Source organism: Vulpes lagopus, chromosome 21, assembly GCF_018345385.1.
Source record: "Vulpes lagopus strain Blue_001 chromosome 21, ASM1834538v1, whole genome shotgun sequence".
In the NCBI taxonomy this organism is placed as follows: domain Eukaryota; kingdom Metazoa; phylum Chordata; class Mammalia; order Carnivora; family Canidae; genus Vulpes; species Vulpes lagopus.
The window spans coordinates 20,864,548-21,152,905 of record NC_054844.1 but is presented as its reverse complement, the minus strand read 5'-3'; the positions used below and the strand labels follow the sequence as shown (position 1 = coordinate 21,152,905).

Genomic DNA, 288,358 nt, shown 5'->3' with positions numbered 1-288,358 from the left:
AAGATAGCTGATTAATTAATATTAATCAATATTAAAAACCCAATTGCACTTTTATATACCAGGAACAGATATTTAGAATATATAACTTTTTAAAATATCATTTAAAAGCCAACAATTAGGAACACCTGGGTGGCTCAGTGGTTGAGCATCTGCCTTTGGCTCAGGTCATGGCTCCAGGTTATGATCCTGGAGACCCGAGATCGAGTCCCACATCAGGATCCCTGTGTGGAGCCTGCTTCTCCCTCTGCCTGTGTCTCTGCCTCTCTCTGCGTGTCTCTCATGAATAAATAAATGAAATCTTAAAAAAAAAATTGTGCCAACAATTAGGGGCACCTAGGTGGCTCAGTCGGTTAGGCATCTGCCTTCAGCTCGGGTCATGATCTTGGGGTCCTTAGCTCGAGCCCCACATCAGGCTCCCTGCTCAGCGGGGAGTCTGCTTCTCCCTCTCTCCTCCTTGTGCCCTCTCTCTCACTCTCTCTCTCTCAAGTAAATAATTAAAAAAAAAAACTTTAAAAGCCAACAATTTTTAAAAAGTGTGTGAATAGTTTTAACAAAAGCTTTGCAAGATCATTAAGAATAAAAATATAGGGGCAGGGGATCCCTGGGTGGCGCAGCGGTTCGGCGCCTGCCTTTGGCCCAGGGCGCGATCTTGGAGACCCGGGATCGAATCCCACATCGGGCTCCCGGTGCATGGAGCCTGCTTCTCCCTCTGCCTGTGTCTCTGCCTCTCTCTCTCTCTCTGTGACTATCATAAATAAATAATAATAAAAAAAATTAAAAAAAAAAAAATATATATATATAGGGGCAGTCCGGGTGGCTCAGCGGTTTAGCACCACCTTCAGCCCAGGGCCTGATCCTGAAGACCCGGGATAGAGTCCCATGTCAGGCTCTCCGCATGGAGCCTGCTTCTCCCTCCACCTGTGTCTTTGTCTCTCTCTCTCTCTCTGTCTCTCATAAATAAATAAAATCTTTAAAAATATATAATACTTTACAGGAAAGCATAAATGAGAAATATGCCACTTTCACAGGTTATATAAATATGTATGTATTGAAACCATGTCAATTATCACTAACATGTTCTATATATTCAATGTAGTTCCATTCACAGTTCAATAAGATTTTATGAGACATTGAAAGTTATTGTAAAAATCACATGTAGATCAGTAGAAGGATAAAGAGATGGGTAGTTATGCGACAACACAATATAGTAAAATGTTCATTGCAGCATCCAAGTAATGGGTTCAGAGGTGTTAGCTTACTATACAATTCTTTGACTTCTTTTCATTTTTGAAACTTTTCATGATGAAATGTGGAGGGGAAATCATATGGAAAGGTTAAAGGCTAGAATAGGCCAGACACTCTCAAAAAGGAAAAACCAAGTGCTTTACCATATAGTAAAACTTTGAATAAAAGCTGTAATTATTAAGAGAAGGTAGTATTGGTTTGAGAACAGAAAAATGAAAAAATGGAATATAGCAGAGGGTAGACATTTATGAAAACCTGATTTATGGCAGATCTGACATTATAGATCTTGGAGAAAGGATGGATCATTCAATAAATGGTGATGGAAAATTAGCTATGTGTATTAAAATAATAAAAATATTAGGGACAAAATTTTAAAACTTAGAAAAAAAGTAAATACATCTTCTAAATATCTTTGTAAATGGGGAAAGCTTTTTTAAATGACAAAAAAAAATCCTTTCCTAATAAAGGAAAAGATAAATGTAATGTAAGATAAATTTTATTATATTAATGAAAAACTACTGTTCAACAAAAGATGGCACTAATAGAGTAAAAGTTTGAAGTACCTGGCTGCCTCTGTCAGAAAAGCATGCAACTCTTGATCTCAGGGTCATGAGTTCAAGCCTCATGAGTTCAAGCCTCAATAGAGATTATGTAAATAAGTAAAATGTTTTTTAAAAGAGAGAGTAAAAGATTATTACACAATCTGGAAACAATTACTTTTCAACTCCTATAATTCAGTAAAGATTAATATCTACATTTTATAAAGAAATTGTATAAATCTTTGAGGAAAATGACAACCTTATAGAAAAAATGGACAAAATACACAGGCATCTCACAGAAGATAAAGCACAAATATGCCATCCATATATTAAAACATGTTCAAGTGATAGTTATAGAGGAAATACAAATTAAAACCAAATGAAATGCTGGGCAATATGTATGTGAATGTTTATTTTATTAATGATTTTAAACGGTATACATATGTACTATTTTCTATATATTATGATTTACCATATATGTCTCTTAAATATATCAAACATATATGTCTTTTAAAAAATTTTGTGCAGGACACCTGGGTGGCTCAGCAGTTGAACATCTGCCTTTGATTCAGGGCATGATCCTGGGGACTGGGATCACTCTGCCTATGTCTCTGCCTCTCTCTCTGTCTTTCACAAATAAATAAATAAAATCTTAAAAAAAAAATTTAAGTGCAAAAGGACGTTGAAAAGCCTAATAGGAAGTAAAAATATAAAAATCTCATTAAGGTGGGAAGAGATAAGCAAACCCTTGGAAATCCTAACATTTTAGTACCCTTCGACTTTAACAGAAATAAGCCAAAACAAAGGTGGCACTGCCTTATAACGGACTTCAATAAATTTCCTAAACTTTCCATAAAGTATAATCTAGAAGCTTAAAACCTACATAGGAGTTGATTAAACCCTATTTATTCAAAAAAAATTTAAGATTTTATTTATTTATTTATTTTTGAGAAATATAGAAAGAGACATAGGCAGAGAGAGAAACAGGCTCCCTGCAGTGAGCCTGATTGGGACTCCATCCCAGGACCCCAGGATCATGACCTGAGCCAAAGGCAGATGCTCAACCACTGAGCCATCCAGGCATCCCTTACTGTCCTGAAATTTTCTGAGTTGTGGTTAAGTACATCTTTCTGTCCTAGGAAAGAGAGCAAAGAATGGGAACTATGACCAAATATCCTTTTTTCTTCCTTTCCTCCTTCCTTCCTCCCTTCCTCTCTCCCTTCTTCCCTCTCTTCCTTCCTTCCTTTTCTTTCTCTCCTGCCTTCCATCCTTTCTGTCTCCTTCTGTATTTGTTTACTATTACTGCAGAACAAATTACAAAAAAAGAAAAGTGGCTTAAAACAAAACAAAACAAATTAATTATTTCACAGTTTCCGCAGGTCAGGTATTTGGTCACAGATTAACTACATACTCTGCTCAGGGTCTTGCCAGGTTGAAAACAAGGTGTGGCTGGGGCTGGGATCTCATGGGTGATTTAGGAGCTTCTTCCAAGTTCACTCAGATTGTGGGCCAAATAAAGTTCCTTGTGGTTGTAGGACTGAGGTCCTAGTATTCTTGCTGAGTATTGGCTGGGGGTCACTCTCAGTTCCTAGAGGCTGCCCTCAGGTTCTAACTACAAGGTCATCCTACAACATGCAGCTTACTTCTTTAAAGTGAGCAGGAGAATCTCTTTCATGCTTCAAATCTCTCTTAACTTCTTTTATGGATTCACCTGATTAAGTCAGGCCCTCCTAGAGTAATCTCTGTTTTGATTAACAAGAATTCAACTGACTAGAGATTTTAATTACAGCTGGAAACCACAAATTATTTAAGATGTCTGAAACATAGAGTGACAGGTGGCAAGTGGGAGAAAGCTAAAGATATAGAGGCTAAGTCACACAGGACTTTGTAAGCCATATATGGAATGTGGCCGTTGTCCTAGCAACAGTTAGAAACCACTGAAGGAGTGAAGGTTTTTAAGAACAAAAATGTTAGAATAGAAGGGTCAGATCTGCATTTTAGAAGGATGGCTCTGGGAGGAGTAAGAAAAATTAGGAGGGCAATTTACAGAGCCTCTGGATGGCACAGTCGGCCAGGTGCCAACTCTTGGTTTCAGCTCAGGTCAAGATATCAGGGTCTTGGGATCAAGCACCCCTTAGGCTCCAAGCTCAGTAAGGAGTCTGCTAAAGTTTTGCCCCTCCCCATGCTTGCTCTCTCTCTCCCTGTCTCTCTCTCTCTCCCTAAAGTAAATAAATAAATCCTAAAAAAAAAAAAAAAAAAAAAGAGGACAATTTACTTGAACAAGTATTTATGAGATGAAGGGGAAATATGTGGCAAAAAATAACTCTAGCAGCTATTCCAAAATACTGTGGCATGCTTTCAGAAATTCTTTAATCTGAAAAAATTATGTAGCTCTATTCTATGTCCAGGAGCAAAGCTTATAACCAGAAAACAAAAAACACATAACCCTCTTCCTTTAGCCTACCATACATATGCACACATGACTTTTGATTAAATAGTTGAGAGAGAGTAAAAAGCAAAAAGCAAAAGAGAGCAAAATTTAAAGGAGAAGATTAGCACATTCCAGTTCATACCACATCTTCATCTATTGTTGCCAGGTAGGGTAAAATTTCATTCCTAAATGTCCCTGAAGTCAAAGGGATACAGGAAATGTGGTCAGTTACAAACGTCATTGTATCCACAGGATAAACCATTCAGGAGAAGAACAAACATGCTTGATGGCAAGATTAAGCAAAACTTTTCCCAAGGAACCTCTGTTATTTTAAGTAATACACCAAGTGTTGAAAGAGGTAAAAATAGAGAAGTGACCAACCAGGGTATAGCTGGGTTTGCCAAAAAAGGTCTCCTGATGAAGGAAAGACAGACTATGTCTCTACAGAGAGAAGGGGCAAATTCTAGTAATAAATTTATCTCCCTATGCAGCATTTGATTACTTCTCATCCAATTTGTCAACGTGCTTATTTTGTGATTGGAGCATCCCATGTATATAATAAATTGCTAACTTCATCTCTTGACTGATTTGTAAATCTTGGTCCTTTTCAGGGATTAACTACTTGCTAAATTCATTTATCAAAATTAAAACAAGGTTTTCAGGATGCTGCCCTCTAAATCCCAAGAAACTATGAAAGATTAACCTTTTGCAGATCCTTCCAGACTGAACACCAGTGGGCAGCGTCAATGCAAGTGATTAATAGGAGCTATCTAAGGGCTGGGGGAGATGCTGATAGACATTTCCCCCAAGTGACAGCATGAGTCATCTCCTGATCAACCTAAGAAAATACACACCCTGATACTCTCCACACTAATGGCATATCTCCAATTCATAGTAGAATATCCATAGGAATTCTGGTTTGCACTGTACCAGAGGCTTTTACAAGTGTGTCGGTCCTCCTTGATACTGTAAAGCAGAATTCATTAACTCACCTTTTTTTTAATCATTCTAGAAGAATCAGTAGCAGCAGCAGAATGCAACCTCAAATCCAGAATGAATTAGTCATAGCTTTTCTGTGCTGCCATTCTGAAAAAAAGGACATTGGGCTAACACTTTTTTTATCCCACTGACCCCTGAGCCATCTGAGTTGTATACAGTCCATGTATTCATCACAGAGAAGCACACTCCTCTTCTGGCTTCTTTCTCCCTTGTCTATTTACAGCCGGCAGTGCTATCTTGGGGCCTTAGAAGCATTTCATCCAAATATCCACATTCACGCAAAATGTTCCAGCACCTTCCCAGTACAATCCTTGACATTTCTCTTCCCTCTCCAAGAGGCACGTGCTGCAAACCTGCTTCTTCTTGCATGTGAAATGGCAGCTGGGCTCATTAATGGTTACCTCAGATCCTCTATCCCCTTTATTCCTCAGAACAACTCTGCCTCAGTTCATAACAAGTCTGATAATGCCCTAAATAAAGTGCCACCAAGGCTTTGTTTCCACTAAAGGGTACATGTTAGACCCAGGTAGAGACAGAAAATGGCATATGCCCTTAGCAAAGGATTCCCCGATTCCATTAGTTACACTTTATGAAACTGTTCCCTTTATATCCTCTTAAACCAGTGGTGAGTGATCTTTTCTTCTTCCCTTGGATGCTACTAACTTACAGTATAATCATTTAGGTAGGAATCATACAGGTGATGCTAATTCCATCATTCTACAAGCATCTGTTAAAGCTAGCTCTACTGAGCAAGTATGGTTACCGTGCACTATGTGAAGTGATATATAGGCATTATCTCTACCCATCTTTACAATTCCATGAGATATATTCAATTACCAACATCCATTTAAACATGAGGAGACTGAGGCACTGGAAGTATACATAACTTGCCCGAAGTTACCCAGCTTTGGAGTGGCCAGCCTAGGAGTCAGACCCTGACCTGCCTGGCTCCAGAACCTGGGTCTTATTTTTCACTCCAGAAGGTGAGGGTTCTAGAATCACACAGACAGATGAGTCACATGGAAGGAGGAGACAATATTTCTGCCCTACCTCTACCTGGGGGTTTTAATTCCAAGGAAAATATGTTAAAAGCTATTAAGAAACTAAAAACAGTGTGGTGGTCCAGCATGGAGGATAGAAAAGCTAACTCAACTTGGAAGATTGAAGAAAGTCTCTCAAGATGGGTGAGATTCAAGCTGTACACATGATAAGGAATATTCGTGGCAGAAGAATGGCAATGATCTAAAATACAGTGTTAGAAAAGGACATGTACCAAGAAAGTCAAGAAGCTTGACGGGATGGCAATAGAGTAGGCAGTAACAGGAAACTAGAAAGGTTAATTGGAAAATAATAATAATAATAATAATAATAATAATAATAATAATAATTAAAATAAAATAAAAAGATTAGTTTCAGCCTTAATTGCCACACCAAAAAGTTGGATATTATTATATCCTTATTTCAGGATGGGAGCTCATTGCTTTTAAGCAAAAAAAAAAAAAAAAAAAAAAAAAGGCATTATTAATGCTGACTTTATTTTAAGGACTATTAGCCAACTGGAAGTACAGACAATGGAGTGCTTTAGAGAGAAACCAAAAGCAAATGCACCTGTTTAGAGGTTAGGACAAAAGGGAGAAGGAGATGTAGAGGAAGCCTGAGCCAGACCAGTTGGCAGTACCAGTGGAAGGAAAGTCTGGAACAGATACACTTTAAGATTCCTCCACATTGGGATCCCTGGGTGGCGCAGCGGTTTGGCGCCTGCCTTTGGCCCAGGGCGCGATCCTGGAGATCCGGGATCGAATCCCACATCGGGCTCTCGGTGCATGGAGCCTGCTTCTCCTTCTGCCTGTGTCTCTGCCTCTCTCTCTATCTCTCTGTGACTATCATAAATAAATAAAAATTTAAAAAAAAAAAAAAAAAGATTCCTCCACATTATGTACCATCATCTTTTAAATCATATATTTATGGATGGAACTGGAGGGTATTATGCTGAGTGAAATAAGTCAATCGGAGAAGGACAGACATTATATGGTCTCATTCATTTGTGGAATATAAAAAATGGTGAAAGGGAATAAAGGGGAAAGGAGAAAAATGAGTGGGAAATATCAGAAAGGGAGACAAAACATGAGAGACTCCTAACTCTGGGAAACGAACTAGGGGTGGTGGAAGGGGAGGTGGGCAGGGGTGACTGGGTGATGGGCACTGAGGGGGTCACTTGATGGGATGAGCACTGAGTGTTATTCTATATGTTGGCAAGTTGAACACCAATAAAAATAAATTTATAAAAAATAATAATAATAAATCATATATTTATTTAATGACCTGTGTATTTTCTGCCTCCCACTGAACTGTTAATTCTCCGAGAGCCAAGATTTTTGCTGATCCTCAATGCCTAGGACACTGTCCCACAGAGCCTCCATGAATATATTTAGAATAAGTGAAGTAAATTTAAAAGACCTTAGGGATTGATTGGATTTAATAGAGGAGAATGTTAAATGACCCCAAATGTCTAGCTTGGAAAACTGAATGGTGATGGGGATCCAGAATTCACAAGGCGGAACAGCTTTGAAATGTCCGCAGAATTCCAGATTGATGTATAGGGCAGGCCACTTAAAGTCGGGGACTGGAGCACAAGAGAAAAGCTGAGACTCGTTTTGGAGAGTCTAGAGGCATCAGCACAGAGTCAAAAATGGTGCTGAAGCTATAGGGATGGATAAAACCAGGCAGAGCCTATGAGGGATGGGAGAGGGGAGCAGGGAAGCCAGGGTCAACCATGAAACTTAAGAGCCAGGAGAAGCCAGCCAAAGAAACAAAAGAAAAAAACCAAGAGGAGAATCGGAAGAAGAGATTCCTGGAAATGCCAGAAGAGAGAGTCCAGAAAAGCAGAGCCTGGCATAGTTGGGGATGCTCAGTTGTGCCCTTAGCTATAAAAAGGACGTGGAAGATGGGCCACTCGTTTCTGACCATTTAGGATCCCTAGAGAGAATAGTTTGAGGCATAGAGGTGAGGGCTGAGAGTAAACTGATGAGACTTATAGAGGAGGTAGTAGTAGGGCTACAGTGAGCTCCTGGACCCCTTTGTGCACATTAGTGGGAAACCCCAATCCTAGAGAGAGCACCAACCTTGCACCCAGACACATGGACCAGCTGGCAAGGCACTCCCACCACCATGTGCCCAACACCACGAATTATTTTAGGCTAGTGAGACCAGAATACAAGGACCAATAGAAAAGTCAGTCTAAGACAAAGGAGAAAAGATCACCAGTGAGGTACATGCAGGATGCAGAAAGAACATGCCTTAGAGTTTAGGAAGCACAGTAAAGGTTTGAAACAGGACAAGAAAACATATTAAGGACAAGAAAAACAGTGATCTGATCTGTATTGGTACTGGTGCCACCAATTGTGCAGGTATGTAATTTTTTTCCATCGGCACTCAGAAGCTCAGCAAAAGAAAGCAAGCACGTGGCTCGCTTCATCTTAACATGTTTTAGAAAATTACAAAATGCTTCACTACCCATTTTAAAATTGACATCAATCACAGAAATCTGAACGCTAGGAAACTACAGGAAAAAGAAATTGCGAAAAAAAAAAAAGAAAAGAAAGAAATTGCAAGTTGAAAAAAAGAGAGAAACCTGGGAATGTGGATAATAAAAAATATAAGGGGAAAAAAATCAACCAATTACAGTGTAGGTATTTTATCCGAATACAGATTCCAAAAGACCAATTTAAGATAATATTTAAAAATTTGCATGGGGGAGGCATTGGAAATTTGGACATTAACTGCATTTTTGTAATATGAAGGAATTGTTAGCATGTTTGGAGTCATACTGGCACTGTTTTGTTTAAGAGTCTCATGTATGAGAGATATATACAGCCGTATTTACAGATGAACGTGATACAGAACTGGAGCTTGCTTCAATAAAATTCGAAAAGCAGGGAAATAGGTGAGGATACGGGTAAAATAAGATTGGCCATGAACTGATAACTTCGTAGCTCGAAAATAGGTACACAGGGCAAACACATTATATTATTCTCTGCCCTTTCATATAGGTTTGCATTTTTCTACAGTATGTTTTGTTGAATTCCATGACAAAGCTCTATTCAGTGACTAACAAAAAAAAATCGCATTACTTCGAATGATGGCCAGTTAAGGAGCATACGGATAAGGAAGGACATAGAAGGCAGAAAAGGGCAGAGAAATTAAAAGCACGAACACACAGAAAAATAAAGGCATAAATAGAAAACGAGGAAGCGACCAGAGTTGTGTAATGGACAGACTTGTGTAATGACATTACCACCTTGTGGTCTTTTAGGATATTGCCCTCCAATATGCAAACCATGATGTTTTTTCACACCTGTAGGCATTTGTGGGGTTATCGTGCCTACACCTGCACCAGATATAACTGAGCTAAAGGCCATCCCCAAGCTTCAATCTGGAGGTTTCCTGTCTGTAAATTAAACTTTCTTGAATCTCCTAATATTTTCAGATTGTACCTCCACTCATTGTCACAAGATCCCCACATTTACTCAGGTTTATTGTCGGAAAGTTTATTGTTTTACATATTGTTTTACATATTGTTTTACATATTCATGGTTAGCTCCTAATTTGGTATTTCAGGACTTTATGAACACACAGATCCTTGTTCACTTTATCCAAATCCCTAATGGCTTCATTAAAAAAAACACAGCTTTACTGAGGTACAACTGATAAACAAAAATGGACATATTTAATATATACCATTTGACGAACTTGGAGATATGCACGCACCTATAAGACCATCACCACAATCAAGGTAATAAACATTCATCACCTCCATTTATATCATCTTTTCATCCTTTTCTCTCCAACCTGACTAATCTTAATTTCTAAGTCCTCTTTGAGCTTCCTTTTCACTTTTCTCTAACCTTTTCCAACCCCACAGAAGTCATTTTTCTTGCAGTGTATGACAAAGCAGTAGAATGTATTCATAGAGCAGGGCAGGGAGGTGGACCATAAAACAAAGGAAAGGGTTAGGAATGTAGAGCCAAAGGGATTCTAAAGCTAAAATGGCCCCACTACCCAGCCAGCTGACCCACCCCAGAACACTCCACTTCCCTCACACTCAGCCCAAATCGCCCAAATGCTTTACCACCTGTGTTCTTTTGAAGCAACCCTCCTCTCTGTCCACATTCTTTCTCTGGGAGCACTTGCTGTCCTGGCTGCGTGGACTAATGCACTAGACTCCTCGCTGGCCTCCCCGCTTCCAGACCTCAGCCTCTTCACTTGACCTTCCATGTTGCATCCAATTACTTCTCCAAAACGCAGGCCTAACCACGCAACTCGGTTTAGTACCTTCTGGCACTCCTCAACACCCACAAGCAAAGAATCCTAAGTGCTGACAGCCAACCTCTGGCAGCCTTCACAACTCAGTTTCTGTTGCTTTCTACTCTCATTCACTGTCGTTCCCCCAACTTACACACTCCTCTGCAGCGGTGCCAGGCTACTTGCTGCTCCCAATCCGTGCTCCGTGCTTCTGACCTTGCCTTAGCACACATTGTTATCTCTTTCCCAAAACCCAATTTTATGCCTGGCTAACACCTGCAATCTTGGTTTGTCTTGACTCTGAGACTGAGTTAACTAACACTCAGGCCTAACACTCACCCCTGAACTCACTTCCCAATTGAGAGTTCCCATAGCTCATTCATTCTTTGCTTTTTTAAGATTTTATTTATTTCTCTGACACAGAGAGAGAAGGCACCACTGGGGGGGGGGGGGGGAGGGAGAAGCAGGCTCCCTGCAGAGCAAGGGAGCTTGACATGGGCCTCAACCCCAGGACCCTGGAATCATAACCTGAGCCAAAGGCAGACACTACTCAGGCACCTCCCCACTACTGCCATTACTCTTAACTCACAGTATTGTAAGAATGTGTTTCCTGGTCTCTCTAAACCCTTGTCTTCAGTCCCCTTAAACTTAAATGCAAGGTAACCTGAACAATGCTAGGCAGTAGTTCCTCCTTACCCACATGGGATATGTTCCAAGACCCCATGGATGCCAGAAACTACAGAGAATACCGAAGTGCAGTAAGAAGTTAACAATAGCTAATAATAAAAGAGCAATTATACTAATATAGTGTGATCAAAGTTATGTGAATGTGATCTCTGTCTCTCTCAAAATATCTTATTGTATTTTGCTCACCCATCTTCCTACGGCAATGTGAGACGATTAAAACGCCTCGGTGATGAGATGCAGTGAGTGAGCAGCCATTATGACATAGTATTAGGTACTATTGACCTTCTACCCATTAATTAGTAAAAGGGAGATCATCAGTTACTGGACTGCAGTTGACCAGAAGTAACTAAAACCACAGAAAGAGAAACTGTGGATAAGGGGGGATTACTACATTTACTTAAGCATTCCCAGAATTTAGCCCAGTGCCCGGAAAGGCATGGGTATGCAATAAAGATTGGCTGCCTTCTATCTTACAGCTATTTGTGGGAATCTAATCTCCAAAATATAGGGGGGTGAGAAAGCATGGGTGACCAATGCTTAATGAAGGAAAGAAGATAGCATTTGGGACATTTGAAACTTATTAGGTTGGGTTGTTTGTTTTTTGTTTTTTTTTTTTAATCATTAGTCAGAACTGCAAGGATCTTCAAATTTCAGGTAGGAGTAGAAATTTGTTCACGTCTTCTGGAAGTAAATACAAAATAATATTGGGGAGCCTGGGTGGCTCAGTCGGTTAAGTGTTCCACTCGGTTTCAGCTCAGGTCATGATCTCAGAGTTGCGAGACTGAGCCCCAGCTCAGGTTCCTGCTCAGCATAGTCTGCATGAAATTCTTTCCCTTTCGTTCTCCCTCCCACCTGCTCCTCCCACTGCTTGCATGTGCGCACATGCACTCGCTCTCTCTCACACATACATAAAAGTTAATTAATTAGTTAATTAAAATAATTTTTTTAAATATGCACATCATCAGACCCAGAATTCTACTTGTAGGGATTGCAAGTGATAATGTACACAAAGATTTAGACATAAGGATATTCGTCACAGCAGTATTGTTTTTTCTAAAATCTAGGAACTCAAAATATCCAGAATGAGCTTAGCAAAGCACATTGTGGTATAACTATAGAATGGAATCCTAGACAGCCATTAAAAATGATATAGTATGAAACTAAAAATGATTCTCCTAAAAAGCAAAAAACAGATGCTGGTTATAAAACAACTGTGGGGGGATCCCTGGGTGGCTCAGCGGTTTGGCGCCTGCCTTTGGCCCAGGGCGCGATCCTGGAGTCCCAGGATCCAGTCCCACGTCCGGCTCCCGGCATGGAGTCTGCTTCTGTCTCTGCCTCTCTCTCTCTCTCTCTCTCTGTGTCTCTCATGAATAAATACAAAAAAAAAAAAAGGGTAAAGTTTTAAAAATAAATAAATATATATATATAAATAAATAAAACAACTGTGATCAGTTGTAGTGTGTGTGTGCGTGTGTGTATTTCTACGATGGGTTAATGCAATAGATTTATGTACATACATGTACCTATAATTACCATGCATAATGGAAGTTTGGAAAATATATATACCAAAATGAAAATAGGTTCTTAAACAATTTGTTGACTTCCCTATTTTCTGATTTTTCTCCAGTGGACAGGTTTTTATCTTTATAATAAAGTGGTGGATTTTCTTTAAAAGAAGAGGAAGAAGAAAGAGAAGAAGGCCGAGTCCCTGAGTGCCATCAAGAAAGAATATAGGAAGCTGGCCTGAATTCAAAGGAGCATCTGAATCTTAATAACAGGGAAACCTATGGAATTTTACAGAAGGTTAAGCCAAATGGTCATACGTGTTATAGTGTCAAATACCCAGATCAATATGTACTTGAGGTCAGTGTCAGTGAATGGAAATGATCTGGAGAGGAGGGAGCTAGGAAGAAAAGGTGATGTGTGTCAATATTAGGGGTCAGACTATTCACATAAGCCTTCCTTCCTTGGTTGGCTGGCCATACCCCCGTATCCCCCAACTCTGACTTCATCCTTACTATAGGGACTTGGAGAATACTAGAAACTTACCTTTGTTCATGGAGAACAGGAAGGGTATCCATGGAATTAGTGCAAAAAGAATATCTAGGTCATGTGCCTGTCTGGTGTATCTGGATCGGATTCACTAGACTTGTGCTTCCCTCTCGTAACCAGAGGTGAGTGGACAGATAGATTCTTTCCAAGTGCTTGGAAACTATTAGGTTTAGGTGTCACCAAAAATTTTACACTAGTCAGATTTACAAAGACAACCAATAAAGAAACACTCAGCTCTCATTAGAATGGATATCACACACTCAGATTTAAAACCCTTTTGTTCTGACAAAAAAATAAAAATAGAAAACTAAAACCGTATTAGACGAAAGAGGAAGTTGAGGGTTATAATGGTTCATTTTATGTGTTAACTTGCCTGGGCCAAGAGATGCCCAGATAGCTGGCTTAACATTATTTCTGGGTGTGCCTGAGAGAGTGTTTCCAGAAGAGATTAGCATTTGAATTGGTAGACTGAGTAAAGCAGATGGCCCTCCCCAGTGTGGGTGGGCATCATTCAATCTGTTGAGGGCCTGAATAGAACAAAAAAGGCAGAAGAAGGGAAGATGTGCTCTCTATCTCACTGTTTGAGCTGGGCCATCAATCTTTTGCTGTCCTCGATGCTCTTGGTTCTCAGGCCTTCAGATCCAGAGTGGCACCTACACCATTGGCTCTTGGGCTCGCGGGCCTTTGAAGTACACCACTAGCTCTCCTGGGTCTCCAGCTTGCGGATGGCAGATCACAGGACTTCTCAGCCTCCATAGTCATGTGAACCAATACATCATTATATATGTATATAATAGATTTCATATTGGTTCTGTTTCTCCAGAGAATTCTAATACAAAAGTGAAGAAGTGGAGATGGCAAGAGTAAACTCTTTCAAGAACTTTGGCTATGAAGTTAAATATAGAAGTGTGCAGGTAAAGGGAGGTGGTTACTTATTGTTATTTTGTTTCTCTGTTTTAAGGTAAGAAACTTCAGTATTCTCATGTCCTGGGAGGAAAGCTATTAAAGGGGAAATACTGAACATAAAGGAGAGGACACAGAGGGAGGCACTGGTATTGAACGAGATAAAGAGCATTAAAGCATCCCTACTTCTAAAGCTGCAGAAAAGCAGATGATGAGGATACATAATACTTGTAGTTTTGAAGATGTGATGTGGTGGGACTTTTTGATTCTTTGTTAAATTGGAGGCAAGATCAACTGCTACAGAAAGAGGGAGGTACAGGGGTGAAATAGTGGTTTTTAGGAGCATGATATATTTTTGGAAGAGCCACCACAAATAATGCCTTCTTGGAAAAGACGTGTCCCAGGAGGTGTTCTCTAGGAAGCAGATACAGAAACCGAGTTGGGAGTACAAAGGATCACTGGAAAGTAACACCTATGAAAGAGGACTTAGGCCATTCCAGAAGTTCAGTGTTGTTCTCTTTTGTTGGTTGGACATTCAAAGCCTGCAGGTCCAACTTGGTAGGTAGGAATCCGTGCTATTAAGCCCATGCATAGCCTCCATCACTGCTAATATGGCCACTTCATGTGCCTATCATGCTGGATCCAGGGTGGCCACCGCTGAAGGCTAGCTAATGTCAATAGCCAAAACCATTCTGTCTACCTGGTTGTTTAGTGCATCTTCGATGATGGATTCTATCTGGGGTATGTTAACGTATAATAAAAAGATCTATATTCTTTTGTCACTCCCATATATTCATCTATACGTCTCTATCTCAGATCTTTTCACAATCTCTCAATCTTTTTTCCCCTTTGACCAGCTTTCACTACTTACTAATCCTTATATAGTGTAACTTCCTTCCACCCAAAGTGGATAGCTTATTGTTCCATATGGTACTTTGTCCACTGGGAATGTTTTCACCACTATTTCTCAAGACCCCCCTAAGTGGTCACCCTGGGTAGAGCAGTGATTCAGATGCTGTCCACATCTAGCTTACATGGATGTGGCACACATAGCAAGCCAACCAGTCTATAAACTAAGCTGAGGCTCTTTGTCCTTCCTTTAATTGGTCATACAAGACCTCCCATATGGCCATAGGTGTGAGTTGGAAGAGGGACAATGGTGCAAATACGATGACATAGAAGATAGGTTCTCTGCTCAATCTCCTTATATCTTTTTTTTTAAGTTTTTTTATTTATTCATTATAATACACAGACAGGAGAGAGAGAGAGGCAGAGACACAGGCAGAGGGAGAAGCAGGCTCCATGCAGGGAGCCCGACGTGGGACTTGATCCCAGGTCCCCAGGATCACGCCCTGGGCTGAAGGCAGCGCTAAACCGCTGAGCCATCCGGGCTGCCCTCCTTATATCTTTTGGTACTGTTCATATTTTGTTCCAGATGTAATATTGCTATCAAAAGTGAACCTCCATGCTTTGGAACCAAAATACAACACAAAGACAGAGTTTGGGATAAAGAGGAACAATAACTTTATTGCTTTGCCAGGCAAAGGAGGCTGCAGAAGTCTTCAAAAACTGTGAACTCTGCAGAAAGCCATCCACTTTCTGCAAGAGCCAAACTGCCAAATTAGAGATGTGACAGGGTCTACCATTTCTGCATTCTTTAGATCTTTAAGAGTGGGACTAGTCTCCATCATCTTCCTCAGGATACAATAATATTTCTCACTATTTTATTGGCTTGGGTGGGGGCAGTGCCAAAAGCTTCCACATGGCCTTTCCCACTATGATTTTTTAAAGATTTTACTTATTTATTCATGAGAGACACACAGAGAGAGGCAGAGACATTGGCAGAGGGAGAAGCAGGCTCCCTGTGAGGAGGGAGCGTGATATGGGACTTGATCCCGGACCCTGGGATCAAGCCCTGAGCCGAAGGCAGATACTCAACTACTGAGTCATCTAGGTGTTCCTCCCACTATGACTGATACTGCCTCATAGGCTGAGGATCCAACATGGAAATTACCGCAACTTCCAAATGCCTCAATTCCAAGTTTTCAGTGGGTACTGGAAAATTATCAATGAATCCAATACAGTCAGACTTTAACAAGGACTCCCCTTGGAGCATGATTTCCATATGTCCCCGTTCCAATGGGGGAACCATCATGATCCTTCTGTCTCCAGTTATTACTTTATGTTCAACAGACCTCAGATTTTCCAGGCAAATCCTCTTTCTCCAATGTACAGTCTCAATGCAGTTCCCTTCAAATAAGGACTAGTGAGTCATTACAGTTTTATTTAACTATGGTGTTGCACTTACCATCCCCCTGAATATCAGGCCAACTCTTTTTTGTAAATGGATTTCAGATTTGAAAACTGTTCCTTACAATTGGGCAGGAAATTTTTATTAGCAAAACTGTCCTCAGGCTTCTGCTCATCCAGTTTTGCTCTTATTTACATATAGAATACGCACCTCTTTTGCCCTAGGGGATGCTACTTTCTCTTAACCATCTTCACCAGAGCCAATTCTTAGGTTTGTAGGGTTCTGAGCAAATATTTTGTGGAGCGCAGTCTGTATTTAAATTAGATTTAAAGTGTATTACAAAATTCATGGGCCCATGTGAAGTACAGTGACTTATCTATGAAGATTTAGAATAATGGATAGAGAAGAGGTAATTACATATTGTTTTGCTGCCCAGTTAGTGCATATAAGAATTCTTCGTAGTGTCCAGAAACCACCTCTTTGTGTTTAGGTCTACGAACTATTTCTTAATGTTCTTTATTCTCAAATGAACCATTACTGGCTGATTTCAGATCCTCTACTGTTTAAAAAAAAAGTAACAACACTTATTAATCACAATGTGACGGCTCTTCTGAGTGTTTGCTTTGAAACAATAAAGATCTTCTTGCCTCTTTCTACAGTTCCTTTATACCATTTTTTTAATGCTGGTTACATCATTACTTATGATCCTGCATCATCCTTTGTAGTTTCCATGAATACTGGCTTCCACTGCCTCTCTCAAATTTATCCCTGTGCTTTATTGACAACTTCAAATATGAATCTTACCCAGAGTATGCAAAAATATGTGAACAATAATGTGTTAAAGTTAAACTTGGGTTTTATAGCAAAAATGTAGACTAATGTATCTTCCAATCATGTCTTCTCTTGAACTCTTTAGTCCATATCAGCACATTCCAAGAAAGTAGTCCCTTTTAATTTGATATCACTGTCTTCGATGTACTACCACCAGCAGAAAGAATAAATGAGAAACCCATGGGAGTAAGGTGAATGGTCTTATTCGCAAAAGGATTGTCTTTCATCTGACATGGGTCAGTTGTGATCCAAGTTAATCAGAGGCAAAAGAAGACATCAGTCAGAAGGACCCTTTGTTATAACATAGAAATAGTTTTGAAAACCCTCAAAGGAGATAAATGCAATCACCTCAGGAGAACTACCTGAGCCAAAACAGGGAGTAGAGTGACCACTCTGGGTATTAGCAGGAGGAAGGCTAGCAGAGTAAGGATGCCTAAAACCATGACAACTGCCCTTGGGTGCTGTGGAATAGAGCTGGTACTATGGTCAAAACATACACAAGTGAGAGTCAACACATGGCCCTACATGTGGTTCAAACCCAAGAATCAGCAGTAAACCATTTGTAGGCCAGAATCCTACACTCATTCTGGTCCTACAGGAATCAGTCATGCCACAACCAGTGTGTCAGAACTATTTAGGCAGTGGTCTTAAATGATCTATTGATATGCTAGAGGTGGTCGGTACTAGCTCATGAGAGCCAACTGTTAACAACCCTTCCCAGCTCTGCATTCAGTGACATCATGGTAGTAGCCTCAAATTGACCATCGTGAGAATATTTACACCTTGGGAATCAGTAAACTTCAGGGCTTTTTTTGCGAGAGAGCTAGTTGTTAAACATTTATCAGCACACAGCTGACATGATCCCATGAGAAAATACCATAATGAACAAGAGTGATCTGTTCACCTGGCTGGCCTCCTAGAAATGAGGCCTGGTCAAAGGGCTCCAGGACAACCTCAGAAGCATGAGTCTCCATGCTTGTCGGGACATCTGGTTGATCCCAGAGGTAGGGTAGAGGGCCAAAGAGCTCTAAAAGGGGAAAAATGAGAACTGGAGCCAGTGGGACGTGGTCTAGTCTTCCAGTATCTTGCCTGGATGGCAGTCCCAGCCCTAGCTGGGACTAGGCACCAGAGGAAGACTTAAGGTACTCCAAAGCACAGGGCTCATGGCAGGGGCCCTACTTGCTCACATCTACTGGTGATAATAATCTCCATAACTTTCAACTGGTCAGGCTCCCTTGTCTGCTACCTCAGGCTTGTTTGCTTTGATAATCATGACCACCTAGTTAACCATCACCATCTGGCCTATACACTCAGGAGCACTATCATCCTTGCTATCACTGAGACAGGTTCTGTGATAGCTTCTCCTACTATCAACCCTAGCTTCCAGAGGAAAGCCATTAACTGAACTTGGTGATGCTGGTGACCCTTTCACCTGCCCATTCCTGATGGCCTTGGTGAATGCTGTGTCCTCCAAGCCTCCTTGTGAAACATACTGTTGAGGCTTCTGGCCTCATATACCTAATTTCAGGATGTACAACTTGCCAACCCTTTTTCTAATCTTGGCAATTCAACATGCCAATTCAGGCATTTCAATCTCACTCATTGGGCCACTGCTTTCTGCAGCTTCTAGGAACTGCCCTAGCAGTAAGTTTGCATCAACCCCTGGAGCCCTTACTAGGAAATTGTATGTCCCAAGATACAGATAATGTCCCCCCACCCCACCAAAATCAGTCAATTCATTGCAAGCCGTCAAAGTGATAAACTCTATTACTTGGTTTGCAATCCCCTGTTAATTGACCTCAGCTTTTCATTATCCAACTGCAGGGTGTCCATGCAATTTACTAACAACAATCCAATTCTATTATATTCAGATTTATCATTCTTCCTGTTATTTCAAACTCCTGAACGATCATACTGACCGATGCATTTCCATCTACCATTTCCATCCTATTTCATTATCAGTGAAGCATTATGAGTTAGTTTGCCACTTAGTACCAGGATCTGCCTGTGTACCACCTACTAGGATAGTGAGTGAACGAGCTCCAAACTCCTATCATATTGCTTTCTTGGACAACTCATCACCAACTGTTTCAGGTTGGGTTTTCTGGAAAACAAATGCCAAGACAAGAGTTTGAAATGTAACAGGCTTACTATTGGGGAATATCACCTATGAAAGAAAAGAGGAAGAAGCAGGATTTGTCACACAAAAATCACAGACCATGAGGCAGGCCTGACAGTCTCTGCTACATCAGTGGGGAGCTCCAACACAAAGACTCCCCACTGAAAGAGTCGCACACAGTGCAGAAGTCCTTAGGTCTTTCTACCATTGGCTGAGAGCTGCCCTAAAAGCAATGTGATGTCAGTTTGAGGCAGAACCTAAAGAAACTAACAGCTGGAGACTATGAGCTAATCACACTCCATACAGTTTTTTCTTGGAGATCTGAGCAGCACATTTCCAAATCTGCCATAAATATACAAATATTGGTAGTCCAAATACTTACCTAGTTAGGATAAATATATATGAGCATGTTTGTAAGTAAGGTTAACCATCTTAAGAATAAAAATAGAATATATAACTTTTAACCCCACCATAGGAAATTTTATACATATAATAGGGAATAAAACAAAACAGAAAGTGCAATACATAAATAATATGAAATACTGAGATAGAACTAAGTTTTAATAATTGTACCAAAAGTAAGTGTCTTATCTCACCAATTAAAAGCGACTCACAACTGGGTGACGGGCACTGAGGGGGGCACTTGACGGGATGAGCACTGGGTGTTATACTAATATGTCGGCAAATCGAACTCCAATAAGAAAAATAATTAAAAATAAATAAATAAAAGAAACTCTCAATGAATTTGATGATAACAATATGTTGTCTTCAAAAGCCATGCAGAGCAGGAAAGACACAGAAAGGTTAAACATGAACAAGGGAAAAAGATATACCAGGCAAATATGAACCAAAATAAAGGTAGGTAACTTATAATAGCAGGTTTAACATCTGACTCTACACACACCACACACACACACACACACACACACACACACACACACATATGTATATGTATTCTTTTGAAATAGATGATGATGGATAGGAAGATATAGATGCAATAGAAATGTTATTCACGAATAAAAGGAGCATTAGAACAGTCCAGAGAGCTATCCAGCTCTTCTTGATCAAAATAAATATATGCATTCTCTATGACCCAGCAATTCTTCTCCTTGCATATATCCCAGTGAAATTATCACTTATGTTCCACTAGTGCAAGGAAGTTCATTATCATATCACTGTTGGTGGTGGCAGAGTTGGAAGCCACCTGGCTATCCATCACTGGGAGAAAGGAAAGTGAAATGTGTTGCATGAGCACTATGAGGTATTATGTAGCTTTAAGATATAGTACTTTAGAGGTACATATTCACAGCTACACAGATTAATCTTTAAAATATAGTACTTGGTGGGGTGCTTCTGTGGCTCAGTCAGTTGAGCATCTGATTCTTGATTTCAGTTCAGGTCATGATCTTGGGATTATGAGATTGAGCCCCATGTCGTGCTCCACACTAAGTGTGGAATCTGGATTCTCTCTCCACCCCTCTCCCTGCTTGTGCTCTCATTCTCTCCCTCTAAATAGAATACATACATACATACATACATACATACATACATACATAAATTATAGTATTTGGTGAAAAAGAACAGAATGAAATCAATAACATTAGTTATGTGAATTTAAAAAATGGTCACAAAATTACACATATATTGTAAAACTACATTCAAATAAAAATTTATAAAAAAAAAAATATATACAATAAAAATGGTTGCTTATGAGGAGTAGGGAAATAGGAGTAAAGGATATGGATAAAAATGGAATAAATGTAAAAATTAAAGAGTGAACTAACTAAGAGGGCTTCATTAGGACCAACAGTGATAACACAGATTTAACAGATGAATACATGGGATGCCCGGGTGGCTCAGTGGTTGAGCGTCTGCCTGCAGCTCAGGGCATGATCCCGGAGTTCCGGGATTGAGTCCCACATCGGGCTCTCTGCATAGAGCCTGCTTCTCCCTCTGCCTATGTTTCTGCCTTCTCTCTGTGTCTCTCATGAATAAATAAATAAAATCTTAAAAATTTAAAAAAAAAATAACAGATGAATACAATTAACTCAGCCCTCTGCTCTGGAAGCCAAGTAGTCTTAATGGCCCAGGCTACATTAGAGATTTTGGAACTAACTAGAAGCATCAACTAGCAGAATTGTGTTACCATGCAGGACCAGCCCCAAAGGTAGGAGTGGATGAAGCACATGGTTGGACGTAGCCAAGTCTAAAGATTGGCTGGACAGTGGTAGGAGAAAAATGGAGGTGGTCAATAGTTGAGGATGCCTGGCAGGCAGGTGATTTACCAGTGTCTAGTGTAGGCAACAGTGATAGGCCAGAAGAGGGATATTTGAACACAAAAGGAAGAGGCCCCAGTTCTGGAGGTTTTAATGAGCTAAAAGAAAAGGTAAGGTGGAACAAAAAAAAGAAGGACAGAAAGATGGAAGGAAGGGAGGAACGGAGGAAGGAACGGAGGAAGGCAGGTCTAGATAAATAGGAAAATGTAACCAAAGACCGGTATAATAAAGTTTCATATTTCTGTGGCACATTTTCTTTTTTTTTTTTTTTCCCCGTGGCACATTTTTCAGATGATGAATGAGGCCCAGACTTTGATCATGCAGATCGGCTGTTGATATGAAATGAAAATGAAGAACACTAAAATTTGAAGAAGCCAAAGAACTTTCAGCTTGAGTTAACTGGAAGGGATATTCACAGTACAGCAAAGTTTTCTGTGGTGATGGCAGCAGTGAGATAAAGAGAGGACTGTGGCTCAGATACTGAAGCCCTTTATAAGTAAGAAGGTGTACCAGTAAGGACAACTGGAGTATCATATAACCATGTTTCATTAACTTCACATAGGGTAGGCGTTTGTTGAGGAGAAATAGCAGTGAGAGGCTAAGAAAATATCCAGTGTTCTGAGCCCTAGACACAGGCCATAATAAAAGATTACACAGCCTTGGGATGCCTGGGTCCCTCAGCCGTTGAGCTTTTCCCTTCAGCTCAAGGCGTAAACCTGGGGTCGGGGAGCAAGATCTGCATCAGGCTCCTTGTGGGGAGCCTGCATCTCCCTCTGCCTATCTCTCTGCCTCTCTATCTCTCATGAATAAATAAGATCTTAAAAAAAAAAAAAAAAAAGAATACACAGTCTTTGCTTTGGGGACTGCGACTAAGTGGTATCCTCAGGAGAAAGGTTATTCTCAGTTAAGGCAAGAAAGAAAGGACCCTGTAAAACAGGTAATATTTATATACTCTCATCCTTTAAACACACACACACACACACACACCTTCCCTTATATACTTAAAATAGAAAAATCCTAAGACAATCCAGGTTCCTACCATCTGTATTTGGCTCAGGCTAAACAAAATGCCATAGACTGGGGGGCTTAAACAACACTTATTTTCCCAGTCTAGAGGCTGGAAGTCCATAATCAAGGTGCCATTTGATTTGGTTTCCAAGAACTCTCTTCCTGGATTGTAAATGCTATGTGCTCACATGGCCTTTTCTCAATAAGTGTGTCCTTGGAGAGTAAGGGAGCAAGCTCTCTAATGTCTCTTCTTATAAGGATACTAATCCTATCAAATCAAGGCTCCACCCTTCTGAGTTCATTTAACCTTAATTTTTTCTTTAGACGCTCCATCTCCAAATATAGCTACACTGGAAGTTAGAACTACAACATATAAATTTGGGGGCAATACATTCAATTCGTAACAATCCAGAAACTAGATAAAAATGGCCCCTATTCAAAAAAAGAACCTAATACTTCACAGCTCTCTGACTGAGAGCTCCAAAGGTACCTCCCTGTGTTAGCCAGTGTTCTGATACAGTGGGATTGTCAGTTCATGTACCTTCTGAAGGAACTGGAATTTTAAGTAGGGAATGCAACAAAGAAGAAAAAAAGTGATATGCCAAAGTGACAAAATTATATGAAAGTGTCCCAAATTTTTTATGACACCTTTTCAAAGGTATTTTGGTTATACAATGAGAACACGAAGCCCATAAAACTCATAGTCATTGGGAGTTCTTGTCATCTATTCAGGATCCTTCCATTACCCAAAATTTATTTCTAGTTTCTGGGTATTTCCAATGGGATACTCTGAGTTGACAAGGAAAAAGAAAAGCAGAAACTAAATTCTACTCAACCATTACAAAGTCTGGTGCTGTTAGCAAGACTAATAATAGATATTATTTATTTGTTTGACAGAGAGCGAGTGAGAGTGCACATACAATTAGGGGGAGCAGGAGAGGGAGAAGCAGGTTCCCCGCTTAGCAGGGAGCCCAGTGAGGTGCTGGATCTGTGGACCCTGGGATCATGACTTGACCCAAAGGCCGATGCTCAACCAACTGAGCCACCCAGGTGCCCCCAAGTGGTTATATTTTCTTCTTTGTTTATTTTTCTTTTTAGAATATTTCAAAGTTGGAACTCAGAAATCTTTTTTAACAGGATTGCTTTGGGTTCTTGTTAGGGATGTCACTGAGACAGCCTTTTACAAGGCACCTACACAGCCTTCTGCTTCCATGTGAAAAAAAACTGCTAGAAGCACAATAAAATTTTAAATTCTTTCCAAGTGTTACAAAACTGGGAAAAAAGGGAACAGTTTGAGTTAGATTCTTAAAATGTGGTGAGAAGATTAAAATGGCAATCTTTTATCAACTAATTACTAATATATGTTTTTATAAGAGACTAAATAAATTTTCAACTATTAAGATTCACAATATAAATAGTTGAGAAAACCAACTAGAGAAATTGCAGTAGAAACTAGGATGTCTGTTTCATGATCTTATGTTTAATTAAAAGAATACAGTAAAAAAAAAAAAAAAAAAAAAAAAAACCTGGTATATCAAAGAGTAATTTTAGGCTGATTCCTCTTTTGTTATATCCCAGCTAAGGAATAGAGGATATAATACAATGCAACTGCCAAATCTTTAGAGAAAAGTAAGTTGTTCCCTGAATAATGAATTATTAATGATGGCCACTTTAAATAATAAAGTTCCAGTATAAGTCAGTGATGCTTGTCTTGGGTTTTATTGACATTTACACAGTATTATGAGAATAACAATTACATTTTTTGACTGAAATTCATGTAAAGGAAAGAAGTCTTATATTACTTGTCTCAATGTTATAGACATACATTTTTAAAATTATAGTCTGGGTGGGGCTTGAAAAGCCTCTGGCATACTAGGTTCTAAGAATACTATGTTCTGGACACTTCTAGGAAATCAGTGACAGTTAAGAAAATATCTACATACTTCTGTAAATTTTGGCTCAACTAAATAAATTAAAGCCAAATCGTGCAGAAGTATATAGTAAAAAAATAAAGTAAAAGAAAAAAAAAAAAAAAAGAAGGATCTCTTAACTTCCAAAATAGTTAAGTACGGTTTCCCCAGTGAAGTAGCTTTTCGGGTACCATGTCAACTCAGGAAGTTATTCTAGCTATTTCTAGTTATTTCCAGCATTTATCTCTCTCCAAGACCTAATACTGTCTTATTTTTTGCTTAATTGGAAATATTTCCTAATTTGATTCATTCATTTAACAAACTAAGTGAGGTCCCATTATGTAACCTAGCACCATGTTCTAAAGAAAGCTCACGTTGTTAAGGAACATAAAATCTACTCAGGGACGGGCGCCTGGGTTAGGCATCTGACTTCATTCAGCTCTGGTCATGATCTCAGGGTCCTGGGATCGAGTCCCACTCCGGACCTACCAGGGATCGGCTTCGCCCTCCTCCACCCCACCCCTGTGTTCATGGGCACACACGCTCTCTCTCTCTCTCTGTCTCAAATAAATAAAATCTTTTTAAAAAATTTACTCAGGGAGGCAAACTCATAAACAGCAATGAGTTAAGTTCTCTAATACGAGGTGTTCTTGGGCACTGCGGTGAGGTGAGGGAAGAGGGCCAGAATTGATGACTAACCAAGCAGAGATGGCTTTCTGGAAGTGACACTTCCCGAGAAGTTTGAGTATCTTTTAAAAGCTTTAGCAGGTAAGAATTAACCTGGTCAAGAGGATTAGAAGCATGAAAATAAGCACAAGTATGTGAATGTTCAAGACTGGTATGGTATGTGCCAGAACTACAAGCAGACAGGTGTTGCTCTATCGCAAAGTATAAGGCAAGGGGTAAGAAGATCCGAAGCTGAAGAGAACTGACAGTAAACCAAGCAAGTCTTCAGTACTATGTTTGAAGGTCATTTTAAGCAGTGACAATGCCAACAAAAGCACAAAAATGTAAAATATGTGGCACTAAATATATGGTGAAAAGGACATTTTGTTTAAGTGTCAGTTTGTTCAACCTCAGCTGGGAATGTGCATGTTAGGCACTCAGATCTTTCATCCCTCTGCACATGTACATGTCTGCAAATGATTACAAAAGAGCCCCAAGAACTGACCTTGGGGTTACAAATAAATTCCATCAAAAAGCAAATTCATAAATATGGAATCCATGAATAGTGAGGACAGACCGTATTTGTGTGTCTAACACCACACCCTGACAACAGAGAATATACCTTCTCAAAAATACATTGAACATTCCCAAAATTGGATTATATATTAAGTCAAAACATCAATACTTTCCATCAAGTAGAAATATTACAAAGACTTGAAATAAATCAAGAGGGATGCCTGGGAGGCTCAGCGGTTGAGTGCCTGCCTTCGGCCCAGGGCATGATCCTGGAGTCCCCAGATCGAATCCCCCATCGGGCTCTCTGCATGGAGCCTGCTTCTCTCTCTGCCTGTGTCTCTGCCTCTCTCTCTCTGTTTCTCATGAATAAATAAATAAAACCTTAAAAAAAAAAAGAACCCAAGATATTAAGAACAAAAATCAAAAAGGTCTTTCCACCTAGAAATTAAACAACTTTCTATTAAACAACTCTTGAGTAAAAAGAAACAAATTACACAACTCCTGAAAAATAGTAATTAAAACACTGCAAGTTAGAATATATAGTATTTGGTTGAAAGTATATTTAGAGAAAATTTCAGAGCATTTAACATCCATACCAATTTAAAGTATCAATTATATTCCCAAATAAAAAAGCTAAGATAAAAAGACTCTACATCAAATGATAGAGAAGTAACTCCTATTGGATCAGGGTTCCCAGAGATAATCATAAACTTGAGATATAACACATAAAACTATCTAAAAGCAGTAGAGAGCAACCAATAGCAAAAAGAAACTAGAGCAGAATTTACACTTAAAAAAGAGAGAGAGAAAGACAGACACGGGGTTTCCCATCTTACTAACATTATGTCTGAGGGCAAGCCACAAGTCAGAGATTTGTGGTGTCACTAAAACTCAGAAACCCTGTAGTCTTACTTGAAGAAAGAGAGGACAGAGTACAAGGCAACCTCAACAGCTGGAAAGTATGAAAAGAAGTTCCAAAAAGACCCAGAAAGAGATGGCACTAAAATCTGCATATATATCTACTCTGCCCAAATCTCTGACCTCTGAACTATGCGTGTGGGGGGCATACTCCAAGCAGCCAAGCTAAAGCTAAAAAAACTGAAAATTTTAACTGCTGCTTACCAAAGAGGAAGCCAAGCTATACTGCAAAGAAAACCAATACTTTCCAGAGGATCACAATAGTATCAACAGTCTCTACAACATTATCAATCGCAGTGTCCAGGATACAAATCATAACTACCAGACATACAGAGAAACAAGAAAATATGAGCCATACTCTAAAGAAACCAAAACAACAGTTCCCAAGATGACTTAGTTGTTGAAACTAGTGGATGAGGATTTTAAAACTATTACAGCTATGCTCAAAGATGTAAAGATGACTCTGTGCATGATAAATAGGAAATCTCAGGAAAGAAATGGAAACTTTAAGAATAATCAAATGGAGATTCTAGAACTGAAAATAATAATACCCAAAATGAAAAAAGCCACTGGACAGGCGTAACAGCAGTTTGGAAATGAGATGGGAGAAAACATGGGTGAAATATGAAAACAGACCAATAAATATTCCAGCCCGAAAAAAAGAAAATGGATATTGGGGGTAAAGTGAACAGAGCATTAGTATGACCTGTAAAACAATATCAAGCAATCTTTGGAGAATCACAGAGAAAAGAGAATGGGTCAGAATATATACCTGAATAAAAGGTGGAAATTCCCCCCCAAATTTGGTAAAAGATAAACCTACAGATTCAAAAAGGCTAAAACCTAAGCAGGATAATACAAAGGATGCACATTTAAATACATCATAAATTGTTGAAAACCTACTAAAAAGAAATCTTGAGAGCTAGAAAAAAATAAAACACTACATACACAAGGAAAAATGGAGGTGAAAAGACAATGTTCTTAGGAAATACAAGTATTGAGGGGTAAATGAGATTTATGTGTGCAAACTGCTCTCAAATAATTCGCCAAAAGAAATAAAAAGAATATGATAAAGAAAAGGAAGTGAAATATTGAGGGTCTTTTGAATAAGGATGTATGGCAGTGCACTGAACTATTCTTGTGACTTTTCTATAAGTTTTAAATGATTTCAAAATAGGGCAGCCAGGTGACTCAGCGGTTTGGCGCTGCCGTTAGCCCAGGGCGTGATCCTGGGGACCTGGGATCCCCAGGTCGGGCTCCCTGCATGGAGCCTGCTTCTCCCTCTGCCTGTGTCTCTGCCTCTCTCTCTCTCTCTCCTCTCGGTGTGTCTCTCATAAATAAATAAAAATATTTTTAAAAATAAAAAAATAAATGATTTCAAAGTAAAGTCATAAAAGCAGATGGATATAGATGCATGTGTTATTTTATGTCATATGTATATATACTTAAAATAACACACATGTATCTACACACACACACAGACACACACACACACAATTTCCTGATAAGGTCATGACAGAATACAGTAGTAGTAAGTAGTAACACCCCAGTAACAACGAGCACACCTGGCACCCCGGATCTTAGTTTCTAAGTCTCATTCCCTGTAAAATCAGGGCTCCTTTAAGAAATAATTGAATTGAGGGTTTGGGCAGGGAAAGTATAAGCCTCACCTGAATTCAAAGCCTTCTGTTGCCAGAATAGGAAGTGCTCAAGAAATGGTATGAGCATATTGAAACGATACAGCAGACAACCTAGAAGAGCTCTCACTCAATCACCAAACTGGAACAAATTGAGCAACAAAATGATTGTAATGGATTACAACCTATAGAATTAAATATTCTTGTGTTCTTACTGATACAGTTGAATAAGTAAGTTAACTTTTGGAATATAGCTCTTCCCTACAGTAAAATCCCAATTTTATAATTAAAATTGAGATAAAGTAGAAGGAAAGAGGGAAATAGAAAATTAGCAACAAACAACACAGTAACTGCTGCTGGCAAAAACTGATAGATGCTAAAATAGCACAAAAATCAGTTTCAGAGTATCTCCTCCCATTGGACACCTACTAATTAAAAGTAGAAAATCAGAGGGGCACCTGGGTGACTCAGTGGATTAAGCATCTACCTTTGGCTCAGGTCATGATCCCAGGGTCCTGGAATCAAGCCCATCAGGCTCCCTGCTCAGTGAGGAGTCTGCTTCTCTCTCTCCCTCTCCCCTTCCTGAGGGCCTGTGCTTGAGCTCACGTGCATGCTTTCTGTAGTAAAGTCTTTAAAAAATAAAAGTAGGGGCACCTGGGGGGCTCAGTTGGTTAAGTGTGTGCCTTCAGCTCAGGTCATGATCCAGGGTCCTAGGATCGAGCCCCACATCAGACTCCTGGCTCAGCAGGGAGCCTGCTTCTCCCTCTCCCCCTTGCTCATGCTCTAATAAATAAAATCGATTTAAAAAAAAATTTTTTCAAAGTAGAAAATAGGGAGAAATTTGGTAGGCACCATTTTAATCAAAGGTCTAAGATTAAAATCACTAGTAATACATCTATTAACGTTTCATATAAAACAATGAAAAGGGCACATTAATTCTATAGTATTCTTAAAATGTCTATATTATCAGAATAAAGAAAAGGGAGAAACAAATATGAAATGGGAGAGGCGAAAGGGAACTCTGTGAAGTTGGATTAAAAATTGAAGTGTAAAAAAAAAAAAAAAAAAATTGAAGTGTAGGGCAGCCCGGGTGGCTCAGCGGTTTAGTGCCGCCTTCGGCCCGGGGTGTGATCCTGGAGACCCGGGATCGAGTCCCATGTCAGGCTCCCTACATGGAACCTGCTTCTCCCTCTGCCTGTGTCCCTGCCTCTATCTCTGTCTCTGTGTCTCTCATGAATAAATAAATAAAATCTTTAAAAAAAAAAAAAATTTGAAGTGTAGGGGATCCCTGGGTGGCACAGCAGTTTGGCGCCTGCCTTTGGCTCAGGGCGCGATCCTGGAGACCCGGGATCGAATCCCACATCGGGCTCCCAGCGCATGGAGCCTGCTTCTCCCTCTGCCTGTGTCTCTGCCTCTCTCTCTCTGTGTGACTATCATAAATAAAAATTTAAAAAAAAAATTGAAGTGTACTACTAACAATTCATAAAATATATATTTACATACAAATGTGTGTTTGTTTCCTTGCTCTGTGATATCCCAGAATTCATGAGCATAATTAGTTCTCAGATTTAAGTTTCTAAGTATTATTCTCAAAACACACACACACACACACACACACACACACACACACACACACATCAGTTCCTTGGAAAAATGGCTGATTCCAAGGCTCTGAAAGGTTCCAAAATTAGTATGGAACATCTTATTTTACTATAAAGTAAGGAAGTGCTCAAAACATGTCTGGTACATCAAAAGGAGCCAGATCTGATGGGGCTCCCCCAAGCCAAATCTCAGACATTTTAACATCAATGTAAATAAGTATAGTAACAGATTATAATCCACTAAACAAAATAGAAACCTAAGAGTCTATACTTTAAAAAAAGTCACACAAATGGTAGATGATATATAGATACACATGGAGGATTCCTTACAATAAAATGATATATGTGTACCATGTAGCAGAACTGAAAAATGTGTATCTTACAGCTATCATGATAAACATTAGTTTAGACAATTATCGAGTGTTGCTAAGTCAGAGAAGAGAAATGGGACCTTTGACAACAAGCAAAATACTAAACATAATCTTAAAGTTTCTCTCCACAGATTGCTTATTTCCCCACGAGGGGAAAAATAAACACTACAGAGTGAAGACACAGAATACTACTCTGACCAAGTGTTGAAAATCAACATCAATAATGAGTTCCTCAGATGTGTTACAGTCATAAAAAGACACCTCACTTTTGTAGTATTTTGGCTGGTGATACATAACCTCATTCTAATAGAAATTTATCTAGAATTTTATCTAGAATAGAAATTTATCTACCTAGATATTTATCTAGGAAACACTAGACAAGCCCAACTTGGAAAATATTTTATAACGCACACAAATACACACACAGAGCTGACTATTTTTGTTATGGAGAACTGATCTTCATTACTATCTGACAGTAGAGATAGTATCTTTGTATCTCCACCATCTATCACATTACCTGATAATTAAAGCTTAATAAACATTAAGTGGATACTCTCTGCCTAGACTAAGATGCTAATAAGTCCCAGACAGTGTCTTTTTTTTCCCAGACAGTGTCTTTATCTGTTTCTCACCCTAATTGCAGTGAAGATACAAAGTATAGTGGTCAAAAGAATAATAAATTTTTAAACTAAACAGAATTTGTTTACTGAGTTACATAATATTCTACACTCTCACCTCAACTAAGTTTCTGAAAGCAAACTTTTTTCAAAACTTGTTAATACTATATAAAATCAGAGAATTAGAAATTTTAAGAATCAGGACGACTAGGTGGCTCAGCAGCATCTGCCTCTGGGCTCAGAGTATGATCTCAGGGTCCTGGGATCAAGTCCCACATCAAGCTCCCTGCGAGGAGCCTGCTTCTCCCTCTGCCTGTGTCTGTCTCTGCCTCTCTGTGGGTGTCTCATGAATAAATAAAAATGAAAAAATAAAAAAATATATTAAGAATCACATCAAATACATAGTTATACACTAACTTTAAAAAGTCTTGTTTTCTCTCCCCTTGAAAAAGAAAAACCACGAAAATAAGTTGATATAACAAGATTTATGGTACACTGCAGTTAGAACCCAACTTTATTGTTACAACCAATTTTTATTTACAGAATATAAATCTCTTCAAAAAGATACATTCCTTCATTTAATCAATGGTAAAAGGCCTTATTAAACAGAAATAAAGCCAAAATGTCACTTATATTCAAACAGAAATACAAACAACTTCATTAAAAGTTTATGAACATACGGCAAAAATGTATCTTTACTTAAGCAGTTACATGAATGAGGCTGTTTTTCATTTTCTTCACTGGCAACCCCATTTTTATCCACAGAACAAGTTTTACACTTAAATTAACAGTAGTAAAAATGTAAAAATTAAATTTTAAACATGAAAATATGCAACAAAAAACAGGAAGTATCTCCATTACCAAACAGATTAACAAGTTTTCAGACACTCAGATACTTTCTGAGGCATATCAAAACACCTACATCAAAATTTGCATTCATTTGAGAGGTATCAATACATTTTCAGTGCTGAGACTATTTGTAGCACTTACAGTATATACAAAGCAGCATTATACTACTATGGTTCACATTTGATAAACACAAATTTAAGCTTTATGCCACAATTTTCCAATTCAACATACAGCTAACGCAGTGACAATTATTCATTTTGTTTTTTTCTTCTGAAACTCAATAAGGAAATTATCACTTGAGAACATGGAATAATGCCATGTCTTATTTCTTATGATAACAGTATATTTTAAAATTCAAATACTTCAAATCATGGAAATTTCACCCAGCTGTAAAAAGGTTCCTAAATACAGTACAGTTAAAATTAAGTTTCCCCTTAGCAGATTCCACCAATTTATAGTTCATTTAGTACACATAAATAACAGGAAACTTCTTCAGATTACTGGACAATAAAAACTTCAGTGTGTTACTACCAAAACTGAAGTAGCAGCACACCACAACCATGGCAAGTAAATCCTCTTGCCTCTTCCACTGCTTTTGGGGGTTTTCTCCAGATCATAAAAGCTAATTTACATGGATACTACCAGGTCTCAACCTATCTCTGGAAACTCCTTTATTAAAAAGTCTTGGAACTTAACTAATGAAACAATTCAAATCAGCCAGCTTCTTCTTACCCTTCACTAACTAGTTCCAATATAACATATAATGTTTTCAATTTTTATGAACATTTTGTTAAAATGATTAATGGTATTTATACCATTAATGGATAGGATGTAAACAAAAATATGCCTATATTTAGGAACTAAGAGTATTTTACAGAGCAATTTTTCATAACTAGAAAAGCTGAAAGATTCATAATGAACACAGATTTTATTTAACCTGCTATTTGATACCATCTATAGCATAGTAAGTGCATTAGGTACAGGAAAAAAGAGAAAGCAGATTCTAGGACAGAAATCTACTATAAAAAGTTGAATTTGGGATGCCTGAAAAACAAAACAGTATTTGTCTATAAGCCTATCATTTTTTGTCCAAAGAGTTGAAATCTTCTATTTCAAATTATGATGCAGAAATTAAAGTTGTTTGTATAAAAACTGTGTTCAGAAAAATCGAATTATGTAAGATACCTTACTAATTTCAGTTTTCAAGTATTCAAGTAATCCAAACCCAAGTATTTTCTTTTATAGCAACACACAGACTAAGCTTCAAAAATGGGTAAAAAATCATTTAAAATAATTGCTATGCTTTTCTATCCAAAAAGTATCAAACCCAAAACATAACACTGTAATCACACAAGTGATATGTAACTTGAAAAAAAAGTTGATTCAATGTAACTAACATCTTTAAAAAAAAAAAAACAGATTATCTTAATATATAACTGAAGTTTCCAAAGGACATTCTAAAATCTAATAAACTAAGGAAGAAAAATCAGAGCTAATCAATTTTGAAATAAAGAGAAAGCTGCTTTACTACACACTTATAATTTATTTCCTTCGTGCACAATAATTGTGTTTGCCTTTTGAGGAAAGTAGTAAAGTTTACTGCCAATAACAAAACTCTCCTCCTAGCATAAAGCATTAGTGATTTTTGTCTATCAACTGAATGACTGATTAATATTAGAAGCTTAAATCTGTATCACTTTGGAATGCATCTGAAATGCTTATTATAAGCAATTTAAAGCAGAAAATCAAACTGATAGTATTCTCATTCTTTTATGAAGGAATTTAAAAATGACACAAAAAGCTTTGTGTAATGTAAAAAAGAAAAATGTATATATATTTTTTTGTATATAATTTTTAAAGTGAAAGTTTTTAACTTTTAATTGAGAGTGCTTGGGGAACTTTTCTGCTTCAAATCTGGAAGCTTTAGTAACATTTATAAACTGAAATAAATATTTGTAGTTTAGCAAAAATGAAAATAGCAGTCATTAAAAGATTACTCATGACTTATGTCTTTTCTTTTATAATCCATAATGAACAATTTTATATTTAGAGAAGCCAACTGAGATACGCTTAAGTTGCACTAAGATCTATTATCATATCTCATATATATGGGATTTAGATTCACACAGAAATATGTAAAATTTCAAGGTTTTTTTTTTGTAGAAAACAACCTTGAAAATAGGAAAAGATAATACTTCAGACTGCAATCATCACATTATATTTTTAATTTGCTTTAGCTTAGAATCATGAGTCAAAGAAAGGAGCTCGCAGTGTATTTATTTACTGCTTATAGGAGTCTAATCTCATACAAACTAATGGCCAACTAAAGAATGAAGAAAAGTCATATTAGGCACTGAGAGGCTAAATAAATAAGTACTGACATTAACAAGAACTGATAAACCTTATTTCCAGTTCCTCTTGTTATCCCACTGTGCAGCCAGAATTTTTGGCTATTTCCAGTCTAAAACCAAAGAGCTGTATCATTTCCTTACCAAAAACAAAACAAAACAAAAAACAAAAAAAACACCTACAAAAGAGAATGCAAAACAATACACAATCTCATATGCAAGATACAATTCACACTAATTTACAAATTTTTATTTACACTGTTTTATATACATTCCAGGCAGACCTAGTTGAGTTTTGTGCTCATGTTGATCTCAAATGACCATGTGAACAGTATGATTTACTACCACATCTCTTTGATTTCCAGAAAATCACGTGGTAGCATAGGGTCAACAGGGGGGAAAAAACAAGTATTACTGGTCAGGTAAGATCATACAAGTATGTAAGGAACAAAAGGGAAAAAAATGTGGAATTTTGCTTATTAAAGCATCCAGGCCACTATGGTCTATTGACTAACAATAATGAGTATACATGAATGCCACTTCTCTAACAACCATTTTCATATTTACAAAATGAGCTTACTACCAGCTGAGTTATTAGGTAAGGCATTCAAGTTCCTTAGCGTAACATAAAAGGCAACAGACATCTCAGCAAGCCATATGACAAATTTTAGAGGGATGTTTCTCCTTCAGAAAGAATCCTTTAAATGGCCAATAAAAAGGGAAGCAATTTTGAACCCTCTTACTAGCCTGCAGCATGATCCCAAAAACCTGTACAGGTAGTGGGAGCATCACAACATCCAAAATCTAGCCATAAAGTGGGGAAAATATCTTCAATGTCTCATTTTGTTTCCAACTTCCACTGCATACTCCTAGGGCTAAAGTAAGAGCCTCTACTCCCCTTTACATTGAGTTCTATATGAATCTCTCTAAAACACAAGAGTATCACAGCCAGCAGCTATGTGCACTCTACCAGCAAAGGCTCAGTGAATCTCTACTCAAAATAATTTGAAAAATATGGAGTAAGATAGAAAACTGATCTTCTCTTCTCCCATAGTACTCCAAGATATATACTGTTGCACTTTAAAAAGTCAGAAGTCCAAAAAAAACAAAAAAACAAAAAACAAAAACAAAAACATTCAAGGGTATTACATATTATTCATTGTCCTAAGAAAATGTTCCAAAAAAAAAAAAAAGATAATGTTCCAACCACAGATGAAAATTCTACCAAAAACAATTCCTCAAACTCACTCTAACATTATGTAAAAAGCTATTAATTGTTTAATTGGTTCCATTCGTTTAGTCAATTAAGTAAAATTCTATTGATCCTACAGTAATATGATTTATAAAAACAGAAGTGAATATTTGTAACATTGGGGAGGTAGAAAACAAATCTTAGCCTAACACTGTTATAGACACAAGCAGATTTTAAGAGTCTATTTATGTAACTAGAATTTACCATTTAAAATGGCCTTTAAGTGTTTCTGCTTATTAGCTTTAAACATCTTGAGATAATCCAAGTATTTTAAAGCATTTATCTGAGAATATAAGTCATTTGGAATAATACATCAAACTCCCCAGAAGATTTCTCAGAGGATATGTTTGTAGTTGCATATTCTGAATATGCAGATTCATTAAGTCAACTTTGTACATGGGCACTTATGTGACCAAAGTGCAAAGCTTGTCAGACTAATTTTCTAAGTAAAGGTAACTATGACTGCTCAACTCCACACAGCAGCAGTCTTCAAAATGTGAACCCTACTTATCGCAAAGATCTAACTTCCTTCCATATAATAATTGCCACCTTCTCACTCCCAAACAAAATTAAAAATACACAAACAAAATCAAGAGAAACTAAAACAGAAGCCCTCCTACCATGAATATTTAATTCACATTTTGTTAGATTGTAAGTGTAGTAGATCAATGTCCTAAATGCTCCTTATTTAACTGCTTTTAATTTATTTCTCTGAACCTACATGTATCACGTAATCATTTGCTATCATTCTAAAGACATGGAGCCAAATGAACACATGAAACCAACTGTTAAGGAATGAATCTGGGAAGGTAAAAAAGAATCTATCTAAATGACATTTTCTTGTTCCCAAGTATGATAAACATTCTTTGTTTCAAAAATTAGCATTTGTTCTACCAGCTAAACAGACAAAAACACCGAATACCTCACTAAGTAAAACAAAATTTTTGGTAAAAAGTAAAGTGATATTATCAAATTTTAAGAACAAACTAGCAACCTAAATGACCATATTTAGTATGTGAAAACATTATTTAATGCAGATTTTGGTAACTGTATCTATTCCAGGATTATACAATAAATGTTAATATTTATACTGCCAGATATGTAGGAAAAGGAGAATTTAATTTTAAAATATATTCCCAAGAAAAACACTTTCCAATATTCTATTCAAAAAGATGTACCACTAAACATAGACAGTAAATACAGTTTACCCTCATATACAGATATTTTTTTATGAATACCCTAAGTAATCTATACCAGTATCTGGCATTTCAAGAGTGATGATTCATATTTCTTATAGTGTATCAAGATAAAAAGGTTATACTGAACATCTAGACTGTTTGCTAAAGTTAATATTATTAAAGCAAAACTTTAAAAAAAATTTCTCTGGAACATTTTCATTGCTTACACTCAACCAACAGATGAAACAGATGAAAGCAGTCACAGAATTATGTTAAATTTATAATAAATAATTCACATATAACATAGATTAAATTATCAAAGGATTACTGACATATTTATACCTTTTTGCAGATTTAACAAACTTCTAATCCACCACAAACTGATAGCAGTAGGTATACTTCTTGACATCATTCAGTCTATTTAAAAAATAGATTGGTTGTTTAGAGGCATAATTTGTAAAGCAAGATAACCAAATTAAACAACAGAATTTTAACAAATATTGGCTCTTCAAAATTTCTTAAGAAAAGATACACAAGCACTGTTCAGCTACTTGAAAATAATCAAATCTCTTCTTTACTCAGGCACTTTTAATGCAGTAACTTCAGGCTTCATTTTAAAGTATTGGTTAAAACGAACAATTGCATACCTAGTGAGAAATGAATAACGAGAATTAATAAAAAATGAAAAACTTAATCCTTCCCCTTCTTTTTCCACTCACCCTTCTAAGCTGATTTTAAGTTTTAAGATTTTTCAAAGGACTTATTTTTAGTTTATTGCACCATCTACTGGACAGTTTTCTAATACAGTATTTAACAGATTATACCAGATTTCCTTGCAGACCAATTATTAAATATATGCAACCCTTATAAACATTTGACTGAAAATAAGAACTACAGTGTAAATAAGAACTACAGTGTACCCTACGAGTTGTGTGTATATCCAAAAAAAAATTTTTAAAAAGGAGAGACAAATGTGATGTGTAATGCATATAAGTACAATTAAACTTACCCAAGGAAATCAAAATCAATAGTGGAATATTTGGCTTGAATCAAAGCCCATAATCCCCAAAAGAAATGAGAAGCCTAAAGAGGAAGGAAGGAAAATCAAGAATTATGATACACATTTCTTTATAAAACAATTATCAAATAACTAATGTTTTTCCTTTTTCACCAACTCCATGTAGAATACTGTCTTAAAGCTTTTTATATATAAAATACTTAAAACACAGGTAATACTGAAGTGTACAGTTACCTAGATGGCTATAGATCACTTCTGTTCACATCCAAAAAGGTCAGAATATATTATAACCACTTGGAAAATAGAGCCCAATTCTTGTAACTGCTTTGCGGAGACAGAGTTCAGCGTAAGCACTAATAGATATTGGTTAAATGTTTTTAATGATTATAATCGCTAACAGGCTTTCCTATAAAATACATAATTACCAAAGAATCTTGGGTTTTTTATGTAAAAATATAAACAAAAAGGAAAATCCAAATCTCAAAAAATATATATTTAAATATGAAAAATGTTCTAGGCATGAAACATCTGAAAACAATTTTTATTGGCCCAACAATTCTGCATAAGCAACCATGACATAAAGTAACATGATTTTACTTATGTCAGAGAAAAGTGGGTCTTAAGACTTAAGAGAAAAACAGATGACCATGTAGGAGCTCTAAAATAACTACTTGTGTGTGTGCTTTACAATCTATTTCTAGTTAAACATGAAAATATTTTAAGATTCTGATAATAACTAACAAAACTTTACTTCCCAGGGATCCCTGGGTGGCACAGCGGTTTAGCGCCTGCCTTTGGCCCAGGGCGCGATCCTGGAGACCAGGGATCGAATCCCACATCGGGCTCCCTGCATGGAGCCTGCTTCTCCCTCTGCCTGTGTCTCTGCCTGTCTCTGTGTTTGTGTCACCCATGAATAAATAATAAAATATTTTTTTAAAAAAATGTTTAAGCCCTTATCGTAACAGAAGTTATAAAAAAAAAAATTACTCCACAGCTGTGGTATTACCTAACCAAGTCCGATTTGGTTAGGTAAAACAATACAGTGCATGAGAAAGGATTCTAAATTTTAATTGAGAACTATGAGGGTTTATGTCCAGGTTCTGTCACTAACTCCTTTTGCAACCTTCATTAAGTCACAAATTTTTAGTCATAATCATCACTTAAAAGATGAGAAACTATTAGCCTTCTGTATTCCACAACAGGATTGTTTTAAAGATTAATGGAATTATATATACACACACATACACACATATATACAAAAAATTTGCCCTCTAAATTTAAAACTAAAGAGGTCTTTAAAGTATGTTGCTGTAAAAATATCTATTTAAGGGTAGCCGCAGTGGCCCAGCGGTTTAGCGCCGCCTTCAGCCCAGGGCATGATCCTGGAGACTGATGATCGAGTCCCCATGTCGGGCTCCCTGCACGGAGCCTGCTTCTCCCTCTGCCTATGTCTCTCTCTCTCTCTCTTTCTCATGAATAAATACATAAAATCTTTTTTAAAAAATCTATTTAAAAATTACTATTGCACTTTGTTTTTAACTTCCTTAAAAAAATCACTATCGGGATATAGAACTTCCCTTCATTTTCTTTTTTTAAGATTTATTCATGAGAGACATTGCGGGGGGGGCGGGGGGTTGCAGAGACACAGGCAGAAGGAGAAGCTGGCTCCAGGCAGGGAGCCAGACGTGGGACTTAATCCCAGGACTCCAGGATCATGCCCTGAGCCGAAGGCAGATGCTTAACCACTGAGCCACCCAGGCATCCCTAAAACTTCCCTTCATATACAGATAAAGAAAAGAATAAATGATGTAGTAAAGAGTAAACAACTAAAGTACATGCACATGAGCCCTAACAATTAACTTAAAGGGGAAAAAAAAAAGCTGAACTCTGGAGTCAAGTTGAAAAAAATTACTAGCTGCATGGCTTTGAGCAATTTAATTAACCCATCTGTACCTTTATTTTCTCATCTGCAAAATGCAGATGTGATATTATGATTTATAAAAGAATTACGTATTTGGCCTTCATCCACTGTTTCTGGATTAGAGTTCCCCAAATCCTCAGAACTTCCTAAACATAAGAGCAATGGCAACATCTTGTTAATAACATTTGATCTCTTATCCTAAGTTTCCGAAATAGTTCCAGAACAATAAAAGTGTAAGTAATGAGGGGACTTTTGGAAACCCCCTCTAGAGGACTGGATCCAGGGAACTTAACTATGTGATTGTAGAGGGATGGATCTTCCAGCCCCCCATCTCACCACCTTCAGAGAAGGGAGAGGGGCATGAGACCGAGTTCAGTTTTCAATGGCCAAGGTTTTCATCAATCTTGCCTACGTAATGAAGTCTCCATATAACCAAAGGTGGGGATTCAAAGAGCTTCCAGGCCTGGTGAACCAGAACACATTCACATGCTGGAGGGTGGTATGCCCTAACCTCCTAAAGAACAGAAGTTCCCAAGCTCAGAACTCTTCTGGACCTTGCCCTATATACCTCTTCATCTGACTATTCCTCTGTTTCTTTATAATAAACCAATAAACATACTTAAAAGCTTCTCTGAGTTCTACAAGCCACTCTAACAAATTAATTGTATCCAAAGAGGAAGTTTCAGAAACCTCCGATTTATAGCCAGTGGGTAAGAAGAACAAGAACAACTGAGACTTGCAAGTGACATCTGAAAAGGAGGATTGTGGGGTGCAGTTTTGTGAGATTGAACCCTTAACCTGTGGGATCTGACACTTATTTACAAAATTGAAGCTCACACAGTCACAGCTGAGAATCAGAGAACTACTCAGTGGTGTGGAAAAAACACATATCAAAGCCTAGTCTCTATACCTAGTATATAACAAACACTCAATAAAATGTTAATTAATACCATTATATAAAATAAGGATGATAAAATTTTTCAAAAATGGTTTATTCTACCTGAGGAAATCTCAGGTATTGAGAAGTGAATTATGAGAGGAGATGCGCCTTCCTTCTTTTTAAAGTCTAAAAGAATGGCTCCCAACCATGGGAGATTCCTGAGGCCCAAAACTATTTTTTATAATATTATTAATATGTTACTTGCCCTATGACTATCTTAATATCTGCACTGATGGTTTAAAAGCAATGGTGGGTGAAGCTATCGGCCCTTTACAGTGCATCAAGGCAGTGGCAGCAAACATTCACACACACTCACATCATCTCTACACACAGTAAAAGGCCAGTCTCACCAAAGAATGTCCTTTATGAAGCCATTGAAACTATTAATTTTATTAAATTTATATCAAGAGAAAGGTTCTTTCAAGGAAAAACATTTATGACCAAGTTACGAGCTGAATTTGTACATTTTTACTGGAACATCATTTTTACTTGAAAGAATTAAGTGACATTCAAACTAGGTATTAGAGTTGGGCAGTTAGCAGATATTTCTCAGATTAAAAAAAGGGGGAACTTCTCATTTCAATGAAAATAATTGACAGTATTTGTTGCCAATGACGGTCTTCAAGTATTCAACCTAAAATTAGAACTTTGGAAAACTTGTATTTGATTCTGTGAGCTTAGCAGCTTCTCAATACAGTACTCAAAACTTTTTCTGATGATACTGATTGTTATCAATGGATGTGATATTTTTATATCATATAAGATGTTTCAACAAAGATCTATACAACTCAATGATCAGTATTTTCCAAATAACACTTAATAATGTTAAAACTATAAAATCATGCACTGCTAAAAGAACCACTCAACGTGCAACATAAACCGATGGATTATAACGTACTGGAGTACAAAAAGTTAACTGATGTTTTCAGACTGCCCATTACAATTAACCTTTAAGAAATAATCACTTGCTGACTTTTGGTGAAGTATCAAAGAGAATATCCACAACTATCTGAAAAGGCAAAATATTCATCTCTTCCAACAACATGTGGGTGAAACAGAACGTTTTTTATATACTTTAACCAAACCATACATTGCAACAAATGAAATGCAAAAGAAGATTTAAGAATCTAGCCTTTACATCTGCCTTCAGGCTCAGGTCATGATCCCAAGACGCTCCACATAGGGTTCCCTGCTCAGCGGGGAGTCTACTTCCCCGCCTCTCCCTCTGCCTGCCACTCCCGTTTGTGTGTGCTGTCAAATGCATAAAGTCTTAAAAAAAAAAAAAAGGAATCTAGCTTTTATTAAGCCAGTAGTACAGAGATTTGCAAAAGTGTAACATAATGCCATTCTTTTGTTTTGTTTTTGGGAAATGGTTATTTTTCATTTTCAAATGCTATTTATGGACACCTGAGTGGCTCAGTGGTTGAGCATCTGCCTTTGGCTCAGGGCTTGATCCCGAGGTCCTGGGATCGAGTCCCACATCAAGATTCCTGCATGGAGTCTCCTCCCTCTGCCTATGTCTCTGCCCCTCTCTCTCTCTCTCTGTGTGTCTCTCATGAGTAAATAAAAAAATCAAAAATAAATAAATAAATACATACATACATAAATAAACATTAAAATCGCAGATAAATAAATAAGTTGATTAATTAATTAGTTGCTGTTTGATGTTAACAAGTTTATTTTTTAAGATTTATTTATTTGGGGAAGGGAGAACAAGTGGAGGGGCAGAGGGAAAGAGAGAATCTCAAGTTGGCTCCACGCTGAGCATAGAGCCCAATGCAGGGCTCAATCCCACAATCCTGAGATCACAACCTGAGCCAAAACCAAGAGTGAGACACTTAAAAGACTGTGCCACCCTGGCACCCCTACAAATTTATCATTTAAAAAAGATTTACTTAATAAATATTTTCAATTTGTTTTAATTTTCAATAAGATAAATACTGATAATTAACCTAAATAAACAAAAGCTCATAGAGGTCCTCAAAAAAATATTGAAAGTGTAAAGAGAATCCTGAGACCAAAAAGGTTAAGAACACTAATCTAAACCACCAGGCATATTTTAAGTGATATAAAAATCATCTGTGGATGCTATTGTAATTTCTTCCTATTAGGCTGGTTTTATAAGCAGAAAAGACTGAAAGTGGGAAATTCTATACTTAAAAATAACATCAAACCAGCTCTTCCTACCATTTCAAGCAGCATTCATTCCTACAGTATTGTAAAATAACTAAATGATTCTACACTAGAGAAGGATTATACTTAGTACCTTTTAGGGGGTGAAAAATGAAAAATTTAGATCTACCATTAGACTCTTAAATGGATGAAAAGGAAATGTAGGAAACAGTTTTTTCATCATTTGCATTCCCCAAAATGGCAGAGAAAATTTAAGTCCAAATAATATAATATTCTGTGTGATTTACTTATACTATTTCTTTCAGACTTGGAAGTTATAGATATATAATTCTATCAAAGGGCATTTTAATTTCTAGGCTACTCATTTCTGTTGGAAAGAAAAATTCAAGGCTTTATATGATGAACCAGTAACTAACAATGTATCCTTGAACTGTTTCCTGAAAAACCCCTAAAAACTCTAAGATTTCACTTAGAAATAATCTGAAGTCTGAAAACAATGTGCCTAAAAACTCTGCACAGCTTAAAAAACCATATGTACACTTTGATTTTATAATGCAAATACCTACTTTTGTTTACCATCTTAATATTAATTATAGTAAACAATCAGAAACACGTGAAATCTTTTAATATTTCCAAGTCTGCTCACGCCCTCAGCAATAAACAAATATTTAACCAGCCATTTATTAAGAAATATCTATATCCTGATTTTATTCAAACCTCTTTTCCAGGGCACCCGGATGGCTCACATCATGATCTCAGGGTTGCAGGACACAGCATCGGGTTCTATGGTCAGGTTCCATGCTCACTAGGCATGGAATCTACCTGGGATTCTCTCCGTCTCCCTCTCCCTCTCCACCTCTGCCCCTTTCCCTACCAGTGTATGCCTGCATGCACTCTAAAAATAAACAAAATCTTAAAAAAAAAAAAAAATTCCCACTTATCAAATCAGTTTTGTTTTTTTTTTTTTAAGATTTTATTTATTTATTCATAGAGACACAGTTAGAGAGAGAGAGGCAGAGACACAGGCAGAAGAAGAAGCAGGCACCACGCAGGGAGCCCGATGTGGGACTCAATCCCGGGTCCCCAGGATCTCGCCCTGGGCTGCAGGCAGCGCTAAACCCCTGCGCCACCGGGGCTGCCCAGTTTTGTTTTGTTTTTTAAGATTTTATCTACTTATTTGAAAGAGAGAGCATGAGCAAGGGGAGAGAGAGAGAGATAAAGCAGGCTCCCTGCTGAGCAGGGAGCCCAACGCAGGACTCAATCCCAGCACCCTAAGACCATGACCCGAGCCAAAAGAAGATGCCTGATGACTAAGCCACCCCAGCACCCCTCAAATCAGTTTTAGAAATTATGTATATGCCGTCTTTGTGACAAGTGATCAAGGAAGGAGGAGTCCCAGAGAAAGAAACAGTATTTAAGACATGTCCAAATGGAGTAAGAGGAACTTGCCAGAGGATGCAGGGAATAGAGATTTTATTTATTGGGGCATCTGGGTGGCTCGGTGGTTGAAGCATCTGCCTTTGGCTCAGGTCATGATCCCGAGGCTCCCCCACATAGAGCCTGCTTTTCCCACTGCCCATGTCTCTGCCTCTCTCTGTGTGTGTCTCTTGAATAAATACATTTTAAAAACTTAAAAAATAAAATAGAGAATCTTACCAAAAAAAAACTCTTTGTTTGTATTTAAACTTACCAACGCAAACTGATTGACCTGAATGAAGAGTATTTCTACCTCCTTTTCAGTAACTTCAGTCCCAAAGCCTTTATATTCTTTGTAGGCTTCAAGGTAAGAACGCAGCCACTGGCCCTGTAGTTGTCTGTCTGGATAGAGACTATAGTCTACATCACTCACACCTAATACGGAAAAAAAATACACTTAAAAGATTTTAAAAACACAATGTCTTCTATATGCTTTAATAACCCCTAAAGAAATCCTAAATACTTAGATGTTAAGTAAATAGCATTAAAATAATAAACAAAAATACATAAAGTATTCCAGCTTAAACTCTAAAGCACAATACATTTCGTCATCATGAAATCAATTCTCATTGCTTCAATTTCTTCTGAGAGGGTGAAGCTTGAACCACCAACCATAAAAGCTCCAAATCTTCATTTAATAAGTACTTCAGATTATTATGCAAACTAATACTTAGAGCATTTCCTAGAACTGCAGCTCTAAAAACATTTTTGACCATTACTCATGGGGTTAAGAAATACATTTCATATTGAACTTTGATACACTCTACTGGTATTAAGTTCCACAAAACAATATCGACCCTAATTATACACCTTCCAACTTGGATATTTTCTATTTCTTTTCTATTCTGTACTTTAAAATAATTAACCCACAAATTTGGTTTTAAGATAAGCAGTTTAAAAAAAATGCTAACCTAAAAAATTAAGCTCGTACTTTTTTTTTTTTTTAAGCTTCACACTCAAAGTTCTACATAACTTGGTCCAAACTTTGCTTCTCTGGTCTTATAACCCAACCCCTGTATTCTCCTTCATGAGTTTTACATCCTACAAACAGGTGCACTCACATTGACATTTTCTTCCTCCTTCCTGCAGTGCTTTCCTTTCTGTTCTATCTGCACATCTCAAATTCTACCTAACTTGCAAGCTTAGCTCAATTTTTCTTACACAAAATCATATTAGGACCACTGGAGAGTTTCCTATTTCATACTGACAGCAGTGACTACACATTATACTAACATGGATTTGGTGATGTCCCATTATATGCACAGGTGCTTTCCCTCCTGACAGATAAGTGAAAATATGTACAGCACATGTGTGGGGATATAGCATGTATATGAAAAGTCTGTTGTAGGGAAATAACTAAAAACATGTCAATTAAAATTAATTAATTAAAATAAAATAAAAAATAAAAACATGTCAATTAAAACCCCCTCCAACTTTTTCCCAGTCTGATAACCTTAAGTAAATGAAAAAAATAGGAATGCATGAATGTATACAAATAAAAATTCAGCAGTGAAAAGTCCCTCCTAAGTATAAACCATCCAGGGGAATTTCCTAATCTTTAGTTTTAGAACATTCATTGTTTCCAAATATAGTCATAAAATGTGTGATCTTGCTAAGTTACTTTCTCCATTTGTAAACTGGGAACATAACCTAATTGACAGGAGGAAAAGGTGAGATGAGATTACTGGAGGAAGGAGGAAGGAGTGTAAGGTGTTACACTATGTCAATCTAAGTCACAAGTATTATTTTTTCTTATTTTCCTTAAGGAATTAAGGAGAGGGTCATCTCTTCTCCCTCCTCCAATAATAAAGAAAAACAAAGTACAAGGTCAGGAAGGAATTTAAAAATGTTGTCCCTGAAAAAAAAGAAAAAAAGAAAAAAAAATGTTGTCCCTGGAACATCCCAGGTGAACTTCTCTAAAGAAAAACTATAAACCAAAAAAACAGTTCTCAAATAATTATTTCAAAGTTATATATGCTGCTCCGTTAGTTATACCCTCGATTTTACCTGCAAATTCATTGAAATGATTTCCGATATCATATGCCAGGTAGTTGTATCCAGAATATTCATAATCAATGAACTGTACATCACCTATGTGAGACACAAAAACAAAGACATAAGAAATCATATATAAGATCAGAAAATCCCTATGCTATTTGTAATTAAATAGCTTCCAAAATTTTGTCTCATTGTATGTGCTTGGTTACATGCACTTCTGAGACAATACAGGGTAAGGCTGTGAATTTTATGGCAATGAGCTTTACAAAATTCAAATTACATATTGTCAACAGCTTCTTTGTGAACACTAATGTCCACTGTATTAAAGAAAAGTCAAAATAATCATTCTCCAAATTCAGACAAAAGCAAAATATCTCTTTCACCACAAGGGGGCATCAGTTACTTAAAAATTCAAGTTTAATGAGAAATGAATACTATCTCTGGAAATTAATAATCTATGCAATTTTAACAAATTATGACACTCCAAAAGTAAACTGACAAGCTACTTTACATATACAAATCAAATATAAACTCTGAAAGACTTGAATTCTGCAGATCCTGCAGTTTTGCTATCATACTTGATCAACTTGACAATATCCCTAATTTAAGAAATTAGTTGCTATAAACTATTATTTTCCTCCAGTGCTACATAACTAATATTTCCAATAGCATACCTGAGCAGCATTACGGTGGTGGTTTTATCTTTTAAAAAGAACAAAGTTACAAAGTTACTTGTAAACTTTTCTTTGAGAAATTTTTACATTAAGATAGATGCCAATTCTAAATTAATGGTAAATATATATGCATATTTCAATCTTTACTTAAGATAGTTGCCTATTCTAAATTAATGGTAAATATATATGCATATTTCATTACATTTCTCCAAAGACAATCCTGCTCTACCTGCCCAGGGGACATGCTCCTGCTCAGGAACATTCATTTTTGAGTACTAAGTATTATAGAGGGTTTGTCTGAACAAAGATATAGGTCTTTTTAAAAAAGAGACAAGAGAAAAAGTTTTATTAAAAGAGAGAGAAAGAGTTAGAGACATTAAAAAAATAAAAATAAAATGGGTCACTGTCGACACCAGGCATCACAAACTCAAAGGCTTACAGGGCCATACGATTAAAATGGATACACGAACAGAGATGGCTGTAAGAACAGTTTCTAAGCAGCTTATATTGAGAAAATGCATAACAAATGCCTAGTTACACTACTGTCTTTTAAACATCAAAATGAATTAACAAAACAAACTCCCGGTCTACACACACTGGCATTTTCTAACTAAAAGTTTTTTTGAACTATAGTATCTTGATACAGAGATACATGTTTAAGTTAGGGGTATATGCTGATTATATCCAAACTCAGAAAAAGAGAATTACATGACAGAAAAATATCATGGCAAATGGAATATTAACAAAGCAAAAAAATTTTCATGTAATTGCATTTAATATGTAATTCTAAACTTGTATAAATAATAATCAAGTCTAGAGTAAATTAAGTGAGCATTATCAGAGTATCAAAGCCCAGTTATCAAAATCTACATGCATACTGACAAAATAAATATAAGGTTTTAAAATGTTGGTGACTATAATAAATCACTGCAATTGAACCACCATAAGTATTATAGTCTTGAATTCAAAAAACTATCCCAGAGAAAGTCTTAAAGTTAACCAAATTACTATAGTAAATTGCAGAATGGGAAGTGAAAACATGTTTTAAGGTTTGTTCTAGATACCACTGGGAATAAGAGGGTGAAGACCACCACCATCATGACAAAATACTCTGTAGCCATGAAAAAAAATTTCATTTTCAAAAATTGATGACCAGGAGAATTACAAATGTTATATGAAAAAAAAAAAAGATACAAAATAGTAAACACAGTGATCCAAATTATTAAAATATTATGCCTGGAAAGAGAGAAAAACATATAATGCATAGGGGGAAAAGATGAATGGAAATTAACCAAAACAATTATGTTTCAACTGGTTTCATTACAGGTGATAGACAAGTGACCTTTTTTTCCTTTTATTTTAAATCACTAACAATAGACATTACTTTTAGAAGGAAAAAAATGACAGCTCAAAAAGATTAAGATGAATTCTCTAAACAAAAATTGTAAAGAGACTAATAATGATTTGGGATAGATCTATCCAGCCAGTCTTTAAGAAATCAGGACTCAAGAAGATTCAACAAGTTGCAAAACTGAGTCAACCAGTTTTTAATACAGTTTTTTAAATTGCAGCTGTTGATTGCTTTAACTCTTTAAACACAAATTCTTGTAGAGCTCATATTAACTGTTACATGCCAATAAAAATACACAGCCCAGTCCTGAAGCTTACTTTTGCCACATAAACAAAAGCTTCAATTTCAATTTTCAAAATTATATTTAGAATTTGGTGACTATAGTTAAAATGGCAGGTAAAAATGCCTGCTTGTAGAGTAAATACAATTTAAATAAAGCATAGATCATCTTAACATAAGTTAAAATCTGTTTCAGTATGAAAATTTTAGCAATGACTTTTTGTAGTAGCATTAATTCATTAAAACTAGCCTTTATTTTTAAATGCAATGTTGAGTTTATAAATAATGAAATTTAAAAAATAAGAAAATGAAGCTAACAAGATACAGATGAGGCTGTTACCAGGCTCCGTGCATGTGAACAAGTGATGCGATAAACCTCCAGTCAGTGCGTTTAAGAAGCACGGGGTGCGCCGCCACATGGCAGCAACAATGGCATACCTAATCTGTAGCAGATGAAGAAAATTTGGCAAACTCACATTTTACAAGACACAAAGCTTAAAAGGAAAAAATCTTTTTTAAAAAATCTGCATTAACTATTCTTTTTTCAAACTATTGCAAACAAAGTGGAACTCAACCTTAAATTTAATCTTCTGCAACAAAATAAAATTAAAAAGGCCTACTTCACTTATTTTGGGTGCCAGAAAAATCAAATTACTGGAAAATGCTTTCCTACCAAGAGAAAATATACTGAACCTTTTTCTTGTACAAATTTAACTTCTGGTTTCTAAAATTTCCAATTGTTTAGAATATCCACATCACTATCAATAATAGTTCATATGGCACAACTATCTTTAATTCTTTAAGACATGAATTTTTAATTGTGGTTTCAAGGATGAAAAAAAATGAGACTAACTCCCAAAATTTTTTACAAAATTTTATATGTTCATTTTCTGAGGGCATTCTCAATTTTCCAGATTCACAAGGGATCCCTGATCCCTAAAAAAGTAAAGCAGCACTGCTTTAGTGGCTAAGATTATATATTCCTTATCTTTACTTAATTAATACATTGACTGCACATAATGGGTATATCATAAGATTAATGAATAAAGTTATAACTCAGATTTTTAAGAGCTACATTTTTCTTTTTATTACTTTATTTCTTGCATATCTTCAGTTATGAAATCCACACATTACTGAGTTTAATTGTTCAGATCTCAGTAGAGCTGAAAACAGCCAATTTTTAAAGTACTTTAAACCAAAAAGAATTAGTTTATTAACTAAGGCTATAAAATTCACATGCTACATTTGTTTGGATTCCTTTATTTTGTAGTTGAAGAGAAAGGGATAAAAATAAAAAGCAAAATAACCAATATGAGAACTTGAAAACCTTTTCAATTCCCTCTACGTGCTCTGCAAGTGTTAGGTAATGTAGAGAGAGAACAAAGAGAAAAAATAACCACAATTACACTACTGTTAGCAAAAGGCTTTTTCTCTCATACAGAAAAAGTATTGGAATAGTCTGCTCTGAGAAACTTTCTCTTCATCCCTCACTCTGGCGTCCAGGACCTGTATATACCTCCACCACAGTGCTCATCATTCTGAACATAAATATATTGTTTCATGATCTGACTCCTCCACTACATGGAATATGGCTTCCTGGAAGGACAATAAGTCCCTTTCATCTTTCATCATGCAATCCACAGAGTAATCAATATCTAGCACATAGTTAAGTATTAAAATGCTTATAAATGGAGGGCTTTGCATAGAATGCTGAGACACAATGATAACACACATGTTTAAATGGGTGGTGGGGAAGAAGGAATAAGCATGAAACACTAAGAACAAAGTATGGCATTTCTGACATTCATGTACAGGCTTGAACATACAGTGGGAATGAATGTATGAGTAAAGAAAAAACACTAAGCTAATAACGTTTAGGCAGCTCTTCCTTCATAGTTCAGGTTTTACAGTCCATTCAAGCTTTTAATAACCGAATTTAAGGACATTTTATTTTATGCTAAGTAGTAATCCAGAATTAAAACAAGGTTAAGACTATCCTTCATAAAAACTCCACTTTGGAAAATACAGGTTACCAAATGCAAAAATAAATTTGTATTTACTTAAATTTTAAAACAAAACCAACAACTGCAACAAAAAACCCTATGTCATTAAAATATCAATGAAACAACCAAACCACAGTATATTTCATGAGTAATAGAGTGGGTAAGACTTATAGCCAACCAAGTGACTGAGAATGGTGCCTCACACATTTTCTATTTACAATGTGTAAAACTCTAAAGAAAAACCTGGTTTACATTGTAATTCCCAGAATAAGTTTCATTTTTCTTTCACTCATTTGTATTTCTTTAAATAAATGTAAATCAGCAAGTTGTATATTTCACTGACAGAGAAAATAATCAATGAGTGTCATTACTGAATTTTAAAGTTCTATATTAAATCTTTATCTGAGCTTCTATGAAAAAATGGGGAGACGGGGAGAAATGAAATAGTCACCAATAAACATTCAGACAGAGCATCAAGACATGAGAGAACATACTCAAAAGCTTTAGCAATTACTTCTAACAGGGCAGCAGTTTAAGGGTTAGTTGAAGTTATAGTATTAGAATTCAAGTCAGTTAGTCTATAAGCAATACTACAATTTATTCTACTTCGTATAAATTCTTTTTAAATTAATGATTAATTTAAAAGATGACTGAAAGCTCTGGAAGCAAGAACCGCTGCTTCCGGTTTTCTTATTATGTAATAAATTCTATCATCATATCAGTAAGCATTCTTTCCTTACCTTTTTAAGATGTCATTTCACTGAAGGCAAGGAATGGGCCGCTGTTTACCAACCACCTAATTCCTGGCACTAACTTTTCAAAAATCTTGACAGCTACCATCACCTTCAGAAAGGAAGCTCACTCTTCTCCCATATTCCTGTGTCCTGTCAACTGACATGGTGAAAACAGGTAGAGGCAGTATTTCTTCCTGTGATGCCTACCATCTCCTGTAACATTCACAGGTACAAAAGCCTATAAACTGCAGGGTGCTCACAATCTTTGTGTATATGTATGTGTGTATAAATATGTACTGATATGTTCATAAACACATACATATATACATTTTTAAACTTTACTCACTCAAGTTATAGTTAGGATAAAATCTGGAAGCTGCACTTAAAGACAAACTGATTGTCATCTCATACCTATGAGCCATAATTCCACTAGTTATAAGACATATATGTAAGTCAACCACTGGCTTATAATAACTATTTTCACTTCTTCAGAATCAAGTATATTTTGTAAAATTGCATCCTGTAAACATAATAAAGGGGTTGGCGAACTATGTATATTCATGCCAAATCTAGACCACTGCATGGTCTTGTAAATAGTTTTACTGGAACACAGTCACACTCATTTATTAATGTATTATCTATGGCTGTGTTTGTGCTACAACAGAGCTGAACAGTCACAATGGAGACTATAATATGGTACACAAAGCCTAAAATATGTACTATCACACCTTACAGAAAAAGTTTGCCAACCCCTTTTATAACAGCAGCAGCCATGAGCTGCTAAGTATATACTCCAATGCTATATACTTTATACACATAACCCAAATTTTTGTCAGGAATCACCTGAAGTAGATATTACCTCTAAGTTAGAAATAAAGCCTATTAAAAGTTCTAGATTATCAAAAAGTATAAGCACTGCATGGAAACCTGTTAAACATGCAGATTCCTTAGCCCACCTATGAAATTCTTGTTCAGTTAGTCTTAGATGGGACATAGAAGCCTGCATTTTTTTTTCCCCAAGTACTCTGGGTGATTCTGGTGCAGAGTCAAGGATCAAATATAAAAATAAAAAAATAAAATGGGGGTGCCTGGCTGGCTCAATCAGCGGAGCATGCAACTCTATATATCATGGTTGTTAAGTTCAGGCCTGATATTGGATGTACAGATAACTTAATGATAAAATCTTTAAAAAGGGAAAAAGGGAAAATGATTTGTCTAGTATCACCTACTTCCACATGTGATTGAGCAGGAATGTGAACCTGTGTGTGCTTGGTTCTAACATCTACATTTTTTCCAATTTCTCTTAGTTGTAACTAAGTTCTTAATACATTTGCTTTCTAAGAGTTACTCAGAAATTCTTAATCTGGTGACAACATACAAAATCTAAGTTATTACAGTTGAAAAATACATGTGGAGACTTCAAGATGATCCACTATAAATTCATAGTTTAACTAAAATTTGCACTTCTGAAAAATGAAGGGTATGAAACATATTACGGAGAGAGATACTAAGTTTGATGATGTTAAAGCCAGTACCTTGGCTTTCATCTTATTATGCTTACATATTTATAACTCAAGTGGGTACAAAATACTGAAGTTTTAAACTCAAATCACATGAATCACTCAACAAGTGATAACAAATTAAACACATCTGTGAATATGATATGCAATATAATCATTTACCCTATGTAGAAATTAATTTAACCTCAAAAGACTGCACCCTTGGCTTAGCCAGTTAAGGTAAAGAACTTCTGCAATCCCTATTTCTAATTTTAATTATCATCTTTGAAATTGCAGCTGTAAGTACTAATGCTACAGTCTAACTTTTTGCTCATTAAATTTACTAAATTTACAGCGTTTATAATTATTAAGCATGGTATGTTCTCCTTATAACTAAAAACAAGTATGTCATACAGTTACATTACTTTAAAACCATTAGCTCCTAATTTCAAACAGATAGAAAATAATACACGTTAACAAACCTCTTGCCACACTCTCATGAGTTTTAGATTTTACTTGAACATTCCAACTGTATTTTCTTAATCCTATGTATCAACTAATCACATAGCAATGGACTTTTTTAATGGATGCCATAAAGTCCAAACTTGCCTTCCTAAAAGACACTATAAAACCACTGTCAAGGAAAAATAACAGAACATATCCATAACTAACACACAAACATAACCACAAAGACAAGAAGAAACAAATGGTACACAATAGACTTCTTAAAGAAAGAAAAACTAAAAAATGTATCAAAATAGTTACATTTGTTGAACTGTGAAATTCATTCTTCTGTGTAGGGAAGAAAAATTAGGCACAAAAATATGATTTAGGTAACTTCTGGTAAAACAAACAAATGAATAACCTTGAAATCTTAAGAGTCAAACTGAAACAGAAAGATTTGTTTGAAAATATAAGAACTTTTCATATCACTGAAAACAGTTTAGATAAGCAACTGATTAAAAGTAAAAATGCATTTTTTTTAACTTAAAACAAAGTAATCTGATTTTTTTGGTCCCTTATATTTTAGTTTTATAAACAAGTTTGGTCTGTGAAATGAATATGCAAAAGAAACTTATAAAATAAAAATATGAAAAGGTAAAATATATTCCAAAGGAAATACGATTCTCTTTGATTATCTTGCAGTTAAAAATAAAGCTGAGTGTCCACTTCAAACGTAAGATGAAGTCCCTCACTTGAAATTCCATTATATAAATTGTGTTATTTGGTTTTGCACTGAACTTAAAAGCTAATACATCACTTTAATGTATAACTAATACTCTTGTCTCACAAATGGCCTTGAGATTTGGTTACTAGTATATAATGAGTATACATGTGACAATTATATATAATAAATGGATAATAAATAATAAATAGGACACTGTCAAGCACTCCATGTTTTAAGGTACACCTTTAAGATTTTTTTAATGTTTCCACACAAAGACCTCCAACATTCAAAATAAAGATGTCAGCTTAATGTATTCTAAAAAATAAAACTTCTAATCCACATTAAAATATAAAATATAAAAGGTACTCGAACATGTTTTTAAGAATATATGCTTCAGTCTACCATCCTTGACAGTGCTCTTTTGTTAATTTTCTTCAAGTCAAAGTCAGTTACAAATATGAACAATCTTTGCATTTGAATAGTCTCATGTTACAATCAAGTAAAAATGGTCATAAATAGTAATTTAATAGAATTATGACCATTTCATCAGAATTGTTTGGCTTTAGCATTCTCACAAAAGCACAATTTTGATTAAAAATAATCTTCCAACTATAATGACTATTCTCAAAACTGTTTCCTTTAAAATGAAAGTTTCACAATTTCAGACTTTTTAAATTAATACTAATCCTTCAACCATAATTACATTTTCCAATTTCAATTTATTATTGAAGGGGCATCTATATTTTAGCAACCAAACCTCAAACCACTTTTATCCAATAACGTAATACAACCACAAGTGTTTCTTAAATACGTAAACAGAGAATTTGAATACAGCAAGATATGAACAATTACAGAAAACATTTCATCAAAAATATCACTGTCTATACCTCAAAAAATGTTAAAACTATTTACCAAAGCTTCTTGATTACTACTTTACTAGATATAAATTTCAGCAAGTACAAATAACATTTCCTCCATCTGTAGCTCTCTTTAGCATCAAAATATCTAACAAATCAGCACAATAAACGAATAGAAAACCTGGAGACAAATTTGTTTCTAATACTGTCGTCCTTCCCAACACTGAGAAAATTCTGTATTTATTAAGAGCACTGCAATGTCAGTTGGTTTTTCAATAACCCCCATTACAAGAAGGTACATTTTCAAACCATGAATTAATAGATTTTACAGTTAAATTTAAAAACAAAGTCATTTTATTTTTCATTTAAGACTCTTAACAAGAATCACAAACTCTAATAAATATTTTATACAAATATATAGAGAATATATATTAATTTAGCACAGTTACCACGATTTTATAACCTAAAAGAAAATCTTTAAAGACTTCATGAATATTTTTAATCCTTACATCTGCATTAAATTTATTTACTGATACAAAGATCAAAGGACCATTAAGAACATCAAAGGAATCAACTTTACTTACTGCTAAGGTCAGATACCTACCTTGTTTCTCATTGTAGATTATATTCTTACACAATAGGTCATTATGGCAAAGCACAACAGGTGAGCCCAGGTTGGAAAGAATCTCCTTCATCCAAGTCATTTCTTCCTGAAGAATCTGAGAGCTTGGGATATCACTTAAGAACCTTTTAGTTAAAAAAATAAAATAAAATAAAGTTATATATTACTTATATTAATGACTTTTTTCAAGTTTAAAGATTAAAATCTATTTTTTAAAGATTTTATTTATTAAAAACAAAGGGGGGGTGGGAGCAGAGACACAGGCAGAGGGGGAAGCAAGGCTCCATGCAGGGAGCCCGATGTGGGACTCAATCCCGGGTCTCCAGGATCACACCCTGGGCCAAAGGCAGCATTAAACCGCTAAGCCTCCAGGGCTGCCCTAAAATCTATTTTTAGTAAAATCTTTCCATTCAAGTGCATAGACTTCTGAATTAAAACAGGCCATTACAAAAGTTGGAATAAAGGAAAATCTTATTTCATGAACTTAATATGAATAAAAAGAAACTAAGCAACTTAAAACATAGGGCAGAAAAGTAAAAAATCAATTATTACAAAATTGAAGGAGGAACTCCCAGATGGCTCAGTGGTTGAGTACCTGCCTTCAGGTCAGGTCATAATCCCAGGGTCCTGGGATGGAGTCCTGCATCAGGCTCCTTGCAGAGAACCTACTTCTCCCTCTGCCTCAGTCTCTGCCTCTCTCTCTCTCTCTCTTTCTCTCTCTCCATGTGTCTCTCATAAATAAATAAAATCTTTAAAAAAAAAAAATACAGGGAGGAAAAAAAAATACAAGGAGGAAATATGTATATTTAATGGCTAGCATTTACTAAGCACTATTCTAAATATTTAACAGTTATCTCCACACACAAAGTTTATTTTTTAAAGATTTTTTATTTATTTATTCATGAGAGACAGAGAGAGAGAGGCAGAGTCACACACAGACAGAGGGAGAAGGCTCCTCACAGGGAGCCCGATGCAGAATTCGATCCCCGGACCTAGGATCCCACCCTGAGCTGAAGGCAGTGCTCAACCACTGAGCTACCCAGGCGTCCAAGATACAGAGTTTAATAAAAAAAAAGAGGTTTAAGTATATTATTTAAAGTTATAAAGACAGTTTATTAAAAAAACTAAAATGTCTATGGGAAGGGTGAATGTAGTACAAATCAGCTAAATTTACCTATCAAAGTCAACAGACTATCACTATTAATAAACCTAATCAATTCTATGATAATCATCAGATATAACTTATGAAATCATATCTAGAATACTCCATTATCTATTATAGAAATAGTTTCAAAGTAGTAAGACTGGGAAGTCTGGTAGGGAGAGTAGCAAAGAGGACTAGAGTTCATGGCTTTTTAATCCTACACTCTTCTGTACTATTTATTACACTATATTTATACTCATTTGATAAAAATAAAATGAAACAAAAATAGAGTGCTACCACTCATTCCTCAATAGCACCATCTGGCTTACAAAATTGCTGTTAGTTTATGCTTCCTCTTCCCTTAACACTTTAAGCCAAGTTTTCTTCATTCTTTCTCTACACTCAAATTAGCGCCTTACTTTTCCAATGTACAATATAATAAAGACTGTCAATGAACTTAATTTTAATAAAGTGGCCTACTTAGATGGTTGTTGCCTGTATTTGCCAATATTGCATTCTTCTCTAAACACAGCTTCCAAATACAATCCTTAAACACTCTTTTCAAAATGGTGTAATTGTTCAAGAACCTATTTAAAAGGTAAAGAGTTGAACAGAAATAATAGAACTCAAAGGATTGAACATAATTACAATCCTATACAAACAAAAAGGAACAGAAGAAAATATGAAACCTATTTCTAATATTTTAACTGTTTTTAACATTTTCGTTGTATATCATCTATTAGGGCAGAGTGCTTTTTGCGCTCTGTTCTACATTGTACATACTAACTCAATGAGCCGTCATAAAAACTCTAAAAGGTAAATATACTACTCTTATTTCCATTTTACTTCTGCCCCAGCTTACAAAGCAGAACTGTTAACTGGCAGAATTAAGGCTTCATCCTAGGCAGGCTGCCTCCAGCATCTTGTGTTCTTAATCCACACAATACTACACTGTCTCTAAACTCTGCATTATCTTAAAAAGTCGAGAAAATCATACATTCACTATTGCCAATACTTCATTATTTTTTAATTTTTCAATAGAATTCTTCAATAAAATTGCTATTTCAAAAGAGGATTTTGTGTTTTTACACTATCACTTCTTAGAATCTAGCACACTGGACACACTTAGACAAATGTTTATCTATCCCAGTTAATGGCTATCTACTATCCCTAACAAATTCAAAGTTTGACAAATCACCTGCAAATAAACACATATACACTGAGTGAATCAAACTAATCTCTAAAATAATCCAATTCAACAGAATAATACAGCGACTTTTCCCTAATAAACAGTAAAAAGAGAAACATGAAAAACTCTATAGGTCCTCTCTGTCTCTATTGTTCTTAGATGAAAATTTCCTGAATACAAAAGTTGGAGACTTTTGTTTTAGACATAAGAAGAAGAAAATAAAATTCCTAATTTTTGTCCTAGTAGTAATCAGACTATAAAAATATGTTCATATAAGATTCTAAATCCTAATTTACAGGATGCCTCGGTGGCTCAGCAGTTGATCTGCCTTTGACTCAGATTGTGATCCTGGGTTCCTGGGATCAAGTCCTGCACTCGGATCCCCACAGGGAGCCTGCATCTCCCTCTCTATGTCTCTGCCTGCCTCTCTCTCTCTCCCCCTCTCTGTGTGTCTCTGTCATGAATAAATAAAATCTTAAAAAATAAATCAATAAATAAATACTAATTTACAATTTTTTTATACAAAGAATAATAAAATACCTTACTTGGAACCTGGGGAGTCAGTTTCACAAAAGCTGAGTAAGGGCAGCCCAGGTGCTTCTCCCTCTGCCTGTGTCTGTTCCTGTGTGTGTGTGTGTGTGTGTGTGTGTGTGTGTGTCATGAATAAATAAAATCTTAAAAAAAAAAAAAGCTGAGTAAGACTCCTGTAACTGAATTTTCAACCTCATAATAGATTTGAATAGTCTCAGTAAACTAAGACAATCAAAATGTTTTCACACTCCAATATTACTACACTGCACCAATGTAAATCTTCTGGCATATTTAAAACAGCTTTGAATAGGGATGCCTGGGTGATTCAGTGACTGAGTGTCTGCCTTTGGCTCAGGGCGTGATCCCAGGTTCCTGGCGTGGAGTGCCGCAACAGGCTCACCGGGGAGCCAGCTTCGCCCTCTTCCTATGTCTCTGCCTGCCTCTGTGTTCCTTCGTGAATAAATAAATAAAATCTCAAAAGATAAATAAATAATAAACAGCTTTGAACAAAAAGAATTTTTTAAAAAGGGCTCCATCACCAACTCACTCCATGCATAAAGTACCATTCCTAGCAATCATAACACTACGTTTACTTCTAAATAAATATATTTGTTTCTTGGCTGGGTACCTCTACCCACTCCCTACCCCTGGCTTTTGTAGGGTGTTTTTTCTGTTTTGCTTTGGTTTTGAGTTGGATGGGGGGAAGGGCAGTTATATTTCTGTAGTGCCACCTGAAGGTCAAATGAATCAGGGCTAATTTAATCAAATGTGAAAAGAGCAACCAAACCAGACTTTATACACAAAAATCTTGTAAGCTATCTCTGAAACCTTTTATGTATAGAAAAACAAGGCTAAAACAATTTCAAATGTAAAAGTAAATTTACCTTTTATTAAGGTCTTCATCTGCAAATCCTGTGGGAATGAGAGAGAAATATTTTCCCATCTTTAGCCATAGATTAGATTTGGGAATCCAGCCATTGTGTGCATGGATAGCATGGATTTTAGCAAGCTGACGTGCTATGAGCCTGTTTTAAAACAAAACAGCATAAAAAGAAAATATTAAGCATCACAGGGTTCATGAGTAAACTAAAATAACAGTATGCATTTGATAACATGATTTCATTTTTACCTAGTATAAGAGTCAAAGTAATTTGTGTCAAGACAACACTCACAAGAGGCAAACAAATGTTTCAAAGCATCGGTAGGAAGAAACACCTACAATTAATTCAGTCAACAAATAATTATGTCCAAAAGAGGGTGAGCGTCTGGGAGTAGGTGGTCTATTCTGATTACATAAGCAATGGTTAGGACCAACAGGACAATACATAATTACAAATTATTTCAAGGCCTATATTACATATTAATCAGATACATTTAAATTGCACTGAGAGTCCTTTGAATTTTGAGCCTTTGTAGTCACTGAGGTTAAAGGACAAAAGAGGACTAAAGTAAAAAGGTCACTGGCAGGTAAATGGGTTTTAGAAGTTATTTTCTACAACTGTGTTAAAGACAAATTGCCTGAACAAACATTAAGATTTCATGATGTCAGAATCAATCTCCTGGAACCATACAACAAAATAATTTGAAACTGTATATACCTGTATCCATGCTATCTTTGTATCCTGTAGAACCCAGAAGAGCACATGCTAATATAAGTATATAAAACAGAAATAAGTTACCAAACAGCCTATATAGACTAGTAGGTGGGAAAATGACTTAAAGTACTACAAATTAAAGAACTTAAAAACTGGCTGGTTTGAAGATGCTCACAATCTAATGTAATGCTCCTCACAGCATTACATAGTTCTAGGACCAATAACATAGGGCCACCTAGGAATGTCTGAGGCCCCACTTCAGATCTACTGAATCACAATCTTTGAGAGTGGGCCCCAGTTCACTGCACTTATTTTTTTTAAGATTTTATTTATTTATTTGAGAGAGAAAGTGAGAGCATGAGCAGGGTGGGAGGCTGAAGGAAAGGAACAAGCAGATTCCCCACTGAGTAAGGAGCCAAAGCAAGACTCAATCCCAGGATCCTGGATCAAAGGCTCAACCAACTGAGCCACCCAGGTACCCAACAGCATTCTGGATTTTAAACAAGATCTCAAAAAACAAACAAACAAAAATAATAAAAAAAATAAAAAATAAACAAGATCTCCAGATTACCTTAATCCACTGTAAAGTTTGAGAAACACTGATAAAATGAATGATCTGATTCTGCAGTATGGCTCCATACGGAAAACAAACTTTGGAAACTTAAAAAAACAAACAGAGGCATAGGTACTACCTCTAGAAATTCTGACTTAATTGATCTAGAGTATACAGCCAAGGCATCAAGATATTTAAAAGGTCCCTGGAGTGCCTGGGTAGCTCAGCCAGTTAAGCACCCAACTCTTGATTTCGGCTCAGGTCATGATCTCAGGGTTATAAGATTGAGCCCATGATAGCTCCACACTGGGTATGGAGCCTACTTAAGATTCTGTCTCCTTCTCCCTCTGCCCCTCCCTCCACCTTCCTCTAAAAAAAAAAAAAATGTTTAAAGTTTCTCAAATGACTTAATATGCAAAAGTATTTGACAGCTGTTCGATTAAGACATACAGAGAATCTAGCATTGCAGTATTGTGATTAAATACACATTTTTATACTACAGTGAATATTATTTACCTAGTTTCTAGTAACAAAGGAGTTCTGATTTTCCTTTGGAGAAACCTTCATCCCCTTCACTTTTAGTTCATGGGTTCATCCAGAACTGACCTCAATCCAAACACTATCCCATCTGTAGCACTAATTTTAGGAGTTAAGATACGACACAGACTTGCCCAGAGCACTCCATCCTTCTGTATTTGTTCCCCAATGATTGGTTCTGAGCATATTACTCCAACTAAGCCAAAAGGTTTGATCTCAGGAACTCTGACTGATGCTATTGATTTGGGCTGAAGCTATTAGAAAAAGAATGCCGGGCAGACTGGGTGGCTCAGCGGTTTGCCTTCAGCCCAGGGCCTGATCCTAGAGCCCAGGGATTGAGACCCACGTCAGGCTCCCTGCATGGAGCCTGCTTCTCCCTCTGCCACTCTTGCTCTCTCTCTGTGTGTTTCTCATGAATAAATAAAATAAAAATCTTAAGAAAAAGAAAAAGAAAAAGAGAAAGAAAAAGAATGCCCTGTTCCCTACTCTCCTCCCACCATGGCTGAACTGATCAGATAAGCCTGCAACTGCTGATAATTATAATTGCCATTCCTTTTTTTTTTTAAGGTTTTATTTTCAAGTAATCTCTAAACCCAACAAGAGGCCTTAACCCACAACCCTGAGGACAAGAGCCTCACGCTCCACCAAGGTACCTGTATAATTGCCACTCTTGAGGAAAATCTGCCAGAATATAAAGCTAACACAGAATAAAACAGAAGAGTAATACTCCCCTAAAAACAATGTTAGAGTCCCTGGATCCACCCATGCTTGAACTCAGTATTCTCAGTTATATGTACGAATAAATTCCTTCTTCATTAAGTCAGTTTGGATTTTCCAATTATCAAGAGATCAGTGGGTAAAGCTTGATTGAGCTTGATTGAGACACTTGATTTCAGGGTTATTGCTTCGAGTCACATATTGGATGTAGAGATTACTTAAGAAAAAAATCTTAAATTAACATTTCCTCCAAGAAGCCAACAAGTGTAAGATAGCCAACAAGCATAAGAAAAAATGACTAAAGACCAAACAAATGAAAATCAAAACCCCATAACCATTGGGAGGATAAGTGCTGGCAAGGATACAGAGAAACTGCTGTGTTGTGCAATATTAGTGGGAATGTAAAATGGTGCAGTTGATAAAAATAGTATGGTAGTTCCTCAAAAATATAAAAATAGAATTACCATATGATCCAACAATTCCACTTCTGGCTATATATCCAAAAAAATTGAAGTCTTGAAAAGATATTTGTATACCTATGTTCATAACACCCTTATTTATTCACAATAGCCAAAAAGGTGGAAGTAACCCAAATGTCCATCCATGGATGAATGGATAAACAAAACACAGTATATACATAAAATGGAGTATGAGTCTTAAAAAGGAAGAAAATTCTAACATGCTACAACATGGATGAACCTTGAAGACACTGTGCTAAGTGAAATAAAACAAAAAGACAAAAGTGTGATTCCACTTGATGAAATACCTACAGCAAATTAATACTGACTGGAAACAGAATGATGATCGCTAAGTCTGGAGGTAGGGAAGTATTGGAAAGCTCCATTTTAATGCATATAAAATTTAATTTTGTAAGATGAAAATACTTGTGGAGACAGGTTGCAAAACAGTACCAATGTACTTAATAATACTTAATGGTATACTTTAAAAATGATTAAGATGGTAAACAGTTATATGTATTTTACAGTTGAAAAGAAACTTTTATTTTTTTTTTGAAAAGAAACTTTTAGTTTCCTGCCCAACACCTCCACCAAAAGAAAAAAATTTTTTAATTAAATGGTTATAAAAACATAGTTCTTGGGACTCCTGGGTGGCTCAGTGGTTGAGCATCTGTCTTTGGTTCAGGTCATGATCCTGGGGTCCTGGGATCCAGTCTTGCATCAAGCTCCCTACAGAGAGCCTGCTTCTCCCTCTGCCTATGTCTCTGCCCTCTCTGTGTCTCTCATGAATAAATAAATAAAATCTTTAAAAAATATATATACATATATAGTTCTTAACAAGACTTGATTTGTTCAATTGTTTTCTATTAGTAAAATTTATATACAACTGAAAAATTTATAAAAAATCTCATTAATTCTGCACTACTTAATAAACCATGAATTTTTATTTGTATATTAAGAAGGTAATTGGGACGCCTGGGTGGCTCAGCAGTTGAGCATCTGCCTTTGGCTCAGGGCGTAACCCCAGAGTCCTGAGACAGAGTCCCACATCCGTGCTCCCAGCATGGAGCCTGCTTCTCCCTCTGGCTATGTCTCCGTCTGTCTCTTTCTCTCTCTGTCTTTCATGAATAAATAAATAAAATCTTTTTAAAAAATGTTTAAAAGAAGGTAATAAAACTTACTTAAAGATTTCTGATTTTCACTATCATATATTGGTCAGTCCTTCTTCTACCTGATCTCAGTAAGGCTTTAATGCACTAACATCAAGGCAAATGCTACTTTAAAATCCCATTTTCCAGGCAGCTCGGGTGGCTCAGTGGTTTAGCGCCACCTTCAGACTAGAGTCTGATCCTGGAGACCCGGGATCGAGCCACGTTGGGCTCTCTGCATGGAGCCTGCTTCTCCCTTTGCCTGTCTGTCTCTCTCTCTCTCTCATAAACAAAATCTTTAAAATAAATAAATAAATAAAATCCCATCCTCAATAAAGCAAAACATTTGAAAATTTGAAGGCTTCAGAGAATTTTTTAAAATATCCACTAATACTAATTGCCCCCACTCTTGGAAACTTTTAAAAAGTTAAGAGCATTATAATAATAACAGGAATTTTTTTAATTGAGAAATAATCCATAATCCTACCACTCCAATAGTTTCATTTTTAACACACTCCCTTTGGATTTTCACATAAGCAAATTATTGTGTGACTGTAGCCACAGTTCAGTTTTTTTTTTTTTTAATTTTTATTTATTTATGATAGTCACAGACAGAGAGAGAGAGAGAGGGAGGCAGAGACACAGGCAGAGGGAGAAGCAGGCTCCATGCACCGGGAGCCTGACGTGGGATTCGATCCAGGGTCTCCCGGATCACGCCCTGGGCCAAAGGCAGGCGCCAAACCGCTGCGCCACCCAGGGATCCCGCCACAGTTCAGTTATTAAGCTGATTTCTTCCTCTTAGCTTTACATCAGCCATTCTGCATATTTTAGACACTGTTCAAACTTATCATTTTAATAGTAGCATATTTATTTGTGCTGATGTGCCTTGGTTATAACCAAATATAAGAACTGTTATAACATAAACATACAACTTTCTTTTATAAATTATATATTATATCATATATCACCCTGACTTCCAAAACTGCCAAAATTACTCGTAACTCACGATATACCAGTTCCACTACAATACGTTCCAGCACTGGAAGTCAGTGATTTCTTGTTATGCTCTTTGATAAATGTGTAAAAATTCATTTTAAACTGCATTTCCTCCCATCATGTCTGTTGCTGGGTAGTTTTTAATTAAACTGCAGGCAGGATTCCTAGTAAAAAGCAACTTTCAGAGAAATATCTGATGAGAAAAATTCCTAAACATCTGTGAATTTTTATTTAAACATCTGTGAATTTTTAAAAATTTTCTGAAGGTCTCTGTAATACTTGATTGCCACAGAAAAGTTCAAATAAAACAAATCATGATAAATTTCTATAAACTGAATTACTAAGTGTTAACCTGGCACAACTCATCTTTATCTATCATACCATTCCCTCAGTCTCTACCATGCTCTGCTTCTTCCTTTAAAGTCCAGTTCAGGGACACCTCGGTGGCTCAGTCAGTTAAGTGTATACCTTTGGCTCAGGTCATGATCATAGGGGTCCTGGGATTGAGCCCTGCATCAGGCTCCCTGCTCAGTGGGGAGCCTGCTTCTCCCTCTCCCTCCCCTCGCCCTGCACTTATGCTGTTCTCTATCTTTCTCTCTAATAAATAAAATCTTAAAAAAAATTTTAAAGTCCAGTTCAGAAGTGATCTCACTGAAACACTGCCTGATTTCCCCAGTATACCACAGTAAACTCTATATATCTTTTCTGAAAATCATTTCTGTTCTTCTGTGTATACTATTTAGCTTACTTTTTTCTTTTATTAAAAGATTTTATTTATTTATTCATGAGAGACACACACAGAGAGAGAGAGAGAGGCAGAGACACAGGCAGAGGGAGAAGCAGGCTCCATGCAGGGAGCCCGATGTGGGACTCGATCCTGGGACTCCAGGATCGCGCCCTGAGCCAAAGGCAGATGCTTACCCACTAAGCCACCCAGATGTCCCAGCTTACTTTTTTCTAAGATTACTGTCACACACTGCAAATTACTAGGAGAGCATGGACAGTCTGAATTCCTTTTCTTTCCCTAGACTAAACATAAATATAAATCAGATTTCTTATATTCCAAGTAGATACTCTCACAATCACAATACAGGCAAGTAGCTAGGTCAGAATGAACCAAAGCAGGAGAGCACTGTAGACCTTGACCTTAGGCTCAATCAACATTTACTAAAGCTATGATTAATCAGTCTGGATTACTGGCTGCAGATCAGCTTACCTAGTAACAATGGCTCAAATGTGACACCTAAGTAATCTGAAATTAGAAATAAGCCTTATTAATTAATAAATCAAAGACCCATTTTTATCATAAATATATGAAATTCATTTTTTAAAGGAGAAAAGCTAAATATAAATACATCATCCTAAATTTAGATCCCTAACCTCTTCTGGAGCTCTAGAATTATCATTTATTCAATTGCTTACTTGATATTTTTTTAAAAGTACCTCACTGTACATATTTGAAAACAATAAAACATTCCTTTCTAAAATCATTTACATTTCAACTATTTTATTAATATGCTCTTCCCTCCATTAGCTCTTTCTATACTCTGTTCTCCAGTAATTAACAAAACCTTCTGAACACTTAAATATCCCATGAGAGAATTACAACATAATCTGAAACAAATTTAATTGCAAAATAAGGATAAATAGCCAGTGTAAATACTCATAGTGTTAACTAACCATAATCTAGCATCTTGTTTTGCTTCCTTCCTCAACCCCCATTCTATTGTTTTTCAAAATTGTGAGTCAACTCAATATAATTGTGAATCAACTTCATTGTAAGCCAACTGTCATAGAACTTAATTAAAAGTATTGCTTTTTGGTCTCTAACGGCATTCTTTTTCAAATGAAATGTGTATATGCCTGTATTAATATCATAAATGCATATTCTAAATAAGTAGATCTAACTGAAAGTATAGGAAAAGACTTCTAGTAGACTTCTTTTAGAGCAGTTTTAGGTTCACAGCAAAAACTGAGAAGGTTGAGATTTCCCATACGCCCCCTACCCAAAAGAAGCTCACCTCCCTCCATTATCAACATCCTCCACCATAGCAGTACATTTGTTGCAAAAGAACCGATATTGACACCCAAAGTCCATAGTTTACATTTGGTGGTGTACATTCTATGGGTTTGAACAAATTTGACAAGTATCCATCATTAAAGTATCATACGGACATTTTCACTCCCCTAAAAATCCTGTTTCATCAATTCATCCCTCCCTCCCCACTAATCCTTAGCAACCATCAATCTTTTTAGTGTCTCCAGTTTGGCTTTTTCAGAATGTCATATAGTTGACTTAATGCAAACATGTTTATGACGTGGTATCAAACACCAAAGTGAGCTTTTGCAAAACTTCAGTATTCTTGATCTGGTGGCTCAGTCAGTAAGCATCCAACTCTTGATTTCAGTTAAGAGTATGATCTCAGGATTGTGAGATCAAGCACTGTGTGGGGCTCTGCACTCAGCAGCAAGTCTGCTTGAGACTGTCTCTCCCTCTACCTCTCTCACCACTGTCCTTCTCCATCTCAGGGTCGCTCTCCAAAATAAATAAATCTTTGGGACTCCTGGGTGGTTCAGCGGTTTAGCATCTGCCTTCAGCCCAGGGTGTGATCCTGGAGTCCCAGGATGGAGTCCCACATAGGGCTCCCTACATGGAGCCTGCTTCTCCCTCTGCCTGTGTCTCTGCCTCTCTCTTTCTCTCTGTGTGTCTCTTATGAATAAATAAAATCTTAAAATAAAATAATCTTAAATAAAAAAGAATGTCAATGGGCAGCCCAAGGGGCTCAGCTGTTTAGCGCCTGCCTTTGGCCCAGGGCGTGATCCTGGAGACCCAGGATGGAGTCCCACATAGGGCTCCCTGCATGGAGCCTGCTTCTCCCTCTGCCTGTGTCTCTGCCTCTCTTTGTCTCTCTCTGTGTCTCTCAGGAATAAATAAAATCTTAAAAAAAAAAAAAGAATGTCAAAAAAACTATAATTATTCTTTCTACTTAAGATTACCTAAGACCAATTATGCGAAGCTTTCCTTCTAAAAGAAAATTCTATAGTAAACTTAATGACAATTATTTAATTATGAAGAATCACAAATCAATAAATAGGATAAAGTCTGCATTAATTTTCTTGAGTCTTTTCACTTCAATTCTACAAATTTTCATGTAACTTTCTCTATGTGATGTAACAACGGCCTTACTATTTTCCTTACATTTTATGATCTTTTCTCAGTAAGTAAAAAGATTTACTCATTGTTATTCTGGGGGATATACTTTCACTTAGCCACATGACCTTAGGCAAATTACTTAAAATCTTTACACCTTACTTTTCTCATCTATTAAAGTGAGATCTTAACATTATCCATTCCCTGGAATTATTATGAGTTGAATTTATTAATATACATAAAATATTTTGGGGCACCTGGCTGGCTCGGTCAGTGGAGCATGTAACTCTTGATATCGGGGTCATGAGTTCAAGCCCCATATTGGGCATAATTTACTTAATAAAAAAAAATATTAAAATATACATAGGGACACCTGGGTGGCTCAGCAGTTAAGCATCTGCCTTTGGCCCAGGGCATGATCCGGGATCAAGTCCCACATTGGGCTCCTTGCAGCCTGTGTCTCTGCCTCTCTCTCTCTCTCTCTCTCTCTCTCTCATGAATAAATAAATAAAATCTCTTGTAAAAAATAAGTAAATAAAATATAGATATAGCAGAGCCTGGATGGCTCAGTGGTTGAGCTTCTGACTCTTGGTTTTGGCTCAAGCAGGTCATGATCTCAGGGTTGTGAAATGGAACCCTGCTTCAGGTTCAGTACTCAGCAGGGAGTCTGCTTGGGATTCTCTCTCCCTCTGCTCCTCCCCTACCACTCTCTCTCTAAAATAAATCTTTAAAAATACACACACAGTGTTCAAAAGTGTCCTGCCCATATTAAGCGCTATATCAGTATTAGCCACCAGCATCAGTTTGACAATTTCTCTAATTAATAAGAACTGTAACATACCCATTACTACCTTTTCCTTTAGGATCAACTAAAAATAAAATCGTGACATTTTAATATAAAATCGTCTCCTTGAGGCAATTAAAAGAAAAACCCCAAAAAGAGGACTACTCGTGGGTAGTTAATACATAAAATCACTTAGTTGAGTAAGATTCTGAAATCTCATCTATGTTCAGAACTAAAGAACTCGGGATCCCTGGGTGGCACAGCAGTTTGGCGCCTGCCTTTGGCCCAGGGCACGATCCTGGAAACCCGGGATCGAATCCCACGTCGGGCTCCCGGTGCATGGAGCCTGCTTCTCCCTCTGCCTGTGTCTCTGCCTCTCTCTCTCTCTGTGTGTGTGTGACTATCATAAATAATAAATAAAATTTAAAAAAAAAAAAAAAAGAACTAAAGAACTCCAAGATTGGTTAGTTTTGTCTGTCACAAACAAGAAGGGGGGTTTAGTGGCAATAGTTACTTGGTATGCTACATCTACATGCTGCTTGCGTACATCTTAAGGAATACTACATATTATAATAAATAGTACACAAAAGCAAAAAATCTGTGGATTTTAAAATTCAGAAAATGTCTCTAAAAGCATAATAAAGTCAACTGATTTATAACGTCCATAATTTACCTAAGTACTTTAATACTTTCTTGTCCAGGTTGTTAGAAGCTCTGCCTAAGTCACATAAAATATGAAAAGTCTTGCAGAAAAAAAAATAATAATTATAAAGCTAACATTTACATAGTGTTTAACATATGCCAGGTATTGTTCTAAACTTTTTACATATACTAACAACTTTAATCCTTACAACAACCCTAGGAGTAAATATTACTATTTTCATTTTTTAGATAAGGAAATTGAAACACAAAATGTTTTAAGTAATATCCCCAAATTCACATAGTTCGTAAGTCTGAAGCAGTCTGGTTTCACTGTGTATCCTTAGCGGCAGAGATATAATGCCATATATAGAATTTCACATGGCTTTAGATTTTATAACTTTACACAATCACTAAAAGAGAAAAAAACTGCCCTAGACCTCCCATATCAATCAAGAGAAAAATCTCCTGAATGTGAACTTTTTGACCAGCAAACAGCACCCACTGCCAATAGTTCAAATGGAAGTTTAAATTTTGTGAGTTAAAAACAGCATAAGAATGTCAACATCAAATGAATAAAGTATGGGTTTCACAAAGCAATTAAAATGGGTACACCAGGGCAACCCGGGTGGCTAAGCAGTCTAGCACCGCCTTCAGCCCAGGGCCTGATCCTGGAGACAGGGATCGAATCCCACGTCAGGTTCCCTGAATGGAGCCTGCTCCTCCCTCTGCCTGTGTCTCTGTCTCTCTCTTTCTCGTTCTGTGTCTCTCATGAATAAATAAAAAATAAAATCTTAAAAAAAAAATGGCTACACCAGTAAAAATGGTTATAGACCCTAAGCAATTTTCTTCTTAAATCTTTTGGACATTGACTCTTAAAACTAACATTTTTCTCCCTGCTTTAGTTACTAGGAAGCTCATATGGCCCTTCTCTAACAACCTTATGGAATATACTTTTTGTATCTGAATCTAACTCCAGCTTTTCCTTTGACCTAATTTGTGCATCTAATCACTTTTAATCCTGTTACATAGATGTATCTCAAACATTGTGAACAAAACTGAAGATTTATGAGGGAGCCTGGGTGACTCAGCTGACTAAGCCCCGTGTCAGGCTCCCTACTCAGCAGAGGAGTCTGCCTGCCTCTCCCTCTCCCTCTGCCCATGTTCTTTCTCTCTCTCACTGACTCACTCTCTCTCATATAAATAAATAAAATCTTTTAAAAAATTGATTTATAAATAAATCTGATACAGACACGCACACAAACCTAAAGACCAAAAAATGTGACACATAAGAAAAAACATAATATCTATTAATCAGGTCCTTCAATATAAAGAGTACACTCACATTAGGAAAGAGACTATCTGGTTAAAAACTGGGGTTTGAATAAATAGATTTCTCTGCCAAAATATTTTTAAATACTATTTGAAACCAGTTTAAAATAGGTAAATACTGTTCTACTCCATTTTCACCAGTGTGTTAACGAAGCACCTTTATAATGTGATCCAGGCTCTCCTCTCTCAAATAAATAAAAATTTTTTATAAAAAGAAGGAAAAAGAAGAGGCGCCTGAGTGGCTCAGTCAGTTAAACAACTGCCTTCAGCTCAGGTCATGATCCAGGGGTCCTGGGATGGAGCCCTGCATCAGGCACCCTGCTGTGAGGAGTCTGCTTCTCCGTCCTCTCCCTTTGCCCTTCCCCCTGCTCATGCTCTCTCTTGCTCTCAAATAAATTAATTTAATTAAAAATATATATACGATCCAGGATCCCTACAGACTCAAATCTATTCAGATTTATGAAGTTAAAACTACTTTCATAAGATACCATTTACTTTTTAAACTCTAATTCTCTCATAAGTACATGGTGTAGTTTTCAAGAAGTTACATGTGTGATAATGTTATCACACTGACAGCTAATAATGTGAGCTTGATATTCTTATATTCAAAAAATGTTTTAATTTTTAATATGGTAAACATTGATAAATAAAACTCACAAAAAAACTCTAAGCCCTCAATAATCTGGAGTTGTAAAGGGATCTGGAGAACAAAATGTTTGAGAACTTCTGGTTGGAACTATGAATGAATTTGCAGTTTGTTTTTTTTTTTTTGAATTTGCAGTTTTTAAATCAAGCTCATTTACTAGTTTTTTAGAGCAGAAAGAGAAATATAAAAAACAGTAATTAAAAAAACTAATTTTGGAAAAACGATGTAGCATATGCAACAAATTTTTCTTACAGAAAACATAATACACTGAATTAAAGTTTTACAAGTAACATAATACACTGAATTAAATAAAAAGTTTAAAAAGTAACAGTATTAACAGAATTGAAAGACTCTTAGCAAAAACTCCGAAAAATATGAGCAACTGAATTACAAAAGTTGGTAGGAAGAAATGTGTAATGCTTTAATCCAAGCACTACTTTAAAAAATTAAGGGGACCAGGATCCCTGGGTGGCTCCCTGGGTGGCTCAGCAGTTTAGCGCCTGCCTTCGGCCCAGGGTGTGATCCTGGAATCCCGGGATCGAGTCCCGCATCGGGCTCCCTGCATGGAGCCTGCCTCTTCCTCTGCCTGTGTCTCTGCCTCTCTCCTCTCTGTGTCTCTCATGAATGAATAAATAAAATCTTTAAAAAAAAAAAATTTTTTTTTTAAATTAAGGGGACCACTTCACACCAGTCAGAATGGCTAAAATTAACAAGTCAAGAAACAACAACAACAAATGTTAGCAAGGATGCCAATGTTGGTGAGGATGCAGAGAAAGGGTAACTCTCTTACACTGCTGGTGGGAATGCAAACTGGTACAGCCACCTGGAAAACAGTGGTTCCTCACAAAGTTAAAAATAGAGTCCCCCAGCAATTGCACTAGGTATTTACCCCAAATATTTACAGCAGCAATGTCCACAACAGCCAAACTATGGAAAGAGCCTAGATGTCCATTGACAGATGAATGGATAAAGAAGATGTGGTGTGTGTGTGTATATAAACACACACACACACACACACACACATGCGCGCGCACAATGGAATATTACTCAGCCACCAAAAAATGAAATCTTGCCATTTGCAATGATGTGGATGGAACTAGAGGGTATCATGCTAAGCAAAATAAGCAGTTAGAGAAAGACAATTATCAGTGGTTTCCCTCATGTCAAAACAGAGGAGCACAGGGAAAGGGAGGAAAAATAAAACAAGACGAGATCAGAGAGGGAGACAAACCGTAAGAGATTCTTAATCACAGAAAACAAACAGGGTTTCTAGGAGGGTGGTGGGGAGAGTAATTTGGCGATAGGCATTAAGGAGATCACGTGATATAATGAGCATCAGGTGTTACAGACAACTGATGAATCACTGAACTCTACTTTGAAACTATGTTAATTAATTCAATCTAAATGTAAAGATAAAAAGTAAAATAAATAAAGTAAAAAATTAAGGGGAAGCCTTGACACTGCAGCAGGCTAATCTAAAACCACATCTCACAGTCCTTTCTTTTACAAAGACTCGATGAGACAGCAGACAGAAAGGATTGTCTTTCTTCAGGAAAAACAAAACAGAACCCTAACTAAAAAAGTTTCTAAGTTAACCAAATAGTTGCTCAAAGGAAGAAAAGGCAGTTTTAAAAAATATTTCGTTAGAGCACTTAATACTCTTATTTTTCAAAAAGATAAATTATTTACAAAAAGAAATGTACCTGAATATGGCAGGGTTGCAGACATGCTTTGGATCCAATGCTTCTCCCTGTATAAATTCATAACACAGTCCATTATTGAAGGTACAGTAGAGTTGTGGTGCACAGCCATGAGCCTGTAACACTCGGAAACTCTTCACTTCCTCATCTCGATCAACCAGTAACTCAGTCTTATTGCCATAAATTCGCACCAGGACTACATCTTCCATTGTATTGCTCACATAACAGCCAATAAGTTTATTTGTGATTCCATCTGTGAAAAGCTGTCAAAAAAAAAAAAAAAAGGAAAGGTAAAAATGTGGGGAAAAAGCAATTGCATACTTTTAACGAATGAAATAGCAGATAGCTTGAAAATAAATACTAATTAAAAGAAAAATATCTACCTTTAACATAAAAAACTTTTATTTTTAAAGATTTTGTGTATTCATTCATGAGAGACAGAGAGAGAGAAAGGAGAGAGAAGCAGAGAGAGAAGCAAGCCCATGCAGGGAGCCCGACCTGGGATGTGATCCTGGGTCTCCAGGATCATGCCCTGGGCTGAAGGTGGCACTAAACCACTAAGCCACAGGCTGCCCTAAAAAACTTTTAAATACAATTTTGCCTAACATGTCTATAATTTTAATTCTAGATTTAAACAAAAAAGAATGCTGTAATTCCTATATAACATTGTCTTTCTTGATCCAAAATGTTAATTATTCAATCTCTGGTACTCCCACACAATGTTTTGATACCTATTGTATCTCAAAGTATGCTTGTATTTCAATCACTGCAGTACACACACACACACACACACACACACACACCTCTCTCCTATGTCTAATAAATTGGAAAGTCTCTAAAAACAAGACACTGCCCTCCTCCAGCATGGCATATAACATATAAAAGGTCTTTACCAACAATCACAAGTATAAATATACAAATATAAATCTACCATAAGTTACACATTATGGTAAATCTCATAGAAAAAATTTAAGTGTTAATTTTAAAGGTTACTTAACATGCATTAGAAATTGTTTTAAGGGCAGTCCTGGTGGCTCAGCGGTTTAGCGCCTGCCTTTGGCCCAGGGCGTGATCCTGGAGTCCCGGGATGAAGTCCCACATTGGGCTCCCTGCATGGAGCCTGCTTCTCCTTTTGCCTGTGTCTCTGCCTCTCTCTCTTTGTGTCTCATGAATAAATAAATAAAATACTAAAAAAAAAAAAAGAATTTCAAGTTCTTTTTTATATCAACACAAATGGTACATTAAAAAAAAGCAGGGATCCCTGGGTGGCGCAGCGGTTTGGCGCCTGCCTTTGGCCCAGGGCACGATCCTGGAGGCCCGGGATCGAATCCCACATCGGGCTCCCGGTGCATGGAGCCTGCTTCTCCCTCTGCCTGTGTCTCTGCCTCTCTCTCTCTCTCTCTCTCTCTCTCTCTGTGACTATCATAAATAAATAAAAAATAAATTAAAAAAATAATAAATAAATAAATAAATAAAAGCAAACAGATGATTAGCAGTCTTAGTTCAAATCTACTCAAAAATTGCAACCTTCACCTTCCTCTGATACTAAAATTAATTTTTCTATTTGCTCAACAATTCAAAACTCTTGGAGGCTTTCAGATGGAACAAAGGGATAAGAGGTGAAAGTGTAAGCAAGAGTTAAGCACTTTTTTTTCAAGAAAACTGGCAAAAAACAAAAGGAAAAAAGCCAAAGTATAAGTTTTAAATGTACACATATTTACCTGATGCCGGAGAAAGAATATAAATGCTTCTAATTCAATTTTTGTAATGATAAATGACATCTGAAAAAGCTTTACATCTTCAGATGAAAATTTCAAAGTATTTACCAAAGTATTATACAGCTACTAGTTTTTATATAATGCACTTTAATTATATACAAAACTTATTAACCTTACTCACCTAATGTAGGTAAACTGTATGACCTAATGTAAAGAGATTTATTCTAAATATCTACTTTTTCAGGTATGCAGCAACATACAAGTACTGCTTCCCACCTAGATTTCACAAAGACTTGTATGCAGAATTGACAAGAACAATATGCACTTAAACTAAATGCGAATCATTTTATTAAAAACTGTGTTAAAAAGCATGTTGTTTACTACAAAGGCATAGAAATTTACACACGTTATTCTGTAACTTCTTCAGATGTCATGTACAGATAAATATCTCAATTTACTATAACAAAGACTGAGAAACCAACTCCAAAATTCTCTATGTACAACAGCCACATACTTCCAATGAAATAACAGTCACAATAAATCTTTAGGGTAAAAAATAAATACATGACGGATGGCTCATGAGTGGCTCAGCAGTTGCGCGTTTGCCTTCAGCCCAGGGCGTGATCCTGGAATCCCAGAATCGAGTCCCACCATCGGGCTTCCTGCATGGAGCCTGCTATTCGCTCTGCCTATCTCTGCCCCTCTCTCTGTGTGTCTCTCATGAATAAATAAATAAAATCTTTTTTAAAAAATGCATGAATAATATAACTTCACATCTATAAAATATTATATAAATAAGGATAAAAAAAAGTCTGCAAAGATATTCGACAAATATTAGGCAGTAAATCTTGGTTTTTGTTTCTTGTTTCTTGAATTTTTGTTTTGTTTTGTTTTGGCTTTAAGTATGTTTTCTCACTTTCTTTTTCCTGCAATGAACCATAGTTTACATATGGAAAATTAAATTACTAAAAGAAAAGCCCAACAGCTAGGAACTGACCTGGCACTCATGGTAAGGCCCTGTGGTTCTGCTGAACATAAACAATTTCACAGAACACCAACATCAGATGAGGCCACTCTGACCACAATGAATCAAGACAGAGATAAAGCCACTCTTCAATCATGTCCGAACATATACAAATTATAAAATTTTTTTCAAACCACAAAAATGAGTAAATATCCCCTTATTTGAGCTAATATGAATGACAGCTTTGGCCTTGCTTTGTTCCTTCAGTCCTCTAGGTAAGATTAAGATATCCAGTCATAGACTTGCCCCACTTTCTTCCTGACAGACTTAATCCAGAGGAAAGCCTGCTTCTTTGACACTCTCCCAAATCAGCAAGCCCAAATTCTATAATAAGTTCTTTCTAACACCCACTTACTGAGATCCCTACCATTCTGAGTGATATAAGCTTTCTCTTAAACCCAACATGTTCAGCTATCAGTGTGTTCCTGATGGTCACTGGAGAACACTGGCTTTAAAGATGGAAAGATAATGGTTTTTGCCCTCCAATGGTTCCCACTCCGCATTTATACCAACAAGAAATTCAATGTGCTGAACCTTCTGAAATATACAATATATACTAGATACGTACTAGATATATATATTGTAGTAGATATATACTAGAAATATCAAATGTTGGGGCACCTGGGTGGTTCAGTCAGTTATGAATCTGCCTTTGGCTCTGATCATGATCTCAGGGTCCTGGGATACAGCCCCGAGTTGTGTTGGGCTCCCTACTCAGCAGGGCCTCTGCTTCTCCCACTGTCCCTCCCCCCTCCTCATATTCTCTCTCTCTCTCTCTCTCTCTCTCTCAAATAAATAAATAAAATCTTTTTTAAAAATGGGGGAAATGTAAAAATTTCATCTCAATAAAGGTGGGACAAAACTAATAGAAATCTCATGGAGCTCCTTTTCTTAATTATCCTGCACTGTTTATCAAGTATTTAGGATAGTACTAACTCAGATGATGAGCTAGAAAGCAAGACTTCTTTGAGTCTGAATTCTAGCTGTATTATCTACAGGCTGCATAACCTTAGGGAAGTCACTTAATCCCTATGTGCTTCATTCTCCTTATATATAATATTAACATACTGGATCTATTTCATAACGTTATGAGGATTAATGACTTAATACACATAAAAGCTTTAAAACAGTGATTGACATACACTAAGACCTTAACATGCATGTTCTATGCATGTAGAAAACTCCATATTTACATTTTAATAAAAGACGAAGAATTCACAACAGAAGAGTTAAGACAAAATGTATGTTACAGGGACCCCTGGGTGGCTCAGCGGTTGGGCATCTGCCTTTGGCTTAGGGCGTGATCCTGTAGTCCTAGGATTGAGTCCCACATCGGGCTCCCTGCATGGAGCCTGCTTCTCCCTCTGCCCTTGTCTCTGCTTCTCTCTCTCTCTCTCTGTCTCTCTCTGTGTCTCTCTCTGTCTCTCATGAATAAATAAAACCCTTAAAAAAAAAAAAAACCCTATGTTACAGATTTACAGATTAGCCTAGACTCTAAGCTACACTGGTCCCACCTAACAAACCTTAAAGACCCAAAAGACTCAAAGTATTTCCAAGTAACTATAAAAACTATTCAGTACTTAACAAGGTAAAAATTCACAATGTCTGACATCCAAGCGAAGATTACTAGGCACGCAAAAAACGCAGAAAAATATACTCATGAAGGGAAGGGGGGAATCAATTAATCGAAACCAACCAGAACTGACATAAATGTTAGACTCAGCAGACATTAAATCTGTATTCTACTAATATGTTTTGTATTATATAACAAAAAGTTATGCAGAGACATTGCATATAAAAAAGACCCAAATCGGGCAACTCAAAACATCTAAGGAGAGAAATGCACTAGACAGATTTAACAGTAGGTTAGATATTGCCCCCAAAAACGCAAACTTGAAGAAAAAGCAATAAAGGGATGCCTGGGTGGCTCAGCAGTTGAGCGCCTGACTACAGCCAAGGGCATGATCTTGGGGTCCCGGGATCAAGTCCTACATTGGGCTCTCTGCATGGAGCCTGCTTCTCTCTGTTGTCTGCCTCTTTCTCTCTCTCTCTCTCTCTCTCTCTCATGAATGAATAAATAAAATCTTAAAAAAAAAAAAAAAGAGCAATAGATACTAGAACAGAACACAGAAATAGAAAACAGAACACAAGAGGGGAAAAGAAAAAAAACTAGCTAAACTACAGAGCAAGTGAGCATGAGTGAGTGAGCAGAGTATCCATGAGCAAAGAGATTTTCTATCCCCCAATGGAGAAAAGAGGAAAAAAATATTTTTTAATGGCCAAAATTTATCCAAATTAGATGAAAATCTATACACTGAAATATTCAAGAAGTTCAATAAGCCTGACCCCAAGAAATACAAAGAAAACAATATCAACACATATAACAAAATTGTTTAGAACCACAGATGAAACATGTAATGGTAATAGTACCCATTCATTTTATTTTCCATGTACTCAAGCAAATTTCTGAGAGTCATCTTTGACCCCTCCCCTCTCCAGCCCCCACATAAAAAGTTCTGTTCCTAAATAATTCTTAAAACTTGTTTCTTGGGGGGGAAAAAAAAAAAAAAAACTTGTTTCTTGGGCAGCCCGGGTGGCTCAGCGGTTTAGCGCCGCCTCAGGCCCAGGGCCTGATCCTCGAGCCCCGGGATTGAGTGCCATGTCAGGCCTTCTGCCTGGAGCCTGCTTCTCCCTCTGCCCGTCTCTGCCTCTCTCTCTCTCTCCCTCTCCCTCTCTCTCTCTCTCTCTCTCTCTGTGTGTGTCTCTCATGAATAAATAAAATCTTTTAAAAAGAAAAAAACCTTTTATTGAGAGAGCTTGTTAACTCATTAAGTAGTTACACTAAATGTGAAAGAATGAAATCCATTTAAAACACTGTGAAAAATACATATTTATATATATGCTGCTTTTACAAGAGACATGCAAAAGAAAGCTGACGTAATTACACCATATTAAACAAAATAGTCTTAACAATATGTTCTGGGAAATAAACAGACATTTTATAATAATGAAAAAAATGGATCCAGGAAGAAGATGTAACAATTCTAGATGTGTAATGCATCCAGTAACACAGCTTCAAAATATATTTAGAAAAAACTGACAAATTAATTGGATAATTGGTTGAATCTTAAGCACACTTCTCAAGAGCTGATATTTTTAAAAACAGACAAAAATCATTATGCATACAAGTGATCTAAACAACAGAATCAAAACCCCAACTTCCTTGACATACATAGAACTCTGTATCCAACGATAATACACATGCTTTTAAAGCCTACATGAAGTATTAGCAAAACTGACTATAAGCCTGATTATAAACAAGCCTCAATAAACATCAAAAATCAGAATATTTTCTCAAACTACAAGAGAATATGTGCTAGACATCAATAACACAAACTGCACATTAACTTATACATATCCCAAATAAAAATGATTAAAATAGTAAGTTTTATGTTGTTTTTTACCACAGTAAAGAAAAGACTTTAGGGCCCCTGGGTGGCTCAGGTCATGATCCCAGGGTCCTGGGATGGAGGTCTGCATCAGGCTCTCTGCTCAGCAGAGTCCGCTTCTCCCTCTACCCCTCCCCCTTGCTCATGCATGTGCGCACACACGTTATCTCTCAAATGAATCTATTTAAAAAAAAGAAAAAAGACTTTAAAACTCTCCCATTCATTTGAAATGAAGCAATAATGAATATGTAAATAATCCAAGGGATGAAGAAAAAAAGATAATTAGAAAACATTCTGAAGTGAATGATGATAAAAATATTTCAAAACTTGTGGGCACTTTCAGGGTCACATAAATGAAAATATAAAGAAAAAAAAAAAAAGATGGGGAGCCTGGGTGGCTAAATTGGTTAAGCACCTGCCTTTGGCTCAGGTCATATTCCCAAGGCCCTGGGATCAAGCCCACATCAGGCTCTCTGCTCAGTTGGAGCCTGCTCCTGCTTCTCATTCTCCCTCTTCCTCTCCCTCCCCCTCAGCCACTCCCCCTGCTTGTGCTATCTCTCTGTCAAATAAAATCTTTTAAAAAATAAAGGCAGAAAAAAATAAAATAAAATAAATAAATAAAGGCAGAAAACTGGTGACATAAGCTTCCAGCTTAAAAAAACTAGAAAAGGGGGGATCCCTGGGTGGCGCAGCGGTTTGGCGCCTGCCTTTGGCCCAGGGCGCGATCCTGGAGACCCGGGATCGAATCCCACGTCAGGCTCCCGGTGCATGGAGCCTGCTTCTCCCTCTGCCTGTGTCTCTGCCTCTCTCTCTCTCTCTCTATCATGAATAAATAAATAAAATCTTTAAAAAAAAAAAAAAAAAAAAAACTAGAAAAGGGATCCCTGGGTGGCGCAGCGGTTTGGCGCCTGCCTTTGGCCCGGGGCGCGATCCTGGAGACCCGGGATCGAATCCCACGTCGGGCTCCCGGTGCATGGAGCCTGCTTCTCCCTCTGCCTGTGTCTCTGCTTCTCTCTCTCTCACTGTGTGCCTATCATAAATAAATAAAATTTAAAAAAAAAAAAAAAAAAAAACCTAGAAAAACAACAGCCAGTTAATCTTAAAAAAGAAAAAAAAAGATTAGGAAGAAAATAAAAGGGCAAAATTATCAATAAAATAGAACTCAACAATCAAAATTGTTCTTTTTAAAGATAATGTTGATAACTTCCAAGCAAAATTATTAAGAAAAAGAAAACAGTTAATAAGATGCCAAAACATGCCAAGGACATTACAAGGAAATAGTTGCAAAAATCCTAATCAAAATATTAACTAGGGGCATCTAGCTAGCTCAGTCAAAAGAGGGTGAGACTCTCGATCTCAGGGTAGTGATTTTGAGCCCCATTGTATAGAGATTATGCAAATAAAAAAATGTTTTTTAAATATTAGTAACTAATACAATATAAAAAAAATAACAAATCGGAACCAAATGGGGCTTACTCTATATAAGCAAAGACTTTTAACATTCAATTTTTTTAAAAAATCAATGTTATTCAGCTTAATAACAGAAATTTGGAGGAAAATATGTAATCATCATGAGATGCAAAAAAGAAAAAGGACATGAAAAATTCAATACCCATGTATGATTAAAACATTTGCAAACTAAAAATAAGATGAACACTTCCTTGGAGCCCCTAGCTGGCTCAGTCCATAGAACATACAATTTGATCTCAAGGTTGTGAGTTGGAACTCCACACGGGGTGCAGAGATTACTTAAAAACACATACATACTTACATACATAAAGAGGAAATTTCCTTAATCTGACAGAGTATCCAAAGAAAACCTACAGACATCATCATATCTCATAATAAATTACTGAAAGCATTCTCCCCCTGAGATTGGGAACATGATAAGGATGCTCACTATCACCTTTTATTTCAACATTGTGCTGGACATCCTAGCCAGTGCAGTAAGGCAAAAAAAATAAATAAATAAATAAATAAAGGAAGAATAGGAAAGAGAAAAAATATATATATCATCATTTGCAGACACAGGGAAAATACAAAAAGCATATACATTAAACATTAGAACTCATGTTTGAAAATTTCAATACATAACAATAGATTGAATTTCTATATATACCAACAATTCATTTTTTTAATTATACCTTTTATAATAATAACAAAAAACATCAAATTCCTAGGGGGGAAAAAGAAAAATCAAATGAAACATGCAAGACCACCACACTGAAAACTTCAAAAGTCTGAGATGCCTGGGTGGCTCAGTGGTTGAGTGTCTGCCTTCAGCCCAGGGCATGATCCTGGAGTCCCAGGATCAAGTCCCAACATCAGGCTCCCTGCATGGAGCCCACTTCTCCCTCTGCCTGTGTCTCTGCCCCAACACCACCCCCCTCTCTCCCCCCGTGTCTCTCATGAATAAATAAATAAACCTTAAAAAAAAAAAAAAAGAAAACTTCAAAAGTCTGAGAAGGGGTGCCTGCTGGCTCAGGCTGTAAGGCATGCAACTCTTGATCTCGGGGTCATGAGTTTGAACCCCACATTGGGAGCAGAGTTTACTTAAAAAATAAAAGTTTGAGAGAAATAAAAGGACTAAATAAATGGAATATTCCTTGTTTATGGATTTTAAGACAATATTATTAACGATTTTTACTTCTCAAATATCTATAGATGCCACAAAGTATCAAACTCTCATTCAGTTTCTTTTTGTGAAAATTGAAAAGCTAAGTCTGCAATTTATATGGCAATTTAAAAAGAACAGTCAAGGCAATTTTAAAGAACAAATTAGAATCCTTTACCAAGGAGTGCAGTAAATATACAACATATCAACACCTACAGCAATTAATCAGGTTCTACACTTGATGATGTGTGCTTTTTATTACGTGTATAACTTAACATCAGACTGTTATTAGAGTTAATGTGACATCCACATCAGGAAGAATGTACCTTCACATAACCTTCTTATTACCTTCAGCTCTAGGTAATCTTAAAGAAAATTCCCCAAAGCTTTATAGTTTTAAAAACTGAAAAGAAATATACAAGTATTTTTGCACTTTCTCTAATTTCTACCTTAGTATTTTAAAGAAGAGGTATAGATATAGACAGACAGATGGCCCCCAACTTAGGATAGTCTGACTTACAATTTTCCAACTTTACAATGGTGTTAAAGCAATATGCATTCAGTAAAACCATACCCTGAATATGAATTTAGGATTGGCAATATATAGTATGATCCTCTCTCATGACTATGGGCAAAAGCAGCTCCAGCTCTCAACCAGCCAGAGGATTATGAGAACAACCAGTACATAAATGACCATTCTATACCCATACAACCATTCTGTTTTTCACTTTCAGTACCATATTCAATAAATAACATAAAATATTCAACACTTTATTATAAAATAGGCCTGTGTTAGATGATTTTTGTCCAACTGCAGGCAAATATCAGTGTTCTGGCATATTTAAAGTCGGCTAGGCTAAGCTATGAGGCTCAGTTGGTTACGTGTGTAAAATGCATTTTGATTTAGGATATTTTTGACTTAGTATGTAAAATGCATTTTGATTTAGGATATCTGACTTACAGTGGGTGTCAGGATGTAACTACATCTAAGTCAAAGGATACATATATCTATGAAATGAAATAAAATTTCTTACTCTATTACATGCATTCTCAACACAGCTATCACTAACAAAGAAGAAAAAAAATCTTAAGTATTACAATGGTTTGTGGCTCATCAAAACGCAATCCTGACAAAATCTTATTCTTCGGTACATAATTTCTGTTAGATAGAAATCAATAAAATTTTTAATTTAAACTTTCTGTTTAGGGAGAAATTATTAAAAGGGTTGAGAAACAATGGCCTAGAACACAGGCATATTCAATATATGTTTGCTTATATATAAACTGATTGTAAAATACCTTAGAAATGATCAATTTGTAGAATGAGAATCTATGGCCTAGGTAAGTTCCCTTACTTATCCAAAGTCACAATGGCAGAACAGGTCTTAATCTGTTTCAAGGATATCAAAACCTACCTCAAGTTCACTAGTATAATCCTAGACTCACTATAATATTGCTAAAGCATCATTTGGGGGAAAAAAAAGGTTAGAGGATGATAAATCCCTGATGCCAGGTGTTTGCCAAATCACCCATAGTATTAAACAGTAGGCATGCTGCCATCTGTTACAGGAGGTAAAAATAAATGGAACCTAGCAATGACAGATCCAACCTCAGGAGTTTAGTCACTGAATCCACAATAAAATGCAAAATGAGAAATTGCCTAAATGCACAATTCGCTGGCTATTGTTAGCATACTACCTAGAACAGAAAGCCAGACACTTTTAGGGTGGATTGTGACGTTACACAGACCCAGATTCCAACTGGTCCAGTGCACCATCAAGCTGCTAACCTCAAAACCATCATAAAGGAGAAAAATCATGCTGAACAGCAAATTTACAGCTGTTTACCAAAATGATTCAGGAGGCAAGGAAACAAAATCAGGAAACTAATAAAACCAGGGGATATAGTGTAAAAGTTGTCTCATTTAATGGCTCAAGATAGCTAGCTCCCTAAAAAACCTTTTAGTTTTTTAAATTTTTTTAGAGATTTTATTTATTTGACAGAGAGAGCACAGGAGCACAAGCAGGGGGAATGGAATGGCAGAGGGAGGGGGAGAAGCAGGCTCCCCACTGAGCAGGGAGCCCAAAGTGGGGCTCAATCCCAGGACCCTGGGATCATGACTTAAGCTGAAGGCAGACACTTAACCAACTGTGCCACCCAGGCACCCCTAAAAAAAACCTTTATTAATACGACTCATAAGAATGGTTAAGTTAGCCTGCTTCTCCCCCTCCGTAGCTCCCTCTGCTTGTGCTTGCTCACATTCTCTCTCAAATATATAAAAATCCTTAAAATAAATATAAAAAAAGAATGGTTAAAGTAGAAGCAGTCTATGGTTTGAAGACCATGGCACGTCTGTGATAATACAGGACCCACAGCTCACTACTGTTAGTCCTTAATGGCAATGACTAACCCAAACAAGAGGGCTAGCCTTGTACAACGAATGAAGTGGCTAGAAAGTTTGTTTATCCCGAGAAGAGGAACTGTCTTGTCCTTTGCATGCAAAGTGGAATACTCCAGATGAAGTGGCTGATATGCTGTACATGCAGGCCATACTAGATTTGCTTTATAGTGACCAAGATATTCAACCACTTAATATATCCCATCCCCAGGTCATGGTGAATACTGTGTATAAAAATTACTCCTACTACATACATGGGTCCCCCATGTAACTTTACTTTTACCAACAAAAGAAACTGTTCAGGATGTTGGATCAGAGTTGCTGTCTCAAGCTTCCCATCATAGGTCAGGAATGATACCAAAAAATTAGATGGTTCACTAACAAGCAGAAAAGATGGCAAATCTACTTGCCCCAGTAGAATGGAAGGTTTTAGTGGTTACTGAAAAACCAAATGAATAAAGCAGATATTGATAAAGTTGAAGCAAAAGTTTTTAACCCATCATTATCAGATACTGAGTGGACTGACAGGAGTTGCTACTTAGTCTCCCAATATTGAAAGGCCCCTAACAAATCTACTCTATTTACTCTAGTTTGGAGACCTTAAAAAGCCAGAACACAGGGACACGTGGGTGGCTCAGCAGTTAAGAGTCTGCCTTCGGCTCAGTGTGTGATCCCGGAGCCTGGGGATCAAGTCCTGTGTCAGGCTCCCGGAAAGGAGCCTGCTTCTCCCTCTGCCTATGTCTCTGCCTTTCTCTCTGTATCTCTCATGAATAAATAAAATCTTAAAAAAAAAAAAAAAGCCAAAACACAAAGAGGAAAAAAACTATGATATTAAGCATGTGCCATCAACCTGGGGATAGTCAACAGATCAATCAAAGATGAAAAATGACTGTGAAGGTAGAATCTTAACCCCCAGGAGCCAGAGGCCCGAGACCAAATGAACATATGTGGGTAAAATGGCCTAGAGCTGGAGAGAAGAAACCTTTTTGAGACTCCTTGACATGGAAGCCCGATGCATTGAATCTAACACCTTCATCAGAGACTCTAAAAGGAACAATAGGTAAAACTTGAGATACGGGGATGCTACTGTTGATGAGAAAATTTTGGATGCAAATTAGTGTTGGAACAGATATATGAGGTGATTTTGTCTCCTCTGCCAGAATGTATTACTGATTAGATTATGTTTTGTAGAAATGCTTCCTTTAGCTTTATAAAATAGAAGACACAAAAATTTACCCTGCAGTCTGGACTAATGGACCATACCAACTGGGAACTTACAAAATTGCCCAAACCTGCCACAGATGCTATTTACAGCAATATAGAACACCTGGTGGGCAAAAAGAGTTTATAGCTTTAATGACACCTTAGAAGCTAAAGTGACATCAATAAACTTAAAGGTCATTTTAAGACCCGCAAAATACAGTCCAATACCTTCTTTCGGTATGTGACACTGTCCTACAACTACAAACCCTGAGGTGGTAAAAGTATTAAACTCTACTTAGTCACTCTTGAAATTTCTTTAATCCTAAGGATGATTTAAGATACCAAGCAGAGGGATGCCTGGGTGGCTCGGCAGTTGAGCGTCTGCCTTTGGCTTAGGGCATGATCCCAGAGTCCCAGGATTGAGTCCACCATCAGGCTCCCTGCATGGAACTTGCTTCTCCCTCTGCCTATATCTCTGCCTCACTCTCTCGCTCTCTGTCTCTCATGAATAAATAAAATCATAAAAAAAAAAAAAAAAAAAGATACCAAGCAGGGAACCTGTTTTGACATACATTTATGATCTAGGATAACTAATTACTGAATTTAAATGAATAAACTCTTTCAGGTCAATAAAATAAAAAGTTTCAATTAAATTAACGGTTACTACACACACAAAAATCCTAGAAAGGTGGAAATTAATACCTATCAGTTAACTGTTTTGTGGGGAAAAAAAGTCATTGGGTTCCATCATCTTCCAAAATAACAAAAAGAATGTAATGAACAATACCATTTTGTGCATCCCACTAACAAAAATTTTTTAATTTTGTATCAGATTGGACAAGATATAAGGAAAAATGTACTCTCCAATACCGTGTTGAGAACTATAAATTAACACACCTTTCATGATAATCTGGCAATATTAAAGTGAGAAACAGCATGATAGTTTTATATGTCAACTTGTATTGGTTATAATACCCAGTTAATCAATGAAACACTAATCTAGATATAGCTGTGAAAGTATTTTGTAGATGTACTTAACAACTACCGTTACATGGGTGGGCCTCATCCAATCACTTTAAGTAATGTAAAACAAGTTTCTTAAGTGTTCCTGAAGAAATCTGCTTTAAGGGACACCTGGGTGGCTCTGCCTTCGGCTTAGGGTGCAATCCTGGAGTCTCGGGATCGAGTCCCACATCGGGCTCCCTGGCATGGAGTCTGCTTCTCCCTCTGCCTGTGTCTCTGCCTCTCAATATCCCTGTGTTTCTCATAAATAAAATCTTAAAAAAAAAAAAATCTGCTTTAAGATTGCAGCATCAGGGGCACCTGGGTGGCTCAATGGCTGAGTGAGTGTCTGCCTTTGGTGCAGGTCATGATCTTGGGGTCCTGGAATTGAGTCCCTCATCAGGCTCCCAATGAGGAGCCTGCTTCTCCCTCTGCCTATGTCTCTCATGAATAAATCCAAAAAGAAAAAAGAAAAGAAAAGAAAGAAAAGAAAAGAAAAGAAAAGAAAAGAAAAGAAAAGAAAAGAAAAGAAAAGAAAAGAAAAAGGAAAGGAAAGGAAAAGGAAAAGGAAAAGGAAAAGGAAAAGGAAAAGGAAAAGAAAAGAAAAGAAAAGAAAAGAAAAAACAAGACTGCAGCATGGGGCGTCTGGGTGGCTCACTCGGCCAAGCATCTGACTCTTGATTTTGGCTCAAATAAAGATTTTATGGGTTGTGGGATCAAGCCTAGCATAGCGCCCCCCATGGAGCTCCACATCGCACTGGGCTCCACACACAGCAGGGAGCTTGCTTGTAGATTCTCTCCCTCTGCCTCTCCCCTGACTTGCATGTACACAGGGACGCTTTCCCTCTCTCTCAAATAAATAAATTGAAAAAAAAAAAAAAAAGACTACACCATCAACTCCTAAGTTTCTAACCTACTATCCTGCCCTACAATTCAGACTTATCAGCCTCTACAACTGTTATGAGCCAATTCTTTGAAACAAAGACTATATAGCATATATATGAAATTCTGTTTCTCTGTAGGATCCTAACTGGCACATAGTTTTTAACCTTTTAATCCCACTAATAAGGTTTAGGGACACTTGGATGGCTCAGTCAGAGGAGCATGTGACTCTTGATCTCAGGATTGTGAGCTCAAGCCCCACGTTGAGTGAAGAAATTACTTAAACATTAAAAAAAAAAAGGGGGGGGGGGTGGGAGAGGCAGCCACGGTGGCCCAGTCTGCCTTTGGCCCAGGGCGTGATCCTGAGGCTCCAGGACCGAGTCCCACATCGAGCTCCCTGCATGGAGCCTGCTTCTCCCTCTGCCTGTGTCTCTGCCCCTCTCTCTCTCTCTCTCTCTGTGTCTCTCTCTCTCATGAATAAATGAATAAAATCTTTAAAAACTATACATATATATATAAAAGCAGTTTATGCAATACTATTTTTAATATGCAAAAAATAAAACAATTCTATGATGTTTAAAAAACATGGGGCAGGGGTACCTGGGTGGCTCAGTCGTTTGAGGCTCCAACTCTTTTTCTGCTCAGGTCACGATCTCAGGGTTGTGAGATGAAGCCCCACATCAGGCTCCATCAGCATGTAGTCATATTAAGATTCTCCCTCTCCCTCTACCCCTCCCCCCACTTGTGCAAACATGTACACAGCACATGCCCTCTCAAAAAATTAATTCTTTAAAAAATATATGGGGCAGATTATACACAGGAGGATGTCTAAGATACATTATTTTAAAATGCAAGATACAGGGCAGCCCCAGTGGCTCAGCGGTTTAGCGCGACCTTCAGCCCACAGCGTGATCCTGGAGACCAGGGTTCGAGTCCCACATCAGCCGCCCTGCATGGAGCCTGTGTCCTTCTGCCTCTTTCTGTGTCTCTCATGAATAAATAAATAAATAAAATCTTTTTTAAAAAAATTAAAAATGCAAGATACAGAATAGCTTTGTTGTGTATATAAAAGGAATATAATTATATTTATTGATATTATTAACATAGGTAATTTGTGCCCTAATAAATCCATATAATCTAATTTTTTGGAAGTTCAAAAAATTGCTCACAAAATTACTGCAGAGAGAATGAATGAGTTGGAAGCTGAGGGAGTTAAACTTTCTACTTTTCATCTTATAGCCTTGTATAAGTTTTAAATATTTTATAAAGAGTATATATTATTTTTTAAACAATATTATTTATATTTTTTAAACAAAATCAACAGGTTTAGATAGGCCTGTTGTCTGTTGTTTAGATAGATGAGCCTTTGTAGTTTTCTACTCTATACTCTCTAGCTATCTTAAGCTTCATTTTAATAATTAAGTCACATGATGTTTAACATGACCAAATATTATGTTTATAGCTATCAAACATTATAGTCAATAACATACAAACATGTAGAAGTGAAAGGATGAAAAAAACAGGAACTCAAAACTGTACATGTGGCATGATCCTAATTATGTAAAATATGTATGGCAGAAATATAAGGTAATAAAAAACGGTCCATTTTTTTTAATAAAATACGAATAGAAAATGTTTTTTTCTTCCTATTCAAAGTTTCAATATTGTGAAATGTTTAGTAAAACTAAATTATTTCATGTTCATGCTCCCTATAGAAGAAAATTAATAACCTTAATATATTATTTTCTCGTAGTACTGACTTGTAAAAAAATGACTAATTCAAAATACTGTTGGTTTAAAAAAACAAACAAAAACAAAAACAAAAAAACAACCTGCTATTGTGACTTCCACTAGAGGGAGGGAGAGATTAGGACCAGGAAGGAAAATAAGAGAGATTCTGGATTGGGGATATTTTCTTTCCCAGGGTTCGGTTACACAGTATTTGTTCTGCAAAAAATAATTTATATTTCATGTATTTTCCTGTATGCTTGATTGTATGTCATGACTTTTTTTTTTTTTTTTTTTTTTGACAGAGAGAGAAAGCCAAGCAGAGACAGTGACAGAGGGAGAAGTAGAAGCAGGCTCCCACTGAGCAGACAGCCCGACGTGAGGCATGGGGCTCGATCCCAAGACCCTGAGATGATGACCTGAGAAGAAGGCAGGCACTTAACCAACTGAGCCACCCAGGAACCCCTGTATCTCATGACTTTTAAAAGGGTCAGGGACACCTGGGTGGCTCAGTGGTTGAGCATCTGCCTTCAGCTCAGGGCGTGATCCTGGAGTCCCATGATGGAGTCCCACATCCGGCTCCCTGCATGGAGCCTGCTTCTCTCTCTCTCTCTCTGCGTCTCTCATGAATAAATAAATAAAATTTAAAAAAATAAAAGGGTCATAAAAAATATTTTTTATCAAAAAGCAAAATAATTCCTGAAAAGACAAAATCATGAGAAATAACCTGATTCCTTAAACATAGATCTTCCATTACTTCTCTATTTTTTTGTCACCCACAGAAAAATAAAGGGGAAAAAAAACCCACTAAGCTTGCCTTTTCCCTCACCTGCAAGCAATTAAGTCCTGCATATTTACTTTCTGAAATGTCAAATCTGTTCTTTATTTTCATCTCCAAGGCAGCTGTCCTAATTTGGGTCACAGCACCTCTTGTCTGGACTAATTCAGCAGTCTCTCCTAGGCTAAGTCTTTCTCATTTTTTAATGTGATATGCAGACAAAAATATACATTTATCATCTAATTCAGTACCTACTTTCATATGAAACTAAAACAAGCTTCACTAAACAGCCTTTACTTCATTGTTTGCAAGACTCTCTGATCTATCTTATCACATCCTATTTTAACTCATCTTTTTAAATTGTAGTGGTTTCAATTCACTTTATTGATTTAACATCGAATTAGTGTGGGTAACCACCAGTTTCAAAACCAATATCCTAGGTGATCATTTATTCCCCCGATTCAAAACATCTCATTCAACTACTGCTGCTTTCAATATAGTCTGCCACTGCTCTAAAAAATATACAATATAACTCACCTGCTTAAAAATATTCACTGGCTTCCCCTTATATCCTAGATAATAAAATACCACCTCCTTAATGAAGCACAAAACCTTCATATCTAACAACTCCCTTTCTCAAAAATCAGTCCCACTTCTTTTCTTGTTCACACTCCATTCTGCCCCCAAAATACTCATAGCCTAGCTTTGTTTTTTGTCCCCTCATAGTCTAGCTTTATGAAACTAGGTTTCATTACCCAGAAATGTTTCCCCACACCATCTGACCACATCTTTCCTTCAAAGCTCAGTTCAGGTATCCCCTCCATCAAGCCTTCCCTCCTACATTTTCCCATGCTTACCTTGTTATAGTTAGTTGTACAAAAGAATGCTGTTTAAAATCAGCATCATCCCTGCTACAAAAAAAAAAAAAAAAAAATGTATCGGGGGCACATGGATGACTCAGTTGGTTAAGCATCAGGCTCTTTATTTTGGCTCAGGTTATGGTCTCAGGGTGTGACATCAAGCCCTGCATTGGGCTCCGTGCTGGGTGTGGAGTCTGCTTAGGATTCTCTCTCCCTCTGCCCCTCCTCACTCACACATGCACAAGTTCTTCCTCTCTAAAACAAATAAGGCTTTTAAAATATATATACACATACATGTATATATATATATATATATATATATATATATATATATACGTATATATATAACAAAATTACTGAATTTTAGGAGCTTACAATTCTTTCGGATCAAGTATCCCATTTATAAATGGGAGGGGCTGCTGAGGGAGATGGGAGGGAAAGAGTTGGAGGTATGTAGTACTAATATATACTATGCATAACTTTATGTATTTCTCAGTATATTCTATTAGTAGTAAAGTAGTAAAAACTGGTGCTGGTTGTAAAATTACCATTAGTAGTAAAGCGTTAGAGTAGTAAAATTCTATTATTTTCTACTAGCCTATTTTCCAAGGTAAATAGTAATCCCATTTCACAAGATTTAAAACTTGCCAAAGGTTGTACAAATGGCTGGTATCAGGATTCAAAAACCAGCCTCTTTCCACCACATTATGCTGAGGCCCCAGAGAAGTCAAGCTGTTTTAGTCCAAGTCACACAGCTGTAAATACCTGAAAATGAACTAACATGTTAGGCTTTTCTGACATTTTAGTCATAATAAAAGACATGGGAGTCTATCAAACATTACATATCTTTGGGGAGCTTAGCTAGTTCAGTTGGTAGAGCATCTGACTCTCGCTCTCAGTGTCATGAGTTCAAGGCCCATGGCGGGTGTAGAGATTACTTTAAAAAAAATATACACACACACCTTTAATAGGAGGTGCCTATCAAACATCTGTTCTTAGCTACACTCAAAGTATTAGGGCCTACTACCCATCAAATACATTATTATAAAACACTGATAATCTCACAAAAAGAAAAGGCATAGGAAATGGAAAACTGGACCTAACTGCTGATATTAAAAGTCATGTTGAATAAAAACTATAACCTCTTTGGGAGGCCTGGGTGGCTCAGCGGTGGGGCGTCTGACTTCGGCTCAGGGCATGATCCCAGGGGATTGAGTCCCACATTGGGCTCCTCGCGGGGAGCCTGCTTCTCTCTCTGCCTGTGTCTCTGCCTTTCTCTGGGTCTCTCATGAATAAATAAAATCTTAAAAAAACCACTAAAGGAGACATAGTTCAAAAGAACTGTGTATGTTTTTGTTTTGATTCTTCATTTAATACATTAGACATTAAATATCAAATATCAATATTAAAATAAGAAATTTATAGGTTTTGTTAATAGGGTATTTTAGCAACCATCTCCAACATAACTAAATAAAGAGAAGGGGATATAAAAACTGCTATGTAGCTACACAACCAAACACAAAAATAAAAAAAGGGATAACAAAACTATGCATCCAAAAACATGAAAAAAACTTGTAGTACAGCAGGAAAAAAACAGTATGCTTTTTAAATGTTCTTCTGTAGTCTTTAAACATGAATATGTACGTTTATTCCAAAAACACTATATTATGATTATTTTATCCTCCCTAGTAGACTAAAAACTTCAGTAAATATTATGAAATAAAAACCATTGTGGGGGGAAAAAAAAAAAACCACTGTGACTGGTACTGTTGTTTTGGATCTACTTTCCAGTAGGGAGAGTAACTTAGGATAGCTAAGCATTAGGGTACACTCCAAAAAGCTCAACAATCTTCTCATAATTTTTTTCAATCTTGTGTGAATAGGAAAGTAAAAAAATTAACTTGTTTAAATTCCAACTGAAAGAAGATACAGCATTCCTTGTGTGTGTAAGTTTTGAGCAAAGATTGGGCCCTGTATCATTTTGACTGAATCAGTCTTTTTTGTTTGCTTTTGGATTTTCCAGTATGTTCTGAATAGTTTAGCTCATGAGTAATCATCAGGTAAAATAAGTATTACTAAACTTCTAAGGTATGTTTAAAGCATATTTTAATTACACAAAAATCTTAGAAAAAAATTTCTTTGAAAAAATAGGCTATATACCCTCTTTTTTCTAAAAAAAGATTATTTGTTTATTCATGAGAGACACAGAGAGAGAGGCAGAGACATAGGGGGAGAAGCAAGCTCCATGCAAGAGTACCCGATATGGTACTCGATTCCAGGACCCGGGTATCATGACCTGAGCCAAAGGCAGACACTCAACCACTGACCCACCCAGGTGCCCCAGCTATATACCCTTATTAATCTGTTGACTATATGATACATACTTCCCCTTCTGAAATGTTAAGTATAATTGTTATCTTTATACTTTAAAGGAAATAAAAGCAAATCTCAAAAGAAATATTCTCATTGAGATCTATCTATCTACTAAAAAAAATACAAGGGCAGCCCGGGTGGCTCAGTGGTTTAGCGCTGCCTTCAGCCCAGGGTGTGATCCTGGAGAACCAGGATCAGGTCCCACGTCAGGCTCCCTGCATGGAGCCTGCTTCTCCCTCTGCCTGTGTGTCTCTGTTCCCACCCCCATGTCTCTCATGAATAAATAAATAAAATCTTTTAAAAAAACGAGAGAGAGAGAGAGAAATCCTAAAGCATCATAAAGAAGAGTCTGTAATGATAGAATATGGGAGTCAGATTTTCTCAAGTTGAGAAATCACCAATGAATGACTACCAATTTGAGTAATAGTTGTCTCAGCTTTAGGATCAAAAGCACTGCTTGCACAGGGAAGAATTATATTTCTAATAATCATTCTTACAGCAAAATAAGCGGTAATATTTACCTTCGCTGACAAGCATATTGGAAGTTTGGATTATGAGTCCAAAGGTCTTAAAAGTGAAAAGTTGCTGCAGAATAACAGATAGGATTCAATCCCAAGTACTTTCTGACATCAAAAAAGTTTGATGTTACTACATTTTTTCCCCTTTTTTACCTATACCCTGGCTTTATTTCACGGAGTTTCATTAAAAAAAAAGGGGGGTGCGGGGCGGGGGGCAGCCCAGGTTGCTCAGTGGTTTAACGCCTGCCTTCAGCCTAGGGCCTGATCTTGGAGACCTAGAATTGAGTCCCACAACGGGCTCCCCGGATGGAGCCTGCTTCTCCCTCTGCCTCTCTCTCTCTCATGAATAAATAAAATCTTAAAAAAAAAAAAAAAAAAAGCATCTACCCTAATATGGTTGTTTGTAGGATTAAATGATAAGATCACCTAACTCACAACCTGGCACATTGGTACCTCAGGGTTAACTGTTATTTACTGTTCTACAGACAAATACATAAACTGAAACACCAATCTTCAAAGCTTTTCAAACTTTAAAGTCTCTGTGTTAAAAGTAGCAGTTTGCCAGCACCAAAGTTTCCCAGGAAGCAGCACTGTCTTTAATTAATATCTGTTTAGTTTATAATTGGCTGCCAGAATAGAAATAATTTTAATGAATATAAAACTCTTCTGTAATAAACTACAAACAAATTAATAAATAATAAACTAATGAAGTTCAGAGTTTCAACTTGGAAGTTTCAATTTTGGAAATTTCAATTAACTTAACTTTCTTAATTAAAGGAAAGAAGAGTGGGCGCCTGGGTGGCTCAGTAGTTGAGCGTCTGCCTTTGGCTTGGGTTGTGATGCTGGGGTTCTGGGATCGAGTCCCACATCAGGTTCCACGCAGGGAGCCTGCTTCTCCCTCTGCCTGTGTCTCTGCCTCTCTTTCTGTGTCTCTCATGAATAAAAAAATATTTAAAAAAATAAAGGAAATAGAGATTACTAGTTTTTTTTAACTACACATGAAAATCATTCTGACTTCCCTATGTTGTTTAGTCAGCTAACAGTCCCTTAAAATTTCAAAATTTTTGTCTAACAATTTTTTTTCCCCCCAAAACACATGGGTCCTTTTAATATGCTCAAAACTCTTCTACGCAACAAGAACTGAAACTAACACTTCTGAAAGCCCAAGTGTCAGGAACCGTTCTGGGCCCCAGAACACTGTTCATGTTTTATTCATCTTTGTATAGGTGACTACTTTAGCAAAGAATCTGAGATAATATTCAGATAACACTGCTGAATAAATTAGTCGACAAAATAAAGCAGATAATTTGGCCACTTCTTACAGTATCGCTCATATTTGAAACAAAGCCCAAATATCTCAGCTTTCAAAAATTACTGACTTTATTTTGTGCACGCAAGGAAAATGGAGGTTCATTGTCCTAGATCCTGAAACTCCGAAAGTTACATTAATATTCAAAATAAATGTCGTATGTACTAAATCTTAATTTATTAGAAATAAGTTAGTACAAAACACATAGGTCCCTAAGGACTTTTTCTCCTAATTTTTGCCTATGAATACAATGGCACACTGATCCATCAAATACGGTTAATTTTACTAACGCGACTAAAAAAATTCAGAAATATCGATTCGAATAAAATATGTGTAAGTGCTCCCTTAGAACCCAATCGAGTAATGCATGACCACAGTTATTACTCTGAAACCGAGTGCTCTCGCCAATCCGAGGATTTGAGAAGATAAAACGCAGGGTGAGACATCAATAGGAGTAAACCGCCGAGGGGGGGGAGGGGCGGGGAGGGAAAGGAAAAGATCAGAAGGATTAATTACTGCATTATCTGTGGAAGGAGAGAAGGTACCTGGGGACGAATGAAGAGGACCCCCTTGCGAGGGGAATGGAAAAGGCCCCTTTCGCAGTGAGAAGGGGCTGGGGGAGTGGGAGGAGGGGCAACGAGCAACAGGAATTTTCCCGGTATGAATGGGTGCGTCACTTACGTCGCTGCTTCCAGAAAGAAATTTTGCCCTGAGGACAACCTCCAAAAAAAGCAATTGTGAGGGAAGGGGGAGTGACCTTCGTCCGTGGGATGGAGGAAACACACGGTCACTTCCCAAAGGACCGAGGGAGAAGACGTTCCCGTTGGTTCTCCCTCGATCACCGGGGAATCGAGGGATTGTGGGAGCCCCCACCCCCACCCCCACCCCCGGCCCCGGCCCCGGCCCCGGCCCCGGCCCGGGCCCAGTCAGGGCTGTGAGAGACCCCGTGCTGAGGTGGGCGTTACCTGCAGGGTCACCTCCTGAGGGTCCCAGTGCGGCCGCAGGTGTTGCAGGAGGCTGAGGGCCCCCTCCCGGCAGCGCTGCTCCTCCTGATCCTGCACCGTGACGTCCAACTTGGGCACCTCCGGGGAGCCGGGCGGGACGTGGATGTAATTGGCCATGGCCCAGGCGACGGCAGAGACTACCACCACGACGACGGCGACGGCGACCACGAGAACGGCGGGCGCCGACAGGCTGGTGGATCCTTCCGTCCCGGGGCGCCCTCGCAGGAGGGCTAGGGGCGCTCAAACTGACGGGCGAGCGGTCGGACGACGGCCGGACGCGGCTCTCTCGCCGACCCGGGCGTGCACAGCGGCGCAACGGGGCAGGGGATGTGCACGCGAAAAGATTCCGCTCGTCTGCGCTCCACCGCCGGCGGCCGCGGAGCATGCCGGGACTGGCCTGACGCTGGCGTCATGCGCGGGGCGGGGCCTGGCGTCTGCGTCACAAGCCGCAGGCGACTTTCTGGCCCCGAGCACAATGGGCTGGCGGCTGTGAGCTCGCGCGGTCGGGGCGCGGGGCCTGGGCCCGGCCGCTCGCCGCTGCGCCGCCGCGCGGGCTCCTCCTCGGGCCTGAGCTTGAGCGCGGACAAGCCCCGAAGGCGGTGAAGCCTTAGCTCAGCTGCTCAGGAGCGTGGGCGGGAAGCGAGCTGCATGCCCTGGAGTAACCCCCGGAATAGCCTCGAATTGGGTCTGGGTCTGGGGGAGCAACGGGGTCGCCCCCGCCTGGCCGCTCTGTACGGTCGCGTGGGCAACGAGACCCCCATCCGCCCTAGGCTGAGATGCTCCTTGCTCCTGGCCGTTGGGGCAGACTTGAGTGAGGTTCAAGATCTGTTTTGAGGCCAAAGGTCTGACCGTACCGAGAGTTGTGCAGAGCCAGGGAGAAACAGCCTGAGGACCAAGAGGAAAAGGAAGGGAGGAAAGAGAGTTCTGAGACTCAGCGCTAGGACGGCTCCAGGCCTGTTTCAGGGTATTTCCCGCGCGGACCCTAAAACAGCTACTTTAAAAACTTACAGCTTCAGGGCAGCCCCCGTGGTTCTGCGGGTTAGCGCCCCCGCCTTTGGCCCGGGGCGTGATCCTGGAGACCCTGGATCGGGCCCCACGTCGGGCTCCCCGCCTGGAGCCTGCTTCTCCCTCTGCCTGTGCGTCTCATGAATAAATAAATAAAATCTTTTTTAAAAAACCTTTTACCTTCAAAGTTTTACATCAGCTATTTCCCCTGTTGAGATAGTGCTGGAGGGGATCCCTGGGTGGCTCGGTGGTTTAGCGCCGCCTTTGGCCCGGGGCGTGATCCTGGAGATCTGGGATCCAGTCCCATGTCGGGCTCCCGGTGCATGGAGCCTGCTTCTCCCTCTGCCTGCCTCTCTCTCTCTATCACGAATAAATAAAATCTTTAAATATATATATACTAAAAAAAAAAAAAAAAGATAGTGCTGGAAACTGGATAACCCCCAAGTAATTTACTGGTTTCTCCTAATTTTCTTGATTGAGGAAAATGGTCCGAGATGTGGCTTCTTCACCTGTCTTCCCTGAAACACTTAGGGCATGGTATGTTTATTAGGGCTAAATTGAATCACTAACTGGGTTCGGCTTAATTAACACTCAAATGCTTAATTACCTCCTTAACATGAGTTTACATTCTGATTGTTCACAAGGAACTTACTTAGTTTTGTGAATCACAAAATAAGTAGCTATCAATAAGGGCAAATTCATAGACTAAAAGGAAGAAAAAGAGGGGTACCTGGGTGGCTCAGCTGGTTAAGTGTCCAACTCTTGATTTTGGCTAAGGTCAGGAACTGAGGGTGGTGGGATCCAGCCCTGTGGGGAGTCTGCTTGAAACCCTCTCCCTCCCCCTCTCATCACCACTGCATGTGTGCAGGCCTGCGTGTTTGTGCTGGCTCACAGTCTCACTCTCTCTCTCTTTAAAATAGGCAAATTTGCAGATCCCTGGGTGGTGCAGCAGTTTAGCGCCTGCCTTTGGACCAGGATGCAATCCTGGAGTCCCGGGATTGAGTCCCCCGTTGGGCTCCCTGCATGGAGCCTGCTTCTCCCTCTGCCTGTGTCTCTGGTGCTCTCTCTCTCTCTCTCTCTCTCTCTCTCTCTCATAAATAAATAAATAAATAAATAAATAAATAAATAAATAAATAAATAAAATAATTATGAAAGATTAAAAACCTTAATGTTATAAGCAAAACTTTAGAAATATATATATGAGGAGTGCCTGGTGGCTCAGTCCATTGGGTGTCCAAACCCTGATTTAGGCTCAGGTCATGATCTTGGGGGCATGGGATCCAGCTATTTGTCAGGCTCCACACTCAGCAGTGAGTCCGCTTCCTTATTTTTCCCTCTCTCTTTGCCTCCTCCCAGCTCATCCACACATGCAAGCACACATTCTTTCTAAAATAAATACATAAATCTTTAAAATATATATATATAAAATAGAATTATAGGGATCCCTGGGTGGTGCAGCGGTTTGGCGCCTGCCTTTGGCCCAGGGCGCGATCCTGGAGACCCGGGATCGAATCCCACGTCGGGCTCCCGGTGCATGGAGCCTGCTTCTCCCTCTGCCTGTGTCTCTGCCTCTCTCTCTCTCTCTCTGTGTGACTATCATTAAAAAAAATAGAATTATATATATATATATATATATATATATATGAAATGTTCATTCCTATCAACTTGATCTACGTATTTGGTGCAGTTCCAATGCAAATTCCATCAAGTCCTTTTGTGGATATTGACAAACCAATTGTAAAGCTTATATGGAAAGGAAAAGGACCCAGATTAGCCAATGAAATACTGAAAAAGAAAAAAGTCAGAAGACAGACACTACCCAACTTCAAGACTTACTATAAGGCTGCAGTGATCAAGAGAGTGAAGTATTAGCAAAGAATAGATAAACAAATCAGTGGAACACAATAGTGCAGAAAAATAGATTCATATAAATATAGTTAACTGCTCTTTGAAAAAAAGCATAAGGCAATTCAAAGGAAAAATAATAATTTTTTTCAATAAATAGTGCTGAAAGGACTTTATTTCCACATATAAGAAAACATGAATCTAGACATAGGCTTTATATCTTTCACAAAATTAACTCAAAAAATTATAGACCTTAATATAAAAACTATAAAATTCTTAAGACAAAATGTAGGAGAAAATCTAAGTGACCTTGGGTTTGGCAATGACTTTTTAGATACAACATCAAAAGTATAATCCATGAATGAAAAACTGGTGAATTGGACTTCATTAAAATTAAAAACTTCTGCTCTATGAAAAACAGTTAAGAAAATGAAAACCAAACCACATGACCAAAAGAATATATTTACAAAAACAGTTATCTGATAAAATACTTGTATCCAAAATATACAAAAAGCTCTTAACCATAGGTTAAAAAAAAAAAAAAACAATTTCAAAATGGGCAAAGGAGGGCTGCCTGGGTGGCTCAATTGGTTAAGTGTCAGACTCTTAATTTTGGGTCAGGTTGTGACCTCAGGATTGTGAAATTGAGCCCATGTCAGGCTCCACACTAAACATAGAGCCTGGTTAAGACTCTCTCTCTCCCTTTCTGTCTGCCCCACCCCATACATTCTCTCTCTCTCTCTCTCTCTCTCTTAAATAAATAAATAAATAAATAAATAAATAAATAAATCTTAAGAAAAAATAAAGAATGTATTGCAATAACGAAAGTGATGGGAAGGCCTCCCTGGGAACAATTTTTGGGCCTGATCTGAATGATAGGGACATATGTAGAGAAAAACCAGTAGGAAGAAACCACAAGGAAGCAAAAACAGATAATTAGAAACAAAATAGAGATGAAAACAGGTGGAGAGAGAAAAGACAGAGAAGCCAACTCTTCGCAAACTAACCAGAGGTACTGTTGGATTCCCAGAGCTACTCCTTGATTTCTGACTTCTGAGCCACTGCTATCTCCTAAATGTATGCATAAACACATGCATATATTCCACCTGCCATCTTTATTTTGTTGTAAGATATTTTTATCTATCTATCTATCTATCTATCTATCTATCTATCTATCTATCTATCTATCTTTGTCCAATCATTTCCCTAAAGAAGGATAGCTCAGTTGCTAACAGATTTAGATATTTTGAACAATACCGCAATACACATTCTTGCACACTTTCTCATGTATACGTGTGAGGGGCAAAAGGAGAAGGATAGGGAGAAGCAGACCCCCTGCTGAGCAGGGCTGGATCCCAGAACCCTGAGATCATGACCTGAGCTAAAGTCAGATGCTTAACCAACTGAGCCACCCATGCTCGCCCAAGCTGTTTTAATTTTTTAGGTATCACTTATCACTATGTAAGTTATGTTGAAATCAACATACTTACTTTTTTAGAATCTATCTTTTGTGCTACAATGTTACCTCCAGGAGAGCAAAGCCACAGTTTATCTTGTCTATTGCCACACTGCCTGGAATAGTGCCTAGAATATAAAACATACTCAATAAATAAGTGCTTACGCCCACCTGGTTAGCTCCTGAAATTCTGCCAATCTCACATAAGAATAGTTCTCAGTCAAGGGTTGTATTTGCTCATCCCGGTAGAGTACTCTGATTATGTTGAGCTGATTACTTCCTAGACCACAGGCCAGCCCATAAATTGTCTCTGGCTTTGGAACAAATTCTTAGCTTCAGGGTATCATTAAATCTGCCCAGTACTTTGCAACAGATCTGGAATATAGAAGATAGTTGTGAAAATATAATATCGATGTAAAACGTCCGACCTGTTTTAGTCCCCTTCCTGTATTTAGCATGACATTGGGGTCTCCAGTACCTGCCTCCTATCTCTGTTTCTTGAAGTCCCACTCATTCTCCAGAGCTTAACTGTCCAACAATCATGTTCATGGAGCTCTAAAGGGGAGCAGAATTCACTATCTCAAAATATCTCACTTTGGTATGAGGATTATTTTGAGCGAAAGGCAATCAAAACCCAGCAGATTCAGGAAAAGCTCTTAACCTCCCCTTCAACTGAATTTACATTGGAAATTTACATTGGAAAGGGGGCTTATACTGGGAAAAGAGCTATTCCAGAGGTATCTTTTTTCCCTAAGAAACTTATCTGCATAGCAGGACAAGCTATGTTTTCTAAATATCTCCTCTGACTTCCTATGAATGGTCTTCCTCTCCTTCTTCCTCTTCCTATTCCAAACCACTAACCCTTTCCTTAGCTCAGGATATTACATGACCCTCAACTACCTGGCTGTCCTTTGAGTCTTCCTACCTTTATGGAGCTTCCATATACATACTTTTGTTTGTTTTTCTTCTGTTAATCTGATTTATATCAATTTAACTAAGACTAGCCAAAGAATCATAGAATGGAAGAAGAGAAAATTTTTCTATCCCTATAAAGCCTATCTGGATTTTCCTAAACCAAATTTACTTCTTCCTTTTATGTATCTTTTAGAACACCTAACAAATTCTGCCATATGCCACCCACATTGTAGATGTAAGTCATAAAGATAGTGCTACACATAAAAGACTAGTAAAAGGTTTATAACTCGTTACATAATGAGCATTTTGTATGAAGGAATGAAAGGATCATTGAATATAATTCTAGAGGCTCAGTCATAATTTTTTAAATTACAGTGGAGTTAACTTTAGTTACCAGACTAATATCACAAAAATTTGCAGAAGAGGGACGCCTGGGTGGCTCAGCGGTTGAGCATCTGCCTTTGGCTCAGGGCGGGATCCTGGAGTTCCAAGATCGAGTCCCACGTCGGGCTCCCTGCATGGAGCCTGCTTCTTTCTCTGCCTGTGTCTCTGCCCCTCTCTCTCTGTGTCTCTCATGAATAAATAAATAAAATCTTTAAAAAAAATAAAAAGATTTAAAAAAGAATTTGCAGAAGAAGATATTCTGTAAAATAAGATTATGTAGTCAAGTCTAATAGCTAGATCAGACACTAAAGTGAAATCCTGTTTAAAATGAATCACTCGGGATCCCTGGGTGGCGCAGCGGTTTGGCGCCTGCCTTTGGCTCAGGGCGCGATCCTGGAGACCCGGGATCGAATCCCACATCAGGCTCCCGGTGCATGGAGCCTGCTTCTCCCTCCGCCTGTGTCTCTGCCTCTCTCTCTCTCTGTGACTATCATAAAAAAATAAAAAATAAAAAAAATAAAATGAATCACTCTTGGGCACCTGGGTGGCTCAGTTGGTTAAGAAGCTGGCTCTTGATTTCGGCTTGGGTCATGATCTCAGGGTCGTGAGATAGAGCCCCACATCAGGCTCTCAGTGCAGAATCTGCTTCAGATTCTCATTCTCTCTCTCTCTCTCTCTCCCTCTCTCTCTGCCCCTTCCATCCCCCTAAAATAAATAAATAAAAAATTTTAAAAAAATGAGTCACTCTTCTGTGCCCAACAGAGAATCAGTTTTATAATGTCATTGTAAAGTGAACTGAAAATTCAGAAATCCAAAACATCTGTAATACCTGACAATAAGAGATGTGCATGGGGCATCTGGATGGCTCTGTCAGAAGACCATACGACTCTTGGTCTTGGGCTCATGAGTTCAAGCCCCATGTGGGATATAGGAATTACTTAAATTAAAAAATAAACTTTAAAAAAATATAAAAGACATGAACACTCTGTTCCTCTATTCCCCCCACCAAAATAAAAAAGGAAGAATTTCTAAATGCTTAGATTTTCAGAGCTGCTACCTAAGAATGAAACTGTACCTATTCCATACTTCACAACTTTAAGGTAGCCTAAGGGTTCTGGCCATGTATAAAACTACTATAACAGCCACATTAAACATCTGAGAAAAATTGTGTTCCTTATATGCAGGCTCAGTTATAAGAGCTAATAAATATTTAACTCTATAAAACATGTCTATTGGTACTTGTTCTAGCTTGCCTCTTTTTCATATTCCTAGAATCAGATTATTACTCCATTATTTCACACAATGGAGAAACTCTTTAAGAGCGAGAATTCTATCATCTTCCTTTTTATATCATTTTCCATGGCCTCAAGGCACACTATAAATCACAATTATGGATTTAATTGAATATAGAAATTTTCATTCATTTGAATTTGAATTTTTCTATCTAAAATATATAAGGGCAGGGGCACCTGGGTGGCTCAGTGGTTGAGTGACTGCCTTTGGCTCAGGTCATGTTCTGGGGGTCCTGGGATGGAGTCCCACATCAGGCTCCCCGAGGAGAGCCTGCTTCTCCCTCTGCCTGTGTCTGCCTCTTTCTCTGTGTCTCCTATGAATAAATAAATAAAGTCTTTACAAATAATTAGAAATAAAATAAAATATATAAGGGGAAAACTTTTAAAAATCAGTATAACAGTGGGACACTTGGCTGGCTCAGCAAGTAGAACATGAGACTCTTGATATTGGGGTTGTGAGTTAGAGCCCTGTGTTGGGCAGAGAGATTACTTTTAAAAAATAATAATATAGGGGCATCTGGGTGGCTCAGTTGGTTGAGCGTCTGCCTTCAGTTCAGGTCATGAGCTTGGGGTCCTGAGTCAAACCCTGCATCAGTGGGGAGCCTGCTTATCCCTCTGCTCCTCCAACCCCCCCCCCCACTCATGCACTCTCTCTCAAAATAAATAAAATCTTTAAAAACTAAAATAAAATAAAGGGCTATTTGTTTTTTAAAAAATCCTTTTAAGAGTAATAAAAGGGGATACATTGGGGGATCCCTGGGTGGCTTAGCGGTTTAGTGCCTGCCTTCGGCCCACAGTGTAATCCTGGAGTCCTGGGATCGAGTCCCTGTATGGAGCCTGCTTCTCCCTCTGCCTGTGTCTCTGCTTCTCTCTCTGTGTATATCTCATGAATAAATAAATGAAATCTTTAAAAAAAAGGGGGGGGGATGCATCTTACCAAATGTTGAATCATTTCATAAAGCCATAAATTGTGAGACTGACACAGGAATGAATAGATCAAAAGAAAAAAGAAGAGAAAGAGAAAAAAAAAACAAGCATATATGGGTAGTTAGTATGCAATAAAGGTAATATTTTATTAATTTTTTAAAAGATTTTATTTATTCATGAGGAACACAGAGAGAGAGAGGCAGAGACATAGGCAGCGAGAGAAGCAGGCTCCATGCAGGGAGCCCGATGTGGGACTCGATCCCAGGTCCCCAGGATCACACCCTGGGCTAAAAGCAGGTGCTCAACGGCAGAGCCAGCCAGGCATCCATAAAGGTAATATTTGAAATCAGTGGGGAAAAAAAATAAATAAATAAATAAATCAGTGGGGAAAACAGATTACTTTGAAAATTTGAGATCATATTTTTCATAAAGTTTGATAAAGTGGGTTTAGCAGTCCTTATTATTGTTCTTTAAGTGGTATTAAGTTCACGAGTGCTGATCAATGCTTCATCTTAATTCCATGTAAATAAGTGACAAAAACATCATCTTACAGGTGAAAGAACAGATATTAACTTATTTATATTGCGTATTTTCTTTTTAAATCCATCTTTCCCAGGATTTGGCTGATGATTGGCATTTAATAGGCACTTAATAATTCATCAGATGAGAAAATGGGTGACAGGATAAATATGTTCTGCATTATATATATTTTTAAGATTTTATTTATTTATTTGTGAGAAACACACAGAGAGAGCCGGAGACATAGGCAGAGAGAGTTGCAGGCTCCCAGCAGGGAGCCTAATGCAGGATTGGATCCCCGGACTCTGGGATCACAACCTGAGCCAAAGGCAGATGCTCAGCCACTGAGCCACCCAGATGTCCCTGCATTATAGGTTTTTTTTTTTTTATTGAGTTCAATTTGCCAACATATAGCATAACACCCAGTGCTCATCCCGCCAAGTGCCCCTCTCAGTCCCCATCACCCTGTCACCCCAACCCTCTGCCCACCTCCCTTTCCACTATCCCTTGTTCACTTCCCAGAGTTAGGTGTTTCTCATGTTTTGTCACCATCACTGATATTTTCACTCATTTTCTCTCCTTTCCCTTTATTCCCTTTCACTAATTTTTATATTCCCCAAATGAATGAGATCATATAATGTTTGTCTTTCTCCAATTGACTTATTTCACTCAGCATAATACCCTCCAGTTCCATCCACATTGAAGCAAATGGTGGGTATTTGTCGCTTCTAATGGCTGAGTAATATTCCATTGTATACATAGACCACATCTTCTTTATCCATTCATCTTTCGATGGACACCGAGGCTCCTTCCACAGTTTGGCTATTGTGGACATTGCTGCTATAAACATCGGGGTGCAGGTGTCCTGGCGTTTGCACTGCTGTGGATTTACCCCAAAGATTCAGATGCAGTGAAACGCCGGGACACTTGCATTATAGTTTAAAACAATTTTTTTTTAGACTCCGAAGATACGCTGATTTGAATAGTCACTGCATATTGTTTTACTACCATTTCAACTTCCCCAGATGTCCCTAATTACTTTAACATCAATTCCTAAGTTAAACATTTAATATCTCTCCTCTTATGCCTATTCCATATCCCATAAGGAGTATTTGAAACAATATTTTGGTAGTCATAAGTTAGGATTTCAGAGCAACTCTGTATGCACAGAAATTACAAAAAAACTAATACCTGCTCCCTGTGTAATCACAACATATGAAAAACACACATCAAATAAGGACCACTTACTGCAGCTTGAGATTTTATTCTATCTTGCTCTAAAAGGCACGGTTTTGCTTCATAGTTATTTATTTATTTATTTATTTATTTATTTATTTATTTAGCTTCATAGCTCTTTAAAGCATACTATACAGAGATTAGAGAGGTAATGAAGTAGTTTAAAAGGATTTGAGATTTGTAGTTAGACCTCCTGCTATAGAATTTGAGCAGTTAGTTTATTTCATCTTTTAAACTTCAGTTTCCTTATCTTCAAAACAGTGATACTAACAGTGATGTCAGGATGCCTGGGTGGCTCAGGGGTTGAGCATCTGCCTTTTGGCCCAGGGCGTGATCCCAGAGTACGGGGATCGGGGATCGAGTCTCACATCGGGCTCCCTGAATGGAGCCTGTTTCTCCCTCTGCCTATGTCTCTGCCATTCTCTCTGTGTGTCTCTCATAAATGAATAAATAAAATCTCAAAAAAAAAAAACAGTGATGGCAAGAAGATTTTTTTAAATTTTTTTTAATATTTTATTTATTTATTCATGAGAGACACAGACTGAGAGAGAGAGAGAATGGCAGAGACACAGGCAGAGGGAGAAGCAGGCTCCATGCATGGAGCCTGATGTGGGACTTGATCCTGGGATTCTAGGATCACACCCTGGACCAAAGGCAGGCACCGAACCGCTGAGCCACCCAGGGATCCCCGGCAAGAAGATTTAAAGATTGTATTTATCTATTCATTCATGGGAGACACAGAGAGAGAGAGAGAGGCAGAGACACAGGCAGAGGGAGAAGCAGTCTCCATGCAGGTAGCCCAGTGCGGGACGCGATACCGGGACTCCAACATCACGCCCTGGGTTGAAGGAAGACGCTCAACCGCTGAGCCACCTGGGGTCCCAATGTTTACCTGAATTAAATGAAATGATACATAATAGTTATTACTAAATGAGGTGGTTCTGTTATTATTAGATAGTAGAAGGTAAAAGACTTTCTTAAACCAGGGGAACTGTTCCAGTGTTTTGACATTAGTTCAGTAAATGGGTTTCAAAATCCAGAACTTAGTTATGTCTTTGGAGACTGCCTATCCCAAGAATGTTTTTTCCTCTTCTCTTGAGATAGATTTATCAGAACTTAAAGGAGAATATTCTGGAGGAACAGTAAGGAGAATATCAAGGACCTACTTTCACTGGCCCTTTGTAATCCACTAGGTCCTCTCATCTTACTCTCCTTTTCTTCCCATTGTATATTTTAAAGCTGCCCTGAGTAACATGACCTGGAAAGAGACACAATAGCAAGAAATGAGAAGTGACATAGTGACTGGTTGCTCAGTGATAAAGTCTGCAAGTCACCTAAACACAGAGCAGATGCAGGGAGATTGGCCATTGTTTTGGAGGATTTACGGATATGAAAATTCTAAAGGTTGCTGCATAAGAGTTAAATGAAATGCCAGTTGTGTTTTGTTTTGTTTTTTTTAAGACAAAGATGGGAGGAATGAGCCCTATTAATTGTAAACTGGCAAGATAAACTAGGCTGCCTAGGTAACCACTAGATAAGAGCTTATCAGGCAATCCAGTAATATAACAATCCAGAAGAGCTTAAAGTAGCAGGGCTAAATCCTGATGGCTTAAAAAGGACAAAGCCTACTGAACTAATTAATTAGCTTTTATAATGGTGTCCGGCCATTAGTAACTATAAGGAAACGTTGGCTTTTATGTATTTGGACTTTAGTAAAATGTGATTCTTTCTTCTAGTCAACATATTAAGACCATAGGTCTAGAATTCAGTATTATGCAGTAGAGAGAATTATACAGTAGAGAGAAAATTGATTGAATATCTTATCCAAGTGGTTTACAGTACCACTGCTGCCAAAATGTGCCAAATGGGGCTGCTTAAGAATCAGTCCCAGGGATTTTCAATCTATGTGACAAGTATGAGGCATTTTACAAAAACCAATAGTAGTTTCTACCCACTCCTGCAATTTTGAGTCCATGTCTGGAAGTCATAATAGCCAAACCAAATTATACCTTCATGACCCAAAGCCATATGTCTGAAACAAATACATGAGAGGTGGCCAATACACAGACCTTCAGGTGGAAAAAAAATTTTTTTTTAATTGGTTGGGGGGATAAATGAGAAGAGGTAGAATGGTAGAAAAATCCGATTAACATAAAGTGTACTAGCTACCCATAAAAGAAATATAGATACAAATTTTAAATATAGATACAAATTTTAAAGTTAATTGTATTTTGCATTGATCATAAAATAATAAATGTTATAACAGGACACATGCCAAGTCATACAGAATCAAAGTTATTAAGTTGTGGTTGAAAAGAAGGGTCAAAAATTAAGAAACAAAGAAACATTCTTCTAAATAAAAACTGAGTCAAAAAAGGACATTTAAAATACATTAACAGGGATCCCTGGGTGGCGCAGCGGTTTAGCGCCTGCCTTTGGCCCAGGGCGCGATCCTGGAGATCCGGGATCGAATCCCACGTCGGGCTCCCGGTGCATGGAGCCTGCTTCTCCCTCTGCCTGTGTCTCTGCCTCTCTCTCTCTCTGTGACTATCATGGATAAATAAAAATTTAAAAAAAAATTATAAAATACATTAACAATATTTGTGAAATAATTGATGTGAACACAATATACACAAGATAAATCAGAACTTATACTTGTGGGTTGACTTATGACTATTTTGTCATACATAGGAAAAGAGATAATACAGTTTTTCATTTGAAAAACATTCTGTGGGGGGCAATTGGGTGGCTTAGTCAGTTGAGCAAACAACTCTTTTTTGTTTGTCTGTTTATTTATTTGACAGAGACAGAAAGCATAAGCAGAGGGAGGAGAAGCCGACTCCCCACTGAGCAGGGAGCTAGGAGTCCAGTGCAAGACTGGATCCCAGAATTCTGGGATCATGACCCAAGCCAAAGTCAGACACTCAACAGACTGCCGCACAAGCACCTGAGCAACCAACTCTTGATTTCAGCTCAGGTGTTGACCTCAGGGTTGTGAGTTTGAGCCCCATGTAGGGCTCCACACTGGGCATGCAACCTACTTAAAAAAAGAATAAATTAAATTTAAAAACATCCTAGGGAAGGGAGGGCAGAGGCACAATGAGATTCATAAAATCAATCTTTCTTTGAGCTCAGCCAAGCCTACCTTAGTTTTAAAAATGTATGGGATATCTGGGTGGCGCAGTCAGTTAAGAGTCTAACTCTTGATTTTGGATCAGGTCATGATCTCAGGGGCCTGAGATTGAGCCCCATGGCTTAAGATTCTCTCCCTTTGAGGCACCTGGTGTCTCAGTGGTTGAGCATCTGCCTTTGGCTCAGGTTGTGATCCTGGGGTCCTAGGATCAAGTCACACATGGGGCTCCACACAGGGAGCCTGCTTCTCCCTCTGCCTATGTCTCTGCCTCTCTGTCTCTCATGAATAAATAAATAAAATCTAAAAAAAAAAAAAAAAAAAAAGATTCTCTCCCTTCTTCCTCCTCTGCTCCTCCCCATTCCCCCGCCCCAGCTCATAAATACTCTTTGTCTCTCTTTCAAAAAAAAAAAAACAAAAACAAAAACAAAAAACAAAAAATGTAAATGGAATTCTATACACCACCAATAACGAATTTGGAAGAAAAATAAATTTTTAAAGATTATGTTGGCAATTGCAGCAAACAGAATAAATTACCCAGAAATAAAGATGTGCAAGAATTCTTTTTCCTAAGTGCATACTAATTTTTAAAAATTATAAAATATTAATATGTATAAAGAAAAAGTCCTGTATTTTTTCCTACTCAGAAATAATTATCAATAACATTAGCTTCAGATGATTTGCCTGAGATAATTTAATCAGGAACGGCTGGGTGGTTCAGTGGTTGAACATCTACCTTCAGATCCAGGCATGATCCTGGGGTCCTGGAATCGAGTCCCGCATCAGGGTCCCCACGGGGAATCTACTTCTCCCTCTGCCTATGTCTCTGTCTCTCTCTGTGTGCCTCTCATGAATAAATAAATAAAATCTTTAATAAAACAAAAAAACAGAGAGTGGGACGCCTGGATGGCTCAGCAGTTGAGCATCTGTCTTTGGCTCAGGGCGTGAACCTGGAGACCCAGAATCAAGTCCCACAATGAGCTCCCTGCATGGAGCCTGCTTCTCTCTCTGCCTGTGTCTCTGCCTCTCTCTCTCTCTCTGTCTCGTGAATAAATAAATAAAATATTTTTAAAAATACAGAGAAGGGTAATTTAATCAAAATGACAATTGGCCAAAACGTATTCCCAATAACTTTAATTTTCAAACATGATGCCTCATTTAACAACTTCTCAGTACTTATTTATATTATTTTTATTTATTGTTTAAACCATGAAGATTTGGGGAACTGTATGTTAACTGCAATAAAACCCAATCCATTCTGAATAAGTTGTGACTCAAACAGTTTTCAGATTATTGTACCAAAATGTTTAAGGTTTAGGAAACATTTAAATGGCTTTTGAGACTTCATGGCATAAGATAAAATCTAAATGTGAATCAAAAGCTTTGTATCGGGGATCTAGTCATAATTTTACAATGATTTTTTTTTTTTTTACAATGATTTAAAATGTCTTTTGGAACCTCTGAAATGGAAACACAAGAGACCTTTTGTGAAGCAGATAAGATGAAATATTGTTGAAATATTGTTGTCAAATAATATCACTAAGTGTTAAATTCTGCCAAGTAACTAGTAGAATTTACATGGAAAGCTTTCCTTTGAATCCTATTTGAAATTCCAGAGCCTAAAGTAAAAATGATTCTGACCATTATGGGTTAAACTATATAACTTAGTTGTTAATAACCGGACCTTTACCAAAGTTCTCAAATTCCAAAAGTTCTAAAAACCAAGTTTTTTTGACATTTGCCACAGAGTAATTAACAATTCAAAGCTGAACTGAAACCAAATTACTTGGGACACCTGAGTGGCTCAGCAGTTGAGCCAGGGAGTGATCCTGGAATCCTGTGTTTGAGTCCCACATCGGGCTCTCTGCATGGAGCCTGCTTCTCCTCTGCCTCTGTCTCTGCCTCTCTTTCTTTCTGTGTCTCTCATGAATAAATAAAGTCTTTTAAAAAATCAACTTACTTATAGTCCTCATTTGTTCTACTTGGTGTAAATTCATAAGTTTAAATCATATTCATTTCTTTGTTTATAGGGAAGTTCCCAGATTCTGCTGGAAATGTAAAACAAATTTGCCGTATGCTCTCATTTACCTTTCTAAAATCTGAAAAATTCTGAATTCCAAAATACACTGAACCTCATGGGTTTTTGATAAGGGGTATTGATTGAGCTATAAATTTTAAGGTTTTTTTTTAATGATGTATACTCTATACCAGACTACTCTAAATGCTTTATTTATTTTAACTTAATTCATCTCACAATACGTATAAGAAAGGTACAGTGGTTATTTCTATTTTACAGATGGGGAAACAGACACAGAGAAAGGTGAAATAACTTGCAAACTAGTAAGAGGTGAAACCTAGATTCACATCACCACGTCACTGGGACAGCTGGACTAGTTCACCTGGCTTTTGAATGATAGGTCAAGACTTACTTAGTAGGTAGGTAAAACAAAGCTAGTTCATACTTAGTTTTCTCATTGTAAAATGAGATGGATATTACTAACTAGCTCATCAGATCATTGGCTCGATTAAATAAGACAGGTAAATCACTTAACGCAGTGGCACATAGTATCTACTTAGTATGTTTGCTATTGTTAATAGTTTTGGTCAGTTAATGTTAATCTGAACTACCAACCACAATGGGGACCTCGAAATACTTAAAGGCAATTTTTTTGCATTAGTTAAAAGAAAATATCTGGGGTGCCTGGGTGGCTTAGTTGGTTAAGCGAATACCTATGGCTCAGGTCATGATATCTGGGTCCTAGGATCAAGCTCTGAGTCAAGCTCCCTGCTCAGCAAGGAGTAGGCTTCTCTTTTCCCTCTCATGCTGCTCATGTTTTCTCTGTCTCTCTCAAGTACATAAATAAATAACATCTTAAAAGAAAAAGAAAAAGAAAATATGTTTGAACTAGACCGTGTTTATAACTTAAAAATATATATATGCAAATGAAATCCACTTTTTTCCTTGTACTATGGTTTATATAACACAGTGTCTGATACAGAGTAGATAATAAATTTTTTTTGAGTGGACAGTGTTGCAAAGTTGTAAAGAGGCAACCACATGCTTCAAATTGTGAAATGTTGATTCTGAGTCCATACAAGATACATATCACTGAAAACCTTCGTTGATAATGGTAGATAATAAAATGTTAATGAGTTCATTGACTTCCTATAAACAAATAGTAGAGTCCATAGTACATATTTCATTAGAGTTATGTTGAAGAACATCTTACCACTTATCTGGCACAATGTCCAATAAAGAGGAAAAAGAACAGAGCTTACCTTCTCATTTTAAGTCCCTCAGGCCACATGGGACACACCTAGGTGGCTCAGGGGTTGAGCATCTGTCTTTGGCTCAGGGTATGATCCTGGTGTCCCAAGACCTAGTCCCACATTAGGCTCCCTGAACGGAGCCTGCTTCTTCCTCTGCCTGTGTCTCTGCCTCTCTCTCTCTCTCTCTGTGTAGACACACATGAATAAATAAATAAATGAATGAATAAATAAATATTTTTTAAAAAATCCCTCAGGCCACAAACTGGCTAACATGGAGGAGAGGAGACACCCTGGTGAGCGGAACCCAGATCTGATGGTTGAATTTCAAATAACGAAATATAACTAGAAAGCTCTGGGATCTGACTGAGATATCAGTAACAGATGAATCAGGTGATTTTGATGGAAGAGTTGAAGTCATTTAGAAAAATATGTTTTCTGTTTATACCATAGTGAGGGGACACTGCTTATTAAAGTAGTTAGTTATTGTATATTTTTCTGGTAAAACGGCTTTGAAAAACTTTTAGAGCCCTTAAAGATTTTAAAAGCCCACAAAATACATCAGAATATATTTATTTATTTATTCATGAGAGATCTATCATAAAAGCAGTGGAACACCAGAAATATGTCCTTCCTTTGGTTTGTGCCCCCCCCCCAACTCCTACCCATATTTCAAGATCAATACAGGCCAATAAAATGAAAAGGCACAGGTGTCTGTTTGGCTCAGTCAGTAGAGCACCAGACTCTCGATCTTGGAGTTGTGAGTTGAGCTCTTATCTTGTTGGGTGTAGAGATTACTGAAAAATAACATCTTAAAAAAAAAGTAAAATGAAAATGAAAAGGCCCCCTTGAAAGGGTAGAAAATATTTGCAAACTCTATATCTGATAAAGGATTAATATTCAAAGAGCAGATTGGTCATTGCTTGGGAGGTGGAGGGAAGGGGAAAGAATAAGTGAAGATGGTTGAAGAGCACAAACTTCTTTTTTTTTTTTTTATTTTTTTTTTTTACAAACTTCTAATTATAAGATGAACAAGTTCTGGAAATCTAGTATACAGCATGGTGATTATGGTTAACAATGCTGTATTACAGACTTGAAAATTGCTAAAGTAAATTTTGAAGGTTCTTATTACTTAAAAAAAGTAACTGTATGAGGTTATACAGGTGTTAACTAACCTTACGTGTGTTAACTAACCTCGTTTCATGATATTTGCATATATCAAATCATATTGTGTACCTTAAACTTACACAACATTGTCAATTTATTTTTTTAAAACAGTATTTTTTAAATTTGTATTTATTTATTCATGAGAGACACACACAGAGAGAGAGAGGCAGAGACACATGTAGAGGGAGAAGCAGGCTCCATGCAGGGAGCCTGACATGAGACTCGATCCCAGGTCTCCAGGATCACAGCCCTGGCCGAAAGTGGCACTAAACCGCTGAGCCCCCCCGGGCTCCCCTATGTGTCAATTTATATCTCAATAAAGCTAGGAAAAAAGGAAAGGTAGTATTTGGAACTAGATGAGGTGATCATTGCATAGCGTTGTGAATGTACTAAATGCCATGAATTATTCAGTTGTGTGTTTTTTTAAAGATTTTATATATTTGAGAGAGAGAGAGAGAGAGAGAGCGAGAGAGCATGAGTCGGTGAGAGGTGCAGAGGGGCAAAGGAAGAGGGAGAAACAGACTTCCTTCTAAGTGGGGAGACTGGCCTGGGGCTCAATCACAGGACCCTGAGATCATGACCTGAGCTAAAGGCAGATGCTTAACGACTGAGCCACCGAGGCACCCCTGAATCATTTTTAAAAGCTTTATTTATTTATTCATGAGAGACAGAGAGAGGCACAGACATAGGCAGAGGGAGAAGCAGGCTCCCCTGGGAAAGCCTGATGCTGGACTCAATCCCAGGACCCCGGGATCACAACCTAAGGCAAAGGCAGATGCTCAGCCACTGAGCCACCCAGGTATCCCTATAAGAGGCATTTTAAATAAAATTTTAATATTGGTGGCAAAATAGTACCCGATTATGTGTCCTGCATTGTTTATATTTTAGAACCTGTGACAAATGAAAATGTCTTTTCTAGCTGAGAAAATAAACTGTGTTTTATGATTAACAAGATTGAAACTCATCTGGACTTTGAGGAATAAACAAATCAATTTGGTTTTAATTATTAAAAAAAAAGAAAATGATTGAGTTAATTAAAGAATTAAGTAAGTTACATGTATTTCTCATAATGAAAGCTGAAGTTAAGTTTTGGATGGCCAGTACATTTTAGAAAAGTCATTGATGTTCCTGAGCATGAAGTGTCAAATGAGCCAGGTTATTTAGACCTTTTTCGTAATATTACAGGAGATTGACCTCACAGAGTTGATAATTGACTTTATTTCTTGCCAAATTGCAGGCACTCATATACCTGTTAAAATTATGAAAAACATCTAAGTCTGTTGACTTTTTATAGATCACTTTGTTTACTTCAGACTGTGATGAATTTATTACTGTAAAGAGAGTGAAACAGTTCTAAGAGATCTTCATTTCCTGGTAAGGTGATAGTGAGCTGGATGGGGGAATATGACCTAAGGCTTGCAATTCTACACGATTGTTTCACTTCAAGTAACTCATTAACTATTTGTACTGTGAATATAAAATGCCTGGTGATTTTAAAGTAACTAAATAGAACAGTAATTGTTTATGGAAATAGGAAATTCTTCCTAATTTTTTTTTTGCTCTTAGAGGGCTCTACTGCTTGTGAGTTGTCTTTCATTCACTGGGATATTCCCTCAAGTATTTCCTTTGTGTGTAACTATTCCAGCCTCAAAAGTGATGTAGTTAGGGTTGTAAAGCCTTCATTTGAACTTTGTTTTGTGATTCATTTCTCATAACAATGGAACTTTCAACTTGGCACGTGCTCAAATATGTGCTTGGAAATATTCTTCAAAGAAATAAACATAGTGATGCAGTGATGAATTAAAAAAATAGTCTAGTAAGAAGCAAAGTTAATATTGTTTAGTTTAGGTTCTTACACATGATGGTTTGCGTTTAAGATTTTAACTAACGTAACATTGGTATTATTATGGCTATATTCTCAGCTTTAGGAGACTGGCTACAGGTCTCCTTCTCTCTGTTGACTTGCACAACTTGTCTAATGTAAACAAAAACTTTCCTCAAATAAAGGTGAAATATTTTCAGAAAAAGTCTTGTTCATCTTTGGTTTCCTGCCCCAAAAAAAAAAAACCTGAACTCATTATTTTACAATTTAAGAGTATCTGAAATGAACTGCAATTTAAAAACCTTCATTGATTTTGATATATGTTTTTCACGCATGGATGAGTATCTCAATGAAAGAAAGTAGTCGTTCCACTTAACTGAGTTCAAATCAGACCCTTATAGGATTGTTATTAATTTATAATGTCATTAAAATAAAGACAAAAGAATACTTTTTAAATGAGGGTGTGGATAAATATAACCAGAAAATCAAGGCTGATTATATGTGTGCCTCCTGGGAGCTAAAGTAATGTGTCGGTTGCTAATATACAACTAACATTTATTAAACATTATGGAAGCCAGTGTTCTGCACACTTTATGAACATCACTGATCTTCACAAGCACTCTATAAGAGAGGACCATGATGAGATACACAGCTCTCTTCAAGGAGAGAAAAACGTTTTACTAAAACTTGTCAATATTAGGGGATGCCTGGGTGGCTCAGCAGTTGAGCATCTGCCTTTGGCTCAGGTAGCGATCCAGGAGTCCTGGGATTGAGCCCCTGCATTGGGCTCCCTAGGGGCGAGGAGCCTGCTTCTCCCTTTGCCTGTGTCTCTCCCTCTCTCTGTGTCTCTCATGAATAAATGAATAAAATCTTAAAAAAAAAAAAAAACTTGGCAATATTAGGCAGCTGAGTCTATTCCTAAAAGATATTTCCAATTATTTTCAGTTGTAGTTTTTGTAGAGGCTGCTTTTAGGCAACAGGCTTGAGCAATGAAAACTTGAGCAAGGCATAAGAACCCACAGTGACCACCCAGGTGAATGCAAACAAGTTCATTAAGCCATCCTCCTTGAAATAGCTGTGATTTACCAAAGAGCTACTTGCAACCAGGCACAGTTACCAAAAAAGGGAGCTTTCCTTATGTCCCCATTCTCCCTCATTCTGTCTTATAACTGGAGCCCCTCACCAGCATCCTGTGGCAGTCTCCTTTGCTGTCCTGTTTGCCGCTCCCTTGATGTGTGTTCGATAAACTACAATTTTCGTTGTGCTTTGGGGAAGACTTTCAGTGCCTGTGCCACTTTTGATCTGTGGTCACATATCCCTTTAAGGACTGCCCTGAGCCAGCAAGACCCCATTCATGACAATGATCACCTGACCTTTACTGCCTGACTGCATGTACCCACCGACCTATGGATATATATACACACACACACACACATACCTAGAAGTATTTCACACGTGGATGAGTACCCACCGACCTATGTGTATGTGTATATATATATATATATATATATATATATATATATATATATATATACCTAGAAGTATTTCAGCACTTTGGAGACAGTCTTTGAGATATTAGTCTGGTGTCTTTCTGGTGTCACCCTCACTGAAATAAATTCCTTTCCTGTTTCACCATCACTTGTCTCTGTGCCTTTGGATTTTGTGAGCAGGAAGTGGCTGAACTGGTCTGTCTGGGACTTCTGGAACTGGGTGTTTTTACACTCCTGCATCCTGGCTACATCTTATATTACTTTGCATTTACCTCTTAAAGTAATTTTTGATAGATTATCCCCATGTATCCCTCCTTTCTGCCTCTCTTCCAGTCTCCCTCTCTTCTTCCCTCTCTCCCCTTCTTTCCTTCTTTTCTTTTCATTTTTTGGTAAAGCTCTTTTACATTATTTTGAAATACATTTTAAAAGAACAAAAACAAACTCTGCCCCCTGGTAATGTTAATCTCAGTGCTTTCAGCCTCGCAAAGGGACCTCATTCACTCACTCTCCCTTTCCCTTTCCCAAAATGTCTTTGTAAATCTCCAAAGTCAAAGGTCACAAATTTGACAAAAATAACTGTAGCATTTGAAATGGCAATCCGTCAGCTACCCGCTATTCCCCTTTCTCTGCTTTGTTTCTCCATCTTCTCACCTTCCAGCACACCATATAGGGACTTGTGTATGAATTTATGGTTCTACTCTTGTGCTAATACCTAAGCTCCATGAAGGCAAGGGTTTGTGTCACTTTTGTTCACTGTTGAGTCCCCATTACCCAGCACAGGGCCTGGTACACAGCCAACGCTCAATAAATATTTGTTGGCTGCAAACAAAGCTGCTCTGTTGTTTGGCTCCATGCAAACGTCATCACTTTTTTCCACTGCACCACCCCAATAGCAGTCTGATCACTCATGCAGAGTGTGGACTCCTGCTTTCTGATTGGTCTTTCTGCTTCTGCCTTGCTCCCAGCCCTCCTATGCAGATGATCAGATGAACCTTCAAACACGCAGTAGATCACATCACTTCCCTGTTTAAAAGAGTGCAGTTTTTTTCCCATTCCACTTAAAATCTTCTTAGCCTATATACTTTGGCCTTTGCCTGCATCTCCAAACACATCTTACACTACTTTTCCTTTACTACCTTCCAGCCTTAAACACCACCTTTTGGGGATTTTTTTTGTTTGAGGTTTTGTGTGTGTGTGTGTGTGTGTGTGTGTGTGTGAGCCAAACTCTTTTTCTGAAGATTTTATTCAGTTATTTGAGAGAGAAAGAGAAAGAGTACAAGCGGGGGTGGGGCGAGGAAAGGCAGAGGGAGCAGCAGACTTCCTGCTGAGCAGGGAGGGAGATGTGGGGCTCAATCTCAGGACCTTGAGGTCATGACCTGAGCTAAAATCAAGAGTTGGATGCTCTACCGGCTGAGCCACCCTGGTGCCCCCTTATTTAATGTGATTGTTTTCCTGATTTTTATTATGCTTGCCAAATCGTAGGATTGGATCTTCCTACTGGGAGGATTTACAACTTGAATGCGACAGAAAGGAAGGGATTGGCCTTGGGCGTCTTAACTCAAACCCCGGGGGCCAGCTCAACAGCCACTGGGTTATTTAAACGAAGAGCTTTATCTGGTGGCCTGTGGCTGGCCCGCTTGCCTTAGGGCAGTGGCTGCCACTGTCCTCTCCCAAAGCTATGAAGTATCACTCTGGAAGGAACCCTCCACCCTTTCCCATGCGATAGGTAGTGGGTGTGACTGGCGGGTGGAAATTTAATCAGATCAAAACAGCCGACACCAAAGAGCCCATAAAAACTCCTAGATTTATTTATTTTTTAAAGTTTTATTTTTTATTTTTTATTCATGATAGTCACAGAGAGAGAGAGAGAGAGAGAGAGAGACAAAGGCAGAGGGAGAAGCAGGCTCCACGCAGGGAGCCCGACATGGGACTCGATCCGGAGACCCCAGGATCACACCCCGGGCGGAAGGCGGTGCTAAACCGCTGAGCCACCCGGGCTGCCCAAACTCCTGGATTTAAACACCAAAATGGCAACCCTCTTGGGTCCCCTCCTTCTATGGGAGCTTTGTACTCTCGTTTAATCAACTTTGCCATCTGAGGGCTGCTGGCGGGGATGGATGTGGGGGGATGGGTTAACTAGATGATGGACATTAAGGAAGGACATGATGTAATGAGCACTGGGTATGACATAAGACTGATGAATCACTGAACTCTGCCTCTGAAACTAATAATACACGCAGAAAATAAATAAGTAAACTTTGCTATGACTCAATACACTTTTCTTTGTTGTCCCACGCCCTTCATTTGGTTTACCTCCTCATTCTTCTAAGCGGTGTGGTGTGACCAAGAATTGGAAGCACTAAAGGAAAAGAAACCAGGCTAATCTATTATCAAAAAATATGTTTTCAAAGAATATGTACCAGCATAGAAAATTATTCATTGATAAATGGAAACAGTCTCGTAGTTCAAGTAGCCAAATATTTTTAAAGGAATCCTAATAATAATTTACTTAGCTCTCCTCTAAAAATTCTTTTTTTCCTCTAAAATATTTTTTTTAATTTTTATTTATTTATGATAGTCACAGAGAGATAGAGAGAGGGAGAGACACAGGCAGAGGGAGAAGCAGGCTCCATGCACCGGGAGCCTGACATGGGATTCGATCCTGGGTCTCCAGGATCACGCCCTGGGCCAAAGGCAGGCGCCAAACCGCTGCGCCACCCAGGGATCCCTCCTCTAAAATTTTTAATAAACTTCTATTTATATGCCTCACCAGCACTTCCCACATCTCTTTTTCTCTCCTTTTGATTTTCCATAACCCCATGTTATTCTGGAGCCACTTACAGACAAACTATATTCAATATTCTCTTCCCTTTTTCTCAACTGCTTTCCCTTCCTCTCCATCACCTCTGTTTTAAATGACTTCAGTTAATTCGTTTTTCTTTTATTTCCACCCTTCCCAATCTTGAATTTTGCATCTCAAAAGTCCTTCAATCCAGTAGGGCAGAGTGACCTTTTCTCTGGACTAAAAGCGTGGGAAGCTAGAAGGGAGAAGAAGAAGAAGAAAAAAAAAAGCAGTCAGCATTTGCATTCTATCTTTTGGCAGAGGGAGGGTCACTTCTACATTAAGAATTTTTTATCCTGTTCAGTTATGAGCTCCCTAACAGAACTTTAGATACCAAATATTGAAACTTAGTATTCAAGTATTATTATCAAACTGCACTTTGGTTTCAATGTATCAACTTAACCATACTCCCACCAGAAATTCATCATCATCTGTATCTTTATCAACATGAGGTATTTCTTCATCTCTTTCTTTATGTGAAACTAAAAAAAATTATTTTAAGATACTGATACACTCTTATTACATGAACTATATATATGGGCCATATATTCTAGTCCACTAAAGTAACATAAGTAGAAGTGTTAAAATAAAAAAGAATATAAAGGTCTCCCAGATAGAAGGGCCAGGATTTTGCTGTAAAAATAAAAACTTATATTTGAATTGTGCTCTAGGATCCTGCCAATCCCTTATGGTTTATATAGGTATGATTTACATATATCCTAGTTACACTGAGGGGCCAGAGTGCCAAGAAGTAGCCAGTGGTTAATAGGGAATAGGTCAAGAGGAAGGAAACGCAGAAGTAAGGGCTTAAAATTGCTTCCTTGTTTTTGATTTTAAAAAAATTTCCATTTCTAAATATAATGATATTACTAGAGCCCTGCTGCTCTCTTTGATTAACTGAGAAAAGATTAATTGCTACACTTTGCACCTCACTAGATACTTCCTGTAATATCCTGTTTTCTGTTAACTACTTGATAATTCAATTAAAAATCAGTAGAATTATAAGTAAATGAGATGAAGTCTCATGAGGTCTTAGATGTACTTTAAAATACTTTAGTAACAAAAATAAAGTACAGGAGGGTAGATGAAGCTACAGTGGCAAAATGTTTATAATTTTTAAATCTGGGTGTTGCATGTATTAACTAGCGTTCAGTGTACGAGCCTCTTCACTTTTGCGTTAGAAATTTTCATAACATTAAAATCACTGGTTACATTGAAAGCAATCAAGCTCTTAGCTTTAAAGAATAGTTTCATGTTCTACCAATGAAGAATTTTTTTGGTTGCATCTTAATTTATCCAGAAGAGTATTGAAATTTTCTGATACCTGAAAATTTTCTCTCTAAAGACAAAAAAAAAAAAAAAAAAAAAAGAGAGAGAGAAGAAGAAGAAGAAGAAGAACCAAAAACCTATGCAATGGTAAATATCAGATTCAAGACATTTTGGAATTCAGCATACTTAATAGTGACACCAATTTGTACTTTTACAAGTGAAAAATCTAAATGCTTCTGATACCCAGATTCTTTACTCTTTCCCACCTCCCACCCCACCCCTCTTCTTGTTCTTGTACTTTAGTCTCAGATTTAGCCTTAAACACTCTTTTACTTTACTTTATTTTTCTTATTGATTTACTACAATGGAAAATAAGCTACATAACATCCGAGAGAAAGAGACTCTTAGGTCAAAAAGAATTTTAGAAGAACTAGGACAAATAATAAGAATGGTGGTAAATAAAGAGAGAAGACAAAGGAACTAACAGGTTTCAAATCTTCCACTGTGGACCAAGGCAGTATTATGGATATTTTACATATAGCAGAGTAAGACATTTTTTGGTATTGTTTGTAAGAAATGCTTATTATTTATTTCTTGAAGAGTCACTAGAATGGCCCTATTCTTTATATAAATGTCAGGCAGGCAGAGATCTTTAATGAGGGTATAATGCTCTGTAATAAGAGTATAGCAAATATCTTTCATTGCTTCATCAAGTCTCTCACTCACTGTGACTCCTGAAATGTAAAGCTGGTTACTTAGGGCAGAAGTAGATTAATTTGCATAAGGAGCTCAGAGTCTTCTGGAAGAAAATAAACCCTAAATATTCTCTCTGGGGATATCCTATCTTCTCCTCTCTGAGAATGTTGCTGGAATGGAAAAGGCAGGCTTTATTCATCTAAGGGCCAGTGGTAAGGATAGGCAACATGTCTCCTAAAATAAAATTAATGTAGAGAAAGGAGTTTATCTGGCCTGGTGGCTCTAACTCATGACACATAAATAATATAGAAGTAAATAGTGAAAGGGGCTCCTGGCTGGCTGGCTCAGTCACTAGAGCATGTGACTCTTGATCTTAGGGTTGTGAGTTTGAGCTCCATATTGGGTGTGGAGCTTTTAAAAAAGAAAGAAGTAGAGTAATAAACATATTTATACTGTTTTTCCACATAAAACATTATTTGGTACTTAACATCCTCCCCTTGAATAAGACAAAACTTTTACCTCTCTTTGGATTTTCCCATCCTTCACCCTCTGCTGCATTGAAATTATCTGGAAATTCAGCTGTAAATTATTATTATATTTTTATTTTTATTTTTGTTTTTTTAATTTTTTAAAAAATATTTTATTTATTTATTCATGATAGTCACACACACACACACAGAGGGAGAGGCAGAGACATAGGCAGAGGGAGAAGCAGGCTCCATGCAGGGAGCCCGACGTGGGATTCGATTCCGGGTCTCCAGGATCGCGCCCTGGGCCAAAGGCAGGCGCTAAACCGCTGCGCCACCCAGGGATCCCTATTATTATATTTTTAAAGATTTTATTTATTTATTCATGAGAGATGCACAGAGAGAGAGAGGCAGAGACATAGGCAGAGGGAGAAGCAGGTTCCATGCAGGAAGCCCGATGTAGGACTCGATCCTGAGACTCTGGGATCACACCCTAAGCCAAAGGCAGACACTCAACCCCTGAACCACCCAGGTGTCCCAACCTGCTGTATTTTTTTTTTTTTTTTTTTTGCACCATACTTCTACTTTCTTGGGAAAACTACCTATGTATAAACAAGTGTGGCTTGTATTTTAAAATTAAAGGAAAATTATTTGGAGTCCACTCTAGTGGACAAAGCAAGAGGTATTCAAATCTCATACAATCTGCTTTAAGTTCCCCAACTTTCTCATGTTAAAACCTGACTTAATTCCCACCTTCCTTTCTTGTCTGAGTAGTTCTCTCCCTTGATTCCCAATACAAGGTGTCATTTTCCCCTTGAAATCTCTCCAAGCATCTCACTTCACAGAGATTCTTTTCTGCCTCTGAATCCCTATTATCTTTACCATTCATTTTCATATTATTTTCTTTTTTTAAAAATTTTTTTTGTTAACTTTTATTTATTTATGATAGTCACAGAGAGAGAGAGAGAGAGAGGCAGAGACATAGGTAGAGGGAGAAGCAGGCTCCATGCACTGGGAGCCCGACGTGGGATTCGATCCCGGGTCTCCAGGATCGCGCCCTGGGCCAAAGGCAGGCGCTAAACCGCTGCGCCACCCAGGGATCCCTTTTCATATTATTTTCTATTGTTACATTTTAAATATATACATAAACTAAAATGGAAGGTATTTGAGAGCAATGACTGTGTTCTAGATCTCTCTGTAGTTTCAAAGGGCTTAATGTAGTATTTTAGATACAGGCTAAACATTAGACTAAAACTAATTTGGTCGGAACACATGAGTTCTTCCCCTACCTCTCCTTGGTTCTTTTTAGCTTAGTAACCGTCATGGACAACTGAATGTGAGTCTTATGGCTTTTATTGGTCTACCTAGCAACCAGGAGGGTTCCCAAGGATACAAACCCTGAAGATACACGCTTTTGAAATGGTAATGAATGGAACTAAGGAGGTAGTCCTAAAACAGAGTACATTTCCATATAAACTGAAATCATATATCAATATTAGAGCTACTGTATAATCAACTGTGGTTTATGATCTCAGTAGGAACTATTATTGCCCTCTTTAAAATCAAACATTTTATTTTAGTCACATCAAGCAAACATCTCTAACTTTTATTTTTAAGATTTTACTTATTTATTTGAGAGAGACAGAGAGGGAGAATATGAGCAGAGAGAAGGAGAAGCAGACTCCCTGCTGGGCAGCGTGTCCAACTCAGGGCTCCATCCCAGGACCATGATATTATGACCTGAGCTGAAGGAAGGCAGACGTCCAACCGACTCAGCCACCCAGGTGCCCCCACCTCTACCTTTTTATTTATTTTGTTTTATTTTATTTTTAAAAACATTTTATTTATTTATTCATGAGAGACACAGAGAGAGAGGCAGAGACACAGGCAGAGGGAGAAGCAGGCTCCATGCAGGGAGCCCAACGTGGGACTCGATCCCAGGTATCCAGGGTCATGCCCTGGGCAGAAGGCAGGAGCTAAACCGCTGAGCCACCCAGGGATCCCCCATCTCTACCTTTTAAAAATGAAATCATGAGGGCTGACTAGAGGGATACCAAGAACAAAATTACAACCAACCATGTTCACATAAGGCAGATTTAACAAATACTGATATTCAGCCATTTTTCTTAAGAAATAAACATTATAAAGATGAAGCCCTCTAGCCTTGTTTTCCTTTCTCTTACCCCAGGAGAACAGCTATCCCAAAGCTCTATGTATATGTGTATATGTATATTCTTCCTATCCATGTTTATATATATTTTACCACACATGTATATATCCATTAATACTGTATAATATTATTCTGTATGTTTACGAATACTACACAAATATTATATCATATATAGTATTCTCCAAACCGGTTTTTCATTAAAAGGTATGTGTTTGAGATGTGAGCATGCAGGTACATGCAATGGATTCATTTACATTGCTACATAGGATTCCGTACAGTGCATAATATACAATTTGCTTATATATTCTCTTATTGAAAAGCATTTAGATTATTTCCAGTTTTGGGGGAGCACCTGGTTGGCTCAGTAGGTAGAGCATGGGACTCTTGATCTTGGAGCTGTGAGTTCAAGTTCCATGTTGGGCACAGAACTTACTTTAAAAAAAAAGATTGGGGCACCTGGATGGCTCAGCTGGTTAAGCGTCCAACTCTTGATTTCAGCTCAGGTCATAATCTCATGGGTCATGTGATCTAGCCCCAGTGGGGCTCAGAGCTCAGCAGGGAGTCTGCTTGAAGACTGTCTCCCTCTGCCTGCCCCCACACATACATGTGCTCTCCTGTGTTCCGTCTTTCTCTAAGATAAATAAATAAATCTTTTTTTTAAAAAAAGAGATTATTTCCAATTTTTTTTTTTTTGGAAATTAAACCAAAAGAGCAGCAGCAAATGTCCTTGCACCTGACTTGACATGCATGAGATCCTTTTAGTATAAATATTTGAACATGAAATAATGTTAATGTGATAAATCATTACAGATTTTCTGATGTTAGATAGACGATGCTTATGTTCATGGAATAAACCTTATTTGGTCATGACTTTTTTTCAAGCTTTATTTATGACTTTGGCTCCGTATTCATAAGTGAGGTTTGTCTATGATGTTATTTTCTTGTAGTGTCCTTACTTTTGTTACCAAGGTTATAGAGCCTTCTAAAATAATTTGAGGAGCTTTCCCTCTCTGTTTCTAAAATAGTTTGATTACAGGAGAATTTATCTCACATTTAAAAAACACTGAGGTAGGATGCCTGGGTGGCTCATTGATCTGCCTTGGACTCAGATCATGATCTCAGGGTCCTGGGATGCAGCCCCACATCAGGCTCCCTGCTCAGTGGGGAATCTGCTTCTCCCTCTTTCTCTGCCTTCCCCCCTCCCCCCGTTTATGCACGTACACTCCCCTCACTCTGCTCTCTCAAATAAATAAATCTTTTTAAAACAAACACTGAAGTGTTCTTTGTTTTGTTGATATTTTAGATTTTTCAAATACTTTTTCAATAAATACTGCAAAATTAATTTTTTTAACATTTTATTTATTCATGAGAGACACAGAGAGAGAGGCAGAGACAGAGGCAGAGGGAGAAGCAGGCTCCCTGTGGGTAGCCTGATGCGGGACTCCATCCCAGGACCCTGAGATCAGAACCTGAGCCAAAGACAGACACTTAACCACTGAGCCACCCAGGTGCCCTACTTTTTTCCTTAAAAAAAAAATTTTTTTTTTTGAGAGTGAGAGAGGGAGGAAGAGAGGAAGAGAATCTCAAACAGGCTCCCCGCTAAGCAAGGAGCTTGACATGGGGCTCACTCCCATGATCCTGAGATCATGACCTGATCTGAAACCAATAGTTGGACACCTTAACTGGTTGAACCACTCAGGTGCCCCTATTTAGTGTTCTCTTATGTAATAATCCTGAGGTGACTAGACCAAGTTTTCTGGCTGGTTTTGCTCTAGACAGTCATTAAGTGGATCTTATACTTTGCATGCGGTATCTTCACCATTGCCTAGGGCAAGCTTTTTTTTTTTTTTAATTGAAGAATAATTGGCATACAGTATTATATTAGTTTCCAGTTAGGGCAAGGATTCTTAATGATTTTTGTGCTATAAACTCATTTGGCACTCTATTCAAGTATATAGACTCTCTCTCAAAATGATACATAAAATAAAATACATTTTTTAATGCATAAGATGAAATACATTTGGATTTAAGGGAAACAAATTATGCTGGATTATAGTTATCAAAATAGTTTCCTAAGTAGTTATATAATAATAAGTAGACTTAATTCATTAAATGACACACTCTAACAATGGGTCTAATAATAACCATAACTTTGAAGTATGCTTAAGTATAAATGATATTTAGATATCTGAAAAAAATGTAATATGATATGAAAATATTTTATTTATTTATTTAATTAATTTTTTTTGAAAAAATTTTTTTGAGTAGGAAATTCATAGGTATTACCAATACCACAGTGTGAATTGTTGTCTACATTCATAATTGAAGAAAATATTAATTTAGCTAGAGGCTAGTGATGACAAGGATGGTAATATTTTCCTATCCAAGTTCATGAACCAAAGATTAAGAACCCCTGCCCCTAAGTGTGTCTTTCACTAGAAGCTGAGTCTTAGGCAGTGATCTCACAAAAAGGGGGAAGAACATGAAAAAGTGTAGACTCACTGTCTTATTTATTTATTTTTAATTTTTTTGCACACTCAGTGTTTTGAAGTTCTGCTCTGAAAGTGGTATATATTACTTCTGCTCACTAGGACTTAGTCATTGGTCACTGCTAGCTATAACATAAGCTGAGAAACACAGTCTTTGACTAGGAGCCACATGTCCAAATACAACTGTATTACATAGTAAGTTAGTAATTGGCAATCTCCTCCATGCTCTTATAAGAAAAAATAATTTTTACAAGTTTTAACTTACAAACAGATATATGGCAGGGTGGGATTCCCTGAGCATTTCTTAGTGTGTAAACTTCATAAGCATTTTAAGCATTTTTATGTTTTAGTTAGATGAAATATATTTTTAAATTGCAAACCAAAAGCATATAACCTAAGCTAGGGTGGAAATGGTATTAGCTCACCACAAAGTTGTGAATTAGGTAAAATTTATTTCTGTCTTTTTTTTTTAAGATTTTATTTATTTATTTGAGAGAGAGTGTGTGCACAAGCAGGGGGAGCAGTAGTGGGGGGTTGGGGGGGAGCAGGCTCCTCACAGAGCAGGGATACCAATGTGGGGCTCCATCCCAGGACCCTGGGATCACGACCCGAGCCAAAGGCAGACGCCCAACCGACTGAGCCACCCAGGCACCACTATTTCTGTCTTTACATTTTCATTTCTACCCATGTTTTAAAATATCCTCTCTTCTTCTCTCCCGTTTTATGAACCTGCATCTTTTAGCCTTTATTTCCATTTTATTTTGAACATTTTCAAACATACAGAAAAGTTGAAAAAATAGTATAATACCTATATATCCTCCACCTAGATTCAAAATTCAAAAATTGTTAATTGTTAACATTTACTTTATCCCTCTTAAATTTTTTTTCAAAGATTTTATTTATTTATTCATGAGAGACACAGAGAGGGAGAGAGGCAGAGACACAGGCAGAGGGAGAAGCAGGCTCCATGCAGGGAGCCTGATGTGGGACTCGATCCTGGGACTCCAGGGTCACACCCTGAGCTGAAGGCAGATGCTTAACCGCTGAGCCACCCAGGCATCCCTATCCCTCTTTATTTATTTTTATTTTTATTTTTATTTTTTTTATTTTTTTTTTTTTTATTTATGATAGTCACAGAGAGAGAGAGAGAGGCAGAGACACAGGCGGAGGGAGAAGCAGGCTCCATGCACCGGGAGCCCGATGTGGGATTCGATCCCGGGTCTCCAGGATCGCACCCTGGGCCAAAGGCAGGCGCCAAACCGCTGCGCCACCCAGGGATCCCTCCCTCTTTATTTTATATTTATATACACATTTGTCAAGAGATGTATATATACATCTGTGAATGCACAGATATGAGGTGGGCCTTTCCACAATGTAGGCTTTCCTAAGTCATAAAGCAAGGCTGAAGTAATTATAAAGCAGTTTCAGGATTCCAAACTCAACATTTTGTTATGCATTTAATTTGGTTTCATGCACATTACACAAAGCAAAGCACAATACAAAGTCACACAACAAACAAGATACAACAAGAGGCGAGGAGTTAGTCCATGAGTACACAGTTGAGATGAGGTCCAGGTCAGCTCTCAGTGTGTACTGTTTATTATGCTCTAGCAGTGGAGGATCTCTATTATGTTCAGAGATCAATCAGGCAGAGGCTTTGGCACCAGTTGCCTTTTCAATGTGGTCAGATGTGAAAGGGTCAGTATCTGGAGTCTATTTGCTGCAAAAGTCCTTCCTTTTTAAAGGAGTTTAATCAGTCTTGGGCCTTTGCAGGCCTCTTCTGGTTCTTCCCCTTATCATTATGGGGCGTCGATGGGGCGTCTGTGCTGATTTCAGAAATATCCAGTCTTAGCTGCTACGCCCTTGGCTACATGACATGAGTCACTGATTGATGTGAGTGATCCATCTTGCTCTCTACAATATTTTTAAACAATTTTTTTTAATTTTTTTTTTTAATTTACTTATGATAGTCACAGAGAGAGATAGAGAGGCAGAGACATAGGCAGAGGGAGAAGCAGGCTCCATGCACCGGGAGCCCGACGTGGGATTCGATCCCGGGTCTCCAGGATCGCGCCCTGGGCCAAAGGCAGGCGCTAAACCGCTGCGCCACCCAGGGATCCCTTTTTAAACAATTTGAATGTAAGTTTCAGATATCATGAAACATCCCCCCTAGATACCTCTGCATGTATCTCCAAAGAAATAAGGACATTGCCCCATATAATTATATTATCACTCTTAAGAAAATTAACAATATGGGGTGCCTGGGTGGCTCAGTCAGTAAGCATCTGCCTTTGACTTGGGTCATGATCTCAGGGTCCTGGGAATGAATTCCACATCAGGCTCCCTGCTGTATGGGGAATCTGCTTCTCCCTCTCCCTTTGCTACCCGCCCCCCGCCCCACCCCTTATGCTTGCTCTCTCTCTCAAATAAATAAAATCTTAAAAAAAAAGAAGAAAATTAACAATAATTCCCTAATATTTAATATCTTTTCCATATTTAAATTTCCTAATCATTTAAAAAATGTTTTGGATAGGGGTGCCTGGCTGGCTCAGTTGGTAGAAAACGTGACTCTTGAGCTCATGAGTTCAAGTCCCAAATTGGGTGTGGAGCCTACTTAAAATAAATTTTTTTTAAAGATTTATTTATTTATTTATGAAAGACAGAGAGAGAGGGAGAGAGGCAGAGACACAGGAGGAGGGAGAAGCAGGCTCCATGCAGGAGCCTGATGTGGGACTTGATCCCGGGACTCCAGGATCGCGCCCTGGGCCAAAGACAGGCGCTAAACCGCTGAGCCACCTGGGGATCCCCAAAATAAAAAAATTTTAAAAATGTTTTGTATAGCTAATTTTTCTCTAATATGCATCTTTTAGTTTGGTAACAAACCTTTTCAACTTTGAATGAAGCTCCTTAACATCTAAGTAATATCCGTGTTTATCTAGACTTGTTTCTACTTGTGCATCCAATTAATACAAAGACAGGAGGGAGAAGACTTGGGTTTTTTCCATTTTATTAAGTGGATCTTTTGCTTGTACCTAATATTAAATTAGACCTCATGCTGTTGCTAAAAGGATACAGGTCTTAGTGACTTTAAATAGGAAAAGGTAGATTACAGGGTATTCTGGGACTATCTGTGCCATTTTAGGCCACACTTGACCTCTTAGCTTTCTTTTTAATTTTCCAAGATTTTCAAGATTCTACCAATGTTTATTGACTAGTCAATATGTGCTAGTGACATATAATTAAGATAGACATGGTCTCTGCCCTCGAGGGAGAGAGATCACTTAATAGTTTCAATAAGAAGAAAACAATCGTGTTTATTGAAAGTGTGCTACACAAGAGGCTCAGAATTTGTATTCCCTTTAATCCTATCCTGCAATCTTCTTGCATTCCCTGGCCCTGAGATCTCCACATGTCAGACATCCAGGTGTCATTATTACACACCATCTCTTCCCTGTAGTGTCTTAGCCTGGTGTTCCAATTTTCCAATCCTGCAGCATTGGTGTTATATTTTCACCCCTAAAGCACCAACATACAAGTCCTAGGCACAATGGTTCTGGAGCCTCAAGCCCTTTGGTCCCAAGACTCTTGGATTATGACTGTGAAAAAGAAAGTAACTGCTCAATTGTTTTAGTCAGTTACTGCTGCAATAATGCTGCAGAACGCACCACTCCAAGCTCAGTGGTTTAAAACTACAAGCATTCAAAAATAAATAAATAGGGATGCCTGGCTGGCAAATAGCATGTGACTCTTGATGGAATAGCACGTGACTCTTGAACTTGGGATTTCGAACCTCACACTGGTGTAGAAATTACTTAAGAATAAAATCTTAAAAAAAATAAAAAATAAATATAAAGCTACAAGCAATCATTTTTCTCTTACAGGTCTGTGGGTTGCTTGCTCCTTAGCTCTTCTGGGCAAGAATTCTTTTTTTTTTTTTTTAAAAGATTTTATTTATTTATTCATGAGAGACGGGGGTGGGGGGCGGAGCAGAGACACAGGCAGAGGGAGAAGCAGGCCCCATGCAGGGAGCCTGACCTGGGACTTGATCCCAGGTCATCCAGGATCAGGCCGTGGGCTAAAGGCTGCGCTAAACCGCTGAGCCACCCGGGCTGCCCAAGAATTCTTTTTTTTTTTTTTTGAGACTTTATTTATTTATTCATGAGAGTGCAGAGAGAGAGGCAGAGAGAGAAGCAGGCTCCATGCAGGGAGCCTGATGTGGGACTCGATCCGGGACTCCAGGATCACGACCTGAGCTGAAGGTAGACGCTTAACTTCTGAGCCACCCAGGCATCGTCCCTGTAGGCAAGAGTCTTATCTCTGATCTCTGGGTTCCAAGTTCCAGGTTGCAGGTTGGGTTCAGGAATGCTCCATATACTTCTACAGCAGCCATTCAGGTCAAATCACCACAGCACAACAGGACAAGATAAACTTTGCAAGTACATCTAAAGCCTGTGCTCACATAATTTACTATTTCATCATCATATACTGTTGATTAAAGCAAGTCGCATGACTATCCCACAAATCATTAGGACAGGGAAATAGAGTCTATGCGAAGTTGGAAGGAGAGTGGAGTGAATTTTTGTGGAACATAATGTATTACACCAAGATTTCCAGGAAAAGAGGCACAGAGGGGGGCAGGACACAGAAAAGCTAAATTCTGGCCATGATTAGAGATGGAAAAGCCCCCCCCCCCAACACTACCTATCAGGAGATAATATGGAGGACCCACCTCAGTGAGTGTAATGATAATAGTGATGAAATAATATATCATAAAAAATTCATTGATCTAAACTAGAGTGAAAACTAAAATACTAGAAATAAAATAAAATAATATATTTAAAAGCTATTTTGCAGAAATTAACAGGAAAAAAAGATTAAATAAAAGGATAGATTAGATTGGATTAGATTTAAGAGATGGATAAATCCAAGATTTTTTAAATTATTATTTATTTATTTATTTTTGTATATTTTTTTATTGGAGTTCAATTTGCCAACATATAGTATAACACCCAGCGCTCATCCCGTCAAGTGCCCCCTCAGTGCCCATCACCCAGTCACCCATCCCCCCACCCAACTCCCCTTCCACTACCCCTTGTTCATTTCCCAGAGTTAGGAGTCTCTCATGTTCTGTCATCCTCACTGATATTTCCCACTTATTTCCTCTCCTTTCCCCTTTAATCCCTTTCACTGTTTTTTATATTCCCCGTATAAGTGAAATCATACAATGTCCCCCTCCGACTGACTTCACTCAGCATAATACACTCCATTTGAAACCACTGGAAGCAAATGGTGGGTATTTGTCGTTTCTAATGGCTGAGGAATATTCCATTGTATACATAAACCACATCTTCTTTATCCATTCATCTTTCTATGGACACCGAGGCTCCTCCACAGTTTGGCTATTGTGGACATTGCTGCTATAAACATCGGGGTGCAGGTGTCCTGGTGATTCACTGCATCTGTATCTTTGGGGTAAATCCCCAGCAGGGCAATTGCTGGGTCGTAGGGCAGGTCTATTTTTAACTCTTTGAGGAACCTCCACACAGTTTTCCAGAGTGGCTGCACCAGTTCACATTCCCACCAACAGTGCAGGAGGGTTCCCCTTTCTCCACATCCTCTCCAACATTTGTGGTTTCCTGCCTTGTTAATTTTCCCCATTCTCACTGGTGTGAGGTGGTATCTCATTGTGGTTTTGATTTGTATTTCCCTGATGGCAAGTGATGTGGAGCATTTTCTCATGTGCGTGTTGGCCATGTCTATGTCTTCCTCTGTGAGATTTCTGTTCATGTCTTTTGCCCATTTCATGATTGGATTGTTTGTTTCTTTGCTGTTGAGTTTAAGAAGTTCTTTATAGATCTTGGAAACTAGCCCTTTATCTGATATGTCATTTGCAAATATCCTCTCCCATTCAGTAGGTTGTCTTTGAGTTTTGTTGACTGTTTCTTTTGCTGTGCAGAAGCTTTTTATCTTGAGGAAGTCCCAATAGTTCATTTCTGCTTTTGTTTCCCTTGCCTTCATTGATGTATCTTGCAAGAAGTTGCTGTGGCCAAGTTCAAAAAAGCTGTTGCCTGTGTTCTCCTCTAGGATTTTGATGGATTCCTGTCTCAGATTTAGATCTTTCATCCATTTTGAGTTTATCTCTGTGTATGGTGCAAGAGAGTGGTCTAGTTTCATTCTTGTGCACGTGGCTGCCCAATTTTCCCAGCACCACTTAATGAAGAGACTATCCTTTTTCCAGTGGATAGTCTTTCCTGCTTTAAGTTTTTTGTTTTTTGTTTTTTTTTTTTGTTTTAGATTTCATTTATTTATTTGAAAGAGAAAGAGAGCACACAAGCAGGGGGTGCAGGAAGCAGACTTCCTGCTAAGGGGCTGCTAAGCAGGGAGTCTGACATGGGGCTTGATCTCAGGACCCTGAAATCATGATCTGAGTCGAAACAGACACTTAACCACCTGAGCCATGCAGGAACCCCAATCCAGGATATTTTTGTATACAAATCTATGTGACTTCTTAAAGTATAATAAACAAAATCCAGAGAGTTGTGAGGGGTCTGAGAAATAATCAGTGGTATTGTGATTTTTTTAAAAGATTTTTATTTCTTCATGAGAGACACAGAGAGAGAGAAAGAGAGAGGCAGAGGCACAGGCAGAGGGAGAAGCAGGCCCACGCAGGGAGCCTGACACGGGACTCAATCCCGGGACCCCAGGACCACGCCTCAGGCCAAAGGCAGGCGCTAAACCGCTGAGCCACCCAGGGATCCGCCTGATATTGTGATTTATAATAAAAAATATATTTGGTCTTTGTCTCATTCCTGGCACAGAGCTCCTGAAACCCTTGTAAATTCCTAAGAGATAAGAGCCCTGGGAGAATCTTTTGTTCTAATGAGGCAACTCTAGGTGGGCTCCTGGATGGCTTCTGGATGCAGGCTGATAATATTAAGCTATGATTGGAAATTTGGAATTTTCAGCCTCATTCCCCATACACCAGGGGAAAGAGGCTAGAAATGGAGCTAATTATTGATCATTAAATACATGAGGAAGCCTCCATAAAATCCCAAAAGTATGGAGTTCAGAGTGCTTCCAGGGCTGCTGCACATACCCACATACCCCAATTCTACAGAGACAGAAGCTCCTGTGCTCAGGGTGCTCCCATACCTCACCCTACGTATCTCTTCATCTAGCTTTTCCTCTGTATCTTTCATCAAACTACTTAATAAACTAGTAAACATGTTTCCTTGGGTTCTGTAAGCCACTTTATTGAATTAACTGCACCTAAGAAGGGGGTCATGGGAACCTCAGACCTATTGCCAGTCAGAAGCACAGGTGACAAACTGGACTTGTGATTGGCATTTGAAGTGTGGTGGGAATAGTTTTGTGGGACTGAGGACTTAAGCTGTGGGATCTGATGCTATTTCCAGGTAGATAGGGTCAGAATTGAATTAAATGAAATCGTAGGACAGCCAGCTGGTGTCAGAGAATTGCTTGGAGTGGAGAAAAAACTCCCACACTTTGAAATTGGGTGCAGAATCTTAATCTTCAAAAATAACTGTCAACTATTCTTCTCAATCCTATGCAACACATGATGGTTCTCTCATCCAGATTGTCTTGTGGCTTGTTTTGACCAATGAACTATGGGCAAAGTTATACTGTGCAGTTATGCATTTTTCCTTTAAGGGGTCATCTTGAACATTTCAGCCTCAACTGAGCTCCCAGCTGAACGTAGCTGGAAGAGTAATCCTAGTCAATACCATATTAACAGATTTGCTATTCACTTCAGTCTAGCCAACTCACAGGATCATGAGAAATTCTAAAGTTTTTAAGCCATTAAGTTTGGGGATAGTTTGGTACTCAGTAATAGATACTTCATAGAGAAATTGGTACTGGGCATGGAGTTCAGTTACAATAAAAAGCATAAAATATGCAGTGTTAGCTTTTGGACTGGGTGGTGGGCAGAGAATGGACAGATACAAGGACTGTATATTGTAAAAGCCTGGAAAAGCAGTGAGGAGACTGTCGATAAAGACAAGACAAATATCAAAAATAATATTTAGTGGAAATTGGCAAAGATTTTATTACTGGAGACTAGAAAAAGAAAATCCCAAGTATGTAGTGGTAGAACAATTAGCAAGCCTACCATCTGAGTAGCTTGGAAGAGAAAAAGTATTCAGTGAACCTATAGATTTATTTGTGGAATGGAATATTACTCAGCAATTAGAAACGACAAATACCCACCATTTGCTTCAACGTGGATGGAACTGGAGGGTATTATGCTGAGTGAAATAAGTCAATCGGAGAAGGAAAAACAGTGTATGTTCTCATTCATTTGGGGAATATGAATAATAGTGAAAGGGAATATAAAGGAAGGGAAAAGAAATGTTGGGAAATATCAGGAAGGGAGACAGAACATAAAGACTCCTAACTCGGGGAAACGAACTAGGGGTGGTGGAAGGGGAGGAGGGCGGGTGTTGGAGGGGAATGGGTGACGGGCACTGAGGTGGACACTTGACGGGATGAGCACTGGGTGTTTTTCTGTATGTTGGTAAATTGAACACCAATAAAAATTAATTAAAAAAAAAAGATTTATTTGTGGAGATTTCCAGACAGAACATTAAAAGCATCAATTGGTCTCTTTAGCAACAACATATGATAAAGTATTACAAGAGAAAGAGGAGGGTAAAAAGGGATTGTTCAGTTTGCAAGTGGAATTTAAAGGACACACACAAGGCTGACAGCCTTTCCAGTAAGCAAAGATGTCTCAAGGCAAGAAATGTCTTCAGAACAAAGTCAAAATTCAGAGTTCCGCCAGTAAAACACAGTCACAATCAAGGCAAGTGCAGCTGTAAGACCTTTAGTTAAGGCTTCAAAACGAGGGATGCCTGGGTGGCTCAGCGGTTGGGTGTCTGCCTTTGGCCTGGAGACCCGGGATAGAGTCCCACAATGGGCTCCCTGGAGCCTGCTTCTCCCTCTGCCTGTGTCTCTGCCTCTCTCTGTGTGTCGCTCATGAATAAATAAATAAAATCTTGAAAAAAAAAAAAAAAGAACAAGACCTCAAAATGAGAGGGAACCTGGCTGGGTCAGTCAATAGAGCAGGTGACTCTTGATCTCAGGGTCATGAGTTCAAGTTCCATGCTGGGTGTAGTTCTTGCTTAAAAAAGGTGGGGGGAACACTTGGGTAGCTCAGTGGTTGAGCATTGCCTTTGGCTCAGGTAGTGATTCTGGTGAACCTAAGTGAATCTTAAAAAAAAAAAAAAAAGACTTCAGAATGACTTAAGGAAGTCTCTTGTAAATTCATAGATTTCTATGGAAAGGTATGTCTAAGAATCATAAGGGCATCATCCCATAGTAGCCTAATATGCCCCAAGTAGAGAAAGGGCTGTCTTTTTTTTTTTTTTTTTAGATTTTATTTATTAATTCATGAGAGACACACAGAGAGAGGCAGGCAGAGACACAAGCAGAGGGAGAAGCAAGCTCCACATAGGGAGCCCGATGTGGGACTCCATCCGGGGACTCCAGGATCACACCCTGGGCGGAAAGCAGGGAGCCAAACCGCTGAGCCACCCATGGATCCTGAGAAAGGGGCTATCTTGCAAACAACTATCAAAATGGCTTTTGAAGCTCACATAGAATGAACCCCCCCAAAATTTTTTTTAAGGTTTTATTTATTTATTCAGGGCTAAATCACTGAGCCACCCAGGGATCCCCCCAAAAAGGATTTACATACAACTTCCAAAGTCATTAAAAGAATTGTCCCAGCAAAAGCATCATTATCTTATACCAAGGGATAAAGTTAACTTTGAAAGAAGCCTCTGGGCCCAGAACTTTTTTTTTTTTTTTAATTTTATTTATTCATGAGAGGCAGAGAGAGAAGGAGGCTCCATGCAGGGAGCCCGACGCGGGACTCGATACCAGGTCTCCAGGATCACACCCCGGGTGAAAGCAGTGCTAAACCACTGAGCTACCTTGGGCCCAGAAATTCTGATGGAAGAAAGCAGGCTGTGAGAATTACTTATGGAAAAAGAATGATAATTTAGGCAGACCAAAGATCGCACAGAGGCCAAAACCAAGAATCCATAGAACAGTGAATTCAGAAAACTTTCAGAGAACAGAAGTAGGACCCATCTCTGGAGGTTGGGAAATGGCTACATGCATTTCCCAGATTTCAGATATGGACAGTGACTAGTACGTGTCTTCTATTTCCTGCTTTTAGGACATGAGCTTCTCTTGTAGTTATCCTATACTTTTCTCACTCATATATATAAGTGTAGTCAGGTGTAGGGTGTGGGGAGACAGGTGTTTTTAACTCACAGGTCTCCAGATCAAGATTAACTGAACCTGGGAAGTCTTCTCCACCTTTGGACTTAGAACAGATGACAAAAGCTTAGTTTTTGTTTTGTTTTTGTTTTTGTTTTTAAGATTTTATTTATTTGGGCAGTCCCGGTGGCTCAGCGGTTCAGCTCTTGCCTTCGGCCCAGGGCGTGATCCTGGAGTCCTGAGATCAAGTCCCACATCGGGCTCCCTGCATGGAGCCTGCTTCTCCCTCGGCCTGTGTCTCTGCCTCTCTCCCTCTCTGTGTTTCTCATGAATAAATAAATAAAATCTTTAAAAAAAATCACCAAATTACTGGGGTGGTTTATTATACAACAATAACTAATGAAAACAGGATATATGAGAATATTTTTGGGACGGTGGGACACATTTAAGGAAATAATGACAATAATTAAGGCTTCAAACCTGTTGAATTTGAGATAAGAGTGGGATATATAAACAAATGTTCTGCTATCAAATTTATAATGCCTTTAAGAAGAGTAAAACAAGATTATATATTTATATAACATCTTAACCAATTTATGCAATTATTCACTGCTAATCTATTATGTGCCAGGGGTTGAAAGATAATGTATTTCAAGAGACTTAAACTATTTTAGCCAGTTAATAATTTCTGAATATTTTTGTAAATACTGGTAGCTTCTACCAATGAAAAGTAGGCATGACTATTTCTCTACTCTCCTCCCTTCTTAACAGACTTTATATCAGTGGTATCAAGTCGTAGACCAAATTCTGACAAATGCATAAGATATAGGAATGGTCTTTCCTTGACGTGAATGCAAAATTCTAAAAAAAAAAAAAATAGGGATCCCTGGGTGGCGCAGCGGTTTGGCGCCTGCCTTTGGCCCAGGGCGCGATCCTGGAGACCCGGGATCGAATCCCACGTCAGGCTCCCGGTGCATGGAGCCTGCTTCTCCCTCTGCCTGTGTCTCTGCCTCTCTCTCTCTCTGTGACTATCATAAATAAATAAAAAAATTAAAAAAAAAAAAATTAAAAAAAAAAATGACTGCAGAATTCTATTGAGAAACATATATTAAGATGGTAAATCAAACCAAAATCATAGTATTAATATTTTATGGTAGGTTTGAGAATATGCTCTTCATCTTTGGTTTATTTTAGTGTTTTCAGGGGTTTGAAAGATTTAATATTTTATAGATTATCCTCATGATTCTAATATGAAAAGCTTCATAGGGGCAGCTGTGTGGCTCAGTTGGTTAAATATCCAACTCTTGGTCTTGGCTCAGGTCATGATCTCAGGCTCCATGATCAGTGCAGATCTCAGGCTCCATGATCAGTGCAGATTCTTTTCCCCTCCCTCTTCCTCCCCCTGCTTGTGCTCATGTGCTTTTTCTTCCTCTTTTAAATAAATAAATAAATAAATAAATAAATAAATAAATAAATAGTAAAGAAGAAAAGAAAAAGACAACATCAAGTGCTGGAGAGACTATAAAGGAACTTAGGTTTATAGATTTCTGGAGGGAATGCAAATGGTGTGACTGCTTTGGAAAAGTTTGGCTTATTTTATTTTTTTAGATTTTTAAATTTATTTGACAGAGTGAGAAAGCTCAAGCAGGAGGAAAAACAGAGGGAGCCTGATGCAGGGCTCAGTCCCAGAACCCTGGGATCATGACCTCAGTCGAAGGCAGACACTTAACTGACCGAGCCACCCAGAAGCCTGTAGTTTGGCATTAAAAAAATTTTTTTAAAGATTTTATTTATTTATTCATGAGAGGCACACAGAGAGAGGCAGAGACACAACACAGACAGAGGGAGAAGCAGGCTCCATGCAGGGAGCTCAATGTGGGACTCCATCCCGGGACTCCAGGACCGTGTCCTGGGTGGAAGGGAGGCACCAAACCACTGAGCCACCCAAGGATTCCCTGGTATTTTTTAATTTTTAATTTTTAATTTTATTTATTTATTTATTTATTTATTTATTTATTTATAAGATTTTATTTATTTATTCATGAGAGAGAGAGATAGGCAGAGGGAGAAGCAGCCTTCATGCAGGGAGCCTGACATGGGACTCATCCAGGGTCTCCAAGATCACATCCCAGACTGAAGGCGGTGCTAAACCGCTGCGACATCGGGGCTGCGCCCTGGCATTTTTTAAAAAACAAAGTTAAGCATACATTTATAGCACAACCCAGCAATTCCACGTTGGTATTTATCCAAAGGGAATGAAAACATTTCATTTCATTTCATACCTACAAAAGGACTTGATCCTGAATATTCAAAGCAATTTTATTCTTAATAGCTCTAAACTGGACCCAACCCAAATGTCCATCACGAAGTGAATGGAGGGGTGCCTGAGTGACTCAGTCATTTGGGTGTCTGACTCTTGATTTCAGCTCAGGTCATGATATCAGGGTCGTGAGATGGAACCCCAAGCCGGCTCCATACTGGGCATGGAGTCTTCTTCCCTCTCTCACTGCCCCTTCTCCCCTTCCCTCTTAAAAAAAAAAAAAAAAAAAAAAGCTAAATGGATAAGCAAACAGGTTTCCTTTTATTGCTAAGTAGCATTTCATTGTATGGATGTACCATTGAACGTACTGTATTTCCTATTCTATCTCTCTCTAAACTAACTAAATAAATCTTTAAAATGGCTATACCAGGGTGGCTCAGTTGTTAGAGTATGTGACTCTTTTTTTTCCCCCCCAGGTGCCCTTGGCATGTGACTTTTTTTTTTTAAGATTTTATTTATTTATTCAAGAGAGACACACAGAGAGAGGCAGAGACACAGGCAGAGGGAGAAGCAGGCTCCATGCAGGGAGCCCGATGTGGGACTCGATTCCAAGACTCCAAGCTAACGCCCTGGGCCAAAGACAGGTGCTAAACCGCTGAGCCACCCAGGGATCCCCTGGGCATGTAACTTTTGATCTGAGGTTTGTAAATTCGAGCCCCACAGGGGATAGAGAAGTTACTTTAAATAAACTTCAAAAAAATAATAAAATGGCTCTACATTTTGCACTTCCACCAGCAATTCCTGTTATGAACTGAATTGTGTCCCCCCACTCAAATTTATGTGTTGAAGCCCTGACCCCCCAATGTGACCATATTTGGACATAGAGCCTTTAAAGATACAATAAAGGGGGGGTGGGTCGGGGCGCAGGGGGGCAGAGCAGCCTGCTCTGAGGCGGCTGGTGGTTGGGGGGGAGTTGCGAGGGGGGTGCTCAGGGGAGCGGGAGTGGGGGGCGGGGGCGGCGTGCGCGGATGATGGCCAAGTCTTCGGACAAGCTCTACTGGGTCGAGTACGCCTAGGGCGGGCGCGCGTCTTGCAAGAAATGCAGCGAGAGCATCCCAAGGACTCGCTGCGCATGGCCATCATGGTGCAGTCACCCATGTTCGATGGAAAAGTCCCATACTGGTACCACTTTTCCTGCTTCGGTCGGCCACTCCATCCGGCACCCCGACGTGGAGGTGGACAGGTTCTCTGAGCCCAGGTGGGACGACCAGCAGAAAGTCAGCAAGACTGCGGAGGCTGGAGGCGTGACAGGCAAAGGCCAGGATGGAGGAGACGGCAAGACAGACAAGACGCTGGCTGACTTCGCAGCCGAATTCGCCAAGTCCAACAGAAGCACGTGCAAGGGCTGCCTGGAGAAGATAGAAAAGGGCCAGATATGCCTGTCCAAGAAGACGCTGGATCCAGAGAAGCCCCAACTAGGCATGATTGACCGCTGGTGCCACCCAAACTGCTTTGTTAAGAACAGGGAGGAGCAAGGGTTCCAGCCTGAGTAGAGCACCAGCCAGTTCAAGGGCTTTGGCCTCTTCACTCCAGAGGATAAAGAAGGCCTGAAGAAGCAGCTCCTGGGAGTCAGGAGTGAAGGGAAGAGGGAAGGCGGTGAGGTGGATGGGATAGATGAAATGGCCAAGAAGAAATCTAAAAAAGAAAAGGATAAGAACAGTAGGCTTGAGAAGGCCCTGAAGGCCCAGAACGAGCTGATCTGGAACATCAAGAATGAGCTAAAGAAAGTGTGTTCTATGAATGACCTGAAAGAGCTGTTCATCTTCAACACGTAGCAAGTGCCATCTGGGGAGTCTGCGGTCTTGGACTGAGTGACCGATGGCATGGTGTTCAGTGCCCTCCTTCCCTGTGAGGGAGGAATGCTGGGGCCAGCTGGTCTTCAAGAGTGATGCCTACCACTGTACCGGGGATGTCACTGCCTGGACCAAGTGTATGGTCAAAACATAGACACCCAGCCGGAAGAGTGGATGACCCCAAAGGAATTCCAAGAAATCTCTTATGTCAAGAAATTTAAGATCAAAAAGCAGTACTGGATATTTCCCCGAGACCAGTGCCCCAGTGGCAGTTGCACCCCTGCCGTCTACTGCCTTGGCGCCTGCTGGCATGAACAGCTCTGCTCCACCAGGTAAGCTGTTATCCAACATGAAGATCCTGACTCTTGGGAAACTCTCACTAAACAAGGTTGAGGTGAAGGCCATGACTGAGGAACTCAGGGGAAAGTTGACGGGCACAGCCAACAGGCCTCCCTGTTCATCAGTACCAAAAAGGAGGTGGAGAAGATGAACAAGAAGATGGAAGAAGTGAGAGAGGCCAGCATCCGAGTGGTGTCTGTGGATTTCCTTTGGGACGTGTCCAATTCCACCAGGAGCCTTCAGGACTTGCTCTCCACCCATGTCCTGGCTCCCTGGGGGGCCAAGGTGAAGGCGGAGCCAGCAGATTCTGCAGCCCCTAAAGCCAAATTGGGAACTGCGTTCTCCAAGAACAGCGAGGGCCCCGTCAAGGAGGAAGATGTCAACAGATCTGAGAAGAGAATAAAATTAACTCTGAAAGGTGGTGCTGCTGTCAATCTGGATTCAGGTCTGGAACACTCTGCACACGTCCTGGAGAAAGGTAGGAAGGTGTTCAGTGCCACCCTAGGCCTGGTAGACATCGTGAAGGGAACCAACTCCTATTACAAGCTGCAGCTTGTAATGACAAAGAAAGTAGGTACTGGATCTTCAGGTCCTGGGGCCATGTGGGCACCATGATTGGCAGCAACAAACTGGAGCAGGTGCCATCCAAGGAGGAAGCCATGGAGCACTTTATGAAATTGTATAAAGAGAAAACTGGGGATGCCTGGCATGCCAAGAACTTCACAGAGCATCCCAAAAAATTCTGCCCTCTGGAGATTGACTATGGCCAGGACGAAGAGGCAGTGAAGAAGCTGATGGTGAAGCCTGGCACCAAGTCCAAGCTCCTCAAGCCCATGCAGGACCTCATTGATGATCTTTGACATAGAATGTATGAAGAAAGCCATGGTGGAGTATGAGATTGACTCTCAGAATATACCCTTGGGGAAGCTGAGCAAATGGCAGATTCAGGCTGCGTACTCCATCCTCAGTGAGGAGCAGCAGGCAGTGTCCCAGGGCAGCAGTGACTCCCAGATCCTGGATCTCACAAATTGCTTCTCCACCCTGATCCCCCACGACTTTAGGATGAAGAAGCCCCACTCCTGAACAATGCGGATTGTGTGCAGGCCAAGGGGGAAATGCTGGCCAACCTGCTGGAGGCCTACAGTTTGCTCAGGGGTGGCTCTGATGACAGCAGCAAGGACCCCATTGACATCAACTATGAGATGCTCAAGACTGACATTAAGGTGGTGAACAGAGATTCTGAGGAAGCAGAGACCAGCAGGAAGTATGTTCAGAACACTCACCCGACCATGCACAACGCATATGACCTGGAGGTAGTTGATATTTTTAAGATCCAGTGTGAAGGCGACAGCCAGCACTACAAGCCCTTCAAGCAGCTGCATAACCGGAGGTTGCTGTGGCATGGGTCCAGGACCACCAACTTCACGGGGATCCTGTCCCAGGGCCTCTGGATAGTCCCTCCCACCCAGGCCTGTGACAGGCTACATGTTTGGTAAAGGGATCTATTTTGCCAACATGGTCTCCAAGAGTGCCACCTACTGCCACACATCCCAGGGAGACCCCATAGACCTGATCCTGCTGGGAGAAGTTGCCCTTGGGAACATGTATGAACTAAAAGCACACGTCACATATCAGCAAGCTACCCAAGGGCAAGCACAGGGTCACAGGTTTGGGCAAGATGACCCCTGACCCTTCCGCTAGTATTAGTCTGGCTAGCGTAGAAGTCCCTCTTGGAACTAGGATCTCCTCTGGGGTCAACGACACCTGCCTGCTGTATTACGAGTACATTGTCTACAACTTCACTCAGGTCAATCTGAAATACCTGCTGAAGCTCAAGTTCAACTTCAAGATGTCCCTGTGGTGAGCTGGGGCGAGAGGCTGAGGCATAGCCCGGTGGCAGGGATGAGGATGCCCAGCACCCCGTACTGCCTGACCGGGCCAAGGCCGCCGCCCCACCGCCCGAGATCCACCTCCACTCAGTCTCCTTAGGAAGGATTTTCTACGAATGTTTGCTCACGTGTTAAGCGATGTTTGCCCACTTTTCAAATCCCTTGTTTGTATGGGTCTGGGAGTGGGGCATGGGTGGGGTCCCCCTGTGGCCAGCACCCTGGTGGGGACGACTGACAGTAGAAGAGGAAGGGAGTTCTAGACTAGTCCTGCAGGAAGAACCAACCGCGTCACAATGTCTGCCTTACTCACTGGCTTCCTAGGGGGTGGGGGGAGGTGGGGGTGGAGGGAGTATTCCTTCAGCCCTTCTAAGTGTTCACGTTTAGTTCAGTTTTGGAAAAATGTTATGCATTTATTTTGAGGTAAAAATAGAAACTAATTTCATACTAAAAAAAATTAAAAATATGTAATAAAGGTTAAATGAGTTCATGAGGGTGAAGACCTAATCCAATAGGACTAGTATCCTTATAAGAAAAGAGACACTAGAAGTCCACACACACAGAGGAAAGGTCTAGTGAGGACACAGAGATAGGGGAGTGATATTTTGGCCATCTGCAAATTAAGAGAGGCTTCCCCAGAAACCAACCCATCAGCACCTTGATTTTTGACTTCCAGCCTCCAGAACTGTGAAAAAAAAAATTGTTGTTTTAAGTTTCCTCGACATATTCTGTGATAGCAGCCAGAGCAGACTAATATAGGTATATAGCAGCATCATTGTGGTTTTAATTTTCATTTTCCTCGTGATTAATAATCTCATACCTCTGTTTGTATATTTATTTGACATCTCTAGCTCTTCTTTTTTTCTTTTTAAGATTTTATTTATTCATGAGAGACACAGAGAGAGGCAGAGACACAGGCAGAGGGAGAAGCAGAGGGAGAAGCAGAGGGAGAAGCAGGCTCCATGCAGGGAGCCTGACGTGGGACTGGATCCCGGGCCTCCAGGATCACACCCTGGGCTGAAAGAGGCACTAAACCTCTGAGCCACCCAGGAGTCCCTGCTCTACAATTTCTTAATGTTAGGATCATTGTTTTTACCATGATTCTGTGAGTCATCAGCATTTGTATTTGCATATTCTTTGTAAAAATTCAGTTTCAATGTTGAAAAAATTTTTAAAGATTTTATTTATTTATTTGATAGAGGGATCCCTGGGTGGCGCAGCGGTTTAGCGCCTGCCTTTGGCCCAGGGCGCGATCCTGGAGACCCGGGATCGAATCCCACATCGGGCTCCCAGTGCATGGAGCCTGCTTCTCCCTCTGCCTGTGTCTCTGCCTCTCTCTCTCTCTGTGACTATAATACATAAATAAATAAAAATTAAAAAAAAAGATTTTATTTATTTGATAGAGAGCACAAGAATGGGGAGTGGCAGACAGAGGGAGAGGGAGAAGCAGACTCCCTGCTGAGCAGGGAGCCTGATGCAGGGCTTGATCCCAGGACCCTGCTGAAGGCAGACACTTAACCAACTGAGCTAAATGGTGCACTTCTACTTTTGTAAGTAAATAAAAAATCAGTCAATAAAAAAATGAGTAAGGATGCGTGGGTGACTCAGTCTGTTAAGCATTCACTTTTGGCTCAGGATCGAGCCTCACATCAGGCTCTGCTCAGTGGGGAGCCTGCTTCTCCCTCTCTTGTTCCCCCTTCTTGTGTTCTCTCTGTGTCAACTAAAATCTTTTTTTTTTTTTTAAGATTTTATTTATTTATTCATGAGAGACACACAGAGAGAGGCAGAGACATAGGCAGAGAACCAGGCTCCTCGAGGGAAGCCTGATGTGGGACTCAAACCTGGGACTCTGGGACCACGCCCTAAGCTGAAGGCAGATGCTCAACTGCTGAGCCACCCAGGCATTACCCACCCCCTTTTAAATATTTTATTTATTTGAGAGACAGAGTGTGCAAGCAGGGGGAGGGGCGAGAGAGAGAGAGAAGCAGACCCCCCACTAAGCAGAGAGAGAGAAGCAGACCCCCCACTAAGCAGTGTCATGATCCCATGACACTGGGATCATGACCTTAGCCAAAGGTAGATGCTTAACCTACTAAACCACCCAGGTGCCCTGTCAAATAAAATCTTAAAAAAAAAGATCAGTGAAATTAATCGAACAGTCATTTGATCCAATGCATCATTAGTGATAGGTAAGTGGGCTTTTTACACCTGCTCATGTTAAATTTTTATCTTTCAGCATAGTCTTTAAAAAATGGTACTCACTTTTGAAGTAGATGCCAATGCTTCTTCAAGTGATTTGTCTTCTGGATTTTCAGTAGTCAGTACTATCATTAACTATGGCCCCCATGTAAATAGTGAATGTAAATAGTGCCACACACATTGTGCAAGTTACTATTCCATCATCAATGGAAATAGAGTACTTAACTTTTCACTAAACATACATGTTATGGTTGAGTTACGTTGTGTTCTTCTCCAAGATTCATATACATTGAAGTCCTAGTCTCCAGTACCACAGAATGTGTTCTTATTTGGGTCTGGGGTTTTGCAGATGTAATTAGTTAAGATACAGTCATACTAGAGTAGGGTGGCCCCCTAATCCGGTATCACTGGTGTCCTTATCAAAAGGCTAATTCTGGATATAAGCATGCACACAAGAAGAATATCATGAGAAGATAAGGAAAGAGATTGGGGTGGTGTTTCTAAATGCCAAAGATTACTAGCAAACCACCAAAAGCTAGGGGACAGGCATGGAATATTTCTCTTAAATAGCCCTCAGAAAAAAAACCTACCCTCCCATACTTCTTTTTAGACTTCTAGCCTCCAGAATTGTGACACAATAAATTTCTGTAGTTCAAACTGCCAAGTTTGTGGTATTTGTTATGTGGCAGCCCTAGAAAACTAATAATTGAGTCCATGTGTTAGAGGTAACCACATAATGGGAAGTTCTCTTTATTTACTATCATGTAGAAGAAAATGCTAATTTAAAAAGGAATAAAAATGTGACATTTGAAGTTTATATATGTATTATTAAAACTTAATAGTATTGGGGCAGCTGGGTGGGTCAGTCAATTGGGCATCTGACTCTAGATTTTGGCTCAGGTTGTGATCTCAAGGTCATGAGATGCAGGCTCCACGTTCAGCAGGAATTTGCTTGGATGTTGTCTCCCTCTAACCCTTACCCTATTAGCTCTTCCTCTCTCTCTCAAATAAATAAATCTTTTTTAAAAAAACACAACCCCCCCCCCCAAAAAAAAATTTAGTGTCCTTTTGGGACTCCTGGCTGGCTCAATCAGTAGAGCATGGGACTCTTGATCTTGGGGTTGAGAGTTAAAGCCCCGCATTGGGGATTGAGTGTAGAGATTACTTAAAGATAAAATCTTAAAACAACAAAAAAATCAGAAATAAAATATTAAAAAACCAAATAATAAATAAAATAAAATTCCCCTGGCAATATACCCACTTCATGCCCATTCCTAGGGAAGACTGCTCCCACCATCTTATCCTTGGCACACCACTGATCCACATCCTTGTCTAGTGCCTTCCTACATTGATTCTAAGCTAGACCTTATGATTTGCTTTGGCCAATGCAACATTAGTAATCATGATGAAAACAGAGGCTTAGAAAAACACTTATACTTTGGGGCTAGCTCTTTATTTGTAGTCTTGAGATTGCCATGTGAAGAAGTCTGGACTAGTCTGCTACATGGGGGATCACATGGCCCTACCAATAGCAGCACTTACAAGACTTGTGAGTGAGCCCTTTTTTCAGTTCATCCCTGATCAGGTTACCAGATGACTGTAGACAAATGAGTAATCCTAGGTAAAAGAAGCAGAAGAATCTCCCACTTAAGCCTAGCCCAAATTGTTCTGATCCATGAATTATGAGCAAATAAAATGGATGTTGTTCTAAGCTACTAAATTTTGGGGTTGATTTTTATGTAGCAATAGATAACTAAAGCATCATCATAAAGATTTTGGCTTTTAGTCCAAATGAAAAAATGGTTTTATGAACTGAATTGTGTCTTCTCCCTGCCCCCCCCTCCCTTCACATGTTGAAGTACTAACCCCCCCATGCGACTGTATTGAAGAGAGAGGAAAGTAAGGTTAAATGAGGTCATATAGGTAGGGCTCTAATCCAATAGTATCAATGTCCTTATTAGGAAAAAACACCAGAGATCTTCCTCATATTTTCTCTGACATGTGAGGACACAGTGAGAAGACAGTCTTCAAGCCAGGAAGGGAACTTTCACCAGAACCCAACCAGGTTGGCACCATGATCTTAGATTTCTGGTTTCTAAGACTGTGAGAATATAAAGTTCTGTTGGTTGAGCTATGTAGTTTATGACATTTTGTTATGGTTGCCCACGCTGACTAATACCTATAGGAAGATAGTTTTTGAGCCAAGGAGTGACATGATCTGATCTTTCAAAAAAATTATTCTGGCTGCTACTATGAAGAAAAAACAAACAGAAAACCCATAGGTAGCCAAGGGAAGAAACAAGAAGACCACTTAGAAAGGTGGTGGAATGATCTAGGTAAGATATAATAGAGGCTTGGACCACATGGGTGGTAGCTGTGCAGATGATGAGAAATGGTAAGAATCTGATTTCTGAATCTAGAAACAAGGTTGCTGACAAAATGAATGTGAGGTACAAAAGAAAGACAGTCAAGGATGGCTCAAATAATTTTTGCCTGAGCAAGGAAACAGATGAGATCATTTAATGAGAAGGCAGAGAATACAAACAGCAATTTGGGGAGGATCTACTAGTAAGATCAGGAATTCTGTTGGAAAATATTAGATTTGAAATACCTATTATGTTTCTGCACCCAATATTGATGTGTGGGTTTTCCCCCCCACAATTCCTTTTTTTTTTTTTTTTAAAAAGATTTTATTTATTTATTCATGAGACACACAGAGAGAAAGGCAGAGACACAGGCAGAGAGAGGAGAAGCGGGCTCCATGCAGGGAGCCCAATGTGGGACTTAATCCCGGGACTCCAGGATCACACCGTGGGCCAAAGGCAGACGCTCAATCACTGAGCCACCCAGGCATCCCTCCCCCCACAATTCTTTCAATAACAGCTGGGTACCCTAAAACCTAACTCATTTCTGACACTATCTACTTGATAATAGTCTCAGATCCCATGGGATAAAGATTCAGTCCTACAAGACTGCCCTCCCCCTACTTCAGATTGCAGTGCAAATCCAGGTTGTCACTTCTGTTTCTGACCAAATGACTATAGGTTAGAGATTTCAACAACCCACTCCTTGGGTTTGATTAACTTGCCAGAGTAACTCATATATTTAGAGAACCATTTGCTTGCTAGATTACCACTTTGTTATGAAAGGATAATTCAGGAGCAGCCAGATAGAAGAGATGCATAGAGCAAGGTATGTGGGAAAGAACATGGAGCTTCTGTGTCCTCTTCAGGAGTGCTACTCAAATTTCCATGTGTTCACAAACCTGGGGACTCTGGCCCTGGTCTTTAGGGTTTTTTTTTTTTTTTTAATTTTATTTATTTATGATAGTCACAGAGAGAGAGAGAGAGAGAGAGGCAGAGACACAGGCAGAAGGAGAAGCAGGCTCCATGCACCAGGAGCCCGACGTGGGACTCGATCCCGGGTCTCCAGGATCGCGCCCCAGGCCAAAGGCAGGCGCCAAACCGCTGCGCCACCCAGGGATCCCATGGTCTTTAGGGTTTTTATGAAGACTCCAATTCTGTAGGCACGATTAAATCACTGGCCATAGATTTAACTTCCAGCCCCCTTCCCCAGAGTTCAGGGGGATAGGACAGAAAATTCCAACCATCTAATCACCAGGTTGGTTCCCCTTGCAGGCAGCACCCATTCTTAGATGCTTTCCAAAGTCTTCTTATTAGCATAAACTTGGGTGTGGTTGAAATAGGTTTGTTTTGAATATCAAGATAAATCATTCTTATTACTCAGGAAATTCCTGATTTTTAGGTGCTCTAGGCCAGAAGTGAGATGAAATCCAAATATACATTTCTTGTAAATCACAATATCTATACACATCTAGTCTACAGGAGAAATATTCAGGCTGGAGACATAAAATTAGAAGTCATGAGGATAGATAATTTAAAGTCACAAGACTAAGGATTTTCTACGAACTTAGAACAAACTGAGAAGGGAAAATACCAAGATTAAGTCCTGGGACACTTGAATGTTAAGAGCAACTCTCAAATTATGATTTGTGGCTCCATGGGGTTCTCTGAGATTTTTCTATGGGGTCCTGGAGGTCAGACCTATTTTTGTAATAATACACAAACACTATCTGCCTTTTAAAAATAATGGTATTAAGAATCGCACTGAAAATACAAAAACAATGGTGGGTAAGTCTGCTGCCACTTTAGCACAAATCAAGACAGTATCATTGAACTCTATTAGAAGCCTTTGTACTTTTCATCACTGCTCTTGTAGTTAAAAGTACCAGTTTCATTGAAAAATGTTCTTGAGGAAAGAGTAAACATTACTCATTAAATCTCAACCCTTAAGTACATATTTAACATCCTATCAACACGGAAAGTCTTTTTATAGCACTTTTAGTACAAGCCAAAGAACTATGCTTATCTTAAAGAAAGACACTTGTGTCATTGTTGAACTAAACAATATTATTCATGGAACACAATTTTTATTTGAAAAAAAATGGCTAACAGAAAAAAATTATGCCTTTTCAGACTTGGGTTCTTAATAGACATTTTCTTGAAAAGGAACCAAGTGACCTTGGCACTTCGAGGAAAACAACTGATGGCATTTGTTGGCACTGATAAAATTTGTTTTTTTTTTTTTTTTATTTTTTTTTTTTTAATTTTTATTTATTTATGATAGTCACAGAGAGAGAGAGAGAGGCAGAGACATAGGCAGAGGGAGAAGCAGGCTCCATGCACCGGGAGCCTGATGTGGGATTCGATCCCGGGTCTCCAGGATCGCGCCCCGGGCCAAAGGCAAGCGCCAAACCACTGCGCCACCCAGGGATCCCGGCACTGATAAAATTTGAACTTTTAAACAAGACTTATACTTTTGGAAGATTTATTTATTTATTTTTAAAGATTTTATTTATTTATTCATGAGACACACACACACACACACAGAGGCAGAGACACAGGCAGAGGGAGAAGCAGGCTCCATGCAGGGAGCCTGACTTGAGACTCAATCCTGGGTCTCCAGGATCACACCCTGGGCTGAAGGTGGTGTTAAACCACTGAGCCACCCGGGCTGCCCTAATTTTGGAAGATTTATAGCTGCTCCTGAGCTTGATAGGTTCCCAATACTTGTTTGATGAGATGGGTGGTGATAACAGCAAATCTGATTGTTTTAGATATCATATGAGATGTGTAAATATTTGGAAGATCTGCATAATTCAGGGAAATATTTTCTTTTTTTAAAGATTTTATTTTTTTAAGCAATCTCTACACCCAATGTGGAGCTCAATCTCATGACCCTGAGATCAAAAGTATCATGCTCTTGGGGCACCTGGGTGGCTCAGATGAATCAGTGTCCGACTCTTGGTTTTGGCTCAGATCATGATCTCAGGGTCCTGAGATGGAGCCCTGGTTACGGGCTTCATGCTCAGTGGGGAGTCTGCTGAGATTCTCTCCCTCTGTGTCTGCCTGAGCCCCTCAGCCCCTCAGGCTCTCTCTCTCTCAGGTAAAGAAATAAATCTTGAAAAATAAATACTCCTTCTTTTTCCAAATACATACTGTATGAAGTCAGATTTTCTTCATTTGCTTCTGGAGAAGAGGAAGGTGATGGTATCTAGAGAGTACTGGTTGAAGACTTTGCTTTAAATGAGTGAAAAGTCCCTCTTCTGTTGAAACAAGAGGTAGTAAATAGAGGATGAGGGCAACTGCAGACAAATTTGTAGGTGCAGAAGCAGGAAACTGAAGGAGTACCAATCTGATGGCTTCTATTTTCACTTAGAAGTAGGAGGTGACGCATCTGTTGAGATGAGGGGGTGAAATGTTTGGAGGCTTTAGAGGAGGAAAAAAAAAGTGAAAGGCTGAAGAAAAGAGAGCTGACTTGGGAAATTAGAAGGAAGTCTAGGTAATGTTGAGTTTCCAGGTGGGGTTTAGGATCATGCATCATCCAATGCACCAGTCTGTACAATTGTTGGTTTTTCCCTAGCAAATATTTGACAGTCCAGGTGTTAGTACAGAGATTACAGGCAACAGACCTGCTGGACAGGGGTAGGTAAGTTTTGTTTCTGTAAAGAGATAGATAGTACATATTTTAGGATTTGTGGGCCAGATGGTCTCTATCACAGCTATTTAACTCAGCCTCTGTAGTGTGAAATCAGTCATAGACAATGTGTAAATGAATAAGAATGACTATATATTCAAATAAAGCTATATATGGACACTAGAATTAGAATTTAATACAATTTTCATGTGCCATAAAATATCCTTATTTTGAGTTTTTTAACCAGTTAAAAATGTAAAAATAATTATTAACTTGTGACCATAAAAAATAGGCAGTAAAAAAAAAAAAAAGGCAGCAGGTAGATTTGGTTTGCCCATAATTTGTGAATCTCTGCACTAGACTGTGGCAGATTAGAAAAAAGTTGCACCCTCAGGGAAAAACTACCTCAAGACCTTGAATAGAGTCTGGGTTGGTTTCCATTTCCTCCCTTTGTAGCATGTTCTTGTGTAATGTATAACGTGCATCTATTTATTTATTTATTTTTGAGCAGGTTCCACGTGCAACATGGGGCTTGAGCTCATGACCCTGAGATTGAGAGTTGTATCCTCTACTGACTGAGCCAGCCACGTACCCCAACATGCATCTATTTATATCATGGTCCTTACAGAGTCTATCAGGTAATATGACAAAAGGAAACTAAGTATGGGAATTGAGATTGATACAGAATGTCTGAAGTGATGCACAGCTGCAATATAAACAGGATAGAAATAGAAGTGAAAGTGGAAAGGAGCTCATAGGCGTCCATATCAGAGTGTCAAGGGCAATTAAGTCTTGATGAGCTCAAGGGACTGATGGATAACGGAGTGACTAAGGGAAGAACTGGAAGGAAGATCAAAGTCCTAGAGTGGTATGTTTGCATGTAAGATTTTAGAGTGAAGGAACTCTGGGTTAATAACAGGATATGGATGGCTCACAGGGGTCAAAGTCTTTTATGAGAAAAAGGTAATGACCAAGTTGTCAATAAGTGACAGTACCAACAAAGGTTAGAGTTTGATGTCATGAATCATAAAGGAACAGAAAGATCTGAAATGTAATGAACTGAAAATGGTTCAAGGACAAAGGGAAGATCCATCAGTGCTCTAACACATGCCTGACATTCTCTGGTCATCTTCCTTCCAAAAATTAGCTCCCAAGCTTTTGCTCCTGTACTCTAAGGAATTAGGTTCTTCAAGATCCTTTTCTTCCCTTCCATAGAACTGGTCTGGCAGGAAGACAGTAGTGAAGAACCTTAGATGATAACAGGTGAGGGAGCAGAAAAGTTTGGTATAATAATTTTTGCTTTGTTATGTTCATATTTTTCACCTGCCTACAGGAATCCAGTTGAATGTATTACATTCTTCTTAAGCTCAGTATGTACAAAATGGAATTTAGTTTCCTCTTTGACACACTCTACCCTTTCCCCTAACTAAACTTTTGCTTCCCCTTGAGTATACTCTGAGACAAGGGCCAGCCCTCATTGACACAATTCCTTTCATAGCAATCCTTAACCCATCCAACTGTCTTTATTGCCACTGTTACTTCTCTGCTTCAGACTCTCATCATCTCTCACATAATAATTTCAATAATTTCCTTAATAACTCTGACTTTATTTGCAATTTTCATAAATTGTTCATTGTGGATTTTTTTGAATTTTGATTTTTTAAAAAAGATTTATTTATTCATTCATGAGAGACACAGAGAGTTCATTCATGAGAGACACAGAGAGGCAGAGACACAGGCAGAGGGAGAAGCAGGCTCTGTGCAGGGAGCCAGACGTGGGACTTGATCCAGGGTCTCCAGGATCACACCCTGAGATGAAGGCAGCGCTAAACCGCTGAGCCCCCTGGGCTGCCCATTAATTTTGATTTTTTTTTTTTAAATATTCATTGGGGCACCTGACTGGCACAGTCAGTAGAGGGTATGACTCTTGATCTCAAGGCCCTAACTCTGAGTCCCATGCTATATATAGAGATTACTTAAAAATAAAAATCCTAAAAAAGTATATTGCATTAAAATATCATTTATCTTGTTTAGTGAGCCTTTTAGTTCCTCCTCCTTAAATTGTGCATACAAAGCAAATGCTTTCTTTACTCACTTCACCCTTGTCCCAGCCCTACTTCCTACTACCACTATCTTGTCTTTTTTATTTTTATTTATTTATTCATGAGAGACATAAGAGAGAGGCAGAGACACAGGCAGAGGGAGAAGCAGGCTCCATGCAGGGAGCCTGACATGGGACTCAATCCCGGGCCTCTAGGATCCCACCCCAGGCTGAAGGCGGCGCTAAACCGCTGAGCCACCAGGGCTGCCCTCTATCTTGTCTTTTGTAATCTGTTTTCCATTCAGCAAGGACAGTCAACTCAAATACATGTGTAGTGATGCCACATTTCTGCTTAAAATTCTTCAATGAAACCCTCTCAGGTTAATTCAACAAGACCTGCCTGTCCTTGCTTACCACGATTTCTGGTTTCTGCTTACTATTTTAGCCTCTTTTGTAGATTTCCTCCCCCTCATTACACATGGGCACATAATGAACACATTGTTTTTAGAGCTTAACATGTATTATTTTATCCTATATGATGAGGTGGGGTAAATACTCTTATTTTACAGCCAAAGACATTTAACTATAAAGTTCTGTAATTCCCCTCATCTAGGTCTGTTTTAAGCTTTTTCAAATGTTTCCACTGCCTGGAAGATTCTTCAATCTCCTAATCTAGTTACTTCCTATGGTAGGCTAAATAATGCCCCTTTGCCCGCGGAGACATCCACATCCTAATCCCAAGAAACCCTTACCTTACAAGGTAAAAGAGATTTTGCAGGTATGATTAGGTTGAAAATTTAAGAATTTTGAAACGGGGTGATTATCCTGGATTATTTGAAGGGGTTCAATGTAACCACAAAGGCCCTCACAAGAGGGAGGCAGGAGGATCAGAGCGAAAGAGAAGATGTGATATGGAAGTAGAAGTCAAAGTGATGCCATTGCTGAAAGGGGGCCAATGAGCCAAGGAATGTATGTGGTCTATGGAAGTAGGAAAGGATAAGGAACAGATTCTTCCCTAGAGCATCCAGAAGGAATATAGCCCTGTGACAGCCTGATTTTGGACTTCCAGTGTCCAATGACCAGAAATTTGAAAGAAAACAATTTGTGCTGTTTTTTTAAATTGTTTTTTTTTAAAGACTTTATTTATTTATTCATGAGAGACACAGAGAGAGAGAGAGACATAGACAGAGGGAGAAGCAGGCTCCATGCAGGGAGCCCGATGTGGGACTTGATCCCGGGACTCCAGGATCACGCCTTGGGCAGAAAGCAGGGGCCAAACCGCTGAGCCACCCAGGCATCCCCATGTTTTTTTTTTTTTAATTGTTATATAATTGACATATAACATTACATTAGTTTCAGGTAAGCAACACAATTATTTGATACTTATATATATTGTGAAATAATCACCATGATAAATTTAATTAACATCCATCACCACACATATATTTCTTTTCTTGTGATGAGAACTTTTAAGATCTATTCTCTTAACAACTTTCAAATATACAATACAGTATTATTAAGTTATAGTCACTAGCTGTACAAATATATCTTATTTTAAGCCACTATGTTTGTGGAAGTTTGTTACAGTAGCAATAGGAAACACTTCCTCAGGGAAGCCTTTTTTTTTTTTTTTTTTTTAAGATTTTATTTATTTATTCGTGAGAGACACAGAGAGAGGCAGAGACACAGGCAAAGGGAGGAGAAGCAGGCTCCATGCAGGAGCCTGATGTGGGACTCGATCCCGGAACTCTGGGATTACGTCCTGAGTCAAAGGCAAAGGCCCAACCGCTCAACCACTGAGCCACCCAGGAAAGGGAAACCTTTTTTAATCCCCCCACCCCAAACTGGATTAGCCATTCCCCAATGTTTGCTCAATTCCTTGTCCTTGCCTCTCCCATAGCATTTGACTTGATGCATTGCATTTCTCTGTTAGAAGCCCATCTCTATGTCTAGGCTGTATGTTCTAGACATAGGGCTCATGTTGTTCCTCTTTACCCCAGAGCCTAACTTAAAGATACACACTTAAGGCTCAATAGGTATTTGTTGGATAAATGAACGAATATGACTTCTCAATCAAAGAGGGCTAAGATAATGTATTTATATTAAAATCATTATGTCGTGGCTATTTAGTTTGAAATGGAACTGAACTTGTCTTCCTAGCAAGAAAAATAAAAATAAAAAAGGCACAGAGTGGACTTTTTCTTAAGTGCCCATGAAAATAAAAGGAAGAAGTGGTTACCTCGACAACCGTGAGAAATCTGCTTTCCTTAGAGAAATGAAGTAACAAAGTAAGAGAGAGAAATAATTAAGAAATGTTGAGGTTTAGCAGGGGCTTCTAAGTTATTTACAGAGTGAGACATAAGCTTAGACATGACATATGTGCCAGCTGTCAGAAGTTTTTATTCATGACAATAGTGAATTAAACGTGGCTCTGCTGGGTTTGCTATATGCAAACTCATATATGACTTGCATATATGACTCCATCATGAGTCAGGGCCACATGACATTTTATTTATTCTTATTTTCCTTATGTTGTAAATCTTTGTTATGCCCTAGTTTCACAATGTTAATTTTAGTATGCTGATTTTCAAAGGCAGAGGTCACTACAGAATTGTGAGGGGTCATTACTGGGTCACCTGAGTTTCTCATCATCTACTTCATCACCTGTTCAGAAGTCTGGCATGGTGGCTGGGTTCTCTGCTCAGGGTACTACAAGGCTGACATCAAAGAGTCAGCTGGACTGAGTTTCTATCTGGAGGCTCTGGGGGAAATTTCACTTCTAAGCTCACTGCTATCGTTGGCAGAATTTAGTTCCTTACGATTGCAGGACTGAAGTTCTGTTTACTCACTGGCTGTCAGCTGGGACCCGCTCTGAGCAACTAAAGGCTGCTGTTAGGTCTTTTCCCCATGGTCACCATTGTTTGTTTGTTTGTTGAAATGAACATAATGTCAAGATTTTATTGTCTTCATAACAAAATATGGAGCTTAGAACTGGATCACTTTCTCTTATCTCCTCCCAGTTCAAAATGCTTGCATCTCTTAACAGCCAGCATCCTCTTAGATCTGCAGTTGAGCTTGACACATTCAAGCCTCAGCACAATCTTCTTGTAGTTTTAGCCTTTTCCCGGAAAATTGGCTTAGTCTGCCCACAATAGCCACTCTGCTTCTTGCCATAACGCTGCTTTCCCTGGGCATAAAGAGAATCTTTGCCTTTCTCTCTCTCTCTTTTTTTTTTTTAATAAGGATTTTATTTATTTATTCATGAGAGACACACAGAGAGAGAGAGAGAGAGAGAGAGAGAGAAGCAGAGATACAGGCAGAGGGAGAAGCAGGCTCCATGCAGGGAGCCCGACGTGGGACTCCAGGACCATCCCTGGGTCAAAGGCAGGCGCCAAACCGCTGAGCCACTCAGGGATCCTGCCTTTCTTGTACTGTGTCATTTTGAGGGGTTGGTGCTTACCACACTTCTTGCAGAAAGTCCAGCGGGTTTTAGGAACATTCACCAACTTTGCGAGAGCGCTTTTGGCACGGAAAGAAGCCCGTGGTCACCATTGTTACTCCACAACATGGTATGTTTGCTTTCTTCCAGGCCAGCCAGAGCACAGTTCTCAAATTTTGCCTTCTACAACCAGCCAAAGAAAACTCCCTACTTTTTAAAGAGTTCATATAGTTAGGTCGGGCCCACCTAGATAATCTCCTTATCTCAAAGTCACTTCTGCCATATAAAAACATAATCACAAGAGGAAAAGTCATTATATTCACAGTCCCAGGAATTATCAGGGCATGTATAACATATGGGTGGAAAATTTGGTGCTATAGTGAGAGTTCTGCCCACCATATCACTGCACATGAAAGTTTACCAGAATGGGAAAAAGGAGTATATTTTGAAGACAATGCAATCAATAAGTCATCAAAAATACCTAAGATTTTTCTTAGTACTTTTCCCCACAGTCCCAAAGAGAATCATTCCTTTAATGGTATTAAACTTGAACAATTCACACGTATATAATTAGTTTCATTCAGCGTGATTAATATGACAAACCCAGTTCTTCCAGCATGATTCAAAACTTAACTGGGTCATACAATTAGCTTGTGCAGGCTACCCCTGCTGGCCGGTGAGTGCAGGTGAGCTAACTAACCCATGAAACAATAAGACAATTCTTTTGAAGAGCTAACAGTATCAGGTGGTAGTTCTGTTATTATGCTAGAGTTTTCCAAGGTGCTGCTACTAGGGGAAACTGGACAAATGGTACATGGGATTGTGAATATATACGTTTCATCTCAAAATTAAAAGTTTAATTAAAAAAAAAATCCAGGTTTAATATGGTGGCGAATTAGATCTAGGTGCCCCATGTCAGATATCTGAACGTAGGTATTGGTTTTGCTCTTTCCAGAATAAGAAAACTTGACCAGAGGTGGGATAGAACTGGAAGCTTGAGGAATGAGAAGGACGTTTGGATCTCTCTTAGTGAGGAATCTGATAAGAGCTCAGTGAATGATGAACAAAAGCTCCAGATAAGCTCTTTTTTAGCTGATGTAGCAGTTTCTAGATTTCATAGTGGATAGTGTTCCTTCCATTCATATTTTGAAATTTGTGCATTGTTCAGAAGATTAGAAATCCAAAGTTTTTGCTAAGTTTTCCTTCTGTTATTCAGAAGTACCACATATCTTAAGCAACACCTGTGTGTTTTGTAATGACTTAATAGAGAATGATTTAAAAAAAAAAAAAAAGCCACAAGGAACAAGGTACCTATTTTCTCCTAGATACCATTTCTGTAATTCCAGTCACCATTACCATGTGACAAGGAGGCCCATCAGTGTTTTCTTGTCTGTAAATAGGTTACACCCTGGTAAGATAAGAGAGCTGAAATGAGACTTTGATTCAGTCAATTATGATTTTGACTATAAAAAATATTTTAGGGGATGCAAGGGTGGCTCAGTTGGTGGCATATGCAACTTTTAATCTAGGGGTTGTAAGTTTGAGTCCCATGGTGAGTGTAGAGATTACTTAAAAAAATATTCTTTAAAGTATTTAAAAATAACTACTAAATTTAGATTTTAACTTGTTACATAATGAAACATCAAAGTATTATATCCTATGATCAGCTTCATTCTTGAGTTATTCTATTTGATTCCAAGCAAAAAATTTCCAAGCAACTTTCCAATGTCATCCATCAGCTATTTTTTCCTTACCTCTTAGTTATTAAATCTTCATGTGTTGCTACTCCAAGCCTGTAGTAATTGAGGAAATTGACTAAGTGTCCTCATTCTGCTAATCCGTGCTTATTTTTCACAAAACTACTAATCCTCAGGGAACATCTCAAACCATCACTTCTATTTCTTGAGTCAGAAAAACAAAAAGTAGGGAAAGTTGTGGATGACAAGGACTCTTGGAACATTAGATAATCTGTCTTTTAACTAGAAAGAGATGGATTTGATAGACTGTCATTAGAAGTTCAAGGTGCCCCTTTGAGGTGCCTGGGTGCTCAGTCAGTTAAGCCCAGTTCATGATTCTAGGGTCATAGGGTGAGCCCTGCATCAGGCTTCCTGCTTAGTGAGGAGTCTGCTTTTCCCTCTTCCTCTGTTCCTCCTGCCTGCTCTTCCATATCCTCCTCCCTGCTAGTGTGCTCTTTCCCTCTTTCTCAAATAAATAAATTAAATCTTTTTAAAAAAGTTCAAAGTGCCCCAAGGCTAGGATTATTTGATTATCAATATATGTTTTAAAAACTAAGACAAAGTTGAAGGAAAAGAGTATAAAGGATGTTTTTGTGTTTGTATCTTACTCTCTGTCATGAGAATTTTTGTATTTATGCAACACTTCAATTAAAGAAAGCCTACCTTTCAAGGCCCTAAACATAAAAAACAAAACATTTGAATTTGATGTCATTTTAGGCATCAAGGTCACTTTTCAAGGAAAGAGGTGCCTAGCTCATGACTATGGGTCCTGACCACAGATGTACTTTTCAAACTTTGAAAACAATGAAGGCAATAAATTTCACTAGCAGATAGCTTTTGCCCTATTGGAATGCTGCTTGAGGCCACCATGTTAGAGCCAATCTATCCTGCCGTAGGATGGCAAGCCATGCAGAAGAGACCCGAGACCTGACAGATATGCAGTTACATGAGTGGGTCCAGCAAAACCTACAAAACTGACATAGGCAGGTTGGGTCTGAGGACCCAGGGGGTGTCCCACAGGACCAGCCAAGAGGGTTCTTGGCTTCACACAAGATAGAAGTAAAATTCAAGTTAGGAGGAAGTGAAAACAGGGATCCCTGGGTGGCGCAGCGGTTTGGTGCCTGCCTTTGGCCCAGGGCGCGATCCTGGAGACCTGGGATCGAATCCCACATCGGGCTCGCGGTGCATGGGGCCTGCTTCTCCCTCTGCCTATCTCTCTGCCTCTCTCTCTCTCTGTGACTATCATAAAAAAAAAAAAAAAAACCATAAAAAAAAGGAGGAAGTGAAAACAGTTTACTGAGTAGTATAAGTGATAGAGTATAGCAAATAGAGTGTTTGGGAGACTCGGAAAGGAAAGGAGAGTGAGTCTCTTTATTGCTTGGGGTTATGGGTTTAAACTGGAAAAGGGTACAGGGTATATGTTCCTTCAGGAATCCAGGGTAGGGTCTGACCAAAGGTGACTGACAGGTGAACAATAGGTGTTATTTCACATATCATTGAAGGTAGAGGGTATTGATATCAGTGTCAGCTGAGATTTGTTCAACGCTAATGTCCTGGGAACACATTTGAGATCCAGTTCTTCTTGGATGTCATCAGGTGTTTGGGGTCCTAAGATGAAATTCAAAGAATGACTGTTTTGCTTCCTTCTTGGAGTGGGAACATAGCTTCTTTGATTTATTCAGATGTAAGATGAAATATGGAACATGAGGAAATGCAGCCTAGCAGAAAAACAGTAGAGATGGAATCTTTCTAAAAATGAAGTCTCTTTAGTTTCCCCTCTCAGAGCTATCCAACCAACCCACAGAACTGTCAGCATAATGAATTCTTATTAAGTCACCAAGTTTTAGGGTAGGCAAAACAGATTAAAATAGTTGAGCAAGATTTCATGGAACTCAACATGGAAAAAATTAGACTCATTTTTCTCGACTTTCAGACTTCACTTTTTCTAGTAATGATGCCACCATTCTTTTACTCTGTTTTGAAACAGAAGCATTTTTTTCTTCCTATCTTTTTCTCCCTGATATATAGTGTCTAATTCTTATCAATTTTTCCTTAATGATTTCCATCTCAACTCTCGTTTCTATTACCACTGTCACCATGTTCATGCTAATTTAATAATTAAAGTACAGCAATGATATTTTGCTTTCAGTCTTCAGTAGTTCAATTAATCCTGAATCCTCATGTGACTATCATTGTACCAAAATATTGTTCCACCAATTATGCTTCTTTCCTTTTTTTAAATGCTTTTTGCCACCAAAAAAATTCCTCAATGGCTTTCTTTGCCTACCCAAGAAAGTTCTTGATCATCAAGCCTTATCTATTGAATCATCTCCTTCCTAATTCTGATTGCTATATATATTTCCAGGCATAGCCTATCTTTCTCCCAATTATCATTTTTCTCCAAAAATCCCAACTCCAGCCCAACTAGCCTACTCATAGTTTCTACACTATGCCATAAGGATTTTAAATTTTTTTTTTTCTAAATGAATTCCCACATATCTAGAAGTGTTCCATTCAAATTCTACCTTCTATATGAGGTTTCTTCCCTAATCATTCCCAAATTATTTTTACAAAGTCTATTAATATTTTACTGTCCAAACCATTCAGTTAATACCCACTACTATATAGTCATTCATTATAATTATATTTATTATGTATACATGTTTTATCTACATGCCTTGTAACCTTCTGTTGATCAGAACCTTCTGGAGATCAATGTTTACATTTTATGCCTTGTACAAATATAAACTGTTGGGCAGCCCCAGTGGCTCAGTGGTTTAGCGCCGCCTTCAGCCCAGGGCGTGATCCTGGAGACCCGGAATCCAGTCCCACGTCAGGCTCCCAGCATGGAGCCTGCTTCTCCCTCTGCCTGTGTCTCTGCCCCTCTCTTTCTGTGTCTCATGAATAAATAAAATCTTAAAAAAAACAACAACAAATATAAACTGTTGTCAGTAAATAATTGATGCTGAAAGTGGCAGTAAGATTTGAGTGGGCTGGGGGGAGAGAAGGCTCATTCTAGAGGAATAGGAGCAAGTGGTAGTATGTATGGTTTATTCCAGTGGTGGGAAAGATAGTATCAAATAAAGGGTCAATTTAATTACCTAACAATAACAACGACAATAAAAGCAGAACTCAGCCAGACAATGATGTTCATTTATGCCTCAGGACTTTATACTGTTGTGGAAAATATGATCACAAAAATAGAAATTTAAAAATACTTTGTTTGCAAAAACTGTGTTACAGGAAGGAAAGAGGGGGAGTGTTCACTCACTGGAGGCAAATTACCACCATTTGCCAGTTCCAGGATCTATTTTACACCTAAGTTCTCCTCCCCATCCCCCAGTTGTCTAGTGGTTAGCAGAGGAGGAAATACCTCAAAACACCCAGCAGGGTAGGGGAAGGGTGGGCCCTGTAGTAAAAAGGAGATCAATGCAGATGGCATAGGCCAGTGGAAGAGTCATGAAAATAAAGCTAGTATTGTTGGTAGGGGACAGATCACGTGATTTAACAGAGTCTTATAGTCTAGATGTTAATTTTTGGTTTTTAACTAAATAGCAGTAAACAGGTACTGAAGAGTAGTATGAATTAGAGGATGTTTGAAAAATCCTCCCTTAGCTGGGGGAGGTGGTGGGTCAGTTTCTTTATCCATATGGGAAGCATCTCCTGGTGGTCAAGACACTAGGGGGGTAGCAGTACGTAAGGTCCCAGGGTATGTAGCTGGATTTAAATTTGGAATATTTATTCAAGTCCCAACATTTTTTTTTATTTACTTTTTTAGGTCCTAACATCTCCAATATTAAAAGATATGTAACTGACTTACATATTACTTATGGAAACCACTTAAAATTTCAACTTCACTCCATCTTGATTGCAGTAGCTATCTGCAATTATAGCACCAATAATATGTAAAACTACTCCCTCCTGTGGGAAGCAACATATAACCTGTTTAAAAATCCCTTATCCAGCTATCTAGAACAGACTGGATAGGGTTCATTTCACCATAGGCTATACAAGGTGCTAGCCATAAACTCAGCTCACTTTTTTTCTTGCCATCAATTGTAGTAATTAGTAACCACTCGTCAGCACTCTTCTGTTGAATAATGCTTGTCCATATTGGAAGCTGAATCTTGCTCATGACAAATTTAGTAAATATAGAGCTCTAGTTTTGCTTTCCAAGGTACATTAGATGTATTACTGGAGCCCTCTAACAACAGGAGATTTGAAGTTAACAAAAGGGTTAGGAAATTATGTATCAATGTAAATCCAATTAACTTAAGTGTTAGTGTCTCTGTGAAGATAATGGCTTTTAGGATCATAAAAACTCTACTAGTGCCACCTAACTGGCAAAGGAAAAATGGTATGTTAGAAGAAATACAGTGTTAACTTTGAAGGGTCAGGCATATAACTTAGATCCCATGAACTGAGGCGAATTGAGACCTACTTCAGTCTGTAGATACTGAAATGGAATGATTCATTTGAACAATTCAGTTGAAATGGAATGATCTAGTGCTAGGTGATAGATAAGGGGAAGTAGGCATCGTTTGACTTTAAAAAACCCAACAAGGCAAAAATGAATGAAAAATCCACTTCTGATGTCCTGCTCTTGAATCTCTGAACATTTTTACTTTCTTATATAGAAAAGGGTCTGACAAGAAAGAATAAGGGATCTTTGGCAAAAAATTCCCCTACAACAGAGTGATATGAATATATTTGTTATTTAAAAAGATCACTTGCACTACTTTATGGTGAACGGATTAAATGAAAGCGAGAGTGGAAGTGGGGAATGCAGTCTTCCAGGTGAGAAATAATAGTGGAAAATAGATGGATTTGAGAAATCTCTTAGGAGTTATAAACAATAAGACTTGGTGATTAATTGGGTGTCAAGGGTAAGAGGAAGAGTCAAAGATAATTGTCAATTGCGGCTAGGGTTTTCCACAAAGGCCTTAAGTAGATATAAGTGGAAAGCCTCTAGGCATTGCAGTACAGGTACAAATGAGAAGAGCTTTTCCTGGTGCTGGTACAGTAAGTCAGGCCATAACCTTCCATTACCCCTAGATGACACAGATCACTGACTGCATTGATGGGTATTGATATGAAGCAATGTGTTTCACTTCAGTAATCTTCCAATCTAGAGAACTTTTTAAAAAATATTTTATTTATTTATTTATTCATGAGAGATACACACACACAGAGGCAGAGACACAGGCAGAGAGAGAAGCAGGCTCCATGCAGGGAGCCCAACATGGGATTCGATCCTGGGACTCCAGGATCAAGCCCCTGGCCAAAGGCAGGTGCTAAATCGCTGAACCACCCAGGGATCCCCTAGAGAATGTCTTACTTAATGTGGCCATTGTGCCTTACATACATGAGACACTCCTTTATGCGATACAAGGGAACCAATGGGAAGATAAGCTGACCTAGCTAGCTATTTAACTCATTTTTACCCTTTACTCAACTGATTTGCTGCTTTAGAAGGAAATCAAAGTAAAAGCACCTGAGAGTTCAAGTTGCCATGTGTATCTATCCTCAAATTTAAATCAGTGAGTTTCCGGCTTGAGCACTTGACTAGGTAGCTGGTGTTCCATAATTCAAGATGGGTAACATAGCAGAGAAGGATCAGGTTTTTTATTTTGTTGTTGTTGTTGATGATGGTGTAATTATTGTTGTTGTAGTTGTGGGAGAGATAAATAAGTTCAGTTTTGGATGTTAACTTTAAAGTCCCTTTGATACTCCAAATGGAAATTGGAGGCTGGGGATGCCTGGGTGGCTTAGCGGTTGGGTGTCTGCTCAGGGTGTGATCCCAGATCTGGGATCAAGTCCCACATCGGGCTCTCTGTGAGGAGCTGCTTCTCCCACTGTCTATGTCTCTTCCTCTTTCTCTCCGTGTGTCTCATAAATAAATAAAAATAAACCCAAAAAGAAAAGAAAGAAATTGGAGCCTGAAATTTGAATATATGGATCCAGATACCAGAAAAAGGTTGTGGGCTAAAGATAAAAATGTCATAATCCTCGGCTAAATAAATAGAAATTGAAATTAATTTCTACCTATTCAGTTAACTAATTGAATGAGATCATCAAGGAGACAGTATAGTTAGAAGAGAAGAGGTCCAAGAACTGAAACCCCGAGGAAAATCCCTATTTGTTAAGGACAGTGAGGAAGTTTAGAAGGCAAATACATATATATTGCAACAGATAAGAGAAGCATGGTATCTGAATATGAAGCAGAAAACCATTTCAAGGGGAACATGATTAACAATGTCAAATGCTACTGGGAGTCCTGTAAAATGAAAATTGTCCACTAGATTTAGCAATCTAAATTATTGGTTATTGATGGCTTTGGAGAAAGTTGTGGAGGGAGTTATTTTGGTAGATTGGTGGTAGCTAAATTCAGAAATGGTTGTGTTTTTTTTTTTTTTTTAATTTTTAATTTATTTATGATAGTCACAGAGAGAGAGAGAGAGGCAGAGACACAGGCGGAGGGAGAAGCAGGCTCCACGCACCGGGAGCCTGATGTGGGATTCGATCCTGGGTCTCCAGGATCGCGCCCTGGGCCAAAGGCAGGCGCCAAACCGCTGCGCCACCCAGGGATCCCTGTTTTTTTTTTTTTTTTGTTGTTGTTGTTGTTTTTAATTTAGAGACAGTGAGAGAGAGAGAATGCACATATGGGAGTGGGGGAGGGAGAGAGAAAGAGAGAATCTCCAGTAGACTCCATGATGAGCACAGTGCCCAACAACCCTGAGATCATGACCTGAGCCAAAATCAAGAGTTGGTCACTCAACGGACTAAGCCACCCAGGCACCCCAAAGTCAAAAATTGTTTTAAGTGTTTGTGAAGTGAGGAGAGGGCATCAAAACCCTTGAGAAGTTTAACTTTGAAGGATAGAGAGGGATTCAAAGGAATATTTTAGGAAGTCAGAAAAGAGAGAGCAAGGCAGTAAATGTATATTATTAACATTTAATTGCATAGGCATTTGTGGATTACAAGAAGAGCATAGAGAGGAAACTGAGAATTGAAAGATGGACAGTAAACAGTCCTCCCCTTCAAGGTGGTCAAAGTTTTTAACAGAGGATAAAGAAAGATACATAATTATGTATATAGACTGCACAGTAATAGATATATTAGATTTAGTGGTAGCATAGCAGTGGGAGTAAAGAGTATGTTTATCAGGAAGGCAATAAGGGAAGACATTAGAAGTAACACTTAAATGTTTGCTAGGATGACTATGAGAAAGAGGGAAAAAAGCATAGTTTATAGGAAACTACACATAGCCTTTAAAAAGGGGTTCTTAGAGTCAAATTGCCTAGATATAAATCCTGCCTCCAACATTACCTGCTCTGTGGCTTTGGGTAGTCATCAAGTAAGCATTACAAAGCTTCAAATTCATCATCTATAAAATGAAGGCTGATAATTCCTATTGTATAGGATTTTAGAGAGCTTTATTATTATTATTTTTATTTTTTGGGGGGGGATTTTAGAGAGCTTTAAAAGCTGTGAAGCACTGAATTTAGTGGCTGGTACAGAGCAAATACTCAATATATGTTAGCTTTTGTTATTATGGGATCTAAGATGCAAAAAGAATGGTGCAGTATGACGCTACAGAAGCTAATTAGGAACCAGATCATGATAGATTTGTCAGGAAAGTTAACACTGTTCCCAGCATTAATTAAAACAAACTAGTATAATTATTAGAAAACAAACTGAAGTCAGGCTTAATTCCACTAAAAAAAAGTCTTCAGGAAACATCTTAATTATAATCTCCTGTTAATGAAGCCTTAGGCAACAGGTATGTATAAGTACCTTATACTTGTACTTGATACTAATTAGAAGGTTGAGATAGCTAACCCCTAATTGTACAATTTGCAAATATATTTTTATATTACAACATTTTGTACTACAAAGCATTATTTCCCATTGATTGTTGCAAAACTTGAGTTTTCTAATTTTTTTTTTTTTTTATGTTTCAGTACTTTTAAATTTTTTTCTCTTAGAATTCTGATTTAAATTCTAGTTAGTTGGGACGCCTGGGTGGCTCAGAGGTTGAGCGTCTGTCTGCCTTTGGCTCAGGGCATGATCCTGAAGTCCAGGGATCGAGTCCTGCATTGGGCTCCCTGTGAGGAGCCTGGTTCTCCTTCTAGGTCTCTGCCTCTCTCTCTGTATCTCTCGTGAATAAATAAATAAATCTTTAAAAATAAATAAATAAAATAAATTCTAGTTAGTAAGTACATTAACTAACAGTACATTATTGGTTTCAGGAGTAGAATCCAGCAATTCATCTCTAAATACAACACCCAGTGCTCTTTATAACAAAAGTACTCAATATCCATCATCCATGTAGCCCATCCTCCACTGACCTCCCTCCATCAATTCTCAGTTTGTTTCCTATCTTTAAGGTCATTTATGGATTGTTTCCCTCTCTTTTCTTTCCCCCCCCTCCCATCTGTTTATCTTTTTTTTTTTTTTTTAAGATTTTATTTATTTGTTCATGAGAGACACAGAGAGAGAGAGGCAGAGACACAGGCAGAGGGAGAAGCAGGCTTCCTGCAAGGAGCCCAATGTGGGACTCAATCCCGGATCCCAGGATCACGCCCTGAGCTGAAGTCAGACTCTCAACTGCTGCGCCACCTGGGCTGCCCGAACTTATGCCTTTAAAAGAGAATTTTGTGTCACCACTGCCTGGAGTTAAATTAACCTGTTTAGTATTTTTTTTTTTTAAAGACTTTATTTTTAAGTAACTTCCACACCGAATGTAGGCCTGAAACTCATACCCCCAAGATCAAGAGTCACTGGCTCCAACCACTGAACTATCCACATGCCCCAACCTGTTAAGTATTTTTATTTTTATTTATTTTTATTTTATTAATGAGAGACACAGAAAGAGAGAGAGAGAGGCAGAGACACAGGCAGAAGAAGCAGGCTCCATGCAGGGAGCCGGACATGGGACTCCATCCCGGATCTTCAGGATTAGGCCCTGGGCTGAAGGCGATGCTAAACCGCAGAGCCACCTGGGCTGCCCTGTTAAGTATTTTTAAAGTTTAAAAGGTGTCTCAGGGGATCCCGGGGTGGCTCAGCTGTTTGGTGCCTGCCTTTGGCCCAGGGCGTGATCCTGGGGACCCAGGATCAAGTCCCACATCGGGCTCCCTGTGAGGAGCCTGCTTCTCCCTCTGCCTGCCTCTCTCTCTCTCATAAATGAATAAATTAAAAAAAAAAAAAAAAAAACCTTAAAAAAAAAAAAAAGGTGTATCAATTTAGGGCATCAGGATGGCTCAGCCTGTGCATCCAACTCTCGGGTTTTAGTTCAGGTCATGGTCTCAGGGTCCTTATGTCCAGTCCTGCAAAGGGGTCCCGGCTCAGTGCAGAATCTGCTCTGGGTCCTATCCCTCTCCTTTTGCCTCCCCACACCCCCATGCTTTCTCTCTTTCAAATAAAGAAATCTTTTTTTTTTTTTTTAATTTTATTTATTTATTCATGAGGCAGACACAAACAGAGATGCAGAGACATAGGCAGAGGGAGAAGTAAGCTCCCCATGGAGCAGGGAGCTGGATGTGGACTCCATCCCAGGACCCCAGGATCAGGCCTACCCAGGCAACCAAAATAAGTATCTTAGAGAAAACGTGTATCACTTAAAAAAAAAAAAAATCATTTGGTCATGTTCCAATCCTGATGAATCCAGCGGTTAAAACAACAACAACAACTAAAAACAACAAAAAACTTTCTATGGGAATTGATAATGGTGATTTTGGTATTTGATATAGTATATACTGTTAATGCTGTTTTTCCTATTTGGTGTAGGGGGACTTGTGTCACATCCCGTGCGTGTGCCTCAATTTCCCGAATTCCCCCCCCCCCCATGGTTTCTTATAGATTTTGCCTCTTTTTTGCATGTTTATTTACAAATGTAATTAGGCCGATTGTTCAAGCGGTTTCATTAAGCTCGGCTGGTTCTTTCTTTGCAGTTGACTAGGAACTTCATAAGGTAGGAGGTCCTGACCTCCGGCCAGTGAAGTAGGTCGTCGGCTTGTTGCTGCTTAATAAACGGACTGAGCCTGTGCAGGCATGCAGGGGAAAGCCCTTCGGCGGCTCTGGATTTCAGAGGATTGTTTTTCCCCAAGACCTACAGTAACAGGTGTACACGACTGAAAAAATAAGAAATGTTGCTATGCAATACTTACTTGACTAGGACTCAAGATGTCCCTGAAATTTCTTACCCTCCTCCATATACGACAAGGACTGCGTCCCTTCCAGGCAGAACCAGGGAAACTGATTTTTACAAACCCCTGAGGACTGGTGGCTCCAGGCCGCCTGAAATCGCTTCTCGGGCAGTCTGCGCCGCCGCTCCTTCGGTGACACCCCTCGAGAATGCGGCGCTCGCAGCCGGGAAGCCACCGAGACCTCGGGGCACTCCGCCCCTGCGCGACCCGGGCTGCTCCGAGGCAGGCTGGCAGGCGCCGACCCACCGCGCCGGCTCGGTGGATGATGCAGGGCTCGACCAACTTCCCTGTGCTCCCGCTTCCTCGGAGTCCGCCCCGCCCCCTCCATCTGCGCTCGGCGAATTTAATTCCTCCTCGGCGAAGCGGGCCGAGCGCCGAAAGATCGATGTCTCCCCCACGCCCCGAGAGCCGCCATTTTGGGGGGAGGAAAACACCAGGACGGGTTGGCGGAGCCTGCGCGGGATGCTCATGGGCTTTTGCTTCTCTTGCCAGCACTGTGGGGCCGGGGTAGGAGAATCCTCCGGGGCCACTCCTCCGGCTGCCTCTCCGGCATGAGGCCTCAGCGCCCGCGCGGGACGGCCCCCTCATTCATCCGAGAGTGAGTGGCGATCGGCGGCGTGGCGCGCCCTCGCGCGCCCTCGCGCGCCCTCCGCTATCAGTTATCCCGCGCGCCCCCGGCTGCGCGCGCGGCTCCTTGCGCGCTCCCGCCCCTCCCCCGCCCGGCGCGGAGCTCGGCGCAGACTCGCTTGTTTGTTTCTGCAGGAGCCCAAGAAGAGGCCGAAGCCGGGAAGATGCCTGGGAAGCTGAAGGTGAAAATCGTGGCCGGGCGCCATTTGCCAGTGATGGACCGAGCTAGTGACCTGACTGATGCCTTCGTGGAGGTTGGTGCAAGGTCCTGTCCCTCAAAACACAGGGAGAGTCAAGCCCTTGTGAAGGAGCCTACCCACCTCGCCCCCAGCTCTTCAGCCCATTCTCCTTTCGACTGCCGTCCTTTGTGCGGTGCTCGCGCAGCCTTCCCCGGAGGGCCGACTGCCCAGACTGCAGCCCCTGTGACGGGTGCACCGCTCCCGGGCATCTGCGGCGACCTCCGCCGCGCGGGGAGGCAGCTCCTGCTCTGCATGCTGGGGTGACCCTGAGGTCAGGACTCCTAACAGGCCAGCTGCCGGTCGGCAGGAGATCCCGAGGCGTGGCCGCGCAGCCACCGGAACGCGCGCGCGCGCGCACACACACACACACACACACACACACACACACACACACACACACGTGTACGTTCTTCTGTTTGAGGAGGGGTGGCCTCTCAAACCAAAGTAATGGAGATCACGTCAGGATGGTAGATACAGCCCGTTATGGGCACTTGCTAGGTCTCCAAGGCGAGGCGATCGCACTCTTGAGCGTAACATTCTCTGAGTCATCCGTGTTAAGTCTTAAAAGACAACCCCAGCGCTTTCTGCTCTTGTGTAGACTGGTAGATCCGATGAGCTGTTTTAGGGTAATTTAGTGCCTAGAGGTAGGAAGCCAATTAAGTGCCATGGATTTCAATTGCAAAATTGCTTTTTAAGCCAGATGATTAGTTTAAAACTCATGCAAATTAGCACAGGCCTAGGGCCCCGGAAAGTAATAATAACCCAGAGTCTGAAGGAAGCCAAGTAAAAATTGTAATAAAAACTGACTTGAGGGCAGCCCGGGTGGCTCAGCGGTTTAGCGCCACTTCAGCCCAGGGCCTGATCCTGGAGACCCAGGGATCGAGTCCCACGTCGGGCTCCCTGCATGGAGCCTGCTTCTCCCTCTGCCTGTGTCTCTGCCGTGCGCGCGCTCTCTCTTTTTCATATTAATAAATAAATAAAATCTTAAAAAGAAAACCTGACTTGATGAGCCAGAGCATTAGAATGATAATCATCTGGGCTAGTAATGCTTAGAATTGAAAGCTACAGGATAATAAACAACCTTATTTCATCTCAACATAAAATATTCTTGATGTTCCCTAAAGGTTCTCTGACTTCCCCTCCCCCAACATTGCTGTGGTAATTCTTAATCCCAGCTTCATTTTCGCTTGAGAACCAGATGCTGAGTGTGTTCTTGGGCCAGATGTCAGGTAATGGGGATACACGGATTACCAAAGAGTAGTTGCTTTCAGGTAGCTCAGAGACTGACTCATGCAGTTTAGGTTAATAACCAATAGTTATCGTGTTGAGTCTCATTATGGGTCTTTGCTAACTACTTTTTAATTCTAACTCCTCATAACAGGCCTGCTATTCTATTATCCCATATTATAGTTAAGGTAACCGAGGCCTAGGAATACTAAATAATTTGCCTAGGGTTTCTTAACCTAATAAATAAACTTGTGGTCTGTTCTCTTAACCACCGTGCTAACATTACCTCTCTAGACAAGTTGATGAGTGTTGTACAATATAGAAACTTCATTCTGTCTCTGAAGGTTTAGGAAGTTTTCCTAAGAAAATGACATTTGACCTGAACCTTGAACGTTGAATGACGATCAGGATTTTACTAGGTAGAGGGAACATCAAAGGCACAGAATGGGGTACATGGTATGTTCACGGAACTATCTTAATTTGAGATGTGTCTGGAGTAAAAGGCAGTAATTGGGCAGTAGAGGTTAGAGGGGATGAGGCTGGAAAGGTAGGTTGGTGCTAAATCTCAAGTTCTGTACTGCATAATTTTTCTTTTCTATAAGCAGGGGTAAGCAAAGCACTTTTTTTTTTAAAGATTTCACTTCATTTATTCATGAGACACACACACACACACACACACACACACACACGGGGGGGGGAGGGGCAGAGACACAGGCAGAGGAGCCCATTGTGGGACTGAATCCTGGGACCCTGGGATCATGCCCTGACTCAAGACAGATGCTCAACCGCTGAGCCACCCAGTCGGCCCAGCAAAGCACTTTTTAAGAAGAAATGAAATATGATCCTGTATTAGGTTGTTTATAGGAGGACTTGTGTGATAATGTTATTGATGGACTGGACAGATGAGAGATGAGACAGGGAGATGAGAAGGTGGTAAGATTATCCAGGCAATATGTGTGTGTCAGGAATGGCTGTGGGAACTGATTAGAGGAGAAAAACATAAGGGACATAGGTAAAATCATCATGTCTTGGTAATAAATGGTTTTTGCTGCTGAGGGAGGGGTTGGATTCAAGAATGACTTTTTTAATTTTAATTTTTAAAATATTTTATTTATTCATGAGTGACACAGAGAGGCAGATGCAGGCAGAGGGAGAAGCAGGCTCCCTGCAGGGAGCCTGATATAGGACTTGATCCCAGGACCCTGGGATCTCACCCTGAACCAAAGGCAGACGCTCAACCACTGAGCAATGCAGGTGCCCCAAGAATGGCTTAATTCCTTCTGTCAGCAAATAGCTATTGAATGCTATTTACCAGGCCCATTGCTAGTCACTGGTGTATAGCTTGATGCTTATATGATGGTGAACAAAATAGACTTGGTTCCTAATATTAAGGAGTTTATATTTTGGTGGGAGAGACAGACATTAAAACGTAAAGAAATAATTAAATAGGCAATTGTATTGAGTGCCATGGAAGAAGACAATAGAGAGTAACAGGGAACATCTACTTTAGATTGGGTAATCGGGAGACCTCTGAGGAAGTGTCAATCAGACAAAGACCAACTGAGGAGCCAGCTGCTCTGGGAGTATATTAGGAAGTGAAGATGGGTATGGCTGGCATGTATTAGTATAGGAGACAGTGGTGTAAGATCAAAGTTGGAGAGTTAGTCAAGGAGGTGGAGGGGCAGTTAGTCGAGGAGCCAATCGTGCAAGATCTTAGAGGCCCTGATTAGGACTATGAATTTTATTCTAAGTTCTTTGGGAAGCAGTTGTTGAGATTCTTTTTTTTTTTTTTTTTTTTTGCTATCTGAAGTATCTTTTTTTCCTGAAGAGGGAAAGAAGCTGAAGCAGACAGCTAATTAGGAGATTCTATAATACTTCAGAAAAGGAAAAAAAAAAAAAAGCTCAGAAAAGAGAAGGTAAGAACCAAGATGTTGGTTTGGTAATGGAGAGAAGTGAATGGATTCCAGATATACCTTGATGATACTCTAGATTTGTTGGTTGACTGGAGTAGGGGACCCGGGAAAGGGAAACTAAAAGATGACTTGTAGCTGTCTGGAATCTTTGGGGTAATTTTCTGAGGCTTCGGGGGGATTGGTAGAGATTGATTGAGTAAGTGGGGGATCAATTTCCATTGAAGTGTGTTGGGTTTGAGATGTTAATTGGAGTTGTCCCCAAGGAAGTTAGATTTGTGAATATGGTGTTCAGAAGAGAGGTGCAAGTTAGAAATGAGTTCATACAGGCCAGTGCTTTTCCATTCTGTGAGACTCAGTGCTCCCTTTATTAGCAGGTATTTTGAAATCCACACTTTATTGTGCTGGCATGATATTTATGGCCAATGTAACCTATTCTCACAATTAAAAAAAAGTCAATATATTGCTCTATTAGTATGACAAATGAGAGAATATTTTTAGTACGCATTTTAACACAGAAGTACTTGTTTATGATCACAGTAGAAGGTACAAAGTAATCAGATTGAGCCCATGAAATTTATTAAGCCTTTGAATATATCCATCACAGTACTGGGTATATAGTATAGTGTGCTGGGGATATAGTAGTGAATAAGACAAAAATTTCTTTAATTATGGAACTCACATTTTAGTGGGAGGATGGAGTTCATAAAGAATATAATTAAAAGATAAACTGATAGATGGCGAGAATTTAGAGAAAATAAAGCAAGGATACAAGATAGAGAGTATCTCACCTATCTGTAAAAATCACATGAATCTGACTTTTCATACAGAGACAATTGTGCAGTTTTGACATCTCAGATAGGTCTTCATTGCTATCTGATTTTCCAAAATACTCCTGGGAAAAAGCAGAATTTCCCTTTAATTTACATAATGATTGTATTTCTTGACAAATTTGTAAATGAAAACTGCATTACAACACCTTTTTCCCCCATTACAACACTTTTATCTGTAAAATGAGTTAGATTTTTAATCCTGTGTGATTATCTGGTAGGACATTTGCAAGTCGTGACATGAGACAACTCTTCATTGTAGGGAACTATTTCTTGTATTACAGGGTACCTAGCTTCTCTTGTCCTTCCTTCTAAGTATTAGAACTATTCCCCACAAATATCCCCATAGAAATATCTAAAATTCCCTTAGGAATTGGCCTTTCCCTTTTGTAGACCTCTGCTTTAGGGGGAGAGAGGAGGCATGGATCCTTGAGAAAAACTTGACATGAACATGTTTATTAGAGGAGGAGGACTAGGGGGAGAAAGCAGATTATCAGCGAACGGGGAGAGAGAAAAATCAGGAAAATAATGTCTCAGAAGCCAAGAGAGGGTTTTTAGAAAGAGGAAGCCTCTTCCCATTAAATTTCACTGAGAGGTCAAATAAAGAGAACAGGAAAATCAATGGATTGGACAGTATGGAGGTTGTTATAGGAACCTGGGAAGGGGAGTATCAAGGAATCTCATACTGTAATGAGTTAAAGAGGGTTAAAGTACAAAGGGAGATGAGGAAGAGGTGTGGATGAATAGACAACTGTTTTGAGAAATGGGGCTGTGAAGAGGAAAGGAAAAATAGTGTGGTATTTGGGGAGTATGTAACTTTTAGTACTTAAGATAAGCTAGATGATACTAGAACATATTTGTGTGGTAATAGGGAAAATCTGTCAGGAAGGGAAAGATTAATGCAAGAACAAGGGGATAATGAAGGATTATGATATAATAAAGGGATAAATTGTGTGATGTAGACAAGTAACTGTGTAAGATCATAGGAAAGGGAGATAATGATGCCTGAACTGTTCACGAGAAGTCTTTGTGCTGGGCTTGGAGGATGGTAAAATTTATATAGGCAAAGAGGAAAAAGGGGTATTTTTTTGGATGAATAGGACAAACTCGGTAAAAGCAAAAGGAGAGGGATAGAGCATGTGTGGGAGGGTTTTTTTGGGGTAAATTCTTTGCTAAGTAGGGGGGATGCAGGTTATTGAACGTTCTGAAAACTAGGGAGGAGGAGTCTGTACAGTAGAAGCTCTCTTAAACAACTTCCATTAACTAACTTAACCATAGTTCCCAGTGCACTGCATTCCTTCCATAAGCATATTCTTGAATACCCCCCACATTGCTAGATTATCCTCTAATGTGCCTGTTCCTCCCATCAGTTGACTGGTAATATTTTACTAAGAGGCAGTTATGTTTTTTCCCCAAACCTGTTTAGTAACTCTATTTGTTACTGTAATTTATTTAAACCTTATGTAAACTGGTGAAATAAGACTGAAAATGAAGTTGATAATGCTATGTAAAGACATATGGATACAGTCACTAAACTTTACTCTTGAATTAGATTGTAAGAAAACTAGGATTCTGTGTTCATATATTTTTACAAGCAATTTTAAGTTCTACCACCACATAAAAAAAACGCAAACTGGAAATCACAGATGGTACATTATGGGTGTGGTTTATGCAAAAAATATGATGCAGAACTTACGCTGGACCCTTACTCAAAGAGGCCTTAGCCATACATTCAGATATAGAGGAATGAATATTTACATGTTTTATCTTAAAATGTTTACCATTTGTATCTATTTTTCAATAAAGATTTTATTTATTTATTTGGGAGAGAGAGCATAAGCAGGGGAAGAAGCCAACACCCTGCTGAGCAGAGAGCCCGACTCGGCCCAATCCCAGGATCCTGAGATCATGACCTGAGTGGAAGGCAGACACTTAACCCACTGAGTCACCCAGGTGCCCCATTTGTATCATTTTTAATGATTCTTTGATTTAACCAAATTACCAAATTATTTGATGAGCTGATCAGATACCAGTTGTGATTGCATTGGTGGAAGGAATTTCTACTATATACAGCGTGAGGAAATTAGGAAGCTAGTGAAGACCAAATAGTATGTATGTAGGTATTTAAAGATTTATTTATTTTAGAGAGAGAGAATGAGTAGGGGGAGGGCCAGAGGGAAAGAGAGAGTCTCTAGCAGACTCTACACTTAACACAGAGCCCAGAGTGGGATCATAATCTGAGCTGAGGCCAAGTTGGTCGCTTAACCAACTGCGCCACCTAGGCGCCCCACCAAGTAGTATTTTAAGATAATTACTCTTGGCAGGAGTCTTCAGGATGGGTGAGATGATGAAGTTCTGTAGAAGAGAAGTATTAGTGGAAATTTATCCCATTATTAATGTGCATGTTACAAACTGTTTGGCAAGCTTATTACCATTTTATGTGTATCCAGGAGCCTTTGGGGGAACAGGGAGATGAAAGGAAATTAATATTTAATGATATACAAGACATTTTGCTAGGCTTCTAAATGCATTTTCTTCTATGATACAACAATCCTCCTTTCAGAGGAGGAAGCAACATTAAATAACTTTCTCAAGGTAATTTAGCTAATGAGTGGGGAAAGAATGCTTTTACTTTACTAGGGAATCTCATTAAAATCTCTGATGTTCTTTAACAAAGTTGTAAGGCATTCATTTAATTGCTGGGTAATAAAATCTCCTTTGAATTAAATAAGACCAAATGAACTATGATTCTTCTTTAGTAGAAGAGGAATCATCACAATTTGGCAAAGTCCACATTCAAACCTTTTTCTTTTTCTAAAATCTTATTTGTTTGTTTGTTTAATGTAGTTCGGGAGCTCTCAGATCTTTATTATATCTGGAATGAATAGTTGACCAAAAGAAGAATAAAAGGCACAGGATAGCAGTACAGTATAGTGGGACAGTCTTGAAGAAGGCTGAACTCATAATTTAAAGAATAATATAGTAGGGTACCTGGGTGGCTCAGTCAGTTAAGTGTCTGCCTTCTGCTCAGGTCATGATCCCAGGGTCCTGGGATCAAGCCTTGCATTGGGCTTCCTGCTTAGCAAGGAGTCTGCTTCTGCCTCTGCTTGTCCCCATCCCCCCATGCTCTCTCTCTCACATAAATAAGATCTTTAAGAAAAAAAAAAATAAAGAATGATGTGGTAATTTTGTTGTTTTTTTTTAAAGGTTTTATTTATTATTTATTTATTTATTTATTTATTTATTTATTTATTTATTTATTTATTTATTTACTAAAGATTTTTATTTATTCATGATAGAGAGAGAAAGAGAGAAAGGCAGAGACACAAGCAGAGGGAGAAGCAGGCTCCATGCGGGAGCCCGATGTGGGACTCGATCCCGGGACTCCAGGATCGTGCCCTGGGCCAAAGGCAGGCGCTAAACCACTGAGCCACCCAGGGATCCCCGGTTTTATTTATTTGTTCATCAGACACACACACACACACACACACACACACACAGAGAGAGAGAGAGAGAGAGAGAGAGAGAGGTAGAGACACAGGCAGAGGGAGAAGCAGGCTCCATGCAGGAAGCCCGACGTGAGACTCGATCCTGGGTCTCCAGGATCACACCCTGGGCTGAAGGTGGCACTAAACCACTGGGCCACCTGGGCTGCCCTGATGTGGTAGTTTTGGCAGTTGCACCCAAACCTTTGTCTTTTGAAACAAGTGTTAGCAGTACAGTATAACAGTGTTTTACTTCAAATAAAGCAGTTATTAGGTAAAGTAAGTACTATTTCCTTAATGTTTTGAATATTAAAACATAATTAAAATTAAATGAGAAACTGAGCAGTAACTTCTATTCTCCCCTGGCTCCTCCCCCTTCACTTCCCCATTAAGTTTAATTTTTTACTGTTTGTGATTGAAAATTAAAAAAAACTTACTGAAGTAATACATGAATAGCTCACATTACAATAGGTTAAACTAACTCAGAAGTGGGGTGCCTGAGTGGCTCAGTAGGTTAGTCATCTGCCTTTGGCTTAGGTTGTGACCCTGGAGTCCTGGGATAGAGCCCAGCATCGGGCTCTCTCCTCAGTGGGGAGTCTGTTTCTCCCTCTTACTCTCCCTCTGTGCTCTCTCTCAAATAAATAAAATCTTAAAAAAACCCAAAAAACAACTCAGAAGCAAAACTTCTGTACTTTGTACTTATTACACTATACTGTATTCCCTACACCATGTCAGCCCTTTCTTCACAGATAATAATTGCTCTTAGTTCTTCAGCATGTGTTCATCTACCCCTCCTTTCCTTAAAAAAAAAAAAAAAAGAAAATTTGCTTACATTTTAAAAAACAAATGTAAACTTGCTTTATATATTCTGTGACTTGTTTTTTTCAGTTATTGTGTCATTGACATTTCCACATGACAGTACTTAAAATCAGCTCCATTCTTTAACAGCAATGCATGTGATTTATTCAATAATTTTTGTGTTGAATGATTATTTAGATTTTTTTTTTAGTGTTTTTTAGAATGGAGACTCATGTGAAAGTGCTTTTATGGGATAAATTCCTGGAAGTGAATCCAGAATTCTACAATTTTAATCAAAATAAAGTTATTACGATTTTTAATTTGAATTTCTAAGTTTTTGAGTTTTAAAATGATACATGTTACAAATAGAAAAAATATGTGCATGGTTCCGAATTCAGACGGCACAAAATAGGTCAACTTCTCTCACATCATGTTTCTTTTACCAAACCTATTCTGTTCTTTCTAGTGGTCACTGTTAACATTTGTTATATGTCCTACTAAAAATAATCTATACTATATATAGGCGTATATCATATGACTTATAAGATTTTGGCATTTATTTCTCCCAAAGAATGCCATACATGCTGTTCCACAGAAGAAAGGTGTATTTTGGTGATTGTTCTGTACCATGTGGAGAGAACTGCTTCATTCTATTTAGCACTATACTTTGTGGCTCTACCATGCTTCATTTACCAATTTCAAATTGGTGGATATCTAGGTTATTTCCAGTCTTTTGCTACTATAATGCTGCTTGTACATGTCATTATGCACTTCTATATGAAATTAAAGGATATAGGCATTTAACATTTTGATACGTTGTCAAACTGCCTTTCTTAGAGATTGTTTTAATTTATACTCCCACCAACAGACTATTAGAAGACCTCATTAATACTGTTTTCAAACTGTTTGCCAACATAATAGGTAAAAATAGTGGTTTAGTTTGCGTTTCTCTATCATTTTTTGATATATAGTTGACTCTTGAACCATGCAAGGCCTTTTAGGGGCAGTTGCATAGTCAGTAACTATGTCAATATTGTCTTAAATGATACAAAACACAGTAGATGTTATACATCTTACACTAGATATCAAAAATGAAAAGATAATGTAAAAAAGTTCATATTTTTTTACAAGTATAATTTATGCATTGATAACAAAGAAGCAGCAGTATGATTGCTTTATGGTAGCCTGGTATAATTGGTAGGAATGCTTCATAATACACTAACAAGTGAATCATAAAGTTTTATGGCATATAGTATTGCAGTCATATTTACAATACAGTATTAGAAATGTAACTTAAAAAAAGAAACACTTACCTGTGATCATGGGCTGATATGCAGTTTCTCCAGTTATGAGAGAGGTATATTGCAGTTACATAATTCTTTGAAAACAAAGTTATAAAACAGTAAGAAAACTAATATGATTAATTTTGTACTAAGTATTGCTCACCTATGTCTGTGTAAGTATAGACTAAGCACTTCATGCAATTCTTGCACACAATGACTACTTAGGTACTGATGATGACATAAAAATACCTCATATGGCTCTTGCTGTATAGTTATTACATTTTCACATGAAGACATTTACATATACACACCAGATAAATTTATTAACTGCAGCATAATGATTAGGTACCATTCATTAAGTGGAAGTGAATTGTCATAAAGGTCTTCATCCTTGGCTTCATGATGAGTGGGTGGAGGAGGAAGACAAGAGGTTGGTCTTGCAGTTTCTGGTGGCAGAAGTGGAATAGGTGGAGGAGTTGGAAGGGGAGGCAGTAAAGGCAGGCACACATGGTATAACTTTAGTGAACTATGTTGTAATTTCTGACATTTTTGCCTTTTCATTTTTTAAAAATTACTTCTATACAGTACCACTGTTTGCTTTAGTTTTAGTGCTAGGCTCCTAGAAAGGTCCATGTTGTAAAAGAAATCAGTAACAGTCTTGAATAATCCCGTCCTTTCTGCCAGATTGTCTAATGTCATTTTGTTTTTGGTCACTGCTGCTTCTACAGCTTTTTCTCATTGTTGGGCACTGGTTTAGAAGCATTCCTCTCCATCATGTTGTCTTCTTTTAATTCTTCTGGTGTGCTGTTTATTAGCTCTTAAATTTCTCCAAGATCCAAATCTTGAAACCCTTTACCTTTTTGGTCATATCCACAAACTCTCCCATTATTCCCTTGATTAGCCCTGTTGTGAATCCTGTGAAGTCCCGTATGACATTCAATTTTCTCTGGCAGGAATTTATTGTATTGGGCAGCCCTGGTGGCTCAGCGGTTTAGTGCTGCCTGCAGCCCAGGGCGTGATCCTGGAGATCTGGGATTGAGTCCCATGTCAGGCTCCTGCATGGAGCTTGCTTCTCCCTCCTCCTGTGTCTCTGCCTCTCTCTATGTCTTTCATAAATAAATAAATAAATCTTAAAAAAAAGAAAAAAAAAAGAATTTATTGTATCATGTTCATGGCTTTCATGGCTTTTTCTGTAACAGTGATGGCATCTGCAGTGATGTAATCCTTCCATACTTTCATAATGTTCTCTTATCAAAATTCTCTATGGTGTTGACGATCCATTTCAAAGAATACCATGTGTGATGAGCTTTTAAAGGTCCTTATGACCCCCTGATCTAGAGGTTGATTATGGAAATCTTGTTTGTGGGCAGGTAGGTCACTTGGATGCCCTTGATGTTGAGTCATGGGGTTCTAGGTGGCCAGAGGCATTGTCCAATATCAAAAGAACTTTAAAAAGGCACTAATACCTTAGTGGCAAGGTATTTCCTGACTTCAGGGACAAATCTTCAATGGAACCAGTCCAGAAAAAGGGTTCTTGTTGTCCAGACGTTCTTGTACAACTGAAAGACTGACAACTGGTATCTATCTTTTCGATAGACAAGGTTTGGAGGTTAGCAGTTTATAGATAAGGGTGGTTCTGATCATAGTCCTGACTACATTTGCACAAACAGTAGAGTTAGTCTATCTCTTCTTGCCTTAAAAACTGGAGCTTATTTCTTTTCTCTTTCTTACTAATATGTATCGTTTGTGGCATTTTTTTCCCCCCCTCCAGAATGGGGCACTTTTGTCTGCATTAAAAATCTGTTCAGGCAGATAGCCTTTCTCCTCAGTGATTTTCTTTTCTTTTTTTTTTTTTTCAAGATTTTATTTTTATTTATTTATTCATGAGAGACACAGAGAGAGAGAGAGGGAGAGAGAGAAAGAGGCAGAGACACAGGCAGAGGGAGAAGCAGGCTCCATGCAGGGAGCCTGATGTGGGACTTGATCCTGGGTCTCCAGAGCAGGCCCTGAGCTGAAGGCGGCGCTAAACCGCTGAGCCACCTGGGCTGTCCTCCTCAGTGATTTTCTTGATGGCGTCTGGGAACTTGTTTCTGCCTCTTGGTCAGTAGGAGCTGCTTCTCCTGTTATCTTGACATTTTTTAAGCTGCTCCTCTTTGTAAAATTATCATCCTTTGCTGGCATGAAATTATTCAGCTTTAGATCTTTCACCTTCCTTTTTGCTTTACATTGTTATATAATGGCTTCACTTTTTTTTCGATTCATATGCCTTTTTTTTTTTTTTTAAAGATTTTATTTATTTATTCATGAGAGAGACAGAGAGGGAGGCAGAGACACAGGCAGAGGGAGAAGCAGGCTCCGTGCAGGGAGTCCCCCGATGTGGGACTTGATCCCGGAACTCCAGGATCACGCCCTGAGCCCAAGGCAGATGCTCAACTGCTGAGCCACCCAGGCGTCCTTGAGTATGCCTTCCTAATAGCAATCCTGCATCCATATAAAAGCAACATTTTCAATATGAGATAAAAAGGTATTTTGCAAAAAGTGTAGGTTTTTGCACCTGTTGGCATAGATGCAGCATTGGCTTCATGAGTTTTCTTTTTTACAATGGCCCTTATGCTGGATTCATTTATCTCTTGAAGTAGCTGGCAAGTGCAGCTGTAGACCTCTATAGTTCATATCAAGCAGTTCAGCTTTTTCTTGTAACGTCATGACTTTTCTTTGAAACAAACAACAAGCAACAGCACTAGTGGTACTTCATATGGGTCCCATGATGTTATTCCAGGCTTATGGTATTGAATGGATACTATTCAATGAATACCATTCAATGAATACCATACAATATGCAGGAACTGCAAGAGGTCACTTTGTACTTCAATATGCAAATTACTGGAGAGATGAACCCCGCTCATGCAGAGATGGGTAGTATTAGTGTTTAAAGTAGATACTAGCGGGATCCCTGAGTGGTGCAGCGGTTTAGCGCCTGCCTTTGGCCCAGGACGCGATCCTGGAGACCAGGGATCGAATCCCACTTCGGGCTCCCGGTGCGTGGAGCCTGCTTCTCCCTCTGCCTGTGTCTCTGCCTCTCTATCTCTCTCTGTGACTATCATAAGTAAATAAAAAAAATAAATAAAAAAAAAAAGTAGATACTAGCAACAACACTTGGGCTCATGGCAGTACCAACAGAAGGTGGTATGAAATTATTACAGTATTATGGTATATGTTGCAATTAATTTTATGCAGTTATAATTTAATATCGCATCTTTACATTCATTTACATTTCTCTGAACTGCTAAAGGCATCATGTGTAGTCTTACATATTTCTGTGTATGTTTTGATCAATTTTAACTATATAAATAGGGTACATTTTATGGTAGTAAATGATAAAATAGACTAGTATTTGCATATATTTTATACATTCATGACATAACTATTTCTTAGTTTTTTTGCTATATTTCTAGCTACATAGTTTTTATGTGAGTTTTTTCAATTTGTCACAAATCTCCAAAATATTTTCCAGTATGTTTATTGAAAAAATTCTACCTATAAGTGGATGTGTGCTGTTCAAATCCATGTTGTTCAGAGGTTAACTGTGTTTTAAAAGCATGTATATTAAAATTAATAAAAACATCTATGTTTCCATTTATTTGAATTGTCTGTTCAGGTCTTTTGCCTATTTTTTTTTGTTGGGTTGTTGATCTTTTTCATATTGCTTTATAGAAACATAGTAGAAATGGAAGAAAATAGCTCTTTAGTATATATTTAGCAGATACTTTTTCTTATTTATCTTTGACTTTCATATATTCTTTACTGTGCCAGAAGTTATTATTTTCACATAATTTTTTTAACCTTTTCTACCCTCTAGCTAACCTGCCTAGGTACCAAAATGGTTGGTACCATGTCTGATAATTCAAATTAAATGATAAAACACCTAGAAAAAAATACAGAAGATAAAAATAATTATTGTTTTGGATATTTTGATTTTAGAAAATTTCCTGGACTGATAAAACAGTAAAATCAGCAAAATATAATACTGAAGGAGAAAGGACATTTCTTTCAAAAAGGAAAGGAGGCTTCATAGACTATCTGCTTGAACTAGCATTTCCTAAGAATCTACAGTGTGCAAAACTGTGTGCTGGATATTGTCTTAAAGGGAATAGGCTTTAGTGAATTTAGAGGTTAGGAAAGATAATGATAATAGCTAATAGGATTAGGGAAGAGATCAGATTTAGGAAAGATGAGGCCACCTAGGAAGTAGTTCCCTGGCTGTTTTGCTTTTAAGCTTCCTGACCACTTCTCAAGTTCAGTCAGATTTCATAATATCCATTCTAAGTTGGAAGCAAATCCCAGGGATTTAGTCTGCTTTCTGCATTCTTTATTCCCTTCTTCTTAATTATTTTCAGATCTTTGTGATTTAGTGTCTGCTAAGACTGGTTGTGAAGTAAGGTAGTCTCCCTAATCCAATCCCTTTCATTGTTCCTGAGGATAAAACCCTTAATGATCATGGTTTGTTGCTGATCACTATGCAGTGTGCACAGATAAGCGTTCAAAAAAAAAAAAAACAAACAAACAAAATAGGGAAGCTGGAAAATAGGATATATTTCCAAGTTCTTACAATAATGGGCTCTAGTTCTGGATTCCCAAGCTGAAATGGTAAAAGGATAGTCAGCTGACTTTTTTACTTTCTGATTTTTTGCTGGTCCTCTGCCATCAAGATTCCTCTTTTGTCTGGGCTTTTGTTCCCTGAAGGCTATATTGACTCCTTCCTTCATATTGACAAAATGGTCTGTTTTTAATTTTTGTGTAGAGCTAGTCAACCAGAATAGTAGGTAATCTTTTATTTCAGATGTAACCTACAAACTTATTGGACCCACCTGTACTTTCTTTTCTTTTTATTTCAGGAGATAGTTGTCTTTTTTTTTTCCCTCTACGGTTAATCTTGTTATCGCTTGGCTGACATTAAAATGTACTTATATTTGCATTTTTGATGTTTATATTTGGATTGTTTATTTGTTTTTAGGTAAAATTTGGTAATACCACCTTTAAAACAGATGTGTATCTCAAGTCCCTTAACCCTCAGTGGAACTCAGAATGGTTTAAATTTGAGGTAAGTTTTTTTAAATTTTTATTTTTTAAAGATTTATTTTATTTATTTATTAATTTAATTAAAAAATTTATTTATTTATCCATGAGAGACATAGAGAGAGGCAGAGGAAGAGGCAGGCTCTTTGCAGGGAGCCCGATGCCGGATTGGGATTCTAGCCTGGAACTGGGATCCTGCCTTCAACTGCTGAGCTACCCAGGCATCCCAAGATTTTATTTATTTGAGAGAAAGCAAGCGAGTACAAGCAGAGGGAGGGGCAGAGGGACAGGAATAAATAGACTTCCCACTGAGCAGGGACCCCACTTGAGCTCAGTCCCAGGGTCTTGGGATTATTACCTGAGCTAAAGGCAGATGCTTAACCAACTGAACCACCTAGGCACCCCTTGAGGTAAGTTTTTAAATGTCAGCATTTTTTAGTATACTTTTTGGAAGTGATAGCTTCCCCCAGGAATGATAGGAGTACCTTTTATTTCAGGTGTAGTAGTTCTCCTACACCATAAAAATACTTTTCTTTTTTGCTTAACTTAGATTATTGAATTTTTTTAAAAAAATAATGTTTATAGTTAAGAAAATACAGTGTATGAATATAAGAACACAAATTAAAAAAAATAGAATCTTTTAAAATATCATATTATTATTACTGTAATAATCTTTGGGTTTTAGCATGTACCAAAACCCACTTAAGGATAGTATACAGAAAAAAAAAAAAAAAAGAATAGTATACAGATTAAATTTAAAAAAATTGTATTCAAAAGTATGTGTCAAAAATAATGCCATTTTAACCATTTTTAAGTATAATTCAGTAGCATTAATTACATTCACAATGTTGTGATAGCATCACTACTATTTCCAAAACTTTTTCGTCACTCCAAACAGAAACTGCTCATTCGCAGTAACTACCATTCCCTCTTCTCTGAGCCCCTGGTAATATCTAACCTACTTTCAGTCTCTTTGAATTTGCCCGTATTAGATATAAGTGGAATAATATGATATTTGTATTTTTGTATCTGGGTTTCACTTAGCATAATGTTTTCAAGGTTTATCCATGTTGAATAATGTATCAGAATTTCTTTACTTTTTATGGCTGAATAATATATGTGTGTGTATCACATTCTGTTTATCCATTTATCTGTTCATGGACATTCAGGTTGTTTTCACTTTTTGGATACTGCAGTAAACATTACTGTACCAATATCTGTTTAAGTCCCTGTTTTCAGTTCTTTTGAGTATATGCCCAGAAGTGGAATTCCTGGGTCACAGGGTAAATTGTATATTTAGCTTTTTTTTTTTTTTTAAGATTTTATTTATTCATGAGAGACACAGAAGGAGAGGCAGAGACATAGGCAGAGAGAGAAGCAGGCTCCCCTGGGGAGCCTGATGTGGGACTCAATCCCAGGACCCTGGGAATCACTCCCTGAGCCAAAGGCGTCGGCCACTGAGCCACTCAGTGCCCTTTATGTTTAGTTCTTTGAGGAACTGCCAAACTGTTTTCCATAGTGGCTACACCATTATACATTCCCACCAGCATATATGAGAGTTTTAATTTTTCTACATCTTTGTCAAGCTTTGTTATTTTCTTTTTTTTTTTTTTTTAATTTTTATTTATTTATGATAGTCCCACAGAGAGAGAGAGAGGCAGAGACACAGGCAGAGGGAGAAGCGGGCTTCATGCACCGGGAGCCCGACGTGGGATTTGATCCTGGGTCTCCAGGATCACGCCCTGGGCCAAAGGCAGGCGCTAAACCACTGCGCCACCCAGGGATCCCTCTTTTTTTTTTTTTAAATATCCATTCTAATAGGTGTGAAGTGACATTTACAGTGTAATTTTAATATGCATTTCTGTCCTGAATGAGGTAACATGAATTTTTATGGCTAAGGACCATTTGTGATTCTTTTACTTTGAACTACCCCTCATATTTTACTCCCCCAAAAAGATATTTAGAGATGACATTATGAAGGTAGACTTCACAGGACTTGGTAACTAGTTTAATGTGGAAAATGTAAATATGATACGATATATCATTGGTTTTGATTTTCATTTACCTAATGACTAATAATTTTGAGCCTCTCGTGTTTATTGGCTGTTTGTATGTCTTTGGAAAACTGTTTAGGTTCTTTGCTCATTTTTAAGTTGGGTTGTTTATCTTTTTATTAATTTTCTTGATAGGACATTAATATTTAAGAATATTAATTTCATTTTATTGATGCAGTACTAGTAATTCTTAAAGCTGCAGAATACTGAAGTAGCGTAGATAACTTTAAAAAATAATATCTTTGTACTTTTCTGAAATAAGGGGCTTTTATAATGTTGAGATTTAGTAACTAAAGTTATCAGCCATTTCCCTTAAAATTTACTAAGTTTACTACTATTTTCGCTAGTACTTATAGTAATACTGTATATTGTGTGAAAAATGTTCCTAAACTTTGTGTTTATAGTTAACATTAATTATAAACTTTTTTAACCTTGTCAGTTGTGATTGATACTAGTTTATATGTTGTGAACTCTCAAATATCATGAACAAATGGATGTTTAGCTTTTTTTTTTTTTTTTTTAATGTAAAAGAAGTATTAGGCCAGGCAGTGTAATGATATTTGGGAGCTCCATGCACTGATTTGGGACCCAGGATCCTTTTGTCTTTCTTCTCCATCATCTATAGCTTGTTGCTTCCGTATTGATGATCACATTAGTTTCCGAGTTAGTAGCTGGAGTTCCAGTGATTACATCGGTGATCTAGGCTAGAAGAAAGAGCTGAGTAAAATGGAGTATAGGAAGAGCACCTGGATGGCTCAGTGGTTGAGCGTCTGCTTTCAGCTTGACTCATGATCTCAGGGTCCTGGGATCAAGTCCTGTATCAGGCTTCCTACAGGAAACCTGCTTCTCCCTCTGCCTATGTCTGCCTTTGCCTACAGAGCCTCTGTCTCTTTGTCTCTCTTGAATAAATAAATAAAATCTTTTTATTTATTTTTTTTTTATTTATTTTTATTTTTATTTTTATTTTTTTTTAAATTTTTATTTATTTATGATAGTCACAGAGAGAGAGAGAGAGAGGCAGAGACATAGGCAGAGGGAGAAGCAGGCTCCATGCACCGGGAGCCTGATGTGGGATTCGATCCCGGGTCTCCAGGATCGCGCCCTGGGCCAAAGACAAGCGCCAAACCGCTGCGCCACCCAGGGATCCCCTAAATAAATAAAATCTTAAAAAAAAAAAAAAGAAATGGATTATAGGAGAAGTGGTGATGGGTTTATATGTATTTTTCAGCTGAGCAAGCCCTGTTTGAGAAATTTTTCCTTACCCTATCTAGTGTATATGATTTATGCTTATATCTTAGTAGTTACAAAGAAGGCTAGGAAATTTAGTCTTTTAGCTGGGTATGTTGCTGTGCAACTGGAATTTTTAAACACTTAAAACATTTCTGAGAAAATCTTTATAATATTTCATGATTTGATATTGACTCAATTTAATCTATGAAATATCCTTAATTACTTTATTGAAATTAATTAAGATTAATTTCTGAACTTCTCTCTTCAAATTATTTCTATTATTAGCTATCTATATATATCATCAAGAATTCTAGTCACTTGGTTGGTATAGAGCCCTGTAGTGTCAGGGAAGGAATACTGTAGTGTATTAGTACGTAAGATGAGGGTACTCCTGGGTAAATGTGTAGATGGTTAAATAAGTGTACACAAAAAATGTTATTAGTGGAGGTAAAAATTGGAGGAATGTCTTTGGAGCAGCAGTTAATGGCTTAGTTTATGATTCTTTCCCTTTTACTAAGAATATAAGTTAATGTCATAGTGTCAGATGCCATTGATGACATGTGATTCAGAATGAACTGGAAATCGAAGTGATTATTTTGACATTTCACTATGGAAATTTTCAAATATGCATAAAAATAGGTTACATATCTATCATTTACCTTTACTTTTACCTATGCATTGTACTGTTCTTGTTTTATCTGTTATACCACCCCACACTTGGCAGGAATTTTAAGACAAATGCAAAATATTATGCCATTTCATCCATAAATTTTTAATTATATTTTTTATAGAGAAGTATCCTTTTTTTTCTTAAAAACAAATCATCCAGTTATGGTATCAGTAATAACAACAATTCTTTCTCGTACTTTATTTATTTATTTATTTATTTATTTATTTATTTATTTTTTAAAAGATTTATTTATTTATTCATTCAGAGAGAGTGAGAGAGAGGCAGAGACACAGGCAGAGGGAGAAGCAGGCTCCATGCAGGAAGCCCTATGTGGGACTCAATCTTGGGTCTCCAGGATCATACCCTGGGCTGCAGGCGGCGCCAAACCACTGTGCCACCAGGGCTGCCCGCTTTCTTGTACTTTAATTATTAAAATAATCCTCAGAGGTTGGGTTATTAGCCCAAGACCAACAACAAATGGAATGGGGAAAGGCATATTGCATAGTTAAGTTTAAAAAGTTAATCAAACTATATGGATTTGCAGAGATACCACTTGACCAAAGCATATGTAAGGAGAATGTAGAGATTTTAGTTAATGACAAACTCTGTCTTAATGAACAGAGTGGTATGTCTGCTGTAACAACAAACATTCATAGGTTGTGTTTAAGAAGTATATTTTAGTAATAGAATATAATAATCCTTTTATCTTCCATCCTTACAAATATCAGTAAGATTGTGTTCCATCTAGCCATTGCATTTGATGAGGAGTCCTGGCAAATTAGAGGATGACATGGTATCTAGAGTGTGGCAGCTGAAATATGAACATGTCTTCCATAAGGGAGAAATGTTTTTTGTATCATGCTTTGCCTCAGTTTGGGGTACCATAACAGAATGCCATAGAATGAGTGGCTTAAACAATAGCCTTTTACTTCTGACATTTCTGAATGCAGGGAAGTCTGAGATAGTATACCATCATAGTTTTGTTTTGCTGAGGTCCCTCTTTCTGATTTGTAGATAGCAGTCTTCTTGCTGTGTCCTTACTTGGCAGAGAATCATCTCTCCCCATCTTTACTTGTAACGTGATCCCATTTGTGAGGAATCTGCCCTTAAGACCTAAATAACCTCCCAAAGACCCTATCTCGAAATATTGTTATACTGGGGATTAGGACTTCCAGATACAGATTTTCAGTGGGTAGAAACATTTAGTTCACTCCATTCTCCATTGTAGTTCCTCTTTCTAGCTGTATCACATTACTTGGCATGTGATAAGTAATTAAGAATAAGTAAAAAGAGAGAAAATAAACATTTATTTCACTTAATTAATAAACTTAATTTTTTTCTTAAATAATATGTTTTCCTACTGTTTGTTTTGTAAAATTGAAATTGTCTTTAGAAATGATATCATTGTGCTCATTAGCATCCTTACTCTCCTGTGAATAATATATGGACTCTATTATGACATTCTTTAAGCATTTTTGCTGGATATTAGTAGTAAAACACAGGATAATATGTAGAAAAAGAAATAGAAACTTTGGGTGTTAATCATTTTATCTTTGTGCCTGGAGGTAAACCATACCTTTATTTATTTATTTTTTAAGTAGACCCCACGCCCAGTGTGGAGCCCAACATGGGGGGGTCTGAACTCATGACCCTGAGATCAAGACCCAAGCTGAGATCAAGAGTTGGACACCCAACCAGTTGAGCTACACAGGCGCAAACTTTACTTTTTTCCTTTAGAAATTTGTCAGCTTTTATTTTTATTTTTATTTTATTTATTTATTTTTAAAATATTTTATTTATTTATTCATGAAAGACACACAGAGAGAGAGAGAGAGAGAGGCAGAGACACAGGCAGAGGGAGAAGCAGGCTCCATGCAGGGAGCCCAATGTGGGACTCGATCCTGCAACCCTAGGACTACGCCCTGGGCCAAAGGCCAGCACTAAACCACTGAGCCACCCAGGAATCCCCTGAAATTTGTCATCTTTTATAAAAAAAAAAAAGGATTATAATGTGTGTGTGTGTGTGTGTGTGTGTGTGTGTGTAATTCCTTTACATTTGTGCTTAGAGATCAATTTTTTTTCCCTAGAAATAAGTAATCTTTTACATTTAGTATATGTATATATTTATGGTAATGAAGATTTAAAAATGAAAAGATGTAATTTTAAGGTATACTTTTAGGTGGATGATGAAGATTTACAGGATGAGCCTCTACAGATCACAGTTCTTGACCATGACACTTACAGTGCAAATGATGCCATTGGTAAAGTGTACATTGATATTGATCCTTTACTCTACAGTGAGGCTGCAACAGTCATCTCAGGATGGTTTCCAATTTATGACACCATACATGGTAAGCAGTATATTTTAAGAAAATAAATCATAGTTCAAAAAATTTTTCCTTAAAGACTTCTGTACTATACTTGTAGTTTTGAAATAAATATCTTTAAAAAAAGTTTTCTTTTTAATAAATAGTCATATTGTTGGTAGAAGTGTTATTTTTCTGAACATAATTTGAAGTAATCTCTGCTAAATTTGTACAACATAGTAAATGCATTATTTAAAAATCATGTTACAAGTGTACAGTGGCGTTTTCTAGAGGTTTTATGATATATTACCACACATTGAATGCAGAACAGAAATGAGAATCTAACTGTATTTCATGAAGCTAAACATTATAGAGAACTACAAAAATGTTATTCTTATTACTAGTTTTTTGTTTTTCAAAATATAGTAATTTTCATAAAAATGTTTATAGTAATTTTTATAACAATTTTTATAATAGTAAATATTTTTTGTAAGTATTTTTCAAAATTCTCGTCTTTAATTTTCATTTGGCTTTTTAATTTTTGATTTTTAAAATTTTATTTTATTTTATTTTATTTTTTATTTTATTTTTTTTTATTTAATTATGATAGTCACAGAGAGAGAGAGAGAGAGAGAGAGAGAGAGAGAGGCAGAGACACAGGCAGAGGGAGAAGCAGGCTCCATGCACCGGGAGCCTGATGTGGGATTCGATCCCGGGTCTCCAGGATCGCGCCCCGGGCCAAAGGCAGGCGCCAAACCGCTGCGCCACCCAGGGATCCCTGATTTTTGAAAATTTAAAAAAGATTTTATTTGAGAGGGAGACAGAGAACAAGTGGTGGGAGGGGCAGAAGGAGGGCAAGAAACAGACTCCCGGAGAGTGGGGAGCCAGACACGAGGCTCAATCCCAGGATGCTGAGATCATGACCCAAGCTGATGTTAGACACTTAACCGACTGAGCCACCCAGGAGCCCCTCTCAATTTGTTTTAATTATAACATGGTAAATATTGATATATGACTCATATAAACAAAAACTCCTTGAAGTTCTCAATAATTTTTAAGATTGTAAAAGTGATCATGTCATCAGAAAGTTTGAGAACTGCCAGCCTGAAAATATGCCATCTTTTTAGAAAGGCAAATGGACCCATAAGGAACTGGCAAATGTTTTTCTTTATAGTCTAGCGCTGTTCTGCCTATTTTTGACCTGGCAATTCCGTTGATAGCAGCTTATTATAAGAATAAGAAACTGAGATTTATGTAAAAGTATATTGTGATACTATTTTTTATTATTATATTAATATTTGCAATGGTAAAATAAATTGGAAAAGATATACTTAAATAAATTAGAGCATACATAGACCATGAATTACACAGTTAGAACAAAATGCGTGTTTTTGGAGTACAGTGGCATAAGGAAATGTGTATGATTTATAAAATTGTAAAATTCTGTAAAATTCAGATTATAAAACATTATTATAGGATGATTCCATATTTGTTTTAAAAAGATTATAAAAAATAAAAAAAAAGATTATAAGTATGTGATATGTGATAAATTGACAGAAGACATGATAAAATACTAATTTTTTTTTAAAAAGATTTTACTTATTTGAGAGAGAGGGAGACAGAGGTTGAGAGCATGAGTGGGGAAGAGGGAGAAGCAGGCTCCCCGCTGAGCAGGGAGCCTGATTTGGGGCTCAGTCTCAGGACTCTGGGATCATTATCTGAGCTGAAGGCAGTTACTTAAGTGACTGAGTCACTCAGGCACCCCATTCTTTTTAAAATTTTTTTTTTAAAGATTGGTTTATTTATTTTAGAATGTGAGGAGGGGCAGAAGGAGAGAATCTCAAGAAGACTCCCTGCTGAGCACAGAGCCCTATGGGGCTCAATCTCAAGACCCTAAGGTCATGACTGAAGCTGAAACCAAGAGTTGGACAGTTAACTGAGCTACCCAGGCGCCCTGATAAAATGTTTATTCTTGGATAGTTTTATTTCTGGACTATAATCCTACTTTTCCTCTTGCTTTTTTTTAAAAGATTTTATTTATTTATTCATGAGAGACACAGAGAGAGAGAGGCAGAGACACAGGCAGAGGGAGAAGCAGGCTCCATGCAGGGAGCCCGATATGGGACTTGATCCTGGGTCTCCAGGATCACGCCCTAGGCTGAAGGCGGCGCTAAACCGCTGAGCGCCCGGGCTGCTCTGTCCTCTTGCTTTTTTATGTATTCTCTACAATGTAAGTATATTATCATTGTACTCAGGAAATAAAATCCAGTCCCAGAGTATATTACTAATAAAACAGGCCACTGGAGAAATAATCTGGGTTTGGATTAAAGGCAGTAACATTATGAATGAATGAATTTTTGAAATACTTTTTATTAAATTGGTTTATATATGTTTATATATGTAAGTATTTTGTATTAAGTTGGCTTAGTATGTTGATGGCCTCTCTATTAGGAACATAATTTATTATTATTTCAATGGGTAAATGAGCAAGTCACTCTTTTTAGAAGGCCTTCCACAACTCTGAATTTGCTTGACTTGCAATCAAGACAGTCCAGTAAAAATACTTAATAAATGTTAGAGATAGAGACTGGGTCATTTTTATTTATTAGGGCATGTTCTGAAAATCCCTTATTTTTTAAATTTCTTAGCTCAACTTACTATATTCATTGAAAAGAATAAAACTTTTGTCTTAAATGAAATTCTAGAATTAGCTGATAGGACAGTGTAAGAACTGACTTCTAATCCTGGCTGTACTACTTAACTATTATTGACACTCTGGAAATTACTTAACTTTCATTAAACTTTAATGTCTTCCTCTATAACATGAGGATGATAATACTACAGAAATTACCTTACTGGGTTGGTATGAGAGCTATGAAATACTACATGTAAGGCATTTTGAACATTATCTGTGCTCAGATGTTACTATCATCATCATTATTGTCATCAGTTTAATTGCAGCTCCTTCTAGTTACTCATGATTTAAATAAGTAGAGACTTTCAGTAAAAATGAAAAATTTATTCATTCTCTAGTGTATACGTGTACTTCAGAAAATGTAAGAAGCTACTTAGAATAAAAATAATAGGAAACAAAGGAAAACAGCATTGCTGTTATGATCGATACGTTATTTTAGAGTCATCAGTTGATATTCGTTTGCTGAGTTACTTAATTGTGCTTTGTTTTGTTAAGGTAAAAACTTGATTTTCCTTTTGAAATTTTAGGTATCCGTGGGGAAATCAATGTAGTTGTCAAAGTAGACCTCTTCAACGATTTAAATCGATTTAGGCAGTCATCATGTGGAGTCAAATTCTTTTGCAGTAAGTAAATGCATTTTCTCATTTAACAGGAAATTTAATTGTTAAATATAGTGAATCAAATTAATATTTCAGAAACCTAATGGAAAAGCTATTATACTTTGGTTTTAATGCCAAAAAGAAAATTGTTAATTTTTCAGAAACAATAACTGTAGCTTTGGGGACTGTTTATTTGATTTTAAAGTAAATGAAATTAGTTTTTATAAGTTCATAGAAATTTTTGTTAGATAGTCCATTGGAGCATGAGGTGTACATTGACCACAAGGTCAGAGGAGTTTGTGGGGCAGTAGGAAGGAGACTACCCTTTCTGACCCTACACTGGCTTGTACTTCAGACTGGAACATTGCTGGTAACAGTTGCTTACCGCTAGTAGAAAGAGTGACTGCTGAAGATCTTGGATTCTTAACCACATTTTTAAAGAAGAATCCACGTATTAATGAAACAATTTAATCTTGTTTACTTAAATCTTACATTCGTATTGGGCCCAAAGGTGGAGAATTGATTGTAGAAGCACTACATAATAGTACAAATCTGAGATATCTAAGAATGACTGGAAACAAGTTTGAAAATGAAGGTGGAATGTGTTTTGCAGGAATACTACAAATTAATTCATCCTTAGAGAAATGAGATCAGAGTGACTTGGTCTGGAAATGTAAAATGTGATAGCATTTACAACAGTCCTAAATGAAAATCAAACAACTAAGGGAGTATACCTAAATCTACCTAAACTGTATGGTGAATAGGAGGAGTCCACAGTTCATCTAGGCCACATACTGAAAGAAAATCACTGCCTTGTTGCACCTTTCATGTATAAGCATGGTTCTATAAAACAGGCGATGCAGTGTATCTGAACAGTAGCCTATATGCTACCTTGATGTCAGCTGGTTATTAGCAGTTAGCAACATCATAGGGAGAGATGGACTTGTACTTTCAATGAAAACAAATCCCACTCTCTATAATATCTACATTTGGGGAAACAAATTTGATGAGGCTACATGTGTGATATAATCAGACTTAATGCAAATGGGCCATCTAAAATTAGGCAATACAGATGGAGCATTTGTGGTGGGTGGACATGTGTATTTTGCAGAAGTCTCCAGTGGCCTTTTAAAGCATTATAATCAGACATCAACTTATGGAGAAGTTTGCAGCCACTCATCCAATTCAGGTTTTACTCTCTCTTTTGAAAGAGAGAATTTTCAAGCAGACTCCCCACTGAGCACGGAGTTTGATGCTGGGCTCCATCCTACCACCCATGAGGTCATGACTTGAGCAGAAACCAAGAGTTGGACTCTAACTGACTGGGCCACCCAGGCACCCTACAGGTTTTATTCTTCTACCAATAAGTCAACCTCCATGAAAAACAAGCTCTGATATAATTTTCACAGATTTATCTTACTACTTTCACAGCAATGAATATTTTATTGCCTATTACATTTTTCTTTTATAAATTAGAACAAGTTACCTTGTTAATGTGTAAAAGATATGACTATATGGAACTTCGTATAACTGTCAAAAAATACAGTGATATTTTATTTTTTAATTTTTATTTATTTTTAAAAAATATTTTATTTTTAAGTAATCACTATAGTCAATATGGAGCTCAAACTTACAATCCTGAGATCCAGGAGTTGCATGATCTACCAACCAAGCCAGTCAGGTACTCCTCCAATGGTGTTTTAGTATAGGACATTGTAATAAGATAGGAGCAGAACACTATAGCCAGACATTGTGATGCTATCCAAAATTAAATCAGCATTTATAGGTGCAGTTCCTCAAGTGCCATGATATGTGGGCTGGTATTTGGCAGATGTGGGCACTCACAGCCAGCCTGGGTTAATAGGGTGGAAACTCCTAAGTAGCTGAGTTAACTTTAAGGCATGGATGTCTGTTTTAAGAGACTAATTTGGTATAGATGTTCTCTGGTTCTCCCTTTGTTGTTTGGTTTGGTTTGTGTTTACGTTCTACCCCGCACCCCTTTTTAAAAAAGATTTTATTTATTTGACCCAGAGAGAGAAAGAGCAGAAGCAGGGGGAGGAGAGGGAGAAGCAGGCTCCATGCTGAGCAGGGAGCCCCCAAGTGGGGCTTGATCTCAGGGTCCCGGGACCATAACCTGAGCCAAAGGCAGATGCTTAACCACCTAAGCCACCCAGGTGCCTCTAGGTTCTCCCCTTTTTGAATCTGAATAGATCTTATTGTAAATCTAATGACATTTGGTGTTCTATATATTAAATTAGTTTGTTACATAGTATAGTGACTATTGAACCAGTTGGCTTTATGGCTGTGGATTATTGGAAATTGCAGGGCTATAGGACTCCTCAGATTATGTCAGAAAGGTAATGCTTTGATTTTTGAGGCTGCACTATGTGTTGTACAGAAGAACTTTTTCCAAGGGCTTTGAATAAAGTTTTTTGCATTTTTTACCCACTTTTTACTTAACTTACTATATAATGATTACCTAGCTGACTTTCACTTTGATTTTTAAACTTTGTATTGAATCCTATTTAAGGTTGTCTGTGGCTGTTTTCTAAATTATAAAAATACAGTTTATATCTACTGTTTACTGTGAGAAAGACAAGAGGTTTCATTAAAGAAAATGATTATTTCTAAGAATAATATGGAATTTAGAAGACTGAAAGTATAGCATTATAATTACATTGAAATTAGCACAGTAAAAGGTGTTCTTGTATTATATATCCAAAAGGTAAGAACTTAGTTGTACGTTTTTTAAAAATTGAATTTAACCTTATGATAAATAGAAACATAATGGACAATTTCTTTTAACAGCAACATCTATTCCAAAGTGTTATAGAGCTGTAATAATTCATGGCTTTGTAGAAGAGCTTGTGGTCAATGAAGACCCAGAATATCAATGGATTGATCGAATTCGTACACCAAGGGCATCAAATGAGGCCAGACAGAGACTCATTTCTTTAATGTCAGGTATTAAAAAAAAAAACCAACTTTGTTACTGACTAAATTAACACTGTTATGTTTTTCATTTCCTTTTTTATGCTACTTGAAATTTCACAACGAAAGCTATAAATTATACATGACTGATTTCCCTACCCTTGTCCCTATCTTTCTGGACAAACACGTACTGCCACCTTATAAGAGGAAATCTGAATCAGAAGCTTATACTTCCTTCTTAACTAGGTAGTAAAAGGAATTTGTGCTCATGAAGTGGCATAATGGAAAGAACCCTGAGCAAGGAAGTAGGAACTGGGTTCTAGTTTTCCTTTTCTAGTATTTATTTGTAGTCAGAGTTTAGGTAATACCTCTTAATGTTTTTTGTTGCCTTTTCATAGCCCTTCTCTGACAACTTGTTTTAGCTCTCTCTGCTTCTTCCTACCATTCTTTTTTTTTTTTTTTAAGGAGTTTATTTAAAAAAAAAAAAGAGTTCATTTATTCATGAGAGACACAGAAAGAGAGAGACAGAGGCAGAGACGTAGGCAGAGGGAGAAGCAGGTTCCATGCAGGGAGCCTGATGTGGGACTCAATCCCGGGACTCCAGGATCACGTCCTGGGCCAAAAGCAGGCGCTACACTGCTGAGCCACCCAGGGATCCCCTCTTCCTACCATTCTTAACCTATTTTCTTTATTTTTCTATGAAGAACTTGTTTACCATTTAAAATTTATATGTATATATGTTTGTGTGTGTGTGTGTATATATATATACATATATATACATACATATATACACATACACACACACTCACATGTATATCACATGTATATCAGACAATAAGTATACATGTTATATTTAATAAACACAAATGTTATACTTATGTATAATAAATTTGTTTTAAATATAAAATATAAATACATTTATATTATATTAATAAGTATACATTTATTAATACTTATAAATCAGTATAAGTATATTTATACTTAATATAATATAATATATAATGTTATATTTAATATATTAAATAATATATCTTTTTTGTTCACCTCTGTATTTCTAGCACTTAGAAGAAAGGAAGAATGCCAGGCACATAGTACACAACCAAAAATTATTTGGTAAATGAATGCATGAATGAGTGAATCTTAATATATCGCATCTGTAAAATGCAACTAGTAATGTCTTACCTCCCTGAAAGTAGGAGGCTGAGGCAGATAATCTTTTAGGTTCTTTTCAAGTTCTAAAAATCTATGATTTTTTTTTTTTTTTACTCTTTTTTTATTGCTATCCAGCTTTATATTATGTAATATGAAGATCTGAAGCAGAATGAATTTTCTTTTTTTTTTTGGTAGGTGAACTGCAGAGGAAGATTGGCTTGAAAGTACTTGAAATGAGAGGAAATGCAGTTGTTGGGTACTTACAGTGTTTTGATCTGGAAGGCGAATCTGGGTTAGTGGTACGAGCCATAGGAACAGCTTGTACACTGGATAAACTAAGTAGCCCGGCAGCATTCCTTCCTGCATGTAATTCTCCATCCAAAGAAATGAAGGAGTAAGTATGAATCAATGAATCATTCTTATGGAGCTTTTTATCTTTTACCTGTATGTTTTCATTTGATTTGAAATATTCTGGTAGAGTTGTTTAACATACATTGTTCCCTATGGTGATTTTTTTTTCATATGGTAATTTTTATTATCAGAGATAACTATGAAAACCTGAAGCTTATATCTGTTTAGCTATTCCTAATATTTTATTTATAGTGTCTTAATATGAAACTCAAGTTAAATAATGTAAAACCAAACTGATTTCAGATCTTTAGACACTATATTTAAAGCATAAAATGGATATTTATGGAATTTTTATTTATTCTTTGGGGAGTGCTTAAAACCCATTATTATACATGATAATCCAATTATGCTTATTGTTACCAACATAGTATAGAAAGGAAAAGTATAGCAGGAAAGATTGACCTTTGCAGGGGTCTCAAATGCAAATGTCTATGAAGGCCAGACAGTTTATATAAATAAAATACTAGAGTATAATTAAATAGGGGGTACTAAGGGTCATGTAAAGCAGATGTTGGCAAATTTTTTCTGTGAAAGGCTGGATAGTAAATATTACACGCCCTAGCCATATAGTTTCTGTCTTTGTTTACCAGAAAAAGGAGTTTACTGATCCTGATCTAAAGGAATTTAGGCTCATACAAAAACAGAGTGTGATTCAACAAAAACACTTTGGTTGGCTGGATTTGGCTTAAGTGTTATCGTTTGTGTCTAAGGCAAAAGATTCTCAACGAGGTGGTGGTGCTGTCTACAAGGAATGTTTAAAATGAAAATTTTCTGTCATAATGATTGGGGTGAGGGGGAAGATCCTGGTTGAGGACTAGAAGTGCTGACGGTTCTGTACAGCAAGGGACAACTCTGTACAATGAAGACTTGTTCCATCTTAAATACCAGTAGTACTTCCATTGAGACCCACTGATATAGAGATTCTTCTAGATCCAGGGTAACAAATTTTTTGTAAATGACCAGAAGATATAGGTAAATAATTTAGTCTTTGTTAATAACTACTCAGCTTTGCCGATGTAGCATGAAAACAGCTATGACAGTATGCAAATGAATGAGTGTGGTTGTGTTCCAATAAAACCTGATTATTTACAGAACAGATAGCAGGATGGATTTTACCTGTAGGGTATAGTTTGCCGACCCCTGCCCTATATCATCAGGGAGTCAGGATTCTGTAGTCAGAAAACCCAAAATGCTTCCCAGATTAGCAATAGCCAAGAGGAGGTTGACTAAAAAACAATCACAATCTTTTTAAAAAAAATTTAAATTCCAAAATAATTGACATACAGTGTTATATTAGTTTTACATGTACAATACGGTGATTCAACTTTTTTTAACAATATTTTTTAAAGTGAGATTTTCCACTTAAGCTTATTTTCTGTTTAATTATTTCCTTTCTGTTGGCCTTCAGATACATTCTGTTCCTCTCTGTTGGCCTTCTAATACGTTCAGTTATTAGATTAAGTTTTAGTTACAAGAGGGAACACAGTATTAGATATATTGCTTGATCTTATTGGGAAATACCTTGACAAGTGAGATGAATTGTTTTAAATGAATTGAAGAGTGAATTTGCTTTATATTCCATTTAAGATATGTCTTAAAAAGATATGAACTGCTTGCTGCCACAGATAAAATCAGGTTGCAGGTTTAACTTTTTGAGGGATTCAGTTATTTTCTTTTTCCACATCAAATTTAAGTAAAGACCTAGGTCCCTCCTTTTCTTGCCATCCTCCATGTTTATCTAAATTGCTTGAAGGGGCCTGACTTTTGCAGATGTGATGTCTGAAATTTTCCTCTTCTCACTAAATTACTTAGTGGAAAGAGAATAATACTATATTATCTGTTGGTTTCTTACACAATGATATATTGATAGTAGTGGAGTACGTTTTACCTACATTTAGGAATAGTTCCATTAATGTAAATCTTCTGGGGTTTTGTAAGTGTTCTCCTTTTCCAATTTTGTTGTAGCCCATCTGCCTTAAGTTGTCAAATATTCACATCGTGAAGAATTTAAATTGCTTCGTTAAGATTTTCTGAAAGGCATCTTATTACTGCCTCAGTCATGCTATTTAAAAAATAAATAACTCAGTACTCTGGCTGCTTTTTTTCATCCAGCTTCTTTGTATTTTTGATTATGACTCAACTTGGGTGCTAGTATCAATTGTTTTATGATTCAACTGATTATAATTATTCTGATGTTTAATTATAATGTTGATTCTAGACAGGAATTTGATAAAAGATAGTTTGGATTATGTTCCTGTTTGAATGGATTTAATATTAGAAATGTCACTAGGGTATTATTGCAAGATATCTTTAATACAAGGAGACTGATAAGAATTAGAACTCCAAGAATACATATAGTGATACTCTCTTGTATTTGGATTTTAATTAGATGTGATAATTGGAACCTTTTACAGTGTTCATTTTATTTTACCTTTATTAATAGTGTGTTCTACTCCATTGGGTTTTTCTTTCCTTTCAGATATTTATTGTAATGGATAATATAAATCTCTTTGGCATTTCCTTGCTGAGCAATCTTGATGGTAGAGAGTGCATTTAAATACAATCCACTGCTTCTCTACTTAAAAAAAAAAAAGTAGTCTCTAAGAGAAGTTAATTGTAATTTCTCCTCTACAGCACTGATTCTTAGAATTTTAACTTCATTAGTGACTTCAGCAGAGAAAGAAAAAAAAATAAAACCTCATTCAGTTGTTTGTATACAAATAGGTCATCAATGAAATGTTTGATTTTTATCAACTGTATTAAACACAATTTTATTTTAAACTAGCAACAAAAACAGAAACATTGTCCTATTGTAAAACCAGTGATATTTTCAGAAAATAGTCTGTAGATGTTGTGAAAGACCATTATTGCCAGTTAATGATAGCTTATATTTGAACTGTGACAAATTGTGATTGTCGGTAATGTTCACTGGCCAGTAGAAAAGAAGAGGCAAGGAAGAGTTGAGCTCTTGATCTGCTTAGTTTGCATTCTAAAAAATGGGGATAGGATAGTTTTTTAGAGTGTATTCACATATGATTCTTTCCCCTTTTTATGCATAAGCAAAGGCACTGCTTAGTGAAATAATTGCTAATATGAAGTACAGGATTCTTAGTTGTCTGTCATTTTTCTCCATTCAATGTAACTATGTCCTTTTAGCAAAATTTCTTCATGGAAATTTAAATATTATATGTGAATATGTATCTGTGGATGTGATCTAAATATATACCTATACTTACATATAGATATGATCCATTGTAGGATATCAGTTGATACTTATAAAATTTCAATTCAGAATGTAGTTTAATAAATTCTATTTAAGCTTAAATAATATATTCTCTTTGAGAGCTAGACAAAAGTTATCTACATTGTTTTACTAATGTGTTTTGAAAAGCAGTGTCCCCTTGCTTTGTTTTGTTTTCCAGTGTAGTCTGGAAAGCACTATATTTGGAGTGGTGAAGTCCTGGAATGTTTATATTTGCTTGTATCCATTTAGTTCATTTTTTTATGCTGTCATTTTTCATATTTTCTATTACCAATGTCTTGTGATTATAGACAGAAATAGTTCTGTTAAACTTTTTTAATAGAAAAATGTCATTATTACATCAATTCAGTTTCAGAAGTAATATAAGAACTTTATATTTGAGTTTTCACTTTTATGGGTGTAGTAAGCTTTCTGGTGATCAAAATAATAACAAGCATTTTAAAGCAACTTAGAATCCAAATCTTAGTCTTTTTCTTATTTAATGCCACTATTTCTGCTTGCTGTTTTTCTTATTCACAGTCCTAATTATTAATCTGATCCCTTAAAACTATAACTGTATCCTAACAAGTTAGTATTTAGCAATTCTTTTTAAATTAAAATTTGTTTTTTGCATGTTGAGGATTAAAAATTCCTCTCCCCTAACTAAAGCTCCTTTGAAGTTATTTTAACATAACTTTGCTATCTGTTGTATGTATTGTTTTCTTTTCTTCCACTTTGACTACAAATTCCCTCAGGTCTCCGCTGGTTCATCCTCCAAGCCATGGATGCCGCTCGACTCACAACAGCCCAATTCACACTGCTACTGGCTCACGACTTACTCAGAACTTCTCTGTGTCTGTTCCCACTCTCATCTATACTGGTACGAGACTGCTCAGACTCAAGAGCTGGGGAAAGCAGGCCACAGTCAGAGTGGCTGCAAAGGGCAGGCAGGCAGGTAGCATAGTGTAGGCAGGTACCACAGGTCTTTGCTTCCTCCTTTTCTTACTTGAAGTCCAGCTGCAGTGAAGAAATCCAGTATTTAGCCACCACAGAGGCTGTAACTACTTGGAAGTGAAAATGTTCTTCTAGCTTCCAAAGTCTCTTCCATAGATCCTGTAAGAACCCTATCTTACATAGGCATCCTGTAAGTTTTTAGGAGAGTCCTCCAGTATGTATTTTTGCCATTTTTTCTGCATTTGGTTAGAAATAAAATTGATGATTGGATTCTAAATGAAATAACTGTCAAAGCTTTTGATTTGCTTATTTTATTTATGTACAAAACTTATTACATAGTAGGTTCTGTTTTATTCTGTGGAAGAGAGCTATTGGAAAACAGGTAAGCAACTTCTGCACAAAATGCAATGGTTCTGTGTAGCTGTATTCATTTTTTTTCACTGCTGTGTTTTTAGCTGTGGCACTCTTGATGCTATAGGATAAGGAAACATTTTTCTTTTGAAGATATCTGTGTGTGCAAATATAAAAACAATTGTGAATATTTACACACACCATTTGCAGCATCATTTTTTTTTTGTAACTTAAAAAAGCATTGTTTATTTGAAAGTATTTTAGTCATGTATTTATTCTTTTATTTTTCCTTTTAATATTTTTTACCCCCTTAGTCTGTCATTTCATGCTTCTTTGCTTTTTTACTTGGCTTATTAACTGTTTCAGTGCAGATAATTTTTTATCTGGAGAATGATGAATGGTTAAACAGCAATTGGTTGTCTTTGGCCTCATACCCAGCTCCACACTTAAGAAATGACTGCTGGCCCTGCCCAATACTTTCCTGGTGTTTGGATCATGCTGCCTTCCGTCAAGTCCTTTGGCACATGATTGCTTAATATTTCTCCACCTTCTTCTGGCAGGATTCCCTTCAATGAAGATCCCAATCCCAATACTCACTCATCAGGACCCTCAACCCCTCTGAAAAACCAAACTTATTCCTTTTCACCTTCCAAGTCCTACAGTCGACAGTCCTCTTCTTCTGACACAGATTTGAGTTTGACACCCAAAACTGGTAAGGCGCTTCCACCCACCTTTTTCTTTTCGTTTTTTCCTTTTTTTTTTTTTCTTTCAAATTTGTTTCTGTTCTTTATTAGCTTTCCATCCAAGGCTTTCCTCCTGTTTTTGGCATTTAAGTTAAAAGATAATGTGACTACTGATCATTTTCAGTTACTATCATTAAAATATGGAAATTTCATACAGTTCAGAAATTACCTTGTTCAAAGATCTGCCATTTGTTGATTTAATCAGTGTGGATATGAAGTCCAGAATTTATTTTTGCATGTAGACATTTTTCATTTCATGATCATAGTATGAGGAATAACATCTTAAAGCTTTTGAATAGAAAGTAATACTAGTACTTGCAATCCAATTCCTCATGCAGTGGAGACATTTTCAAATTCATTTTTCTGTCTATTTCTGAGTTTAATTATAAGACTTTATTATAAAAAAGTTTGGAACATTTGAAATGGTTATATTGGAGTGCATATATCTATTTATTAACTTTGTGCTATTTAAAATGTTTGGTTTTGCTAGTCTTACTCTTTAGGTTAGAAAGTAGCATTTTTACTTATTCTTACATATTTCTCAATGTTTGAAATTTATGATTTTCCCTCTCCTATTTGTATTTTGATGAATAATTTCTGTGAGTTTTTATGAATGTTTTATGATAAAAATTGTTTAAAAAGTCAAAATATTTTGTTACTTCTTAAAGTAGAATTAACCTATTTAAATCATTAAGTTAGTATTGTTAAGGAAAGTAAAATGTAAAAAGTCAAAAAGTTAGTAGTTAGCAATTTTTGTAAATATTGTTTTTGTCTGGTGGTTTTTTCACCAGATTAATGAAAACATCTTGCATAGTTTGTGTCATTTTTACCATCTTTAATAAACTTTTGTGTGTTAGGAAAGAAATTTATAAAATGATCCTAGATTTTATGAAAACAATGAAAAGAAATTAATTCAATAGCCAGTGCTACTTCTAAAATAAGGAAAGAACATTAAAAAGAAAGCCTATAGATTTAGTATCTATTTGTATAAGTGTAGTCACAAAATGTGAGGAAGATAAGTATGAATACCTAATTCTTTAAAAAGAATAGCTTATTTTTTATTTAGGTAAACATAACATGAATAACACCTAAAAATCATGAGATTTAAAAAAAAATATTTATTTTAGAGTGAGTGAGCATGTGCCCAAATGCACATGGAGTGGTGGGGAGCAAAGAGAGAATCCAAGCAGCCTCCCTGCTGAGCATGGAGCGCTATGTGGTGCCAGTCCCACAATCCTGAGATTGTGACCTGAGCCAAAATCAAGAGTAGGATACTCAACCAACTGAGCCACCCAGGCCCCCCAAATCATGAGATATTTGACAGTAAAGCTATGGAGTGTGGCATCTTAACCATATTTATGCCATAAAAACTGAACCAAAGTGTAGTTTCTTCTTTTTTTTTTTTTTTTTAAATAAAAGGTGAGATTCTGGCCTTCAAATTCATACCTATCAAAACAAGAAAGGCTTAGGATAGTATTTGAAGAATAAGTTTTCTTAAAAATATTTCTTTAGGCTTTGACTCTTGGTGACTTGTGTATTCCAGGTGACTTTCTGATATTTTAAACTTTATTTTTCTTTACCGTGCCACAGATAAATTTTTGAAAGTATTTCCTTGGTCTATTTCCTTTCTTTTAATACACCAGAAGACCAAGTCTAAAAAAGATGGTCAAATAAAACTTAATTGAATGAGATTTGTCTTCCCTTAGCTTTCTTGTAGGCAGTCAATTATCAATGAAAACTTTTTTGCATTTGATTTTCTAGCTCCAAAGTTCTAGTTTTTATTTATTTATTTTTTTATTATTATTATTTTTTAAAGTTCTAGTTTTTAAAGATTCATTTATAATAGTTATTATTCTCATGTATTTCTATATTAGCTGTCTCTAAATAAATTATTTTGTTTTTCTACTGCATATGCTATGCACTATCGTTAATATATATTTGTAGAACATTAACGATTTTTAGTATTTTGGCCTTATCCTGAATCCCTAAATACCTTTGAATATTCCTGAGGAGTGGTCTGGAAGAGATTTGAAATGGCAAAATTATGATTTTTTATTTTTTATTTTTTTATTTTTTTATGATTTTTTAAAAATTTCTAAAACTATAATTGAATATGCATTTCATAATTCTCTGCTTTCAAATTTATCTGTATACAAAATCAGTCTCTTGAGAAATAGTGGGGATAGCTGATTATGATTGATTTATTATATGTAAACTGGGAAACCAAAAATAAATAAAGCATGGAGAAAATTCATTTTCTATTTGTAGTTAAACTGTTGTTTTTTTTCAGATAAGTCTAATTTTAAAAAATGGATATTTCTGTAGGTTCTGATTTTTGGCATTTTACAGGTTTTATTTTCATATTTTTTTTTCAAGTACTCAATTAGGGGATCCCTGGGTGGCGCAGTGGTTTGGCGCCTGCCTTTGGCCCAGGGCGCGATCCTGGAGACCCGGGATCGAATCCCACATCGGGCTCCTGGTGCGTGGAGCCTGCTTCTTCCTCCGCCTGTGTCTCTGCCTCTCTCTCTCTCTGTGACTATCATAAAAAAAAAAGAAAAAAAAAATTCAAGTACTCAATTAGGAGTGGAATTTTAGAATACTAGTGTTAGAGTATTGATCTGACACTGATTCAAGCTAATTTTTACTTAAAAAAAAAAAAAAGGCTTTTAACCATGTATATTTTTTGTGATTTGAGAGTATTTACCCCTTACATACTCAAATCTTTAAGTGTGAACAGTGTTATGGTCAGACTTGAATAATTAAAATTTTAGAGGAAAAAGAAAAGTAATATCTCAAAGATGGACAGGAAGAAGTTAATATTTCAGATTAATGATGGCAACTGTTTAATGTGGTGCTTTTTATGGGTATTCAATTAAAATACTCATTAGTGATACACTTTAGTAACATTTGAAGAACTGTACTTTGCCACTTTAAATCATGTTTATATTTGAGGCAATAAGTTTCTGGCTTTAAAAATGTTTAAGATGTACATTTTAACTTTATACATTCTTAAGCAAAAAAAAAAGGCAATTTAGGTGTTTTTGAAAAATCAGTTCCCAAGTGATTATAATGGTATAAAATCCCATGTTAATGATTTAAAAAATTTTTTACAAATGCAAAGTTTGTAAAGGTTTGGCTAAATTTTAGACTATACCTTTTATTTATATTGTGTTGGGTAGATGGTCTTGCTAATGACTTCATATGCTTAGTGTAATTTATGTAGCATTTTAAAAACCATTTTTACTGTTATGTTTTGTTTCATCATTGCTTTCCTTATTCTGCATTTTCTGATCATCTTCTGAATCTGCATCTTTTCTCTGCTACTTTCCTCCACAGCACCTTACTTACAGGGGCCTAGGATTTACCTATGTCCTAGCTCCCCCTCTCTCTCTTGTGGTTCCCTTCATCTTAAAAAGTCCTGTCTCCTCCTCTCGGAATCTAGCCTTCCCCCTCATCCTTCTAGCCCTGTCAGCCCAGTTCTGAGGAAAAGTGTTTCTTTCAGTGAAGAGCTGTTCCTGGCTGCTTCTGGTAGGATCACATTATGTCAGCTTTTTAATCCCTTTATTTTAAATCACTTTTGAAAACAGTTAATTATTTCATATTATAAAGAAGTATTGGGTATCTTACATAGGGCGTACTTCTTATTTTTCTTATTGGTGGACAGAGTTAAATGATTATGATGATTGTGAGGACGTGATTGAGGGTTACTTGATAGATAATTATGAATATTCTGAAATTATTTTATTTATTAAAAAATTCTATGTCCGAGGACATAGATCTGCCTATTTCCAATGATTTTTAGGCTCTCATTACTAGAATTTCTGTTTTAGACACTTTACTTTCTTTCCCTTCACACCAACTCCATTTACTTCAGTCCTGCACCATCATGTTGCTTAGCCATATGGTTACAGTAGTAATTATTCTGTTTGAATCAATTTAAGTCTCATTTGGTGATATTCTTTCATTATCCATTTTTTTCTGTCCATTACATTAATTTTCAAAATATTCTGCTGTATTTTCAGATGTTTTATTTATCTCTACAAAAGTACATTTTATTTTATGGCTTTCAGTATGCTTCATATAAAGATCTTAGTTTCATTTCTATGTTTAGTATTGTATAGTCTCTAAAAACTGTATTTAGATTACTACAAGAAAAATGCTTTCTTTTTTTATTTTTAAAGAACAGAATGGGACTATACATATGCTAACCTTTGTTTCCTTATCCAAGAACAGCTAAAAATGTATAAGTAAATTAGTTCCTTTTTTAAGTCATTGCAGTAAATCTGACTGTATGTATCTTCAGTTTTGAAAGGGTGGAATTGAACTGTTAACTTCAGTTTATAGAGCACTGGCTTCTTATCTGTCCCCTGCTTTCTGTAATTTTTTTACCATAGTTGATCAATTGGTACTATCAAAAGATAAAGTAGGGAAAGAAATGAGAAATTAAGCCTTTAAAAAATACATCTAAGAGCTTGGGAAATATACTTTTTTCATTCATAACTATGTACATTTGTGATGTGTCTAATATGTCTGATTTTTAGTTTTTAAAGGTATTTTATGTAGATTTTTGCAAATGAGTATTTGAAAACTATGAATGTTAATAGTGTTTTGTCATAATGTTATATTTAGGAATGGGAAGTTATCAGAAATTAGATTTGCCTATATTTCAAAACTGCCTAAAATTCATGCTCTTAGAGAATTTTGGAATATTTTTAGTAAGCCCAATTAAAAGTGCTTCTCTTTATTTACTTTTAAACAAACATTTGATGTTTCTCGATTTCTTTTAGTATTCTTAAATTGTTACCATAGTAAGCTTACAGTTGACCCTTGAGTAACAGGACCCTGCATAAGTTGAAAATGCTCATATAACTTCTGATTCTCCAAAAGTTCAACTATTAATAGCCTACTCTTGACCACAAGCCTTACTGATAACATAAATAACACATATTTTGTCATGTGGATTATATACTGTATTCTTGCAATGAAGTAAACTAGAGGAAAAAAAATGTTATTAAGAAAATCATTAGGAATAGAAAGTACATTTACAGTTCTGTACAGTATTTATTGAAAATAATTCATGTGTAAGTGGACTTGTGCAGTTCAAACCCGTGTTCATGGGTCAAGTGTAATTGGTAATATCTTGATTATTTTGTATTAGAAGACTCGACTTTTAAGAATTGAATATTATACAAAAATTCATCACATTAAAACATACTTTAAAAAATAGGTTTTAGAACAGATTGAGTCTAAAACTAGCTGTGATCAGTATGGTTTTGACATCTTGTTTCTAAAGAAAACTTTGTGAATAAAATAGAGTAAAATATGTGCTAATTGCCATGTCAAGTACTCTAAATGTTTGGATCATTTTAAGAGATTTTGACTCATGATATTTATAAAAATGAATGCAGTTAAACCTTCTGTTTCTATAGTTGTTTTTTGGTTGTTATTTATGTACTGATGTTCTGTAGGAATGGGAAGTGGTAGTGCTGGAAAAGAAGGGGGGCCATTTAAAGCTCTTTTAAGACAACAGACTCAATCAGCACTGGAACAAAGGGTAAGAGACACTCAACATTCTTTATTCTTACACTGTTAATATGATTTTATTAACATGTTTCCTTGTATTTATAACTTAATATATGGTTATATAATATGGTTTTGATCATGTATCTGTAATGTAATTTCAAAGTCCAAAAAAATTTATTTAAGATATCAAAGAAACTTGTTTATGAATAATTAATTTTAATTTGGAGTAATTTTGTAACTTTTTTGTTTTATCCTCCCATCTTTTATTAGAAATAGTCTTTTTGGAAATAGCCATTGAATGATGAAATCATTTCTCATTTTACCTTAAAATTATAATTTATAGAAGGAAATAGTAGACTTTTTCCAGAAAAAGTATTTTAGTTGTATATTAAAGATAATTCTTGGGACCACCTGAGTGGCTCAGTTAGTTAAATGCCCAGCTCTTGATCTGAGCTCAGGTCTTACCTCAGGATTGTGAATGCAGGGCTCTATGCTGGTCATGGAGCCTCCATAAAAAGAAAGAAAGAAAGAAAGATAATTCTTTAGTACATTAATATATTTGTATGCTGTGATTATTTTTATGGGTGGCCAATCTCTGAGGGGTAAGAAATGCACAGATTCGGTATTTCTACAGATTTACATAAACAATGTGTATTTGGTATGTGAATACATGTCTTTTAATTATTATAAGTTTAATCTTTAGTTAACTATGTTAAATGGGAAATAAATAGTTCAAATTTTTGGATGATTTTTCTCTTTTTATTTTTTATTTTTTTGTGTGTGTAAACTTCATTGCTAAGGGAGGATCGCCTCATAGGTTCTGTAGAAGGCGGGTATGTTTCTGAACATGTGTGAGAGCCTATTTCTTGTATTGGTAGCTGTTCTAGTTTTAATCTTGATCATTTGTTTTATTTAAGCTTTAACAAATGTTGCCAGCTTTATTTCTTTTCGTAATGCAATTTTTTTTAACTTATTAGCACTATGAGGCTCATTTTTTTTCCTACTTAACTAATACAGTGCATGATTATTTATATGTTATGTTAGTTATTTTAAGGCACAGTTCCATAGCTTTCATTGTGTCTGATTTGGAAGTTTATAGCATTTACAGAATTTTCTTTTACATGTTCTATTTTACACTAGCATTAAAAAAAAAAAAAAGGTAAAACCTAGTAAATACTTATAAAAGAATGCATTCTATAAAACAAAGATATTTCTTCTCTAGAGATTAGCTTTTGAGAATAGTGTTTTTAGATTCTATTACTACAAACAATAGAACGGTTTGCTTTTTTTAGACTTTCTTTCCTATGTGGAAAGTATCTGTATGTATTGTTTGCCTTTTATTTTTTTTTTTATTTTTTTTATTTTTTGTTTGCCTTTTAGACCAGGCTGAGGGAAAGGAGAGCTGAGCTAAACAGATTGATGAGACTTCAGCACCACAAGCTGTTTGCTTTATCCCCTTATCAGGCAGCAGTTTCCCTTGAGCTACTTTAACACCTTGCAGGCATACCAGCTCCTGTCATGCAAAAACCCGCTTAAACTTTGGAACCATTTATTAAAACCAAATACTGAAAGAGACTGAAAACAGAGAAGTGAGTCAGGGTGAGGGTATGTGTTCACTTAATAATTTTTTAGGCCAGAATGCTCTTACCTCCCCCCACTCCAGTTTTACATTCTCTACAGAGTTCCTTACACTAGGAATATTTCCTTGTAATTATCATTCTAGAATTCATAAGAATAAAAAAACTGATACGAGATCAGAGATTTTGCCCATATGTCCGCCTGTGACTGTATTATCTATATTAAGAACTTTTGAAAACACCTAGCTTTATAAATAGAAAAACACTAATCAATAAAAATTGTTTCAGATTTAGTTTGGATAAAATTTATGTTTTCAGATGTGCTTTTTAACACTCTTAAAGTTTTGGACACGTTGGGCATACATTACTAGATAATCTTTATGGAATTAGCGGTAAAGTTGTGGGAGAACTATATAGTTTTCATTTACAACTTTGTAAAACCTGAGTTGGCAATATATTTATGTACCTAACCTGTAGTAGTTACTTGAGTTAATGAGATTACCTCTCTATCCTGAGTATGTAATAAATAGAACAAGCTTTAGCTTTCCCATTCACTAATGTGAGTTGCCATTAGTATGTCTTTGTTTTGGGAAAAAATTTGTACAGAAGTATGAAGAATTCTCCCCATATGTTCCAGATATGACTTAATTCTGCCAAGTTTAATACTACATCAAGGTGAACATATGATATACTTAATGCCATTTTTATATTTATTTTTAAAATATTAATTTATACCTCTTGCCACCTTTAATAAATTGTATGGCTTTTTTTTCTTGAGGCAAAGAGAACCTTTGTCCAACATCTTTTATTTAATGGATTAATCAAGTAGCAGTTCTCAAAAAACGAAGTGTTCTCTTTTTTCTTTCACAAAATCAGTGAAAAGTAAGTTGATAAAATCTTGGTGATAGAGGTCAGATGATTAGGAGATAAGAAGTAGAGGTAAAAGTTTGATTAGATTTAGGTTCTACCTGTGAACTATTTGATGTAAAGCAAATTTATTTTTCAGTATGATTCTTCTTTCACCTGTAAGAAAAATGAAGTTACTTTTCAGCTGCTGGGATGTATATTTTTCTTCAATAAAGAAACCTGGTTGACTTGGTTTAACCTAGGGTTTCCGAAATATATTTTACAATGAAATCTTCTATGTGAAATATCTATTAGTATGGACCACACTTTGGGAAACACTGGCATAAAGCAAACTCTGTTTAGATAGATTATGAGCTTTTTAGAAGTGGAGTAAAATTATACAATAAATCATAGTTGGAATTTGGCATGGAATTTTTTTTTTTTTTTTTAAAGATTTTTATTTACTTATTCATGAGAGACACAGAGAGAGAGGCAGAGACACAGGCAGAGGGAGAAGCAGGCTCCATGCAGGGAGTTGGGTGTGGGACTCAATCCTGGGTCTCCAGGATCAGGCCCCGGGCTGAAGGTGGCGCTAAACCCCTGAGCCACCCGAGCTGCCCGTGGAATTTTTTTTTTTTAAGATTTTATTTATTTATTCATGAGAGACACAGAGAGAGAGGCAGAGACACAGGCAGAGAAAGAAGCAGGCCCCATGTAGGGAACCGGATGTGAAACTCGAACCTGGGTCTCCAGGATCATGCCCTGGGCTGAAGGCAGTGCTAAACTGCTGAGCTACCCGGGCTGCCCCTCTTGAATTTTTTTTTTTCCTGGAATTTTTTTTAATCTCAAAAGTTAACTCTGGTTTCTTGGGATAATAAAGGGAATATTTGATTAAAAAATAAACTATTTAAATATATTCTAAGAAAAATTCTAGTTAAATGTTAAAACATTACTCCCATCTAGGCGTTAAAAAGGGGTTAGTCTTGGCTGATCTTAAGGAAGCTGTTCTTTTCAGTGGAAGAGAACCTATAAATTTATCAGGAATAATGATAGACTAGAAATTAAGACCAGCTCCTTGCCTCACTGTTTTAATCAGAAATTTCAAGAAACCAGGTTTATAGCTCACAGAGGGCTGGCACTGTTGTAAGTACTTCTAGTAGTCACTATATATTGGGGCTGGAGATGATAGGTATTTAACAATGGGTATCAGCTGTAGTTCTTCTGAAAGAATTATCTGAAGATGGAGTTTTGGTTGAATAACCATGCCATTTTTACATGCTCCAGGTTAGATTTTGTGTGTTAAAGTAAGTGTGCTGATTGGACAGGTAGGCCGGTTTAAGTTGACAGAGTAGGTGTCTGCCTCTTTGGACAGCCATTCCCCTACTTTTTCTTCTATGACCAGCAACTCTGGTATGATACTTTTCCTCTTGTCCCTTTATCTCGTCTTCTGGAGAAGAGTCAGAATCGCAAGTTCATTTAGGTTCATTTTTATTTTTATTTTTTTTAAACAATACAAATGTGAAGTCTTTTTTTTTTTTTTTAATTTTTATTTATTTATGATAGTCACACAGAGAGAGGGAGAGGCAGAGACACAGGCAGAGGGAGAAGCAGGCTCCATGCACCGGAAGCCCGACTTGGGATTCGATCCTGGGTTTCCAGGATCGCGCCCTGGGCCAAAGGCAGATGCTAAACTGCTGTGCCACCGAGGGATCCCTAGGTTCATTTTTAAACCTTCCTAAATTCTGATATGCAGATATTTTCCAATATGTGAATTTACTGAACTTCTTTCTTTTCAGAAAGATGTGCAGATTTCCATTTAGCTTACAAAAATTTTACTTTCAGAGTCTTTTGTCTAGAATATTTAAAATGTTTAAGTATAAAGATTAAATGTGAAGTGCTTTTTTATGCTATGCTTCAGTACTTTGAGGAAATTTAAAAACCATGTACTTAAAATTGAAAAAGAAAATCATAGGTAAGATATTTAAGTTTCTGATAGCATAAGCTTACTTGTATGTTTCTCATTTAAAACTTATATTTAAAAAATTCAGGTGGAAATGAGACATTTTGACTAAACATTTTATAATACATGTAAGTGAAATTCCCCTCCTAGCCTCTCCCTTTCTTCCTTTTTGCTTATCAGCAGGACAAACCTATCCATTTCCACAGATTGGTTTTTACTTTTTTTTTTTTTAAATGTAGCCTAGGTTTTTATTACCCTTGTTAATTTAAATATGACTTTTAAATTCTAACTGAATTTATTTCTAAATCCTCTATATATTTTATACTATATCTTCATGGGTAACTCAAATGTGCAGGACCGTTTGCCTTTGTGCTACATGACTCCAAGTTGCTATGCTTTGTGAATTATGCTTTGGTGAGTGTATTCTCTGTGCTTTAAGCAACCAGTCAGTAACCTTGCTGTTTTACATGTGCCTGCTTCTAGTAGTATATTCTGTATGTCTTTATCTCTTAGCTTTTATTTGCTACATTTAATCTGCTATGGTCCAGAAAAAAAAAGATATTGCTAGATTTTAAAATATGTTCCTAAAATTATGTATTTTTAATTACTGTATGACATAGTATGGATATAGTCTATAGGGATTTCTTATGAGTCAAGTAAATAAATTTTAGTACTTGGATATATAGCAATTCTTTTGACTGTTGAGAGCACTGTTTTGCTTATTTTCCAGCTCTCAGTTATGTTCTGAATAGCTGAGGCTACTGGTAAGTGACTTCTGGTTAAGTGAGCTACATTAATCTTATAGCCAGATGAGGCACATATTAAATTTTCCTTGCTTGCATCCAATTTTCTGTAATATGAGAGGCCTCTATATTTGGAGAGTCACAAGAGCTTCCCTTTTTTCCTGGGTTCTATTTCAGTGAATTTCCTTTCTCTGTTTTCCCATTTCTCTCTTACCTCTAAATTGATGATATTGATGTCCTTGAGAGAGAATGGGAGAATGAAACTTGGAAGAACTCCTGGAATTTTATTTCCTCCCTTTCTGTCATCTACATTTTTCTCCCTTTTCCTTAACATACATTTATGTACTTAAAATTCTCTCCCGCTGGGGTTGGTGTTCATAGAGTAAATAATCTTACACAGCGATTCTCTACCCAGTAAAGCTTGGTATTTGCCCTTCACATTTCCATGAATGTCTTAACCCTCACTGCTTATTCTCTCACTCTTCCCTCAGTCCCACATTCTTACTGATCTCTTGGACTAGGCCAAGAGTCTTTACCAGTAGCCTGGAATTGAGTAAGTGTACATCAGGGGGATTTTGCCCCACTGAGAAGTAGACATTGAATAGAAGGGCAGGAGAATCCTTGCATCTCCCTGTTAATTTGCATCTGAGTAGGAGATAGAGAGGAAGGAAGAGTGTGTTCAAATATCCCAAAACTCTGAGAGCCTTTTTTTCTCACTGAAAATCGATAAAGAGAGTGTTTGGATATTGTATAACATGATATATATGGGGAAAGGATTAGGAACTCTAAACATCTTAGAAAACTTTTAATTACAAAGCATGTATAATGTGTAACTAGTTGGTAGCCTTTTGTTAAGGGATAGGATTCATATTTCATAGGATGAATATAATCTATGGGGATCAGACTTTTTAACAAAGACATTTTTTGTACTTTACACATGGTCAATTATATTTTCCCCCATTTCTTTCTACTAGGAATTTCCATTTTTTACCTTGACGGCATTTCCTCCTGGATTTCTTGTGCATGTTGGGGGTGTTGTTAGTGCACGCTCTGTGAAGCTTTTGGATCGTATCCACAATCCTGGTATGTCCTTTAAAAGTTTGTTTTCAGTATTGCATTTACTTAAACTGTGGTTATTAAAATTAATTTTTATAATTTAAAAAAAATCAAATCTAACTGAAAAATGAAAAAGAAAATATAAACTGGCGCATATTGCTTTAAGTATTTGCAGTAACCCTAATTGAAAAAAAATCAAATAAGTAGAAGTATATTCTAGTTAGCTTTTTATGTAAAGCAAAGAGATCTTGATTAATTTTTTTTGGCCAAAGCATCACTTTGAAGGAATCCTTAAGTAACTTTTGAGTCAGCTCTTTTTCTTTGATCCAGGCAGATAGCAAATTTTGCAATTTGACCATTTTCATAAGATGTTAATTCTTTTAACTAGCAATAATTCTCTGTAGGATATTTTAGTAATTTCCTTATTCCTAAAAGAAGTATTCCTTTGAAATGTAATTATAAACATTGTGTAGTATCTAAGAATTAAAAAAAAAATAGTTCTGTCTGTGTATTTTCGGTTTCTTTTCTGAAGCTATTTATTCTATATAAGTAAACAAATAAGAATAGTAGCTCACCTCTTTAAAACATGGGACCATGATCATAAAAGAAGAAAGACATCAAATCAGTTTCAATTTCAGGCCCTTGGTTTAGGAATGCTTTGATGGTTTTTTTTAAATCCCAAATACATGATAAGTGTGGTAGAAACTTTCTGTATGGAGTGTTCTTGCAGTTCTCATTGACTGGATTCCTAGTAATTTGCTCAAGTCACTTATTATTTTGATGATATACTTTAAAGCTGAAGTTATGTTACTGTTTTTATTTGGCATATATACGTACATATTTTTGAAAAATTTAAATTGTCACTTCCAATAACCTCTTCCTGACACTTGTACTAATAGCTACAAAAAGTAAAACTCTTCGAAATTATTTTATGCAAAACATTGCAGATAGTGATTTTGGGGATTCAGAACATTACCATTCTTTTAAATTTAAGAAAAAATGTAACCTGTGCCTTGTGGTTTGATGTCATTTCAGTTAATAATTCCAGAGAAACAGAATGGAATTTTTTCCAGAGCTGGAACGAGATTTTCAGAAGAATAATAGCTAGGATTATTTAACTCTTAAAGCTGAACAAATACATCTTTTAAGCATTAGTCTTCTCTTTTTCTTCTCTGGTTTATTATTTTTTCCCACTATTTCTTATTTTTTTCTGGTCAATTTGAGATCTTTTCTTTATTCTGTAGTAATTAAAGACATATTTAGATTGATGCCAGTTTAATGTATTGAGACATTGGAGACTTCAAGTTCCATATCTTTATGTTTAGGAACTTGTATTATTTGGAAAGTTCAAGGAATTACTGAGTTAATATACCTGACATTAACTGTGTGGCCCAAGGCTTGTTGCCTCTGTTTCTTTGGCCTGTTGACTCAAATATTTTAATAGATTGCACCCACTGATAAGCTCCAAAAATGGTTTCAGGAATATATTTAACTGTTGGTGATATCTTCTGTTTACTGAAAACATTATGATTTTATTGTTGCTTCCATGTACTCTGAGTAAGCCATAGAGTCTGGGAGAACAAACAAGGGTGACTTAAAAAAGTTTAAGTAGAGAGCTGTATTTAAAATCCCATTACTTTTGACAAAAAACTCTTCTTTCGTGCTTATCATTCTTGCCAGTGTATTATAGTGGTGTGAGAAGTGTAAGAATCCAGGCCCAGGGAAGAAAACAGGAATTTTTATTACAGAATACATTTTGTGTATTGTAATTATCAGCTTATTCATTTTCTTACTTTGCTCCCCTTTTTGGAATATTTTTTTCAATTTGCATTTACAAATTCTCAGTTATTAATGTACTTATTTCCCAAAAGATTATGGGCATATAATATAAATGCTTTTAATGATACATAAATTATATTTTAATTTTGTTTTATTTTCAGTTAAATACAAATCGACTATATATTCTAATGGTTTCATTATTACAGTATTTTGATGTAAATATCACATTCTTTGGGTTGTTTTATATATGTATTATGCATAAAAGATTTTAAGAACGTTTTATTAATGTTCTTAATATTTCATAAATAATTATTTATGAAAAAGATTTAGTTTGTTGAAAAAAGCTGAATGTTAAAAAACCCCTCTAGATTAGCATCTACCATGATGATGATGTATTAATTTTATGTCACTGAGTTACTTTGCTGAGGAAACTTATGATGAATCGAGATGCATGTGCTAATGTTTAAAGTGCTGTATTTGCACCTTCAAATGAATCTTGCAGCTATTTTTTTGTCTAGTGAATATGGGAAATTTTCATTTTACACTGAGCATAGAAGGAAAAAAATCTTATTTTAAAACCACTACCACCTGCTAATTATGGATTATTATTATTTCGAGTTAGCTCTTTTAGAATTTTCTCCTTTCTTAAATATTAAACACGGAAAAGAATGGAGTGGTTTTAAAAATCAAGGTCATTATCTTAAACAACTCGACTTTAGTTGATATTAGATTATGATAGCATGCTCCTTCTTCTCTTTCTATTTCTACTTCTTATTAACTCTGCTGTCTGTGTCTTTCCAGTTCCTGTCGAGTGGTGTTGTCAATTATGTTCTTGTTTGTAGTGTTTTTTTTTTTTTTTCCCTACTATTCTGCACCTAAAACTGATCTACTAATTTGCTGTTTTGAACTCAGCCTTTGTCGGAATTATGGGTAACACAAGATCTTACAAACTGCTAGACTGGAATAGTTTCAATTCAGGTATTTTGATGGTCATTCAGTACTACATATGCTGACAAAAATTATGGCAGCTCAGTGAAGTTTTTAGAAATGTTCTAGATTAAATAGGTTTAATGTCAATTCAGTTATACAGATAAATTCTGCAGTACATGTGTTAAAACTCTTACAGTTTCCAGGGAAATGCAAATATAAAAACGTGTTAACTAAAATGAATTAACCAAAACCATAGAAATACCATAAATTACAAATGGCTTTTGTTAGATGATTAACTTTCAGAATACTAAATTTAAATTATATTTATTACATTTTGGGCAGTTTTTTCATATTAGGTAAATGACATAGACATTAACTTTACGATTAAAGAAATATTGTTAAATATATTGTAAGTGTTAAATGGCTAGTTTGATAAGCTTAAAGTATGTTTAAATGTTAAATTAGATTTGAATATAATATATTTAGTAGTCTATAAATACTATAGAAATGTAACTATTACCATTTTTATTTATAATTCTAGAAGTGTTTCAAAATTTGGTAAGTAAGAGCAGATTTTGGGGGAGATTAACAGCTTTCATAAGCTCCCTTCCTTCCCTTTCCACATGAGAATATGATTTTTCTTTTTAAGTAATTTTACATATGGATATAGTTTGTAGGTTTTAGAGAAACTTAACTAAGGTAAATTTACAGCTGATGATGTGGTTTAGAGTCAAAGCCAATTTTTCTTTTTGATAAAAGTATATTTTTTTAATATAACTATCTAAATTATTGTGCTATTTATTTTTGGAATTAAATAATAGAACCATTTTGATTCAGTATCAGGAGCTGATATTTTGCCTAAAGGATTTTACCAGTATATCTATTTACAGAAAAACAAAAACACCAAGAGACTCAGCATTTTAGATAATATCCCATAATCTTTTCAATATTGTAAACTTTTTTTGTTCTTAGGAGTCCAGGATATAAGTTCGGATGTAAGTAATGAATGTTTGACTATAAAGTATCTCATGTACGTCATGCAGATTTACCTAAGTTTAGTGTAGTAAACAATCTGATCAGGTCTAACCTTTGCAGATTTAGAATGACATCATTTAGTTAAGTCTTCAGGGAAATTACCTCTATCTCCTATCCAAGTTTTTGCCAGTATGTTATCATATTGATTAGAATTAAAACCATCATTTTTAATGTAATGCGTTATACTTTTAGTGAGAAAAATACCCTGCTAGATTCATTTAATAAAAATAAGAATGTGTTTTTAAAATGTAGGCAGATTAGTGTATGGGCAGTGAAGAAGCTTAATTATGTAAGAAAAGGATATTGGAATAGACTGATCGTTAATAATATAAGTAGCTTAAATGTTGTCAGGGCAAAGTTGTTTAGGGTGAGATGTGTGTTAGATGAGAGAACAGCCTTGGAAAGTAGAAAAGCCATTAAATCTTTTTTTTTTTTTTAAATCATTAAATCTTATAGGTATAATACTTTGTTCCCATAAACAGAATTGCAGAATTTGGCGAGGAGAAACATGGTTGAGGAAGCAGTATATCTTGCCATCATTTAAAATAAAGTCAGGTAGTAAGTGTATGAAAAAAAGATGGATATAAGTAAACAGAATATTAAAATCAAAGCTGACACTTTCAGTTTAATGTTCTCATAGCTCTGTGCCTTTGACTAAGATATTAGAATCTTTATGGTAATGGTACATATTCAGAAATCAGGCTGATTTTGATATTAGGTTAAGAAAAATAATGTGATAATTCTGAAAAATAATGTTAAGAATGTTATATTTGATAAATATATACCAACAATTAATGTATTCTTTTCTGTAATTAGGGAATAAATTAGCGATTACTGTCTTGTATTACCATAGAAAATCAAGAATTGATCATGTCAGTAAGAAAAATTATTGTTGATATGATTTTTATTAATGTTAGAAATTGTTCATCAATACTGAGTTTCCTGGATTCTCTGACACCATTTATTATGTGAGGTATCACCAATTTAATAAAAGCTTTCCAAGAGAAAGGAGAAACACCACTACCATATTAAATATATTGATTAATTATTTAGATATTTTTATTTCAGAAATATTAAAGTATAGAAAGATATAAGAAAGCATTTTTATCACACAACAATATTTCATGAAATATATATCATGCAAGCATCTACTAGAATCAATTTTGTGCCATGCACTTTGCTAGATAATAGGCATGCAAGGATGCCAGCCAGTCACTGTTTTCATGAAGATCATATTCTGGAAGGTTAGAAAAAATAAATTGATGGTTTACTGTGTGTTGTGGTGTGGTGTGATACAAGATACAGAATTAAAGAGGAAGAAGGTGTGATTAACTATGTGGCAGGGAAACTTGGAAAGGTAATTCTTGAGTTCAGTTTGAAGTATATATAAGAGATTTACATAGATACAATTTTCAGGGGCGCCTGGGTGGCTCAGTGGTTGAGCGTCTGCCTTTGGCTCAGGGCGTGATCCTGGGGTCCTGGGATTGAGTCCCACATCGGGCTCCCTGTAGGGAGCCTGCTTCCCTCTCTGCCTATGTCTCCACCTCTCTCTGTGTCTCTCAAGAATAAATAAATAAAATCTTAAAAAAAAATTAAGATTTATTTTTCAGACAGTATATTTAGAAGCATATTGTTCCATCCTTTGAATGTAGTTCTGAAACTTCAGGTGTACGTTGCAAAACAAGACCCTAGCCATTACCTGTTTGATGATATTTACGTAGTTACTCCATACCTATTGTTTGCCCTTGAATATAGAATGTCTTGGTTAATTGAGCTGTGTGTGTGTGTGTGTGTGTGTGTGTGTGTGTCCCATTTGCTTTGCTGTCTTAGGTTGTGTTAACTATAGTGATAGAAAATATTTTTGTAAAGCAGGAGGAAGAAAACTCAATTACCTGAAAATTTATTTTAAAGTTACAGTATTACCTTTTCTTATCTTGCTTCTATGTTTTTGTCCTGGTAACAGACTTCACGACAGACAAGATGAATCTTTCTACTAGAAAGGAGGAAGCAGGATTTGCAGCTCTGTGTGTGACATGCCAGGAACAGGCTGCATAAGAATAAGACTGCATATCCCATAGTCACATTTGTTTTAGATCATGATTATAGGATGGAGAATGGATTTAAAGGCAGCAAGACAAGAGACAGGGAGGCTACTTAGTTGACTGCAGTATTCCTGGCCAGATAGGTGATTTAGGATTTGGTGATGGTAGGAGAGCTAAAGTTTATAGAGCACTTACTATGTGCCAGGCACTCTTCCAAGTGGTTTATTGTAGTAGGTTATTTAATTCTCAAAACATAGATATGAGGTAGGTATTTTTCCTATTTTGTGGATGAGCAAAACGAAACAATTTTCCCAAAGTAAGATACAAACTTGTTGAGCTATACTGTGAACCTAACTACTCTGGCTTCAGGGCTTATACTCTTAACATAAATTTATAAAATATTTTAAATGTGAAATCATAGGAGTTGGTAATTAGTGGAATGTGGCAAGTAAAGCAGTGTCTTGGCAACTTTGAGCTGAGAGAAAGAGGTGGATTAAGATTATCCCACATAGCTACAGATCGAAAATCCCGATGAGTAGTTGAATCCTATGTTTTAGAAACCCAAGTCTGCTTGAAAATTGAGTTGTAAAAAATATTCTAAGAGTAAGTTTTAAAAATCATAGCTCAGTGTTTCTCAGATGGCTATGCTTTTTTTTTTTTATTCTTCTGAATTTACCACTGAAAGTATTTATGCATAGCCTATGGTTATAACTTTTAATTAGGAATAGTCTCAGTGTAGTTGAGGAAAACTTGTTATTCTTTTTTCATATATGATGCATGTGAGGTTAGATATTTTTTCAGGAAGTCATAAAAGGAAATATGAAGAAGACATATAATGTGGTTTGAAAGAAAAATAGCTTCCAAGCTTAGACTTAAGCTTAGACTTAAGAGTGAACGGTTTAAGTACTTAGTGGAACAGCTTGTTTGAAACTAGGTAACTTTCCTTTGTTTTGAGAATATTTTAGAAAGTTTTATTTAGATTGTAAATTTAAGGACGTATTTTACTTACAACTTTCTCAGTCTTACAATGAATGAGTTTTTGCTAGTATTAAAGTCTTACAATGAATGCATTTTTGCTAGTGCTAAGCTTTACTTGAGTGGTCTGAATTTAGAAAATGTTACTCTCTTTTTGTTAGTTATCTGAATTCTAGTTGTTTAGAAAATTTACCTTCCTTTGGGGGCAAAAACCCAATAAAACCAAGAAAATAAATATAATTATTACATTAAACGTACTTAATTTTAACAAAGTGATTAGCAGTTTGATAATCCAAATTTTTTTTTTCAGTTTTAAGTAAAAATCTTTTTATTCAGTGGATGTTTGTGGTGTGCCTACCATGTCTTAAGTATGATGTTGGGGATTGGGAACACAATTGTTCCCAGACAGCCTGTTTATATACCTAATCTAGGTTATCTTATACTATTTTGCTGTGCTTGCGTGTGTGTTTGTGTGTATGTGTGCATGTGTGTAGTAGTTAAATGGAGATAGGCTTTCTTAGAACTTGAATTCTACTAATGATCGCAGCAGTTATTTTTACCACATCTGGGAGGTACTCATGAGCAGATGTGCAAAACTAAACCCAAAGTAGTTAAGCAGCTTTTGGTTTTAAGAATTTTAATAAGAGTTTTAGGAGGTAGATATATAGAGTTCAAGAAGACATAAACATAGCCATGTATGATGTGCGAGCTTCTCTTTATATGTAATACAACATATAAATGTAATAATTTTCTGTCTGTATATAATATAACTGGATATTGATTGATTACTATCCATTCTTTATTATTTGTAATAAGTCAGATGTATAATTTTCTTACTTTTGAAATTTTGCTCTCTATATATCTAATATAACTGGATTTTAATTACAGTATTATGTGACATGTAAATATAATATACAATCTATATATAAAGAGGGAAATCTCACAGATAAGGAAGAATTATATATCTGACTTATTTTATAAATAATGAAGACTTCAGTTTGATCTAACATGGATTATATCCCAGTTATCATCGTAACATCCCAAATTATTGCAAGTTGGTGTCTTCTCTGAATTTGCATATCATTTCCTCTGTGATTGGACTGTTCTTCCTAAGTTGGTGTTGAATCCCCACCTAGTTTGAGGTTGTATACATACTTAAATCTGAACTAATTTCTTCTTCACTAGGGGAAATTTATCTTCAAAAAGTTGTTTTGTGTTGGAGTAATACTTTAAGGTGTTTAAGAATGTGGCTTTCTCATGCTGTCCTTTAATGAGATAGATTATCACTGTACTAAAGATGTTTATTTGAGCTCAGTTAACACTTTATCTCTTCTTATTTATTTAAAAATTAGATTGGATATTGTCCATTTCCTTTTTTTTTTTTCTTTAAGCCAGATTCAAAGATTCTCAAGGGCAGAATTCTTCTCTTCCAGAGCTATGTAAAAATAGGATTAAATTCAACATTTAGGGAGTCAGGGTTTCTTAGTTGCAAGTGTGTTATTGCCTAAAATCTCAAAGAGATTCAGTTTTGTAAAGGCATATTATGTTGAATCGTTCACTTCTTTACTTTCTGAGATATAAGCATTTACTTCCATTTTAGGAATCTTTACCAGTTTCACTTGCACTTCAGAAATAAGATAAAATGTTAAAAAGATGGCAAGATATCAAGCTATGGCCATGCTCTAGAAAAGTAACAGTAGTAAAATGAATGAGTTGTGATGTCAGCCCAAGTGTGCAGACATTACCTCTAAAAGAAGCATTAGTGAGGTATTGATCTAGAGCTCAGTTCATGACTACGAATAAAAGGATATATTAAAAGATTTATGGGGCATCTGACTGACTCGGTGGAGCATGTGACTCTTGATTTTGGGGTTGTGAGTTTGAGCCCCAAGTTGATATAGAGATTACTTTATAAAAGAAAGATTTGTGATATTATCTATGAGGAGTTTTGACCCATAGAAGAAAAATATAACATTGTATGAAATATAGTTTATAAAATAAATAAATTTTAGTATCTCCTAAAATGAGATCTTTTTAAAATTATAAGTAATTCTATGGATTTTTGGGAGGAGCATGGTGTTTTAGAGAAGAAACGTTTTTCTTGCATCTTTGAAATGTTGATTAATTGAGACCTTCACATCTCAGCTGTATATCCTTCAAATGACTAAATTGTATCCAGTTTTATGAGTGGCATGTATAATTGCCATAAATTTTTAAGCCAGACTCTTCGTTTTGCCTTTTACAGGAGTATGGTAAATCTCAGTTTTGACCTCTGGAGAGTGAATAAAACAATTCAAATTCAACTAGTGTGTTTCCTAGAGGAATACAGTTAACAGTTGTTAAGCTTTAAAAATTCCACTATAGAATTAAATACTGTGATATTTCTGAATTTTCAGTTATAGTAAGTTAGGCTGAATCATTACTGTGTGAATATTCTCTGGCTAATCTCTGGCATAAATATAATATAGGTTTTGAAAATAAATTTAATTTTTTCTAATACTAAATAAATTGATTATTCTTAATTTTATTTTAATTAAATAACCCCTAAATTTAATAGCCAACAAATTCATCCTTTGGCTTCTTGCTTACAGTTATAGATAATTATTGTTAATTCAATTCCTAGTTTGTGATGAAATGCTCTTTACTGTATGCTTGCCTTGCTTTCACCTAGAATCTAGGGCCATTACTTTCTGTAACCATTTCAGTGAGCTGCCATAGTTTTCAGTCTGTACTGTCACCTGATCCAAGCATGCGCCAAAATATCCACTGTTTCTGGCTCCTGTCTGCTGAATCTGCTTTGCAAAACCCTTTGTTCTCTGAGCTTTTGCTTAAGCCAAAAACAAAATTTAACAAATTCTTTGGAGTGTGGACATATGCCATTTGCTTCCTTAGCTCCCATGTTATGTAACTTTAGCTTTTATTAAACTTGTAAATACTTTATTAAATACAACAATGGCATCCCCATGTGCAATTGTGTGGCTCATGTGTCAAAATAAAGGCTGCTTGTGACCTTGTCAGAAGAATATGAATGCTCCACTTGCGCTGCATTCAGCTTTTTGTTTTGTTTTGTTTTGTTTTTTAAATCAGCCACTTATTCTTTCATAGTGTTTGATTTAATTATCTGATTATTTTAAGTGTTATACCAAGGTAAGTTTGATGTAAATAAACTTTGTATTCTATGTGGTTATATGTATTTCATAGTAATTATTACATACTTTTCCATGTAGACATGCTAGCCATTTCTAAATAAATATATCCTGAACTTAAAATAAGTAACTTCCTCCATTTTTTAAATTAGTTTAAAAAACAATGTCATGGATCACTTTCTGTAAAATTCAATTTAAAACAGAAAGGCTGCCATGTATTACTTGTGGCACAGATGTAGTATCACATATGTGTAATCACATATTAGATTATATGAGAAAATCTGTTTTTATAAAAGCATAGTATACAATTATTTGCTTTAGCAAGTAATATTTTAAACTTCCAGAAGAGTTTAGAAAGTAAATAGCAGGTCCTACTAGTGTTTTTAAAGAAAAGCTAAACTTTATTTTACAATTTTTCAGGGAAAATAGTTATTTTCTTTTTTTTTTAATTTTTTTATTTTATTTTATTTTATTTTATTTTTTTTGAAAATAGTTATTTTCTAAACTGAGATAATATTTCTTTTATTATTTATGATATCCATTTTTAGAGAATCATAAATAATTTGATAGATTGAGCAACTGTTTAAGTTTTTGTCTTATGGTAAAAATTCCCTTATTAGGAAAGGAAGATGTTAAATAGATGCCCAAATTGTTTTGGAACCATATGTGCCTTAAAAAGAGAATGGATTTGAAAGTGTATTTGTGCTGTTAATGTCTATATTTCAGGGGGAATATGAAGAAATTATTTAGCATAATAGAATATGTGCAATATAGGGTTACCTAATTGTGTTACACATTTCTTAATTCATAATATTGATTGCTAACACCATGTTGTAGTCTTTTCTATTTCTCTTCTTTCTTTATTTTATCTCGTCTTTGGATCTTTTCCTCAGTTTCCTAGAGGTTGCATTTCTTTGGTTTTGTTGTTGTTTTTTTTGTTTTGTTTTGTTTTGTTTTTCTGAAAGAAAGTTTTAGTGTAGCTCTGTCTTGGATCCAAAACTTTATTACAAGAACTGACTGGCATCATTTGTAGCTCTGGCTATTATCTCTTCATTTCTCCATTTTGCTGATCTCCTCCCTGTGGAGGAAACAACATTACATCATAGGAATGTCAGCTATAACAAGCTTTTTAACCTTTCTTTACTTTGCTGTCTTCAGTATTTTACTAGTGAGTATAATTCTACTTTTTCTTCTTTTTTAAAAAACATTTTGAAAACTGGATATGTACTGAAATTCAAAAAAGAAAGTTTATGGATTGATTTTCGGTTTTAATAGTGCCTTCTATGTGGAAAATTTACAATAAGAGGTTAGCATCCTGTTTAGAGTTAGATTAAGTTTTTTCTGTCCCAAATTGCTCCCAAATGGAATTGGCCACAAAAAGAAACAAATTAGGATATGCTCATTATAGACTGTTTCTGTTTTTAATGTCTTTGCTCATAAAATGTTACTATAATTTGCAGCTGCTGTTCACCAGTAGTTTGCCGCTAAATGCAAGTGATTAGGAAGTATGTGTGCCAGATGCTCCATTTATAATGCTCTATTACAAGCAATATTGGACTCTTCTGTGGTAATAAAATGCAATGCTGTGATTTTAAGGCATTTTCTTCATTATAGAACCATATATGAAGTTACAATGTACTAACTGAAATTTGTCCTTATATTTGGTTAGTTTTCATTAACCAAATTATTTGTGTTAATCTTTAAATGTATTGTTTTTTTTTTTTTTATTTTAAATTGGCTAGTCCCTTCATTTCTTGTTACTTTGCTTTAGGACCCACAAGGATGGCTACATGGCTTTTTCTTTTTTAACATTGACAAACTGTTGCCTTGTAAGAATATAGAATATAGTGGGTTATAAAAAAAAAAATAGGTCCCAGGAAATGAAATCAGAATTTTAAATTAAATTTATGGGTATGACTCAAAATGTTCTCTGAGCGAAGTGAGTGAGACATAGATAGACATAGAATATCCTCTCAGTTTAGGATTAGAATCCGGAAGCTCTGTGTTGACATTTTAAGTTGCATCTAATAAAATACATCCCTCCCTATAGATGTCCCCTAAAGTAATAAAGCAAATAGAACTAGTTGGCTTATTTTTTTATCAATCAAGTTTAGAGTGTTAAACTTTTTCAGAAGTAACATGAAAATGTTAATAAGCATTTTGAGAAATAACATTTTAACATGTGAAGTTAGATTCAAAATCTGTTGTAGACCAGTATGTCTTTGCCTTCCAGAGTACATTTATTTTGAACATTTCTTCATCGTATAGACAATGTGCTATTGAGTAGTGAACTGATTTAAAATTTATTTTTCAGATGAACCAGAAACTCGAGATGCGTGGTGGGCAGAAATCAGACAAGAAATAAAATCACATGCTAAAGCATTAGGCTGTCATGCTGTAGTGGGCTACAGTGAATCAACTAGCATCTGGTAAATGATAATAACTTGATTTTCTAGATGCTGTAATTTACAGATTGTCATCTGAAAGGGTAAAAAATTTATGCAAGTATAGGAAAAAGAATTATGGAACATAAACTTTGGAGTACATAGACTGGGGTCCACATGCCATTTTTACCTGTTAATTGCTTTGAAACGGGAAAGTAACTACTCCTCTGAGCCTCCATTTATATGTTGAAATGGGGATGATAACCACCTATCAATTAAGACTATTGAAGAATTAGATGAGAATTGATACTGGCACATAGCAAGAATTAATTTTAGGCTGACTTGACTTTATGACCCCACTGACTCCTTCTTCTGGAATATTTGGACCCTTGATGTGTTGTAAATGAACTGCATTTGTCTTTTAAAGTTTTTCTGTAAACTCTGTCTTCTTTTACTAATCCTAGCTTAATTTTCTCCTCCATCATCCTTCCTAGCTCTGCCAAGTTAGGAAGGGACTGCCATACTCTTACTCTCCATTCTTTTTTCTTCTACCTTTCATTTGAACCACCTCTCTTCCTTTAAAGGCCTTGCCATTCTGCAGTTCAGACTTTTCTACCTCCAAGCATTCTTCTTCCTTTCTTAATTCTTTGCTATCTCCTGCAGTTGAACATGATTACCTTCCAACAGCTTGACCATGTGCTTTCTTATTCTCAAGTCCTTCTCTTTCTCCCCATTTAACTTTCTGTATTTTTAAAAGATTTTATTAATTTATTTGACAGCACAAGTTGAGCAGAGAGCCCAATGGGCGCTCAATCCCAGGACCCAGGGATTATGACCTGAGCCAGAGGCAGATGCTTAATTGACTAAGCCACGTAGGCACCGCCCTTAACTTTCAGTCACATTTTGGACTTCATTATTGCTCAAAGCTGTTCCCTTTTAAAAATTTGAAACTATAAAAATTCACTTTTGGACCACAACTTAATGTTTTCCACCCATCTTGTTTGTACATTTACACCTGCTTTGTTTTGACTCTTACCTTAACCAAGACTTTGCCCAATTTCTTACTCAGGTTCTGAGTTAACTTGCTGTCATTGATGAATCCTACTTTTAGCCCCTCAAAAAGTTTATAATAGATATCATCTAGAAACCATTTGACCTTCTGCTGTTTTTATTTTTCCACCTAATCTTGAGTAATTCTTACTGTCAGCTATAACATGGGTAATTCTCTTGTTCAATATAGTGGTCATTATTATTAGAGAAAAATAATTAGACTCCAGTAAATGTAGATATTATAGAGCCATGCTGTTTCTTCTTCTTAGGGTCCTTTCTTTGCCCTTGCAGACCAGGTATGATATCCTTGGGCCTTTCTGTCCCCATTGAGCTATTCTACTTCTGTTAAACTAATAACTTTGTTACACTTTTCCCGCCCTACTCCCCCATTGATAGCTTGGTTCATTCATAGATTTAGTGCCCTATGCTTTCAGGTCCTAGTGTTACGGTTTTAAAAGACGTTAAAAGGTGGTTTTTGTTCGTTTGTTGTTTGTTTTTTTAAGATTTTATTTATTGGGGCACCTGGGTGGCCCAGTGGTTGAGCATCTGCCTTTGATTCAGGTCATGATTCTGGGGTCCTGGGATCAAGAGTCACACCGGGCTCCCCTCCGAGAGCCTACTTCTCCCACTGTCTATCTTTCTGCCTCTCTGTGTCTCTCATGAATAAATAAATAAAATCTTAAAAAAAAAAAGATTTTATATATTTACTTGGAAAGAGAGCAGGGAAAGGGGCAGAGAAAGAGAAGTCAGGCTGAACACAGCCTGACTTGAGACTCAATCCCACAACCCTGAGATCATGACCTGAGCTGAAATCAAGAGTTGGATGCTTAACGAAAGTGCCCCTGAAAGACATAGTTCTTGTTATCAGATTCATATTCTACTGGAGGAGTTTGACAAGTTTAACACATTTTATGACAGAAATATCCCAGGATGCTATGGGATCCAGAGGGATCCAGAAGTAAGATTAGAAGAAAGTGTTAATAAAGTAACTGAAACTTTAAATCTCAGGGGAAGAGTGTGAGTTATATAAATGAGGAGGCATGAAGGGAGTATTCCACGCTAGAAGAATAGAATGTGAAGAAGGCTAGTGGTGTAGATTCAGAGTGGCAGGAGATAGGTCACAGATGGATGCAAGGGTCTACAGAAATGAGTCAATTTATTTAGGAGTTTGAATTCACCTGATATATCAAGGCTCCTTTTTTCTCTCTGGACCTCAAAAAATCTTTGTATTTAAATCTTAACTTTACTAATTTTTTGTTGTTGTTGTTGTTCTAGTCCATCCTATTTACTATTACTGGATAAAACTCTTTGAAGTGGGGCAGCCCGGGTGGCTCAGCGGTTTAGCGCCGCCTTCAGCCCAGGGCGTGATCCTGGAGACCCGGGATCAAGTCCCATGTTGGGCTTCTTGCATGGAGCCTGCTTCTGCCTCTGCCTGTGTCTCTGCAGCCCCCCCCCCCTCTCTCTCTCTCTCTCTCTCTCTCTCTCTCTCTCTGTTTCTCCCATGAATAAATAAATAAAATCTTTAAGAAAACCAAACCAAACAAAAAAACTTTGAAATGTACTTCTGCCCTCATAGTTCCTTAATTCAGTACTTTTATTTTTTTTTTAAATTCAGCACTTTTAGTGGCTCCACATTATTTCTTGACATTCTCAGTGCCCAGTTGAACATTTTGAGCCTGGCCTCTCTCTACTCACTGACATATCAAGTGACCATTTGTTTCATGTCCTTTCAGGCTTCTGGTTTATTGATACTTTGTTTCCATCATTTTGTCCCTAGGCTGCCATTTTCTCATTTGCTTTGGGTGATCTCATTCAGTAATTTTGTTGATTATTTAAAATTAGATGATGGTAGTAAACTACTACGTAGTTTAAGAATTCCAAAGAATTCTTTGAAAATTACTTATTATTCTGCATTATAATGATGTAGTTTAAGCTCCATTTAGTATATTCTGGATATTACTTGTTTCAGATACCTTTTGTTATTAAGTTTAAATTAAACTTAGCAATATTGATATTGATAATTACATAAATAAGCTTTTAAGGTAAACTTAAATTAAGGTAATAACGTTAATATGCATTTATAGAGTACTTTAATATGGTTTTATGGGTTACTGCTGAATTCAGCAGTATAATTTGTTACTACTTTCATTTTGAAACATTCCTGTCATAAAATCTTAAAAAAAAATATGTGAAATATTCCTGTCTTTATCAGTTTTAACATATTTTAAAGAAATTTATTGTCATTAATATACCGTTTTTCTTATACTTTTTAAGTAATAATTCTTGCTCTTTTTGTTTTAATAATGTTATATTATTTCTATTTTTTATTCTAGGATAGGAGATAATCCTATGATATTATTAATATTTAGTGGAGTCTAACTTGAATTTAAATTGTCACCCTTATAATCATTTTGATATTTAACATTTTCCAAAGCTAGGTTGCCTGCATATATTAACTATTTTATATTTTTTTCTTTTATAGTGAAGAGGTCTGTATTTTATCTGCATCCGGCACAGCAGCTGTACTCAACCCTAGATTTCTGCAGGATGGCACCGTGGAAGGCTGTTTGGAACAGAGGTTGTCATCAGCCTTGCTTATTTTCTTTAAAGACAAAAAAAGGAGAAGTTGATTTTTAACTTCACAGCCAGGATAGTTCCGTATAAGGATGGGTTACAGTAGAAATCAGGACCAGACACTTTACTAATTTTTACATAACCTGTAGCAACAGAGATGAATTGAGTTCTGCATTATCTGACACACATTATTATAATTTTCTGAGTATCTTGATAAAATACATGTGTGACTATCAAAGAATTTCAAGTATATATTTTTTTGTCTGTGACAGTATAGAAAATTTTTTGATTTTTCTCTTCCTTTCCTTTTGTCTTACCTCTGGAATAGAAAAAGGTCATGAATAGTATAGGTCAGAAAAGGTTAGCAAATAGTATAAATTTGCAAGTCTCTGTATAAGAAAAATATTCTGGCTCAGGTAGGCAAACAGAAGACCTTGGTTGGTTTCTTCTTTAGTTTATATCAAAAATGGATTTTGACTGTAATATATTACAGAGCATTGAAAGTCATCACAAATAGGAAAATAGAGGTGGAACATTTTGAAGTATATTAAAAATCACAGTGTTCTATTGAGAAAACTGCTGGCTGGTAAGTTGTCCCAGTGTTGCAATACAGTTCTCACACATGTCAGTAGATTTCTCTTGAATAGATAGAAGCCTGATAGAACAAATGACCTTCCCCATGCAGATTGATTATTTTTGTATTGTGGCTTGGATAGATACAATGAATTCTTTTATATGGTAATCCTGTGCAACAGATACTGTCCCTATCTGTAAAAGAGGAAAAGTCTTTTTTTTCCTGCTATAAAATTATTTGTGTTTACAAGAATTTGAAAAATAATACAGGAATAGAAGGAAGAAAACATGCTCCATAATCTCAGTATTCAGAGAAAATCCCTTTTGTATATTTCATATTTCCAATTTAAATACTTCTGTTTTTATGCCTATGATATTATATCACTTATGTTCAGATTTCTGTGAGATAGTTAAAAATTATCCCAGTTTTCATCCTTTCTTGCCCCTTTGTAACAGGGGCTTTGATTCAAACAAACTGACATTAGAATCTGAGGTCTGCTACTAAGTATTTACTATGGCTGAACAAGTTACTTAATGTCTCAGGTTGGTTTCAGACCAAGATAGACTAGTTTTTGTTGCTGTTTGCAGCAAACAAAACAGGGATGTTTTGTATTTTGGGGAGGGGTGTGTTTAGCTATGTTTTCTTACTTAATCTTCAAAGAAAAAGCCTTTGTTAGTAGATATTCTAGTTTTATAGGGGAGGCTCTGAGAGGTTAAATGACTTATTCAAGGTCACACAGCTCTGTTTAGGATCTATTTGACTTCCCTGTTACTTCTAACGTACTAGAATGCCATCTCAACAATAAAAGAATAATACCTGAGAGTAATTTGATTTAGAAGGTTATGGTGGATCAATTCTGTGAAATAGTATCTACAAGGAATCTGCAAGAAGCCTGACTCATAGTATAGTATAAATTTCCTTTTCTTTTTTAATTTGTCCATTTGCCAAGGTTCAACTTCCAAAACGTTGCTTTAGATTGGAGCAAATTGAGAATCCACATCTTTCTAGAGCCCTAGAAGATGTAGCTGTGTGAAAGTCTAGAGTTCTCCATGAAGCTTCCTTCTGCTTCCATTTTTGTTCTCCGAATTTCCTCAGATTTGATGAGTGAAAAAAATACTTAAATCATTCAAAAACGAATTCATAGCCAACATTATTATAACAAACATTTTACAGTGATCGGGAAGGTTGTGTTATCATTTCTGGTTTATATAGGATGTGTGTATTATTTGTGAAACAGGTATTATGATTTCTCAAGAAATGTTAAAGCAGTCATTGGAAATTAGAAATGTCAGATTATGCCTATTTTTTACTTTTAAATTTTTATTATTTTATTTTTAAAATATTTTTATTTATTTATTCATGAAAAGGGGGGGAGGGGCAGAGGGAGAAGCAGGCTCCAGACAGGGAGCCTGGTGCGGGACTTGATCCTGGGACTCTGGGATCATGCCCTGAGACGAAGGCAGACGCTCAACTGCTGAGCCACCCAGGCATCTCTTGATTTTTTAAGTTTTTAAATAGTTTGTTTTTAACCATAATTTTTTTTTTGAAGTTGTTAAATTGTCTAGTTAAAGAGGTTTTTTTCCCTTGGGAATTTTTTTTGTAATTGTATTTGAGTTATATTTGTCACAGTAGGAAAATGTCCCCCATATCCAACCACTTGTTTTTATGTTCTATCACAAAGAACAAGCTTTGGGATAATAGTGGCTTTTGTCAGGTGGGACATCCTTAAATATATGAATTGATGTAATTCTGTGACTACTTGTGTGAGTCTTATTTCTCATATGGAAATGTATGATTTTCATTTTATGGTCATCTTTAATTCTTAATAGTCATAGTGGTACTCTCATAGCTTACTGTGCTAGAAGTTGTGTAGTTTGTATACAAGTACTGTATGTGAAAAATAGTTTTTTGAAAAAATGCATGGAATTTTAAAAAACGCTTCATTTTTTTCCCTTGATATTTCATGTAGGCTAGAAGAAAATTTGCCTGCAGGCTGTGGATTTTGCCACATACCATATGATGAACTGAATATGCCATTTCCAGCTCATCTCACATACTGCTATAACTGCAGGAAACAAAAAGTTCCTGATGTTCTCTTTACAACTATAGACCTCCCAATAGATGCAACAGTTATTGGAAAAGGCTGTCTTATTCAAGCAAGGTATATTTGTGCAAACCGTATTTGAGATCTCTGAAAGTGTATGGAGTATGGAGTCAAACAGATCTGTTTTTTACATGTCTTCTATGCTGTTTCCTACGGGTGTGATCCTGGGCAGGCTGGGCAATGATACCCGAATCTTGTATTTATTTAATCACATGGAAAATTGGGAGAAAGAATATCCTCTTTATAAAACTAAAATAAGTTTATATGTAAAGACAATTTTAAACATTTAAATTCTGTACAGATGTTTATTATTATGAGGATTACTAAGTAACCTGTTGTGGGCTAGTGATGAGGCTCTGTTTTAAGGATATCAAATATGTAATACATTTTAGAAATTGATTTTTTTTTTTTTTAAAGAACAGTGCCATGTAGTGTTCCTTTCATTATCTCATTTAGCTGTTAACAGTTCCTTTTAAAATGTGCTGGAGTAGGAAATGCTAAGTTGTGGTTGACATACAGGAAGCAGCTATAACTGTCTAGGTCACTAACAACTACCAGGTTACCAGATCCATTGAGCGGTTCTGTCCTCATCTTCTCAGCAGCAGTCACACAGTTCACATCATTTTCTCCTTCATATTTCTTTGACTTCATAGTACTCCTGGCCACATTCCTTGAACCCCAGCTTTTTCCTACCTCTATGTATAATCCTCAGTCTGTGTTGATTTCTTCTCCTTTTCTTGATCCCTGAAGGGCCATGGGTCTGGACCCTCTTCTCAAAGCTCTCTCCCCAGTTGAACTCATCAACTCCGATAGGTGTGTGCTTTCTATAAGTCTGTGACTTCGAGATTTACAACTGTAGTCCAAACTTTTTCTGAGCTTCAGGCTTGTATACTTTCATACTCCATTTTGAAGTCTTTTAGGCATCTCATATTTGTTCCAAATTGAACTACTAATTTTCTCCACTTTTTTGATATTAGCCTTCTTTATTTTAATGAATGATCAATCGCTCTATCCAATTCTTCATGCCAAATATGGTGTTCTTTGACACTCCCCTCCTGCCTCACCTTTCTCCGTCAAAGTTATCTTACAAAGTCATGTTGTGTTTTATTTTCAAATATAATTCTGATTCATTTACTTTTGCTTTCATCTTATATCTTAGACCTTCTATTTGGGATTGTTTTTCTTTTGCTAATATCCTTTAGTATTTATTTTGGTGGGTCTGCTGGTGGTAAATTATCTATGTTTGCTTATCTGAAAATATTTACTTACCTTGAAAAGATATTTCGAGCTGCCATTTATTTTCCTACAGCACACTAAAGAAAGCCTTCCCTTGCCTTCTGGCTTTCATTGCTACTGTTGAGAAATAACCTATTAGATTAACTTTTATTCCTTTGAGGATACCCCCCCTCCTTGTATATGTGCTATTCTGTTTGTCTTTGGTTTTCTGCAATTTCCCTATGAAATGTTAGGTATGGACTTCTTTTATCTTAATTGCTATATATTGAATTTCTTGAATCTGTAGATTATTTCATGTGCTTTAGAAAGTTTTTAGATACTAGTTCTATGTTTCATCACTTCTCAAATACTAGTTCTATGTTTCATCTCTTCTCTCTTCTTGATACTGTAAAAATGTTAGACTTTCTCACTGCTTCTTCTAGGTCTGTTATTCTCTTGTCTGTATTTTCTATCTTTTTTGTTTATGTCATATATTGGCTATTTTCTTATCTGTCTTTCAATTCTTTAATTTTCTCTTCAGCTATCTCTAATATTATAGTAAGACCAATAATTGGGGATTTACATTTTTGACAGTCTATTTTTTTTAGAGAGATCTTATTTATTTATTCATGAGAGATATAGAGAGGCAGAGATACAGGCAGAGGGAGAGGCAGGCCACCTCACAGGGAGCCCAGTGTGGGACTCGATTCCAAGACCTCGGGTTTATGACCAGACCTGAAGGCAGACGCTCAACTGCTGAACCACCCAGGTGTCCCTTGATAATCTATTTTTATTTCTAGATGTTTAATTTTGTTTTTTTTTTTCAAATCTGATATTAAATGTTATAGCCTGTCACTGATTCTTTAACAGATCATTTTAATAACTGTATTTTTTTGTATTCAGTTATTTCTTTTCATTATTATTCATTGTGTTTTATTTCCTTAGACTGTGATAGATTCATAGGAAGTTGCAAAAATGGTACAAAGAATCCCATGTACTCTTCAACCAGTTTCCCTCATTGGTGACATCTTACATAGCTATAGTAGAATATCAACTAGGAAATTAACATTGATGTAGTACTGTGAAGAATCCTACAGACCTTACGCAGTTTTTACACTTTTTTAAACTTGCATTCATTTATGTAGTTGTGTTTATTTGTAGTTCTATGCAACTTCATTCCAAAGTAGATTTGTGTAACCACCACCATAGTCAAGATGCAGAACTGTGTTCCACTACCACAAAGAACTTCCTTATACTGTCCCCTTATGAGGACCCTTGTCCTGGTCCTGTGATGCTTTTAAGAAGATTCTGAAAATTCGTAATTTTTTTATAACTTTAATATAACGAATGTTATTAAAAGCAGCAATTCAAAACCATGAAAATTCATAATTTATACAGTTTATTCTTTGTTTGTTTTAGGTAGAAGGGAGTTTATGTTCATCAGCAGTTTTCAGAGTGTCATCCCTAGAACAATCATCACCATCCTTGGGAGAATTTATAGAAATGCAGATTCTCAGGCCCCCCTCCAGACCTATTAAATCAGAAACTCTAGGGATGTGGGGCTAGTAATTGTTTCTTAATGAGCTCTCAAGCTAAAGATTGATAACTACTAGCCTAAAGAGTCCAGTTTACAAGTTTGGGGATCTTTTCTTCATCTTTACTGCTACCTTTTTAGTCTAAGCTCTCATTGTCACCTAAATTGCTTTTTGGCTACCATCCCCTCATTAATTCGTTTTATACTTATTCCATGCTGTGTGTAGTAATATATACGATATCTTAAAACATAAATTGGATCATGTTACTACTTAAAAGCTATCTGGACTTCCTCATTGCTGGTAGAATAAAATCCAACTCCTTACCATGACCCTAACATGATCATGCCCCTGCTTAACTGCATCCCCATCCGTACTACTCTCACACTTGCTCACTTCATTTTAATGTCGTAGTCTCTTTTTGGTTCTTCTAATATGCTAACCCCATTCATAAGTGTCTTTCTCTAACTCTCTTGGTTCCATCTTGATTTTATGATCTCAGGTCAGGTATAATCTATCCTGTGAGGCCTTCTCTCTAGTTTATTCCCACTTATTTTCACCTGATTCATTTTCTTTAGTTCATGTCTAAAGAAAATGAACCAGGTGAAATAAGTGGGAATAAATGATTCTTCAACATAGTCTGAGGCTAACTTGTATCTTTGCTTATTCCCACTCTTCTCCACTGGAATATAACCGCGAGAACAGGAACTCTGTGTTTTGTTTATTGATCAGTGATCACCATCTAGAACAGTGCCTGCTACATGATAGATATTCAGGAAAGTTTTGTGTGCTTTAATGAGTAAATTAATTTTTTTTGCTATGCATTCATATGACCACATGGAGTTATGAAACCTCTAAGATTTTAAAGTATATTCTCTAGTGATTTTGATGGGTATTTTCTTCATTTCTAGAGATTTTGAAATTTTTCTTTTTCATTTATTAATGTAGGACTTTTAGCAAAAGCATACACAATGAAAAAAATGGCAGAAAAGATTATTGATGAACTTAATAAGCCCATTTGAAACAAATATTTTATCAAATACACTTACAGAAAGTTTTAAAAATTGTACAGTTTTTAAGATGGCATCAAGAATACCATCTAGTGGGCAGCCCCAGTGGCTCAGCGGTTTAACGCCGCCTTCAGCCCAGGGCATGATCCTGGGGACCCAGGATTGAGTCCCATGTCAGGCTCCCTGCATGGAGCCTGCTTCTCCCTCTGCCTGTGTCTCTGCCTCTCTCTCCCTCTGTGTGTCTCTCATGAATAAATAAATAAAATCTTTAAAAAAAAAAAAAAAGAATACCATCTAGTGACTAACTTATTTTCCTTAACAGATTATGTCGCTTAAAAAAGAAAGCACAGGCAGAAGCAAATGCCACAGCTATCAGTAATCTGTTGCCATTCATGGAATATGAAGTACATACACAGCTAATGAATAAACTAAAACTGAAAGGAATGAATGCTTTATTTGGACTGAGAATTCAGATCACAGTGGGTGAAAATATGTTGATGGGCTTAGCGGTAAGTTTAGATGTTTTGGTTTGGTTTTGTGATTCCTGTAGTTTAATAGATTCTGTTTTGTGTGATTCAAAGAGTCTTTTAAAAGGACTTATTTAAAGAAACTGGTATTAAGACCTTGGAGGGTTGGGGACATTATAAGAAGTAAAAAGTCTGATAATAGGCTTTTACATTTATATATGAATCACTGTTTAAAATTAATAATTTATATAAAGTTTATATTATTATATTCTGATCATAATCTCAGTAGTCAAATTTCTGAAAATTATCATGTGTAGCTTATTCAGTAAGTTGGTCATCATTGTTCTGGATTTTATTATTTTTTACACATTGTTAAAACAGGATTTTTCCTCAGCACTGACATTTGGGACTAGAAAACTTCATTGTTAGGGGCTGTCTGGTATATTACAGAATGTTTAGCAGCCACCATGGCCTCTGCACACTAATGGCTTCCCTTTAGTATGACATCCAGAAATGTTTCCAGACATTACCAGGTGTTCCTTGGGGGCAGAGTCACTCCTGAGTGGGGAGGACCACTATGCTAAAACAATCTTTAGTTCTATGGAGAAAATTAAGGAATACATATGAAACACTGCCTACTGCTGGATAAGAAAATGTTTCATCATAAATGTGCACCTATGGTCAACGGTGGAATGTGCAATAAAGTATATGTTTCTTTCTTTTTTTTTTTAAGTTTGTGTTTCTTAAGTGTTGATAAATTGTGAGGCAGTAGAGGGACACCTGTGTGGCTCAGTGGGTTAAGCCTCTGACTCTTGATCTTGGCTCAGGTCTTGATCTCATGGTCGTGAGTTTGAGCCTGCATTTGGCTCTACCTGGGCATTGAGCCTACTTATAAAAATAGAAAATAAAAATTCATGAGGGAGTGGAAAGCTCTTTATCTCAGCTTTACGTTCACTGTGACTTATTAGAAAATAAATTTTGACTACAAGTTGTCACTGGGGAAAGCAAGAATTGTCTTTGTAAGTCATCTAAGACCCAGAGAACTAGATGCCTGCAAAATACATATTTATCAGGTAGAAACTGATTCACAGTATTTATGGAAATCCTCTCCTATTTTAGACACTTCCTTAGCCAGGATCTTCTTCATCTGTGACACTGGCACTTTTCAAATTGGAATTCTCTGCCATATTTCTGAGATACATAAAAATTTAATTTTAAGAAATTTATAGAACTTGGATTTTTTTTCCTCAGTATGTATTTGTAGATAAAATGCTAAACTATTTCCTGTTCATACATTTACAATTATGTAAATTTCTGAATGTAGGGGTAATTGTGTGGTGAAGATAAACTAATCAGGTAATCACGATTTTTTTAACAAGAGAAATTTGCAACGATTAGTGAAAGTAATCTGATGTATATTAAAATTTTTGATATCTAGATTAACTGAATAAAGTGTTCATTATAATTCATTCATCTAAAAACTCACATGCTTAGCAATTATTATAAATGTATAATTTGGACTGAATATAAAACTAGTTATTGGTGGGTGTCTGTGGGAACTAAGAGCTTGATTCAGATTCAAAGGTGGAGGACAGCCTGGGTGGCTCAGTGGTTTAGCGCTGCCTTTGGCCCAGGGCTTGATCCTGGAGACCCGGGATCGAGTCCCACGTCAGGCTCCCTGCATGGAGCCTGCTTCTCCCTCTGCCGCTCTCTCTCTCTCTCTCTCTCTCTCTCTCTGTCTCTTATTAATAAATTTTTAAAAAAATATTAAAAAAATAAATAAAAAATAAAAAGCATGGTGGCAAACATATCAAATACTTCTAATGGTTGAGCCCTAGGGAACTAGTTTGTGATACTGGTGTAATTTTTTGATGCCTGCCTGAAATATTGCCTTTTCTGATTCTTGCTGATCTTTTCCTTCTTGACTACTAGTGACACTCATTATATACTGTTTGTGATTTTGATCTTTGTGCTGTAGTTTAGCTTGTACACTTAAATCTCAAGGCCCTAAAGGGATCCCTGGGTGGCTCAGCGGTTTAGAGCCTGCCTTCAGCCCAGGGCGTGATCCTGGAGACCCGGGATCGAGTCCTGCATCAGGCTACATGCATGGAGCCTGCTTCTCCCTCTGCTTGTGTCTCTGCCTCTCTCTCTCTCTCTCTCTCTCTGTGTCTTTAATGAATAAATAAATAAAATCTTAAAAAAAAAAAAAAACCCAAAAACTCAAGGCCCCAAGAGTAGCTTCCATGATAATTGATCTCTGCCTACTGGATATCCGGCACTGTGCTACCCCAGAAGTAATGCAATATTATCTTCACAAGAGGGGCAAATGGATGCTATAATAGATTGAGACTTGTCCAAAGTGATATGATGTACTGGAACTGAATTTCAAACCCAGGTTTGTCTTATTCCAGAGTCTGTGTTCTCAACCATTCTGGGCTGTTACCTCGTTAGTGAGTGCAGTGAAAACCTGTTAGAGATATTGTGCTAAGGCTTCATATGGCAGGAGGGTGTTCTGAGGTTGAGCATCAGAGACCGAGTCATAGACACAGTCATGGACACTAATGAAAAAACCAGGAGAGAGAGCTTCTGAGCATCAATGTCATCTACTGCACAGAGTTCATCATAGAATATCATACCCTTTTTAGTGTGGGTTTTCACAAAATTGGCATTTGATTAGAAAGAATAATAACTCACACAGGAGCATCTGACTCTTGATTTCAGCTCAGATCATGATCTCAGTGTGTAACTCCCCATCCCAATCTCACTTGCGAGTACAGCCTCAGTCATACTCTCTCTTTAAAAAAAAAAAACAAAAACTCACACAGTTCAAAATACACAAGTATCCAGAGTTAAATGTCTTTTCTTATCTACATTCCACTCTTTCAGTGTAAACAATTTGATGTTTATATTTGTATATATCTTTTGCTTTGCTTATATAATAAGCATGTTTAAATGTAGATGTACATAGAGGGGTGTGTGTGTGTGTGTGTGTGTGTGTGTGTAAATATCGTGTGTTGTATTTCCCTTAATAGTTTTCTAGTACTTATGGCATGTGGTACAGTTAGAGTCAGAAATTAATAGTCATTTAATTAAATATTTAAAATGAATCTGTATTAAGTAAAATTTTCTTTCTTGGTAATTATGGATGTAGTGTGGTATCATGAGAAGTTCTTAGATTTTAGAGTCAGAAACACATTCAAATCTCTTCTCCATGTTTATTGACAGTGTGATCTTGAGTAAATTTCCTGTCCTTCCTGAAGTTGTTTCCTCACTTGCTTTGCAAAAGTTTCCCTTTTACTTTTTAATAATTTTTAATCTTTTTTTCCTACACTTTTTTCAATGCAATTTATTTTTTGAAATCATAGGTAAAAATTTTAAAGTGCAGTTGGGTATGCAGTGAAAAGTAAATCTTTCTTTCATTGCTGTCCCTCCTATTTACACAAGGTTCTCTTCAGAAGCAACCAATTCCTGTTACCAGTTATGTGTTTCTGCTCTCTTCCAACATATGTCCCATATGTGCACTGATGCTAATTATCTTTTTCCTGTAGGGCAAAGATAGTTTTCTTAAGTATGAAGACTTAAGGACTATTATTCTTTAGATATTTATTCTGATTATTTCCCCATTGTTTTTACAAGTCGGCCACAGGTGTGTATTTAGCAGCTTTACCTACGCCTGGTGGCATTCAGATTGCTGGGAAGACTCCTAATGATGGCTCCTATGAACAGCATATATCTCATATGCAAAAGAAGATAAATGACACAATTGCTAAGAATAAAGAATTATATGAAATCAATCCTCCGGTAAGTAAAATAAATCTATATTGTGAATATATGTTATTGTTAGGGGTTAGTTTATTTTGGGATTACCTTATTTTGGACATAATTTTTTTTTTTCACTGTTAAGATTTGCTCTCCTCATTACTCATTTCTTTTACCTCCCTTTGCAATCATACTCAAATGTCTCCTTTTAGGGAGCCGACTCTGACTACCTGATTTGAAAATTGTCCTCTCCCATCAATTTTTGATACTTTCTATCCACCTTCTGTGTTTTATTGTTTTTTATTTCTCTTATCTGTGTGTGTGTGTGTAAACACGAGAAAATATGTTTTTGATTTTTATAACTGCTTGTTGCATACAGAAGAATGAAGCTTCTTTGAGGCTGTATTCCTGAGGCCTAGCATAGTTCCTCCTAGTAGTAGCCTCTTGATAAATATTGCTGAATGATTAAATAAATAGTTTAAATGTTCATTTTTAGTAAAAAAGAAAGATTGCTTATCTAAGATAAAAATGTGAAAGAATACCCCATTTTTCAGTTTTAGCTTCTTAGGATTTTTCTACGAGTAACTTCCGTAGTCATTCTTTGATACCAAGTTTGTAGTAGGTATCAGTTTCTCCTACTCTGAGGATGCCTTATAGCCAGTTATAATTGAAAGAAGAAAGTGTCAGAGTTAGAATGAATCTATTTGTTTTTTATGAGTCTTTGATAATGAAATACTTATGTAAAAGGAACATGTTTGAATAACATTATTATTGTTATTTGACTTTATACACACTCAGAATTTTGGTTGCTTGTCTGGGACAGTGCATCTGGATTCTAGTTTGAGACTTACAGCTTTCTAGCAAAGTTAAGTTGAGAGGAATTTTAAAGATATGACCTAGAGCTACACTGTTAAGTGTGGTGGACACTGTCACATGTGGCTGTACAGCACTTGATATATGTCTGGTCCAAATTGAGAGGTGCTATCAGTATAAAATGCGCACTGGATTTGGAAGACTTAATATGAAAAAGAATGTAAATTATCTCATGAGTATTTTTTATATAGATTATATTTTGAAAATATAATCTTTTGGATATAGTGAATTAAATAAATTTTATTAAAATTCTATTTCTTTTTGATTTTATTACATATGAGGCTTGCTTTATATTTCTATTGAACAGTGCTGATACAGAGCTTCTTGAAATTCACTAAGAAAGTTGGTATGTTAATATATTAATGCTTAAATAGCCTTTTTAAAGCTTTCCACACCGCCCTTTACTGATGCTTGTTTGAAGTACATTATTTTTCTTTTATAATTATGTTTTGATATTTGAACATTTACTAATAGTATTTATGTCTTTTGGGGAAAATGATTTGCAAAGCTTTATGTTAGGGCCTTGTGATATAAGCTGAACTCTTTTACTTACCAGTATTTATCAACTATATGCTCCCATGCTGACCTCTCATAGGAAGTATCTACTCATATCACAATTTTGTCTTTTCTGTTTCTAAAACAATGTATGCCTACCCTGAAAATATACATCAGTGTGTTTCTTCTCTTAGGAAAGAAAGGTAGCTCCAGCTGAAGTCAATGTACTTGTTTTTTTTTTTTCTCAACACTGAAAAATCTTTCTAATGTAGAGCTGTAGTACCACTTAAGTGGAGATCATTTAGTCAACCAAAGGTATCAAAATAAGGTGCAAAACTTTTAGAATAGGGGATCCCTGGGTGGCTCAGCCTTTGGCCCAGGGCATGATCCTGGAGTCCCGGAATCAAGTCCCACATCGGGCTCCCTGTGTGGAGCCTGCTTCTCTCTCTGCCTGTGTGTCTGCCTCTCTCAATCTCTGCGTCTCTCATGAATAAATAAATAAAATCTTTGAAAAAAAAAAACTTTTAGAATAATAAACAGTATTAGTGGTAAAAACTTCGTTATGAATCTAAGATATATTAAAAACAGATACTGGCTTTTATTAGATCTATAATGTAATGAACAGAAACATAAACAAATTTTAAACTACTGAAAAATTAAAAAAAAGAAAGATGTTATCTGGTTGGAAGAATATTACACTCAGAGTCAAAAAAACTGATCTGGATAGGTTTGTCACTTAACTAGTTTTCAAGCACAGGCAAACTACTTTACCTCTGAACTGTAGCTCTTTTTCATTTTGTAGTCATTATAATAGGTACCCTGTTAAAATTATACAAGGCAAGGTAATTTGGGGTACAAATAAGAGAAATGAATGTGAAATTACTTTATAGATAGCTATTATGAAATAGTAGTCTTCTGTAAGGTGTACATTAGCAATGAACATTTAAAGCTGCATTCTTGAAAAAATTTTAGGTTCCTTGTTATTTAGAAACAGCTCTGTTATGCCAACAATAGTGTAGGCCTTTTTGCATTTGTGCTCACATAGTCACATTCTCCTGATAGTCCTTGTAGCCAACAGATACTTAGAATCTCTAGTTAGCTTTGATCTTTGGCTATGTAATAGGTAAAAGCTTGCAAACCCATATAGGGTTACATCCTCAAAAAGATCATCATTGTAGCTACCAAAGTTTGTTTAGCTTAGTAAGTTGCATAGCAAATATCTGCATAATATATGTATTAATGTGTACATGCACACGTTTATCTTATTCCTCATTTTATCATGTGGAGCTTTGAAAAATTGCCACTGGGTAAGAAAAGATATAAGGTTAGAATCCTTTTCGGGAAAAAAAAAAAAAAAGAATCCTTTTCGGGGACTACTTTTATTCATTTTATTTTTTATTTATTATTATTATTTTTTATTTTTATTTATGAGAGACAGAGAGGCAGAGACATAGGCGGAAGGAGAAGCAGACTCCCTGCAGGCAGCACAGTGCAGGACTCAATCCCAGGACCCCAGGATCTCGACCTGAGCTGAAGGCAGACATTCAACCACTGAGCCACTGATGTGCCCCTTGGGGACTACATTTTTTTTTTTTTTGGACTACATTTTTAAAAAAATATTTTATTATTCATGAGAGACACAGAGAGAGAGGCAGAGACACAGGCAGAGAGAGAGAAGCAGGCTCCATGTAGGGAGCCCAATGTGGGACTCGATCCCAGATCCCAGGATCAATGACCTGAGCCGCTGAGCTACCCAGATGTCCCTGGACTACATTTTTTTTTATTATTTCTGGGCTGTTTGGTCTTTTAAAGGCTGAGTTGAAAATACTTTCTGAGCTGGAAGGACTGCCAATTCCCTACTTGTTATGTCTTTTCTGTACACTAGATGTCAGTATTGCCTTGCTGTGTCTGTGACACATCTCTATGTGTTTATCAATTAGTGTATCAAGACTGCTATTATTGATAGAAGGAAATATCCACGTACTCTACAAAAAGATAATTAGTCATAAAAGTTATAATTAAATATAGGCTGTGAATATATTTAGACTTTATTCTTTACAGATATTTATCTATTAATAAAAATATTTAAAACCAAACTGAAGCATACAAGTATTGAATCATGTTGTATATCTGAAATTAATACGTTATATGTCCATTATACTTCCATAAAAAGGAAAAAAACCCTGCAGTTTACAAAATAACCCCAAAACTGAAAAAGACAGTTTTATATGATATAAAGCAATTGTATTTCTTTTAGGAGGTATCAGAAGAGATTATAGGATCACCCATTCCAGAACCTAGACAACGCTCAAGACTTTTAAGATCTCAGTCAGAAAGCTCTGATGAAGTTACAGAGTTGGACCTTTCACATGGGAAAAAAGATGCTTTTGTTTTGGAGGTAATACTACATTAGACTAATTTCTTCAAGTTTTTGGAAGATGCACATTTTTACAGTCAGATCCTAAATTGATGTGATATGATTTTGTATCATTACAACTGTTATAAATATATAAAGAAATTTTATTATAGAAATTATAGCAAATTTGAAAATATTAGAACATAGTAATATTTTTTGATCAATACCAGATACAATAATTCAGGTGGCTCTGGAAAAATTAATGTGTGGGTTGAAATAAAATTCAAACAATGCTAAACTAAAAAAATAATGCTAAATTCTTAGAGCTTTTGTAAACTTGAAAGAATTTAAGAAATTAAAATGCTTTTCTTTCACTTATTACATCTACTTGCTTCATGTCTTATAACATGTTAGTATAATCATATCCTTTTACATGTGGTATCATAGCACTCCAAATGCTGAGCAGTGTTTTCTTACTGAATTCAGAAGGTATAGTTGAACTTTCATTATAAAAATACACTCACAACTTTCCTGGAGAATGCATGTGGCACAGAAGATATATGGAGTCTCCTACCTCACAAATCTACTCCCTCTGCCCTCCCCTGTAAATAGTTAGCTTTGAAAGAGATAGATGATCTTCCTTTGGTATTGAAGGAAAGGAAAACAAATGAGGATACTCGGAAATGTTCTGGTAAGGTGCCAGTTGAGAGAAAAAAAATCAGATGCCTTTATATTAGTAAAGCAGGAAGCTGATGGTAAAATTGTATTGAGATGGGATTGGAAGTTTGAAGAATCTAGAATAGTGTCCATGAATGTGATCAGGATGTTAGCCACGGGAGATGCACAAGGCTTAATTAACAGGTGAGAGTGTTAATTTGTAGAAAACTCAAACTGTATGAGTATGTGCCTATTTCTCCTATTTTTCTACAATCTGAGAATGAAAAACAAAATGGAGGTTGGTAAAAGAATATGTTGGACTGAGGAGGTAAAAAATTCCAGGGTCTTGTTTGCAGTAATGCTACTCAAAGGGTGCTGTGACTGCCTATAGCAGCAGCAGTATCTGGAGTCTTATAAGAAATGCAAATTCTGGGGCCCTTACTTCACACTTAGTGAATGAAATTTCAATGTAGAGCCCCGGAATCTGTCTAACAAATTTTCCAGCATTCTAGAGCATAACTGATCTTTATGGTCTTGGATCCTGACTAAGTAGAGAACAAAAGTGCTTCAGATCTGTGTGGAAAGCTGAGAACAAAGTGCAGATTCAGTAAGAGATGGAACAGACAGGCAGAACATTGTAGTTGGATTTGGGTGTGGAATGTTTTGGGGAATAGTGGATTGAGGTATGGCCATGACTGTAGCTAAAGTAACGTTAAAAATAGTTCTTAAAGTCTCAAGGGTTGAAGTGTGAGTCCTTCAGACCCACGATGTACTGATGAATCTCAGTATATGTCTAGTTGGATAATAAATAACTAGACATAGTTATTTGCAATGGAATATTATGGTGTAAGAAGAGTAGGAGTTGCACTTACTTCTTTTTAGATGTACCTTTAAATTTATCCCTATGTAATTCAGTTTTAAAGCATTTTTGTATTTAAGTCAAAAGATCTTTTTTTCTTAAAATTTCTCTTTATTAACTTATACAGGTAGAGATAATAATTGCTTATGGTATCTTTGTAAGCCTTTTGAAAGATGTCCTCATAAAGGCTTGAGAAAAGGCTCTCTTTTTACCTGAATATACTTATAATGTGAAATATTTACTTAGAAGTATTTATAATTACTGTGGAGAAATTTACAGAGATTAGAATTTTTTTTTCAAGTTTTGAATTTTCATTTAGGGAATAATGGCTCCACTTTTTCTTGACTCTTATATTTCTATTTATTTAGTAAATAATAAAAACAATGATTTTTTTTAATAATTTGAAATTATTATACATTTAGTACTTATGTAATAGCTCTAATCTTTTTATTTTCAGATTGATGACACTGATGCTATGGAAGACGTACATTCTCTGCTTACTGATGTTCCTCCTCCTTCAGGTGAACAGAAAAAATTGGGATGAGACTAGTTTTATATATCTTAGTTCATCAGTTCTGAATTTATTTTAAAATACTTTATTTAAAGTACTTTATTTTAAAAAAATAAAAAATAAGTAAAGTACTTTATTTTAAAGGCTTTATCAGCGTCACATCCTGTTATTTACTTTGCTGCCCCAAAGCTAGAACCATAGTTTAAAAATATTTATGTTAGGACTTAGGTGAACTGAGGGGGCTCCTAACTGGCTCAGTCAGTAGAGCATGTGACTCTTGATCTCAGGATTATAATTTCCAGCCTCATGTTGGGTGGAGAGATTACTAAAAACTAATATTTTTTTTTAAAAAAGGGGAACTAGATTTTTTTTTTTACGATTATTTTTTTATTTGAGAGAGAGAAAGAGCGATCACTTGTGTGAGCAGGGAAGGGGCAAGGAGAGAGGGAGAGAATCTCCAGCAGACCCCCTGCTGAGCAAAGAGCCCATGGGGTTTGATCCCAGAACCCTGAGATCATGACCAGAGCTGAAATCAAGAGGCTTAACTGACTTGAGGACGTTTAACTAACTTGAGCCACCCAGGTTCTCTTAGCTTAATTGATTTTTAATCCTTTTATGTTCATACATTAAAAAAAAAAAAAAAAAAGGAAAAGAAACCAAACTGATAATTTATTAAGATATTCTAAAGTTTACTGAAGGTAATAATGTTTTAGAAAAAAGAATAAATGGATTTTATAGTTAGAATTCTATGTAATAAGTGAAAAATGTTATGTTTCAACATAAAAGTAGATGAAATATTATATAGTTTAACTATGATTTATTTTGACAGGCTTTTATAGTTGTAATACAGAAATTATGCCCGGTATAAATAACTGGACATCTGAAATACAGGTAAACCTTTCATAATTTTAAATAAATACAATGTATGTGATTTTAGCAAGTTCCTTCTTAATATGTTTTCTCTTTGACCTCTTTATTGCAACTAAAATGTTAGCCTTTTTCATATCACATTATTTATTATTATTAATTATTTGGCAGTTTTATCAACTGTTATAGTTAAAATAATAAAATGACATGCTATTATATCTCCCCATATTTAGATGTTCACATCAGTAAGAGTAATCCGATTAAGCAGCCTTAACCTGACTAATCAAGCCCTTAATAAGAACTTTAATGATCTCTGTGAAAATTTGCTCAAGGTAGGAACCTTTTGACTAACTATATTTTAGTTAAAACTCCTAAGAATTATGAAATTAAAAAAGAAAAGTATATTGTCTTGAATATCTTACACAAGTGTGAGCTGAATGATTTTTACTTATATATTATGTTAATCTTAACTCTCTCAACTGGTAAAATGCTAAAGTTGCCATCTTAATATGCCACACTATAAAAAAATATATATTTTAAGTTATTTTATAATTTTAAGCTTCATATATATATATTTTTTAATTTTAAGCTTCATAGAAATCTATTGTATATTTGTAAATTTAGAAAAACCATTTTTCTTATATTTTATGACATCGATAAAGCTGATTAAATCTTATTATCTGCTTAAATATTTAAAATGTAAGAATATACAAAATAGAAGTGGACCAGCTTTGTCTTAAACTTTCCTTTTGCCTGATATAATGTACAGTGAAAAATCCATTTTTAAAAAATTTTTAAATTCAAAGAAGTGATATTACTCATATTTTCTGTTATGTAGAGCCTGTATTTTAAACTGCGGTCTATGATCCCCTGCTGCCTTTGCCATGTAAATTTTACAGTATCTCTGCCTGAAGATGAATTAATACAGGTAATTAAGATTCAACTTATTAAGATTTCTAGCTTTTCTGATTTGTTTTAATATTATAAATCTGCCATAATTGAATAAAACATTTTACTTCAAAATATTTTTAAACAAATATATTAGAATAAATCAGATCATGTATATTTTATTTTTCTAAACTCTAATTATCCGAAGGTAGAATTATATTTCTAGCACATATACAATAGGATGTGTACTTACATGGGATTTCTTCAATCCCCATATTTTAGAGAAGGTACTTGAGCTCTTTCTGGAATATCTGGGTTTAGTATATATGTCAGACTCAAATGCAGTCTAAGTATCTGAGGTTATCTGTAATTCTGGTTGAGAATCTTAACCAGCAAAAGTGAATTAGCCAGTTAGTATAAATTGTTCCATTGTACTGAAGAAGATTTGTGAGAAACTTATTTTGGTGACGATTGTTTTGCTAATATTGTTTCTGTAATTCTAGGTCACAGTCACAGCAGTTGCAATAACTTTTGACAAAAATCAGGCTTTGCAGACCACAAAAACACATGTTGAAAAGTCATTGCAAAGAGGTAAACCTGTGATGGATGGGAGCATAGTTTATGTTTGTCTACATTTATAGTTCAGTGAAAAAAGTAGATTAAATAAGTGACTTGTTTCTTGAAGAAGCAATACTGTCACTTTTTCTGTTTATCTTTTGTCAAGATAACTTTGTGAATAAGAATGTTTGACTTGGTATTCTTCACAAATAGGTGTTTGGTGTTTGTTTACATAGAGAATGCTGTTATTTTTTAGACTTAGGTTATAGCATATTCTGCAGTAATTTAGAGGTTTTTTTTCCTGAGGTCTCTGGAGAGGTCCTCAAGACATCTGAGAACATAATTGATGTAGTAAGCATCATGTATTTTTCTTAGGACAGGTCCTCAGAGTTGTGCTTTTTCCAGTAAAATCTAGGAAGTAACATTCTTAATATATTCCAAAGAAACTCAAATTATTAAAAACCGCTTATGTATTCTGAAAAAAAGGAGAAGGGAGATAGTATGCTTTCTAAAATTTAAGGACTTACCAGCTAAATAAAATATTCATGATTAGTCTAAATTTTTATAGTGATTACATTCTACATGTAAAACATTGAATTAATGTCAAATAGAGATATGTTAAATGACTGTGTTCAGATATTTATCAAAGAAGGTAGAAAATAACTGATTTAAGTATCATTGAACTAGTATGGTAGAAAGAATAGAATAATAATAGTTATTGAGTTATTATTATTATTTAGTTATTATTTGCAAGGCATTGTGCTAAGAGATTTATACTTAGTATTTTTTTCTAAATCTCAAAAAACAATCCTATCAGGGAAGATAGCATGTCTCAACATTGTACAGGTGAAGGGTCTCCATGGGAGAAGTCAGGAAGAAAATAATCAGAAACATTGGAGTGGGTGAAATAGATATATTTCAACCCAGATTCTTACTTTTAAAAAATTGATACTAGATCATTACTAAATAACTAGTATTTTTCTTGCCTCTCAAGCCTCTACAGATAATGAAGAACTTCTGCAGTTTCCACTGGAGCTCTGTTCAGATTCACTTCCTTCTCATCCTTTTCCACCAGCTAAAGGTTGGTTAAGTGAGGGAAATGCAAACACAAATCCTATTTCCTAGTTCCTTTTACTTCTTCATTATAGGCAGTCTTAATCTTTAGATGAAGGTTTATTCTTCATTCCCTCATTGTTTGTTTCTTCATGTTCATAAAGGGGAGAGAGTAATATTCCTCTTATTTTAATTTCTCAAGTAATCTCATCATAAATTATTAAGGTAATATTTCATGTGATGTTCCATTCTTATACTTCAAATGTAGTAAAGTTTTATTTTCAGAGATCTGAATTTCCCAGAGTGACTATTCACATGTGATATATTGATATTTATATTATATCTGGTAAGTTTTTATCCAGCCACAATCGAATCTTTACAAAAATTGTTAGATTTTCATAGATGACAAAATACTGATTTTCTTCAGAAGAAATGTGGAGGAATTTGGGTGGGGTACTACAAGTGAGAAAGGGATGAGCTCTCTTTTGAGTGTCTTGGTTACTGTGGAGGAGCATTATTATGTGCTTAAAGATACTGGCATATTTTCAAATGCAAAATGATAGTCTCTTAATGGCAATAAGTCTACTTAGATCTATACAGTCTTTGGAGAAAAATGAGGGGTAGTATTTTCTATTTCTCTTCTGATTTCAGGGCAATTTTTATTATAAGATTTTTCAGAATTACTGTATCTTATTTCATAGCATTATATATAGAATACATGCAGCTTGTGTTTTTTTGTAAATTTTTTATTCTGAGAAATGTTATTTGTAATTTCAAACCAAATTGGCTTTTCTAATTATTACAGTTTAATAACACAGGGATATTTTTTTGTGATTTGTACTTATCAGTTTATCTGCTACCAAATTAGTATAGAATAGTTTTATATTCACATTGCATGTATGTGAACAGAGTCGTTACTAAATCAGGGCAAGGCTTGTTTATCTATGTAGATAAATAGATCTTGTCTCATCGTTTAAAGATGAAAAGATAAGCTACTTTCAGATTCTGAACTTCATAACATGGTGATTATGATTCTCTTTGTTTTTTTTATCTAAATTAAATTTTCTAATTTAGAACTCCATAGGGAATTTTAGCATAGTTCAACTCCTATGTTGAAAGAATAGAGATGAAACATCAAATCCAAAGATAATCTGAGTTCAGCTTTATAAATTAAATATAGCTTCTAGAACAAAAAGAACTATGAAGAATTTTCCTTGAACTGACCAGACAGAATTTCTTTATTTTTTTCAGACAATTTTTTTAAAAAACACCTACTTTAATACAGAAACTTGTATTTAACACAGGGTTAGTTCCAAATTACTTTTAGGTGTCATTTCATTTCTCCTTACCCTGCAGTGGTACGGGTGGGGTGTGGAGGGGGAACCCAAACCAAAAATCTAAACACTAAAAAGATTTGATCAGTTGCTAATCTATGGGTATATATATTTATGGAGATAGGGTCTCTGTTAGCTCAGTTTTACCTTGTTAATCATTAGTGATTTCTGCAGAAGATTGGATTTAAATTCTGTAAATTTGTCATATCTATATCTATACCTTGCAGTTTCTGCAGTAGCTTTCAAAATGTTTTCAAAGGTAATTAAAATTAGTGCTTGTTGAGGTCATTAGTCTATTTTGTACAAATGATACTCTGAACTGAAGAACAACAAAAGAAGAATTTGAGTAGAGTAAGTCATATCTGAACAGTACTTAAAATATTGCAGTTTATTTTATAGTATGAAGAGGGACCAGAAGGTGGAGTAATAAAATTAGTAGACCTCAATTCTCATCCCAGTTTTGCTGCTGATAATGTGAGAACTTAGGCCAATTATCCTCTAATAAACCAATAAACCTCAGTCCCTCATCTGTAAAATGTGAAAAGATTAAGATTCTCTCTATCCTTTAAAGTTCTCTGATTCCTTGGGTTTCTATAATTTATGGTTCTTCAATAATTAATGTGTTTCTATTATTAAAAACAAGTCAAAAGCTAATGAATCAAAATCAAAAGCTAATGTTTAAGTTAAATTAAAAATTTCCAAATTTCTTCACATCTGTTAAGCCAGTAATTTTTAAACTCTGCTTCCCCAAACCATGGAGTTTGTTCAGAGATGCCTCAGGCCTTCTACAAGGTAGGGAGGGAAAAGAGGGTAGGGAGAGTGAGAGGATAGGTCTCTGGAACCCCTACCGCTGAGCTGGAGCAGCTTTGATTCAGTAGGCTTTTACTTACTGATTTTCTATATGTGATTTTTGTTGTAAGAGAGAGTTTCAAAAAGTTTGAAAACCACTGAATCATATCATGCTGCCATCATGATCATCTTCAAGAGCATTACATCCAATACTAATATATAGAAAACTTTATATGCGAAGTACTTAACTACAAAACCTATGTGCTTTTCCTTGAACATTATGTTTTAAAATAATCAGTAAACACTAAAGGATTTACTTGTACCTTTTCTATAAATAGTTGTGTAAATTATAGCTTATGTTGCATGCTGATTTATTGTCTTTGCTTTCTCAAATCTTTTCAGGAGGACATGGGCTATACTAAATATACTTGAAAAAGTTACCACAAATTATTTTGAAAGATTTGAGGATAGGATGGGTTTTGACAAAGGTCTGAAGGATGTAATAGAGTGTAATACGTGAATTTAGTGATTGAGCATTTTAACATGAAAGAAGGTTTTAAATAGAGAATAGACATATATGATAAAAGTTAAGCGTAGCGATTTAGATGTAACAGGCAAGAGAGGAAGGTAAGAGTACTAGGAATAAATGCTCAAAAAATTTCTCTACTTATATGCAACCATAAAGGGCTTAAAAGCCAACTACTAATACTGATAAGCAAATAAATATATAGTTTTTATAGTTTTGTTAGGTCAGTTAACTAAGCTGATGGAGCTTTATCCTTTTTTTTTTAATTCTGAAAACTTTGTATCCTAATTTTTTTTCATGTTCTTACTATAAACACGGTGATTAAAAATTTTTTATTTCTTTTATGTTGGCAGAGTAGTTTCAAGAGCTATGCACAGTATATTTATTAATACTTCCATCTTTTAACTTGTAGATAAACCTTTCCTTATCTTTTTAAGTTACTGAAAATGAGTGACTATTACATGAAGAAAAGATGCTTCAATTACATGTATCCTAATTCACTGTGTAGAGTAAGCCTGGGCCTGAATTGTCCATCCATGTTCAATTTTTTTCCTTTCATCTTTTGTTATATTTTGTTTTGTTTCTCAAGGTAACAAAATAGTTTGATGTATGTCTCAAATTCATGGCTGGTTTCGTTACCTTGTTCTAGGTATCTTGATTTTTCTGATTTGAAATATTAAAAGGTGCTGAGCCTGAGTGATTTCTTCCAGGAAATTATCATGTGAACATCATAAAAATTTTTTGATGAATACTATGAGGAATACAGATGATGTGGCATCAATGTAAAAATACTTATATGGGGCTGTAAGATGAGAAAAAGGATGGTATAACAAATTTTTTATATCACTCTCGTGTTTTTTTCCCATCAATATGTATAGTTTTCTGAATACTACTTTACTCTGAAATGGTTTTAAGAAACTTTAAAAATGTTATAAAATGATAGAACAAATACAGTAAAAATGGAGAATCTGAGTGATAATAATCTGGGTGAAAAGTTAAAAAAAAGGTTTTATAGACTATAGTTAATCTCAAAAATTTTATGCATGTAGCTCTTTTATAGGTTAGCATATTATTTTTGATATATGTCTAAAGACCTAAATCTCAGGTACCATACTGCGGGTCTTAGGATCTTAGACAAATGTGTGTGAATTATATGCCACTAGAAATATATATCAAGTACTTTATAAGTTTAATCTATAATAGGATAATAGTTTTCATTAAAATTCTGAGAGTTTAAGCCTTTAAAAAGGTTTAATTTAGATTTTATATACTGTTGGATAAAACCATATGAAGAAAGGTCTTTTATACCTACCTTGTTCCTGCTTTCATTTTGCTTTATGCTGGGGTGGTAGCTTCATGTTCAATGGCATAAACTATAGACTGGCAGGAGTACACTTTCCACTAAGCAGCTGCTGATTAATGTGACAAGTAAAGATCAAATTCTGGATTTCAGTATAAAAATAAAACCCTCAATACATTGTACTCCATAATTAGGTATTCACATTTGAACTTTTTTTATCTTTATTTTTTATTGAGGCTGTAAGGGTTATTTTTTTGTTAAGCCAAATTTGATTCTAAAAAGATAGTTTGATTTTTTTTAAATTTAGTGACTTGCCTTCCATTATTTTAAATGAGTGATTAGAAATATAAATCTATAAAAACTAAAAAAGTTAGCTTTTGTTTTATCTTGCCAATGAATGGTTCTAAATTCTTAAAACTGTTATATAATTCTTTGCACTAACTAAAAGCATCTTTATATATTAACAATTCATTGCATGTCTGTTTTTTCTCTCCCTTTAAAATGTATTTTGGGGGTCCCTGGGCGGCGCAGCGGTTTGGCACCTGCCTTTGGCCCGGGGCGTGATCCTGGAGACCCGGGATCGGGTCCCACGTCGGGCTCCCTGCATGGAGCCTGCTTCTCCCTCTGCCTGTGTCTCTGCCTCTCTCTCTCTCTGTGTGACTATCATAAATAAAAAAATAAATAAAAAAAAAAATTTAAAATGTATTTTGTCACTATGACCAAATGGCAAAATAAAAATGCCATGTTATCAATGGCCCCAACAATTAGTAGGAGGTCCTGAAAGGAGAGAGACACTGAGGGGAAGGATATTGAAGGGAAATAGAAATTAAGGAGGGGAAAATGTATGAGGAACTCAACCCAGACATGGGAGAGAAGGAAGGAAAGAGAATTGATGGAGAAGTAGGGATAAGGAATCTTTGCCTCTTCAAGGCAACTTGAGTTCAGTGAAATCCAGAGTCTGAGGAAGAGGGAGTAAGCAGCAAAGAAAACTGAATTGGGTTACTGGCAAAAATGGCCTTATTTGGAAGAGAAGACCTAAAGGATAGGAGAGAGAGAAGTGGATGCCTAGAAACAGGCAAGAAAACAAGATGGGGATTGAAGAAGACAAGTGGTTTAGGCTATTGTACACCTTTAAAGTTGGAAGCTTTAATGACCCAAATAGAGAAGCACATTGTCTTTGTCATACACCTTTAAAGTTGGAAGCTTTAATGACCCAAATAGAGAAGCACATTGTCTTTGTCATCTAATGTATGAATTGTGAGGGAAGTTGAGTTTTTTCCCTTAGTGGACCATCCAAATTGAAGCTATTTATATTTTTCTCTGTGCTTTAATGATTTTTAGCTGTAATATGGCAATTTCATTATCAGTCCACCAATATTTGAATACCATTATGGACAGGGTTTATACAGAATGCTTATACACATAATTTAACTCTATCATTAAGCAAGATTTTATAGTTATAGGACATAGCTAATCAGTACATTATATATTGATGGAAATGCCTAAAGAGACATAAAACCAAATTTTTACCATAATAACTAAAAACAATGTTTAGGGGTGCCTGGGTGGCTCAGTGGGTTAAGTGTCTAACTCTTGGTTTGGGCTCAGGTCATGATCTCAGGGTAGTGAGGTCAAGCCCCACGTTGGGCTCTGTGCCCAGTGGGGAATCTGCTTGGAATTCTTTCCCTGCCTGTCCCCTTCCACCACCCCTGCACTGCACCTGTGCATGCCCCCCCCCCCAAATAAAACAAATCTTTTTTAAAAAGTTTAAAAAAAAAATCAGAATGTTTAAATAGCTAAATCATACATTTTTAAAGACTTCAGATTGCATATAGTTTCTTTTAAGCAGGTTTGCACATCGTGGAGTTTAAACTCACAACCCCAAGATTAAGAGTTGCATGCTATACCAACTGAGCCAGCCAGGCACTCCAGATTGCATATATTTTAATCTGCCAGAGAATCTTGAGAGGTTTCAGGAACTTTTTTTTTTTAGTTTTAGTACTTTTCTTAAGATAACCAGGTAAGATTATCTCAGATATTTTTTAAATTTTTCAGAGCAAAGGAGATCTGTAAATTATGATGATATAAAGTGAGTAAGTTGTCAGAGGAGTTAGTAATCTGTATAGAGCTTTATCATAGACAGCTGAATGGTTATGACAAGTTATTTAGGAGAATGGAGTAGTCTCAAACATCAGAGGCATTGGAGCATGTATAATTGAGGGAGGAAGAATCCTTACCACATTTTTTTTTTTTTTTTTGTCATCAATACACTCATTTCCTCTCAACTGCTTTTAACCTAGGTTAGTCCCCCCTTCCCACACCAACAGGACTTGTTAAATATTGTTAGAATGTACTAAGAGAATAATAGAACCTTCTGTTTTGTTTGCCTTGCTGACTTTCTATGGTTGTTCTTTTGTGGATAACAGGGTTATCACTTATTGGTAACTTCTTAATGAAGGAAAAATAATCATTTTCTTGTATCCAGTGGGAAAGGAAATTGTAAAAGAAGTAGGTTGCTGTGTGGCTTGATTGAGACTTTCTGCATGTAGAATGGGGGAACCTAATATAAGTGTTTGTCTCAAACTCTTCAACATAGATATACGAATGGCTGACAATGAACATTAACTCCTTAACAAAGCCCAAAAGATTTTAATAAGACTTCTAATCCTGAATATGAAATATGTTCTTTTTTTTTAAGTTTTGACTTAGAGATTGCATATGGGTTTATTTCTTTTTTCACCATAATTGCTAGTTTACCAATGACCCAGGCAGCTAATACTTGCAGTCCCTTCCCTTTTGAAAAGCCTGTTACCTTGGAAGCCAAACTAATTGGAATGGCAGAGTGACTGAGAATCTGAGGTCATTAGATATCTGAGGTATTCAAACATTTGAGGTGTTGGTGTTCATCTGTTCCCAGGACCATCTCATCTTGGGCCTTTTCTCTGAGAGAAATGTTAAGATCGTAGCAAACATGTCGGATGAACCTGCTCCTTTTAAGTGAGATAAAAAAATCATCATCTTTAACCTATCCCTTAAAAATAGCTGCAATTTGGGATACCTGGGTGCTTCAGTGGTTGAGCATCTGCCTCCGGCTCAAGGTGTGATCCTGGGATCCAGGATCCAGTCCCACATTGGGCTCCCCGTGGAGGGGCTGCTTCTCCCTCTGCCTGTGTCTCTGCCTCTCTCACTGTGTCTCTTGTAAATAAATAAATAAAATCTTAAAAAAAAAAAAAAGAACAGCTGCAATTTACACTTTTTTTTTTTTCCAGATTTTAATTCAGATACATTCATATGTGGAGGCAGGAAAAAGCCATTTTCCCTAGCTTTTCTCCCCCTCCACCCTTTGTAAAAAAATTTTTTTGGGAGGTGGGGAGTAATAAATGTACACAGTGAAGAATTCAAATCTTAAAAAAATTATATAGTCCAAAATCAAGCTCCCTTCTCCATTCATTTTACTTTCTAAGAGGCAGCTACCCTCAACCAGCTTTATTGTCAGTTCTTTGCAAATATACTGTTTTTTCTTTTTTAAAAAAACATATTTTACAGATCATTGTATACCTTTATTTTTTTTTCACTTGCTATTTAGAGATGAGAACAGATACTTTTTACATGTTTAAGCTCTTCTTATGAACTATTGTCATTAAATTATATACAGTTGCTACTAGGAAGTTTCATATTACCCACATAATACTGAGTTATAGAAGGTAAATTTCATTTTAGTAATTTTCACTTTTTAAAAGCTTTTTTTCCCCCATTCCCCTTGTAAAAACTTGCACAGAATTCCTAATGCCAACTATATTTTCTGTAAGTCTACACTCCCCAAGTCTGTACTGCATAGGACATAGAGCCCTGGGACTTTCCTGGCATCTGTAAGCTTAGGGTAGGCATTTGTTGTCCCAGCTTCTGCACTACAGCCTTTTTCAGTGCTGGACTAGCTGTCCTTAGAGATGTGGTAAGCTTCTGAATGTCAGTTCTGTTCTGGTCTCCTTCCTGTAGGTTCTGTCTCCTTCTGGGCTTCTAAAGCTCCTCAAGATCCTGAATCAGGGAGGACTTTTTCTTGCCCAGACCTACAGTCTGAGGGCAGTCAGGGCACAGCCACAGCATGGTATCCTTATAGTCATTTTGTGAACCCTGCCTTGTGGTATAAGAGGAATGCCAGTCACTATACACTTTCCAGTATTACCTAGTGGTCAGTTGCATTATAAAAATGGGAAGAAGAGAGAGTATGGAACATTGCATCCAGTTGCACCTAGTTAGCAGAAACCTGTATAAGTCTTATCTTAAAAAGGTGTAATGTTTATTAACTTAAGAATATTACCTAAAGATTAACACATTAAACAGATAAAAATATGTATTTACTTAATTTATAAATTTCTAAGAAAACTGGATGACCGAAATCACCCTCAGTGTTTTTTAGGAGTTATTTCTAACATGGCAACACTATTTTTTCAGTTATAAAATTTTTGAATCAAAATTCAAGTATGGTAATGTAGGTAGAGTCAGAACTTTACAAATAGATTATGAAAGTTTTTGTTATGGTGCTGTTTAAATTTGTACAATACCTTAAATAGCAATAATAAAAATACAAAATACCAAGGAAAATTCTGGATGTTCCTTTTATGAGGTTACTGGAAAGGGAGTGATTTCCAGTTTGGGATCTAGTTTTGTTCTGTGGGGTACATCACTTTTTAGTTCTGTGATGTCTTGATGCCACCAGATGGAGCTGTTGATAGTGAAGTCCTTGAATGAGGGGTTTGGTGGTGAGGGGAAAGGTTATGGCTAGTAAGCAGTTTGTGTTTATTTGTGAGACAGGTCATTGCCTGGTCTGTAATTTTTAATCTTATTGGCTCTTCCCTCCCCCACCCCAACAAACATTTCCCTCCATGTTTCATTTCAGATTTTCTTCCTAATACATTGATGCTTTTCTCTGCTCAGTTTTCTCACCCTGCTTTCATCCTACTAACATTTGTTACTATGTCTATATTTTCTTATGTCTATAATGTTTCCTAAACTCTTTATGTTACAGTAACAAGTAATCTTCCTGGGCATGATATTTATTAACTGAGCTAGCTTTCATATATTGGTAGAAACTGCATAAAAACCTAAATACTTCTATTTGGTTTGCTTTTATAATGAAGCCCTAAATATTTCCTTGTATTCATCTGGCTAATAGAGGTATTGACAAACAGCAAAGAAGAGATACTGGCTTGTACTTAGCATTCAAGCTAATGTTGTTCATATTGTCTTATTAGAACACCTGGAGAGTGCAAGTTCTAACTCAGGTATACCAGCTGCACAGAGAGGTGAGTTTGTCTAATTAAGCAAATAGTCACCAAAGGTGTGTAATTCTAGTGTGGTGCATAAACATACAGACATTGGAGAAATGCACTGGACAGTGGAATAGACACCAAAATATGGCTTTATTGTAGTTAGAATGTGTCTTTAAAAATATTAATTAAACTAATAACATTTTTAGCATTTTAATAGTTTCCCTGTTTCTAAAAATAAAATTTTAGTGCTTTAACATTATTTTTTAGCTCAGTAGTGGTAAAAGACTTTTTTTTAAAAAGGATAACTTGTTAGACTCCCACCTGCCTTCCCAGTCAATGTCATCAGAAGCTTTGTTGCCAAAATCAGATGTGAAAACAGAATATTGGCCAGTGACCCTTTGGCTTTCCTGTTACTGATGGTAGAAAGAATGTGTTTTAATAAAGGATAAATCAATTAGTGATTTTTAAAATGTATTATTCAGCATTTGATTCACATTATTTTTTTTATTTTAGAGTAAAAGTAGGGAAGAGAATTATTCACAAAGTTTGGATTATAAATTAAAGTCCTAAAATATAGACAGTTACAACATTGTAAAGTTAAAAAAAATGGGAAATAAAGTTAGTTAAAGCAGTATATGGTCCTTTCACTGATATTTCTATTAGGCCTTGCTTCCATTTCCCCTAAGAGACCACACAACTATGACATTACCAAAAACGCTCAGCCAGCTAATTGAGAACTTGGTTTTGGACAAATCAGTGTCTAAAGCTTGACTCTTTACTGTCTCTCATATCTGACTTGAAAAGGACCATTCTTTTTCTAAGTTACAGTTAAATTACATCATCAGAAGGAGTGTTATGACGAGTAAGAGACGTCATCCATATTTTTTCTTTGTTTTTTCTTTTGTTTTCTGTCTGTGTTTTCAGCAACGTCAGTTGATTACAGTTCCTTTGCAGACAGATGCAGCAGCTGGATAGAGCTCATTAAACTGAAAGCTCAGACCATAAGGCGCGGATCAATTAAGACAAGTAGGCGGATGTTTCTACCACATTATGATCTGAGAAGCATATCCCTGATTTCCCAGTGGTGAAGGCTAGACCTTACTACCCAGTAATAACATTGCCAATCAGTCACATGATGGAGTGTGAAAGCTGCAGACTCTTGTGGTCACTTAGCAAAAGTTATTGAAGAGCTTTGTGATTTGTTCATTTTTAACTGTACAGTTGTGTTTCAAAATTTTACTTTTTTGTGAAAATATTCTTCAAAGTGTATAAATAGATATTATATCCTTCTAATGGAAGGAAATGAGCTCTCTTACTGAAGAGATACTCTCCCAGGATCCAAGCTAATATGTTGTAGATGGCATGTGTTAGTTTACTAAGAGTGATATCCAGAGGGCTAAAAGAATGAGGTATTTCTGAATTAAAAGGAGTTAACTCTTATCGCACTGCTAGAATCTGGATCATTACTACGTGTTCTTTATACTCCATGTGTTTCGGTAGACTTTGAGTCCATGTATTTGAGTGAAAAGAATTTCCATTAAAAAGGAAGGAAAGGATCTTTTAAAGGAAAGATCACAGGATATGGAACCAGCCAGATCTGGTTTGGGATCCTAGAAGTGTCATTTTAATAGCTGTGTGACCTTGGTCAAGTTATTTAACTTCTCTGAGCCACAGTTTCCTCATGTGTAAAATGGGGATAATAATACCTATGTTGCTGGGTTGTTGTAAGGATTAGATACATATACATATATATATACATACATATATATATATCTGGCTTATGGTAGTTACTTGTTAAGTCGTAGCTATTATTATTCATGTTATTTTATAAGCAGTCAACTTTTAAACAGCCAAGGTCATTTAAGTTTTTAAAATTATGAGTTTGATGAGAAAGTTTTGGAGAAAAAAACCTATTACAACTAGTTAACGTAAGGTTTATCTACAAGTTGACAATGAAGAAGTCGTCTGCAAAAGATGGAAAAAACTGCACTGGGAAATATAACAACTTTCACACTCTCTTTGTAATAATTTGTTCCTACAGCAGATAATTTTTAATGCTCTACCGCTTTTTCTTTGTCTTCACTTTATAACAATCATTGTGTGTGTAGCTACACCGCATCAACATTTTCTTTTGCAGGAATGCCATTTTTCTTCCAAAAGAATTCCATTCCAGCATTTCTACTTAAGTTTTTCTTTCCCTCTCTTTTTAATTGCATGCAGTGCATGATAATTTCTTTACTTTCATGACATGGCTTAGCCTCACAGACAGCTGAATGTTGTCACCACTTATTTGGAAACCTTAGGGAATAATTAAGTTACCAACACCTGATCTTGATGTTTTTTCTTCTTTCTCCAAATTTAGCTGTGACAGTTGAAAAAGCAAGTCCTATGGGTGAAGGAAATTTCCGGAACCGTTCAGCTCCACCTTGTGCAAATTCTACAGTTGGAGTTGTTAAGATGACACCTCTTTCTTTCATTCCTGGAGCAAAAATAACTAAATATCTTGGGATAATTAACATGTTTTTTATTCGGGAAACCACTTCTCTTCGTGAGGTAATTTTAGGACATTGTTTTTGTGAATTTTCTGATTGAAAACATTAGTAAAAAAAGTAAATTTCAGATTGTTATTTTTTGCCAAAGTGCACACACACTTTTTTTGTTTTTGTTTTTTCAATAACCTGTATAGATTGATTCTGGATTAGACTTAACTAAATTTCATATAGCACACAGTATTATCACAAGAGTTATGTTGGCTTTAATTTCATTTATTATTAGAAATCCCAGATCCTTATCAGGTGATAAATAAAATAAGTAAATTGATCCATGTTTGATTAGAGATTTAAAACAGCCTGAAAGTGCTTGCTTTGGCAACACATATACTGAAACAGCCTGAAAGAACAGCTTAGTTTTCTCAAGTAAGTTACTTGCCAGATATATTTAAATAACAGTTTTTAAGGATTTGCATTTAGAAATCATGGGGTCTATATTATAGATGGATGTCTATGGGAATGGTTTATCTCTATTATTTGCTTCCCCTGAAAAAGAATGCAACTGCTCATTTTATTCCACATCCCTCCAAAAGTACATGTGAAACCATTTATTCAAATTCTTACCTTACCCTGGGTAACAGTAGTTACAATATTTTGATGTGGTCAAATTTAAGAATTAAAGTCAGCCTTTTATATATTTTATTACAAAGGAATTTAAACTCAAGAAGAAAATTTTATTTACATGTATCTTAGGTTATGAAATAAGGCTAGAGCAAATTAATATTGTGAATAGGGAAATTTTTTATTGAATATGTATGAAACTCAATAAACTCTTCAGTTAAAAAACTCTTTTTTAAGTGTATGCATTATAAAGATGACTTAATTATGCTTTTTTCCCCATTGTTTCACCATCAGTGTTTCTACACTTCCTTATAAATAATAGCCTTTGTACTTTTTTTTTTTTTAAGTTGGGCCTAGCATGGAGCCCAACACAGGGCTTGAACTTGCAACGCCAAGAACAAGACCTGAGCAGAGATCAAGAGTCAGGCACTTAACCGACTAAGCCACCCAGGTTCCCCCAGCCCTCATACATAAATACATACATACATTTATTACTTATTTTTAAAGATTTTATTTGTTTATTCATGAGAGACACAGAAAGAGAAAGAGAGAGAGAGAGGCAGAGACACAGGCAGAGGGAGAAGCAGGCTCCGTGCAGGGAGCCCTATGTGGGACTTGATCCCAGGTCTCCAGGATCACGCCCTGGGCTGAAGGCGACGCTAAACCACTGAGCCACCCAGGGATCCTCGTACAATTTTTTAATGTCATGCTCACCATCCTGTACCTGGCACAGTGCCCGGCAGAATAGACATAAGTACTTTGGTGTAAATGAGGCAGTAACTTCTGGCAGACTGATTGATAGATGTTTCCTTTATGATAAATTAGTTTTTAAATCATATTCTAATTGTATTGAAATGGAAAAGACACTATTAATATATTCTCAAAACCCTTTTTAATGTAGAATTAAAATAGGTAACACTTTTGAGCCCATTTAAGTTTGACCAAGAAAGTTGGGCGTGAGAAGCTAGATAGATTGGTGAATTAATTTTCCAATTGCTCCGAGTAGTACATGGATATTGCATTATTTTAGTCCATAATATTGTATATCCTAAGTGCCTCCTCTACTGCTTATGCAGCCATATCCCAAAATGTTACTTCATAGTACATTTCCCTTCAACAGAGATTTTGTAATAGTAACTGTATGGCATAATATCCCAAATTTATTCACTGCTTGATACGTTATTTGCTTTCAATTATGTAATCTTTTAAGAATTACACTTCTGTAGTCTCTGTTACTCTGTTATCAGAATTCTGAGATTTAAAAGGCAGGAGGAAGACAGATATGTAAAAAAAAAAAAAAAAACATGTACTGAGCTATGACTGAGTTGGAAGTAAGCTGAAATACCTCAATTCCTTAATTACAAAGAGAGCTGCCTTTATGTGTAGGATCTATATGTAGGATCCTCGGGCTTTTTTAGAAAGGTATGATCTGGTCAAATGTGTTTTCTAACAGTGCATTAAATTTTGCCCTTGTGTGCTCACTTCTGCAGCACATATACTAAATTTTGCCCTTAACTTCCAATTTAAAGTTGGAAATTTCTTCCTAGATTGTAAATAACCTCCAGTAGAATTCATGGAAAACTTAGGTTGTAAAGCTTTTTAAGCTCTCAGCTAGACTTCAGTTTCTGTTTTATTTTTGAACACTGAAAACATTCCCTAAACTACTGGATTTCATTCCCTGAAAAAGATGTGTGGGATACTCAGTGTGTGCACCTGTTGAACTAGGTGTTAGCATATAATTATGAGCAAAACAGGCAGCAGTCTCTGACCTGTTGGAATTTACAGGGTAGTGGAACTGGGGTGTGGTGAGCATTAAGCAAATAATCATAGAACTAATGTATAATTACTAGTGTTAGTAAGTAATACAAAGAAATACCACAGAGGCTATCAGAGAGTATGATAGGGAAACTGAATTTAGATCTGATAGTTAGAGAAGGTTTTTCTGAGGAAGTTACATATAAACAGGGACCTGCGTAATTGAGTAAGTTATCCTGGTGGAAAATTGGGTGAGGAGCCTTCTGGACCAGCATGCATAATGACCCTGAGGCAGGAAAAGTGCTTGATATGTTTGAGAGATGGATACAAAGGCAATTGTACCTGGAATATGCTTCAGAATGGGAGATAAGGAGAGCAGACAAGTTTTATTATTTATATTTACCATCAATTTCTGTGAGTGAGGGGAATGATTTGATGGAAATGTTGAAGATGGAGAAACAGTTTGAATTCCTGCTGTGCCATTTTTTGGTAGCTACATGGTCCTAGCTAGTCATGGGCAAATGACACATTTCTGACTTCGGTTTCATCATCTGTATTGTAGGATATTAATCGCCGTCACAGGGATGTCTGGGTGGGTCAGCGGTTAAGTGTCTGCCTTTGGCTCAGGGTGTGATCCTGGAGTTCTGGGATTGAGTCCCACATCAGGCTCCGTGCGTGGAGCCTGTTTCTCCTTCTGCCTATATCTCTGCCTCTCTCTCTTTGTCTCTCATGAATAAATAAGTAAATAAATCTTAACAAAAAAAAAAAATCCCCATCACAGACATGTGTTCAGTAAAGGTTTGTTCATTCATGCAACAAATTAAAATGAAATTAAAACAATCATCCATTATATTAAGATCGTTTAAGATGTTTTAATATAAATTACTTGGCATTTTATATACATAGTTTGATTTTCTTGCATATTATTTTCCAGGAAGGAGGAGTCAGTGGTTTTCTCCACGCTTTTATTGCTGAAGTGTTTGCAATGGTGAGAGCTCATGTTGCTGCATTAGGAGGGAATGCTGTTGTCTCCTACATAATGAAGCAGTGTGTCTTCATGGAGAATCCAAATAAAAACCAGGTGAGTTGTAGTTAAAAACTTCTTTTGGGGGAACCTGAGGATTTCCCTCCATGGCTTTCCCATCTACCACTCTCTCCCTATCCCCCACCAAAGAGAATTGTTCTTTAGAACTTTTTCTAGGTGCTTAAAACATGTTTTAACGAATATATTAATGGTCATATGTAGATCAGATGCTGGTTTCATATCCTGAGTATTCTTAAGTACCTATAAAACTTTTGCTCCTAAGTTACTGTGAAAAGCACCCTTTAGTTTGGACTGTTATCTGTCCAGTTCTAACTGGTATACTGGTGAAGAGTACATTCCAATTATTATTCCCAATAAATAATTCTGTTAGTAGGGGCAAAGGATTGTTGTTTAGGATTAATTTTAGGAGAAATTTCTTTTACCAGTATTCTTCATATTAACTGACTTCGAATTGTTAACGTTTCTTTTGGAAAATGTAATTATATCAATGGGATTGTATGAGTGTCCTTTCCTGTGAGTTGCCTTCTTTTCCTTTGTTCATTTTTCTCCTGGGTTGTCTATCTTTTTCAACTATGTAGCACTGCTCCTTAAACAATAGAAAATTATGAGCAGATTGTTGAGTTGGTGCTTGAACATGTCCTATTGTTTGTCTAGGCACAGTGTCTTATAAATGTAAGTGGTGATGCAGTGGTTTTTGTTCGTGAATCCGAATTAGAAGTGGTGTCAACTCAGCAGCCTACTGCCAACTGCCAGCCATCATGTACTGGAGGAGAAGTTACAACCTGAAGTAAATTAGAAAGAAAGAGCTCAAGTAAATGAAATTCATCTGTCTCCATTGTTTTGTCTTTAATTATCTTACTGGACTTTTAAAGATGAACTTAATTTGAGATAATTAAGAAGAAATTGGTATATTATGAGTAGATTTGATTTATCTGGGATCTCTTGGAGGCATGGGAATTTTCAAATCTTTTCTGTTTGCCAAGCCTGGTCAGGTCCCATGGAATCTTGACCCTTCACTAAGTTCAGATAGATTTCTCAGAGAACTGTAGATGGAAGCTATTTGTAATTTATGTTGACTTTAATTAAATCATACTTTGAAACACAAATGGTAAGATTATCAAGAAACTGTAATAGCTATCCTAGTGTAATTGAAAGAAAGTAAGCAAGAAATTTTCCAAATTGTCAATGAGTAAATAATCTGATTTGAGGAATATGTGGGGAAAAAATGGCAAAAAGTTTTGAGAACACTATGTGGGCTTCCTAACAAGTTTTATTTTGATAACAACTGAATTCGGAATTTGGTAACCAAAAGGGAAGAGTGCTTCAGCCATCTTTTAAAAAGAAGTTAAAATTCTGCAACTTGTATCCATACTATGCCCTAACTACTGTAAAAGAAGAAGTAATTTATTAGAGCCCATGTCCTTCCTTTGAAAGTTTTTTTAATGTAAGGAGGGAGAAGAAAATTAACTATATAACTTTGTAACTGGCCAAATTTTGTTAGTGTTTAATTTGTCTAAAATAAGCTTGGCTTGCACTGGAAAGAAAAGGTCAGTGAATTTGGTCAAAGTAGCTAAGTACAATTGACCTAGTAGGAGCATAAAATTATTTCTAATAGAATCATATTGCACTCCTACCAAATAAACAGAATTATATCTTAGGGATTTTTGATGGTGAGTTAGATTATATTTGGCATAGAATTTGGAAATGTAACTTGAATGTAAATATGCTGCAAAATGTTGAATGTATACATACAAATACTTTTTTTGTCAATGCCAAATACCTATTATAAATGAAACTTAAAATGTACATTCCTCCTTTGCACAATAAAATTTCTTTATAAAACTCATGATTTTGCTCTTTCAGGATAATAAACTACCCAAAAGATTAGGAGTCATTTCCTTGTTATCACAGGTGTCAATATTTTTCTGTATTTTGTTTATAATTTTATTTTTTAAATAAAAAGTTTATAAACTGGAATATTCCTAAGTTTCGTTTGCCTCATTTGTGTAGTGTAGTACTGCTGGAAGTCTGAAATCACTTTCCATATGATCATCTCTATTCATTTCTTTAGTTACCAAACATTCATTCAGTTAGCTTCTACTGTAATTCTTGTTGCACTTCCATTGTCTTTGATAGGTAGGTATTCACATTCAGCAACCACTGAATGCCTACTAGATCTGAGGGCACAGTTTTAGGCAGTGAACAAAACACACCAAAGTTCCTATGATCATGGAGCTTATTTTCAGTGGCTACACAAGTAAATAATTTGTAAAATGTGGTACACACACACACACACACACACAGTAACAATTGTTAATGTTTCCTGAATGCTTACTCTATGCCAGGCAGCGTAAAAAATATATTTTTGTATTAATACTTTTAATCTTTACGGAAATCCTGTGGGGTAGAGGTAGATATTATAGTTAAGCCCTATTTTATAGGTGAGGAAGCTGAATAGAGAGTTTGATTTGCCCAGAGACACAATAAATAGAGTCAAGATTCAAGTAGAGGCAATCTGGCTTTGAAACTACACTATTAAGTAAGAAAATGTGTGTAGCTTGGGATGAAGGTAGCTTCCAAAAGGAAATAATATTTAAATTGAGTTCAGAAAAATACACAGTTCATTGGAATTGACTGTTCCAATTTTATCCATCCATTCATTCATCTAACATTGCTGAATATGTTTTAGAGTTCTTTCTAGGCAGGGGAATACTACTATATCACTAATTGAGTACTTAACTTTGTGCCATATCCTATGCATAGAGATAAACATTATTACTAATTCTTTTTTAAAGATTTTATTTATTTATTTGAGAAAGAGCAAGCACATACGTGTACACAAGCAGGGGGAGGGGCAAAGGGAGAGAGACCGGCAGACTCCCTGCTGAGAGTGGAGCCCAACTGGGGGTTTGATGCAATGCGGGGGTTCAAGGTGGGGCTCGACAGGGGGCTCCATCCCAAGGCCCTGAGATCATGACCTGAGCCAAAGTCAGATACCTAAAACCAACAGCCACCCAGGCACTTCAAACATTATTACTAATTCTTAAAGTAGCTGGGTGGCATTAGCTCCAGTTGGTATGAACAATTGTATGCTCAACAAAGGCCTGGGCTGATTTCTAGAAAAACTAGAGTTTCCTTAACTACTCAGGCTTGCTCTCTGCTCACATGGGCTATTTGCTCATGGTCTCTACCTTTGAAGCTTAATCAGCTCATGCCAAGATGGGCTCCTTCCAGAAAAGCTAACGTTGCCCTATACCCCAAGAGCTGCTGCTGTTTTGTGTGGATTCTCTCAAAATGATAATTTTGAACAGATAGGCTGTGACTTACTCTTTTGGAAAGACTGAGGCCAATATAGTTGCCTGTATCTATCTCTTTAATTTGCTAGCTGCTCCGAAGGTAAACTATACAACTTAACCAATGTTAGATTTGCTACCTGCACTGCCCCATGTCCTCTACCTCCTCTTCCCTAACCCATTAACATATGGATTCCAGTTCCTCTGCCTTTTGTATGACAATGATACAAGTATTGGATTGCTAACAAGCTTTTTCATATTTCTATTAATAATCTACTAAGCAGTTATTTACATTCAGTAAAATTAAGTGTACAGCTCATGGGGCTATAACCAATAGGTTCAGCTGTGTAACCAAGGTAAAGAACATCCCCATCACATAAGAGAACATTTCTGTCACACACACATGCACACACATGAAAAAAACCATTTCCATCACCCCAGGAGGTTTCCCTTTTGTCCTTTTTGCAAACAGTCCACTTCCCCTTCTGTGTAAACGGGATCTTGTGCTCAATAGCTTTCACTTAGTGTAGTGATTTCTAGGTGCATCTACATATGGACAACATTTTTGGCTATTTTGAATAAAGCAATTTAAAAAATTTGAGTTGCTGTTTTCTGTGAAAATTGAATTTCTATTCTTGGGAGTTGACTTTTTCTTGTAGATAATTTGCCAGGTGTGTGACAAGTATGTTGTCCATCAACATAGTTTCTGGTACCTTTTAACCATAACCAAACATTTAATTTTATTATGGACAATATGACTGTCTCTTCTTTCTTAGATTTCCTTAGTTACGATGATCTCCCCTTGATTTTTTGGTTATCTTGAAGGTTCATCAAACACGTCCTGAATTGCTCTCATCTTAGAGGCTCCCCTTTAAACTTGATACGCTTCCTTATTTCTTACTCGATAAATGCCGTCATACGCAGCCAGTCTTAGCTTGAGTCAGATACCTGTATGCTCAACAAAGCTCTCCCTTTTGGGGGAGACCCAAAGCCTATACCCTTTCTACTACACCACTTAATTTCATGGAACAAGATTCATGGGTGTGGAGGCATGAAAATGTATGTTGTTATGAAAATAACATTTACTTACAGTTTTGTAGTTTGTTCCCTCCCCCCCCCCGGGGGGTGTCTTTCACAGAGTACTTTGAGAATCTGATCTAGATACTTGAACTTTTCCCCAGAAAAACAGGCATATACTTGAAATTTTGCATATTTTGCAAATTTTGAGGTCGTTCCCACTTCTAGAATGTCCGAGAACCCTAGGGGCTCAATGCAGTCCCTAGAACTTTATACTACTTAAGGAGTATGAAATTTGAAACATTGAAACCCCCTCACTGCCCCCCAGTTTAATCTAGTATAGAATCAATGGAGGGGAATAAGGAATAGGCCGAAGTAAGGGTTAGGAATAAATGGGTAAATGGTATCCTAGAAATTTGCCTTTTCCCCAGCAGGAAAGTCAAAATATTTTTAAGATTAGATTTTTAAATATTAAAAAATCCAGGGGTGCCTGGTTGGTTCAGTTGGTGGAGCACATGAGTCTTGATCTCAGGGTTGTGGGTTCAGGCCCTACATTGGGTATGGAGATTACTTAAAAAAATCTTTGGGGTGCAAAACCACCAATATACCTATAGTAGGTGGAATAATCCCACCCCCAAGATGTTCATGGCCTAATTTTCAGAACTTGTGAATATATTACCTAACAAGATAAAAGGGACTTTGCAGATGTGATCAAAATGTAAGAACTTGATATGGGAAAATTATCTATGCTTATCTGCAAGGGTCTTAGATTCTAAATATTAATCCTCAAAGGTGGAAGAGGAAGATAGAAGAGCAGGTTAGAGAGATTCTATGAGAGGTGGACTCAACCTGTCATTGCTGGCTTTGAAGAAGGAAAAACAGAGCAACAAGCTGAGAAATGTAGGTGACCTCTAGACTCCAGAAATGGCCCCTCAGCTGACAGCCAGCAAGAAAATGGGGTTCTCAGTTCTATTAGCTGCAAGGAACTGAATTTTGCCAACAACTCAAACGAGCAAGGAGATGGAATCTCCCTTAGAGCCTCCAGAAAGGAACAGAGCCCTGCTAATGGCTTGATTTCAGCTTTGTGAGACATCAGATTTCCGACCTATGGAACTGTGAGATAATAAACTTGTTTAAGCCACGAAGTTGGCCATAGTTTGTTACGGAAGCAATAGAAAACTAATACAAAACTCTTACAAATTTAAACTATGGCTATATATAAAGTATAAAGTTACAATATAGTGCTATTTATAGCAAGATGAAATGCTTCACAAACTCAGGATTTAAGTACTGAGAATATCTTATTTTTCTAATTAACTTTTTTGAATACCCACCCAACCAATTAGGATGAATCGGAATCTTCCACCTTTGAGGTCGTTCCCACTTCTAGAATGTCCGAGAACCCGAGGGGCTCAATGCAGTCCCCAGAACTTTAAGGGCATCTTCCCCACCCAAGAGTACAGGAGGCTCTTTGGTACACTGTTGCATTTGCTTCTCACTGCCACATGATGTCGCTGTTGGAACGGGTTCCGCACGGTGGAACAGAAGAGGCTGGTTTCTGGCAGCGATGACGTGCAAGTAGCCAAGACTCCTGCAAGGCTTTGCATGATTCTTTAGCAGGGAGTCAATTTCCTCCATGTCTAGTCCATCCAAGGAAGCCTGCCAAGTTTCAATTCCTACTACTCAACCCAATTGTCAATAGAGTTGTGAGAATTTCCTATAAATTCTAGATATCAGAGGTTTTTTGTTTTTTGCTTTTTTTTTTTTTTAATATGTACTTTGCAGACATTTTCTCTTGGTCTGTGGTTTATTTTGCATTCTTCATACATTGTTTTTGGGGAACAGATATTTTTAATTTTGATGAAGTCGGCTTTATTTATTTATTTATTTATTTATTTATTTATTTATGATAGTCACAGAGAGAGAGAGAGAGAGAGAGGCAGAGACACAGGCTGAGGAAGAAGCAGGCTCCATGCACCGGGAGCCTGATGTGGGATTCGATCCCGGGTCTCCAGGATCACGCCCTGGGCCAAAGGCAGGCGCCAAACCGTTGCGCCACCCAGGGATCCCTCATTTTTTTTTTTCTTTTGTAGTTTGTGTTTTCTGTGTTCTAAGAAATTTTTGCCTAACCCAACATTGCAAAGATTTTCTAGAAATTCCAGGTTTTGGCTCTACCTTTAGGTACACGATCTTTTCAAGTTATATTTTATCTATGAGGTGAGGTATGGGTTAAAGCATCCCCCCATTTTTGCATTTGGATGTCCAATTGCTCCAGCACAATTTGTTGAAAAGACAAACTTCTCTACATTTGATTGACTTGGCATCTTTGTTGAAAATTCATTACCTGACCACATATAGATGCATGGGTCTATTTCTAGACTCTCTCATGTGTTCTACATACCTATCCTTTTTCTAATATTACATGGTCTTGATTCTTCCAATTTTTTTTGATTCTTCTAATTTTATAGTACGTATAGCAATCAAGGAATGTGAGTTTTAAAACTTAATTCACACTCTTGAAAGATATTCTTGATGATTTCAGTTCCTCTGTTTCTCCATATAAATTTCAGAATAACTTTATATGAAAAAGACCTGCTTCTTAAAATTGCAATTGTGTTGAATTTATAGATCAGTTGAAGGACAATTGACAACTTAATACTGAGTCTTTCAATCCATGAATATGCTATTTCTCTTCATTTGGGTTTTGTTTAATTTCTTTCATCAATATTTTGTAGTTTTCAATACACAAATCTTGCACATTTGTGTGTGTGTGTGTTGTGTGTGTGTTGGGGGGCTTTGTATCTAAGCACTCTGTTTTTCTGTCCTATTATAAGTGGTACTATTTTGGTTTTCCTTTTTCTTTTCTGCAAAAAGCTTTATTGTTTCCATTTGGTCCACAGCTTAGGAGAGGAGGGCCCCAGGGTGGGGAAAATGCTGCCTCTGGGCTGCAGGGAGAGGCTCGGGCACAAGGCCTGGCACCAGGGTGATGCCTCAGGGGCCCCTCAGAGGCCGCCGGGCTCCGGAGGCTCCCCAGGAGGCAGAGCCCCCCACCAGCCTGCGGAGGGGAGTCAGGTGGTCGCCACCTGGGGGAGTTTCACCTCCGCACCCAGGAAGTGGTCTCCATGGAGGAGAGCCGGCTTCCACCTTGGTTTTACATCTTCTAGGGACGTTCAGGGCCAACTGGCCTCACCGTCTCCAGAGCCCCTGGTCGCCGCGGTAGGAAGAGAAGCCCAGAGCCAGGTGGGTGCTGGAGGCCCGCAGGTGCATGTTGGCCAGGTGGAGGGCGGCGCCTCCACCTCCGAATGACTCTGAGGAACCTGGGGGCTCATGGGTTGGGGTGATCCATAATAAGGAGTTAAGCTCAGGGTGTTCCCAGAGGCAGAGGGTGACTAAGAAGATGACTCCAAAGGTTGCCACTGGGGAAAAAAGGTGCAGGGTGATGGGAGGCTGGTAGGAGGAATGTCCTTGGGTCTCTTCTGTGTAAACACTGTTGAAGACCCAGAACCTCAGGACCTCACGGCGCACGCTGCCTTACTTTTAATTTTTCAGTGGTTATTTATTTTTAGTGTATACAAATAGAATTGGGTTTTTTACATTGATCTTGATTTCTTCAGCTATGTATTGATTCTAGTAGCTTTTTGGGTTTTTTTGGGGGTTTTTTGGTTAGCATATGGGATTTTTATGTAGGCAGTCATTGTGATTGTGCAGGGGGACTCCGAAGGAATTTTATTTTTCTTGTTCCTTACTAAATCGGCCTTATTAATAATTACCTAGTTACGATATTAAGGGTAATATAAGTGGTTTAAATATTAAGTAGAAGGTGGAACAATAGGAATGGGGATCACAGTCTTCTTCCAGATTTCAGGGAAAATCATTCAGTCTTTGACTATTCAGTAGGATGTCACTTGTGCATTTTCCCAAGACTTTCTTTGAATTTTGTCAAAGACTTATTCTCTTACAGAGATGATCATATTAATTTTCTTCTTTAGTTTGTGGATGTGATGGATTATGCTTATTGATTTTCAAATATTGAACCAAAAGCTCCATGCTTTTCTATTTTCCTGAAGTTTGTCTGTAATTGATACTATTTATTCCATAAATGTGTGAGACAATTTGCCTTAAAGCTGGCAAATTTGAGTTTTCTTTGTTGGTCTGTCTGTGACTATAAATTGATTTTATCAGTATATATCTCTTCTTATGTAACCTAGTTTGTGTCTTTGGAATTTGTCCATTTCTTCTAATTTGTCAAATTCATTGGTAAAAACTTAATATTGTTTCTTTATTTTTAATACCTGTGCTTCTGTTGTGATGTGTCCCCTGTCATTTCCAATATTGGTAATTTGTGGCTTCTCACTTTTTTCTGATCAATTTATCTAGAAGTTCATTTCATTTGTTGATCTTTTCAAAGAACCAGCTTTCAGCTTCATTGATTTCTCTCTCTCTGTTGGTTTTTCCTCTGTTTTCAAATTTATTTGATTCTACTTTTATCTTAATATTTCCTTTATACTTGCTTTTGGTCTAATTTGCCCTTATTTTTCTAGTTTCTTAAGGTGGAAACAGATCATTGATTTGAGGCCTTTCTTCTTTTCTAATATAAACATTTAATCTGATACATTTTCCTCTAAACTCTAATAGGCTCTCCAAATTTTGGTGTATTTTCTTATTTACATTAAATTAAAAATATTTTATAATTTATTTTGAACTTCTTCTTTGACTAATAGTTTATTTAAAAGAATGTTGTTTAATTTCCAAGTGTTTTGGATTTTCCAGATGTATTATTTGTGGTAAGAACAATTAAGATACAGTCTTTTTGCAACTTTGAGGTTTGTAGTACAGTATTATTGGCTATAATCACTATGCTCTGTGTTAGATCTCCAGGACATATTTATTTACTGTTTGCGAGTTTGTGCCCTTAAGGAACATCTCCCCAGTTCCCCCAAAGCACAGCCCTTGGTAACCACTATACTACTCTGCTTTTATGAATTTAGCGTTTTTATTGTTAAATTTTATTAGTTAATTAATTAAAATTAATTTTATTAATATAATTGACATGTAACATTATATAAGTTTAAGGTGTTCAACATGTTTATTTGATATATTTATATGTTGCAACTTAAAAAAAAATATCTTACATATTTATTTGAGAGAAAGAGCATGGGGGGTGGGGCAGAGCAGAGAGAGAAGCAGGCTTCCCACCGAGCAGGGAGCCAGACATGGGTCTCAGTCCCAGGACCCAGGGATCATGACCTGAGCTGAAGGTAGATGCTTAACTGACTGAACCACCCAGGCATCCCTATATATTGCAATTTGATTCCCACTGTAGTGTTAGCTAACACCCTCTCACTTCACATAATTATCATCTCATTTTTCTGGTGGGAATAATTAAGATCTAGTCTCTTAGCAAGTTTAATGTTCATAATACAGTATTATTGCTTATGATTGCTATACTGTAAAAGTTTGATATTTTAAAATTATTTTTTCAAAGTTCCAGTATAAACATTATAGTGTCAACAATTCCATATATTACTAAGTACTCATCAAGGTAAATGTACTCTTTTTCCTCTTCAGCTATTTCACCCTATCTCCCACCCATCTCCCCACTGGTAACCACCTGTTGTTCTCCATAGTTAAGAGTCTGTTTTTTGGTTTGTCTCTCTCTCTCTTTTTCCTTTGTTCATTTGTTTTGTTTCTTAAAAACACAAGAAACAACAAGTGTTGGAGAGGATGTGGAGAAAAAGGGACCCTTGTGAACTGTTGGTGGGAATGCAAACTGGTGCAGCTACTGTGGAGAACATATGGAAGTTCCTCAAAAATTAAAAATGGAACTACCCTATGATCCAGTAATCACACTACTTAGTATTTACCCAAAGAATATGAAAACACTAATTTGAAAAGACATATACATACCTAGGTTTATTGCAACATCATTTACAATAGCCAAATTATGGAAACAACCAGAGTGTCCATCGACTGATGATTGGATAAAGAAGATATGGTATATATCCATATCTATAGCTATATCGATGGATGCAATAGAAGATTTTCCAGCCATAAAAAGGAATAAAATCTTGCCATTTGCAACCACGGATGGAGCTAGAAAGTATAATGCTAACTGAAGTAAGTTAGTCATAGAAAGACAAACACCATATGATTTCACTCATATGTGGAATTTAAGAAGTTTGATTTTTAAAAATTTCACATGTAAGTAATGTAACACAATGTTATATTTGTCTTTTTTTGTTTGACTTAATGTCATTTAGCATAATGCCCTTAAGTTCTTTCTGATTTCATTTTATATCTTCCCTATTGGCATATTAGTTATGTTTCTTTTTAAAAAAGTTTTAGGGCAGCCTGGGTGGCTCAGGGATTTAGCGCCGCCTTCAGCCCAGGGCATGATCCTGGAGACCTGGGATGGAGTCCCATGTCGGGCTCCCTGCATGAAGCCTGCTTCTCCCTCTGCCTGTGTCTCTGCCTCTCTCTCTCTCTCTCTCTCTCTCTCACTCTCTCCTCTTTCTCTCTCTCTCTCTCTCATGAATTAAAAGAAAAGTTGTAGTGGTTGTTCTAGACTTTTTAATATATACTTTTAACTTATCACAGTCTATCTTCAAATAACCTAAGTACTAGGTTATGAAGTACTTATGTATGAAACTCCCCCCAACCTACAAAAAAAAGTACAGATTTGTATATTGAAAATACATTAAGTACTTAGGTATATGTTATAGTATGTCTTACTTCAAATAAACTAGCATAACTACTTTGTAGTCAGAATATATTTCTGAATATAATATAATCAAGTTTATTATTATTTTTTTCATTCTTTCTTTATGTTTTATCAGCTCCCTGGGGTGAATGCTTAAGCTTGTTTATTGTCTTAGTTCGTGATAACTGTATCTAAAGTTATAAATTTCTCTGTGGTTGCCCTTTGATCATTCCACAAGTTTTATGCGGTGTTTTTATTTCTTTTAAATCTGAACATTTATAGCTATTATTGTGATTTCTTTTTTTTTAAGATTTTATTTACTTATTCATGAGACACACACACACACACACACACACACACACACACACACAGAGAAAGAGGGAGAGAGAGAGAGAGACAGGCAGAGGGAGAAGCAGGCTCCATGCAGGGAGCCCGACATGGGACTCAATCCCAGATCTCCAGGATCGCGTGCTGGGCTGAAGGCAGCACTAAACCGCTGAGCCACCCGGGCTGCCCTATTTTGTTGTTTTCTAATTAAGTTGCACGGTGATGAAATATTATGATCCAAATGACAAATTCTTTGGAAATTCTTGAAAATTCCTTGTTTTTCTGTTCCTTGTGTATAACTTTCACATGTACTTGGAAAGAAAATTTGTTTATTTGTTGCATACAAGTTTATATATACCTCTGTTCCATCCATTTATCATCTATCAGCAAGTATCTATAAAATGGAGCTTGTTAACTAATTATTAATTCTTTTACATCCTTACCAATATTTTTGTCCTCTTGATTTATCAATTTCTAAGAGAGGTAAATGTGGTGTGTCAATTATATTGATGGCCCTAAATAATGACCTCTGCGAAACTCCTCCCATGAAAAGGTGGAATCTATATCTCCATGTCTTCAGTTTGGGCTGGCCTTGTGCCTGCATTGGCCCGCAGAATACAGCAGAAGTATTGATGCACCTACCCTGAGCCTAGATCACAGGCGTACTGTCTGCCTGCTTTCTGTCTGGAACCTCTACCATGCCGTGCAAACAAGCCGTGACTAGTCTGCTAGAAGATGAGAGACTTCATGGAGCAAAGATTAGTCATCTTAACTGTTCATCTTGCAGTTGAATTAATTAGCTAATGAGCAGTTTCATGAATAATAATGACAGTTATCCTAAGCCAAACAGTTTTGGGGTAATTTTTGTGCAGCAATAACAAACTGACATGTAGCATTAACATTTTCCATTGTACTTATGCAGTTGTCGATTTATCTTTATAATTTAGGTACTTTTACTTTTTGTATTTTGAGTCTAGGAATTTAGGTTTATGTAATTTTATGATTTCATATCATTTTTGTTGTTTATATCTTTTACCAATGTAAATGTGTCTTTTATTAATAAATGTGAAATATATTCCCACAAATGCATCTCTTTAAAATCACATATTTTGAGCAATATGAAAATTGGTGTGCCAGTTTTCTTTGGGTTAATTTTTGCCTGGTACGCTTTTTTTTTTTTTGTCTGGTATGCTTTTTTCCCCAAACCATTTTATTTGTTTGTTTGTTTGTTTATTTATTTATTTATCTACTATTTTTTTTATTGGAGTTTGATTTGCCAACATATATTAAAACACCCAGTGCTCATCCCATCAAGTGCCCCCCCTCAGTGCCCGTCACCCAGTCACCCCATCCCCTGCCCACCTCCCCTTCCACTACCCTTTGTTCGTTTCCCAGAGTTAAGAGTCTCTCATGTTTTGTCACCCTCTCTGATTTTTCCCACTCATTTTCTCTGCTTTCCATTATAATCCCTTTCACTATTTTTTATATTTCCCCTATAAATGAAACCATATAATGATTGTCCTTCTCCAGTTGACTTACTTCACTCAGCATGATACCCTCCAGTTCCATCCACTGGAAGCAAATGGTGGGTATTTGTTGTTTTTAATGGCTGAGTAATATTCCGTTGTCTATACAGACCACATCTTCTTTATCCATTCATCTTTCGATGGACACTGAGGTTCCTTCTACAGTTTAGCTATTGTGGACATTGCTGCTAGAAACATTGGCGTTCAGGTGTCTCAGCTTTTCACTGCATCTGTATCTGGGGTAAATCCCCAGTAGTGCAATTGCTGGGTCTATTTTTAATTTCTACTCTATTTTTAACTCTTGAGGAACCTCCACACAGTTTTCCAGAGTGGCTGCACCAGTTCACATTCCCACCAACAGTGCAAGAGGGTTCCCCTTTTTCCACATCCTCTCCAACATTTCCAACCCATTATATTTAAATTCTCTGTGGACTTTTGTTCTGATTATGTCTTCTTATGTGTGGTCCACCATTCTCTTGCTTCTTTTTGTTTTCTCTGTGTGTTTTCTGTTGAATTCATCAAGTCCTCCACTTTTTTCTTTCACTATCAGTTTGAAAATTCAGATTTCAAAAAATATATAATATAATATAATATAATATAATATAATATAATATAATATAATATGTAATATCTTGTTTTTCCCCATATATATTCTGAAGCAACTGAGAGAGACAAGAGAGTGAGGCAGACAGAGGTCAAATGCCACTTTTACTACTCATGAAGGTTTTGGAGAATGTGACTTTAATCCATGTCTCTGAATGAAGCAGAATTACTTGGCTCCTAGTAGTGCTGAGGGGGATGAGCAGAGCAGAATGTATGTTCTCTCCTGATAAGCAGATCCCAAGAGAGGAAGGAGATTAGAAGAGTGGCTGAGCTAAGTATTCAGTTTTGTTGGAGGAGGTCATTGAGAGGATCTGACCACTGCTTGACTCATGAGCTGGACCCGGGCAGTCAGAGGCTCCTCACCTCCCCACCCTGTCCTTGGAGTGTATGTTTTGCCCACCATTCCTACAGTAGGAGCTGTTCCAAGAACAAAGCCTCGAGAGAATAGGGGTTGTTGAGACCATCTGGACAATATCCATGACTGAACCCAGCTAAGTCCTCCATATAAACTAAGAGTCTGGTGGGCAGGTGCAGGGATTTTCTCATCTTGCAGTAAGCCTCCTGTGCTAGATTCCTTGCTTATTAACCATCCCCTGCCAGTCCGGGGTGGGCTGCCTCTTTGTTCAGTCTCTCCTTGCTCTCTGTATGCAGGGACCAGCTTGAAAACCAACAAATTGCCTTTCCCAAACTGGCATTCAGAGAAGTAATTTTGTCTCTACCAAACAAGAGTGGGAAGGAGTGGTCTGAGAGCCCAGAAATATTCTTTTAATAAAAATCACCCCTAGTAACACAAGTGGAGGCATACGTATTCTTAGAAAATAAATAATATATTCCACATTTTTTCTTTTAGTTATCATGCCAACATTTTTCATGTATTAGTTACCTATGGCTGCTGTAACAATTGACACAAATTTGGTGGTTTAAAACAACACACATTTATTGTTTTTTAGTTCTGGAGGCCAGAATTCTGACAGCAGCATCCCTGGGCTGAGACCTAGGTGACAGCAGGGCTGTGCTCCTTCCAGGTGCTCTAGGGTGTGAATCTGTTTCCTTTCCATTTCTACTTTTGAGTCCTCCATCTTCAAAGCCAGATGTTTAGCATCTTGCTTCAATCATTACATTGCCTCTGTCTCTGTTCTCATCAGATCTCTTATGTGGACACTTCTGATTACGTTTAAGAGCCATGGGCACAGTCCAGTGTTGTCCCAGTTTAAGATCCTTAATTCTATCTTTAGTGTCCCTTTGTCATATAAAATATTATTCACAGGTTCTGGAGATTAGGAAATGATTATCTCTGGGGTCCATTATTCAGCCTAGCACACATATATATACTTAACATTTTATTTCTCTAACAAGTCTAAACTTAGAGCCTTTCTGTCCTTCTCCCAAATAAGCCAGGACTTAATGTTGTCTACAATTTTTAATTCTAACATTTTAAAATATATACAAATTATAGTGTTTTTGTATTATAAATATTTATTGACATGTGCTTTTCTGATGTCTACTTACTAGTTTTTGCATATCAATGTGCTTTTCTGATGTCTACTTACTAGTTTTTGCATATCATTCCTTTCTTGCATCTCAAGTATATTTTTTAGATGTAAACTTATTCAAATTTGTATCTTTTGATAAAGAATTTGTATCTAAAATTGTTTTTATTCCACCTTCACTTTCAATGTAATTTATTGACTATAGAATTCTAGGTTCTGAAGCACCTGGGTGGCTCAAGTCAGTTAAGTGACTTTCTTTCTTTCTTTCTTTTTTTTTAGATTTTATTTATTTATTCATGAGAGACACAGAGAGAGGCAGAGACATAGGCAGAGGGAGAAGCAGGCTTCTCACAGGGATCCTGATGTGGACTCAATCCCTAAACTGGGATCACACCCTGAGCCAAAGGCAGACCTCAACCGCTGAGCCACCCAGGCATCCCAAAGTGTTTGACTTTTGATTTCAGCTCAGGTCATGATCTCAGGGTGATGAGATGGAGCCTTGCATCAGGCTCCTCCCTGGATGTGGAGCCTACTTAAGATTCTTTCTCCCCCTTCCTCCTAAAAAAAAAAAAAAAAAAAAAATTCTAGTTTCACAACATTTTTTCCTCAGAACTGTACCATAGTTTCTAGCAGAGCACCAGAACCACTGGATGAATGAATGAGTTTTAGAGATAGTAGGAGAACAGAATAGTGAAAATAATCCCAGATTAAGGGTCAGAAAAACTGGCCTTAAATGCCAGATCTTCTACTTATTACAATTAAGCTTTGGCAAAGCCATTTAGCATAATAATCTCACTTGAAAATAGGATCCTGGGATCCCTGGGTGGCGCAGCGGTTTGGCGCCTGCCTTTGGCCCAGGGCGCGATCCTGGAGACCCGGGATCGAATCCCACATCAGGCTCCCGGTGCATGGAGCCTGCTTCTCCCTCCGCCTGTGTCTCTGCCTCTCTCTCTCTCTGTGACTATCATAAATAAATAAAAAATTAAAAAAAAAAAAAAAAGAAAATAGGATCCTAATTTACAACATCCTTGTGAGTTTCAAAATAAAATGAAAATAATGAATTTGAAAATTATTTCTTGTCAAATTGTATAATTTCTTGGTAATTGATTAATTATTACAGGGTAATTAATATCAATTGACAAATATCATTTGACAAATATTTCCAAAATGCTGATTTAAATCTATATCCACTTATTGAGTTGGTAATGTGCCTTGAAAATTATTTAGAATTTTTGATAAGGTTGGTTTATTTTTTGTTGCTAAACAATAGAATTATTTTAGATGTTTCACAGACCTAACTCTTACCTGTAGAATTTAATTATATCAATTAGTAAAAAGTATACTGCCCACAGCAAAAATAGATATCGTATATTTAAAGATTTCCTCCAGTATATCAATATAGTGTTTTCATTATGGTTTTTATTTTTATTTTAAAGATTTGTTTATTTTAGAGGGAGGGGTCAAGGGGGAGGGAGAGAGAAACTCAAGCAGAATTTCTATACTGAGCACAGAGCCTGATGTGGGGGTGGATCTCACAATGCTGACATCACAGCCTGACCTGAAACCAAGAGTTGGTCAATCAATCCACTGTGCCACTCAGGCACCCCTCATTATGGTTTTAAAAATAACTTTAAGTATAAATGGTTAATTGGAAAGCTTGATATTCCTAGCAATAATGTTTTTTTTTTACAGGAAATTATTTATTTGAGATTGTTTAAGAAAATTGATTATATCTGTAGAGAAGATGACAGATGAAGTCTAGAATGAATAATGATCCAGAATCTATGATGGTTAGAAAAGTTTTTCTCAAAAAAAAAAAAAAAAAGAAGACAAGTTTTTCTCCTTTTACATTGCAGTCAGTCACATAAGCATTTTATCCTCACAGATAAGATTTTCAATGAAACTACGAGAGATCAGGTTGAGGGAATAAGACGGAATCTTTCTGGCATAAGGACAAAGATAACTATTCCGTACCCTATAAGACACAAGCGCATATATATTAGGTTTTAATAGCAGAGTCATCTAGTTAAATTATTCTTGTCTGCTTTGGGGGCATTTGTTAGGCTTCTTTAGGGAAACTGGCTTATCTGCAGATCTCATCCCCATCTCTTTGTCAGTCTCTGAAATTGAGGAGAAATTAATTTCTATTTTTGCCGGGCCACACTTAGTTGTGTTTGATGGGCCTCCTCTGAATTTAAATTGATCAGTTTCCTAATCCTCCACTTTGAAATACAGTACTCAGCTCTTGTTGGTGCCCACTATAGATATTAGAAATACTTCTTGGTCTATAAGGCTTTCTTCTGCACATTGGCACAAACACATCATTTACCAAAGTGGTTATAACAGTGGAAATAAAAGCTGAAGCATCAATTCATAATGGGTAAAAGGAGGTGGGTAGCAGCTGGGTTCATCGGGCTGATTGCTGTTTGTTGCCTTGGGCATTTTCCAGAGAGGCCTTTCAGATTGATTCTCATCATGTTGCAAAGGCATGAACCTAAGGGATTGCCACTTAACGGCCCCCACTATAGACCAATTTTCTTTGATACTCAGCTGGATGGACACAAGTACAACTTTACCCTTCAGATTTCAGGTCTTGAACTATTAATAACTTCTTTACAGTGGCTTTCATATTGCTTCCGCTAATGTTGGCATGTTCAGGGTTCCACCAAGTGAGCACAGTGATTGGTACATAATAGGGGAAAGTAAATATTTATTACATGTAAAATAAATGAAAGCTTTTATTTCTTCTTTTTTAAAAAAAGCTTGAAATGCTATTTTTTTAGGGTCCAAGATAAACGTTTAAGCATAAAGATGTTCAGGCTAAAAAGAAAAACAAAAAAAACACAACAACAACAACAACAGTTAATTCCCTTAGTGCTTGTGTATCTTTAATAGCTTGTTATCATATTAGTGTCATGCTGAATTTTAATCTATCTAGAAGCTACCTTGTTTATCTTTTTTATTAATATTTTATTCTTTGATCAGTATTCCAAAGTCTTTGAACATTTTATCACTTCTTTTGTAGGCTGTTTTTGGGATCTCAGGGTGATGTTTTAAAAGGTCACTAACCAAGAACCTTTTATTTGATTTCTTTTATAAACATCCTGGCTTTAAATACCTGCTACCTAAACAATAATCAATCTGGGAAAGAATAAACAGCCAGTGAGGCCAGTTATCCCTTTGCCCAAACTCCAAATTGATAATCTTCAATTATCATAGTGGTTTCCTCTAATTATTTAAAACTTTGGCAAAAGTATTAATGGGTAAGAAAGTTGACGTTAAGCCAGCCTGCCTGCCTGCCTTTCTCCTCTTCTCTCCCCTCCTCTCTTCTCCCCCCTCCTCCCTCCTCTTTTCTTTCTTTCTTTTTCTTTCTTTCTTCCTTCCTTCCTTCCTTCTTTCCTTCCTTTATTCCTTCCCTTGCCCTCCTCCTTCCTTCTCTCTTTCTCTCCCTCTCACAGAGATATCCAAGATTCACTCTCACAACATGATTTATTGTATTGAAATTTGGATAGGTTTCATTGCATAAAATACCACCTATCTAAGACAGTTATATTTCCATTTGAAATGACCAGATGAAGTAGTTTGCTCTAAAGTCCACATTCACTTTGACATAAAAATAATGCCACCAGAGAGAAATTTTAAAAATAGGCTTTGGCACTATCATTAAGCCATGATCCAGCCCAGGTATGTTGGCAAGAATGCAGGTATTCAGGAAACTCTTCTGGTTTTGGCTCTTCCACCCATCTTCTTATTATTTCTTCAGCTTAAAGTCACCTCCACAAGATGAGAAACTTGATCATCTGAAGAAGCCTAATTCTAATTCTCTACCTAGCACTTACTACTCATTAGAGATGGTCCTTGTTTTTGTTTTTTAATTATCCTCTTAGAATTTAAACTTTGGAGACATTATTCTGTCTTTCTTTATGGCTGAATATCCAGCATCTGGAAGAGAGCCAGGAATATACCATATGTTTTTGAATCTAAGATGACATCAGTTGTAAGATTCACCACCATTTCATGTATGTCTGAAATAAAAATGCCACCATGTAAGTTATGGGACAATGCCATCTTGTCACTTTAGACTTTTTGTTTTAACTTACTGAAGTGATCTTTTAGTTCCATTTAGAAAGGTCAGACATTTATCATATATCTTACTGCACACTCTAAAAATGAGGACATAAGCAAAATAAATTGGTTAAGCTGTTCCTGAAGCAACTTCTCCCTGTGAGCCCATGTCCTCAGTATCAATTTTCAGTGACAAGTTACCAATATACACTATTTCCCACATAGTTATCACTCTCTGAGCCATCAGGAGTGTTGGTGCAGCAGTATTTCTTAAAAGATGGCTTCATTATTGTCTTCTCTGAGATTTTCTGTTCTGATGGTGACAATTTCCTCTGTGAGTTTTGGTGTGTATGGCAGTTAATGTCTGGCAGACAGCAACTCTAAGACTAACCCCCATTTCAGAAATGTCAAAATGTGAAAAAGTATACATCTTGAAGTTTCAAAAATAGGATGTGGGTACTCAATAAATAAATAATTTTTGAATACTTGAATAAATAACTGTTGTCTATACTCTGTGTCCTTGGGCAAGCCAGTTTTATCTTGAGCCTTATTTGTGAACTATTAAAAAAAACACAATGACTCTGTTCAACCCAGTCTTTTTTTTTTTTTTTTAAGATTTTGTTTATTTTTTCATGAATGACACAGAGAGAGAAAGAGGCAGAGACACAGGCAGAGGGAGAAGCAGGCTTCCCTCAAGGAGCTCGATGTGGGACTTGATCCTGGATCCCTGGATCACACCCTGAGCCAAAGGCAGATGCTCAACCACTGAGTCACCCAGGTGTTCCTGTTCAACTTAGTCTTAGAGGGTTCAAGGTCCAGATCAAACAGTAAGACTCCCAACCAGCCCTTCCTTAGATAATTGATGAGAAGTGCAAAGCCGTATGTCAGAGGATGTGTTATGTGAAGTATGAGGATTTTTGCCACATTTAGCTGGCCCTCGTCTCTCTCTGGTTGTAACTGGTTGGTATACAGTAGGTAGAACACTGTTATCAGAGAGAGAAAAAATAGAGGATTTTTGAGAGGATTTACATGCAGGAAGAAGAAACGTATGTTTAAACTTTATATAGCTCAGTTCCTAGGATGTAGGGAAGGGATGGCCTCTGGACTCTGCAAGGTTAGAAAATATTCAGAGGGGCCAAGTAGAGACTAGACCTCTGATTGAAGCCACAGACAGACTCTCCAGCCAACATGGGAGTATTTGGCTTAGCTGCGGATGACCCACTGGGCAAAAATTTAAAAATCTTGGTTGTCAAACAAGATCTGTCTGTGCACAGCCCTCAGAATCCCATCTCCAGGTGTGGCTGAATTGCCACTTTGTACATACAGAACTGCTCCTTTCTGAGCCTGAAGCCAGTGCCTACAACCTGGGGGAGTAACTCCATGAACCCCCAGATAGCCTGAATACATGCACACTATCCAGCTGAAAATATATAGAGGCAGTGCTCAGCATGGCTACTTACCCCCATTCATCTCCATGGCCTCAAACTAAACTATACATCTCACTATGTTTCAGGAGGCCCTGTCCTGGCTACAGTGACGTGCTTTTTCAGTCAAAGAACTGAAAGTAGAGTAAGGAAAATCAGGATTGGTTTCTACTTTGTTTCTTCTCTTACTGAAAGTATCTGACTCTATTGTCATTAATTGCTTCCTGCCTGTTTCTTTCCCTGAGTTATGAGATACTCCCCCAGAGAACTGAGGAAGAACAATAGAGTACATTATTAACTAAAATCAGGGCATTTTTTTTTCTAAACCATTTTGGAACAGATAATTTATCATAGTTTGATGCCTCAGGAAACCTTCCATTTTGGTTACATGACACAGGGAGAAGCTGTCTTAAGGACTCCTTCATAGACGTGGCATGATGCTAATGCTTCACACTGGTGTGGGAATCTTCTCTTCCCAGCAAAATTTGAATTTCTACTTCTAGATCAGAATCAAAAGATTAGAAAGAAGTCCATTTTAATATTTAAAAACCTCTTTAGGAATACTTATCATATCCTGCCAGTTATGAATGTATTGCGTTTACTAAAAATTGCTAAGTATGCTGCCAAATTTTTGTTATTATTATAATCAGAGTTACTTATTACTGGTATTTCTGCAGCCACGGAAAGTGCCATGCAATTTTATACAGAATATATTTTCTCCTTTGAAACTGCAAAGCCCCAGAGGTTCAGCTAATGGCCATGCGCTTCCAGATACATTATTCATTATAAACTAGCTTTCCAGAATCCTACATTATGGAAAACTAATTACCTGTCACATTTTAAAACACATGTATGCTAATGTATATAATGAATATTTTGAATAATCTCTCATTGGTCAACTACTTTCTTTTTTTTTTTTAATTTGAACATTTTTTGGTAAAGTTTAAAAAATAGAAGAAAAACAAATTAGGGAAATCTAACAAAGGATTCAGTGCAATTCATTATTAGATGAATGATGAGTAAGTGAAATGTAGGATGGGTAAGAGATTTATATGCTGAATCAACTGTTAACATGTAAGTCTTTATTGCTTTTGATTCTGTATAGCTGCTATCCGTGAAATGGAAGTGATAAGAGATTTGTCTCCTGATTGGGGACATGAAAGACACACTCACCAGTTGAGAGGATGAGATGGGATGCTTTTGCTAGGTGCCCTGCTCCCTATATATGGAAATTTCCCAAAGCATATTATATTGAATTATACGCCTAGAAAGGGTTTTCAGGTCATCTGGACCAGTCTTCTGTCATTAAGTTCATCCTTTGTTTTTAGGGAAGTATATTCAAGACTAGTCTCAAGTACAAGTGTTCAGAAACCCTGGGAAATCCTGAAATATTATCATCCACAGAACAAATATAGAGAAAAGTTAAACAATAATAACAAACCAGGTAACATTTTTAAAAAAGATTTATTTATTTTAGAGAGAAAGAGCATGAGTGGGAGGGGCAGAGCAAGAGGGAGAGAGAGTCTGAAGCCGACTCCATGCTGAGCATGGAGCTTGACATAGGTCTTGATCCCAGGAACCTGAGATCATCACCTGAGCTGAAACCAAGGGTCTGATGTTTACCTGACTGTGCCACCCAGGCACCCCAAACCAGCTATTGCTATTGTAATAGCAATATCTAGAATACAGGTTTCCTCCAATCAAGTTCTCTCCATTAACTCCACCACCCTGCATTGATGTCTCATTACCTTTAGAATGCAGTTAAAATCCTGCAGGAGTCTATATGAATTGTCCCCTCCCACTCTATTAGCTCTTACCACTCTCTCCTAGGGTTCCTGGCTTCCTCTGCTTCAACTACCAGAAGGTAGCTGCAATCACTGCCTCCTTTACATAATATTTAATAAATATTTATGCAAGTCTACGGAAAATGGAGAAGTTTCATATATACATTTGAGTATGTGCATATCTATATAAAATATATAATGTGTGTTTGCATGCACATATGTGTATGTGATTATTTGAATAGTGGTGCATTATAGTTTTCAAAATACTTTTACTTGTTTCCTTTGATTTCTACCTTGTTTCCAGAAACTTTCTGATAGTTTCTATCAGTTCTCTAAAAACTCTCATATTCTTGATATTAGATTATTATTAGGATATTAATAATTAGGACATTAGCAGTTGGTAGAAGTAATTAATTAAAAAAGCCAAGTCAGGGGATCCCTGGGTGGCGCAGTGGTTTGGCGCCTGCCTTTGGCCCAGGGCGCGATCCTGGAGACCCGGGATCGAATCCCACATCAGGCTCCCGGTGCATGGAGCCTGCTTCTCCCTCTGCTTGTGTCTCTGCCTCTCTCTCTCTCTGTGACTATCATAAAAAAAAAAAAAAAAAAAAAGCCAAGTCAATCACTCTGGCTTGTTGGAGGCATTGAAAAAAATAACTTAGTAGAAAAATATATGGGAAAAGTTCATTTATTGCTGTCAGAAAATACATGAGAAAGTCAGTGACTCCAGTTAGAAAAGTTAGACAGAAAGTGAAATTTTTAGCACAGTCCTGGAGACAAGGTGAGTCAAAGTGCACAGATACAGAATGGAATGACAGCTGGCCAAGATTCAATTAGTGTCAGATGAAGAAAATGCATTTAGAAATCTTGTGTAGCACTGACAACAACCTCAGACCAGAGCAAAAAGTCACGCGTCCTTAGATTGAAAAGCCTGTTGCAGGCAGCCCGGATGGCTCAGCGGTTTAGTGCCGTCTTCGGCCCAGGACGGGATCCTGGAGACTTGGGGTCGAGTCCCACGTCAGGCTCCCTGCATGGAGCCTG

General features: G+C 37.0%; 3 protein-coding genes and 1 pseudogene across 22 annotated transcripts; 2 read left to right on the top strand and 2 right to left on the bottom strand.

The window, feature by feature from the left end:
- Positions 1 to 31,362: 31,362 nt before the first annotated feature.
- ETNK1 (ethanolamine kinase 1) lies at positions 31,363 to 95,525 on the bottom strand. Its single transcript, XM_041736092.1, has 8 exons — positions 95,120 to 95,525; positions 72,302 to 72,561; positions 58,927 to 59,067; positions 55,161 to 55,303; positions 46,001 to 46,084; positions 44,208 to 44,368; positions 37,515 to 37,588; positions 31,363 to 37,152 (listed from the first exon to the last, which is right to left on the bottom strand). The coding sequence occupies exons 1-8, from the start codon at positions 95,273 to 95,275 to the stop codon at positions 37,080 to 37,082; spliced, it is 1,092 nt and encodes a 363-aa protein (XP_041592026.1). The 5' UTR covers positions 95,276 to 95,525; the 3' UTR covers positions 31,363 to 37,079.
- Positions 95,526 to 139,085: 43,560 nt separating this feature from the next.
- On the top strand, positions 139,086 to 142,110 carry LOC121480229 (annotated as a pseudogene).
- Positions 142,111 to 158,739: 16,629 nt separating this feature from the next.
- Positions 158,740 to 168,507, bottom strand: LOC121479942. Of its 4 annotated transcripts, none has more exons than XM_041736064.1 (2): positions 167,817 to 168,507; positions 158,740 to 159,262 (listed from the first exon to the last, which is right to left on the bottom strand). In XM_041736064.1, the coding sequence occupies exons 1-2, from the start codon at positions 168,338 to 168,340 to the stop codon at positions 159,223 to 159,225; spliced, it is 564 nt and encodes a 187-aa protein (XP_041591998.1). In that variant the 5' UTR covers positions 168,341 to 168,507; the 3' UTR covers positions 158,740 to 159,222. The 4 variants fall into 4 exon arrangements, with proteins under 4 accessions (XP_041591998.1, XP_041591997.1, XP_041591996.1 ...); XM_041736063.1 differs by having other exon boundaries at positions 158,742 to 159,262; positions 167,750 to 168,507; XM_041736062.1 differs by having other exon boundaries at positions 158,745 to 159,262; positions 167,714 to 168,507.
- Positions 168,168 to 267,068, top strand: C2CD5 (C2 calcium dependent domain containing 5). Of its 17 annotated transcripts, none has more exons than XM_041736046.1 (29): positions 168,168 to 168,350; positions 168,515 to 168,633; positions 183,166 to 183,252; positions 189,361 to 189,532; positions 192,710 to 192,805; positions 195,590 to 195,745; positions 197,060 to 197,258; positions 202,382 to 202,533; positions 205,901 to 206,092; positions 208,033 to 208,118; positions 208,888 to 208,920; positions 214,188 to 214,296; positions 226,491 to 226,605; positions 230,093 to 230,188; positions 232,728 to 232,919; positions 236,942 to 237,128; positions 240,723 to 240,887; positions 244,471 to 244,611; positions 246,543 to 246,606; positions 247,426 to 247,487; positions 247,697 to 247,795; positions 248,302 to 248,391; positions 248,855 to 248,942; positions 249,904 to 249,990; positions 259,164 to 259,214; positions 260,136 to 260,207; positions 261,544 to 261,734; positions 264,981 to 265,127; positions 265,746 to 267,068. In XM_041736046.1, the coding sequence occupies exons 2-29, from the start codon at positions 168,544 to 168,546 to the stop codon at positions 265,875 to 265,877; spliced, it is 3,351 nt and encodes a 1,116-aa protein (XP_041591980.1). In that variant the 5' UTR covers positions 168,168 to 168,350; positions 168,515 to 168,543; the 3' UTR covers positions 265,878 to 267,068. The 17 variants fall into 17 exon arrangements, with proteins under 17 accessions (XP_041591980.1, XP_041591977.1, XP_041591983.1 ...); XM_041736043.1 differs by having other exon boundaries at positions 260,106 to 260,207; XM_041736045.1 differs by having other exon boundaries at positions 168,169 to 168,259; positions 260,106 to 260,207.
- The last annotated feature ends 21,290 nt before the right edge of the window (positions 267,069 to 288,358 follow it).

Bases quoted from the DNA above. Each gene is read 5' to 3' on its own strand.
- ETNK1 (XM_041736092.1), bottom strand. From the start codon at position 95,275: ATGGCCAATTACATCCACGTCCCGCCCGGCTCCCCGGAGGTGCCCAAG. The intron at 46,085-55,160 runs GTAGGTATCTGA...TGTCTCACATAG, and splicing joins AATCTACAATGAGAAACAAG to GTGATGTACAGTTCATTGAT. The intron at 37,589-44,207 runs GTAAGTTTAAAT...CTTCCTCTTTAG, and splicing joins AGGTCAATCAGTTTGCGTTG to GCTTCTCATTTCTTTTGGGG.
- LOC121479942 (XM_041736062.1), bottom strand. From the start codon at position 168,340: ATGAGGGGGCCGTCCCGCGCGGGCGCTGAGGCCTCATGCCGGAGAGGC. The intron at 159,263-167,713 runs GTAAGTATTGCA...TTTTTCTGCTAG, and splicing joins ACATCTTGAGTCCTAGTCAA to GCTGCATTTCCTCATGTTCC.
- C2CD5 (XM_041736043.1), top strand. From the start codon at position 168,544: ATGCCTGGGAAGCTGAAGGTGAAAATCGTGGCCGGGCGCCATTTGCCA. The intron at 246,607-247,425 runs GTGAACAGAAAA...TTATTTTGACAG, and splicing joins TGATGTTCCTCCTCCTTCAG to GCTTTTATAGTTGTAATACA. The intron at 259,215-260,105 runs GTGAGTTTGTCT...CTGTGTTTTCAG, and splicing joins TATACCAGCTGCACAGAGAG to CAACGTCAGTTGATTACAGT.